At 35.2% G+C, this 288,358-nt stretch overlaps 1 pseudogene across 1 annotated transcript; it reads right to left on the bottom strand.

Moving 5' to 3' along the window:
* Positions 1-31,300: 31,300 nt before the first annotated feature.
* On the bottom strand, positions 31,301-232,852 carry LOC149556972 (SUMO-activating enzyme subunit 1B-1-like; annotated as a pseudogene). The gene is made up of 10 exons (XR_016364820.1): positions 232,770-232,852; positions 190,155-190,206; positions 181,263-181,462; positions 124,641-124,716; positions 111,844-111,961; positions 61,761-61,808; positions 36,767-36,833; positions 32,446-32,549; positions 31,931-32,038; positions 31,301-31,512 (listed from the first exon to the last, which is right to left on the bottom strand). The product of XR_016364820.1 is annotated as an SUMO-activating enzyme subunit 1B-1-like (transcript).
* Between the last annotated feature and the right edge of the window lie 55,506 nt (positions 232,853-288,358).

Raw genomic sequence — 288,358 nt, forward strand, 5'->3', positions numbered from 1 at the left:
CATAATAACCCCTTTATTTATCTTACAATTATGTATAACATCAAGGATCTTAGCCCAAAAGACCCTTCTCTCCCTTTTAGTATTGGGAGCATACATATTTAAAATAAACCAAGAGTCACCACTATGAACATGGGAAACCTTACAGAGGAGAGCATTACCTTCATTAGAATAGAAGAAATCTAAAAAGCCTTGTTGTTGTAGATCATCAACACCCCCCTGCAGCTCCCTCTGAATCTATAGCCTCACTACTCATGTTTCTACTAAAAGAAAGCTTGCCAACCACATCTTTTCTCATTTTAGTTTCTTGAATCAGTAAAAAAATTAGGTCTTTGGTCTCTGATCATATTCCTAACTATCTCTTGCTTGTGGGCACCATTTAGGCCCCTAATGTTCCAAGATATGATCTTCATCTCTTTTTTCTAGAGTATTCCTTGATGGTTCTCTGGGTCCCATTTGGCAAGTTCTTTCTGGTCTCATCCTACAATGTTTGATTTAGGCTTCTCCTACCTGAAGACTTGAAATTTACCCCAACATTAGCCTTGACTCTGCTTTTGATCGTCGCTAGAGATAGTGGAGGATGGTCACAATTTTGATTCTTCTTCTTTTTAACTATACTCTAGTTACCTTTACTGTCTTAAGAGCAATTGTTAATCCATTCCTCCCATTTTGAAATCTATTTTGGGGAAAAATTGTTGATAAGTTCTAAAATCTTAATCCCCAGACCTTTGGAGATAGATGGATTTTCCAGGGGAACATTAGGTAGAACCTGTTCATTTCCAACCCAACTAGTCCCATAATCAATGATTTCATCTCTTAGGTTGAGTGCATCCTACCTTGGGAGACCACCAACTCTGCTATTTGGGGTTCCCAAAGCTATTTTCAGCAAAATATCCATCCGAGGGGTTTTCGGCCTACCAACATCTTGCTCTTTCTCAATCTACAAGGAATTTCTTTCCACAACTAGAGCTTCAATGGCTTGGCCCTCAATATCAGACACTTTTGGTCCTACATCACTTTCCTTTCTCTAGTCTCCTTGCTAGACAACTATAGATTCAATGGCTTGGCCCTCAATATTAGACACTTTTAATCCTACATTACTTTCCTTTCTCTGGTCTCCTTCCTAGCCGGGGTCATTCTTCTTTTCCTTTTCTGATACATTTAGTCCTTTACTACCTTCAATACCTTGCTCTCCTTCTTGTCAAAAGGCATTTTTCTTTTCCATGGTGCCATCCTAGTTCTCAGAAAGCTTTGAAGTTTTCTATTTCCAAATCATTTTCTTCCCCTTAATAGTATTACTAGTTGACTCCTAGGACATTGATTTTCCTTATGCCCTAATTTGAAACAAAGGAAACATGCAAATGGCACGGTCTCATAAATTAGTTTTTGAACATGCACTCCCAGTTTGGAATGAAAAGCCACAATTCTTGGCATGTCAATGCCTTCCCTTACCCCTATGCAAATATGAGCATAAGTGAGGCATCTTTTAGAGGTAGTAATCAGATCTATGGAGAGAAGCTCCCCAAAGGAGTTGGCTAGCCCCACAAAGACATCTTCATTCTAGAACTCTAGGGGAAGCTCGAGTAGCCTTACCTAGATAGGGGCTTGCACAAAGAATGAGTCATTCAAATTCAACTTTGATGACCCCTTCTGGAGAACTAAAGTGGAACGACCAATAGCCCATGGCCCCTCACACAAAATTTTGGAGAGATCTTCCAAACATGACAAATCAAAAGGATAGAAAGCCCTTAGCCATGGCTATGACTGAAACTTGACCTTTAAGGGCCCATTTTTTCTTTATAAATGATCTCACAACATTGATATTTGGCCTTGGCCCTAAGAATTTTCCAACTAGGGTGGAAGCCATGGATTTAATACTATGATCCACAAGCTCGTATGGAATGGAAATGGAGAAAGATCCTTTCTCTGCTTTGAGAAGAATCTTAACAGGTAGGAAAGAGGAATAACCTGTGGGCTTGACCCCAAAAAGAGATGACCATTTACCAAGGTTGGGTAGACCCACTTTGGGAACTGAAGGAATCTTGATCGCCACCTTGGGGGAGCATCTATGTCCCTGTCATCTTTCTCTGATTGATCACCTGTACCGAAAGATCCCTGACCAACCTCCTTCTACAACCTGTGCTCCAAGCTAGGGATTTGATTCTAACAGTCTAGAGGAATCCTACCCTTCTCAGAATTTTAATTTTGAAAATCACTCTTCCCTCCCTTTCCAGCGCTTGCCATCTCCAAAAATTGTAACATTTAGATGTGTTGTATATGAAGAGATCTTTGTTTAAATTGTGAAGAGATCTTTGTTTAAATTTAGATGTGTTGTATATGAAGAGATCTTTGTTTAAATTGTGAAGAATATTTTTATAATTTTTTTAAGTAAAAATGTTTCTATATTTTTAGTTTAGTTTTATTATGTTTTTAAAAGTTAATGTAGGCACAAAAAATACACAATAGTTTTAGCCTACATATCGCACCAAGAAATCTCGTCCTTCTCATAGACCTTGCAGTGTTACGAAAAGCACAAAAATACAATGCAGTGTCAGCCTGCGTACCATTAGAACATGATTTCCCTTCTTGCACAAAAGACATGAGATGTCGTGCAAGCATGAAAATATATTGGCATAACATAGCAACATGATTTTAGATTTTTACAATTTGACTTGAGATGCTACATGGGCACAAAAATACACTAGCATAACATCACGATAAGAAACCTCTTCCCTCTTAAAAACCTTCAACCATATGCAGACACAAAAATACATTGGCATAACATCGCAAAATGATTTTACTTTGTTTTAAAATGACTTATGATGTTATGAAAAACATGAAAATACATTGTTGTAACATTGCAACACAATTTTCCTTTCCTCACAAAGACTCGTGATGTCACACAAACACAAAAATTCATTGCAGTTCCAATCCATGTGCATGTTGAATGAGAAAAACATGTTGAATGAGCAAAAAAGACTTCCTACGATGCCTGAACTCATTGATGCCAACTACTTTGACATTCACAAGTTCAAAATTGTAGTGCATTTTCAACATTTTTGTATGATTTAAAATCTTGGTAAGAGCTTGTTGAATCAGTTTAGCTTATTAAAGGAAGCCTTTTTTGTTCATTTGACATTGAGATGCTATGCAATTTGAAGCTCTAGTGTATTTTTATGCTTGAGTGAGAACGCAGGTCATTTATGTAGAAAGGGATTTCATGTTGTGATGTTAGGCAAGTTGAAACTGTAGTATACTTTCGTGCTTGCACAACATCGCAGGTCATTTGTGCCGAAAGGGATTTCATGTTGTGATATTATGCAGGTTGAAACTATAGTGTATTTTCATACTTGCACAACATCGCAAGTCATTTATGCAAGAAAGGATTCCATGTCGCAAAGTTATGTAGGCTGAAACTATAGTATATCTTTGTGTTTGCGTGACATCAAAGGTATTTGTGTAGGAAGGGATTTCATGTTGCAATGTCACATAGGCCAAAACTACATTGTGTTTTCATGCTTGCATGACATTGCAGGTCATTTGTGTAGGAAGGGATTTTGCAAGATCGCACCAAGATTTGTCTCTCTATAAAACCACTTGTGATCATGCAAAAAGTTGAAAATATACAATAGATTCATGTTTCGCAAGATCGCACTAGAGTTTTTATCTCTTCAGATTAATTGGCAATCATATGAAAAGTTGAAGCATAGAAAAATTTTGGTCTGTGATCATGTCAAATGAGCAATGAAATCTTCCTATGATAAGCCAAACTTCTTTGATGCTTAAAATATACACAATGTTTTCGAGTGCCTGAGAATAATTTTGGCCAGCAATCATGTCAAATGAGTGATAAAATATTCTCATAATAAGCCAAACTTCTTCGATGTTGAAAAAACATGATATTTTCAAGCATCTCAAAACAATTTTAGCCTACAATCATGTCGAGGGAGCAATAAAATTTTCTTACGATAAGACAAACTCCTTCAATGTTAAAACACACAAATTTAAGCTAATAATTTTAATATGAGAAAATAATAACAATTCACAAAATATTTTTAAGGTTTATATATTCAAAAAATATATATTAATTTTTTTGATATTATAGATTTTTATTAAAAGAGTAGTATTAACTTTTAAAAAACCAATATATAAGTTTACTTAAGATCACACCAAGATTTGTCTCTCTATAGAACCACTTGCGATCATGAAAAAAGTTGAAAATATACAATAGATTCAACTTTCAAAAGATCACACCAGAGTTTTCATCTCTTCAGATTAATTTGCAATCATATGCAAAGTTGAAGCATAGAACAATTTCAGTTTGTGCTCATGTCAAATGAGCAATGAAATCTTCCTACGATAAGCCAAACTTCTTTGATGCTAAAAATACACAATGTTTTCGAGTGCCTGAGAATAATTTTGGCCAGCAATCATGTTGAATAAGTAATAAAATCTTATTATGATAAGCCAAACTTCTTCGATGTTGAAAACACAATATTTTCAAGCATCTCAAAACAATTTCAGCCTACAATCATGTCAAGGGAGCAATAAAATCTTCCTACGATAAGACAAACTCCTTCAATGTCAAAACACACAAATTTAAGCTAATAATTTTAATATGAGAAAATAATAATAATTCAGAAAATATTTTTAAGATTTATATATTCAAAAAATATATATTTAAATTTTTTGATATTATAGATTTTTATTAAAAGAGTAGTATTAACTTTTAAAAAACCAATATATAAGTTTATTTAGAACTTGTAAGCCATTAAAGCTAAAAATAGCATTCTTTAAGTGATTTTGTTGAATTCCATTAAATAGCAATTATTCAAAACAATTTCAGCCTACAATCATGTCAAGGGAGCAATAAAATTTTCCTACGATAAGACAAACTCCTTCAATGTCAAAACACACAAATTTAAGCTAATAATTTTAATATGAGAAAATAATAATAATTCAAAAAATATTTTTAAGATTTATATATTCAAAAAATATATATTAAAATTTTTTGATATTATAGATTTTTATTAAAAGAGTAGTATTAACTTTTAAAAAACCAATATATAAGTTTATTTAGAACTTGTAAGCCATTAAAGCTAAAAATAGCATTCTTTAAGTGATTTTGTTGAATTCCATTAAATAGCAATTATTCAAATTGTATTTTTAACTATTAGTTTTTCTTTGATATTTTAATTATCTTTTATAGGAAATATAAATTTTTAAAATGTCTTAAATTAATAAAATTCAAAAATACCAATAAACAACACTATACCAATAATCTTAAGGATCCCATGTATAAAAAATAATAATAATGGACCTAAGTTTCAACGTTGGAAAGAGTTAAAAAATAATGATGAGAAAGTGGACCCACTTGACAAGAGAAGTAAAAGAAATTAAATACATACAACATTATCTGAATGGAAATAAATAGACGAACAGAAAACATCAAATGCCAGCGTCAAACACAGCTTAATAAAAATAGAAGGTAAAGTTGAATAAAGAGAGGCACACAACCCAGCCATTGAAGCACTCAAAAGCTTTGAGTTTTGAGTGTGCCAGTTAAGGGTGGCCTGCAAAATGAACTAAAAAAAGAAAATTTGATATACTCGATATCATTCTACTGATAGGATTTACAAAACTAATTTAAACTAGTATAGATATCTTAAATAAATCTATCTAAAGAAATGTCGATAGATATCCACTACAAAATCATTATAATTTAATGTACTACATCTAAAATTATTTATATTTCCTTTATCTTCATTTATTTAGTTTTTTGCTAACTTAAAATATTGTGTTTTAATTTCTAAAAAAAATAGATGATTTATATCTCCAAATACTATAATTTAAACAAATATTTTATGTGGTATTTATTAAATTATTTTTAAAAATATATTCTATTTATAATAATATTTAAACTTTTGACATGTAGATGGTTGTCAAATTTAACCTAGAAGAATACAAGTTGACATTAACACAGTCACACCATCCCACTCCACCCATTCTATCATTGTAGAATGCCTATCGACATTAACTAAACTTCCACATAAGCATGATATCATAAATATGAAGTATGAATGATTAAAGTTGATACCATATATTGTGAAATGATACTAAGAATTTCAATCCCAACACTGTGCATGATAAATGAAAATCCCTAATATGATACTGCCAATACCATGGATAGTGTTACCAAGAAAACCTAATAGCAAGAGGACTCTATTACTTGTAAATCAATCATAGAGTTGGTTAATGCAATCATAATTGCAAGGAAAAAAATTCAAATACATTTAGACCAACTTAAGGTTGATAAATAATGACTAAAATTTTAAAATCGTTGACGGTATCAACCGTCAACACAATACAATACACCAACTATTTGAATCAGTTTTTCACATATAATTTTTTTCTTTAATAACCAATTCATAATCAAATTGAAACTTGGAAACACATAACTAATCCATAGTTTGTGAGTCACAGTTCAAATCTATTGAGACTAATAATAGATACCAGTACTCCAAAACCATGACTTGGTCAAACAATAGTGAATTATTGTATGAAACTGATAATGATCAAACTAAAACCAAAATTTAAATAAATGCTAGATAACATGGAAAAAATAATAATTTTGAATACAATGAAACAAACCCAAATATAAAGATTTTGTTGAATGAGATATTCAAATGAACATCAATGTCTTTCTTTCTATCCCCTACTATATTTTTTCTTCCAAAACAACTTACAACCCTTTAGAATATTTCATGGGAAGTTACACAACTCTTCAATTATATGACCATTCATATTGCATATTTTAATCTCTAATGCAACATTACAAAATTTTAATTTTAATTAATGGACTTTTACATATTGGACTTCACAATCTTTCAATTGGATTTACATTGGACACTAAAATGAAATAATGCTAAGGTACTCTTGCACCATGCCCCTCTTCCTTAATTCCATAAAAATTCCAACAAATAATAACTTGCACAACCAATAAGCATTCACCATTATACTATTTAGTTGATAAGCTATTATAAGTGGGAATTTCATTCAATACCTATCCATTTAAACCACATACCATTATTTTTTTAAATCTCCCCTTAAAATAGCTTATCATGCAATAAATGAAGATCCTTGTTGTCACATTTGAAATCTTATAGACTTAATTGCTATCTTTAAGTAGATGCAATATTTACTCAAAATCCAATTGCCAATAAGATTGCAATCTTTGACAATAAATACAAAGATTGAAATATTTTTTGAAATCTACTTTTTGCACCTTCTTGACACCTACTAACTCATTAACACCACCCCAAGTTACTTTTTAAATACATTTCAAATCTACTTCTACTGCAACAATTAATGTAGACTTCAACAATCTCCCTTCCCACTTGCTTCTCCCTGCTTGGTCCATGGATGGCTATTGGGGCCACTTCTCACCCTGTCTTTGGTGGTTAGTCAAGGGATAGGGTTCCTGCCTTGGTTGCAACCAGTTGTGTTGCTTCCTTTGTGGATGTGGCCACTTTTGAAGCTGAGGTCCATGGTTTAGGGGTTTTGGTGGTGGACTATCTGGTTTTCTCCTCAAGTGTAACTCTTGTCACAGTATGCAATCTAATCTGATTGGAGTTGGAGGATGAAGTTGAGAAGAAATTTCTCAAAAGATCAAGGACTTCTCTAAGAAGGTAGCTATTTTCAAATTTTGAGGCTTTTGGCCTTCCCTTTCAGCTCTTCATGCTTGGATCTCTAAGCACTAGGACCCATTGATTTATGAATATGTCCATATTTACCCTGTGGCTAGGGGTTTTTTCATTGTAAAATTTTATGTTGCTGAAGATAAGAGGGCTATTTTGTGTAGTCACTTCAGCTAGGAGGATCGTCACCCTTTATTGGCCAAACCTTGGCATGAGGGTTTCAGCCCTACTTTTGAATCTTTTTCTCATATGTCTCTTTGGCTCCCAAATCTCCCCCTTCACCTGTGGCTAGATGTGGTTCTTGAAGCTATGGGAGATGCCATTGGAGACTTCCAAATGGTGGATTCTAAATCTTTAGATATTCTTCATACTACTTACGCTCACAATCTTGTGGTGTTTGATATTTTGAAGGGCCTCCCTGAGAAGATTAAACTTGAGGTCCTTAATAAGGATCATGGATTTAGACTCTAGATTATGAAGGTATTCCTTTTTGCTATAAGTTATACTCCATAACTAGACATGTAGTTGTGAGCTACCCTGTGGTGTAGAGGAAATCAAAGAAAAGACCTTCTTGGTGGGCAAGGGCTTTTGATCAACATTACTCTATCCTTAAAGACCCTACTCCTTTGATTTCCCCCATGCCTGTGGTTGCTTCAGGTGCCTATATTTCTTCCCCATCTGACGAGGCTTCTGGTCTGTTGTTGAATATGGATGTAGTGGTTTCCCCTCCCTCTATGGGTCAGGATCCTATGGGTGATCTTTCTAGTATGGTTTTTCCTATTTCTCTGGATGGGCTTGATGTCGAAGCTTTGATTTAGGAGAAGGAGGCTTCTTTGGTGGAAGAAGGTTGGAAAAAGGTAAAAGAAGGAAAAAAAATGATACGAACAGTCCTTTGATCGACATCTTTTTTCTCATTCTTTTGGGACTAAAGGGTCCTAAATGGATTTATGAAGTTGTTATTTGGTGGGAAAAGTGAACTGTGTTATCTATGAAGCCACCCTAGTCACTTTTTTTGGTTAGCAACATGTTTCTCCTCTAGTCTATTGTATTTTTTGTTTGGTCCCCATTGAAAATATTTTTATGTTTAAAGGTTTTCAATCACCCTTCAAAACCTATTTTACTTAATCAAAAACATATGTTGTGAGAGTGCACGAATGGAATTAGTGGGTCTAGACCTTGTTAATCATGAAGTGGCAATATTTATAAATGAATAGAGCAGTAGTACACAGACTAAGGAGTCCTAAGGAATTTTTAGCATGATATTAAATCTAGAGTTCTTTTGTAAGTCTATTAAATCTTGGATCCTAAAACCTAGGATGTTCTTTTGCAAATATTTATTTTTATTGTTGTTAAATATGACATTGTTTTGTATATTAATAATAAGAAGCATCTTATAGGAAACACTTATTGTCAAATATGATAATGTTGATTTAAGTATGCGATGAACTATGGATTCATCGGTGGGCATGTATATATATATTTTAGGTTATAATCGTATGTATTGGAGTGAATCTAAATTTAATGTTTTATATGTTAGGGTTTTGATATTGGAGAGCCCAGGTTTAATGGATGAAAATTTTCTTGGGTTTATTAGGTTAAGGTTTTGAGGGCTTGTTTCACCAACAGTGAGAAAATGAGCACTATGGGGTTCAAGTTGTCAATGATAGTTACATTGTGGCCATTACAAGGCAACACAACATTGATGTTTTGATGAATGATGGATAAAAGCTTAGACAAGGCAATAAAAGAATACCTCTGAGATATCCTCAATTCTTTATTTTTGGCTTTGATATGACATGAGGCTTGAATTTCAGAATCTCCCCATAGAGATTCATGATTTTAGTCCACCATTAGTTTAGAGACTTATCTTCCCCATTTTACACTAAATTTTAATAATTAGAGCTCTTGAGATTCGAACCTATGTTATATTGTAGATCTCAAAGTCGTTACTACAATAAAAGGGAAGGCTCTTGAACTTTGTATCTATAAGTTTGGTTGGGTGTAGTAGTTGCCTAATTTTTTTTACAGAATCATTTCACATGCTCTGATTGAATTTTCAATTTCATAGAGAGCGATGAATGATTTCTTTGCCTAAGAATGAAGATTTGTTCAAAGTTGTGGGTTTATCTTCTTTTCTAATGTCATCCTTATAGTTACTTTGGTTCTATTAATTTCCAAATTCTTAATTTTCATGTGAAAAATTATTGTCAATTGATAAGAAAAAAATCAAAATTTTATGTCATAATATTTACTAAGATAATTAGTAATTGATCCTTATTATACTTGTTGTAGGCAAATACTATTGCATTCACTTCTCCAAATTAGTGAATTAGTTTTCAATGAATCAGTCAATCATAAATAATAATTTTTTTATTAATAAAATATTTTTAAAGTTTTTATATCAACTAATATTGAGGCTTTTAGTGTCTCTATCATTTTGTCCTTAAATTTCTATAGAGTCGTGTCCTTGAGTTCTACTAGATTTATCATCTTTTCTAGCCTTCTAGCTTCTAGCTTTTTCTCCACTAGGTCTTCAACACTATCTCGTTCATCTTTTTTGTTGCCAACTAAGGTGGTTAGTTGATTGATAAGATCCATCTCTAGATTATGTGATTCATCTAAGGCTAATTCTGTAATAATGTCTCTAGTTTTAGATTACGGTAAAAACAGGTTTTGAAGGGACCCCAATACCCTTTCACATCCTCAAAAAAGGAAAAAACAAGCCATCCAACAGGATAAACCTACTAAAAAGTAGAACCAAAATTAGGTTTTACAGGGACCTGAAACCACTAACAAAGTCCAAATAAAGTACCCAGGTTTTACAAGGACCTAGAACCATCAGTATAGATTAACAACTAAAAGCCAAAAAATAGGACCAAACATAAGAACCAGAAGTAACAACTAGCTAATAGGACCTGAATAGGAACCCGACCAGAAAAGAAGACCTAGGAAGCTATTGAAATTTTGTAATCATCTTAACTACCTCCTTACCAATCTTAGTCGTGTCCTAGATGGAGTGAGCAGCTGAAGATGCAGCAGCAATCAAAGCTTTCTTCCTTGAACTTTGTCTAGTCCTCTTTCTTGGGCCCTCTAAAGATATGGTTCCTTCATTAGCTCTTTTGCCCAAAGTTGTTGACACTGCACAGATGCTTGAGGTAACTTGCTCCATTTTTGTTCCACTTTCCTTGATGAGCATCCTAAGATTATGCTCATAATCCTTCAATTTTTTTGGGATATCTCCCATTTGAACCTCCATGTGTTGAATAATAACCCGATCAGCCCCTTAGTTATGTTGCAAGATATCCACTTTCTTCTTCAACCCCATAATTTCATTGTATAACTAGGAGTCGACCTGATGGAAAGAGTTAGCTTTTTGTTTAGCAAAGTGAAGCAAGGAAAGTTTGGTTTCCCTCGTCAGGGATTCACCTGCATCATTAGCAGTGGTGTGTGGTAAGGGGCCAACTTTATCAATATGAATCCCCCCATCCAACGACTCCTCCTAACTAGACTCCGCATGAATATGATAGCTCTAGCACTCCTTATCTTGTCCCTCAATCTCCTTAACAGGAGTGGAAGCTTTCCCCATGTTTTCCTCCTCACTCAAAATGGCTGGATCATCATTTAAATTATCTTTCTCTTTATCACCTCCCCTAGAAACAATATGAGTATCCTCATTATCAGACTTACTCTGTTCCAAATTCTCCTTAGTAGTATCTTCCTCTCTCCCTTCCTCATTATTGTCTTTCAAATCTCGGTAACCATCCAGGTTAGAGCTAAACTCCCTAGCATCCATCCCCTCCTCTTCCTTAGGCACATTCTTATCTGAGCCTTCAGTGCTCTCCACCTCTGTATCCTCTTCCTCAATTTGTCTTCGAGGGCTTGAGGGTTTTGGTTTAGCCTTAATTTTCTCTTTAACACTCTCATCAATTTTACCTTTTAAGGGTTTAGGGCTCTTTTTCTTGCCAGTGGACGAAGATGAAGCAATGGACTTATTTTTACAAAAACCCTCAATGAGTAAAATCAAACCTTCATGTAAGATGGGTCGAGACTATTTATTTTTATGGGCATTCAAACTTTGGAGCAAAGAAAACTGCAAATAGAAAGGGAAGCAAATTCTATCCTTGTACCTGAAATGGTTAAGGAAGACAAAGTGGAATTTTTGCACCCTTTTATTTCTTCCATCAAGGATGAAATAATCACGAATACAACCAAGCACATTACGCCAAATACCTTTTATCTGTTGCACATCAAAGAAGTCACCATTCTTCTCCAATTGCATCTCCTCTTCATCTGTCTTCGAGAATTTTTTATAGGCCGCATTGGAAATACTGGTCTGCTTCAAAAAATTGATACCTTTCATGGGGAGACCAGTGACCTCAACACTGAATTCCTCAGTAAGCTTTATAGAAACTCCATGTAAAGTAACTTTGTCGTCCACCCAATTTTTGAAGAAGGCAGTAGTGACATGGAATTTGAATCCATGCAACCGTTCCAAGTAGTTGACCACCTTCCCTTTTTGGAGAATCTTCCAAACATCCTACCTAGCCTTCCAATCATCACATTTTTTGGGTTCTTGCTTCCTCGGTTCACCTCCTATTTTGCAGAGCAAACAAAAAACTAGAGGCACCCAAATATTGATAGCAGAGAGCTAGAAGTGAGACCAATTTTTTGTGACACGATATCGAGGATGCTTTTTTGAAGATACGTGCAGAGAAAACATAGCCTTCACATGAATGTACCTCCTCGGGGATGGTAATCTGACAATCATAAGGCCACTCCCGCAAATCATTAAATTTCTAATCCAAGAAAATCTTTCCCACTCTGGAATGAATAACATCATAATTAATAATTGCTTTAAGATCCACATGTTTGTTTAAATCATTGAGCCACCTCATCTTTTGCCCCATTTGAACAGCATGATTTGCTATCCAATCAACAATGTCTCTAGTTACTACCAATGTTTTTGTCCTTTGATACTTCTTGATATTTTCCCTTAACTCTTTAACTATTGCCTACATTCATTAATATCATCTAGATCCATGTCCTTGATCATTGACTTTTTTTCTACAATCATGGAATCTAGCGTCTACTTCTCTTCAGTTGTATATGTGTCTTTCTCAAGGAATTCTCCTTCATCTTCAGAGCTTGAAGATAATAAAGATGTTGTCATGTATTTTCTTGGTCTTCTTTTCTTTCTTGCATGTGCACCTCTTGTCATCCTTGACATGCTTGGTGCCCTTTTTCTACTTTGTATTCCAAGTGTTCTACTTTCAAATACTCTAGATCTTGAGGATGTTGGCCCTATAGCCATTCCTCCTTCCTCTTTGTGTTGTTTTACTTCTTTTACAAGTTCATCACCTTGTTTCTATAGTGACTCTTGTTGTTCTTGCTCCAATTCTGGAAACTTTCATCTGAGGGCTCATCATCTTGTACTTGTATGAGTTCTAATGATTTCTTTATTTCTGCTTTATTCTTCAATGGGAAAGAGTCCACTGTGATAGTGGCTACCTTTTTGGTCTCATCAATTTGTTCCTACATCATTCCTTTGGGAGATTTTACCTTTTCTCAAGTACCATGTTCAGTATCATGTGTAATCGGTGAGGCTTCACCCAGTTTCTCAACATTTGTGTTAGTGTCATGTCACATATGTTATTTCTTGTGTATGAGTTTCTTGAGAAGCTTCTATGCCCTCTTTTTATGGGTTCTCTCCTTCTCTTTCCAGACTAGTTATTTCTTGCCTTTGACCTTCTATGCTTGTGCATGTTACTACCTTTTCACTTTGGTCCTCAAATTTTGAGTCACTTTAATTGTATCTTTGTCCTTTGAGGAGGAGGATTCCTTTGTATTTCCTTGCAACACATTTCCCTTGACGTATGAGTCTATTTCTTGTGACACATATTTCCAGTATTGGTCAATGCTTGTTTAAGCTTTCTTTACTTGACTAGAAATGATGTCAATCATGTCTTGAGTGGCGTTGAACTTCCCTCTATACATTGCCATACACATGGGCTTATGTGCTTCTGGCATGTTGGGTCTCATTTTGGTCAAGGAATCTTGTACCATCTTTCCATAGCTCTTTACAGATAAACTCCATTTTTCATTGATTAATTTCTTTAATAAAATGGGTAACAATGCATGAATATCATTGGGGTTTGCATTAGTTTCTCTCATATTAGTTAAAATTGCCCTTATGGCTTTATTCTTATTATCCTTTGAAAATATTAGGAATCTATTCTTCAAAACTGAAAAATTATTCTTCTTCACTATTGTATGTACAATTTCATCAATAGGAATGAGCTAAGACTTGTTCTTACCTTTCTTTGGTTTATTTTCTCCTTCAACTTCATCCTCCTCAGTGGTTGTAGCACTAATTATTTCTCTTGTAGCTTCATCATTAGTTGGAGTCTCTAATGAGTCTCTTTCTTATTGTGCCAATTGCATTTCTCTTTCTTCCTCTTCCAACTATACCTGAGTTGAGTGTGGGTGTTTCTAGTTGTACCTCCATTTCTTTAATGCTCATTACTTTAAACAGTGTCTTCTTGGGTGTCCTTGGAGCTTGGCTCCTTATTACTCTATGTGAGGCCTTTTCCTCAAGTTTCTTGTTCTCTATAGTAAGTGTGTTCCTAATCTCAGTGAAAGTGTCAAACCTTGGTAGGATAGAGCTTTCTTTTATATCCAGTAACAATTCTTTGTATGGCTTTTCTTTTTCTTCCTTTACTTCATATTTGAAAGGTGTCAACTAGTGAGTTCTTGGTTGAAGTGTACACACAATGCACTTATCTTTCCTTGCTAGGAAATAGATATCATTTCTATAGCTTTCCACTAGGCGAGTTTGAATCCTTTCTGATCGAGTCATTTCTTTTTGAAAATTATTGAAGTAAACCCATAACATGGAATTACCTCTACCTTTTAGTTTCATGTAGAGTTCACTGTAATGACCCCTTCTACTAGGTCATTTTGAAGTGATCTTAGCAAGAAAGTGTGTTCCTCTAGAAATTAATTCTTAGTATAATTAATCATATTTGAACTAGCTGGTAAGGATCATCATTGAAATCTATTAGTAATTATACATAACGTACATATTCCCATATATCAAATCTCATAATGCATGATAGATTTACAGTTATTCAAGTTTGGACACACTCAGTTTGGGGTACCCTCATATCTTAATCCATATTAGGATTCCTTTTGTCCCAACACTACTGATTTACTTGTCCTCCTATGCACACCCCCTATCCACTATATGGCTAATACAATCGGTATATGGACTTATCCGCAATTTATTAATAATATGATTATATTAGATCATAAAGTAACAAAGAAAATAATAATATCAAATTTATAATATAACAATAATATCTTATCCCCAATATATACCAAAATTAATTCTACTTTTGTTTATAATTTGTAATGATATTAGGGAACTATCATTTTTATCCATAGCCATATTAAAATTTGAAATTATAGAAATTAATTATAATTTAATATCCATTAACTTATATGTATAAGTTACCTTAAATATGTAGCAAGTTGGAGTCACTATATGAATAGATATAAGAGGTGTAATGATCTTACCTTTATAAATGCTAATCATAGAATATGCAAATTAATTTTATTTAGGTTGGGCTCCACTACATATGTAAATGTAAATGTGGTGTCCCTTTATTAGTCCATACCAAAATCATTTTCTTGTTAAATATGTTGTTGTTAGTAATGTTGTTTAAATGTCCTTTTCAAACATGGTTTTTTCTCTATTCTATGTTTGGTAAGGTAATATCTAATTGTTCCACTTTCTTTCGCAACATGGGATTTTATCTTTTAATAATCAGAAATCAATGATGGGTTGAATTATGTGGTATTCACTCATTTAATTCTTTTACTCCCATGCGTCTCCCTTATCACTTTATTTTCTGCGCTCAGGATCGCTGCTTTAATGTAAAGGTATTTCTTTTGTTTTCTCTTTATTTATTTATTATTAGTTCCTGCCAAAGGTAGGATACTATTGCTTTCATTCAATTCAAATTTTCAATTCAATTGACCAATCAACTCATAGAATTTAAAAGATTAAAAGAAACTTCAAATGTTCTTATCTTTTTCTAATTTTTCATTATTTTATTAATCACATTTTTCATTCATTCTATTGGACCATAATATTTTTGGTAGGAAGAAAATTCAATTTTCTTCAACAAAAATACAAATATTTTCTAACAACTCTATCATGCATTAACTACAACTTTATCTTTTCCACATTTGTGACAAGTTGATTAGATTTTTCAAAAAAAAATCATTTTTATCTTCCACCTCACACAACTTTGGAAAAAATGAATGTCTAATCAATATTAATTATCACAATCTATTTTCTTACCAGCTTCAAATAAAGAGTTTAATGTTTTATATTTCTTATTTTAAATATATTTATTAGTTTTGCATTGATGCTTTTTTTTGACAATTGTAAAATTTTATTTCTTTAAGTTTACACTATGTTTTACTAGCTACTATTTTACAATCTTGCTCTAATTTTTTTGTACCATTTTAGAAATTGTAAAACTAATATGACGTCCATAAATAGGTTGATGCCAATCGCATTGAAAAAAATTACCTTTTTGTATTAGGGCTTTTGTGATTTTATAGGGTTTATCCAGCCATATGTATTGTTCATGGATTCATCTTAGAAAATACCTTACCCATTCTTCATGGAAGAAATTTGGTATGTCTAGTGGTTTTCTTACCGTAGAATTCTCCAAGCCTTTATGCTCCTCTTTTAGGGTTCCTTCTGAGCTAAATAAGCTATAAAACTCACGTATCTCTTTGTCTCCTATATCCTATACCTCAACTTCTATGTATATGCTTACATCTTTTGTAAGAAAACTAACATTGTGGAGTGATGATAATCCCATTTCATCTTCCACATCCTTTCTATTCACTACGATGTCATCATAGCCTAGATGATAACTTTGTCTTCCATCGACCAGATTAAGCTTGTTGATCTCCTCAACCATTATTTTCTAGTGTAGTTATGGATTTACCGTTAGGTTGTGTTATGTGAGGTTCCTTTTGTGTTCATTCTTTTGCAAGTTCACTATGATATCTTAGGGTTTCACAATTTTAAAAGAATGAATGATTTCAATGTTGCAAAGTGACTAAATCTTTGTAGTGCACCTATTTATGTCTTAGATGTTAGGGTTACAATGATTAGAATTTTTTTACCTACCACAGAGAAATAAATCATTAATGATTCAACCTGCCTTGCAACAATCACTTTTTGCCCTTTTTCTCTAAGATTGACAAGTTATTCTTACTTGCGATGTCAACATCTTTTCTCACTTGTGTGTTCTATCGATTTAGACCAGGGGTCCAACTTATGATTGATTCTTTTATCATCTAACACCTCTAAGATTTTTGGGCTTAGTATATTTGTGAGGTCTCAACATTGATCGATGAGTTGGTGAACTCATCAGGTTTTCATGCCTCTAATACTTCTCTTCGTTGTCCACTTTGTGGTGAAGTCCTTTTCCAGTTTCTCTATAGTCCTATTTTTCTCTTTCTTGATTGGAGATTTTTTACATGGTCTCCTACTAATTCTAAAGTCTCTTGCAAGATGACAAGTGATAGGCCAACACTGGGGAAAATAATAAGAAAGAATTAATGGTTTATGATGAAGTTCAACTTGGTTTATATGTGTCAATTTGGGGGTGTAATCTTGTGAAAGGTGTTTGTACAATATGCCATCAAGGGGTGCTAGTTGTGAGATGAGGGATTATGAATGTAGCTCCAACACGTGAAAGTGAACCTATGGAAAACCAAAATAAAATTGTGATAGAAACTATCACTTCCTGTGATAGGAGCTCGATTGAAACCTACTAAAATAATTTCAACAATAAAAACCTCAAAAATGAAAATATCTTTTTAGCAGCAATAACAATACCAACTATAGTCATTCTAGAAATCAAACTCATAAATCCAAACAAAAACAATTTACAAGCAACAAGAGAACATCATCCAAGAACAACTAGTCTAATACTCAAATTATATATGCAAATCTGATTTGATTGTTTTGTTTCTTAATGAAAATATGACAAGAACTCAGAATATAACAAGAACTATTAATAGTCTATTAAATAATGATGATAGTTTCTTGTGTGAAATACAAATTAGAAATTAATGATGTGAATTAGTTTTACTGAATAAATGAAAAATATGATAAAGCATTAGTAATCATATTATTCAATAATAATGATAGTGCAAATCAAACTACTAATTAGAATAAAACATTATGTTATTAAAACTTCAAACACAGCATAATGAAAAAAAAAATTTAGGGAATGCACTAGACATTCCAAGAAGTGGGCCCCTCCTTAGTTTGTCAAGTGGTGACATAAAAAATGTTGAGCATTGGATAAATCAGCACAATCGATAGTTTTTCTTATTTCTCAGAAATAATACAGGAATGTCCCTTGGTTCTATGTTATGTTGCTTATATATAAGCAACTTTTACAACATAGTTACACCAAGTTGGAAGATAGCCATAGATCCAAAACAATAATTGTGGTGGTTACATGTGGAAGTCAAAAATAGTTCTGCAATTTTGATCCATTATGTAGCATACGATATCTCCAATGGCAAGTAATCAAACATAAGGGAAACCGTCCATGCATTAGGTGAAGGAAGCAACATGGAGGTTAAAATCTAGTGGGGATAGCTATTATAGTCTCCAAAAATTGTGCAAATATAGTGATTGAAAAGTTCTTGCTGCAAATGGGAGGTTGATGTGGAACATCAGATTGCTTCAATGAGCTCCCCTTGAATGTCCTACTGTGCATTAGACAAAGGCAAATTTTTTTTGGATCTATCTAAATTTGCAGAATCATTTCTTTAGGCATGCGACACAAATAGATAAGAGGTCATCAATTGGAAATGTCTATCCATCTCTTTTCAAATTGTTGATTGTGCACTACTTCTCTCATAATAGGCGACATTTGTATATTTATAAATGTGACCAATTTGTTACCACAATCCATAGATGGATGATTGGTGAGGGCATTAAATACTATGGTTAGGTATTTAAACCTCACTCCATTGTATTAAAAAAATATTCCTTTTATTTATAGACAAACAATTTTAAAATAAGTTTGTGACAACCATAAACATGTAGTTATCAATGGTCTTATTTATTTGTGTCATTTTCCACGTGAAATATTAAATTCCGTGGCATAGTATTTATTAATAAATACAATCAAATGACCATTATTCAAATATTTTATCTAAAAATTAAAATAAATATTACTTACTAATATTGAAGTATATGCAACTTAAAATGGGAAAATAGAATGTGAAAACGAGGTGAAGGCTTATGTAAAGGGTAAAATATGGGATAATTTAGGACAAAAATCACTTTCATCAACAACTCTTGTGACAAATGTAGCAGGTCATTCGGGTACCCTTCTATGGTCTAGTGTTGCCCCTTGGGCTCATCCTCAATCTGCATTGAGTTTCCAGATGAACCTCATTTCCACAAGTCATGTAGATTGATGTGGGAAACTTGTCACCCCTAGTGGGACTCATTTCCTTTGGAGAATATTGATTATCTCCTGCTCATGTTCTGTAATCTTTTGCTATGTACCCATACTTGTTGCAATAATAGAAACACTCATCTATTATTTTATCATTGAAATTAGATATACATTGTTGAGTTGTATGGTCACAGAGATGGAAATTTTTGCAGCCATCAAAGGTACACTTCATGACTAGTCTTATCTTCTTAAACCTACACATACTAGTTGTGTGTCCTTTCTTGCCACAATAATGACAAGTGGGTTTAGAAGTTTTATTACCTTTTGGAGATGTGCTCCCTGATCTTTTGTTGTCCAAGTTCATCTTTCTCAAGCTCTCACCTTCCTCAATCTTGCTATCACCCTCATAACCAAGAGTGGTTGTGCTTTGGTTTCTCCTTTGATCCTTATATTTTCTCTGAGGTTTCGTTGAATCTTCTCATTTTAATTTTGCTCATTTGTACTCCTTAGCTCTTCTATTAATTTGCGTACTTTCTCTATCAATTGCATGAACTACTCTATGTTAGGATAACTACTCTCTTTGGTCTTTTGCAAGTCCTTTCTTCTGACTATTTTAATCACCTAAAAATGGTCATCTAGACTATTAGCCCCCTTCTCAGCATTTTTGCTAATTTAAATTAATCATTTACCTAGACCAAATTGCTAATAATCAATTAATTTGATTATAACCTATAGTTTGACTATGCTATCCTAAGTTCATTAGTTGATTAATAGAACATGTCCCCTTTTAATCAAATAAAAAACCCCATTCTTCTAACCCACCTAAAGTGCACACATAAAGTCCTTTTTCTATTTTCCAATTAAAAGAAAAGGCTTGGGAGACTTTTGTCTTATATGACAAGTCAACTTATATTCTATTGGTTGACTTGTGTGTGCAAATGGATCACTCCTCTTTTCAAATTCCACCATTGATCATCCACCATCTTCATCTTGATCTCTACCGTCCATACGACTTTAAAAGAGAGAGAGAGAGCTTTCCCCCTCAAAGGATCCACACTCTTGAGTATTGTTATGCTACAAGTTTACCATTTGAATTCTTGAGAGATTTTTGTGGAGAACTTTTATTTCTTGTCTACATTCTCTCATTCATGGCATTTCTAGCATATGGCATTCTAGTGTAGTTGCATGTTATTGTAGTTTCCTTTACAATAGCTAGCTCACATAGTTTAATTAGCATGGATGTAACATTTTCATTTGTTTAGCTTAGTTGCATTGTGCATTTAATTCTTGCATTGCATATTCAAGAGTTCTTTGACACTAGCATTCTTGCTCTTGATCAAAGAATCTCCCATCTCATGGTTTACTAGCAAGGGCTTTGTTTCTAAGGCTCAGATGAGAGCTTTCTTTATGCTCATTTGTATGCCTCTTGCACTCCATGACTAGGGAGCTCTAAGCCGCCATTCAAGCTTTCCAATCTATGGAAAACCTTGGATAGAAGGATTTAGAGGAATGCACTTTTCGAGTGTACAACTATTTCTTTTGCTCATCTCTAACAGAGATGGCATTGTATCACTCAACTTGGGATCTTATAACCTCTCTAGTTAACCATTCTTTTTCATTTCTCATTTCAACAATGGTTTCCTTCAACTTGTCATACTCAAACATTAAGTTAGATATGACTTCTTTTGACTCTTCAGAGCTGCTATGTTCTTCCACCTACTCTATACCCTCTTGAATCTCACTCAACTTTCTCATCATCTTTTTTCTTTTGGTCAAGGACTTCCTGAGTTTGTCCTTTAAATCTTCAATGGTTTCAAGTGCTTCTTCAAGTTTCCTTCTAAGTGATCATATTAGATCTTCACTTAAGATATTAGGCTTTCTACTACTAGGAATTGAGCCCTAATACCAATTGTTGGACCCAATTGGTACTAAGAGGGGTGGTGAATTAGTACTAACAATCAAACTAGTAAGATTTATTACCGTTCTAACCATACTTAATAACAACCACTTAACCACTAGTGTTATGATAAACACAATGAGATAAAAGCATTTAAAATCAAGCATAAAAGCATTCATCAAGATACACATATATTCATATGTGGAAACCCTTAGTGAGAGAGTGAAACCATAATGGGAGTAATATACCTACTAGCCCTTATAATGCATGTAAAGGGTTTCTTGGTTAAGAGCTACAAGCATTGATGGTTGAGCTCACAAACATGCTAATTGAATAAGTGTAGGTCCATCACCAACTCTGGCCTTTGGAGTTTTGGTGTTTGGATACATACTAACTTGAGGTCTTATGTTCTACTCTCACCCCTCTCCCATGTGGTGTTAATGTTGGGCCAATACACCCCAGGACCCACGTGGTGGTGGGGTCCCTGGCCTATTGCTAGTTAGGCTCACAAGCATGCTAATTGTATAAGGTACAGGTCCATCACCAACTTCGGCCTCTAGAGTTTTGGTGTTTGGATACATACTTGCTAACTTGAGGTCTTATGTTCTACTCTCACCCCTGTCCCCATGTGGTGTTAATGCTGGGCCAATGCACCCCAGGACCCACGTCGTGGTGGGGTCCCTAGTTTGTTGCCGATTGGGCTCACAAACATGCTAACTGAATAAGCTACAGGTCCATCACCAACTTTTCCCTCTAGAGTTTTGGTGTTTGGATACATACTTGCTAACTTGAGGTCTCATGTTCTACTCTCACCCCTCTCCCCGTGTGGTGTTAATGTTGGGCCAATGCACCCCAAGACCCCACATGGTGGTAGGGTCCCTGGTCCATTGTCAGTTGGGCTCACAAGCATGCTAACTGAATAAGTTGCAGGTTCATCACCAACTTTGGCTTCTGGAGTTTTGGTGTATGGATACATACTTGCTAACTTGAGGTCTTATGTTCTTATGTTCTTGAAACACATTCTATTAGGCAAGTTTGTAACCTGTCAGGATTACCCAAGTCCATGAGAGCTACCTGGTTAGAGGATTTAAAAGTATCCTTCTAAGAGACACCTTGTTAGAGGATTTTACAAAATCTTTCTAATGAAGCTTTCCCTATTAAAGGCGTACAAATAGATGCAATGGTAAGAAAGAAATCTAAGTTATGTGATCTAATGACAACACTATCTTTCCTTGTAGATCTTGTTGCATTTCTTTCCATTTACTTTGTTAGTGCTCTTGCTCTCACATTTTCTCATAGTTGTTCAAAACATCTTGTAGCTATATCTCCTTCCTCTACAACTGGTTCTCTTGCTAGCTTGCACTTCAAACAACTTTTTGCTATTACTCTCCTGGTAATAGCTTTTTCTTTGTTTCTTTTCTTTTCAACACTCTCTCCTCTCTTTATGTTCTCTTATTTTTTCTCTGCTCTCTTCTCTCTCTTTTTTTCAAAATGAAATTTGAGCACCTTTAAGATTTTCGTGGTGTCAAGGTATAGTTACCCATGACGATAATCCCACTCAATTTTGAATTCAAAATTTGAATTCCATGTCTAGTTGGTTCACATAAGACCTGTGACCTTGACTACTAGGGTCTAGATTGGTAGCCCTTCCAACCCTAACTGTGAACCAATGTGTAGCCTTTGTCCTTGCCTTCTTCCATCATTTCGCTCTTGCTTCTATTACATTTAATATGAATGTTCTTTTGACTTGTCACATCCTGGTGACTCACTTCACAAATAGATTGTTATCAACTTCTTATTACTACCTCATTGTCAATGGTGGAATGACATAACTTTGTGTATCGGTTCACTCTTTGATTGGTTACCATGCTTCCTTGTTTCATCTCCTCTCTTCTACCAGTTGCCAATCAATGACAACACACATGTTCAATCTTTTACAACTAGTTGGAGAATGCAATCAAAATGACTCTCTTTTCCCACTTGCATTTTAATGATTAACTTGATCAACCTTTACCATTTCATTTGTTTTATTCATTTATGACAATGGTTTCTCACTAGTAGAATTGATGACCTACATGATTTCAATTCGTACAAGACCTCAAAGTGTGTGCTAAGTAAACTAAATAATCATAATTTAGGCAGAATTTTAAACAAAAAAAAAACTCATTCTTTTTCCCCTATTGGCATACCCCTTACACCTCCTTCGAGTACAAGTTCTAGTAAGTAAACACTACAAGTGCATAGTTATTGGTACACTTATGATTTTATTACACAACATATTGCACCAAAAAAGTCATTTTTATTAAAAAACAATGGACACATACATATACAAAGTCAATGGATTAGTTCAAGAATATAAATATAATCTATTAATGTCATTTCATATTCAATTTATTACATACATGCCTAACTGCTAGTGCATTTAGTCAACTACATATATGTACAACTATTGGTGCATAATAAATTTTCATAACACACTCATGCATTCACCCAAAAGGTATGACATCTTTAAGCATTTAACCCAACTGCAATTTGTACAATGTATGAATGAATAAAGGTGTAAGGCTCGTCAATTAAGATATAGTAAACAATGCAAACAAAAACAAAACAAAAAAACCCAAAATATTACAAATTTGAATTAAAGAAGGCACCGCATGAACTAAAAATTTAATGCAATTTCTTGTGTATGAATTGATTGATTCTTCCCCACTATAATTTGAATTTCAAATTGACTAGCCACTTCTTCAATGACCAACTTCCTATAAGAATGATACAGTGCCACATAAAATCCATTAAGAATTCCTTATCTAACTAGTGGTGGATTATTTTCTATAATCTGTATATTCTCTGCTCTTGTTCATGTTAGTAGGTTATCTCATTTATTCTTGTTTACTGGTTGTTTTTGTATGCTTAGTGTCTTTCTTTATTATAAATTTACTGATTTTACTAATTATTGTAGTTTAAAATCTATTGTAAAACTAAGTCAACATAGTGCAACCTTTGTTTCATAATTAACATGGATATTTTGGGAGCTATAAAAAATTAAATATCAACATCATTAGGCTCATCAGACGTTACATCCTAAAACCTGCCCACCTGCCCGGGGTCCCCACTATTATAAGGCCACTGATTGCCTCACCTACTCACTAGGTGGTTCTGGTACCCCCCCGCTCTAGGAGGTTACTAGTCAACTACAACAATTAGTAGAGCATACCCGAAGGGAGTTCTACTCATCAATCAACTAATCTGCAAGCAACACTTAGAGCAGTGGGTCCCCTCTACCGCCCTTTAGAATAGTAGGGGTCCCTCGCCGCCCCTTGCCCTACAATTCTATGGGCCTTACTATTCTAAGGTAAGGGGTTTCCTGGAAAGAACAATAATAGTAATGCAATATAGAATCTAGAGAACTTAAGTGTAGCATGCAATAAAATTACATGACTTAGAATTTTTTCAAAGGCAAGTACACGATCTTTAAACATAAACATTGTATATCTCACTCAATAACAACAATGATTCAACCAACATTTAGGAACATGTTAATAAATTCAACCAATGATGAGAACTCTATTATGCATATGCAACAAATTCAATACAAAGTGACCATTATAACAAACCCAACCTGTTGTACTTTAATTTCAAACACATGATAAACAAATTTAATGATACAATAAAATGTGACAACATCATTAAGTGACCCAGTTAATACTTGTACAATTTTACATCATAGCGACATCCCAAATCCTAACACTTTTCTTTACATGTCAAGGTACATGCACTTGTGATAAAAGATTTCATCTATAGTTTCATCCAAGATAAATCAAATTGAGTGTAAACTTGTTTGCCCAAGATCTATTAGCATAATTTATATGTAACACATCAAATACAAAGACTAAAATAGAGTTGTGCTCAAAATCAACAATGGCTAAGGCAATAGCCACAAAAATCCCAGTTGAGCTTGAGTAGCAATGGGTGTTTTCTTCAAAGAGGCTATAGTGGGTGCTAAGAGGATGATGGTGACAATGGTGTGATTGTTGTAGACAAAGAGGATGAGCTAACTTGAGATATATTGATGAGTGCTCATTCACTTTCTTACTTGGAGGCATAAAAAATGGTAACTTTTATGAGGGGCTCTATAGTGATGAATATTGCTAGCCAGGTCTAGATGCTACAAATCTATGTGGAGAAGAGAGACATGATATTGAGTATTCTATGGTAGTGGATTTCTCTATCCATGGTTTCTGCAAGGGTTTCTACCCTACCCCTCCAACTCTTAAAATATTTATAGTTTTGTAGGGTTGCATTGGTTTGGTCTTGGTAGCCCACACTTTTTGCCTCACAAGTGGTGTTCCATTGGTTGAACCTACTCTATTGGGTGAATAAAAAGGCATTCCTTATGCCAAGGTTTCTTTCTTGTCTGCTAAAAGTGGTGACGGATTAGATGCATCCAAAATTTGTAAAGAGATTAGATCTTTTGAAATCTAAGAGGCTATTGACCCCTCTTAGGTTATTGTTCAAGAAGGGAACTTTTGCGATCCCCTTGTGTTTGCCATGTGGCCTATTATTCATGTGACTAAGAGTAATATGTCTATAGTTTTTCTTCTAGTCTTAACTATGGTAAGGGTTTTCCCTCATACCTTCCTATAAATGAGGTGGCTCCCCTTCTTTTGATTCACAATGGGGCATTTGTTGGTGTTAGGACTTTTCTTCAACTCAAGTTTTTGAGGTAGAGAGTTTGAATAGAAATATGCATCCCCTCATTGAAAATGTATTTAAGGCTTCCAAGGGTTTGGATCACACCTTTGTGAAGTTTGTTTGCCCCTTCCTTAGTGTTGTTTTTAACATTGGTTTTGGAATTTCTAGTGTTGGTACACATTAGATTGTATGGGACCTTTAGTTATGATTGATCCTCCTTGAACCATTCCTTCTCAAATAGCTCTGATGGTGTTCTAGTTCTTAAGGTTGAGATTCCTAAGTGGCTTCTTTTAGATTCTTTATTTTGGCTTAAGAATTCTCTAATTCGAGAGATTTATGGTAATTGACCTTATATTGACTCTATCAAAAGATGGGTTTCTCACATTTCAAATTGGGTGGCCATGTTAAATATTTTCAAGTAGAGGTAACAAATAGGTTTTGAAGGGACCTGAAACCCTTTACAACATCATTACAAAAAGATATTCAAAGAGATCCCCAAAACAAAATGTTGCCCCAAACTAGCAAATACCCAAACCAATAGCAGTTTAGAAAAATACGCTAAGCCCAAACTACCTAGGGTCTACAAAATAAAAGGAAAAACAAAGCTTTTCATTTGCCTCCTGTCTTCTAAGAGAGCAGAGTCATTTCAAAATGAGGAGGAGACTTCTTATGATGTTTTCCAATAACTAGAATCCAACCCTCATCCACCATAGCAACCTTCTCCTACCAATAATGGGAATCCAAAGACCTCAAGACAGTAACAAGATAAGAGCCATCACTAACTAAGCCACATAACATTCTGGAAAGGACCAACATTGGTAACCTTCACCAAAGGAACCATGACAGTATTTAACTAGACAATTCCAATAGCAATAGTCACAACATCATGTTAGCCAGAGTCAATAACAATAGTGAAACCAATATTTCACTCGTCAGACCCAATAATCACAGAACCAACAATCATGTGTTGAACATTACTAGTATATGATGCATTCTGACCCACATTTTTTTTCCATCACCGCAACCATCTGATCTAAATTGGCAAGATCAATAACCTCCACCTTATCTAAAATAGATTCAGCAGAAAGAACTCACCCCATCCAAAGTGGCCTACATCTGATCTGAAGCAGAAGTACTTGACACAACTTATGTAGGATTTTCATTCTCTTTAGATGAGATTTAACCAGTGAATAGTGCTACAAAGAGGCTCCCTTCCACCAGGAAGAGGGCTTCTTAGACTTATCTCTTTTGAAACCACACTTTGCCGCTACATGACCTACTTTAAAATATTTTCTACATCTAAAAGGAAAACCTTCATAATCTAATGACTGAGTCTATAATATGAGTTTCACAATGCTTAGAAATCCAAGCATGAAGACCCGAGAAAGAGGACCTAAAACCCCATCTTAAATAAGAGCCTCAATGCTCTAATCAATATCCAATATTGTTTCTTCAAGATTCCAGATAAGAGAACAAAAGACTAGAAAAGGTGTAGTTCCAAACCTTTTGAAACTCCCAACCCCCCTCCCCACAAGCATAAAGTCCACGCATAAGAATGCTCACTCTTAACTGCTAAGCAATCATCAGTAGAAGATAGTAGCCCATAACTATTTATAGAATCAAATTAGGTAGGGACACCCTTATCCAGCTTCAATCTAAAGACCTCTTTCATAGAACTAAGACCTCTTTCATGGAACTACCCAAAGATGCCCATGTTGGAGAAAGCATCACCGATGGTGGCTCAACCTAACTAGGCCTACCATCATCAACCAAGGGTAAACCCATGCCACAAGGAGACACCCCATGCATTGCAGACAACTCAAGCTTCGAGATTGACAATTGAAGACCTCAAACAATCAAAACCATTGACACTCGACAACACAGATGCACAACATCAGCCATGACACTGGAAACACCCACTACCACAAAGAACCCAAGACATCGGGGCCCAACATCCAAATTGCCACACATAAATGCATTACCACAACCATTAGGAAACTTGAACTCTAAAAATTCAAACAATGACACAACTGAAGAAACCCTAGCGACACCAACACGAGTGCCACAAGAAGCCATGTTGAATAACATTCAAAGATTGTGCCTAAGTTAACTGCTATAACTAACAATTGTTTTCCTTTTTTTCTTCATGATTCTTGAGGACTACACAAAGATTCTTACCAATAGTTCCTAGCTTGTGGTCTTGAATGGTTTGTCTCTCAAAGTGGGTTCCTTGTTTCAATTCGCCAAACCTCAATATCCCTATTTGAGTTCACCCACCAAGATTACTTTCAAAAATTTTAGAACAAAATTCTCGTCCATTGCCAATGCTTTTGGGCAATTATGTGCTATTGACCCCATAACTAGTTCCATGAAATGCTTGCAATTTGTTACATTTTCTATGTGAGTAGAAAATAACAAGTTGCTTCTTAGTCAAGTCACTTAGATTTCTAGGTTTGGTGCAAGAATTATAAATTGAAATTTCTTGATTGTTTGCAATTCTTGTAACAAATTGGGTCATGTTATTTTCTCATGTATGAACACAGAGATTGTTTGATGGACAAAGAAACAAATATATCATGCATATGATTAGTTCTCAGTTAAAGGATCGAGTGATGATTCCAATTAGGCCTCTCATGCTACAAACATTTTTGAAGGTTTTAATTGTAATTTTTTGGGTTATCGGTCACGCATAGATATTTGGTTGAGAAGGATCAGCCTTGCCTAGCAATGATGGAAGACTAAATGGTGAATAATAACTTTCAATTAATTATCCTTGTTTTAATAAACATATTTTTGTGCAGCAGCTAGGAACTAATATTCCTAGTTCAGTTATTTAAACCCACATGATTTGATTGGGTCCTATGTGCATATCATGATTGATTTGAACTATGTTTTGTTATCTTCCAATGTCATTTCTAGTCTCATTTCCTCTTGTTGATTGATTCAATTTTACTTGTAAGTTGTTATTGAGATTTTGTTGTGCTTAGAGCTTGTTCTTTATATTTGTAAAGCGACTAGGACCCTTTCAAAGTCTTTGCATATCTAATAAAAAAATCAATACTTACCATGCCAAATGCATCTACATACAAGCAATCAGGACCTTAATTCTTACAAATCAAGTCAATCAATCTATTATAAGTTTGTAGCACTTCCATTCATCTAATCAAGCAATGACAACTCTACTAATAGCACTTAGCTTCATAAATTTGACACAAAATTAATTGCTTTTGATAATGCATCAATAATCAAGATTACAATAAATATAACTGTGCTTACCTTAATATTTTATTTTATTATTATTTGTAGTAGATTTAAAGGCTTTCAAGGAATCATTGGTGTACAAAAGATAGATATTAAAAGATATCTACAAGTTCAAATGGTGCAATCTTAGGGCAGCTCAATTTGCAACTGTTTCACTTGTTTTGACTAACAATGACTACTCATTCTCCAAAGCAACAATTTATGGAAATGGTGGCCTAGTGAATATTCAAATTTGTCTTCATTGCTTTTGTTAACTGATATTTCTAATATTTTTTGCAAGTAATATTTGTGAAAAAAAAGACAAATGAAAAGGTAAAAAAATACCTAGTGTCTTTCCTCCAAATATGATGTTGCTTATTGTCAATCCCCATATTTTCCAAAACTTATTTTGAACTTAAATAATAGAAACCTGCTAAAAGAGGGAACAATTCCAACTTGTCCATTTACCATCAACAAAACTTTATATAGGAACAATCCAACTCCTTGATTTTAAAAATGACTTATTCTTCCAAATAATTTGTAAAAAAGAATAAGAGAAATGAAAAGGGGGAACAAACTGTGTAGTAGTGTCTTTTCTCTTTTCTCCAAATAAATTGCTCTTATTTTCAATCACATTTTTCCCAAAACTTTATTTCCAATTCAAAGTAGTAACCATGACTAGTCCACTAAAAGAGGGAATGATTTTAATTTATCCATTACCATAGTTAAAAGTTTTACATTTAAACACTCCAATTCGTTAATTTTAAATGACTTGTACATAAGCAGTTAGATGAGGACATGGGTACAAAATAGTTGAAACACCAATCTAATTATAAAAGCATCTCAAACATTTGCATGGGTTGATGAAGTGCAAAGCAGTTGAAACATTATTTTAATTTGAAAGTATTTGACATGGCTCCATGGAAACATGGGGTGCAAAGTAGTTGAAACATTACTCTTATTTGAAAGTATTTGAAGGGCAATTCAAAGTTTTTGTATAGAATCCATCTAGTATGCCAAATCAATTTGCTATTTGGGTTCGGTAACACCAGCGCCTCTTCTATAGTTAACCAGATTTGCTTTAGAAACTTGAGAGTGTAGTTTCTTGGCATTTTACAAAGGGGTTGACAAACTAGCACAAGTTTGCCCATACATGTTACTAGATGGCATGCGCCCAACCATTAGGTAGGAACAATATAATTTACACAGTTTCTCATTTTGTATCATTGGAACCTCTACAAAACATACCTTTTCACTTGATGCAATTTAACTTTTGATTATCCAAAATATCTTCAATAAGTGGTTTTCCATTGGTTTATATAGCACTTGGCGACTCAAGTAGTTCTAAGTTATCATGTCACTGAAGAAACATATTACTGTACAAAAGGTCATTTCTACTGGTTCATGCACTCCTTGGTCATTCAAGTATTTATAGTGCTCCATTCCTTATGATTTACCTCCTAACTGTATACGAGGCTCAAATAAAGATGATATCCTGGTCATAGAGCAAGGATTGCTCATTTTTTTAATTAAAAGAAGGGTAAAAATTTTATTGAATACCAAAGAGAACAGAACAACAGAAGAAACAAAGAGAACTACATAGCTTTATCCTAGTCCACAAGTTGAGCCAGCATCTGAGATAAATCAAGGGGAAGCATCCTATGACACCCGTTTTTTCCACGCAGCTCATTTAACTAGAAATTTCAGCAAGTGTTATTGTCAAATCTCAAATTAGATATTACCCAAAAAAATAATCCTCTTAATTTTTCATCTAGTTCCTAAGCATGCGTTACATGGTGACATATTACTATTCATATAATCTTAAGATCACAAAATGATTATCATGTCCATTCTGTAAGTTGAAATTTTAGTTTACTGCAGTTATACTAAATATTTTCTACGAAACAAAAATTAATTGAGTCTGAAAAAGTATTGAAGTAAATGATTTTCCTTTAATATCAATTAACAGTCTCAAGCTATTACTTTAGCGAGGTTAATCTCACTGTGAAATTTGCCATCCTTGCACATATTATCTAAATGTGCACGATCTACTACATTACTCCTAGAGCTGACCATTTCTTTGCATCCTATATTCAGTTGGAAACCATGAAAACAAGGAAGCAGTAACGGGGACAAGGTATTAGATACACTATTTTGGTAATTTGTATTCTCAATTTGAAGGTCCACTGCCTGTGCTACCGACATTTGATTTAGAAGCTTGCAGCTGCATCTCTGCCACACCTCTATGTTACACACATCATGTGAAATTGTGACAAAAAAATGTTCCATTAAACAAAAGAGCTTATTCTAATTTCACGTAACAGTAAGATAGCATACAATTTTGACATATATCCCTGAAGAATAAACTCAGTTTTTGTCTCCGATAGATACTTCCTCTATTATCCCCTCCATCCATTACATCAAAGAAGAAAAAATTCTTCAGCGGATCACCCTTGCAGGACATTGCCTTAATGACTTCCTGTTCAACAAGAAATCCACAGTATCATTAGTTAAATCCATGCAATGGGAAATGAAATGCAATAATTTTATAAATTAATATATTTTATGAACATTTCATGTTCTTCCTTTGGCATTGTAAAGTTAAGGATCATGTAAAACTTGACGGGTTCAACAAACAAACATCATTGCACTGTTACACTCCAATGAGTTCCACGTTACACAAGTTAATTCAATGATGTAAACTATAAATGACATTAGAGAAAATATGTAACATTGTTATCAATGGCATACAATTTCAGATATTCTATAATTTCCAAAAATTCTAGGTTTTATATAGTTTATAACAGAAATATTGATATAATATAAAAATGTGAAAAAAGTTCACTCAAAGAAGCTTGCTGCTTATGAACCTTCTTTAAAAGTGAATAAGCATATACCTGCCCGAGGATGCCCCCCACAATAGCACAAACAGGAGGGAGTTCTCTCTTTCCAGCATCAACAATTCTTTGCAAAAGAAGATCTGGTATTCGAGATTCAGCAAACTCCTGCAGAAACTAATTGATTTACTTCTTTGCTGCAGTGTCTAATGTTTGCCTCACAAGATTTTCCATCATAATTTAGATGAAATCTATGGTGTAGTCAGTTATATCTTTATGTAAGGATCCATATTTGTAATTTGTAGTCAGAAAGAGAAAGCACAGTAAGGCAGTTAGTGTTGAACAGAGGAGTGCAGCTATAAAAGCATGCTGATAAGTATGAGAGAAACAAACATGCTATAATTTCAAGGTTTCATAATATGATATTAAAATATTGTGCAAGCAATCAGTAGCATCCTGCACATGAAAGTTCAAAACTATTGTATGCAGCACATCCTCTTATAGAAATATTCTAGTTGTAATTGACTATTATATTGCTGGTTGAATATAAACTTTTTAAAAATCATATAACGTACTTGTTCTTCACAGATCTTTTTCCGCATCTTAAGTATAGATGGCATATCTGTGGATGACAGATCACCGGGCTCCCGACCCTCAATTTGTTCAAACATTTGTACAACTGCATTGACAATACAAGCATGATTGTATGAGAAGGTCTGCCAGTTATCCTCTGAATAACTCAAAATTCAAATGCACAAAAGTTAAGCTACACTGAGCTGTCATATTATATTTTGAAATTGATATTTAAATGATGGAAAATGTTTAAAGGAACAAATGTAAATTGACATCACGGGTTCTGAGATGGATATCAAATCATGTCTGTCCAGGTGTTACAATAACAAGTTCTTTAAAATAAATAAACTAAATACCAAATAGCCAAAACGTTTTGAAGTCCAGCAAATGAACAAAACATATGGAACAATCCTTGCTCATGACTCATGCCTCATGTATGCGCAACTGCTTCATGTTCAGCTTCCATCCATCCCAAAGTTGCCTCAAAGCTCAATAATCGACATGGCAGTAATGAAATCACTCTCAGTATACTCTGCTTGCTCAACATGCTTCCTAGAATATATAACCATTTCTTGTAGTTAATGTAAGTACCAAATTTATCATGCTTGCACCACACTTATTGAGGTTCATGTAGAACGCAGATTTACTACTGAAAGGGTGCAGAGGTGAATCAGTAGTAAATAAATCTTAGAACTTTACTAAATTAAATCCTTTGCTGAATTGCTTTTAAACTGAATGCTGAAATGAAAGCATCCAACCAAAAACTGAAAAGAAACACCACACAATAAAGATAGTATTAAAGAGTTAAAATGGAAACCCAGGATGGGAAAAACCACGGTGAGGAATGCTTCTAGGATGTACCGTCCTGATCCAGCTCATGGTTAATTCCAATTACAATGTTTTAGGGCACCAACACTAAGAAGTCAACTCTTTCACAAATTTGAGCACCCACTCAATCAGCCTGAGCACCAACTCGGCATCAGTCGCAAACAGAATATATTATTGATTTATACTTCAGATGCACCATTTACAATAATAGAAAACCAGACAAATCAAATTATCAATCTGAATGTCAACAACCTTATCAGAATTTTCTGATCTGAATTTACACAAACTGAATATTATTTCAATGAAACACTCTTGAATATCTTTGCACCTGAAAATATGAGTCTTCCACCTTAACAGTGAAATCTTTATCAATACTTATCAGCAGTTATAGAACATCCTAATACTGGAAAAATGGAATTAAAACATCCTTACATTCTTATTATCAGTCCTTCAAAAGAATTACCTCCTTTCTTCGTTCTTATGGTTGTGTCACAATCATAAGTCTTATCCAAAGATATTCTAACGATATCTCTTCATACTCAAATTATAAGTTCTTCACATAAGACATTGCAAACAGCCAAATCGCTCAAATGAATGAACTTTTATGAAAAGTCTCCAAAAGGATCAACCAAATCAAAATGCATATAGTTAGGAAGTTTTAGAGATGCTACAACCAATTTTAACTGCACCTTCCATCTGCCTACTCCCAGCCCTTGTGGCTTTTTATCTAAGCCACAAAACTTTCATGCAACTTTATATTTCTTTACCAAACTTTCTTCTAATCCATTTGATCTTCCTTCCAGCCTTATGAAATGACATTATTGACAAAATATTTCAATTGTAATTAGAAATGTTCAATGTCTATGATAGAGTTCATGGAATATTTCTGTACTCTTCTTGGCCCAGAATAAAGATTCACAATAACATCTTTAAAAGCATGCTATTCCACACCAAGTCTGATTCTTTAGAGAGCACCTGAAAGGCTTTCAATCGATTCTTTATAGCAGTCAATTACAATCTGACGAATACCTTATGCCACATACGGACTGAAGATTTGCATTTCCAAAATTCATTTGCGGATCAAAGATTTTTTGAGACCAATGATGTTGATACAAAGGTTTGATTACAACCATTTTCTATTTGCATGAAAGATTACAAGTTTACACATCCATTCAGGTGACTTCCTTTCCTCATTCATTCTATATTGTTGTGCACTCATATACAACAGAAAACTCAATAATTGACTGAATCAGACCGCATACTCAGATTCGATTTCTTAAAAAAAGCATAGAAATGATTGAATGCACAGATCAAAAACGAAATTCACTTCTGTACACTACAGAATTATGATTTGAGTTTGTACCAAAAACCGACGTCTGCAAACCATTATAAACTCAAATTCCACTGTGAAAATCTTGTACGGGTTCTTTGCAAAAGCTTTTTTATTTCTGCAACTATGTTTGACATCAATGACAAATCAAGCCATCAGTCTATGCATTGCATACAGTAGTTGGTTCAGATTGATGATATTTCTCTCCATCAATGCACTTCTGAGAATATTGCTCTATTTACTAATCCTCTTCATAAAAACTTTTGTGAACAAATTGGAGTTGTCTCTTGTTTAATCATTACGGATGGTATTGGGTACAATATTATGTTAGACATAATGTTACAATATCCTTTGTAGGCATACGACTCATTGGTTATACAAGAAATTTACAAACACCACATTATATCTAACAAGTGAATTAGAATAAAGAAACACGCGCCTTGTAACTTCACAGTCAATAATAAATTGAAGCCACATCCATTGAACGGTGTGCCATCCAATTCCAGCATCCTTACTTCCAACAGCAAGCAATAAAAGTAAGCAAACAAATGAATCAGGCACACAAAGAAACAGAGATAAACACAAGAGTTAGCTCTAAAGAAACCAAATGTCAAAAAGGTTCAAGACCAGGAACAACATATGAAGAAACAGTATCATAACTCATGCCAAAACAATTGTTATGGAAAACTTGCTGGTTGCACAAAATTATCTGCTCTTTTCAACCATTCTAAATTGTGAAGTCATCTTCTACCAAAAACCACGCTTGGCAATAGGTAGATGACTCTGAGTTAAGTATGACTTCTCGAAAGGTTCCTGAATTGAAACCCAAGGGTTGTATTTATGCCATTAATCAAAATGAGTAATTAAAAAGATTTAGTATATCAATAATCCTCCTACACAATAAGATAGAAGAATAAATCAAACTTGTTGTTGATAGCTTGCTTATTGCACACAATTTAAGTCAAATCACTCTGGCTATAGTTAAGATGATTCTAAATTCATGTTGACTTCTTCAAAAGTTCCTGAATTGAAACCAAAGGTGTGTACTAAGCTAAGAATTCATTAAATGAGTCATTAAAAAGGTTTAGAATGTTATCAATCCTCCTACACAATAAGATAGAAGAACCAATCAAACTTGCTGTGCAATTTTGCTCACAATTGACTGTTATCTCAACAATTCTAAATTGTGCAATCATCTTCTATCTCAAAACAACTCTTGAACATAAGTAGATGCTTTTAAATTCATGACAACTTCTCCAGAGGTTCTTGAATTCAAACCCAAGGGGTGTAATTGTGCTAAGAAATCATCATATGAGTCATTAAAAGATTTTAAATTTCAATAATCTTCCTAAGCAGTTAGATAGAAGAACCAATCAAGCTTCTATTCAGGCCCTTGTTTGTATTAATTTAGCACATCTAGAATGTTTTCAACTGTTACTGAACTTGATTGATAAACGGTATTCAATAATGAGAGTTTTATAATTATCTATCATCAAGAGTTTAAAAAATCACATTGTTCAGACCAGTTGAAACTGCCAATGTAGGGAATGCTTCCAGTGGCATGTGACAAGAATGTACAATTCGCCCAGAACACCTATTTCTATTATTTAGAATCCAACAAAGGACCTCTGCTTTGCTCAGATTTCTTTCTATGAGTTTAATGGTATGTCTTCACTCTTAACATATTCCTTAGTCTGATAAACCAAGATGTACAACTGATCAACTAGATCAAGTATCAATTTAGAGATTCACTTGAGATCAATACACAAATTAATTCCTTACAACAACTTAATTCCTTTCAACTTTCATTGAAAGTCCTTGATATCATGGAGCACACAAGAAGTATGAGAGAAAAATCAGATAAATATTGAAATATTTATGTGTAGCCCAAGCACGCTTAATCATGGAGTTTCCTCAATGGTTAAGCCCACTTAGCTTGCACCCCATTTGTAAGACCTTCAGCGAGTGTTGTGCCTTATGAAACATGGGTCAAAGAGTTTAACTCAAGAGTTACACAGTTGAATCCTGATAGCAATATCACAATTTCACTTGCTGCAAAAAATGTCCTACTTATCAAAGACGTCAACTTAATGGGGGGTGACTATGAAATAAGAAAGACAAGTGCCAATATGGAAGTAAGCTAAAATAATAGAATCAAAACACACCTCGCATAGCAAAGTAAAGCTTTGATGTCTTTCTAGGAAGACTGCTCCAGCGCACCGATGTAGCCTCCTAAAATATTGCATTAAAAAAACCAAAAAAAATGATGTCAGAAAACTCATAACACATTTTAACCCAAATATTGATCTAATTTATTCCAGAATATTTGGTTCATTCAAATATATTTTAGATCATGCAATGAAATATTTACATTGCAATGCAAGCAAGCATTCTTATATAAAGAAGTCTAGTATTGCCCTTCACCTAGGTGCAGAAAAGTTTCTTTTGGTTTAAGATAAATTTTGGATGAGATAGATCAACTCCAGTGCACAATTATTATGCATCTCTTGTACTATTCACAATCAACAATTTCCACCCTACATTTAAATTCTATTCATCTGGTGCTGGTATTGATGTGGATAACGCATAAATGATAAACATCTCATTGATAAGATATTGAATGCTAAATTAAATCTAGTGCAAGTTTCCACTGATTCAGTCTCTTTTTCCTGAAATCATAGGGTAATATGGAGGTATATTCACAGAGGATTGATTTCCAAGATGCCTTTTCTCATGTTGCTTCAATACCATATTATTTGACTTTCTAAATGATTATCTCCATTAAAAGGAGTGATATGAACTTGGTAGGGGATATTGCATCATATTAATGATGTCAACCATACCAATAAAAATGATGAAATGCCTTCATTAATTTATTGAAATAATCTATGTTAACCTAGGTTTCCGGGACAGGGAATGCATTTCAAAGTCACTGATTTTTTGAGCTTATCCCCTACTTGGGGTATACCTGAATTTACTGGAACTTAAAAGCAACTAAGCAATTAAATTAAATTAAATTTCATTTATATATCTAATTTATTGTTTTATTTACAATAACCAACCATAGTAGGGGTTCAAGAAGAGAGCACACCACAACCAAGCCAAGGGTGTAGTACAACATCCCTTGGCCCACAAGTGACAGGAACATGTCCATCCAATGTGGAGAGGTCTACATAGAAGGGGAACCCATATCTGCCCTCTCAACTTGTGTCTCCTTCTTAACCCATAAATGATTGCTTCCATCCTTTAGTTCACTTCTAAAACCAACCATTGTAAAGATTGCAGAGGAAAGCACAATCTGTCACCTTCACAAAGTTATCTCAAGTTTCAACTAAGCCCATGGGTGTGATACAACCCCCCTTGGCCGACAAATGTCAAGAACATGTCATCAATCCAACATGGAGTGGTCTACTTAGAGGGGAAACCTTTATCTGCCCTCCCTACTTGTATTTCCTTACTAACCGCTACATGATTGTTTGTAGGAGAATAAGTAAACTTAATAAACAAATAAGAATCTAAATTGGTTAGCATTTCACATCATTAACTATACCAGATTCATAAAGCCTATGTTACCCCAGGTTTCTGAGACGAAAGGACAAGGAAACGGGTTTTCGGGACAAATTTGTTTTCCTGGGAGCAGGGGACAATAGGGGATGGCATTGGGAACAACTATATAAAAAATAGGGAACTTCTTTTTAAATACATAGGAAAATTTTAAATATTCATATAAAACATGAAAAAAGCATGCTTATATCAATTATAAAAAGTAATGTCCCCATTCTTTGTAGGTTCCTGTTGTTGCCTTGGTCAGTTCATCATCACGATCCTTGTGGGCTAACAATGGGATTTGAAGGTCTCAATTGTGGAGTTCTTAGGCTTTCCAGTGGCCTATGGTGAGTTTTGCCTATGTTTTGAGGGACGTACTATTTATAGTAAGTCAACAGTTGGTTTCGACGAGCTTAGTTGAGTTAGAGGAGTTGAGTGATGCTCTCAGTTTTTATTTTTGGCTTCTAGTTTGGGCTCCAAGAATCTTCGAGGGAGCACCTATTCATAGTAAGTCACCCTGTCAAGTTCATTCAATGTTTATCTTCATCAAAATCACTCTAGTGTTGCTAGATCTTGATTTTGATACTTCTATAGTCATTTTTGCAAGATGGGTGAATTATTATTGTTATTCAACTAAATATGGTGAGGTTGCTATTTTTGCTGGTATTGTATGTCGGCTACCTTAGTGTCATAACTTGTTGGAACTAAGTTGAAAAGTTTTAAATCTTGGGCACAAGAAACAATGACCTTGTGTGTCAGAATATCATGATATGCTTCAAATGGACGTTTTTGGAAGCCAAAAGGAAATTATAAAATTATATTATGTGCCTAAGTATAAAAACAAAAAAGGCTTATAAATATGGCTCCCATTATGAGAATTCATCATCCAATTGTCTGTTTTCGTTTTATTGTCTCCTGTGAGAATTTCTAAGTTTGTGAATTTTCAATCCATTGCTTAAGTATAATGGATTTGGACTGAGATTTTGGTGTCTTCTCATGCTGTACTGTCTGTGGCTGAGAAAAGAATTGATTGGTGTTTACCACTGCCGAGGTATAGTGGACTAAATTCTGAGTTTGGAAATCTGAATTTGTAGACGTCTTCCATACAGTAATTGGTGCTGTTGAGCAAAACATTTGGAGATGGGAGTTTATGGTAAATTGTATCTACATGGGAGTTTAGCGTCTATTCTGCTGCAACTTCTACCTAGATTGGGTGTTTCTTTCTTACTGCCCTTTGCTACTGTTACTGCCACCAAACAGCAAGTTTTAAGGGCTGTGGTTACATCTTACAAGCAGCGTTAGAAACCATTGTTGGAGCAATCTGATTTTTGGCATTGACAGGAGAAGTCTAGGCAGCATTAATTCTATACAGGCTGCATTTCACATTGGAGGATGCCGACTTTGGATTGGGTGTTGGAATTCTTCTGGCTACTGCTGCAACTAATCTAATGTCAAGGTGGAAATAAATTTGTGATCACTGAATTGATAATTCCAATCAATTTCATTTATGATATTGGTACTAGCATTTCTATTAGTATTATTCTGAAAAAATTCAATAATCATACATCTCCGAAACAAAAGAGTTGCAAATTACAACAACAAAACAAATTCTTTAGAGTTCACATATAATGTTTGTGTTAAATAATTTAACTTTAGAGTTCACATGAGAGTGAAAATCAAACAAATTATCTAAACTGAAACATTGATTTTGTGGGACAGCCAAGGGAACGGTTTCCAGGATGTCCCGAAAACAGGGACAGGTTAAATTTTGCTGGAAACACATCCCCAAGTAACACAAATAAAAACACAAAACTCAAAAAAATGTCAATGGATGGTAGTGAACTTTTAATCAGAATTTCACCACAAATAAACACACGATACCCTAATAATCAAGCAACAATTAGGGTTGAGCAGCATTCGAATTAGAGAGCTAATGGCAATAAATTTAGTGCTTTGGCCACTCCTTTAATTACTAAGAATCTCTATCAAGAAAATCAGGGCAAGGGCATTATCTTTGAAAGATTGAAGAAGAAGGAACTCGCAAGGAACCATCTATCAAAGACAACAATATCTTTAGAATATATGGCACAAGGTTTCTAGGGTGCCTATGAGCCAAATTACTAGCAAAGGATGGAAATGGAGAATGGATGGCAAAGGGTTATAAAAAAAAAGCCAGGAGGGAAGATAGAAGGAATATAAATGAAGACCTATGGATAAATCCTTTATCCTTAGAACACCCTCATTGGCAACAAGGGCAAACAAAGTTGCCCTAGGCACCAGAAATACCCGAAGCATCCCTTTGATCCATCCCAAGAATGACAATTGCCCAATATCTCATAATTTACCTCAAAACATATCCCATTAGAACAGTAGTAGCTTGCATGAGCCTAGCACTTATTTAAGTCAAAACCCCAGGAAAAAGTCTCAAAAAGGCAATATGAATGCCAAATCTAGGGACCTCCAATATCAAAGCACAATACGGCTAATCTCCCATAAAGAAACACAAACCTACCATCTGAAGATACAATGATGATGACCATGGAGAAAAAGCATACTAAAGGAATGCTCAACTATTGCAAAAGCCACGGGCTCTTTGCTTGATGGTTGGGGTTGGATTGCTCGACAAAGGAGGTTGCAAATTGGTTGAAAAATCAATTCAACCAAATAGTAAGTACCAATCTTTAAAGATAATTTCATGTAATTATATTGCTATGATACTACACTTGAAGAGGAATTCCTCAAGGAAATGTCTCTGCTTTCAAAAAGGAATACTTTCTGTTTATGGACTAGTGTGCTAATTTCATGTTAGACTAACCGCCATTGTTCCTATTTGGAATCTATGACATGGCTTAACTGCCTCCTTTGTTCTATAAGTTTGGTAATTGTATTTGGCATTGACAGGTCGATCTTTTGGTGCAACGACAACCCTAACTTGTAACAAGTGGAATCAGAGCTTGGTCACAGGTTCAAATCCCTTGAGTAATACTACTGAGAGGGGGTTGTTGGACTAACCACCAACATTCCCCTTTGGAATTCATGACATGGCTTAACCGCCTCTTGGTTTTTATAAGTTTAGTGATTGTCTCGGGCATTAATAGGTTGATCTTTTGGTGCAATGACAACCCTAGCTTGTAACATTTTGACACTATCCCTGTAGATTAAGTAGAAATTACTAGGTGGATTATCCTTACTAATATGCCTATAGAACTAATTCAATGCTCCATTATAATAGATATTGCTAATAAAATTGGGAAATTTGAGAAATTTGGCAATCTGATGTCAAAATGGTTGTAGGCATGGATATCTCAGTTAAATCACTAAAGCCTATTATTTAAGAATCAAAAGCATAACCTACATTATCAAACCTTTGTTTTCAGAGAATCCTGAGATTGGTAAGGTCGTATCTAAAACTAAAAATTTACATCAACCCTAAATGGTGCAACCCCAAGTCCATATTAAGTTGTGATGGAGCCCAATCTAGAGCTTCCATTGGAGAATCAATGATGGAGATTTAATATACATTGTGTTTGATGGATTATACATGATTTCCATAACACCTGATTAACATGCCCTAATGAAACAATTATTGTCAAGAAAGGCAATGAACAGAGTTAAGTTTGCTAGAAATAACATATTACAATGGCTCCTATATACAGGGAAATACTGTGTACAAATGTGGATACAAAAGCAAGATGATAAGAAGAATGGTGGATGAAGAAGGCTCATTGCATGCACCATTACAACCAACACAAATAATCATCATAAAAGAATATGCAATCTCAAATAACTACAGCAGCAGATTCTAGTGACTCCCTGTCGTACACAACAAGTGTCCAAGTTGGTGACAAGAAAGCATTTTCTTAAGGATGGGACACGACAAAATCTCCATGTACAATCATTGGGTCATGATTAACACATTTTCATAAATGAACAATATATAGGAAGTCAATGAAGGAGTAGCAACAAAACAAGTATCACCCTAGGGGTACCCATTATTTTTAAGTCTAGAAGTGAATTGAAAGAAAAGACAGAATCAAAAGGCTTTGAAGCCCACATTTCTACATTCCTGATCACCATAGCATGAGGGACACTAGGACAATTGAAACCAAGATTTGGTGATAACACATAGTAATATAAGTGAAGATAAATTGCCAATGAAGATGGATCCAACTTGCAATTCCATAAATCCTCAGCAGTTTACACAAATTAAAATACAACAGTATTTTGCTCTAAAGGATATGATGAATATGTATCCCGATGAAACACATGGTTCAAGTAGTAGATGAATGTCTTAAGTTGATGCTGGACTTAGAAGAGCCTGCCATATAAGGTTGTTACCAATTGATAGAATGGCCATATACAAACTAATGGAACGGTGATATGCTATATCTTTATGTCAAATAATTCTAGCCACATCATCAACAATGGAGACCTGTCAAAGTGCGAACGAATTCCAATTGCAGTGGCAATAAACAAATATTTGATACCAATACACAACGGTGGCAGAGGAATACATCATATACGATAACCATGTATTAGCAAAAGAAATGAATCTCAGGAACGCGATGCAAGACACACATGAATAAACGTATAAATCTGTTATGAAAAAAAGCTCAAATACTTAAAAGTAAAATGTCATCTGCATATTTTAGAGTTTTTGTGTCGTAGAGAATGGTTATTTAACATTGAACTACCAAATAACAAACCCAACTATAACACCAATTCACGTGCAAGTCTATATTCAAGAGCATACAGTGGTGAATGGTGACTACATATCTTCATCTACCAAGGTTGGAATGACCAATAAAAACAAAAAAATAGAGAGAACGATACTAGAGACGAGTCAGTAGTGGAGAAAAGACATGTAAAATGATACGGTTAAAAGGATGGGCATAGCACTCAAAGCATTCAAGTCTGCAGTTTCTATTTCATGATTTGCACGCAAGAGAAAGTATTAACATCAGTGGAGTGGTAACGATCATGGCGACATAGTTGACAAACCACTCGTCTTCACATTCAGGAACGAGTGGCAAATCCTAGCAGTCACAGTGGCAAAGTTTGGACATGAGCATGCATCCAAAATGAATGAATGAATTCTTTTTAATCACATCCACGAGACCAGAGCAGTCTAAAAGACTGAAGAGAAACCACACTAGATAATTTCTGAATTACTTTCCATATCTAATCTTTTGGTATGTATCTTAACCAAAAAACTAGCAGTCTGCTTTATCTTATCCCCTTTCAAACTATGCATGTTGTTTGCCCTCAAGATGACATCATAGAGAGATCGAATGTTGTCGTATGCCACGCATTCTGAGAGAAAATGCCATTACGTTTCAACCACTCCAGACCTACAAAATATGCAAATTCTCTACTCCGAAGTCTCTTTGGGCCTCTTCCATCTTCCCGTCTCGCACCTGAGGTGATGAGATCCGTCCTCAATTGTGCCACTAATAACCTTGCCTTTCCTTTAATAGCAGCCCCAAGGTATGCTTTTTTGCAAAGTTCCCCAATTGGATTAAATTCTTTAATATAATAGGCTTTTTTCTACCTATATTATTGTTCCACATGGCATTGTGAAACTTCCCTCTGACAAACTTTCTTATGTTAGCATTTGTATTTGGGCAATCTTGTAACTTGATGTTCCATTTAGCCAACCATTTAATGTTTTGCTTCATCCATGTTTTCTTCCTTCGATTAAGAGCCTCTCCTTTCATAGTTTTCGGCCAATGATGATCCTACATATTTTCAATCTTTTTTAAGTAACTAAGTAACCGGATTACTGTTGACGCCTCTAACAGAAAAGCCCCAGCCTCAGCCATATGAATTTCATAAGGCACAAAACTCTTGACTTACTGAAGTATTAGGTAAGATTACTTAAGTTTTATTAAATTATAAGATGTACAGTTTAATAGAGAAGACATATCCTTTCATAAATGAAAGGACACCTTATTTCATGTTTAATAATATCAAAACAAAAGTGCAAAGTTAAGTATTAGGTAAGATTACTTAAGTTTTATGTTTAATAGAAAAGACATATCCTTTCATAAAGGAAATGACACCTTATTTCATGTTTATGAGATATACATATGTATAATATATATTTGATAACAAATGGATATTCAACATTGAAAAACATTCAAAAATGAGATATACATATGTAAAATATATATTTGATAAGTATTTTATACTTGTAAGGAGAAATAAGGAGCAATAATATGACTTTGTAATATGAGTTCAATTATTTCATTTTAGTAATCAAATAAAAGTCGTTTGTTAGTCAATAAAAGGCATGGAGAATTAAGCTGCAGATGATTCATCTTTTATAATCATTTTTCAAATTCTATATACAATTTTAATATCAGATAATGGACGCAGTCATTTAGCATCTCCAACATGATCATCATAGATTTAATGACATATCAAATTGTTTTTGTATCTGTGTCCAATTTGTCTCCCTACTAGAGGAGTTAAAATTCAATCTGGACTTATTTAAGATTGCATATATATTTGATCTGTTGCATCTTGATTATTTAATTGTTGACAGCATAAGTGCGTAGAATTTTATAAAGTTTTACGTGAAAATCTTCATTGTGGTTGACTTTGTTGCCCGGATGAGCATAGGCACTAGTCTTTCTATTATTGAAGTCAGAAAATCTATAATTTCCTTCTTACAAGCATCAAATCCATTAGTTACAAACATTATACAAAAAATTCATTCAGTTTAACCATTTTTTACTAGTCAGCATTCAGTTTCATTTTGTTTGAGTTCAAGGACTTTGCCAACTAAAGAACTCTCCAAAGCTTAAATTCACTTTAGAAAAGTTCTGAACCAAGTGATCAAGTTTGAGGAGAAGGTCTACCCGCCTAGGTGTAGTGGAGCCTAAAGTGTAGGGGAATCAAAGTGATTCTCGTTCGTTGGCCATAACTGATTACGAAATCCTATCGGAGAAGTGGCAAGCTCTTGGATTTCCAATCTGCAGTTTTGGGAACCAAGAGGTCCAATGAATCTAAAGCGAGCTTTATTATATATAGTTCTATTGATAGGATAAACTCTTAAAATCAAAATATGGAAACATTTCAACTAGTAAACCAATTAAGCCTGAACTCTCACCAAAACTAGGGAAAAGAAGAGTTTGGTCAGAGACAAAAGCTTTCTCCAAAACTTATTCAGAGCAGTTTTATGTTGTTGGGGGTGACTTCAACGATATCCTTGACCCTAAAGAGAAATGGGGGAGAATTAAACAAAATCCTTGCAACAACCAAGACTTCAAAGAATGGGTCTATAAGAACAACCCAATTGAAGTACATACTGAGGAGGATAAAATTACATGGAATAATAGAAGACAAGGATTTAGAAACATAGCTGAAAAATTGGACAGATTTTTTATTAGAGGCAGTTGGGCGGCTTTTCCTTTTAATTTATTGGCTAAAATTATTCCCTATTCTGGCTATGATCATTGCCCAATACAATTATCTATAGTAGAGGAATCATCTTTGATGAGGTGCTCTTTCAAGTTAGAACACGTGGTTCATGAATGAAAATCTTTTATCATTAATTAACGGATGGTGGAAGGAAACAAAAGTAAAAGTTTCTAAAATGTTTTGTGTAAATACTAAATTGAAAGTTATTAAGAATAACCTCTTAGCATGGAATTAGTGTTTGGGAATATTTTCAATAAAACACGCACATTAAAAGAAGAGCTAAAAATACGTGACAGAGAAGTTATAGATAAAGGAATGAATGAGGATTTATATCTTAAAGAAAAAGATTTCAAATTAAAATATGAGGAGATTTTGGCCAAAGAGGACCTCTTCTAGCGCCAAAAATCGAGGGAGACATGGCTAGAGATGGGAGATTAAAATACACAATTCTTTTACAACAGTACAAAAATTTGTAGAAACACTAATAGAATTAACAGTATTAAGGACAGTAATGGGAAAATCATAGAAGACCGTAGGGTCATATTTGACCTTGCTGTAAAATATTTTGATACACTATTAAATAATTTTAAAGGGTCTAATCTCAATCAGTAAGATCAAATGGTAAGAAACATTCCTAAAATGATCTCCTCTGAACAAAATAAGTTGTTAACTGCAAAATTCACAAAAAAACAAGGAAATAGCTCTAAAACAAATGAGTGCAAAGAAGGCGCCAGGACCTAATGGGTTCTCTACTTTCTTTTTGAAAAAGTGTTAGCATTTTATAGGTGACGAGGTTACTGCTTCCCTAAAAGGGATAAAAAATGCAGGGAATCTCCTCCAAGAGATTAATAATATTTTTGTGGCTCTTATCCCCAAAAAGGAGAAAGTAGATAATCCAAATGATTTCAGACCAAAATCACTATGCAATACTATATATAAACTGCTCACTAAGACGAAGGCGAACAAAATGTGGAAATTCCTTCTTGATATCATTAGTGAGGAAAAAACAAGTTTTAAACCAGGAAGGTCAATCTATGATGGGGTCATTATTGCCCAAGAGGCTATTCACTCCATTCAAAAAAAATAAGGAACCTAACATACTTATCAAATTAGACATCAATAAGGCTTGTAATAATGTAGATTAGAGATTCTTATGCAAAGTTTTAGAAAATTTTGGTAACTCCAAACAATGGGCAACCCTCAATTTTGAATGCATATCTACACCTAAATTCTTTGTTATTATTAATGGAACCCCAAAAGGGTTTTTTGGGTCCTCTAGAGGTCTTAGACAAGGAGATCCTCTATTACCCTTTTTATTCATCATCATGGCAAAAGCCTTGATAGAACCATAAGTAAGTTGAAGGAAGAGGGTACTAGTGTAGAGAGTTAGCATAACAAGTAATATAAAACCCACTACACATCAACGATTTGTGCATGATACAATACTCTATGGAAAGGGAACAGTGGAGGAAGAAAAAAGCTTTTAAGAGCATTCTAGATATTTATACATTGGCATTAGGTCGAGAAAAAAAAAATTCCAAATCAGAAGTATTCTGCTTTAACACTACGAAATAACTAGGGGAAGAAATATGGAAAGCTTTAAACTTTAAAATAGGGAACCTGCCAAGTAAATACTAAAGGTTACCTTTGGACACAAGCATAAGAGTTACAGGATAGCACAATTGAAAAGATTAAGCAGAAGTCAGTTTCTTGGGGAAAAAAATGGCTTTTCTAGTAGAGGAAAGCAACCATGTTAAAATCAGTCCTAGCAGCTATTCCCATACATCAACTAGCACGCATCCACTACCAAGAAATCAAAGGAATGAAAATAATAAAATCTTTAAGACATTCTTTTGGCAAAGCTCAAAGGATAACAAAAAAATAACTTTAATGGCTTGGGAGAATATTTATAGGCCCAGAGAGGAAAGGGGATAAGGGCCCAAAAACATTAGAGAACAGAGTGAGGCCTTAGGGGAAAAATTGGTATGGGGTATGATCTTTAATAGAGATTTTAAGTGGGTTAAGATTTTAAATAACACTTACTTAATGGGCAATGATCCTTCTAATATGTTTCGTCTGGCCAACCCTTCCAAAGACTCAAGAATATGGAGCTTTCTTATGAATTGTAGGAACCTCATCAACGACTATTTAACATGGAACATAGGAAGAGGAGAGTCGGCACTATTGTGGGAGGAATATTGGGATGGATATGAAAGAATTTCCAGCTTCTACAACTTTGAGGCTTCAAAAAGGATTTTAGAAGCTCAATGGGACATATATGGAAAAGATTATTCAACATATGATTCTAATGAATTCCCCCTACAATAGAAATGGAAAAACTTGGACAATGTCAACATCTCTTTCATAGAAAAAGAACTTATGAAGATTCTTAACAATAGAAGCATTTGCATTAACTCAACATTGGATCAACTGATCTGGGTGGGATCCAAAATAGGGTATATGACACCAAAGATGGCTACACCATCCTAATGAATAAACATCTTAGACCTAAAACAAATCTCCTTTGCAACTCTGTTGCGATAAAAATTGTCTACTGAAGGTAGGACTTTTTGCTTGGATTGTCATTCAAAAGAAAATTCTCACTATTGATAGATTTACTAAAATGGGTTATGAAGGCCCAAGTAGATGCCTCCTTTGCAAAACGATCAAGAGAATGCAAGCCATATCCTTCTTAACTATGACTACTCAACAAAATGTTGGCAATAGTTTTGTGGACAAATGGGCTGAAGTCCTACTCTACCCAATAACATTTTAAGTCTATTCCAAAGTTGGCCAAATACTAACAAAGCCAATATTTATAATCCGTTATGTACTATTTCCTCTTCCATTTTGATTTGGGAATCATGAAGGGAAAGAAACAAAACATTATTTAAGGACAAAGAACTTTTTGTAGAGCAATTGATCAATAAGATTAATGCAAGTATCATAGAAATTATTAACATAAGAAGATTTAACCAATCTAGAAAGGAAAGCTCAATGACATGGTGGTATGGCAAAATAAGAAGTAAATGGGAAGAATTGAAACTCCCCATTTTCATTGGTTCTAGGCAAGAATGCCAATGGATATCACCTAAGGAGGGTTGATACAAACTCAACTTTGATGGGGCATCTAGAGGTAGTATAGGGAAGGCAAGCATTGGGTGTGTCATTCACAATAGTTGTTACATCCCAAATTTTGGCCTAGGATTTTAAAACTAATTATAGCCGTTGAATCAAATTATTTCTTCATGTTCGTATGAAATTGAGTTAGTTAATTATAGCCGTTGTTATAACATGTGAAAATGAGTTAGTTCATTATAGCCGTTGTATTGATTTAATTATCATACGAAAGTGAGTTAGTTAATTATAGCCGTTGTATCAATCTATTTATGATCATGTGAAATTGAGTTAGTTAATTATAGCCGTTGTAAATATATGATGAGCATGTAAAGTTAGTTATTCTAACATTGATGGAATTCCTAACGGTCACTTGAGGATTTTTAATTAGCAATTTATAGATCTTGAATTGATGTCTTGGCAAGAATGTTGTTTTGAATGATTACAGGATGAAGACTGAAGAGAGAGGGGAAGCATTGCGAAACGAGTTCATCGGAAGGGGATGGTTGAATGGTTCAGTCATCAAAATCGACAGGTTTGACCTAAAACTAACTTGGCAAGGTTACTAGGACTTGGCAACATATTTCATGGTGGAACCGCATGAGCTATAAGTGGAACATTATAATAAAACAATGTAAAATAAACATAAATTCTTACCTTTAAGAATTATCAAATATTAATATTATTTTACATTCTCAAATATGGTCATATGTAAATGATAATAAGATGACACCATTACATTATAAATTAATAATCCAATGATGCCACCCTATTATTACGTACACATAAGAATAGACAAGAAAATATAATAATAATAAAATAATATTAATTTTCAAAACTCCTCATTTTCTTTCTTTCTTTCTTTCCCACTTTTCTTTCTTTTCTTTTAAGTCGATTGAGTGACTTCCGAATTGAATCTTGTAACCCAAGGTAGCCGTAGAGATAGGCATAATCTTTATTATGGTTTATCAACATTCTTTCATTCACTCTCCTTTGGCTTCTCTAATTCCTTAGCAATTGAGTTTCCTGTTAGCTATCATTGTAGTGACTGAACCCTATTCAAATAATAATCTGTTTCAAATCAAATCAATATCATCTTCCACAGGTTACAGAATAGTTTTGGCGGATTTATTCAAGCACAGGTTCATCTCAGAATTTGGTGACAGAGAGTCACGTAAGATATCTCTGATTAATCTCGTCTAACCATTTACATTTTCTTTTGATATTATGAATGCAGTATTTAATCCTTAAGCCGACAATTCTAATCATGATTTCTCTAGTAATAGCATGTGAAAATAAGACTCGAACTGTACATAGAGTCTGCCATATTCCATTGCAAAGTTTGTCATTCCTTTTGTGGTAATATGACATTGATAAATGCTTGAAGTCTGTCATAATCCATTAATAGTTTGATGTTTTTCTTTTGTGATAATGTTACAATGATTTATACATAAGTCTGATGATTTCTTTTAACCATATAAATATTCGAATATGTAGTAAATCTCTAAATCAATTAAGGTCAATGGCAAGAAAGTTATTACCCAGTTGGAAATCAATTACATCTTGATATAACAAATAACTGAAAGTGAGATATGAAATCAGTACACGAAGGAATTCACCAGGGCAAAATGCTAGTATAAGGTGAAGAAGGTGTAAAGTTTCTATGTGAAGTAATCTGAAGGCACCAAGGAATCACTGGCTTGATGGCCTAAACATGGTAAGGAGGTGTAGATATATCTACAAAAGAAGAATGACATCAGAATTAAATAAATAATAAAATAAATAATGCATGTTCCACTCATGAAGGATGTTGTCAAGCCGAGTGGTGGAGATCGGGTTTGAAGATCTTTGTGGATTGTCCAGAGGCTTCAGTTATTTTGTCGAATAACTGTTGGGACTTCAACCCACCTGAATATTCTGATGGCTGAACTCATGAACATCCCAAGCCCGACCTTGGGGTAGGGAGGGCCGTTCTAATAAATTAGAATAAGTGGGGTCAAGTAATGGTCTACGGTTGGGAGGTTAAGCCTATGTCAATGCTTCTCCTCTCACCAATGCTAGGGCTTGGACAACAAGTAAAAGAAGTTTCACAAATTATACTGTATATTCTTTTAACCTCTGAATATTTAGTTATTTCATTTCAAGATGAAAGCTCTTTATTTGCAAATAGTTTTATTTTAATTACATATCTGTTACTTAATTTTAGTTGTATAGATAGAAGTAGATAATTGTTTTCATTGAATAATATCTTAAATTGATATTTCTTCTCAGGAACATCTAATATTTACTTTCAGCTGATTATGAAGTTAAATATTTCATTTTGTAAACTCATAGATTATGTTATGTATATTGAAAGAAGTTTCAAATTTCAGTTTATACCATTGATGGAATGCATAGTCAAAAGAATTGAAATAGGAAATCAGTTTATTTCTAGATTGAAACTTGATTAGGAAAATCGGTATGTTACAATAGTAAAGGGGAGGAAATTGCCTCCTTATCCCACCCTATTGGAGACACTACAAACCACTTAGCAAAAATCTAAGCATTAAGTGAAGGTTTATAACTATGTAGACATTAAAAATAATCTGTCTTGAAATCAAAGACGAATCGGCTATTATAAGTAATGCTCTAAAACAAGGCCATACCCCCAAATGGTAATTAAATTTGTACCTAGGTTCACCCATGTATCTTGTGTCCCTACTCAATTATTCTACCTTCAACTATATCTTTAGAGAAGTAAATAAATGAGCGGGTGAATTAGCAAATTTTGGGGTGGATGAAATTAGTAACCGCACCATTAAGTCCCCAAATCGTCACCTTACTAAATCAAAATCTGAGAATCCTTCGATCTAATAGCTTTGTGTAACATTGGGATTCTTACACTCCTTAATATGATATTTATTGAATTTTTTCAATTTATCCCTTTTTCCTACCTTGCTATTCATTTTTATTCTCTCTTTATTGGGTTATGTCTCATATTCTTACCAAACCTCTCTCACGAGTGAAGATAGATCACTTCAAGAAAAGACTTGGTATGGTTGAATTATAATACATTTGAATGCTTTAAATTATTAATAAAATAATTTTATTGTTAGGCTATTGACTATTATGGGCTCCGTATGCGGGGAAAGGTAAATATTCCTTACCATATATATCGTAATTAATTGGTATAGGTAATCTAGCCAGGTGTACTCCATCCCTTATGGTTTCATGTTTTCATCTTTTCCCCCTTTTTCTTTGGTGTCTCCATCCTTCTATTCTAATGGATCATTCTCAATGGCACAAACTTTGATGATTATTTCATATTCATTAAAGATTATAGGTTGTACATCAAGTACTTATGACATGACAACCTTGAGGATTGTAACACCAGCCATATCACACTTAAAAAATTGATGGCACTAATATCCAGGGCCTTCATACGGATTATGGGCAAATTGCTGCATATGTAGTCTTCTCACTCTTCTTTCACACCATAGTAGCATAGCCCTCTTCCAATGGAGACTCCTATTCATATGAAATTAGGAAATTGAAAGATGTTGTTCTGGGGTGAAATCTCAGAACTAAGGCTGAAGCTAATGATGAATGCAAAACATAGTCTAATCATTAGGGTTGTGGTGTAAATTGTTGGGAAGGAATTCTCTTTGCTTGCAGATAGGCCCAAGACTAATATGGACATCGTAGCATTTTTTGGTCCCACAATTTTGCATGTGGACAGAGACAAATCTACAATTGCAGGTTTATATAGCCAACTTTTGGCAGAACTGGACATGGTTCTAGACAACATAGATGAGAACTTATGTATTCCCAAGAGGAGTGAATACAATATTAAAGACCAAGCAATCAAAATCTTCCCCATTCTGATTATTCCCAATCTCTTGAGGTTTGCTAAATGACTTCCCTCCGCTAAGAGGAATCGACATTTCCTTCTTAGCATCATGTATGTTCGAGTTTTCCTAGCGTGGAAGGGACTCGAGTGGTTTTTGAAAGCCGACAAAGTGGACCACAGCGATGATGATTCGGAGGAAGAGAACTAGGGTAGGCCTTTTGTAGCAATGAATCCTACGATTATTCATTGTGATAATCAAAGTTCCATCAAGCTTTCTGTGAATCCAGTTTTCCATGACAAGTCCAAGCATATTGAAATTCCTTACCATTATGTAAGAGATATGGTAGACAGGAATACTGTAAAATTAGGATACATTTGCACTGCAGATCAGACGACAGATATTCTTACCAAACCTCTCTCACAAGTGAAGATGGATCACTTCACGAAAAGACTTGGTATGTTTGAATTATAATACATTTGTATTCTTTAAATTAATAATAAAATAATTTTATTGTCAAGTTATTGACTGTTATGGGCTCCACCATTTGTATTCATTATTTAAGTGGTGACGATCTCTGAGATAATGAACACTAGTGTAAAAGACATTATGAGAGATGACGATCTCTTAAATAATGTGCTGAACAATAGAGATCTACTGTCAGATCTAGATGAGTTCAAGATCACATTGTGATGTAGACATTTCTATGCCTATGAGTCACAGCTTGGATAAAGGAAGAATTTTATTATTCTCCATAAGTTTATCCTGTGTTCTAGTAGATCTTAACTCAAGATCATGTTGTGATACAAGAAAGCCAGTACCTATGAATCACAACTTGGATAAATGAAGAATTTAATTATTCTTTGGATTTTATCCTGTATATTGCATTCCATGCAATATCATTATCACTGATGTAAGTGATAAGTCATATCACAAGTATAGTAATATGAAATATTATAATTTAGTTAGTTTCGATCGAAACTTTTATAGTTTCTATCGAAACTAGATGATTACTTTCTATCGAAAGTTTTTGGGCAAAAAATCCGCCTTTCACGATTTTGGAGGAATTTCTTCCTCCAAAAAACTGTAACCCACTATTGTGGATTCACCCAATAGTATCATGTGTTCAATGATATCTCATGCTTAGAAGATTCAGATAGATAGAGTATCAATCTATGCTTATTCATATTAATTGATGATGGTAAATATGTTTGTTATCTCTCAATATGATTATCAAGTTAAGAGGGAGTGTTAATTTTGTAACACTGAAATCATCCTGGTCTGATGGAACAGATCGTACAGATCTAATTATGCATAAGATGCCTTTGTAAATAAAGGCCTATAAATATAATTGTTTAGTTCTCAAGTATGGTTGGCGTCTCCCTTGGGGTAATCTTGTCTTAGTTTAACCTTGAACAAAACTAGTTAGTTTAATTACTAATTAATGTATTCCCTAATTAGGCGCCGATTTTGAGAGAACAATTTTGGCCGACCTAGAGAGGGACATGCCCCGCCCCTTGGGTGCCATATTTATGGAGGTTATGTTTGTGGATAAAGGACACACAACAAATCTAAGTCCGCTCCTTTAGCATACATTACCTCATATGAATTATAGCAGGATATACATATTATTGCAGAAGTACTATCTTAGAAACAAGGACCAATATTCAATCTGAAATTGATCAAGACAATCTCTAGCACTTAGAAGGTATTATATCAATTTGAATAAGTTGCAGAATTTGAAGAATATTTACAATGGTAACCTTTAAAGTAGTCAATTCTTTTAGGCAATCAACACCAAAAGCTATATTAGCTCGTGCCAAAGAAAAGGATTACAAAGTTCATTGAATCGTCTAATCACACATTGTCAACTTGACCTTCTAACAATTCTATGAAGAACCTTTAATTACTCCATCGATAACTACAACATAAAATCATTTGCTTCACTAAAATATAATACAAGAAGTTTAAATAAAACACGCTCACAAAGTTAGTGTATACTTCCCAAAAAAATTGACATGCCCTTAAATTTTTAGTGTTTAAGTACAATTAGTCAATTACCCATGAATTTTTAGTGTTTGCATACAAAGGATTGGTCAATGTTCTTACTATATTAATCTATTGATATCAGAATTAGTATTTATTGACCTCATAGAATCCACAAATGTGTAGAGACTCTGTTAGAAATTAAGGAGCTTGGCCAGTCCATAGTGAAGGTTCAGCCCAAGTCTGGAAAAATGGATCTTGAAATTAGTTTTAAAATTATCAGTAAATACATTTTTTATTTACTAAATGTTGGTTGGATAAGATGAGATAAGATAAATTTACTAATGTCCAACAAGAGACCACAAAGAGGGTCTATGGGTCTTATGGGTCAAGTAAATTACAAATTTATCAGTAAAAACATTTTTAAGTTGCTGAATGTTGGTCAAGTATTTTCATCAAGACCAAGTCCAAGTCAAACACACAGCTTATTGGGATTATTCCAAGGCCAACTCCCACTTTGGTAGTCTTTCTATATGATTATCATTTCCATAATACTCACTCCAATGAAAGCATGCTACCTTATGACATTATGTCAAATGATATTTTTTCTCTTCTTTCCTATTCTTGTTACCACTATCAACATTTTGTTGAGGTGTACTAAATTTACTTAGCTATCATTCTATTAAATTTTTGTTCGCAAGGATGAATGAAAGTTTTCTTGTGTATACCAAATCACCTGTTCCATTACACAACGTTTATGCATTGTAATTTTAGACATTTTTCTATCCCATTTGTGTATTATTGATCTCATATATTGGATCTATCAGCTAAGAACTCCAACATAAGTTTTCCAATTAAATGTGTTTGCAGAATTAATAACAAATGTAGCTTATACATCTCCTAATCAATTCCACGATTGCTATCGTTTGGGACAATCATGCGAACCAATCAAAGTAGTTGGCCATTAGAATTTCAATCATTTTAAGAAATCATCAAAACTTAAATGCAATTCCTTCAAGATTTGAATCTTATGTTGATGCAGGTGCGGGCTGCTGATGAGTAGATGCATGGATTTTTTCTTGGGGGGGGGCGGGATTTTGGATGCATTTGGGTGCGTCTATACATAAGTGTGTGTGTATATATATAAAGTTGTTAACTATAATTTATGACAATGTATGCAAAGAAATACAAGAAATAGTAAATATACAAAAATAAACCATTAATTGAATCATTATCATAATCAAATTGAAATAACAGTAATGTCTAATTAGTAAATCACTCAAGTTCAAGATTCCAATGCAATACGAATTACAAAATCAAAACATATTTCATGGTTCAATGTTGATCAATCAAGAGTCAAGGCTCAAGATTCACAAATCACATTCAGTCATTCAAAATCAAGATTCTCAAAAAAAACCACATTCTCATCATCTCCTCCTGCTGCAACACTTACAAATTCATTTGAACCATGCATGGTTCCAATTGTGCTAGATGTACATGCTAGATTTAGGGGCTACATTCCAAAGCTTGGTTGACCCTTCCTTGTATCCATCCTTCTTACGTGACAAATGATGCAAGTTGGTATGTATATAAACCAAGTCCTCAGCTTTCTGTGAACCCAACCGATTGCACTTCACTAAATGGATATAGGAGTATGTACTCCAATTCTATTCAGCAGTAGAAGAACTTGCAACCTAAATAGTGTTCATAAAAAATTAAAATTTTAAAATTAAACATACAAATGAAAAGCAAATTAGAGAATGTTAAGCACTATAGTGTAGAATACAATTGCTAAACAAATAAATAAATGAAAACTTACTTGTGAGAGGATCTTGATTGCAAGAGGTTGTAGATGCTTGAATGGTTGACCATACATGTACCACCATGTGATAGCTCCCATGTCATTTTGGACCTTTATTGCATATGGAGTAAGTTTCGATCTTGAAGCAAATAAGCCAAATTCTTGACTCACCCTTTTGTGCATTTCATCATCTGCGAAGAGTCTTGCAAATGCAATGTAGCACCCAGTAGCAACTTCTTCATCTACATATGGTGCAATTCTATCTAGCATAGAAAGTATTTCCTGGCTATAGTAACTTGGAGATAAGGTATATGCAAGGAGGTGCAATGGGTTGGTCATCCTCTCCCAACGATGATGAATGATATCCTCAACCTTTTGTGGGTTTAGTCTCGTGTGCTTGTATGGAAAGCTTTACCTTTTCTACCATGGTGTCCATCCCATTGTACACATCCCCCAAGCAAGGTGCATTTGTATTGAGAAAGCATAGCATAGTCATGATAGGCTCGGTAAAATCCAATACAAATTACACACGAGCCCACCAATGCTCATCCAAGATCATAACCCTGACCTTCAAGGCGCTCTCTGAATTTGGAGCCTTCCATATAGCAATTGGTTACAAATAACCATTTGGCCCAATGTTGATTTCACCTTGAGGAGTCGTTTCAGAAGAACAGTATGAGATGCAAATCTAGTCTCAGCAACCTATAAGCAAGTTGACAATATGACATCAAATATAAAACAAAATATTAAACAAGAAATTTGATATTGAACATGAATATTGAACATGAATATAAAACTTATTCAAAATAAATAGAACTAAATAATTACAATTTTAAATCTACCTTCAACAGCTCCAACTTGGAGAGTGATTTGAATATAGATTGTGACATGTGGTGGTTTGTCACAAACATTTGTATCCCATCTCCCTCTTGGTATATTTGCTTCACCCAATCTATTTGGGTGCCAATTTGTTGCATGACCAAGTTGAGAGAGTGTACAGTGCATGGTGTCCAAAAAATATGGTTGTATCAAGACTCAACCAAAGCACCTGCACTGCTACAATTCATAGCATTATCTGTGACCACCTGAACCACATTCTCACTACCCACCATCTCTATTGCCTCAATGAGAATTCTTGAAATGAAGTGTGAATCCTTAACTTGTCCTTCACAATCAATAGCCCTCCAAAACATTGCCCTCTGGGAGACATTGCAATCACATTTATCAATGGTCGGTTTCTTGTGTCTTTCCATCCATTAGATACAATAGTTATGCCGGAAGTTTTCCAAGATATCCTAATTGGTTGAAGAGCTTTGTCTATAGAAATCTTTTCTTTTTTGCAAAAGAGTAGTATGCACCTTTTCATACCCGAGGCTAATGCAAACAGCTGGTGCTCTAAGGATGGTTGCAACCATTGTCTTCCAATATGGCGATCTTACCAAATTGAAAGGAAGACCATTGGCATAAAGGCAACGTGCAATTGCTTCATCAGCAATCTTTTTTGCCTCCATTTTGAATGCTTGATCCAACAGACCTCTTTTACGGGTAATAACTTTTACTTCATTATCCTCCTATCCCACTTCCAAGAATGGATGTTTGGAGGAGTGCAACATGATCAATGGGCACATTCACTTTGCTCTTTGTAAATGAAGGTTTGTACAAACTTGTTTTTTATTTGCTCACTAAACAATCAGCAACCTCTTGTTCTTTTATGAATTTGGCCAACAGTGCATTGCTCAACCTTTTTCCATCTTTACTTCCCTTGCACAATGCTATTCCTTTACCGGTAGGGCCCATAAAATGAGCTTTGACCCAAGAATATGAGTTGTTGAATGGTTTACTATGACATATATTGAATCTCCAAATGTATGACCCACCTTCAGAAACCTGTGATGATCTTATGACGTGTCTCCATAATGGAGATGCCACATCAATATTGAAGTTATCACTTTGTTCTTGCCTTGCTACTGAACTTTGATTATCAGTAGTGGCCATTCTTGCACAATAGCAACTATGAATCTAATAAGAAAATAGAAAAATTAACTTAGAAATGTTTAAAAAAACTTACTCCTCCATTTCTTTACAAAAAAAAAGTATATATATATATATATCTTGAGAATTTTCTTGTAAAACTTGAAAAATTCATGAAGAACTAAAATAAATCACTAAAAAGGCTCATTAAATGGATCGAATGCTTACTTAGATGCTTATTCGTCCTTTGTGGAAGCTCAATAGACACCCTACGAATGGTCCTCTTCAAAACTAATGACCTTGCTTTTAGAATGCCACAATGAAGACCAGATGAGAAGAGAGCCCAGTTGCAAACAAAATGGTAAGAATGGGCAATGAATGGCCTCTTTTAGGGCCGTTTTAGGTTTGTGAGGCAAATAGAAGGGAAAAAAACAATAAAAAACATTTAGATCACATGTTTTTTAAGTCACTTAAGTGACTGGATGTAGGAAACAAGCGTATGCTCACAAGATGCGCCCAGATGCCCTCTGGAGCACCCCTCGTGCATTCGTAGGAGATAACGGTGCTTCCTGACAGCACCCACCACGCCTCCTCCCACATCCACGCACTAGTCTGAATCCCCATCCACACCCCCCTCCAGAGCCAACGCATCAGTATCTTAGGTTTAATATATTTGGAGAGAAAAGAGTGAAGAGTCAAATTTAGTTTGTGTATATATGTTTTGAAGGTCTGAAAATCAGGTATAACAGAAAAAGTAAAACCAGTTTTGTTTCCTCTCAAAATTTGGTCCAACAATAAGCAATTCTCTGATTTTGTTCCCTCAAATCTGTCCTAAAATTGTAGACAAGTGTTTGCTTCAGAATTCGCTATAACACAGATGTCTTTGAGATTTATGTCAAACACTCTTTCAGTTTGAATTCAGTTGACAAAGAGATTATAGAAGTTCATTTTTGCTACATTTGAAATTCATTCAAAGTATAATTCCTTGTATATATATATTGTAAAGAGAAATTTCAGAAATCATAAACAAGTTGTAACAGACAATTGTAATGCTTTAAGAATTAGTGCTCAGATCTTTGTATTGTTGTTATGGAAGAGTTGGTGCTCTTATCAAGAATTTAGTACTCTAAAAATTGTAAAATATTTGATCGTGAGGCTAGATTAGGATGGTAGATCCTAATCTATATATTCTAGTTTTAGATTTAGTATTTACAATTTAGGATTTGATAAGACTTGTTAAGAGTCCAAATTGGTTATAACCACTTTCCATGGTTACCTTGAGACCCGTATCCCCCCCAAAATACATGTCTTGAAGATAGAGACGCATCTTGGAGACTTTTTGCATCTCCAGAGACCTCAAAAAAGGTTGGAGACTTCATGACAAAGTCTTTTGAAGTCTCCTAGTCTCCTAATCCAAAAAGTGGAGTCTCCCCGAAGTCTCATGATAAAAAAATTAATGTAAAATATAATATTAAATTATTTTATGTATTTTAGCCCTCATTGTAATGCTTTTCAATGGAAAAATTAAGACCAATGACAATTTAAATGATTTTGAGAGCATGATGGCAGAAGACCTTTAGATGGATGATCACAACCTTGTAGAGTAGATAATAGTACTGTCAACATACTAGTACTAGATAGATTTCTGGTTTTTGTTTACTGTACTAAATTTGTCCATTTTTGTTTGCATATCGGCAATTTAGCATCAAACTATACTTTTTTGAAAATCAGATATGATGATGATCATATGCTGATGATCATATGCAATATTCGGAAAACAAGCATGACTATGAGATGTAGTAATGTGATTATGTGAGTTTTGAAATATTTGATTCTATATAAATGTGAAATTACTATTATTATTTACTTTAGTCTTTTAGTTATACAGTATTACTATTTTGTATTTAGTATAACACTCATTAAACTATTTTTTTTAAAAAATTGTCCTCTCCAAGTACCCCCATCTCCTATTTTAGAAAAATTGTCGTACCGGTACCAATACCAATACTGAAGACCTTTAAGTCTCCCCCTCCCCCAGTGACCTTGCCATTTTCTTCAACTGGTACCAGAGCCCAGTACTTGGAAAATATTTAATCATTCTAACTAGATGTTGGATATAGAACACATAGCTAGTTTGAACGGATCTTATAATAACAAGGCACCCTCACTTGATGGAGTGAACTATGCATTTTGGAGTAGGAATGGAAAGCTATTTGTCTTCTCTACGGCTTGATGTTTAAATGTCAAAAGAAAATAGATGTATGACTTCTCTGTCTACAGAGCGGTGCCTCTGCCCCTCTGCACTGAGACAAGACGTGATGTGCAGGGATTATCTGTAAGTCTGCATTTGCTCTTGTAGAATGTCGCCTGCATGGATTGAAGTTCTATTTGTCTATTAGCACTTCCACCAAATTAAGTTTCTGAGCTTGGATTTTGAATGCCAACTAGATCATCTAAGCTATTATGGTGATTTACTTTTGCTCTTGTTTCATGATTAGTGCATTTATGAGCTTGTCTCCTTCATCGTGACCTAGCCTAAGCTTGTATGGAAATTCAAGAAACATGCCTATTTCATTCCAATTGCGTCAATTGAGCATCTTGGAACCCTTGGAAGTGTGTCAAGAATTCAACTTATGCATGATCGTGGAACAATTTTCATTTCATGCTTATGTTGTTTGCAATGTAATCCTATGATATGTATTTGTTATGCTATTTATTTCAAAAAAATAAATGTGCATGTTTTACCATTTGATTTCACAGTTTTGGCGAGGCATTGCAGCTATCATGATTCAGTGCTTTATGTTGGAAACCTCAGGGCTATGCTTAAAAATAGAAAAATAATTTCAGGTTTCAAGCTAATTTATGCTCCCCTCAAAAATCCAAGGATGACGTAGTTAGGGCAGTTCATAAGGACTTCATAAAACCAGATGAGATGAAAACAGAGATATCCAATGGAGCTACATTACTCCCTGCTCCTTTCTAAAATGCAGATCTCCATTTTGCTGCTTTTTGTGTTCCATTTTCATTAATCAGGTACCAAAAAATTACAATTGAATTTATGTAGTTTAAATGTGCTTCCAGCCCTTTATATACCCTTTAAACATGAAAAGTAGAAAAACATTCAATATTATGTAAGAATGCTAGCCAGCTAAAGAAATAATGGCTATAAATAATGTTTTCGCACCTCAAATGGATTCCCATAGTGATAAATAAAAATAAAATGATAGAATAATATCATATCTAAAGGGACTGGTTAAGGGGACGACAAAGGCCATCAAATAGTGAACACAATGTCGTAAAACTTGGTCAAAGTGTGCAAAGTGACAATGCATTTCTATAAGAAGAGAGAAATAAATCATATTTGTAAGACAAAAAATGTAGTTCAAAATTAATTATACATTGCAATGAAACAGCATAAGTGCAATGGGTACTACCAAAGAAATTTTCTGTTAAACAAGTTTACAATGTCAATGACTCTATACATACCTCTAAGCTTGGAAAGGTAACTTCCAATGGAGCATTTTCCATATTTTTCTACACAAAGACATTAAGATATAACTTTTACATTTAGTATATGGTAGCATAATAGCATTTAAACTTTAAACATACAATTTGAGTTAATTAGTTCACTAGGAAACATGCAAATTTGTTCTTTACAATACTTTGAAGCACAGTTCAAAATCTCATTCTCTGTCACTTATCGACAAGGTGAAAAAAAAAAACATTTCTCAGCAAATATCAGAGATAAATTGGCAACTTCTTAAGAAAGTATTGGGAATTTTAATAATTGCTTAAACTGCAGTTTTTTGCAAAATTCAATGAGGAGATGCATCTAATGAGTCAGCAAATGAGTAAACAAACCAAACAAGTTGATCTGGATATATGTAAATACAATATGTAACAAAATCGCATCCTCGTGTGGAATGTCGATGGCTGGCAGCCATAGTCAGAGACTCTGAACTCTGAAGCAAACTAAACATAGAAAATTGCCTTTGTAAAAAGATACACAAATACAAATGTCAAGTATAATATGAACCTAATCAACATCTTCTTCTTCCCCATCCCACAAAAAAGAAAAGGAATTTAGAAAGCTTACTTGTGAATCTGGATTTGCTTGAAAAATCTCTTTGAATCCACTTGCAATTGATCTAAATGGTTGCCAATGACTATTTCTCTCCACCAAAACCCTTTTCCTCTCCTCTAACAACTTAAAAATGCAAAATAAAAAATGAATGGGCAAGTCGCTAGGCATCCCAATTTTACTGTTGTCACCCGCAAAAAGTAGTTAAGTTATTGCAAAAAGTTTGCTATTTATCACAGAGAAGTGGCCAACTTATCGCCCAGAATTTAAAGTCTTCTCGGCTTGAATTTCTCGATATAGAAAGCCTTAAGTTTTCTCGTTTTGCAAAAGTTCTCGTGAGAAGCAAAGATATCTGCCACTTATAGAGATTTTAATTTGAAGCAAAGGAGCGTAAATTGTTTGGGAAATAAATCAGTAAAACAGAACAGTAGGATTTTTTGAAAAAGAAATAGGGAAAAAATTGAATTTACAAAAGATATTTTAAAATTACAAGAAAAACAATCAAAAACTACTTCTAAAAAATATTAAAGAACATTTTCATAACACAGATTTATTGAGAACAAATATTAAAATAGTGTTCAACCAATCAATTGTAGAAAATAGATTTTCATTGTTTATATTCATGTCACTAATTGCATTAGACTGATGCACAAAACATACCATAATAGCATAACAAATAACAAGATGTAGATAGATGTCAAAATGTCAATTAGAATATAGTTTGTGACTTTGTAATGTGAGTTTGTGACAGTTCTGGACATGTTTTGCTATATATTGTTTCAAAATCAGGTAGATGCAATTTGAAGCAATCAGCCTCACATTTCCTTGACATTTATTTTAATATTTTTAGTAAATCTACAAATTCCCTTTAGACTAGAAATTTGGGATTATCTTTCCATGCTTTTTAAGTATACATTGCTACCTGCTAGTAATATGGTTATCTCAATCAAATAGATGTAATTCGAAGCAGTCAGTCACATGTTTCTGAATTAGAACTGATGGCTTATGGTAATGATTGTTGTGCATTAATGGGCAAGATATAACATCATTCCTTACTCCTCATAGACTTGCCACTCTAACCCTTCCAACCCACCCTTGCTCTGGAACTATCTATTTGCAATAGCTTATTATAAAAAACATGCCATATAGAAGACAGTAAGTATCCTAAAACCCTTATGAGTTCATTTCTTCTATAAAAAATGCAAACAACACGGTGCACTTATGATATTTGACTTTTTTCTTATCATACAAATACATTCACTGGCACAATGAATCACCTCGTATTTTCATGGTCCACAACACATAACCCACTGCCAACCCACTGCCAACTGCTCTACATTAAACAGTGGTTTTAAACATTGTGCCCTCAATGATTCTGGGTTTACATAAAATAGTTGTTTTGTAAAATGTGCCCTAAATAGCTTTTATTTAGACTAAATGGTGGTTTTGCAGATTGTGCCCCAAGCATTTTTCGTTTTAGATTAAGTTAATAATGGTTTTATGAATCATGCCCTAGGTGAGTTCTGCATGAATCATTTATGATATTGATATATTCTTATTTGTGATGATGTTTAATAGTGAATTTTATTTGATATCAAGATGTTATGATGAATCAAATCAAGTAGATCTACTTATTATTTTGCATTATGTATGATTATAAATTTACCATAATATGATAATAGACTGACTATAGTTGTGTCGTAAGTGGGTGCAGGACCAATGCGGCCTCCAAAGGAAGTGTGAAAAGGTATTATTGGGAAAGGGGGAAAAGAGATGGCAATGGCATGTGGAGGGACTGGAACTGCAGATCAAGGATAAGTATCACTGGATATGATTGGTCACCTGGTAAGAACGGATCTCTGCTAAGATTATGAGATGATTGTGTTCTCCTTTACCATTGGTTATTGGACATAACCATGGAGTTATATCAACACCCCGACTTGCACCGTCTAGGATTGTGTCCGCTATGTCTACTTATAGAGGATGCATTACGACATTTATTCCTTACATATTTACACCGAAGGCATACCTTATATAAAATGAACAAGATCAATTTGTGCATCAACAACTCACAGCCATAGGGAGACAGTGCAAAATGATTGCATTTTCTGCAACCGTCAATTCATTTTCTGCTGATGCAGGTTGCCTGTTCACATAAGGTGGGCTGACATTTTGCAAGTGTTGACCATATCAACCGGCATTGCAAACTACATCAACAAACTACAATTGCTATCTTTCATACGTACTAAGAACAAGAGAAATAAAATATATGAGAGAAAGTCAGAGATAACTAGTCTTTGCCTTTCAGATTTTGACTGGTTAGATGTTCTCTGCTGCTGTATTGTCGCTCATGGTTCAGTTTTTGATCCGGTAAGCTCCAGATTTTTCGTTTCCCTGCAAGAGAAAGAGGTGGGGTTAGATCTTTATGATCTAAGCAATGACTAGTTATCTATAACCACATACTCGCACACATCATATTCTTCTTATTTTTGAATACATACAAAAAATAACAAGTGTATTCTAGATTTTCATATACAAATTACGGAGAAGTATTTTGTGAGTGTCACGAGCCCGTGTTCGAACCTCATGAGATACTATTCCAAATATCAGGAAAAGAAAGAGTGAGTTGCTGAAAAACAGAGCGCTGCAACAAAGAACTCATGGTGGAGACAACAGCTACAGATTATGACCGTATTCAGTGAGTAAGATTTTCTGAAAATAAATAAGACAAGCAGCAAAATTTCTCATAGGAAATGCTTAAAGATCAGTATGAAGATACTACAGAGCACTACTAGTATGGCTTTTCAGATTTGTGAAAAAAGTAAAGTATACTTACAGTGTAAAATCAAACATCTTCAGCAAAATCCACCTTTATTTTGATAGACACAGGAGAGTGTGAAATGGATCAAAGGAAAAGTTATAAATATGTTAAAATCTGTGCATCTATTGGAACAATTCTAAATATCCAGGCCTAATGGCTACACAATATGGGCATTGTGATGAAGACCTACATCGTGCAAGAGTTCCTTAAAGGTCTTATTTGACTGATTCTGAGTGAATTACTAACACTGTGGTTAGAAACTCAGCATGGAAAGCAATCAGCAGTTAAAAATCATCTAAAACAAAAAAGCAAAAGGCTGGAGTTACAAGCACAGCGTGACCATGTTAAAATGAATGCTGAAATTTTGCAGAAAGAAGAGTCTCCAGCAGAGCATGGACAAATGACAAAAAAACAGGTCCAAAATCACAAGAATGCAGCAATACACTATCAAATAGCTTCATATATGACATCCTACTAATATTTTAGGAGTTAAGATTCAAGCTCCAAAAATGCAATGATCATATGAAAGTAGAAGAACAACAGAAAAACAAGAAGCTGCAAATTCAAGCTCAGCTCAAGGGGACAATGGAAAAAACTGATCTGAAGAAAAGAGAGCTTTAAATTAAACAAGTTTTCCTACAGCCATGGCTACATTTACAAGGAGAGAACCTTTCATAATTTTGCTGAGGTTCATCCAGATTTTTATTAGAACAAATAAAAGCAAATATTCAAGGAGATTCTTGCTATAAACTAATTTGAAGAGAAAAGTTCGAAAATGTTTAAAAGTTTTCAAAATCGAGTTGTGGAAACCCTTGCATATCCTTTCATGGTGGCCAGCTAAGTCCCCGACATCAAAATCAGAAGAAATATGCTACTGTTCAGCACGAAAGATACCCAAAATGCAGAGAAATCTGCATTTTGTTTTACCAGCAAAACCCTCTTATTTCCATTACAACATTCAAAGTTTCAGCATATGAAAAGAAGGCTTTAAAAAATGCCCAGAAAGCTACAGGTTCAAGTCACAAATCACCGTCAAAGCTTCACCGAAATTTCCTTTCTTAAATCCGAATGGCAGCTGCTCCAAAATGCAACGATCATATGAAAGTAGAAAAACAATAGATAAAAGACAAGACTGACGTCTCCAAGGCACAAACAGATTTATCACAAATGGTTACAACAAATCCGAATGGTAGCTTAAATCAAATTATTAGCTGGTTGTAAAGAAACAATATTACCTCTCTACTAAATGACTTCCAGTCATATCAGCTTCAGCAAGGAAGAAAAATTTTCCATTCATGGCGGCTGCAGTAAATGTTCAAAGTATCTTCAAAACCCTTGCCGCAGTTTTCCCTCAAGTTCTCAGCTCTCCAAAATGAGGGCGATGAAAATAAAGAAGATTAGGGTAGTAAAACGTTTTTTTTTTTGCCTTTCTCTTTTTGTATAAAATGTGAAGTCCGCCGACTTAGAAGAAGTTTTTTTTTTTTTATAATGTTTTATGTCATGAGGGTGGAAGAGTTAAGTGTTAGCATTTTTACACTTAGTTTTTTTTTTTGTAAATATTTGCATTTTGAATAGGACTATTTATTGGTATTTTATAAACCATTTTATAATCTTGCTTAATTAAATGCAAATGTATAGACATTTTCAAAGTCATATATCTTTTTCAAATCTTGAACTTAGGGATTTCAAATCAGTTATTACAGGTGTTTGGAGGAGAAAAAGGAGGATAAATAGTAGCTGAAGACTTGGTATTTTGAATTATTGAGGAGAGATTGTAGGGTTTTATTTCTAGGTCGAATTTAGACTTTGACTAAGCTTTTTAGAGGTCTTTTATGACCAGTTAGAGCATTTTGGGGGATTTTGACATAAGTCATGGGTCTCATTATGACTTAGTGCAGTTGTTACAAACTGAGTCATCTTCTTGATAAGTTTTGACTCCCTTTTTGTAGCCTGTTTTTCTGAATTCAACCCAGGTTGGGATTGTATTTAGAAAAATTTCTGAAATCATTTAGGAGGTTCGGATTATGCAGAGGGAGGCTCTTGTGACAATTTTTATGTCCTTGGCAATTTTCATGCAAAATTTTGTAACTCTTTTGGAGACTAGTAAATACTGGCAGCATTTTGGAGTAGTTTTCTATTAGATTCAAGCCTTCTTTCTTCCTGTGTTTTTGTGTCAAATGCATGATTGATGAGAGATATACGTGAGTTAATAATTCCTTATTTTCTTTTGTCTCATCTATTACCTTGTTGCAGGAGTGTATGTTATATGCAAGTTATAATTTGTCTAAGTTAAATTTGGTTTTCATGTGAAGAATTTATCTTCCTTGCTAATCTGTTTAAGGACCTTATTATGAAATATTAATGCATATCTATACAGAATAGAAGTGTTTTATCTCTAGTTATAGAGTTCATATAGTCTTCTTAAGAAAACCATTATTTTCTCAGTTTTCCTGTCACATTTGGTGTATCACCTGGTTCTTTAGTTTAAGTTACAAATTATAAGTTCATTTCCAGCAATTCTAACTCTTTTTCCCATAAGTTTAAAGTAGTTTCATATATTAACCAGAGATTATCCAATAGGAACCGGCCTAGAATTTGGAGGCTTCATTTCTGGGTACGCATGTCTCACATACAAAAATGGCTCCCATGTTAGGCAGGATTGTTAAACTAGTATAGTTTAATAGGGTGCAAATCCTTAGCCTTAACAGTTTTTGGCACGCCTGGTGGGACTCGAAAGTCAGATTTTCAAATTCAAGAAACTCTTGCTGTGTGGTATGCTACAGTAAGTTTACCGCTTTAAAGAAGCTCATTTTCAACATATCTGGCAACTCCATTGGTGAAGGAAGGAGACCAATGCTTAAAATTTCATGAAAAAGACTAGAAGTTCAAAATCTTTTGAATATTTGGAGCTGCCGTCACCCAAAAGAAAAGGAAGAACTTTGGATAGAACTCCTCGTGCAAAGAGAGTTCAGACCACTCCTCCAAGAGTGTATGCTAGAAGAGGAAGATCATTGCAAAGTGAACGTTCTGTAACACGTTCAGCATCACCGACTGTTAGAGCAACTTCCACAATGACTGCACCAAGAGCTTCTGCCTTTGTACCTTTTAATCAAGGAAGCCCTTTGAATTTACAGCAGCATGATGATATACCATTGGCAGCTTTGAAAGGACTGCCGAAATTTACGGGAGAAGGACAGATTGCACCCTTTGAGCACATAAGAGACGTAGCAACATTGTGCAACGTTCATCATGTAACCCAGGAGAATGTAGCTGTGAGATTATTGACAACATCATTTAAGAAGAAGGCATTAGAATGGTTTAGAAGTCTTCCTATGGCTTCTATATCAACTTGGGATGAGCTCGGAGATGCATTTACAAGATTTTTTGAAGAAAAATCAGATCATCTATCATTGGTAGAGCAACTGATTACCATCAAGAGAGCACCTCAAGAGCAAATGACAGACTTTAATATCCGATTCCAAAAAACTTGGAATAGGATACCTGCTGCGGTAAGGCCTTCTGCTGATCATGCATTTTTGTATTATCTAAAAAGTCTTAATAGTGATATTTCGGTAATGATCCAATCAATGTGGGGGCAATCATTACCTCAGGCTTATAGCATAGCTATTAGGGCAGAAAATAGTCTTATTCAAGCAGGAAAGATAGCTCCTAGACCTCCCATGCCATATTTTCCAGACATTCACCCAAATATGCCACTTAATATACCCCCTCTTGCTACTATACCTGCTATTCCAGCTATAGAATCAGTAGGGAGTCAAACTAATGCTATTGCTGGTCCTTCAAATGAGCTTCAAGAAATTAAAACTTTTTTGCAGGCCTTAGGAAACGAGTTGACTAATATGAAAAAACAGCAATACCAAGGTCCTAGGCCACCATATCAAGGGTATAACCAACAGCAGCAAGGAGTGGCTCAATTTTATCATAATCAAGGGTATAATCAACAGTTTCAGCAGAATAGACAGCCATATCAAGGTCAACGACAAAATATAAATCAGAGACCATATCAGCAATATAACTCAAGTTCTTCAAATCAAACTAATCCAGTGAGAGATATGGTTCCTGCACAAAATAACCTTGCAGCAGATTATGAATGGTGTTATCCATGCAATCAAGCACATAATCAGGCCACATGTTCAAATGGAGTAATTAATCAAGCGTTTATGGTCCAAAATGCTGCTAGTCTATAGCAAGATACATCTTCTACCATACCTGAACAGCAACAAGATGTAAATCCCAGTGAAACAGCATTCTTGAATTGGTAAAATGGAGAATTCTGTGGCATAAATGATGATTCAGCAACTGTAACATATGCTAGAGCAAAGAAAAGAGCTCTAGAAACTGATCAAACAGCTGATAAAGGTAAAGATGCTGGACCATCATTCACAAAGGGAATAAATATACCACAGAAGCCTACAATCCAACAAACCAGTAATCAGCCTCACAAAGATATAGATCCGATTGCTGCGAAAGTACACTATATGGTCCATACAGCTGTACCTTACAGCATAGTGGACAGCATGAAAAAAATGAACGTGTCTATGACTATGTGGGATTCCTTATCCATTCCGGGACAAGCTGAGATTTTAAAAAAGGCATTAAATGGTGAAGGTGTGCAAGAGCAAGTTATTGAAAATCGTGATAAAGTGGTGATGACAAATGCTGAGCCAAAAAATGATGAGAATAGCAAAATAAAAATAACAGTCCAAGGTAAGGACGTGAGACCTCCTCCTTTTTATGTTTCTTTAATCATTGGCAAAAATCTGGTACATAATTGTATGGTTGATAGTGGAGCAACTTGTTCTGTTATGCCAAAATGAGTAGCTGATCAATTAGAGCTAAAATATGAGCCAGTAGAGAAAGGGGTAGTCCAGCTAGATGGTACTTCTGTAAATTCCATAGGTCTCATTAGAAATGCTAGTTTGACCTTGCATGCTTGCCCTACCTTTTCTATTCCACAAGATATATATGTGATAGATTTACCTCCCTATTTTGGACTTTGCCTATCAAGAGAGTTTACAGCTAAGATAGGGGGTTATTTGTCATCCGATTGGATTCATGTGATTTTCCGTACAAGATATGGAACAAAGGTGAACATACAATCAGAAGTACTTGCAAGAGATATTATAGAGCCTTATATACCTAGCACGATAAATGCAAATTTTGTCAATTTTGGCCAAGATGATTGTGCAGCCCCTGTTTCACATACATCCACTGCTGAAATTCCCGACATACTTTTAGATGAGTGGGCTGCTGAAAATGCATTCATGGCCAATTCTAGTACTATTCTAGATGCTGGGATAGGTAATTACATGTTTCAAGAAACTGATTTGGAGTTACCAAATTTAGTTAAAAGAGGAGAATCTGATTCTGAGCAGCAAGATAAGGTTTGGAATATGTTTTTTGATGGATCACGAGGTGAGCAAGGTGCTGGAGGAGGAGTGATGTTAGTATCCCCTAATGAAGTGAAACATTATGCAGCCTTTAGATTTGGTTTTTCTTGTACTAACAATACTGCTGAGTATGAAAGTCTGATTCAGGGATTAGAATGGGCAAGGAAAAAGGGCATTGGTTGTATAAAAGTTCACGGTGACAATGAACTTATTGTTAATCAAGTAAGGGATTTACATATTGCTAAGAATGATATTTTAAAACTATATAAGCATCGTGTATGGGACATTATTGAGGAGTTTTCTGCTTTCAATATTGTTTCTATTCCAAGGACTAAAAATCAGCATGCTGATAGATTAGCAGCTGTAGGTGCTCAATTTAATATACCTGCAGAAATCAGCAAGGACAATGTTCAACAACATGTCAAGATTGTGGTAAGACCTTCAATTCCTGATAACAATGTAAGCTGGCAAGTTTTTGAAAATGATGAACAGATCTTGAAATTTCTGCTAGAAGAAGATATTTTTGCTGTTTCTAATCAAAACAAATTAAAGCAAAATTATGGAGATCAAATAGTACAGCTCAAGTCAAATAAATTACCTAAAGGTTTGGTATCGCTTGAATCTATTTTTAATTCAGATGATCAAGCTAAAAAAGGTAATTCTGGTTTGCTGGTTTCTCAAGAACATTATGACAGTCTAGAGGTGGCACCAGGGAAAAGTTTGAAATTTGGTAAGGTAAGTATTCCTTTGGAAAAAGAATCTTATGTACAGCTTTTTCAGGAATTTTTTGATTTATTTGCATGGGAATATGGTGATTTAAAAAGTTTCAATCCTAAGTTAGCACAGCACACCATAGAATTAGAGCCTAATGCCAAGCCAATTAGGCAAAGACAAAGACCTATTAATCCCAAATTAGAGCCATTAATGCAGAAAGAGGTCTTTAGGCTAATTGAGAGTGGCATTATTTTTCCAATCAAACATACTAGTTGGGTGTCCAATCTAGTCCCCGTTAGAAAGAAAAATGGAGAGCTAAGGTTGTGTGTAGATTTCAGGGATTTGAATAGGGCATCATTGAAAGATAGGCACCCTCTTCCCTCTATGGAACAGATACTTCAGTATGTTGCTGGTTCAGAGCGTTTTTCCTTGCTAGATGGTTATTCAGGATATAATCAGATTCTGGTAAAGAGTGAAGATCAGTTTAAAACTGCTTTTACCACTAAATGGGGTACCATGGCATACAAAAGAATGCCTTTTGGTTTGTCAAATGCAGGGGCAACATTCCAAAAAGCCATGGATATGGCATTTAGTAATCTGATGTACAAATTTGTATTGGTATATCTTGATGATATCACAGTATATTCCAAGAAAGCAGTAGATCATTTGCATCATTTAAGGTAGGTTTTTGAACGCTGCAGAGAGTTTGGAGTATCTCTTAATCCAAAAAAATGTGTTTTTGCTATGCATGAAGGTAAGCTTCTAGGATATGTGGTTTCTAAACAAGGGGTTATAGTGGATCCAAAAAGGATAGCAACAATTTTAGAGTTACCATTACCACATCATAAAAAGGGATTGCAGTCTTTTATAGGCAGAATTAATTTTGTAAGATGGTTTTTGCCTAATATTGCTGAATTATTGAAACCATTAACTGCTATGTTGAAGAAAAACGTTGTTTTCACTTGGACAAAGGAAGCCAAAAATAGTTTTCAAGTTATTAAAGAATCTTTAGCAATAGCTCCTGCTTTAGTCAATCCTAATTTCAACAAAGATTTTATCTTGTATGCGTATGGTGGTTATGATACCATTTCCGCAATACTAGTACAGCAAAATGCAGAAGCTATGGAACAGCCAATAGCCTTTTTCAGCAAAGGTTTAGAGGATTATGAGCATAAATATAGTTTTGTGGAAAAGTATGTTCTCGCTGTTGTTAAGGCACTTAAGAAATTTAGACATTTGTTGTCTCAAAATAAGATTCATTTAAGAGTTGCGCACCCTAGTGTCAAAGAATTCTTATTCAGTAAGGATTTGAATGAAAAAATGGCTGGCTAGATAACACGAGTCATGGACTATGACGTGGATATTCAGGTGACTAAGTTGGTTAGAGGAAAAGGCTTATGTGTGCAGATTGCTGATGGAGAGGTTTCAAGGTCACAAGAGCAAACAGATACTATTTTGCTGATTAATGCAACATTTGATGCTGACATGTCAGCAAGCTGGTTACAAAATATGGTTCATTTTTTAAAAACCAGTGAGTGCCCAGCTAATTTAGATAAGGCAAAACGAAGATATTATCGTTTACAATCTGTTCCTTTTGTCTTAATTAATGATGTTTTATATAGAAAAGATCACAATGGTGTTCTTCTCAGATGCATTGATTCCAATCAGATTGCAGACATTTTGCATGAATTTCATGATGGTCATTCAGGAGGCCATTTCTCTCCTAAAACCACAGCATATAAAATTCTTAAAGGTGGATATTATTGGCCTAGTATTTTTAAAGACAGTCATACATATGTCAGAAAATGTGTCAAGTGTGCCATGTTTGCAGGGAAAGAAAGGCTGCCAGCTTTGCCTTTGCAGCCAATTAAAATAGAACAGCCCTTTCAAAAGTGGGGTGTTGATTTCATAGGGCCAATTAACCCTCAGTCAAGTGCAGGACACAAATGGATAATTACTGCCACTGATTATTTCACACGTTGGACAGAGGCAGCAGCATTCAAGGATGCAAATGAAACAGCAGTCCTTAATTTTTATGATGATTTAGTACACAGGTTTGGAGTACCTGATTCTGTAATTTCTGATAATGCACTTGCTTTCACTGGATTAAAAATAACTAGCTGGGCACTTAAATATGGAATTTATCTTAGTACTAGTTCTAACTATTACCCACAAGGTAATGGGCTAGCAGAATCTTCAAATAAGAATTTGATAAGGATTATTAAAAGAATGATGCAGGAGAATCAACGAGATTGGCACTCTAAGCTGAAGGCTGCTTTATGGGTGGATAGGATTACTCCAAAGCAAATAATTGGGAATTCACCTTATCAATTAGTTTACGGAAAGGAAGCTCAGTTGTCAATTGAAACAGAATTACCAGCACTTGATCTTGTCACTCAATTGGTTCTGTTTGAAAAAGGAGATCCTATATCAGTGCGATATGCGCAGCTGCTGGAATTGGAGGAAACTAGAAGGAAAGCAATGCAAAATATGGAGTATCAGCAAATGCAAGTCAAGAAAAGCTTTGGTAGAAAAGCAAGAGCTAGAGACTTTAATGTGGGTGATGTTGTTCTGAAATGGGATGTTTTGAAAAGCAGACCGGGCCATCATTCTAAGTTCGATCATATGTGGGCTGGTCCGTTCCTGATTGCTGAATGCAAGGAGCACAATGCTTTCCAGTTGGCTACAATGGAATGGAATATCTTGCCAATCCCTGTGAATGGGATTCACCTCAAGCCTTGTTTTGAGGTATGAGTTTCAGTTCTACCTTGTTTATATTAGGTTAGTTTTTTCTATTTCAATAAGTGCATCTGCATTTTTAGTTGAGTTTTCTTTCCTAGGTTAATTTCTTGTTTTTTCCTTAAGTTTTAGTTTGGTCAAGTTGCTAGTTTGTGTTGATAAGCTTTCATAATTCGCCCATCTCATTCATGCATGCATCAATACATGTGTTTGAATGAATACATATACCTAACAAACACATGCATACACACATACATAATGTTGCAGCTAATCAAGTCCTGCTGCCAACATACATACGTGCATATCCATATATATGCTATTCATACGAATTCATTCAAACTCACCCATTCATGCATACATCAATAACATGACCAGATCATGAAAGTTTCGCTTCTAAAGCTGTTACTTGAATTTGGTCATACATGTCAGTCAACTAAATAAGAGTTTTTAAGTCCTATTAAACTCACGTACATGCATTCAAAACTCAACCAGCAGCTTTAGAAGTCGCGCCGTGTCAGGTCTAGGTGCTAGGATGCATTTTATTTTTGGACTCTATGCCCAATGGATTTGATAAGCCTACTAATCTAGTGACTAGGAGGCAGTCAAACAACAAGAAGTCGCCAAAAATGTTACTTAACTTTAACACATGTTAAAATTAAGTTCTAAAAATTCAAATTTTATTTGCTGAAAACACTTTCATTTGATATTTAAAAAAATATAAATGTCCTTGTATCATTCATTTCATGAATATACATTTGATATTTTACACATAATGATGAAATAATGAAGGCAAAGTGTCTCACAAAATCGAGAATACAATTGCTATCTTTCATACGTACTAAGAACAAGAGAAATAAAATATATGAGAGAAATTCAGAGATAACCAGTCATTGCCTTTCAGACTTTGACTGGTTAGATGTTCTCTGCTGCTGTATTGTCGCTCATGGTTTAGTTTTTGATCCGGTAAGCTCCAGGTTCTTCGTTTCCCTGCAAGAGAAAGAGGTGGGGTTAGATCTTTACGATCTAAGCAATGACTAGTTATCTATAACCACATACTCGCACACATCATATTCTTCTTATTTTTGAATACATACAAAAAATAACAAGTGTATTCTAGATTTTCATATACAAATTACGGAGAAGTATTTTGTGAGTGTCACAAGCCCGTGTTCAAACCTCATGAGATACTATTCCAAATATCAGGAAAAGAAAGAGTGAGTTGCTGAAAAACAGAGTGCTGCGACAAAGAACTCATGGTGGAGACAACAGCTACAGATTATGACCGTATTCAGTGAGTAAGATTTTCTGAAAATAAATAAGACAAGCAGCAAAATTTCTCATAGGAAATGCTTAAAGATCAGTATGAAGATACTACAAAGCAGTACTAGTATGGCTTTTCAGATTTGTGAAAAAAGTAAAGTATACTTACAGTGTAAAATCAAACATCTTCAGCAAAATCCACCTTTATTTTGATAGACACAGGAGAGTGTGAAATGGATCAAAGGAAAAGTTATAAATATGTTAAAATCTGTGCATCTATTGGAACAATTCTAAATATCCAGGCCTAATGGCTACACAATATGGGCATTGTGATGAAGACCTACATCGTGCAAGAGTTCCTTAAAGGTCTTATTTGACTGATTTTGAGTGAATTACTAAGACTATGGTTAGAAACTCAGCATGGAAAGCAATCAGCAGTTAAAAATCATCTAAAAAAAAAGCAAAAGGCTGGAGTTACAAGCACAGCGTGACCATGTTAAAATGAATGCTGAAATTCTGCAGAAAGAAGAGTCTCCAATAGAGCATGGACAAATGACAAGAAAACAGGTCCAAAATCACAAGAATGCAGCAATACACTATCAAATAGCTTCATATATGACATCCTACTAATATTTTAGGAGTTAAGATTCAAGCTCCAAAAATGCAACGATTATATGAAAGTAGAAGAACAACAGAAAAACAAGAAGCTGCAAATTCAAGCCCAGCTCAAGGGGACAATGGAAAAAACTGATCTGAAGAAAAGAGAGCTTTAAATTAAACAAGTTTTCCTACAGCCATGGCTACATTTACAAGGAGAGAACCTTTCATAATTTTGCTGAGGTTCATCCAGATTTTTATTAGAACAAATAAAAGCAAATATTCAAGGAGATTCTTACTATAAACTAATTTGAAGAGAAAAGCTCGAAAATGTTTAAAAGTTTTCAAAATCGAGTTGTGGAAACCCTTGCATATCCTTTCATGGTGGCCAGCTAAGTCCCCAGCATCAAAATCAGAAGAAATATGCTACTGTTCAGCACGAAAGATACCCAAAATGCAGAGAAATCTGCATTTTGTTTTACCAGCAAAACCCTCTTACTTCCATTACAACATTCAAAGTTTTAGCATATGAAAAGAAGGCTTTAAAAAATGCCCAGAAAGCTACAGGTTCAAGTCACAAATCACCGTCAAAGCTTCACCAAAATTTCCTTTCTTAAATCCGAATGGCAGCTGCTCCAAAATGCAACGATCATATGAAAGTAGAAAAACAATAGATAAAAGACAAGACTGACGTCTCCAAGGCACAAACAGATTTATCACAAACAGTTACAACAAATCCGAATGGCAGCTTAAATCAAATTATTAGCTGGTTGTAAAGAAACAATATTACCTCTCTACTAAACGACTTCCAGTCATATCAGCTTCAGAAAGGAAGAAAAATTTTCCATTCATGGCGGCTGCAGTAAATGTTCAAAGTATCTTCAAAACCCTTGCCGCAGTTTTCCCTCAAGTTCTCAGCTCTCCAAAATGAAGGCGATGAAAATAAAGAAGATTAGGGTAGTAAAACGTTTTTTTTTTGCCTTTCTCTTTTTGTATAAAATGTGAAGTCCGCCGACTTAGAAGAAGTTTTTTATTTTTATAATGTTTTATGTCATGAGGGTGGAAGAGTTAAGTGTTAGCATTTTTACACTTAGGTTTTTTTTTTGTAAATATTTGCATTTTGAATAGGATTATTTATTGGTATTTTATAAACCATTTTATAATCTTGTTTAATTAAATGCAAATGTATAGACATTTTCAAAGTCATATATCTTTTTCAAATCTTGAACTTAGGGATTTCAAATCAGTTATGACAGGTGTTTGGAGGAGAAAAAGGAGGATAAATAGTAGCTGAAGACTTGGTATTTTGAATTATTGAGGAGAGATTGTAGGGTTTTATTTCTAGGTCGAATTTAGACTTTGACTAAGCTTTTTAGAGGTCTTTTATGACCAGTTAGAGCATTTTGGGGGATTTTGACATGAGTCATGGGTCTCATTATGACTTAGTGCAATTGTTGCAAATTGAGTCATCTTCTTGATAAGTTTTGACTCCCTTTTTGTAGCCTGTTTTTTTGAATTCGACCCAGGTTGGGATTGTATTTAGCAAAAATTCTGAAATCATTTAGGAGGTTCGGATTATGCAAAGGGAGCCTCTTGTGACAATTTTTATGTCCTTGGCAGTTTTCATGCAAAATTTTGTACCTCTTTTGGAGACTAGTAAATACTGGCAGCATTTTGGAGCAGTTTTCTATTAGATTCAAGCCTTCTTTCTTCCTATGTTTTTGTGTCAAATGCATGATTGATGAGAGATATACGTGAGTTAATAATTCCTTATTTTCTTTTGTCTCATCTATTACCTTGTTGCAGGAGTGTATGTTATATGCAGGTTATAATTTGTGTCTAAGTTAAATTTGTTTTTCATGTGAAGAATTTATCTTCCTTGCTAATCTGTTTAAGGACCTTATTATGAAATATTAATGCATATCTATACAGAATAGAAGTGTTTTATCTCTAGTTATAGAGTTCATATAGTCTTCTTAAGAAAACCATTATTTTCTCAGTTTTCCTGTCACATTTGGTGTATCACCTGGTTCTTTAGTTTAAGTTACAAATTATAAGTTCATTTCCAGAAATTCTAACTCTTTTCCCCATAAGTTTAAAGTAGTTTCATATATTAACCAGAGATTATCCAATAGGAACTGGCCTAGAATCCGAAGGTTTCATTTCTGGGTACGCATGTCTCACATACAGAAATGACTCCCATGTTAGGCAGGATTGTTAAACTAGTATAGTTTAATAGGGTGCAAATCCTTAGCCTTAACAGTTCCAAAAGGATAGTTTGCTAGCACCGCCCATGACAAACACTTCTCAAACAATTTAAATCTTGGCCTTCATTTGTAAATTTTCTGTATAGATTAGAAAATGCGTCATCTTGTCGCTGTGTAAGGCACTCATTCTTATGTAGAGCATTTTTACCATGTTGTTCTCTCACTATTTATTGTCATTCTTTGAGTTGCAATTGTTTAATGATCCAAGTTGATAACTAGTCTATTTTCAAATATAATTTATTCGCTAACAAAGATATCTGAAAAAAGTTCTAAATATTTTACTGAACGATAGGCAGGAGTGCTCCACTAGCTTCGTGGCAAATTTCTAGCTTTCATGGATACCTCTTTGTCAGATATAGGGCTTCTTTGTTTTGGTAATAAATTATCCTGAAATGCAGTTCGTGAAAGAAAAGACTTTTGAACTTGATGGGAAATGGATATTTATGCACTCTACTTGGCCTTGTTTTAGTTGGCCCCACATTACATTTTTGGTAATTTTCTTATTTCAATGAGTTGCAAACAACACATCTGTAACTTGCTATGCTATTTTTTTGATCTCACATGACAATTTTGAATTTTCACTATTTAGTAATTATTACAAATCTTAGTATGGTGTTTTAAAATTTTAAACAATGCTCCTCGTAGAGGTATTTATTCTTTATAAGTATAATTTGAATCTGGAATCAATTTATACTTGTTTGGAAAGGGATTTTCAAGGGTTGCACTTGAAACAGCTCTTATTCAAAAATATGGCTATATGTTCAAACTATTAAAGTATGAGAACTTTGAGGATGATAGGTTTATTAGTTGCATGATGAATGCACTTAATCAAATTGGACCATGGGTTGAAAGTAACATCAGAGGAAGCTAATGTAGGCATAAACAAATTAACATCATTGGCAAGACCTCTTTAGGCTATCTGGGTTTTAAGCTTAGTAACCGGTTCAAGATCGATTTGAAATATAGGTTTGAAGAACCAGTTCGCTGGTACAACAAAATTTCCAAAAGGGGTTTGGGTTTGTTTATACAAAAACATGTAAAAAATATATATATTTTTAAAAGAATATATATATTCTTTTAAAAGCATAAGTTAAAATCTTAATCATTTAAACAATAAAAACACCATAAACTTTAAACTTGTAATCATAACATCATTACAAAGCATTGTCCAATTGATTGGCATACCTTAGGCCTTGCTAGACAAGTTGAATACAAACAAGAGAGCTCCTTTGTCAAAAGCCCTGTTTATTACAACAGACCTATAGCAAGCTGACCTTGGATAGAAGTGTATCATGTTATAAAAAAAGCAGAGTTATACCTGCAGCATTGTTCTATCCCACAATGGTGGATATATCATGTTCATGTCTACCACTGGAGAAGCTCATCGTCTCCACATTCATGACCTAGTCTAGTCCATTTTGTGCAATTAAACATTCTCTATGTCAAAGATGCAACTTGGGATGCCTACACTATAACATATTGCAGGAAACTCAGGGAGCTGTTGATAGACCAAATTTTTTTTGTAACCTAGGCAATTTTTTGACGAATTGGACCTAAATTTGGTACTGGTTCAAACCCAGACCTGGTTCGGAGGCCATACCAACGAACCCAGGTAACTAAGGTTTTAAGTTGATTCTCATTTTGACATTTTGGAAGTCTTAAACTTTGAACATTGCAATTGAGAGTAATGTTGCATAGGACCTTCAACACAAAATGTGAAACCCTCGAAACATTAAAATGTTAAAACTTAAAACTCCCTATAGATTGAAGTTAAATTTTTGAAAATAGATAATTTTTTAAACCCTTAGCTGCCAACATTGAAATCAAAATAACGAACAACTAATAAAGTGAAATTGACAACCTAAATTTGATCAATTGAAATGAAGTTAGAAGGCAATAGATTGAAAACCTTTAGCAATAAACCTAAAACCGACAAACAAAGTAAATGAAATGGATCATAAAAATGTGTGGGGTAAAACTAACTTTCAAATAATTGGTAACTTTTTATATGATCATCAAAATAGGAATTAGTATAATGGCTAGATAAGAGCAAATGTAGTCAACAAAGAAGGCAATATAAAACTAACATTAACTAGTGCCAACTCCCAAAATAGACTTCAAGAATTGGCCATCATGATTCTAATCGTACGCATGTAAGACAACTAAAATTGTAATGGAGCTTTCTTATCTTTTTACCATCCTTGTATACATGCAAGACAGATTAGAACATAATAACCATCCTTTTTACCACAAATATTTGCAACTAGCTTGAAATGACATCAAGTCATTATTGTGTGCAACCATACAGATTTATTCCAGCAGCTTTGTAAAAAAATTTTGCAGTTGCAGATGCATGAAATCTGCCCTGCTTTACCAACATTCAAGTACAATTATTCAGTCTTTATAACAATGGGTTTTTGAAAGGATGTTGTGAAGAGCTTCCAGATTCACCCATATGTCTAGAGGGTAAGTATGCTTGATTGTAGGAGCTGGTGACATGACAATTCATAGAGAACATTAAGAAGTTGGGAGTGACAACAATCAGTGGTAGCAACAAAACAACCCTGGTAGAGATCCTAAAGTCTAAAGCGTGCTAATTGTGTTGCATTTAGTTTGTCAGTTCCATTTAGGTTTTTTATTTAGTTATTGAAGGTGGTGGATGATTACCTAATTCCCACCAATGGAGAAAGTAAATAGTGATTGACAGAATGGTAAAGCCTATTGCCTACACTTTACCTAGGATTTTTATTTAGTTATTGTTAATTGAAACTTGAAAGTGAAGCCTAGGTAATTCTTCAAATAAGGTTACATTGAACTTAAAACATATATTTAAAAATTAGACTGATCTCATTATATGATGGACAAATATGATCTAATCCTTAAAATTGCTTAAAATTGAAGAACATACTTGTATTTGTACTGGTTATAGCATGCATTGTTAGAAATTATTAATATCAAGGAAAAAATTAAGGAAGCTATGGTCATTAAAGTAGATTCAACTTATTCTCTTGAATAAGTGTCATGTGTTGTTCATTTTGTAAGGAAGAAGAATTCGTCAATTTTCAAATCTTGTACTCATTCTATAATATGTATGTACACATTTCTTTAATAAAATGAATGAATGGATTGCTCTTGCATTCCTTCTCGATCTCCATGGCTATCTCCTTCTCCATCTACATTTTTGTGTTCGTCTCCATCTCTATTTGCTTAGAAATCTAACTCTCTCTTTTTATCCCAATCCCTCCCATTATCTATGTCCCTCAGTATCATAAACATAACATGAGCCTATTAGTATTGGAACCCAATTATCTTTCCAATTGAGAGGTTTTGTTTCAAGCATGTTTCAATTATGCATGTGGATGCATAGTTAATTTAAAGTTGTCACTTTTCTATGTAGTGATATATTTCTCTATTAACACAAACATCATTTGTTAAATCACCTACCAATTTACCTCCTCCACATCACAAATGTATGTAACAAATAGACAATTTTTCATGAGTTGAACTTCCATATCTATTTGGCATACCATTCTGCAAATAATAATCTAAAAGGTGTATATGTGTAGCAATAAATCTGTATATTTACATGTGTGTCGCAAATGGCTTTAATACCATAATAGAGTTACCACACACATGCAAATATACGATAGGTATATATTCCAGTTATATGTACATGCACGTTTCACATTGTTACTAGCTAATATAGACACCCAAACTGTTAATAATGTAGAACCCTTTATTGAGTTTCTACCAGATGTTCAATAATAAAATGATTAATTGTGAGTTATTATAATTTATTCTTTGATCATCGTTCAACCATATTGAGTCCACCTCCTCTATAACTTCTCTCAAACACAATTTGGTTGTCAAATTGAAATTGACTTGATCTTAACTATTAAAAAGACTATCAATGGAACCATCAGAAAGAAAAACACAATCCATTTCAGATGTTGGCTTTGTTTTATATCAAGCCTTAAATTAAAATCTGGTTCGGGAACTTTAGAAATATCACTCGGCTGAACAGATAACTTCTTGGATTGTGATGGAAGGTGGTGGGGATGTTGTGCCAACTCCCCCTTTTAGGGATTGATTTGTGTCAATATTACAGTTGATTGGGAGAGGAAAAGCACTAGTTTTGATGGTGACAAACATCATCTTGATCTGCTCAAGGAAGAATTGACAGGGAAAACAACGTGTTCTGAGAGCCTGGTCTCTGCCCAAAACAAGTTGGAAGAGCTTTCCATTATGCAGTTTTAAGACAACACTGTAGCTACCTTACCCATACACTCCAGGCATGTTCTCTCCTAATTTCCTAAGTGCTATGAATCTGAAGTACTGGACTAAAATTTTGTCACCTTGAAATTCCTGGAGTGTTCATAGTGTTCATATGCAATAGGAAGGCCACAAGGAGTACATAAATTGCTGTATAGTTGCAAGAAAAGAATTGTTCATTGTTTGCATAATCTTTTAGCTGGAGAGACCTAGTCTGTCCTTAATAAATGATGAGAGAATGGAAATGCAGAATTACTTTGATTAATTCTTATGCCTAGGAGAAACTTCAATGTCTGTGTAATTTGCAAGTATTAGACGTAGGGATTTGTGCTTGCGTTTTCTAACTTGAAATCTTCATTCACAGTTTGCTGAGGATGTAGTTAGCTTACTTTTTTCTTCAACTCTTGTTAGCTGGAAAGAAATCATGACTGTCAGACCCATTATCTCAAGTGCAGCTTATTATGTATCAATTGTACAAGCACAAAGTCTAGCAATTAAAAGTTAACACTAAGGCCAAGCCATTATCTCAAGTTAGAAATCTAAGAGAAGACTTGTTCTCAAGAAGTGCAACGTTGAATGCTGCTTAATACAGTCTCCATTGCAATTGTGTTAACTATCTGCAGGGTATGCAAGATTAAGTTCATACATTAAGGGAACTCTTGTTATCTGTGTTTACTCCTTTCAGTGAATACTTAGTAAGTAAGATAGCATTGCTGCTGAATCTTTAGTTATAGGCTATAGCTATTGCAAACAGAGAGGTTGATTAGTGCTTTTTTCAATAGCATTCAATCACCCTTGTCTTAGGGTGTCAAAAAAGAAAAGAAAAATGGACAACCCAAGTTACACCAGTAAATTGTAAATAAACTCAGCAAAAATTAACCAACTCTCTCCTTGAATTGTTCGTGAAACAACAGCAGTTGAAGCATGTCAACAGGGGAGGTTAAAGAGTGAATTTCTGATTTAAATTACCATTTGATTAGTTGCAGCACAGCAACAAACCTAGTCTTCTAAGTTGGTAAACCATTTTTATGGAACCTTTAAAACCAACAGGTGTTAATTTCTGGGAAAATTCAGCCTGTAAACAAATCAACCATTTCACAGAAGTATAAACAGTGGTTGTGTGATGTCCCCTTGTTATCAGGCTTTAGGAGCTTGGTTATGTTAGCTCATCATTGCAACCCTCTTGAGCTAACAATTTGATTTGAGGATCTTTGGTGGTCGAATTCTATTTGTAGTAAGTCATTTGGGCTACTTCTTATTTGTAGCATTGCTATTGGGAGATGCTTTTGGTCAGGCTATTTCTGCATTTTGATAAACACTTGACACTTCCTTGAGCGAAGAATATAATGAAAGTTATTAAGTTATACTTAATTAACTTATGAGCCTAAGTCAAGTTATTATAAAAAGGTACTTGGTGCTATTAATTATTAAAAAAGTACTTCATTTATGCAACCAAAAGCAAATTTGGTTTTAAGTGAAAAGTGAGTGGGTGAAGCTACTAGCTGTTGGTGTCATGAGGAAGATATTGTTTTTAAATGTTATAAATACAAGCCCGAGACTTGATCGATTCATCTTATTCCATATGTATTTTGTGAGTTTGAAGACTTCCAAGAGTTTTGAGGAGTTGTTGCTGAAAGAATTGTAAATTCTTATCAGTTCTTGCACTTTGAGTTGGTTATCTCATGCTAATGTATTGAGCCTTAATTACTGCAGCAAATTGAATAAGGGTTTCAAGGACAAATGAGCAAGAGATTAGACAAAAATGCTGCAATTTCTTGGGTACTGGGATGGCTTGCAGAGCTGATAGTTGCTTGACAAAAAGGGGCAGATGAATGGTTTATCACAGCCACGTTGGAAAAGAATAGCCCCTAACATAGCTGTGTTGGGTTATTGGTGGTTCTGCACATTGATACAAGGGGTGAGTTCAAAGTAGAGGGTTCAAATTTAACTATTCGTTGGCCATGTGATTCAGAATAGCAGCCACGTCAACTACTGAGCTGTAATTAGGTTGCTGCAGATCTTTTGAAGACTTCAACGTCATATTTGGGTCATTATCAGGTTCCTTACAAATTCTGAATTAACTGTGTTGCATTCAATATTGTAACTATTTGCATTTTTCCTTACAGTGAATAAAGTTAGTGTGCAAGTTTGGAATTGCTTTCAATTTCTATGCATTGTTTCATTTCCAATTCCGAAAAAACTTAAAAAGCATATATTTCAAAAAAAATACAAAAACTCTCAAAACAAAAAAAAATCAATTCTTCAGCATAGAGCCAGCAAGGCTCTTTACAGTGGTATCAGAGAAGTTTCTTGCCATCCTTGGGGAAACTAGGTTCACATATGCAGCCACAAAGATTCATTTCTGGTGCTCATTACCCTCGCAGAGATAGAACCTCACCACTAGGTGAAGATGATATAGATATTCAGTTTGGCATTATGGGTGATAGGAATGTTGGTAATACAGGTAATGATGAAGAGAGGGAAGCTATAGATTGGTTAAAGAATATTGTAGATGGTAAGCAAGAATTGGCATCAGGTCAGGACCAGGTTGCTAGTGTACTGCAGCATATTTCTAATACTCTACAACACATTTCATTACCTAGAGGCCATAGAAGAGACAAGGGGGTGAGCAGTATTTTAGTCAGTTCTCACAGGTCTAGAGCAGATGATAGGGTAGATCCCACAGGTACTCATGATGGGCCACAGTGTCCTGCATCTTCGAGGCTTGGGCTAGAGGAGACTAGTGTCGCAGGTGAGACGGGATCTTTTGTTGATTATTTGTTAATAGCACATCCTAAGTGGGATGCATTACCTCAAAATGTTAAGTAGTAGCTTAACTTTTATATATTCATTATTCAAAGGAGAGAGCATTCTAGAGGAAGACTTGATATAAGAAAGAGGATGGTTATTAATGAATAAAATCGTGCAACGAGCAAATCGACTATGACATACTTTGATGGGACTAGGAGACTTACAGCTAGAGCTTGGGTTCACAAGCTCAACACATATCTTCATTGGGTCCTATGTTTGAGGAGGACAATATCAGGTTTGTTGTGTTGCATTTAGATGGGGTAGCCCATGACTGGTGGTATCATGGGTTAGTATACTTACATCATGATTAGATCACTACCCACTAGGAGGTTGTGGACCCTCTGGTTGAAAGGCTTGGCAGGAAGGATCTCGAATCCAATTTCCATGAGCTAGCACAGCCTATAGAGACTGGTAGCTTGAAGGCTTTCATCTGTGAGTTTGAACGCATTTCAATGACAGTTTATGCCAATTCAAGAGGAGACCTGTGATGCTCTTTGTTGAGGGATTGACTGAGCCTCTTAGAGCTTGGGTTAAGTCCCATGATTCCTACCTTGCAGAAAGCTATTAAGAAAAGTCTGCTCCACAGAATAGATTTCCCACTAAACCATCAACGTCAAACCAAGACAGCAAAGCAGCCCCAAAGAAAGCCAAAACTTCTAATTCAAAGAGACCTATGGCAGCCTCTTTAAATCTAGAAACACTTAATGATCTAAAGGAGGGAAAGACTTTGTTTTTATTGTAATGGCCCATATGATGAAAAGCACGATTGCTCTTTGAAGCCTCAAGGCAATAATAGGCTTATGGAAAGGTTTTATGGTGATGAACAAAGTTGTGATTTTTTGGAACAGCTAGCTGAACATGAGTAAGAAACCAATGAAGAGGTTGTTAATAGTAAGAGGTGGTTGATGATTCCAACCTTAAGGTAGCATACCTTACTAGCACGACATAGGAAGGATCATTCAGGTTGCAAGGTCTCTTAGCAGGGCAGCAAGTTATTGCATTATCGGATACATGTGCAACTCATAATTTTGTTGAGTTACGATTGGTATCCAAGAGAGGCATTCAAAATGAAGAGTTTGAAGGTATTAGAGTTCAAGTGGTTGATGGTTACACACATAAGTGTAACAGGATGATCTCTGAGCTTCCCATCAGAACAAATAATTATGAATTTAAGGCAGATTTTTATGTTGTTGATATGAGAGGTACTGATGCCGTTCTTGGGATGAGCTAATTAAATACTATTGAGCATATCTATGTCAGCCTCAAGAATATGGAAATGAGGTTTGTAACTGATGGTAAAACATAGTCTTAAGGCTATCAGAGGCAGTAATTCGAAGGTGATTTCATTTAGACGTATGCAGTGTCTCCTTGATCATAATGCAGTTGAGTGGGCAGCTGAGTGTAGATTGTTAGCTATTCTTGATGGCCTAGAGAAACCAGCTTATCCCCCTAATATTCAGTGGCTTAGAGCTAAACACTCTAAAGTGTTTAGTGATCTAGCACCTGGCAAGCCACCTAATAAAGGCATAGAGCACAACATTGAGTTAGAGGAGGGCACCATGCCCATCATGATTACTCCTTTATGGCACCCTAAGCACCTGAAATATGAGCTTGAGAAGACTATTCAAGAGCTTCTAGCTATGGATCGAATTAGGCTGAGTAAGTCATCGGTTGTTTTGCTGAAGAAAAAGGATGGTACACTTAGCATGTGCATTGATTACCGGATGTTGAATTAAACTACAATCAAGAACCCACATCCTATTCCACACATTGATGATTTGATAGATGAGCTACATGGGACATTCTACTTCTCCAAGATTGATTTGAGATCCAAGTATCATCAAATTAGAGTACAGGACTAGAATGTGGAGAAGACAGCATTCAAATATCACTATGAACAATTTAAGTTTTTACTCATGCCTTTCGATTTGATTAATGCTCTTGTGACATTCCAGTGAACCATGAACAGAGTCTACTACAACAAGTTGAGAAGGTTTGTTCTAGTCTTCTTTGATGATATTCTTGTGTGCAATAAGATGCAAGATGATCACATAGCTCATTTGGATACAGTGTTGGATAAATTTGCAAAGGGCTTTCTTGTATGACAAGAAGTCCAAATGTGCCTTAGGTATGATAGAGTTACTTTATCCTAGTCATATCATTATTTGAGAGGGAGTTCGCATGGATCTTGATAAGGTTTGTGCTATACTTGATTGGCCTACTCCAAAGAACCCGACACGAGGATTTATTGCTCTATGTGCTTTCTACCAAAAATTTGTAGTAGGATTCTTGCATCATGCCGCTCCTCTTTCTGATTTGACCCATAAAGGTGCATTTGAGTAGACCTCTCAAGCACAAGAATTTTTCAAAAGTTCAAGCGAATCATGACATCATGCCCAATTCTTGCATTGTTAGATTTCTCGAATCCTTTTGAGTTGCATTGTGATGACTCTAGTGAGAGCATCGGTGTTGTTCTTTCTCAAGATCAACATCCTATTGCCTTTGAGAGAAAGAAGCTCAGGGGTCTTGAGAGAGGATTTAGCGTTTATATAAGGAGATGTTGGTCATTATGCATGCTTTGGCCAAGTTCAAGTAGTATCTAGTTCGGAATCATTTTTGCATCAAAATTAACCATAAAAGCCTAAGGCATTTCCTAATCAATGGAATTTCAAAGAGACAACAAAAGTTGGTTAGTGAACTTTAATCTTATGATTTTGACATCTCATATGTAAAGGATACATAGAACGTAGTTGCTAATGCACTCTCATGGAGACCACATTTATATGCTATGACTGAGATATTTGAGGATTGGAGACACTTGATCATTGTTGAGTATACCAAGGATAAGTAGCATCTAGCATTGTTGATGGTACTATACAAGAAAGCAAGTATACTCTTGTAAATGAGATGATCATTTACAAGGGGAGAATTTTATTAGTCCCAAGATCAAGTGTCATGCAGATTGTGTTGCGGCCATTTCAAGATTCATCAATAGTTGGGCATCCGCTTCTTTAAGATATACAAACAAATTCAAAAGAGATTCACTTGGAAGGGCCTAAAGACAAATGTGGGACAGTATGTTAGCGAGAGTGCTCTATTTGTCAACAAAACAACTAGAGCATACTTAACTGATTGATTTACTGCAATCACTTCCCATTCTTAGGAGAAAGTGGGAGCGTTATCTATGGAATTCATTGTGAGCTTCTAGTAGGCCCAAAGCAAAGATTTCATATTTACAGTAGAGGATCGTCTTACCAAATATGGGACTTCTTTCCTATCACCACTATATTTTCAGCAACACAGGTATTTGAATTGTTCCTCTAAGAGATTTTCAAGTTGCATGGCTTACCCTAGAGTATCCTGAGTGACCGAGTTAGCCATTTTATGAGTCACTACTAGCAAGAGTTGTTCATATTGTGTGGTACGAAGTTGACTTTGAGCGTTACCATCCTTAGACTAATGGCCAAACTGAGATTGTTAATAAATGGGTGGAAGGCTATCTACGGAACTGTGTCAACACAATGAGCCTAGGTGAACCGGAAATATTTATGAGAGTTGCTATAATTTCATATGACTCCTTTCAAAGCCTTGAGAATACTACTTCGGAGTCTGAAAATATTCTTCATCATTTAGGATTGTGGGAGGGAGGACTTTGATGTCCCCTTTTTAGCAGGCTTCAAGAGCTTGCTTTTGTTAGCTCATCATTGCGACCCTTGTGAGCTAACGATTTGATTTGAAGGTCTTAGGTGGTCATCTTACTATTTATAGTAAGTCAGTTGGGCTATTAGCAATGCTATTGGGAGATGGTTTTGGTCAAACTATTTTTGCATTTCAATAAACACTTGACAATTTCTTGAGGTAAGAATATAATGAATGTCAATAATGAAGTTATACTTAATTAGTTAACTTATAAGCCTAAGTCATGTAATTACAAAAAGGTACTTGGTGCAATTAATTGTAAAAAAGTACTTCATTTATGCAACCAAAAGTCAAGTTGTTTTTGACTAAAAAGTGTGTGAATAAAGCTACTAGCAGTTCAGTGGATACCCTAATATCCTTTCATAGTCTATAGTGTCAAGTTGGTGCAAGTCGATAGGGTGTGTATTGACATCATGTGGAACATGACTAGGAATCCTTGCCCAAGGTACACCACAACATGTGGTGCTTGTCAATCTCTATCTCCTAGAGACAATTTGGTCAAAAGTTATGGTAAGTGGAAAGGAGCTCAAGGGCGCAATTGATCAAGTTTGTAGGGCAACGCCAGTTCTAGATGACTTGATACCTTACCACATACTTTTCACTTGCAGAGTATTGAGCCCACTTCAGTTAGAAGTTTGCAAGGGAGGATCAAGTTGATCCATGGTTGGGTGGTTAAACACCCCCATGATAATTTTTGCCCCAATTCAAAGTTAAAGCATGGTTACTCATGGCAACCTTCTTCCCTATGCTCTTTAGTGCTCAGTAAGTGCTCTTTCCATTTATCATTTTGTATCAATATAAATGTTTATGTAATTATGAGAATCATAAAGGCAAATAGATTAACTTTTCAATATTCGAATCTTGCAAAGTTTACTCTTGCTATGTAACTTTTTTTTTCATTGTGCAAGCATATTCGTGGCAACTAGAATAAATTTATTTACTGATACATATTTACTTCAACTTATTTAGAAAAACTCAAAAAATTCTAGGCGTTGTTTTCTTGTCGAAAATTTAGCCTATTACTCTTTAGAATGTTATAATAAGAGTTCTAAAAGATGAACACATTAAAATACAACCATAGAAAATATGCATATGATATTTATTACTATTAAACCCTACACTCTACTAGCAAGACAACCATGACAACCTTTCTGTATCATTTATTAGTAGATCCAATTCTGCCTTGTTCTCCACATCTATGTCATGTCTTCTTAAGGAGTGTGACTTGTATTACTATTAATCTCTACCCTCTACTAGCAAGACAATCATGACAACCTTTCCATATCATTAATTAGTAGATCCAATTTGTATTATTCTCCACATCCTTGTTGTGTCTTCCTAGGGAGTGTGACTACTTCTTGTCAAGTCTTGAACTTGAAGATTCTTCATGTTTATGATTGTGTGTACATCGCTTACTAGTTTACATTGCTTACAGAATTTTATATTCTCTTAATAAACTAATACGAAGGGAAAGTCAGATTAATGGGAGATGACACAAGGCGAGGCCTTCGAGGAACTGAAGACAAGGCTAGTGGCTGAACCTATCCTAATATGCCCAAATTGGACTAAATGTTTTATGTACATGTGGATACATGTAATTATGCTATTAGTGCCACACTGGCACAAGTGAGAGAACATGGGCTAGATCATCCTATATACTTTGATGAGTTGGTATTTTTTAATGAATAGATGGGTACAACAATTTGACATACACTAGTAAGCAGTGTAGACACAGTCATAAACCTTGGTTTCCTACAATACCCTGTGTCCAAGAAAGGACTCAACTCCCCTTATATCAGTTCGAGCCTCCATCTCAATGATGACTTCTCAATCTATCTAGATTTGTTTCAATCCGGCCTTGACTTCTCAATCTATTTGGATTTGTTTCAATCCGGCCTTACACAAAATATGCCCAAGGTATTTCCCTTTAGGCACCATAAGTCAATATTTCTTTGGATTCAATGCTTATTAAGCTTTTCGTCACTGTCCCATCCATTCCCTTAAGGCCACCAAGTGAGTGTCTTGTCCATTGTACATGAACCACTCATCCAAAAACACTTTGAATTTTCATCATGGATATCTTGTGAATGATATCGAAGATTATCCTTTGGAAAGTGGTACGAGTGTTACACAACCCGAATGGCATCCAGTTGTAAGCATATGTGTCATCCTCGACCACAAATGTGGTTTCCAACTTGTCCTCTTCCACAATAGAAATTGTGATTGCACCTCGAAAAATCGTCCATGAAGGAGTACGTTTCGTGTCCAACCACCCCTTCGAGGATACCATCCATGAAGGGTATCGAGAATGGGCCCTTGATGATGACCATACCCAGACACGAGATGTCCATACTAATGCGAATTTATTCACTTACATTTTCAATGATATTATAATAGGTGAGACTCACTCACTTATCTGCATACAATATATGATGTTTGCACCTGATATATGATGCATTTTCCTAGCATTTATCCTATCTCATAATTCACCTTCATTGCATAATTCTTGTTCATCTGATATGGCTTCTTCCACACCAATTGGCTCTTGGTACAACTGGGTTCCTATGAAAGTATAGCCTTGATATATATGTCCATATAAATATATCCTTACTCTATTAAAATCTTTAACTTCCTTTAGCACTAGATTCCAATCATCCCAACAAGTATACTCTTAAAACTACTTTTGTCACCCAAATTGGTCTCCTTAAGTTTTAGGTGCATGGACTATATGGGTTTGCCCTTATCAAATTGGTGTGTTGGAGTCTCATTCACTTCAGCTACCCCTTTTGTATATTTTGCATACTAAGGGGAGCATGTCTTTCTCCACTCTTCGACCTACAATATATCACATGACGGATGGAAGAGCTCATAATCCTCCATTTGCCAGTGGAAGAGCCAATTTAGTGAGTCCACCTCATCTTCTGAAGACCCTTCCAATTCCATAAGCCCTTCCTCGTTCGACTTCATCTGCCATCCACCTTCTTCTACCTCAGTCAATTCTCCTTCCGACTCTAAGAGGATACCAAATCTTTGCTAATCACATACATTCTCAAGTCAACAATAAACTTCGGCCCTCCGCACTCAGTAGATAGCATATTTCACATCAAATTGAGGTTTATTTTGGCATTGATGAGCCACCTTCTCTCAAGGATCGCATCATAGCATTTCTTCTTCTAGTAAATTACCACAAAATCTAGATTGAAGGGTTGTATACCAAAATTTACTCTCTATGCCATTATGTTTCAAATTGGCTTAATGTCGTGTTTGACGACACCCATCAAATTGAAGGTCAATGGCCATAGAGTTGGCTCCCCAATTTCTTCCATGCCTTCTTTAGCAATATGTTCGGACTTGATCCTCCATCCATAATGGTGGCATTGAAGATTGTGCTCAATATGAACATTTCCACTACCGCAAGGTGCCTTTCATTTGTTACCACTAGTAGCATTGGGTATGTTAAGGAGCTTGTGGTGCTCCTGATAGTCACGCTCAATAAGGGGCAAAGTATTGAGAGGATCCTTAATCTTTATTGGCACCTGTCTATAGCACTTGTTTTCGTATATTTTGCTTGATCTCCATACACAACGAAGTACTGGTAATGTCATTTATTTCCCTTCTCTCCATTAATTCCCTCTCAACATTGACTTAGCTTCTCAGAACCTCTCCATTTTAGTACGAGGGTCTCGGTACATACCTTTCTTCTCTTGTGCGCTTGTGAGTACCAACACCCCTTTATCTCTCAACAGGTTTATTCCTGGATTCAGCTAATTGGTGTGCTTGTGGTCCTCAAGGACACACCATTTGCATAGTTGTTGAGGGTCTTTCTCCTCCAGGAAATCTCAAGCGAAGTGTCTCCATTGGCTACAGGTCTAACATTCAATTATCAATCGACCTTCAGCATCGTATTGTTTCCAGCTTCAGTTGTTTTTATTATTGTTTTTTATACATCTTCAGTTGTTTTGGTAACCACCAAATGATGCGATTGTATTGGTAGGTTGTTGTTGGGTGGGCATCAATGTCACAATTGTCGATGGCTACCCTTGTACGAAGAGCACTTGCACACTTCTAGCATTGATATTGTCTAGGCACTTCTTCGTGGAATGTCCCAACACTTGAAAAATGTCACTAAGTCTCTTTCTAGGACACATGTCGTTGGTGTGACCTTCCTTGTAGTCTACGCACATCAATTTCCTTTCTTTGTGCTATACTTCCCTTGATAGCGTTGAATTATTCCATCATTCAATGAATGTCCTTTTGTAATGCTTGCACCTTCTTACTAGCTTTGTCATCACTACTACTTCCTACCCAAGAGTCATCATCTTTGTCACCCATGGTGCCAAATTGAACCTTTTCTTCTCCTTCACCTTGTGGTGAAGTCCTACATTGCGAGTGTAATGAACTCCAAGAATAAATTGGTGTATCATTAATGAATCCAATTCCCAGTAGGCTGGCAAGGAACTGCTCTAATACGATTGTAACGAACCCTATTGGCTCACTCTAAATCAATGTTGTGGAATTCCTTTTGGTTTTTGAAGTTTTGTCATTTTTTTTTATAGTATATATGCTTTTAATAGGTTAAAAATATAGCGAACTGCTAAACCTGAAATGCAAAGAAATAACTAACTTCGATCACCAACATAACTCAGATTCCAAAATATATACAATTTGCAAATGCTAATAACGTATTTCATTGAAGGAACCTGCTATTTGAGGATTGACATTGGGAAATTGGAGAAGAAACAATTTGTAGCAGCTGGAACGAACTCTCTGTCAAACAGGTAGCAGCTCCCTTAACTCCAAATGCTACCACTAGAAGACTGATTGCAGACAATAATGTGTGAATGCTGCCAATCCAAAGATAAAAAGCTGCCTCCATTCATTAAGGCAGCCCCATTAACCGTACACGCAGCTCATGAAATAGTGAATGCAGGTCAGAATTATGCCATGATAGATCATCTAAAGCTGCTAGAAATAGCAGATATATCTATATATATATATATACACCAACTGAAACCGTACTTTATTCGCCCAATTTGCAGTCAATACATTACCCGTTTCGCAGCTCAAAACTCTCCAGATATGGATTGAAATGCAGATATTAGATCAGAGAACAATACACAAGTCATTGCCAATTATGGCCAATTCAAACTGCAATTGGAACGATGAAAATTCTGAATTTGCCAATACTCGCGCCAAACCCTTGGAATTTCACTGATTTCAAATAAACAAGCATATAATGAAATGGATCGATTTCTTTACAAGAATGCATTTTGCAGCATTTTAAAGCCCAAACTTCTTGCTCACACTAGAAGCCATGTAGTTTATAGCATAGACTTTTCACTAACAAGTCTTCTTCAACACACCAATAAATTAGAACAACTTATAAAGCCATTTATTAAGTTAGACTTAATAAAATAACTTTCAATAAGCATCACATTAGTTTAGCCCAATGAAACACTAAAAATGACTTGACTCAAGGCATCACAACTACACTGACCAAAATGGAAACCCTGCTCGCCTGACTTACTATAAATAGAAAGTTACACAAACAGAGACCCTCCAATCGAAGTGACATTTAGGATTCAGCCACAGACACAGAGCAGGTTGAATCAATTTCAAAAGAGGACCTTTACAAATCCATGAAGAGCAATGTCCAATTGGAGGTTGTCAACATGGATTTGGGAGGACCAAAAAAAAAAATACTCCCAAAGAGAGTTCCAAACCGTCAGGTCATAATGTGTGCAATAGAAAGACTCCATCAAAGTGGGGCATTGCTAACATCTTCACAAGGTTGGGGCTGTCAAAACAGAACATTGGAAACAAGGCTTGAAGGCCAAAGGAGATGACGACGATTGAAATAGAAGCTCAAGTAAGAAGCAAAACCAAAAAGAATAGAACAATTTTCTTCAATATTGGTAAATCCTGAATGGAATGATATTACTTAACTCCCGTGTGAAAATGCCTTCTTCATGAAATGGGTGAGGTATTGGTTAGCATTCATTTCGTTCATGATATAGTGCGATGAGAACGGACGAACTCATTCTGAAATCAAAACCCTTCCAAATGGCTTATGTTTGATCAATTGTAGCAATGCTAGAAGCAAGAAGTGGATCTTAAAAAATAGGCCTTTTTAAAGCAGTGGCATGGGCTTCTTCATTGAGGACTAGCAACCCAATTTCAATCCCTTGAAAAACCATCATTGAAGATGTTTTCAAAAAAATCCATTTGTATATCCTGTAGAAGTTGATGAAAGCCAACTTCACAGCTCGCCAAGATCACCTGCATGCAAATAACCTGCTGAAGAGAAACTGAAAAAGGAAAGGAAGGGCTTGGAGAAACTCAACAAAGTGAGAGAAATTATATTGCAACAATGAAAAATGAAATTGCTGTACAATATGATATGATATTACATTAGGAGAGCCTATTTATAAAGGCCTCTAGGAAGCATGCATCCACAAAAGGTGGATTATCCTCCATGTAGGTGAGAAGATAAGTATGACTAGGTAGGATCAAACTCCCGTGTTGTCAACAACTCCTAAATGACAACTAATAACTAAATACATTTAACCTAAGTAAACTTAAGTAAAGCGTAAATAATAATTATTTACTCTAACACCCCCCCTTAAGTGCAACTTAGAGGAATGCACTTAAGCTTACAAAAGCTAAGATGAAATGCAGAATGGGTCCTGGCAACTAGGCCATATTAGGTACCCATGTACAAATGCAAAGAAATGTAATGCAATCTCTATAAACCAGAGACAAAGGAGAAAACCTAGTGGGAAAAACCCCTCTCCAAAAAGAGATAGCGGAAAACCTAGTGAAGGACTGAAGAAGCCTCCAACTAGAGAATGTTCCAGAAAAAGGAACAAAGAGCGATCATGAAGAAAACCACTGAAGCATGAAGAAGCCGCAAACTCTGTCAAAAGGAAACTACTGATCTGAAGAACCTCCTCTAAAATAGAAGGCTACAACCAAAGTAGGAACGAACAAGAAGATTGTCTATATGGTAGATGATTCATCTCACCAAAATGCATAGGTAGCTAGCCACTGCAATCGCCTAGTATATAGGTTCAAATATTGAATACATAGCTCACTCCATCAAACCATCGACCCAAGGAAGCATTAGAAACAACAAAATAACCCACCCTTAATGCAGACAAGGTGAGGGGACAGACAACTAAGAAAGCGGGCCAAAAGTCCTCTTCAGAAAGAACCAAGAATAGCGAGAGAGAGGAAGAGGTACAAACACCTATAAAGGCTCGTGTCACCAACACATCATGGGGCTAATGTTGTGGAAGGGACACTCACTTGACAAAGGAAGAGAGCACAAAATGGCATACAACTAACCCCCCCATGGCACTTTATAATATAGTGTGTGTACAACTGTCTCAAAACAACGTTCAAGATCCCAAAATGCAAGAGTGGCACTTTATATCAGTGTGTTTGCATAAAGATGCTTACAAATGATATCAACAATGATCAAAAGGGAAAAAAAGTTGATACAACAGATAGTAAAGCTCAAAAGAAAAGATTCCATGCCATGAAAATGATCCTCGGACCTGGAACACCCAAGATATCCACCATATTGCAAAAAAGCAAAAAAAATGATAAAAAGAGCATGGGGCAGAATCTAAAGGAAATTACAGCATTTCTAAAAAGATGACATAACCAGCTTTCCAAAAATATAACGTCAAAAAATGGAGATGGGACACAAGATATGCTTGTCGAAGTGAAAAACAGAACATCCGACTTTGACTACAAAAACAGGAAACCAAACTACATCAAAACCAAAAAATACCTACAACAATGTCTCTGTCTCGGAACTAGCTTTCAGACGCTTCTTTCGGATCTGAAAAAGACCTCGTATGCCCAAGTTATGGCTAAAAAATTGCGAGTAGGTCAAAAAGGGACCTAAAGAGGATGCAGGAGTGCTGATGCAGTACTGACGTCAGCATTTTACGAGCCTAAAATTGACAGCTTCGAGGCCTTCGAGGAAAAAAAAAGACTCCCACGTGGCATCCATGTGGCAGTACAGCTGCATAATGATGACGTGGCACGACCACGTGGCAGCTGACATGGCACGTGCAGAAAATGCCACATGGGCAGCACGAGCAGGTGGACAATGGGCGGCTGCAGAGCGGAGGAAGAGGAGGCGACACTGGCTGCACGATGGCAGGCGAGAGGCCGCAGTCGGCGACCGTGGTTGGTTGGAAGCCCGTCGGTGATGGCTGGGCTCTGGCATTGCAGCAGCGGCGCAACCTGCTATGGCGAACCCCGAGCCGAGCACGAGAGGCGTGGCGGCGGCGCCGGGGTGGTAGAGCGGTAGCCGCTAGGCTGAGCGACCACTGTGGTTGCTTTTATACTTCTTTTTTTCGTGCAAAAATCGTCCGTACGGTCCTCTCGAGGGGCCAAAAAAATTTACCAAATGCTACAGTCACCAAAAATGGAAAATTTTATATGGATTCTAACTATAACGGACCTTCTAAGCACAATGGTAGAGTCCGCTTGAGCCCAAAGTGCCCCAAAAAAATGCTCCTCTCGATTGAAGAAAAAATCACAAACAAACTAGGGTTTGTGTCTCTGAATCACGGCTTCAAAAATCCTTCAAACCAGGAAGCAGCAAGGAGGCTCTGATACAATGTAGAAGTTGATGAACAACTTCACAACTCACCAAGATCGCTTGCATGCAAATAACCTGCTGAAGAGAAATCGAAGAAGGAAAGGAAGGGCTTGGAGAAACTCAACAAAGTGAGAAATTATATTGCAACAATGAAAAATTAAATTGTTGTACAATATGATATGATATTACATTAGGAGAGCCTGTTTATAAAGGCCTCTAGGAAGCTTCTAGAACAACCTAGAAAGCACTAGGAGTTAAGGTTGACAACTAAGCATACATCCACAAAAGGTGGATTATCCTCCACATAGATGAGAAGATAAGTATAACTAGGTAGGAACAAACTCTCGTGTTGTCAACAACTCCTAGATGATAACTAATAACTAAATGCATTTAGCCTAAGTAAACTTCAGTAAAGCGTAAATAATAATTATTTACTCTAACATGTCCTTCGTTTCAAATATTTAGACTTGGAAACTTTGAAGACTAAAGGAAACAAACTCTGAAGATTTTTTAAAGTAGATGAAGCCGTAGAAAGGAAGGACTTCAACATGTATGCGAGAATCTACAATAATTGGGAGCCCCTGGACTCACTCCACAAGGAAGGGTATATATTAACCAAAGGAGGAGTTTGGAGGCAACAAGTAGAGCTGGAGGCAATCGTAGAAAACTGTAAAATCTACCAAAAAACAAGGGACAACACTGAGGACAATGAGAAAAACAAAAAGGGAAAGGAGATGAAGGTGGAATCAAAAATTATGGCAAAGAAAAACAAAAAAGAAAGGAGACCAAAAACAAAAATAATGGCAAAGAAGATCTCTAGCATATAACAAGAACAAAAATTAAAGATTTCAATAAGGGGTGAAGATAGAAACTAAAAGGGCTCCTATTTGACGACAGGGATATTTCAAGCTCTAGCAAGCAAAAGTCCGATGAGTTAACATCATCAAAACTCCTATTCACCAACTCTAGAGATATTAAGCGAGAACTGTAGTCTTCAAAAAAAAAAAAATGTGTAGGAGATTGGGCCGTTGGTTGGTGATACTCATAGTAATTCTTCTGAAGCATAAAATCTAGCCATTTCATCATTGGTTGATTAACCTAAAGTCAATGAGAAACTAGAGTATGCAATGGAAACCCCCTTCTTTAATGGCAACGAGGGCATCAAGAGTGAGCTATCAGAGGGTGAAGACAACCAAGATTTAATTGTGAGGAAGACATCTTAGAAAAGAGAACAGTAAGGGAAACTCTATCTACAACAAGAAAAAAGCAAAGTCGAGGAACAAAAAATTAAGGGGCAGAAAATTTCATAGAGCAAACCCATAGCAAGAATAAATCAACAAACTAAAGTAAAAGAATTTTTAAAAAACCGAGAAAAAAATTGGATTATCATAAAAAGGTAAAAATATTAAAGAAAACATCTACATTATCCTATTCGCTCTGGCAACTGAAAAATTGCTAGTCAGTCAGTTGGAAATTCAAAGTCCGCTCGAAATCAATTCCAAATCGGAATTTCCCTGTTGTCAGTCGACTGGATGGTTCCGGCGGTGTTTCTGTAGCCGACGGAATGATGTCCGACGGTGTTTCTATATTCTGTAGCCGACGGGGTGATGTCCGGCGGTGTTTCTGTATTCTGTAGCCGACGTCGTCAGTAAATAGTTTGTAGCGGATAGAATATTTGTGGCCGACGGACTCCTTCGGGAAGGTTCCGCGGTAGTATTTATATCCCGTCTGGGATCATTGTAAATAATCATTCATCTACTATTGCGAATATTATGAAGCCTAATGTATGTTCTAGCATATGCAAATATTATTCTGCTATTATTGTCTGTATGCATTGATTTCTTTACCTGTACGATAAACATTTGGCGCCGTTAAACACTTTTTTTGTTTTTTCCTCTAGAACCTTCTAAAATCTCTTCCACGCGGGTAGTCTTCGCCAGTAAATAGGAAGGCCGCGGACTTAAAAGAAATCATTCTCGCCAGAAGTCTCCGCCGGAAAAAGGAAAGGTCGGCGGGCTATAACAAAAAGAACTCCACTGTCTTAAGACTCTTCTGCGGGTTGCAATTGGAGGACAACGTTCCTGTGCATTAAGAAGAGACAGAGTCGAGCTTAAAACTTAATTTATGAAGACTGCAAAGGCAGTGTCAAGTGTTTGCTGTTAGGGATTGGCGAACATTATTCCGTGCACATCAAGCCAATAGCCAATATCAGATGAAGTTTTTTCTATTACCTCCCTGAGTCGTTCGAACGGAGGCCTGGGGAGAATCGATTCTGTGTGCCGTGACAAGCTGGCGAAACAGTAACAGACAAACAGAAGAGAGAGGTTGCTAAAGAAAAAGAAAAAAGAAAAACGACGACAGATTCAAGTTGTTTAGAATGAGTTACAGATGATGCCAAAGGAAAGGGGACGCATCTGTGGTTGCCAGAAAGAGTGCAGAATCAACAGAAAATGACAAAAATGGTGGGTTTCGTGCATTTCTGTGTGGGTTGCGAAGTGCTAATTTGGTCTTGGTGGCGAGGGGCGTTGCCCCTCGACCCCGCCCTATACTACGACAGGGAGCGCACCCAGGGCGCTGCCCCTGGACCCCGCTTGGGGCGTTGCCCCTGGACCCCTAGTCGTTGCGGATATCAGTCGTGGGAGTCTGACCAGTTCAAAAGAGTTTAAGTTGCTGCAGGCGTGGACTGTTTGTGTACCGAGGCACTGGGAGTAGGTGTTGGCTGGGAGGCTGTCTTGGTGGATGCATAGAGAGCTCGGGAGGAGCTAATCATCTAGTTGGAGGCAGTGCTGCGACACTTGGCTCAAGGTACAGTGGAATTGAAAACAGAGAAAGCAGCACAGGTGGCGATCAAGGTCAGCTTGAGGAGACAGTATTGTGTTAGCAGAGGCTACAGATGTAACGGATGAATGTGGAAGTGATGTGACAGAAGCAGATTTTTCTTGTTGTAGTCACTCTGATGATATATTTTGTTTGTTAATTTGTCTCAGATATGTTGTAATTGTTGTCCGGAGACGACTTTTCTTTTTGGGGGGATGGTGTCAGCCGACTGAATGGTTCCGGCAGTGTTTCTGTAGCCGATGGAATGATGTCCGACGGTGTTTCTGTATTTTGTAGCCGACTGGATGGTTCCGGCGGTGTTTCTGTAGCCGACGGAATGATGTCTGGCGGTGTTTCTATATTCTGTAACCGACAGGGTGATGTTCGGCGGTGTTTCTGTATTCTGTAGCCGACGTCGTCAGTAAATAGTTTGTAGCGGATAGAATATTTGTGGCCAACGGACTCCTTCGAGAAGGTTCGGCGGTAGTATTTATATCCCGTCTGGGATCATTGTAAATAATCATTCATCTACTATTGCGAATATTATGAAGCCTAATGTATGTTTTGGCATATGCAAATATTATTCTGCTATTATTGTCTATATGTATTGATTTCTTTACCTATACGGTAAACACCTGTGTAATTCGTTGTGAATTCGTCCATACGGACCCTGGTTAAATTTTTGTCCATTTTGAATGAATGTCAAAATACACACACGAACCTAGGAGGAATTTGGATTTGTTTCAGCGAATTTCAAACGAATTTGATGATTTTCGAGTGTGGTTGACTTTCAACAACAGTGCTTGTACTTTATTTTATTGATAGTCTAATGTAAACCTAAAAGTAAAACAATGTATTTGTCATTTTGTAAAAACCTGAAAACATCCACCGCGATTTTGTCTTCTACGGCGTTTGGCTTCCATAGTTCAACAATGTTTGTAATTTTATGATTCATCTCCAAGTGTTGTCTTCCATGGTTGCTTGGCATTTGTCTCTCAGCGAGATTGCTTAGCGTTCTCTCTTAGCATCATTGCTTCCTCAACATGGGTTCTTTCTTGGCGAGGGTTTTTTCCTTGCCTCATCCTGTGGTTCCTCGCAACAAGATTTTTTGTTGCATCAACAGCATCTTCAAGCCCATGGATTCTAAGCAGCAGCATCATATTCCTCTCTAAAAGTTAGCATTTTCATTTTATTTTTTTAAGTTATAACCATTTTCAGATTTTATTTAAAAATTTATATAGTCTAAGTAAATCACAAATACAAGCTCCATTTTAATTACTAATTTACTACCAATACATGATTAGCATGTATTGTCATGTAGCTTTCATACATATTGATATATGTATCAGTATTGCTATATATCAAGAATCATTTTTGTCTTTTTTAATTTTTTCTTTTTTTGTTCTTTATAGATTCAAGAAATGGCTGCAAGTGGTTTTGGAACTGAAAACCCCCACTTTAAAATCTACAGATGCTCCTTATTATGGAAATGTGTGGAAATGATTCAACCAATGTCGGATGGAGGAGGTTATTAGTGGAATCGCAGCCATTGCAAAGTGGAATCTAGTAGCTCATATAGTAGAGTGAAAGCACATTTGTGTTTTATCCTCAGAAAAGCATTAAATTGTGTACAGAGAACCCGAGAGTAAATGGAGTACTACCTAAAACCCTCCTTCCAAATCACATTGTGAACAAATACATTCAAGAACAAAAGGATGCAAATGAAGCTTTTGGGAGGGAAAATGCTTCTCATCTGTTGCGAGGTAGTAGGCCTTCAAAGAAAGGAAAAAGGTCATCTATGTCTTCAATTTCCACTACCAATGAACCACCGACAAAGGGCCATCAATTCTTGCCTTCTCCTCAACAACAGATTATAAGTAAAAGAGAGCAATAGGAGCCTTGGGCATATCATTTCAAATGAAGCTAGAGACATTGTCGATCAAGCCATAGCGAGATGTGTCCATGCAAATGGATAATCATTTAATGTCGTTCGCTCACCATATTGGCAATACATGATGAGAGCAATTAATGATGCTCTAAAGGGGTTCAAAGGCCCTAATTATAAGAAGATACACACCACTTTATTGGATGATGGGGTGGCCTGTGTAGAAGCTACCATAGAGCAATGGGAGCCTTGGAATATTATTTCAAATGAAGCTAAAGACATTGTCGATCAAGCCATAGCGTGATGCGTCTATGCAAATGGATAATCATTTAATGGTGTTTGCTCACCATGTTGGTAATACATGATGAGAGCAGTTAACAGTGCTCTAAAGGGGTTCAAAGGCCCTGGTTATAAGAAGATACACACCACTTTATTGGATGATGAGGTGGCCCATGTAGAGGCTACCATGCTGACCATCAAGGATTCACTGACCAAAATAGGTGTGACAATAGTATTAGTTGGATGGAAAGATGCGAGGAGTTGTCCTTTGGTGAATTATATTACAATATTTACAAGAGGTGCAATGTTCTTGAGAGTTGTGGATTGTGAAGGACAGGTAAATGATAGTCCTTTCATTGCAAACATACTCATCCAAGCCATTGAGCAAGTTGGCACTCAAAATGTTGTTCAAGTAGTAACCGACAATGCCAAGAATTGTCAGGTTGTCGGCTTATTGGTTGAGGAGAAATATGAACACATTTTTTGGACACCTTATGTTCTGCACTCACTCAACCTAATGCTGCAAAAAAATGGCACTAAGGTTGAGTGGATAAAAAAATTGTATGAAGAAGCACAAGATATCCAAATGTATGTCACAAATGACCATATGACACAAGCCATATTTAGACAATTCTCAAAATTGGAGCTCTTGAAGCTAAATTCAACTGTTTAAAATATAAACATGTTTAGATATCCAGTCACATTAGTTTAGTAAACGTTTTATGTTTTATAAATTTAAATAGATTACTTGATTTTAAATTTTTAACTATTTTTGTTTTGATCTTAAAATAGGTTGCTGAGACCGGCTTTGTCTCTTACACTATTGTTTTGAGACGCCTTGTCAAGGTTAAAGAGGCATTGTCTAGAATGGTAACCAGAGCTAATTGGAGCATATGGAGGCAATCTAATAGTGCCAAGGCAGCTGCCATTAAGACATTAATACTAGATGGCTCTTAGTGGGATAGTGTTGAGTACCTTCTCAAATTCAGTAAGCTTATATTGACCATGATCCGATACATTGACATGGATAGTCCTTGCTTGGGTGAGGTATATGATGGCAGTTACTCCATGATTGAGGATATTAAAACCATTATAAATGACAAAGACCAAGATCCTAATGAGAAGTTCTTCAAGGAGCTATAGGTAATCAAGGTAGAGATAAGGAACAAAATGACTACCCCTTTGCATCTACTTGCCTTTACATTGAGCCTCAAGTTCTATAGGCAATCGGTCCTCAAGGTGAGTACCTCTAGAGTTACCCCATGCAAAGATCTTGAAATTGCTCAAGGGTACATGTCAGCCCTTCGAAGACAGTTTCCCAAGCACCTATGACCTGCAGTAAGGTCTGAATTTATGAGTTTCACGAGCACTAATGATTGTGGTCTAAAGATGTTGAAGACAAGAAAAATGTTGATGCTCATAAATGGTGGTACTTCCATAGACAAATGTACCAGCACTTGTAACCTATTGCCATCAAGATTTTATCATAGGTAAGTTCTTTAATCTTAAAGAGTCTAATTTCCAATTTCTTGTTGATAAATATTAAAAAATCTTCACAATGTAATTTCAAATTTGTATCTTGATAGGTTGCTAGTTCATCATCATCTAAGAGAAAATGGAGCACATACTCCTTCATCCACTCAATAAAATGTGTCGTCGGTAGAAATTGTGTATCGGCCGACGGGTTCCTTCGGGAAAGTTCTTTGTATCGGCCGACGGGTTCCTTCGGGAAAGTTCTTGTTATGTAGCCGACGGTGAACAGTTTGTAACGGGTATAATGTACTTAGCCGACGGATACCTTCGGGAAGGTTCGTCGGAAAGTATTTATAACCCCTTCGGGAAGCATTGTAATCATCTTATCATTATCATATCATATGAGAAAAGCATAATGTACTGTTGGCATATGCGATAATAATAAGAGTTCTGCTGGTTGCTGTTTATGTTCGTATTCTTTGCTTGTATGCGCCGCTTAATTAATCCATACGGTAAACAAAATGCAACCGACTAAACTCCAAGAAGGCAGATAACTTGGGCTTTGTGCATTCAACCTTGAGGCTCACAACTCACAAAGAGAATAGCTACAAAAAAGGGAAGGCAGAACATTGGGATGTTGAACCAAAGTCTACAAAGTCGGAAGCCCACTTTGATGCACTTGCAATTGATGATGGCAAATATGATGCCGAGATACATAGTGATGTTGAAGCTGATCCTGAGGCTACGGCTGAGACTACTGATGCTAGTGGCACTAATTGTGCCTCTAATCTGCAACTGCATGATGATGATGAATTCTTTGATGATTTTTTATGATATTTGATCACATGACTAATTAGTAATGTTGACATTATTGTTTTTAAACTTAAACATATCTTAAGCATTGATATAGTGGTGTATTTTGACATTTTGTCATGCCATTCGAACTAAATCATTAATATATATGGTGGTGTATGTTGCTAAATTGCTTTAATATTAACATAGTGGTGTATAAATTTATTTGCTGCACCATATGTTTACATATATATAAAAAGAAACATTAAATCTTGGAGGGACGAACCCAAAACAGAGCCGAACCCAGCCCAAAAAATTCTTGAGCGAATGTCAACACCACATACGAACCAGAATCCGAACTGGGAACTTAGGTAAAAATGAAAACCTTTTATTTTCAAAACTTAAGGGCATTTTCATAACATAGAGATGTAGAGAGCAAATAAAATAGAGCTAATTCATGAATTTAAAAATTAGATTGTCATTTATATTCATATTGCTGATTGCATAGGCAATATTTAGCAAAATTTTAAAAGAGCAGTCACCAAATAGTTGCCTCAGTTTGAGATCAAATATTAGTCAAGTCTATGAAGTAACTGAGATCAAAGTGAATTTTAGGAAATGGATATCGTCATTTATACTAATATTGCTGATTACATGGGGCATATAATTTAACTTTTTAAGAGGGAAGTCACCAATGAGCTGTCTGAAATATTAGCCAAGTCTATGAAGTAACTGACATCAAAACTTATCATATTTTTTCAGAGAGCAGTCACCAAATAGTTGTCAAGTCTAAGATCAAATAGCTACATCTATGAACTAACTAAGATCATATTTTATCAAACAGCAATCTAGCTACTGTTAGGAATTTATTAAAAGCAGAAACCATTTTGAAGTGATACAAGACTTTCATTGGGATCGAGGCAAGGAGTTTTTATGAGGTTGTTCAATATTTAAGAAAGCTAGTCAAATCATATTCCAACACTGCTCATAATGGCAATTGGTAAGTCCTCCATATGGGGTAAAATTCAACAAAAGACACTTGTTTAAATGAAGTAAGATTAGCAAGCCACTAGTTTTGGCAACTACTATTTTAAGTGGAGACCAATGCTAATGATAAAATTAAATATATTTGATTATTATCAAAATCGTATATATATAAAACATAAATATATACAATATTTCTAATTTTTGATTTATTATATAAGTATTAAAATATATTTCTAGTCAATAGAATTTAAATTTTGAAACTACTTTATAATATTATTGTCAACTTTAGGGGTTTTCTATTATCAAAAAAACTTTAGGGGTTTGCTATTATCAAAAACTATAGGGGTTTGTTGCTTCCCCATTAAAGAGCTATCTATAATAGTGCATAATAGTTGTACCTTTGAAATTCGTATATAATATTAATTATATGTTCGATTGCATCCAAAGCTATGGGTTGAGGAATGCAATGAGCTTGGGCCAAACTGAAACTGTGATTTAGTGCAAATTCATTAGCTTCTTCAACACGCTCTAATGCCCCCCACAATTTAGGATAAGCCCTTTCAAGTTTTTTTGTTGACCACCATTACACCTCTTGCTCCTCTATTTAGGGTTTTCCAGAGGTTGGAAAAATGCTAAAGGGAAAAAATAACATATTGTGTCCACATTGACTTTGCTTCTGTCTTAGAATCAATATTATTTCTAGGTGATTTATCAATTTCTTGAGACTTTCTAGGGTTACCTAAGTTTTTGCTGATTTACATTTTTTTCCATTTCTTAGGGATTTTAATGTGCTTTAAATGCAAAAAGGTCATTGAATATTGGGTCAAAGAATTTTTCATAAACGGACTTTTTTCAAGGAAAAAATTGGTTGGCTCTAGGATTCAGGATTAATCGAGTATAATCCATATTTTTTGAAAATTATTGCTTCTCTTGGAAATAAAATATAAGTTTGTGCTTTCCAAGCACCAATAGTGCTAAAGGTCGAAGGAAGAATACATGTGGGAAGGAATTTCCCCTTGTCAAGGAGCAATAAACACCTATCATGGAATGTCAAGAACAACAATGCCTCTAACAAAAGGCATCTAATCAGAAGACACTTTGATCAATCACAACCTCATGCAGTCTTGCTACAAGAAAACTACATAAGGAGTTTAACATGGTGCTTAGAAAATGGAAGTAAAGGCATGGATTTTTTGTGGAAGCTATCGGAGCTTCTAAAGGTCTCGATTATCTTTGGAATGCTCAAAAAAATTAGAGTTCCAAAAGTGGCAGCAAATAAGCACTAGAAATCGGAAAAGTCCATTCTAACATACTCAAAGAAGGCATTTTTTCCAAATATGTCTATGGCCCAACAAGAATAGTACAAAAAAGGTTAGTATGGAAGCCATTGACTATTGTGATCCGAAATATGGGGAGTTCCTCCTCAAGGTTGGATGAGATTTCAACCCACCCTCGGTGTGTCCAAGAAGGAAACTGGATGCGCGTGTATTGGCCTATTGGCATTGTCCAATTGGATTTACTCAAATCAATATTGATCAGAGAAGCACTCACTACCAGGGGAAAAGATGAACTTATTTGGTGTGGATCCAAGAAAGGAAAATACTTTGTGAAGATTGGATATAAATTGCATGAGACAGCACGGGAAGAAGAGGGCTGGCTAAATCAATTATGCTTGAGCTTTCCCAAAGCAAATTCTTTTGCATGGCTAACATTTAGAGGACAAATTCTTACAAGGTCAAACTCAAGAGAATTGGTTTTTAAGGGCCTTTTACATGTTTACAGAGTGAATTTGATAAGGAAGTTGTGGATCATTTATTTTTCCATTGTGACAATGCAAATTAGAGCTGGTAAGACATCTTAGAAATATTGGGCTGGCATACCCCATTTCTAGCTTCACTAAAACAAATGTTCGAAAGCTGGAAATTGGAGATGGGGAAATCAACCTTCTCTAGCATCTAGAAAATCATCCAATCAACTCTGAAATGGGAGGTTTGGAAGGAAATAAACCAAAAAAAGTTCCAAGAGAAGGAAAAGAAATTGGAACATATCCTTCTTTGCATTAAAAATGCAATATCAGAGCTAGTAAATGCAATTGCAACTAGATAAGATAATATATATTTATTAAAGTCCAACAAAAGACCAACTAGGGGGTCCAAGGCACTGCTTGAAACAAAGCAATAGTACAATAGGCAACAGGAACACCAAAAGGCGTTTAGGAAAGAGACAGAACAAAACAAAAAGAACTAGAGCAAAAAGAAACCACCAAACCAAATAACTCGACTAGTTGATCCGAGCAACTACGCAAAAGTCCAGAACCAAGTAATAAGCCCCATGCCAAGAGATCCCATGGTGTCCTTGAGGACCCTTGGAAGTACTACAAGAAGGTTGTTGTTGAGTAAACGAACTACGAGGTCTCAAAACCCTAGGAGTCCCAAAAGGACGTTCCAATGCCCTCTTCATACCTTGTTTGGAGGGAACTACTGTGAAGAATGAGGTGATGACCTAATTGGAATGCAATTTCAAAGGTAACATCTGCTACATAGTGACGTCCTAGAACCTTTGTATTTCCTAAAGGTAGAACACAAGGCATCTCTGGTCCGTATATATGAAAAAGGTTGGGAGAGACTAAGTCTCCCTAAACAAGTAGAATCTCCCTCTAATCTTGTAGTAAATGAGGCAGCAAAAAATGAAGTGTGTCTTGGTCTTTGCGTCCCCCTTGTCACAAAGTTGGCAGATCCTATCTTCCCTTGCCAAACATTAGACAATCCGATTGCAAAGCCTATATGAGCCGACTCTAAATAAGCCAAGAAAGATACAAAGCACATGAGACCATCTGTGAGACAGGTATGATGGGCAAAAATGATCTTGTCATATAACGTGAGAAAGTGTTGTACATGGAATGTCACCCTCGATCGAAGACCCCTGGGGGACTTACCCAAGTGGTGAGAATATATTGTTTGTGCATGTCCATTCTAATATACATGTTCAACTCTTTTCGGGGTGGAAAAAGATGGTATGGGGTGTCCAAGGAATACTATAAAGGAGGAAGGTGATCAATATTGATCGCAGTCAAACCTAGAAGAGTCGAGACTTGAGCAAACAAAAATGAGCCTACATGGTGGAATTAGAGCATGCAATAGCCTCTAAGTTGCAAGAGGCCAGGTATGAGTATCTATAATGTCCCTCAGAGGAGTCTGCAAATTATCATAGGCGATGTAAAAACCAAACCAAATCGTAGATAGTATCAAGTCTAAAAGGATGGGCCCCAAACCTTGTTGATACAAAGATGAACTGTCAATCTCAAGCTGAAGTGGCCGCCAGAGAAGTATATGAAGAAGCAATCTCAATCTTGTCACCTTGGAATAAAAAGTGGATGTAAGAGGTCTTGAGACAATGGAAGACCATCACCTTAGTCTTACCTAGGTTCACTATCAACCGTCGTAAATTGCAAAAAGAGGCAAGGTCATCGAGGAATATCTATAAGTCTAGAGAGGAAGCCATGAGGACAACATCATCTACAAGGAGCAAGATAGAAACTAAAAACCTTCTATTAGAAGCAACCGTCCCCAAAGAGGGAGTACGCCTGAAGAAACTCCTTCATCTCATCAATGTATAGCCCAAACAAAGTGCAAGACATAGGGAAACCCTGCTTTACACCAATAGCACTATGAATGAAATCTAATATCCCCTAAGGGGTCCTAATGTGACCAACAATCATCTCATAAAGTCTCATTATGGCAGTTAAGAGTCTTTGAAATATCAATTTCATCCAATCTCTGGAAGAGGGTTGTCCTAGGGACTAAATCAAATGCCTTGCAGAAAACCAAAAATCAACAATAAACCTTCGAGTGATGTTGTGCTTCCTCGATAATAGTCATAAGAGTCAAGATATGGCCCATGGTCTGAAAATATGCTAGAACCAGCATGCCCTTGAGCTATGTCTCTAACCAAGCTCTTGGGAAAGAATATCATGTAGAATTATGGTGAACAATTTAGAAAAAGTATGCCCCAACATGATGGTCCATGAATTGTTGGGATTTGACACTTGTCCAACTTATGAATCGGATGTATGATATGATGTGATCAAGAGAGGGGGGGAGACCTCGTGCAAACCACCCTGTTGAGAAAATCTGTATAAAACAGCCCAAAGTCGTGATGTTATTCTTATAGAGTTGTACCTAGAACTTCCTCATTTGCAGCCTTGCTACTATTCATGGACATAATCACCTTGCTGACAATGGTGAAGGTGAAAAGGTGGCAGTGGGGGGCAGGGGTGACAATTAAGGATGGTTGGCCAGGGATATCATAGAGGGTGGAAGTGTGGGAGACCAACTACTTGTGGTCTAAGGAGGAGGGAGGGAGGACTTGTAAGCGATATAAAGAATCCAACAAAATTCCCTTTCAGTCAAGTAGATAATAAATTCAAAAAATACGGACATCCAACTCCAGCAAAAGACAAGAATGTCAATGGGGTTCTAAAGGCAATTTGGGGCACTAAAATGCACGATGTGTAGTACAAGATTGGAAGGCTAATGTATTGTCTTTGGGTGCACAAAAGCTTTATGATTGAGAAAATAAGGACGTAGACGTAAGGGCGGCTTTGCCTGCCATTAAATTGGAAAGCAAGATGGAAACCAATAATTTGCATTTGGAGGGAGACTCACAGATCATTATCAAAGCAATCATAAATGGGAAGACCCAAGCATGGAAGATAAATGAAATTGTCAAATTCGTAAGAGACAAGCTGTCAGAATTTAAAACAATTAAAATTACCAACCCACAAACAAAGCAGGTAATAAATTGGCAAATGGCAAATGATCATAAAATAAAGATTTGTGAGGCATCATATTGGATAGATAAGGAATGTGATTGGCAACATAGAGATTGAGATGATCTCCCACATTGAATGTTGTAGTTTCCCAAAATGGTGAAGCGTGTGAAATTAATAACCCAAAATGGAGAGCCATCATGAATTAGTATTTACCCGAACTTTGGAAGAGATGCATCTGCAAAGTAATAAAGGAAGAATTTGGGTTTGGACAGATGGAATTGTAGAGTAGAAAAGAGGCAATATAGAGGCAGCTTTCAGCCTCCAAACCAAGAAGCAGCAACCAGCATTCTGGGGGAATATTACAGATGAATGATTAAGAAGGCCTTCATTATTGATGAGACAATGTTTCTTCAGATAGTGACGATGGTATTGGGAGAAGTATACTTGCAGGCAAACTTTAGGTACAGAAGTAACGTGGGCATTCTGTCATTGATTTTTGCATGGTGCCTGGAGTTTAGTGAGATGTACAATATACAGTGGATAATGGACACCTGTGTCAGGCAGGAATGGTTTTATGGGATGAATGTGTTCATTGACATTGCAAATGCTAGGGAAGGATTCAAAGCCTACGGTGGTAACTGGTTACATGCAGCCAAATTCACCCCACCACTTCACCCTTTTCTCATTTGGAGTGTGTCCCGAAACAAGAAGGCCAGAAGCGCTCAAGCAGGAGCTGGGTGGGAAAGCATAAAGGAATACTTGCACAAGTGGAATGTAGAGACTCGAGCCAGGGCCTCCAAACAGTTGCTGAGGAAGTGGAAATGTTTGATGGAGGTTTACCAAGGATGATCACTGGAAACAGCAGCAAGAGAAGAAAATCAAGGCAGAAAATCAGGAGGAGATTTCTTTCTTTCTTTTTTTATAATGACGGTTTATAGTTTTTAATGCAGAATATTATACTTTTTGATATTGAAATAGTGTCTCATACAAAGCAGTCAAACATGTATAGAAGGGGGATATGAGGAATGGATACAGAATGCATATTTCAGTGGTTCCAGCCACAATATCAAAGAGTCAAATTCTTGAATCAATACGATACCAATTTTTTTACTCAAAGAAAAAAAAAGAGAATGTTCTCTATTAATATAGTGGTTGAATAAAGACCCAAAACAATCCTAATTTCTTTAAACTTTAAGTTTATATACAAAGTGATACTACAAATGAGCATAGTTACAGCTACTGCAATTTCCTGAATGAATAAATAAGAAAAAACCTGATTGTATGTGTGCTTTTGTAGATCAACAAATATTTCTCCACAAGACACTCAGACAGTCAACTGAATAAAATGCAACTCTTTGAGACCTCTTGCGGCACAAATCATTCACTTTCCTCTACAAAACCAAAAAAACAAACATTTACAACTACATTATTGTGATCAGAACACATAAAGCAGATGAATACCACCAGATACATCCAAAACCATCAGCTAAAATCAAATTAGACTCATATACATAATTAGCCATACATATAGAAAATTAGATGGTAGACAGTGTTGGTAAACAAAATTAACCATTCACATATATAAACAAAGAGAGAATAGATTAAAATACATAATTAACCATTCACAGACAAAAATATTTGTGCTTGGGAAGCAAATTTAAAAATCCATTTATTTGCATTCAAAACACTTCTAGCTCTAAATTAGAGACAAAATGCCATGTTGAGTCAAGTCTTTTCAGATAAAAAAATCCAAACTAGAAGTTCTATGAAAACAGGTAAACATCAACATGTAATCTGCAAAAAAAAATCCACTCACCAAGTACAACCCCAACAATAGTGCAATGGTTAGAAGGTGATATGACTTTCACCTGAAGGGTTATAACTTTTATACTATGCTATGTATGCATGTATTCCCACGCCCTAGATTGCCACTTGTTTACACTAAGCATCCCAGGGACTTTCAGATGGCAGGTACATCAATTCACCATCTCCAATTGCCCTGCCAATCATTGATCTGTTCTCAAAGCAGAAAAACCCATCTCACAGGGTGTCTCAACACTCTAGGGGATGATTGGAAATTCCTAAAGTACTTTTTAAATAAATGGTCATGAAGACTTTTTTATGCTAGAAAATCTGTCTTTCATGCCCTAGACTGTGTGCATAGCAACACGAGTGATTTTTACATTGTTTTCAACCAAAAAAATTGATCAACAGTTAGATGCACAACAATAAACTACTCAGCCTGTTTTTACTTCAAAAATTCTCTATTACATCCCTTGTTACCAGCCGCACAGCTGATAACCAGGTTTTTCACCTTTTGCTGCACCCAGCTGCCACACTTTTCACACAAGTTTCCATTTATAAGAAAAGAAAACATACAACTGCAACAAATTATGTACTACGGAAAAACACTTAATGGAAGAGAACTCCACCAAGCAACAGGAAAACACTGCTCATTCCATCATCAAGTATAGATGTGTTACAACATGGAACCATACTTACAAAACTGAGACTTGGCAAAAACTCCACCCCCTTCTTCGACTGATCACCCTCAATTTAAAAAAACTTAAAAAACTAAAAACTTGATTCTACTTTATTTTTGCTGTCACAGATTGATCACCAAGTCCAAATTTAATAAAAAAGTCAAGTGAGTCCAATCCAAGTGTAATGTTCAACCCCTGATTTTTTTCATGATTGGTTCTGCAAATGTGTAATTTGTTTTCTTGCAAACTTTGATGGGTTTAATACAATGAGTATGGACAGAAATAATTTGCTAACATTAATAATAAAATTGAAATACTGGTAAAGGATTTATTTCAATTTATATAATCAACAAAGTGACACTCTTACCATTCAAATCTAAGTTACCAAATTCACCCCTCAACATGCAAATTCAACATTCGATTCGTAGCTAATTCAAAGTCGGTTCCAGTTCTTGTCAAATTCGTCATTTGTCTCATGAATTCCCTACAGATTCTCCTTTTTGGACCCTATACGAGTTTGGGTGAATCTCGAACGAATTTGTAGTTGACAGAAGAGCCCGAGAGGAATTTGGAACAAATTTGGGTGTGCAACCAAAAAAGTTTGACTTTTTAATGTTTTTATTGTTTTGAAAAGGTGTTTTTTTTGTTTAAAAATAATCTGATTTATTATCCAAACGACCCAACCCTAAAACACGCCCACATTTCATAAGTGGTGTATGTTGCAGCATAATTTTACATATATATAAAAAATTAAAAATTAAAAAATATTCTTGTACGAACAAACCCAAAATGAACCCGAACCCAGCCCCAAAAAATTTTGATTGAATTTTGAACCCGAATGTCGAACCCGCATCCGAACCAGAATCCGAACCGGCAACTTAGATTCAGATGAATTACTAATCATCAGGATACCTTATGTTAGATATTATGTTACCCCAAGTTTTCGGGACAAGGGGACGAGGAAATGGGTTTCCACGATGGTTTTTTTTTTGGCAGAAGTAGGGGACAACTAATTTGAGAACTACATAACATTGTCACATTCATCATAGCGACATAACTTTAAATCATCAATTTCATTCATCAAATCAGCATAGAACACAGCATCAAATCGAATCATCGTCTAAGAATTGGAACATAGGATGACATCAAATGAGAGAATCAATCTGCCATAGATGGACAATATGTTTAGAAGAGCCCTTTCTTGTGGGTTTTACAGGAAAACTGAATTTGTTGTGCCAAATCTTTCTAGAGGGGTAGCAGCCATCTTGTTTGGGCAGTCATCAGCTACAACAATTTATTTCTAGGCAATTATTGCTGCTATCAGAGCATTACCAAAGCTGAAAACAGTCTGAGTATTCCTTAACCTAGCAGCAATCATTTCCAGGTCTACAATATGAATATCAAATAGAAATCTGATTTACAATCATTTTCAGGTCTGGTTTGTTGAACAAAAGTTGAAGTTTGAATTTTCAGTCATAGTTGGATGCTAAGTTTGTAATGGCTTCCAAATAAAAAAACTTTCAAAATGTGTTGTATTAACATATTTTATTATTTTAATGTGGGTCCTGCGAATGAGCAGAAAATCACCATTTATTAATGTTTTTTGGAGTTATATTTTATTTTAAAATTAGAATTTTCAAGCAGTCCCCGGAACGGATGGGAAATGGCTATGGAGTCCCCGGGATGGTCAACACCATCTGGAAACACGTTGACCATTTCCGAAGTTCTGGGAATGGGTTTCCGATTTTCTTGCTTGGGTGGGGATGGCTTGGAAACGTTTCCGGCCATCCCCAAGTCCCTGAAACGGGTACGGTTTCCTAAACTCAAGGCGTAGAGCTGGAAACGCATCCCCGGGTAACATAGGTTAGATAGCTCCTTCAAGAATACTGCTCTGAAATAACCATTATTAATGAGCAATTAGTGAGCAGCAGTGAAGAAAGAACCTCTAGCATCTGAAAACAACCCCTCCAAGCAGCGATGAAGCAATTAATTCAACTTCCAGATGAAGAAGCTCTTATATGATTTTCTCAAGAATGAGTAAACAGCTACTAATGTCCTGAGTGTCTTGAAAAATTGGCATTGCAGCAATGAATGACTGATGAAGCTTTCTTAGTGCTTTCCCCTGCACAGATCGATAATCTACACAATAATTTGGCACCAAATAACCATCCAAAACGGTAGATTGATCATCATGATGGCATTTAAAGTATGTTTTTCTCCTTTTTTGTCTTTCATACCATCCAGCAAAGAAATCACTCCAAGAAAAGGACTTCAGCTCCCTAATGCAACACCCAAAACAGTCAAAACTAGAACAGCAATATTGTTTTCCCTTTAAAATTATTCTCATAGCATTCCCTTCCCCAGAACTATCGCTGGGTGTGACTTTAAAACTCACATGATGCAGAAGCCAGTGTATCTGCAAAGGGCAATCTCTTCTATTCTTTTAAAAAGTGGCTTCAAAACCTCTCACAGCTGCCCAGAACTGAGTGGTTGATTTGGGCAACCAATCTAAATCAACACCTATGTTATCTTCTTCCAAAATCACATTTCTAACTGAAAATACACAGAAAGAAACCACGGTAAAGGAAAAGTTCATCAATGCCCACAAAACACTATTAATCTTTACAAAGTCTCAATCTAAACTGTAAGGACAAACCAGCAATCAGAAACAATAATCAAAATCCCAAGCTCTACTGTTCGCACATGCGATGGCATTGTTTCACAATAAAAAAGGCAAGTGTCATAATCTTGGAGATATTAGCAACCTGAAGATTATATTCTTGAAACCAAACATTCCTTCAAATTTCACAGCAACAAGCTGAATGAGTATTTGCCAAAGTTTAACTAATAATAAGATTTCCTTCCAATCGTTCACATACTAATAAAGAGATGAAGCCACTGTAAAATATAATCAACACCATTATCTGCAAATGATTTATTATTCAACTCCATTATATCCAGCTTACAACCTTAGAATATATTACTCCCAAATAAATCATCTCCAACAAAGCTATACATACTCTGCAAATTCATCTCAAAATGAGAATGGCAAATTTGAAATACTTCGTAATGCAAAGTGAGACACCTAGATGATATCTCCAACATGAATTGGGTTTCCTCCAATTCGAGATAAATCTTGAAGGATTCCGTCCTCACGTTTCAAAACTAAAAGCTAGAAGCTCTCAAATTCTCAAAGAGAAAATAATAAAACAAGCATGTCCAAAATGAGCCTCTCAATGTTCTTTAGTAGCACACCCCCATGACTCTTCATTTTTCCTATCTCTTGAAATTCCTTTACTTTTGCCTCTTTATTATCCCCATCTCTAAACTTAAAATTAGGATAATAATAATAAATGACTTTACAAATGTTTTAGTAAACTCAACATTAAAGTCATTTTAATAATGCATTAAATAATTAAATTAAGTTGTCATTATATTTAATCTAATTTGACATCTTAAATTTGATTATTTAATTAAGTTCTAATATCCAAAAGATGGGATATTACACCAAGTATGAGTCTTGTAAAACTGGTTACAACATCTTAAGGGAAACATGAGACCTCAACTATTTTTAGAATAGACTCATTATTGTGTCTCTACAACCTAGAAATTCATGTCAAGACACTTGCATGCATTAATGGATATAGAACTGAAGGAATCTTCGAGAGCCAAGCCTTGCCACTCCATGGACAAGCAATATTAAGCATTTGTTTGCCCTTGAATGGCACCTGAATAGAAGAATAAATGTCCAAAAACTGAACTCATTCAACAAAACACTAAGACTCCACAGTCCATGTATGGTCCCAAAATTGATGCTTAGCCATGATATAAACAAATTGACGCCATTTCACCAAGTGTCACAATCAGAGAAAAACTCACTTCAAGCTTGCTCATTAAATTTGGAATCCAAGAATTGTTTTGAAGACCTCCTAAGATGCTCTAGATTACTTCAGACACTTGCCACCATAATCACAGCCTCCTTTGATCTGTACCAGACTTATTTTTGGCAAATTTTTGCTTCTGAGATGCTCTGAAAAGAATTTTGGATGAACATGGTATCCGGAATCCACTTGTATAACAAGCTTGACCTAGTTTCAATATCATGGCTTCCAGCATGCAGTATATCTTATCATACCCTCATAACTAAAACTGTAGTCCCCTCTCAGAACTGGTACATTAACCAATTGGTAGGTTACCAGTTTGAACCCGGACACAGATACAAGTAAGAAAAACCAGTGTTTGGATATCTAAAAAAGAATTCAGGAGGTTTTGGATGCATTTGGTGTGTGTGTGTGTGTGTGTGTGTGTAGAAAAAAATTAGAAAAATATACATAAGTCATTTGATAGTGACATAGTGTGATACTTCATAACTGATCAATGTGAAATGCCAAAGATAAATATTAAATGTAAATATTTAAAATAGAACAAAACAGAGCTGAATCTAGAAACAAGGTGTACTAATTATTTAATTAAAAGTTTAAAAAATTGCATTTTGTTTCACTCACCAATTATTTTTGCTATAAAAAGACATCATTAATTGTATCTTAATATTGAATATAATAAATTGAGATGCACATAAACACCAAATTTAAATTTAATTTTTAATTTTTCAAATATTATCTATATTCAATATTTTTTATAAGTAATTTTATTTTTCAAATGATAATTAAGAAAATATTTAATTTAAATATAAAATTAAAAATGTACATGAAATCTCAACTTCATTAAAAATATGTTATAAAATACAAACAAGATCATAGGCCTACATATAAATATTAGATAGTATTTAACAAATGGCCTCTACCCACTCACTTTTATCCCTTGTATTACAAACTCCCCTTGCTGACCTCGGAATTCTTAGCGAAATGCAGGCCTGCTAACATGAGCTTCAACAAGATGTTCATTACGGAGTTAACCCTGGTGGAACACCTGAAAATTTGGAAATACCACCTCAAATTATCTAGCAAAAGGGCAATCTCGCCATCTATCAAGCATAAACATAGCCACCCGCAAAATGGAGAAATTTCTCCATTTTGCAGAGAACAAATTGCAGAGCAGTGAAAGAGTGATTTTTCGCCAATTTGCAAGTACCAGATGAACAATTGCAAAACAGCGATATTTCACTATTAAAGGAACTGCAGAACAGAGAATTGTCACCAATTCAACAATAGTAAAAAGGCATATTGAGAATTAGTGAGATTTTGCAGTAGTGTTATAGGGAAAATTGGTCAAATACGAAAATGTTTTCTGCCATCTTGGGAATGTGTGCATTTAAGGAAATATTAAGCAGACATTTAAGCTTCAAATATCATAAAAGGAATAAATAAGACATGACAAAATAAAAGATTACGGCTAGATTTTGCATGCGTAAATGATCTTGAAAAGACATTCAAAATTAAATAGGCATTAATGGACATTCTATATGAACATGAGGCTAAATACATTGATATCACAAGTGCCACAATAATCCAGTCTGCATTTCCAGTCACAGAAACCAGAGAAGACGAGATTACCTGCTAACAACAATCTGAGAAATGAGGATCCCCAACCTGTGATGCAGCCTACTTTGACTGATGAATAGGAGAATCAGCTTGATGTGATAACCAAATTGTAAGCTGCAGGATGGGAACTGCATAAAAGCTATGTCTGGTACCAAAGTGAACTTTAATTGAAAAGGAGGAAGACAAAGCAGAACTATGGGAGATGATCGCTACATTGGAGAATGGGAATCAAGAAAACAGAGAAGGGTTTGTTGGCAAATTCGGATTAACTAAAGAAAGGTTTTATTGCTTATGTTTTTCTTTTGAAGGAAGAAAATTTAATCAAGGTGATTCAATTGCATTTAGTTATTAGTTAGGAATAGGTGTAATATTCTGAAGCTTGTACGCATCCTTTCAATTTCTATAAGAAGGATACCAAGACCATATCTGCCTAGGTCCTACAAAGCCTAAAGCATATGGGAGTAAGATCATGATTGATCACTCATGTTCATTGGCCAGGTCTAATTGGAGATCCAAGAATTGAGAGGGAAAGCTCATAGGATTTCCAATCTGTTGATTTGAGCACCAACAAACCTCAGTTGATGGAAACAACAATGCAATGTCAAAATTGAAGAAGTATTTGAAATTGAGCTTCTACACGTTCTATAGTTGTGGTAATTCGTGAGACTAGAACCCTGATTGATCAACTTAAGAAGAAGCCCTATTGCTAGAACGCGGACTGAGGTGGAGGCCATTAACATTTCATAATTGTTGTGGATGTTATTTCTGTAACTTCTAGTAGCCGGAGAGTTTGGGGATGGAAGTGTTGGCCAGGAATCATTTTTGCACATTAAAAATGCCTCCCAGTGAAAATTGTAGCAATTGTTTGGGGCTACACGAGACTAGAGTATTGAATAGTAATGCTTGAAGAGAGCAGTTTGGGCACGGATGCAGAGTTGGGATGTACCCGGATGCACTTCACAACGTATTTGAATATGCCCATAGGGGGTGAATGTGCCCCCTGTGCACATCCAGGCACATCCCACCTCCGCATCAACCACCCTACGCACCTACATCTAGATTTAGGGGCAGTGCACGAATCTAGTAACCAAGACCAACATTAGCCAAAAGGTAATTATGTTTTCACTAGATACACAAATAAAACTCGTACACTTGAACTAGAATGAAAAGGAACACATGTATAAACAACACAAATAAATGGCAATTGCACTCACTGAGAACTTTCCTAATAAAAAATTTACACACTAAGCTTGAATGTTAGCTAAACTTTCTTGATATGCATCCTTCAACCAACAAATTGTAACTTAAACAAGCTATGATTGTGTATCATTTGTGCTAGATAAGTATCCCTGTTAAATATTAATTAGAGCCTTTTATGGTCCAAAGGTAGTCGCACTCTGTGTCAAAGCAACTTCTTTGGAGTTCTAGCCACCAATTTATTAAAGCAAATGATAATAGATCAAAAACTACTATATTTAGGATAGCATTGCATGGGTAATGCTTATAAGAAAGATACAAAAATGAATTGTATGTCCATTTCCACTGATATGATGTGAGTAATATAAGTATTACTCTCCCTTGTATTATTGTTGTCAAATATGTGGTAGTAACTAGTTAAATCACAGTTCAACTTATCGTTATTGACAACTTATTGCCAAGGGTAAGAAAAAAGATATCAGCAAATATCAGAGATAAGTTAGGAACTTCTCACAAAAAATTTGGGAACTCGAATTTAATTGGAAATGTTTTTTTTGCATAAATCCATAAGGAGATGCATCTAATAAGTCAATAAATGAGTAAACAAACCAAACAAGCTGATCCAGGTATATATAAATGCAAATAGGATACAAAATTGCATCCTCATGTGGAATGTTAATGGCTCATAGCCATAGTCCAATAGTCTGAACTCTAAAGAAAATTAATAATAGAAAATTGTCTTTGTAAAACTATAAACAAATAAAAGTGTCAAGCACAATATCAAAATTGGCTACATCTTCCTCTTCCCCTTCCCAGCAGCTCTAGTAGAAACTACTGGAGTGGGACAAAGTCTAGCCCTAGAAGACTATTGCGGTTGTGGTTGGACCTTCACCCTGGATGTAGATAGTGCTAACACTGGAAATGCCTCCTCATTATTTGTATCCTTGTCACTCTCAATGCCCTCATCCTCCTCAATGTCATCCAATCCTGCTATGAATCCACCCTCCTCTATAGCCAACCTCTCCAAATCACAAATCTCATTGTCTGTGAACAATAGAGGTTGCTCTTGAGATTTCCAATCATGATAGGGACCTATGTCATCCAAATCAAGTGCACCACTTACTACTAACTCTACCTTTCTTATGCACAACTTAATGTTATAATACACATAAACAAGGTCACTAAGGCATCTTTGTGCTTACTTCCTTTTCTGTGTTAATGGTCTCGCATAAGCTCCAATTACGCTCACAACTGGCTGAGCTACATGGCTAACATAAGATGCAAAGGGCAAGTTTTTGCAGATTTTGAACATTTCCACCCCAATTTCACCACCAAGCATCGGCAATATAAATAGTAAAGAGTTAGAAAGCAAGGTGAAAACATATTTTAGTAACTTAATTTTTAAGTACTTACCATACATGCGAAAGACACCAAAAATCCAAATATTGTACCCGAGCTTGAGCATTCCTTCCTCTTCTTGAAAAGTTTGAGGAGAAAAGCTTTCATGTTGCATTCTGATACACTTCCATCTTAGCCACAATGAGGTCTCTCACCTCAACCTTGGGTACAATCTTCTACATGCAATCAATGAAGCCCTCCACGACCTTTCCGTTGGGATCCCCATAGGATGGAAAGAAGCAAAAACAAGGGTTGAGGAAGTACCCCACCACACGGATCGGTTAGTGGAGCTAATTATTCCACCTCCCATCAATAATTTTTCACATGAAGTAAAATTTTAGGCTGTCCCCCTTGTAGTGATTTTTTACAGCCTCTTTGGCCTTATCAATGGCCTCATAAAGATACCCCATTAGGGCTTTCTCCCCATCTACCAAGCGAATCACTTTAACTAAGGACTCTATCACCTACAACTGAAAAGTAGAAAAAGATTATCATTAATCAGAAACTAGAGTTAGAAATTAATAATGAAGAGCTTGATTATTAAATACAACAAAATTAAATATTCAACTTTTGAAGTTTCCAAATTACCTTCACAATTTTTGTAGCACCATCCAAAAAGTGGTTGTTAAGGACGATGTATGCAACACTCTCTCCATCAGGCATCCTTGAATAGCTTGGTCTTGCCATTGTGGACTCACAAACAATTGCTTCAAAGGTTTCAAAGAACTACTGACACTTTGCAACGTTAAGAAAATTGTTGCAAACCTTCTGGCAGCAATTCTATCCAGCTGCTTCCCATGGGGGAATTCTCTCATCAGGTGGAGAACCCAAGGGTGTTTGTAGATAGATTTTGTTATCTTTCTTGCATCCTTCACAACTAGTCTCACCCAGTCCAATTTTACCCTGTCCTCCAAAAAAAGGTTAAAGACATGCATTGCAGAAGGAGACCAATAAAATGTCTTATACTTATCTTTGAGGATCCTACCTACTACCACATATCATGGTGCATTATCGGTTATTATTTGCACCATAGTAGCAACCTCTACCTCCATCACGACTTACTCTAACATTAGAGACAAAGTTTCAGCTCTCTTTATCTTGTTCAATAAATCAAAGGATTTCAAAAAAAACATTTGGTCCTTGCAAGAAACCAAAAAATTGACGATGGTATAGTTTCTTCCATCCACCCATATATGTGAAAGTATAGTGCAATTAAATTGTTTCCATTGTAATCTTTGGTCTTCTACCACATTGTTGGCCCTGGAAACATCTTTGAGCAACCTACAAACACGAAATAAAATTAACATTTAAGTACACAATTTTAGTTTTAAAAGAAACTTATATTAAAGAAAAATATGTGAACTTTAAAACTATGAAACATTTAAAAAATAAAACAAGTGAACTAACCTCCCACTCAGGTCTTTAGGAGCAGTTGCCTTGTAGCCCTTTCTTGCCATAGCAATTCGTATCACAAAATTCAGTCAATAGGGACTAGTTGCAACATTGAATAGGGTGTTGTTTAAAAAGCAAAAATCAACACATTGAATCTCAACTTGCCAATGCACATCATTGTTCCACCTAGTACCCTCAAGCAATGGTTGTGCTCCAAGAGTGTTTCTGTGTACACTAAGAGCACTATGACCTCAAGTGCTTCTTCTTCGTCAAGGTCGGCTAGGTACCTAGTCACAACCCACATTATTTCATTATAAAATGATCATTGTTTCAGAAAAATCTAGATTCAAAACAAATGAAGGTGATTGTATAATACTAAATGATTCTTAAAAAGGAGACAACGTGAGCCTTGAGATACCCTATGATTCATAAATGGTTGCCCTCATGCCCAATTTTGTCCTTTCCCTTTACAACTTTTTCTCTTGTTGGGCATATAGCAAGGCATCCATCTCTCTCTTTAATCCATCCATGGTCAGTAGACAAACCCTTGTGCCATGCTTCACCATCCCTCCAAGGTGGTATTTCAAATGAGATATGTCCCTGCTAATAACTTTTTCACATTTTATGTATATCACAACATTATAGTCAAGTCCTTCAAAAGCATATTTCCATGCCTTGTCTCTAGCCCCTTTAGGGCACATTCCTACATATCCTAATGGATGTGCATCTACTAGGGCATTGATATACCCACTAGTAGAGGCATCTATATTTGCCATTTTGATGAAGAATCAACCTACAAGTGTCACATACAAAATGAGGGCACAAATTTAGAAAATTTAATAAAGAAATTAAGAAAAAAAAACTAAGTTTAAAACTTAAGATATATTTAAACATTGCTAGAAAAAAAAAAGTGTTAAGTTATGAAAATTTAAGAAAAAGATGAAATTTTTGAGAAAACTATGAAAAAATTGCAAAAACTGCAAAAAAAATGGTGTTAGATCTTATTTATTACCTTCTAGGAGTTATAGTAGATTGGAAATGGTATGATGAAGTCTGTGTAAACATGGATGCATTTTATACAAGACAAAATGGTTTTAAAACAAAAGAGAAAGAATCTTGAGAACTTACTTGCAAATCCAAATTTGCTTGAAAAATTCTTTGAATCCACTCCAAATCCACAAAACATTGATCTAAATGGTTGCAAGCAATGGTCTTTCTATTCTAAAACCATTCTGTCGTCTCCAAATTCTCTTTTGTAATGAAAAAATAAATATGGCTTCTTCTTGTTGGGCCATCACAGTCTCTTAAACTGGCGTGGGCGATATTTTTTGGCATTCCACAAGATTTTGGCAAGTTATCACCGAGAATTAGGTGGTTTGTTGGCAATAACTAGCAACTTTTCTGGGCAATATCATTATGAGTTTTCGAGCAGAGCCAAACTTCTCGCAATAAGATAACTTAACATCAAGAAGTCGACGATAAGTTGAAATATGAATTAAATGAATGCAGTTCAAGCAGATTAAGAACAAACTTACCATAGATGTATTTAAATATATATTTACAAGTGTTTTCTTTTGTAAAAGAACCATAGAGATGTAATTTAAAAGGATATGTAAATGACTAGGAAACTTACAATATCATAACTTGCTTTTGTATGATCTTTTGAATGATATTTCAACATAATTTCCCAATTTCTTGGACAAGAGTCCGATGCTTGCAGTTTTGGTGAAAGGTTGCGCTAATCTATTATGTGTGATAACAGAAACCAGGTAAACTAACTTATGGCAGACAATTTTCCCATGGCTAAGATAGTATAGTAAGAAATAGGATTAATGGGGAAAAACAAAAGTCATTTCCCTATTCAAGATGCTTCTAGAATTGTATGTAAATGAATAAAAACTGCATCTTAAAAAAATGTTTATTTCAACGTATGAAGTGTAATGTTATCTTCACAATTTTAGATAATAGTAAGATTAATGAAACACGGTATAAAATACACACAAACAAGCCAGCAAACAAACAAAAATATTAATGGGTACAGAGAGACTGGACTGAAAATACATATTCCAACATATAGCTGACATGAAACACGATCATACTTTAGTGGCAATTGATGCACGTCCCAGAACTACAGCATCGAAGTTGTCCAGAAAATCAGCAGCTATCTCAACTAGACTGCCTGTTAGAATGCAGATAGTGAGTACAGTTTAATTATTTTATCCACAAGCATGTAAATAATTCAATTTGAAAAGATGCTTTATGATTTATGCATCATGTAGCGAACCAAATAGGCGAAACCGTCAAAAACAAAATACATACAGCAAAGCCGCAGACAAAAAGAGAATAGTGCAGTAACTCAAAAATCCAAGAAATTTTTTTGAATAAGCCAAAGGACATGTTCCCAAGACAGCAGTAAAATAACAATAACCAAGCACAGGATCTGTCAGAAACAATACTTTTTTATTCTCCAATTTATTTGTGGTTAACTGACAGTGAACAGCTATAGCTTTGTGAAAGGTATTCTCTATCACCTACTAGGAAATAAAACATTGTAGTTTTGTAATGTAAAAAACATTATATTCTTGTCAGGTTAGATTGACATTACTTATAAATTAAGGCTTTATTATCAGAATTATTCACAGCATACACTTATTTATTTATTTATAAAAAGTTTAAAAAATAGAGCCTGTACTGACGCATCTGACATAACATCCCAAGAGGAACAAAACATATGGTCAATAACTTAATCTGAAAGGGATGCATGCAATTCTACATTCTAATAAATGCTATACAAAGTTGTAAATCAAAAGATGTCCAACATTACAAAAATATGTGGAGTCAAATAGTCGAAGTCATCTTTCAATAAATGAACAGAATTTAAACAAACTAACACAACAAGAATATCATGACTGTAAGAAAAAAATGTTTCTAATGGACTCATTTTAAAGGCCTGACGACAGACTACAAATGAGAGTTACTAAATAAGGATCATGATAAAGACACAATTGGGAAATCTTTTCTGCACTATCTTTCAGGTACAAATGAGTTTTGATCTCTAGGGATGAATATGGACCTGAAAGATTAGCAACTTGATGGTGAAATGGAATTGTTTGAATATACCAACACAGCAGAGGTTAGAATTCATTTTGTTTTGGCAAACATTGTATGTTAAACTCTCCATCAGATAATACAAAAAGAAAAGTCAGGGGTATACATAACAAGAAGCATTGATCAGCTTAAAGGATACTCAATACTAAAGGGAAAATGGATTAAGCTTCAAAGATATATAATGCTACAGAACACAACAATTTCCAAGGCAAGAAAAGTTGGGATTTGAGTTTCAGGCATACTCGATGCCTGAGGATCCAATTTCATGGGGGCATAGGGAACAAAATCAAGGCATAATAGAATGAGAAATTCTGAAATCCCATGCAAGGATATGTGTCCCAGATGCCCTCATACTTACAATAAGGGGCACTCTAGTTGGTTAGGAATATTTTAGTTGCCTTGACAAGCTCAATTATATAAGAAATTTTTTATCCCTCTATGATATTTTATGTAGTTTTTACCACAGGAAATTTAAACATACAATTTTCATGCAAACTAGTTGTCTATTCATCAGCAGTTAATTAAGAAAACTCACAATATTTGAAAGTAGAGATGTACACTGCCCTCAAAATAGATAAACCCTTACAACCATGTTTTTTTCCAAACAATCATGAAAGGTAATAACAATTTCACCCAACTGTGAACTCCCTCGTGAATCCACTCTCCAGAAACAAATCGGGTTTCCATCCAATCCACTTAAAGAATCCCAAGAGTTTTGTTCTCAAGAAACTAGAACTGAAACAAGAAGCTCTCAGAGCTTTGCCACAAGAAATGAATAAACCAATCCCCCTAAAATGAATCTATAATTCTTCTTTTAAAGTCAAATGTAGTGACTCGCAAATTTCCCTCTACCTATCTCTTCATCGCCTTCATTTTTGTCCGTTATTGAATCCTTCTTTAAAATTAAAATGTCTTTATTAATTTTCTTTAAGCTCCAAAAAATTCATTTTAATACTTTATTAATTTATCATTTAATTTTCAATGCCCACAAAAAGGGCGGGGGGGTGGGGGGCATTACAGTCCTCTCTTCTTAGAGATTGCTTGTCCTCAAGCAATCATAAATAAACATACCAATACTAGGATCCCATATAAATCTGCAAAAAGCTCTATGGCATATTCTGGAACAATTGAAATCAAATCTCCCACAATGTGAAGCAACATGTTCAGATGCAACTCATTCGTCGATATTATCCCTGGATTCCAAGGCAATCTCAAAAACACTGCTTCACCAATCCATTGTGCCACTCTGGAAATAACAGCATTATAGCTCAAGTTGTAAAGCAACTCATCATGATTCATAAGAAACAAAGCACCCATCTTGTCAACACCCAGATTCCAAACCAATCTATCCATCAGAACATGGGAGTAGAAATATATATCTATCATTATACCATCTTCCAGTAACATCCATCTAAATAAGGCAGTCATCCAAAACTCTAATATACACATAGATCAACTCATTAGGCCACCAAATGCTGCTGCTATAACTTAGGCTAGCCACAAGAATGATGTTGAAGGTGTCATTGTACCCATGCATAGAGGAGACATCCATATTATGCGTGACAGTGGATAAGTAGTCACATCTCCACCAACTCCCATTTACTTCACTAGCTATTGTAAACAAAACCAAATTTATAAATGGAAACCTATCTAGGACAGCCATCAAAAACTGAAATATCTATAAAGATTAAATCACCAAACAGTAAATGAACAGCAGCCATATCATAAGAAATCAGTGACAAATTGAAAGATGAATGATAGTTGCCTTCATTGGTCATCAAAGACAGCTCTTGGGTGCCTATTTCACTATAACTGTCATCTATAAAACCAACCTCCATCATTGAAATGATCTTCATCAAATGAAATTCCGAACTAGAAAAACTCAATTATTCATCCTCGTGTGAAAAAATAGTTACCTCGTTATAATATAAAGGCATATGACTGTTGTTGTAAAAATCAGCATTATTGTAGTACACTTGTGTCATATCTTCAACCATCACAAGCACTTTTTCATTGAGAACTTTATGGTCAACACTTCCATTTTGAGTAAAACACTTGTAGGGTCCACCTAATTAGTTATTCCGTGTGTAAAAACTGCAAACTCGTGAGAAATGCAAAGTAAACTATTACTCTCCTGAATCAAGCTTCCAGCCTCCTCGATACTTCCTTGGGACTCATCAAACATCACTGAAAGTTGATTTCTCACATGCCCTTCCCAAGTAATTGGTAGTGGTAGTGTCTCAAATAATTTTTCCTCAAAGGATCTCGCAAGGCTGTGGGGTATTTCTTTGTGAAGCTCTTCACTCCTATCAACCTATTCAATTCCATTTCCTCTTGCATAGTCAATCTGCACCATTGAAATGGCTTCTATAGTGGACTGATTTCCCAGTTTGTATAATGAATTATGAGACATACTCGACAAACAAAGACAAAGGTCCACATTCTCCCTATCTTCATTTCTCACCAATTTGGTTAATATATACAATGTTTCAATTTTCATCTATTGGCCATGATGGAGCCCTATTTTTTGCAAATATTAGGGCCTCCATTTAAGGAATAATATTGGAGACTTGATACAAAATCATCATTTATGTCAACGTTACTCATATGTTTATAGCCTTCTATAAAGATCGATTCATTAAGAATGTCATTGCCACTGACTGAATATTTTAAGAACAATGCCATTAATTGATTACAAAGTTACAGCTTGATAAAGGCACAAAGAAGACAAACAGTGACCAAGTATCAACTATGAAAGTCCAGGTTGCCTACCTAAGTAATGGTTTAGTATAAAATGCTATCTTCAAAGAGACTAATACCAAAAGCAAGTAAGAGGAAGTGCTTAATGATAATGAACAGTAGCTAATATAACGAGAACATGATTCAAAAAAGAAAGACAATGAGTATCAAGTAGAGAACAGTTCTAACCATGCAAGTCCAGCAGATATTTTGAGAGCAGACAATCACACTAAGAGATTCATTGTTTGTGCACCATGCAAGGAAGATGAGAATCTTGAAATGATCTTTTTAGATCATTTCTCATCTTACATGTGAATACTCCTTTTATGTGGATGCAAAGAAATAATGAAGAGTGCACTCTTTGGGCATTTAACTTCCTAGGAATGAGTGTGAATCCTTAGATGCAACAGAGATCTGATTCTTCTGTACTGGAGGTGCAATCAGATGTTTACTAGGCAATAGCTACAGCAACATGCTCAGAATTTACAACAACAGTTACAGCAAAGATCATCTCCACAACAAATTTTGCAACATAAGATGCAACATTCTTCTAATGATCAATAGAAAAGACAGAGAATACTATTTTGTGCCTTTCAAAGGGATGGGTTATATCCAATCTTCATCTTCGTTGATGAATATGAGTAGTAAAGAGAACGCAAGAGTGAAGGGAGCATCTATTGAAGATGAAACTGCTGACTATATCAGTCTAAGTGCAGAAGAATACAATGCACAAAAGGAAATTGTTCAGATTTGTCTGCAAGCAATAACTAATCAATTACTGAGTTCTGTATTTGACACCCAAAAATAATATTGAACATTGTATATATCTTGAGTACACGAAGGCCAGAGAGAATGTGTATCTTGAATGCAACAAGGACTAGCGATTGGTAGAATACGCACATCGAATCATTAGAAGACAGTGATCAGTTACACGTTGATATTAGGTGAAGCCTAAGTGAAAATGATTATTATCCAATGAAGTATCAAACCTGAATCGTTTTCTAAAATCCAGTCAGTGATAGCCGAGAATCATACATAGCGTCAAATATGCCACAGGAGACAAGTGTAGTTGAAGCCACTAAGAGACGTGATGACACAGAAGTATCGGAGACAATCCCAGATGTCTTTGCAAACAAGGAAGACATTGAAATATAAAACAACAGCGGAAAGAGATCATTACGTAACATACACAAGAGAGCAGTCAATTATAAATCGTTCAGCATTTTATGCCATCGTATACCAAAGCTTTATAGTTCTGGAAAAGGTATTGAGGGATTAAAATAACAAATCGATGTAAAATTCTTGACCAAATTCTTATATATGTGTCTGGTATAAAGGCACGATTATATTGCATTTTATGGGAGCCATAGTCACAGCAAAAATTTTAATATTATTGCCAGACATATAAAAGATTTAACATAAGAAAAGTCACCAATTTAATATAATATAAGGATGACATCACCAGAGTTAATAAAAGATGCCACCAAATACTTGGAGATGGATTATTGTTTCTAATGCATAAGATAGTCGGCCCGATAAGTGAAAAGAGATTCTAAGCATTAATCTCATCATGTTGTGGCAAGGAGCGGAAATTTTTATCGATCGTTACCTATTAGATATCGAACAAAAAGCCTTTCCATATAGTAAATGATAGGTTGATGTAAAGATAAAGGACAAACCATCTATGTGATCAGGGGCGTCAAAATGGTATAAGGATTGTAAAACGACATGGAAGATACAAGCAAACTATTTCAGTAGCCATCGGGTTTTATAAATATGCGAGTAACTTCATTTGTGAGTGTATACTTTTAAAATTAAAATGACCGTTAAAGTTTCTCTCCGGCGATTCAATAAAAAAATGCCACAATCTATTGAGAAGCGATTAAAGATTATACTAATTAAAAGTGTGAACTATATTGGAATAATTAAAAGGTGTGATTATAATAAGAAGAGCTAGTTCAACATGTTCGATTAAAATAATAAGAGATTTATTATCTGTAAGTGTCTTTTCTTTTTAAAGAGACAACATTTAGAATTTAAAGATATAAATAGAGACACTCTTATTTGAAGAAGACAGATTTGACAAGCATTTTATAAGAACATTTGTATAGAGGGATAAGGAGCTTAAATATGACTTTACAATGTAAATTCAAATATTTAATTTTAATAATGAAATAAAAGGGTCTTTTGTTTACTTTTATCAATGTAACACGGGGACGCGCCCCCCCTAAACTGGGCTGTCTCGGAGACAGGGATGTCCCTAGGACGAGGGGACGACATCTCAGCGTTTCAAGCGGCACCACTTAGAGCGCCACCACCGTCAAAGATGGTGAGACGTCACCGAGTGTCGGGGTGCGGGGTGACGTGAAGGAGTCTCCTTCATTGCAGGGGGATGCCAAGACGTCTCCCACAGCAAGCAAAAGAGGCACATTAAAAGTTAAAAAGTTTAAGGTATTTTTATAATGTTTCAATGTTTCTATTTTTATGCTATTGGGTTGTGGGGCCCATTCCTTCCTCCTCCTTTGTTGAAAAGCCTTATATTCTTCATTTTTATTCACATTTGCATTTCTTATTGTTTGCAACAGCAAGAAGAAGAGTGAAGAGCTGAGATAAGGGTTTGTGCAAGAGTGAAGAAAGTGTTTGCAAGTGAAAAAGGATAGCCTAGGAGCAAGAAGAAGAAGATGAGGGTTTACCATCTTGTTGAAAGACTTTTCAAGCAAAAGGTAGGGTTTTTAACTTGTTTTTTTAATTTTTAAATGCATGTTTATAAATTATTGCTCAATGTTTTCAATTCTAAATGTGTGTTGTTTCATTTTGTTATAGTTATGATTATCATTCATTCATTGAATCATTTATAAATATTAAATAATAAGTTAATATTCTTCATATTTCATTTTGCAAATTCTCGTTATTTAGTTTTAAATTTTAGAAAATTTAAATAAGGGCATAGGCTGAAAGTTTGTAAATTCAAATTGTTAACTTTATTAAAAAAAAAAAATCCTTTTGTGAAATGCAGTGTCAAAATGAGCTCCCACATTGATACTCATAGTGATGATGAGATGGAATTTCATTCAGATAGTGGCAGTGAATCAAAATATGAACCTAAGCCTGAGGTTGGGGCTGAAGATGATGATGACACCACTGAGAGGGGGGAGCAGAGTGACATTGGGGCTGGGCCAAATCAGCAAGTGGCCCAAACTAGTTCCACTTCCATGGGTACTGATTTTGTACTATCTAGTATTCCATCTATTGATTACCCCTCCCCATCTTTACCAGAGTGGGCTAGGGGTACGTTTGATCCAAAATCTCCTTTAAAACAATTTGTCACTAGAATAACAAGCGGATCAAGAACAGATGGCACAAGAAAATGGAGATGCAATATTTGTGGTGATGTATGGTATGGTAGCATCACTTGATTAAATGTACACTTCCTCTTTTGGATAGGTAAATGTGTCTTACCGTGTAAGTTTTTTTACTGAATCTAAAAACTTGAAGTTTAGAATTGAATTCAATAAGCTTTGGGGAGTTCCAAAGGACTTAAGCCTTCTAGTGCCTACTACCTTGGCTAGTAGGAACAGCAGATTCAAACTATGCAGGAGGTGCATGAGCAACAAATACAGAGGCAACAACACCGACACATGTCTTCTTCTAGACCACAACATAGAGCTTCATCTACTACATTGCTAGGGGCAGCCTCTGCACCTTCCTCTACTTATAGCTCTATAGGTGTAGCAGTAGCCTGGACGAGCAGGGGAAACGCAAGGCACAGTCTAGTGACAACCTATAGCAAAATTGATTGCAACCCAGATGAGAGAGAAGTTAGATGCATGCATTGGGAGATGCTATTTGCAAATGGTGTTCCACTTCAGATTTCTCAGTCTCCTTATTTTAAGAAGGCATTTCACAATGTAGCAAAGGCGGGATTACCATCATATGTGCCACAAGGTGAGCACAAATTAAGGACTAAAATCTTGGATGATGAGTATGCCAAGATTAGTGAGTCCGTGGAGACCATGAGGGATGTTTCGGAGGAATGGGGGGTGCAGCATTATCATGGATGGGTGGACGGATATTAGACACCGTCCACTCATCAATGGCATAGTCACATGTACAGAGGGCCCATTCTTTCTTAGCGCGGTTATTTGTTCAGGGCATCAAAAAGATGTTGATTTTTAGTTTCAGATTCTTCGTGAAGCCATTGAGGAGATTGGGCCACAAAATGTGGTCCAAGTAGTGATAAATGCAACTCATGTGTAGAGTTGCAAGGAGGCTTATTAAGGCCACATATTGGCATATTTGGTGGACTCCTTGTTGTGTGCATGCTATGAACAATTCTCTAGAGGACATGGGGAAGATTAGCTGGATAAAGGGAGTGGTGAGTGATGGTAGAGATGTGCAAATGTATATCTGCAACCACCACAACTCACATCCACTATTTAGGAGCTTCACCAGGAAGGAGTTCCTGAAGCCAGTTGAGACACAATATGCATCCTATTTCATTCTCTTGAAAAGAATACTTGAGTTGCAGGAGCCACTGTAACTACTGGTTATGACGAATAAATGGAATAGGTGGGATGGTTCCAAGTCAAAGCAGGGGATGAGGGTGAAGGATATTGTTAAGAGTGATGTATTTTGGAGCGATGCAAAATAAATTCTCTATTATGAGGCCAGTCTTCGAGGTGATCAAGTATGCAGATGAGGGCAATTGTGTGAGAAAAGGACCCCACATTAGCCTTCTACAATGATCACATTCGGCCTATTATTCAACATAGATGGGACAAACTGAACACACCCTTACACATGGCTGCATATGCATTGAATCCAAGGTGGTACATAACTAGGCCTGGTAGATTTACACCACTTCACAATGATGAGGTGATTTATATTATATAACACTTTTAAGACTTTGTCTTAAGACTTAGATTCTTATCATTTTACAAATTAAAATCATTTACATTACTAGCATCTTGATTCTTCTATTTGCTAATAATTTGTACTTTTTAAATTTTTTCAGGTGAAGGAAGGGTTCTTCAAGTGCATAGATAGGATGTATGACCTTGAGATAGCAGCTAAGGTTCACACTGAGTGGACCAAATTTGCTACTCTTAGAGGTTACAATCAAGCAGCAAAGGCGAATATCAAGACTATGGCACAAGAGTATCCCATTTTGTGGTGGTCAGCTTATGGAGCAAAATCTACAACCAGCACACTAGCTATTTGTTTGTTGTCCTAGGTACTTAGTTCCTCAACTTTTAACTTTTCATTGTTCATTGTTCAATGATCATTGTTCAACTTCTTGTTGTCCTGCATTTTGTCACCACAAAATGTAGGTAACAATACGAAACTTTTTCAAATTAGTTTCGCATTTCTCTGAGTTTATTTCATTATTTAATTGGTTAGTATTGATCAACCAATCGGTACCAATTGATACAATGAATCTTTTTACTGAAGGCCTTTGTCAAGTTTTTTTTGTTTTTCTTTTTGTCGAGTCTTTGCTTGATTTTTGAAGCCTTCACAATCCGTTCTTTGCTTTTGAGTTTGTGTTTGCTTGTTTTTGGTCTTTTGAATTTGCTCATGTCATGCCTTTCATTTTTCCCTTCGATTCGGTCCAACCTAGAGGTCAATCGGAGTTGTCAGTCAAGAGATATGGTCATTTTAGTGCCTCAAAAGTGGACATTTTAAGTGCAACAGTACGAATTAAAAAAATGATGTTATATTTTCATTTTGACATTCACTTTTTGAAAATATAACATTTTACTCACTTTTTGTTATGTTTTAAAGTTACTTTTCATTTAAATTTATAACTTAAAGTGACTATAGTGCACTTTATGTTATAATTTTAAGTTGAGTTACTTTTTAATTTTTCACTTAAAGTGACTAGAGAACTATATAGTTACTTTTTAAATTTTTGATTTTTAAATCAAATACTTATATAAATGTCACTCTAACTTAATGTTTATGACTTATATTGATTAATATAATGCATAAATATTATTTTTGACCCATATTGTTGACATTTTTATAAAAATAAGTGAAATGCATAACTTAAAAGCCTAAAAGTGGACATTTTATGTGCATATGCATGTAAAAAATCATGAAAAGTGGAAACTTTTCATGCTAATGCATATGAAAACTCATTTTGAGGACCTTTTTCAAGTCATTACATCAAAAGCTTGTAAAAGTGGACCTTTTTTATGCAATGACATGAAAAGTTGAGTTTTCATGCTTGTGCATGATAAAGGTGAGATATGTTTATAAAATATGTAAGTGACTCCAAAAAGTGAGATTTTGGAGATTTGCATATTTTAAAATATGTAATAGGCTTCAAAAAGTGAGATTATATCTCAAGACATATTTTAAAACATGCATTGGACTCTAAAAGGTCCTCTTTTGCCTTCCTACATGTTTTAAAATATGTAATGAACATAAAATGTCCTATTATGTGAAGAAAACATGTTCTTGCTCCAAAACCCTCCTATTTTGATCATAACTTTTGATTTTCTTCATGGATTTGAATGAAATCAGTTGCATTCATCATGTTTTGGAGAGGTGATCATTTTGCCCTCATCAAAAATCAAGTTATTGCACCCAAAAACGTGTTTGAAACTTCAAGCTAGGGCACGTTTTTAGCATAAAACTCCATAAATCTTCAAAGTTTGATCACATTTTTGTATGGAATCAAATCGTTTTGGCCCTATTTGTTGATTACATCACATAGTGATCACCATTTTTGTGTTTAAACATCAAATCATTTTGTTTGGAAGATCACATTTTTTTTCATGATGAATCACGTTTTTGCTTAAAATGTCCAGAAAATTGGGGTTTTAATCCACTTTTATGTGTTTTGAAGCCACTTTTTTGCATTTTGATCCATGTATATCCATTTGGGGAAGTCGTTTTTGCATTCACAAGTCAAAAATGACTTTAAAACATGCATTTTTTAGTCACGTTTTTGCAAAAACGGCCCAGATTTTTGAATTAAAAAGTCATATTTTTGTTCAAAAAACTCAAAAAATTGCATTTTTAGCCCATACATTTGATCAAAAAGGATTGTTTTTGAGTTTTAAATGCATGATATTGTTTTCGGAGACCATTTATTTGGTGCTTTCATGTCAAATTCGACCATGGAATGTCCATTACATGCAAGTGCGGAAAAAGTCAAAAGATTGTTTGAAAATCTGGATTTAAGGGAAAATTTGTCTTAAGTCTACAAAACTTGCTATTTTGGCTCTTTGTCCTTCATTTTTGGCATTTAATCTTCATACAAGTGGACTCTTTCTTTCTTGCTATTTAATTTGTGCTAATCTTGCTATTTCCATGCATATTTTAGCTTGAAATTGCCCATTTCTCCATATATATGCCATGAAAAGTGCATTTTGCCTTTAAAAAGGATGAAAACTCTCATTTTCACACTTTTGGAATTTCCCCAAACTCCAAATTCGAATTTGCATATTGAAGTGGTTTCCTTGTTGACATGTTTGAGTATTTTGCCAAAAGCATGTGTTTATTTTGTGTTTATTTTTATGTTTTGCTTGTTTGCATTTCGATTTTTTCTCCATTTGGAAGAAATTGCAAGTTCTTTCCCAAGAACTTGAGCACATTTCACTTCACTCCACTTTCCATTTCCATGTCACAACTCTTCATCTCTCACTCAATGAAATGTGATTAAATGTTTTTCATCCCATTCGCCATCCGCATATGCATGTAATCCCATTTTCCACTTCCGTTTTCATCTATCTCATTTTTCGCTTTCATTCGCACGACACGATTACACGAAATATCTTACATGTAATTGCATCTAAAAGGTCCAATTTTGACTAAAAGTCACTTTTTGAAAAGTCAAAAAGACATCATTTTCTCCTCTCCATATGCATTCACACCTCCATGAGCAAATACATGTTTCCATATCTTTCCATGCTTTTCATCTTAGCATTCATCCGCATATGCATGTTAAGCGTATCTTTCACTCACACTTACATCTCATTTCACCCTCCACCTTCTATTACATGTTGCATTTACATGTAATCCATTTTCCGTGCAGTGACATCTTGAAAGCCCAAGTCACTTTTTGAAAATCGGCAGTCTCCATTTACACTCATTCCCATGCGCCAAGCACTTTACTTCAATAAAGGAAAAAAAAAACGGGAGTTAAAAAGTGCTGATGGAAAGTTGTTTCGAGTGTACATCTAAACATCGACAAGAAGGTTTCCAAAGTGTCAAAAAAACTCCAGTTTCTGCTGATCTACAAAGGAGAATTCACGACAACTTGAGCGAGAAAAGATGGATCACATCAAGTTTCCACATGATAATGGACAATTCATCAAAGATAGCTAGAGGTTATCAAAAGATGCAACACTATGATTATCAACGTGAATGCAGCAGTACAAGGTATAGGAACTCCCAATCCTATTATCATCTGGGATTGCACCGTCAAGTACAAGGCTTTTTAGAATTGTTCTTTTCTCTTCCGTCTTCTTTCTTCTTCTTTCATGTTTGTCGTTGGAGAAGACGCATTACATAAGAAAGTGTAATTACATGTAATCCGACTTACACGTATGTAAAACGATGTAATGCGAGTTGCACATGCAGTTATGTAACCCTTTATTTTCTGTAGTTAGACTTGGTCAAAGTTGGTTGCGTTGCTCCCACTTTTTCCTCCTTTTTCTCAACTTCTTTGCCTATATAAAGGAGTGCCCTCTCATTGTAAAAATCATCTTTTGTTGTATGCAAGAAAGCTCTGCCACATTTGTGCAAGCATAACTTTGATTGTGTAGTACGAATTTGGGAGAAAAATGAATAAAAGAAGCAATTGGATTCGAAGCTTTGACTGGAAGCAATTGTGATAGAACAAATTAAAAGCTTTGACTATAATTTGTGCCTATTGTCTTGATTCATGTTATAGAAAAGAGTTGAGAAACAATTGAATCCCGAGCTTTGACCAGGAACAATTGTGAAAATCCATAGCTAGAAGCTTTGTCTGTAGCTTGTATTTTCATCTTGATTCGAAAAATAGTTAGATTGTTGTTACTTTTAGGAGTCTTTGTGCTCTAATTGTAAACATTTTACCACATAGAAATACAACAGGACTTAGAGCCAAACTGGTACATTTTGGCTAGCCTTTGAGTTAGTTAAAATTTATCAGTATCACTGTTTCCAGCTCGTGATAGAAGTGTAATTAGAGATTCACCTTGCCCATTATTCGCCTTACGAATAAGTGGATCCTTTCTTGAAAGTTAAGAAGAAAGGATAATAGTAACACCCTCTTTATAAATCTCTCAATTTCTTGCTTACCTTGAGTTGATCCAAGGAACGGTGAGAAGAGGGAGCCTTCCCTTTAAGGTAGGAGAGACTCTGTCTCACACGCTGTGGCTGGTCATCCTATTTTGCGACTGAATTTTTACCCAAAACTGTCAGTTGCAAAATATCCACCCAACATTTCTAATTCCCGAGTCTCACATTGGCCAATTATTTTTCATCTCAGGTTTCTAGTTCTCAACTTCTGAGAGGAATTGGCCTACATATAGGTTCATCCACTCTCTTAAGAGGAATAGACTTAACTCTCAGAGAATAGAGAAGCTAGTGGCCGTACACAGTGTGTTGCGTATCGATGACCGCAAGACAAGTGTATACAAGGAGAGCCTAGCATCATGATGGGATGTAGAGCCTGAGGAGCCATCGCAGATTGATGAGGAGGATGCTTTAGATCTAGCAACAGGGCTAGTTTGTGTTCCCTTTTTGGCTCTTGATCTTGGAGAGACTGATAGTTCCAGTGGCAATGAGTTTCAACTTCCAGCCTCTAGGGGATGATCATTGATCATTGATTTGGCATTTTGATTTGGACTCTTGTAGACTTGTAGTTTTTGTTTGCATTATATACTTATTTTGATATCATGATTCATGGCACATAATACTTATTGTAATCATCTTTACATCATGACTCATATGATCATTGATTACTATTAGATAGTAGAATCTAGATACTCGTACTATTGATCTGAAGACCGATATATAGACTAATATTTATTATTTGTCGATGTTCAATGTTCATTGTTTGTTTGTCATTTGATCATGAATCATGATGTTCCAGTTGAAAACTTCAATGCAATGTTCAATGTTTAAGTTTTTTACATCTTTGTATCTTATATTGTATAATTGTAGTACATCTTTTCATAACTAGCATTTTAAGTACCATATGTATAGTATATACACCCCTGCTCCCTCTGTCACCCCCCCGTCCCCCACCGTCGTCCCCCCACCATCCCCCTACCCTCCCCAAATCAAGGCCCCTCTGTCCCCCCGTCTCAGAAACTTGTCCCCTTGTCCCACCGTCCCCCCGTCTCCCAAGGCGATGTAACTATGATTTTTATTGAATGTCAAGGAGAATTAAACTACAATTGATTCATCCTTTATAATTATTTTTAAACAATTTATGTCGAATAAGTGGACAAGGTCATCTATGGCATTTTAAACTCGATCATCACAGATATTGTGAAATATTTAATTGTTTCCTAATCTGTGTCCAGTTTATCTCCCCAACCTTAGGAGTTAAAGCGCAATCTGGACTAGTTTAAAATTGTGTATATATATTTGATCCGTTGCATCTTGATCATTAAATTGTTTATAATTTATGTGCATAGAACATTATAAAGTTGTACGTTATAATCTTCATTCTAGTTGACTCTGTGCCCAAATAAGCTGAAGCACTGGTCTTTTTATCGTTAAAGTATTGGATTTATATTTGAAGTCAAAAAATCTATAACTTCCTTCTTACAAACCTTAGATCCATTGTGAAAACCTTATACAATTCATTTAATTCAAACACTCAGCATTCAGTTTCATTTTAACTTCCTTCTTACAAACCTTAGATCCATTGTTAAAACTGTATAGAATTCATTTAATTCAAAGACTCAACATTTAGTTTCATTTTAATTGAGTTCAAGGACTTTGCCAACCAAATAACTCTTCAAAGCTTAAATTCGCTTTAGAAAAGCTTTGAACCAAGTGACTAGGTTCGAGCAGAAGGTTTACTTGCCTGGGTGTAGGGAAGCCTAAAGCGCAGGTTAATCAAGGTGATTCTCGTTCGTTGGCCAAAGCTGACTGAGAGATTCTATCGGAGAAGTGGCAAGCTCTTGGATTTCCACTTTACGGTTTTGGGAACCAACAAGCCAAATCCAAAACTTAATACCAAACTTTCCCAATCACATGATGTTGTCTCCTAATGTTATACGTTATTTCACTCCACATGCAGTCTCCATCTTCCCATTTGCAATCTTCTTATTCAGTGATCTCTGTGGAAGGTGTCCAACCATTTCAAAAAGAAAACTACCATTTCCATCAAGTGCAATGTTGCTATCAAGAGTAGTCTCATCACCCAACTTAAAATATGGATCATCGTGAGTATTCTCATCACCCATCTCAAACAACAAGTTATCACTAATCACCTCGAATTGAGTCTTCCACCCATGTTCATTCAAATCAAAAGAGTTCAAGCTATATGCATATCAAAATTAGACCCTGTGTCATAACTGTCAACAGTAACTTCATAGCTATCTTTGGTCACTTGTCCCTCTCTGTCAAAAAGATACTCATCTATTTCAACATTTTTAATAATGTCATCAGCTTCATTTGATTCTTCTGGAAGTATGCTGAAAGTTGTTCTTTTGTCATTTTCATTATTCACATCCTCGTACTTATCAGTTGTACACTCAATCAAAGAATCATCATAACATACTCTATGCTCCATGGAAATCTTTCTATCAATATTTGACGCATTAGCAACCTCATTAATGAAGTAAGGTTTCAGCTTCAAATTGTTTGAAAACATTGCTGACCAACTCATATCCAGCTTTAGAAATATCTTGTTATTGTCCCATTACAGTCAACAATACAGACATAAGAGACTAGGGAATAACATCACATTCTTCCATGATTAGGATCATAATGGTTTGAATGCAAGAAGATATACTTACCGATTGTAGCTATGAAAGATTGAAACATTTTAAGAATGAGATCATTACAGGCCAAATCAATCATAAGAACGCAAATTTTGGCACTAGTATTAATTCTAGAACCTCAATCCACCTACAATAAGAAGAGCTCTTGGTACCTCACAGCCCATGAAAACTATCAATGATCAGCTTTAGAATTCCCATCATTATGTCATCTTTATAATATACATAAAGAGCTGTAATCCCCAATATGTCGCTAAGACAAATGCTGACTGCAGTCTCACATTTTCATTTGAGTGCCTCATAATCTGGTCTTCATCTGGGATTGAACTAAAACAATCAATGGAATGTCTTCTGCATGCTTCAAAACATCAAACTCCGATTTGTCCAATTGAAAAAAATAATCTTTCCATTTCTTCTAGCTTTCTAAGAAGAACACTCTTGGATAGATAACTATTCATAAGTTGTTTTCCAAAACCATAGAGCATACTACTCACCTTAAGAACTTCATTTGAAGGTAAAGATTTGACCTCTCTGAACAGACTATTGCATGGAACTATTAGAGGGCCTCTTTCCACGCTAGCCATCTCAAATTACTGAGACTCTGCACATAGGCTGATAGGATGATTCGTGCTTTATACTCTCAAACCACTTGTTGTAAGGTTTTCACACCATCTCCCCATTGCAACTGGGGACCCCCTTCCCTCTTTTTGTTCTAAATTTAAATGCTATAATGATTTTTCACAACAATTCAAGAATTTTGCAAGCATTCCAAAAGTCAACTTGTTAAAATGGGTAAAATTTGGCTGTGTGCGCAAAACTTGAAAATTCGGAAAAATTGGCTAAGTCTAGAACTAAAAAATTGAAATAAAATTTTGAGCCAAGGATGTGTAAATATGCCTAAATATGAAAGGGAGATGAGACACCTCTGTGTATCAAGGAAAGGGAGATGAAGCCTCTTCTCATCTCAAATGGAATGGATGAAGCCTCTCCTCATCTCAAATTTAAGAAGGACGCACCTTCTCATCCCATGCTTGAATAAAATAATAAAGATATAAGGCATGAGCAATGGGGATTAAATTAAAATTTGCCATTAGAAGATGAGAATTTATGATAATTCAAGCATTCAAGTCTGGATAAATATTTAATTAGCGTTGATTAAATATTTAATAATTAAGAGTTGATCAAATTAATTTATTCAAGGAGTCTTTTAATTTAAATAATTAGCATCAATTTCAAATAAGGAAAATATTTATTTTTTAAATGATGATTATTATTGATTGCAAATCAATTTGAAGATAACTGATGAAACTTCAATTCGCATTACCCAATTAAATTTTGTTATTGGAAATAAAAATAGCAAGGTTGTGATTATTTTCTATGTCTTGCTAACTTGGTATGTTGAAATTATCATTTAAATTTTACAATTATTTACATGTGGTGGTTTGCCTTGTAGGTTAGACTAATGAGGTGGCACAATGGCCTTTTCCTGATTAGTTCTTGGTTGCATTTGAATTTTCTCATTGGTTTACTAGGCAGTGGCTTCTTCTACAAGTGCTCTCTTCTCCTTGGTCCATTTTTGTTGGGTCACTTTATCTAGTGGCTAATTGTAATGTCCTCAATCGGTGAGTGGGACGATTTTCTTCAATCTCTCTCTTGTGGTTTGAACTATGTGCTGAATAATATGATTAATATGCAACAATGTTCCTTATATATATTTTTATAGTAGATTAGTTGTATCTGAAAATATATACCTTAAGGAGAGTTTCTATTATGATAGGCACTCCTTTGGTTCTTTATGGCCAGATAAATGTATTTATATTCTACTCCTTTTACAAAGATCATATATATATTTGGTGTGATATATTTCTAGGGGATGGAATGAATGAAGTGAATATATATATATCCTCTCTTTAATGAATAAGGAAGTATGTTGTTATAATCCAAGCATGTAATGTCCCCTAGCTTTCCTCGAAATATCAACACAATAACTTTGACTTCTCTTAATCCCTTCTTCTATATCTTAGACTTAAACAAAGAAAGGAGATTGGGCTCGTTATTTATTGTTGTCTTTGATTCAGTCATCAACAGCTGTAATGTAATTGGCCCTTACATAGTAGATTCATTTAATTTGTAATAGATCGATCCTATTCCAGGTATGCCACCTATAAATCACTATTGCATATTCTAGCAAGTATTTGTTAGTGGCTATCTAGACATGATTGTCTGCGAAAGGAGCTTCCGTGGTATGTATCTCTTATACTAAGTTGTTGTGTCTCACCATAAACTTGGTATAATAGCAAGAGCTTAGCATCAACCAAATCTTATCACATCATGCACTGAAATAACTCATCAATAGTCAATATCGGGATATCAGTTACTCTTAACGGCATCAACCATAATATATTCCTTTATCATAAATGGATCCCCTCAAATGTTGGTCACTACGATCTTCCACAACAATGGTGAGCAAAATAAATTTTGGTTACTGACAAGTTTGTATATTAACGATTCAATTTTTATTTCCTTCTAGTATCAAATACTCATTATTTGATGTTCACCTACGATGTCTATTCCTTTTGCAAATTTCGTTCTATCCAACTTGCTATTTTTGTTTCAGTTGTCGGAAGTTGCCCATAATTCTTAATGTCTGGATGTTTGAACCATGTGATTATCTTGTGCCATCACTGACTGGATTGATGAGTGCTTATGGCCATAGACTTCATCTTCCAACTGCATATCTTTTTATCAAGTTGCTCCGTAGGCTATGAAAACTCTCCATCTATTCTGCATTTAATATCCAATGCTGATGCTAGAGTCTTTTCTCACATCCCACTAGGTGGCGTGAATTCAAGTTAGTCCCTATGACATGTATTGAATAATATGATGCTCCATTTCCTGCTCCGCTCATTAGATTGGCTATCAGACAACTGTACAGTAATATATTTCCCTGTTGGCTTTCAACTTTGTTCTTATTGTTGTCGTAGAGTATTTAGAAGTTTTTTCTTATTATATCCCCATTCTTTGATGATCCAGGTTTGTGTGATCGTAATGAGTCGTGACCCTACGTGGGTAGTCACTTTAGTTCCCGTGATACGTATTTGTTATTACTTGCTCTTATTATAGTTTGATATGTATATCATATATTTAGATGATAATATTTACACATTAGAATAGATGATCATATTTATATATTCAATAAATGATTATTTATTTATTATATTATATATATTATATATTATAGTTATTTATCAAATATTTGATATATTTAATCTATTCCATCTTGAGTTTATAAGATATAGCTTGTTTATATCTCAATAATTACTTACTCAATATAATTTAATTAATTATTATTTTACTCTATTTATTGATAATACTAGATTATTATATATTGTTTTATATTAATAATATAGTTAATTTTCAAATTGGCAAAGTTGTATTCTGCCTTAGTTGTTTGTATTTGGCTTTTCTCTAGCTTTGTATTTCTTTAGTACCTTTACAATTATTGGGCAAAAAACTTAGTTTATTGCCCTTTTTGTAGTTGATAGTTGTTTTAGGCTTTCAATGGACAAAAGTGGAGGTTTTCTTGCCGGCTTCTTTCTTCCACGAGTCCTTTTTGAACCTGTGTAATAAATGATGTTAAATAAATATACTATAATATAGTGGCTATGACCACTTTTGCAAAAAAAAAATATAGTTAATTTAATGATAATTTATATTAGAAATTATTATCGTTTATATTCCCATAGATTGTTATTATTGTTATTAAATTTAATTCTTGGAATGCGACATTAAACTAGAACAAATCTATTTTTGAATGGCCCATGAAGGCAATGTAATTTTCTAAGTGGCCCACATGGTGGTGCTTAATTATAATTGGGTGGGCATCTAATATTTGTAGCTAAGGTTTTGGAAACCCTAATTAGGGCTTATGCAAATTAATCTTGGGCCTTGATTTTAAACTAACCTTAGTCATTCATTGTAATTGAGCTCCCTCTATAAAGGCTTGCTCACATCATTTGTAAGGGAGTAATGTTGCAGAATTGTAGCCAAAGTACTACCAAAATTGTTTTCTATTCATTTGGATGGGAAAATAGTGGATATATATGGTCATTTTGGATTATTGAATGGTTCTTTGCATCTCTCACTTAGACTAGGATTTTGTTACATGTTGTTTAGAAGTACTTTAGTTGGATGAAAGAGATTAGGGATATTTACTTGCTTGACTCAAACAAATCTGCTCCACTAGCCTCTTGCTGATTGTAAGTGTGCCTTGTGTAGTTAGCCAATGATTAAAAGTACTCAAGTTCAATCAATATTTAATCTTTAGTTTCCATCCATTTGATGGGGTTGAAGAGGAGGTAGTGATGTGAAAATTATTAGAGTATTCCCTATAAGCTTGCACTAGGTGGGTGGAGTTGTTTATTAAGCTGCATCTAGTAGAGTCTAGGTCATCTATGGTTCCTTGCATTCATAGTTAGAAGTGGAAGTAGGAGTTTAGTTTAAATTGAAGTTGAAGCAAAAGTTGGAAAATATAACTACATTTACATTGCAGATTGTAAAGCTAAACTTTTAGGAGTGCAAGCAAATGACATAATTGAATGAATAGCATAAGTCCCTCTCTAATCCCAACAAATCAAATTATATCACTAAGCGAGAGTCAATAATTGAAGAAGCCTTAAAGTCATTTCATGATCTTACGTTGCAAGCTTAGCATGAGAGATTGCCTTATATCAAGAGAGGATTGGGTAGTTAATGTTTCATCTCAAAACAATGGGTATTTGATTCTACATGTTGTCGTGGGATAAAACTTATATCAACACCATTGTAAATGCTACCCACTTTCGGTCAAGACTTCAAGGAGAGAGATAAGTTGTTCTATCTATTTCTTTGTTCTAAATTCTCCACATAATTTAAGATTTCCTTTAGTTTACTCATAATACAATGAACACTAGTTACTATTTAGACAAGCTAGCTAGCAGATTGTACTTTTCAGCTTGTAAAACTTACTATTAATGAATTTGGTGATAACAGTGGAAATTAGCACCATTAAAAATTTCAGAATTTAATTGTTCAAAATAGATGGTAACTAAATTTAATTCACTGTCAAATCATTTAATGGCATTAAAAAAGTAACAAGGATATCCAATGTAGAGCATAATAAAACAATAATGTAACTAGAGATAGTTAGTAGTGGGTTTGGGTAATTAGGTAGCGAGGGCATGTGTCGGTTGGTTAGGGTAACCAACCGAGCACTTATTTAAGAACGGTCTGACATGAATGATGAACTTGGTTTTCGCTAATAAATAAATAATACTATTTGCCCTCGCACACACACTTACTTGGTATGATTCTCATTGGTAATGGGTGTATATGTTGATACTAGCAATATTGAATTCATCATCTAGTTTATTGTATTATAACCATTTTTTATTTTTGGTGTCATTGCCTACGTTTGAACCTAGAGGTCTTATCACAAATGAGATGGAGTAATGGGTAGAGCACAAGTCACAAACAATGATAGGGAAGACGAAGATATAACAAGGGAAGATCAAGTAACACGAGATTTGGTGAAGCTGTGAGAAGTTTTTGCATACCAATACGTACAAAAGAAAGCCTGAGAGAGTGGTTACTGAGAGCGTGATATGGGATGAACTTTCAGTTCCACCAGCAGTGTACGATCTTCTTGGGAAGATACCTTGGTTGCTAGCAAGGAACTTGGTACAAGTGGAGGAAGAACGAGCCGAAATGCAACAAGACCGATAAAGGCAACAAGTACTCCAATAGTTTGTAGAAAGCACACATGAACTCCAAGAGAGGGAAAATTCAAGGACATCCAAATAGTAAACTAATTAATGCCTCTTATTCTAAACAAGAACCCAAGGAAAGTACAAGCAAAAGAAATTGAGGGGAAGAAGAAGCCATATGGCCGGCCTTACGGATTAGGGAGCAGGAGGAAAGAGGTCGTCGTTTCAAAGCTCTGGCTGATCTATCAAAGGTACCGAACCAAGTAGAAGAAAAATTGATAAAAGGAATAGAAAATTAACAATTTCGAAAGAACTTGAAACGAGGGGTGGGTGGACAAATCCAAAATCACTAGCACGCACAAAATACTGTCCAACCCAAGCTCCAGTAAAACAAAAGGAGATGTAGAAGGAGAAAGAGAAATAAAGGGACCTCGAGCAAGCACTTAAGGAGTAATCCAATTGGGGGGAGAAGGGGGAGAGCCAAGATGGCAAAAATGATAAACAAACAAAAACTTCCAAGATTTACAAGAGAAGGATCAGACAATCCGGCACAACATTGCAAAACTTGTATAACATTATGGCAAGTGAGCGGAGAGAACGATGATGACGAGTGGTTAAAGGCATTTTCGGTTATCCTACGGGGGCTCGCCATTGATTAGTATACCAAAGTGAAGGTTTGAAAGAAAACAACATGGAAAGATCTCCAAATAGCTTTTCAAGAAGAGTTTAGACTCTTACAAGATGACGATGACATAGTAACAAAAATATAAAATACCAGACAGGGGAAGAAGGAATTTGTAAGAACCTATAGTAGGAGGAAGAAAGAATTGATTGGCAAATTAGAAAATAAACCGATATCGGTTAGAGAAAAGATGGTTCACCGAAGGGTTTACTCCCTCCCTACGTAGAAAGATGAAAGTAGTAACACCATCAACCTTCACAGATGCCTGCACTCGTGCCATGGATATTGAAAGTGAACACAAAACCTCAAAAGGGAGGAGGCATGGGCATGAGAGAGAGAGAGAGTTTAGAAGGAAGTAGAGACAATTCCAAAACAATATAGGCATTACAAAAAGACATGATGAGAATGATGAAAGAAATGACAGCCAGCAAAGAAGGGCGAAAAGAGGAGAAGGAACTATGGTATATCGATTGTGAGAAAGGACACATCACAACCCACTGCCCAAGGAAAGCATTTTGTTATATATGTCAAGTGTTAAAACATTCTATTAAAAAATGTCCTTATAATTTAAAGGCACAAAGCACTCAGGGATATTTTTGTGCAAGGTGAACAGTCCACAACAGCTTCCACACCCCCACAGAACACAAACATGGAGGCATCACTGGGTGGGTACTGGCAGAGGGGAAGTAATAACAATAGCAATAACAATACACCTCATCGAATCAAGTGCAACGCTAGGGGATGTCCCATCATACAATGTAGAAGATGCAATGAATGGGGATATTTTGCTCGCGATTGTCAAAGTGGAGGACAAAATTGAGGAATGCTTTGTAATTAGTGTGGACATGGTAACCATGAGGATGAGAACTGTCCAAGACAAAATAGTGTGAATATGCTAGAAATTTCAGACCCAGGAAGGGAAGTCTTAGCCATTACTAGAATGCAAGCCAGAAAGCTTACATACCCAGAAGGAGTGGAGAAAGAGAGATTTGAGGAGGCTAGGTGAGATATTTAGGATACCATGGCAAAGGAAGGACAAGTGAGTACCTCTAAACCTCCCTCCATTGGGTCGGTATCTGAAATTAACATCATACAACAAGTACTAGAGGCCACCGTACTAGTGAAGGTTGCTGATCTTATTTATATCTCAATAATAAGCTTTGTGACTTTTCAACGTGAAGCAATGTTTCCCTCATCTCTTAATCACACCTTTTCAATAATAATTCTTTTTAGTTTAATCGCACCTTTAGTTTATTTCCAGGATTGCAATAACTTGTCTTTGTAAAAAAATATGAATACTTTGGACTTTAGATGCCACGGTGTATGACTAGTTGGCAAGGATTTGTCTGTATTTCCCTTTGAAAATGTCTTTTGCAGTATGCCAAGTTGCTCCAGAAGTCATTCCCATCTCCCTTATTAATTTATCAAGTGCAATCCTTTGTCCTTTATCGCTGCTTTGTTGTTTCTTCTTTTAACCATCGATGTTTGTCACTACTCTTACCCATGCAATAACTCTGAAATATAGATATATTTTTTTTTTCAATAATCAATACACTCTAATATGATTGACTCGCAGCATGCCACTAATTTTATTTTTTAAATGATAGCATAGTTGTCCCTATATAGCATTGATTTCCACAATCGATTAGGGTTGTTAGTTGCTTGTCTCTTTGTGTTACATCCCAATTTTTGACCCAACTTAAAATGTTCATATAGCTGTTGAGGTTTCACGTGAAGTCAGTTGACAATTAAAATTAGTTATGATCATGTGAAATGGTTAAATCATTTTAATTTCTTATGAAGATGACATGTTAGTTAATCATTATGATGCTATTATATTGTTATCTTAAAATCCTAGAAAATTGGTTAATCATCATGGGAAGTGGGATGGTGGTTTGCCATTATGATGGATTATGACTAATAATTTGTTATGGTAAATTGTTATTATATTGAGGAATATAATATAATCGTGGAGAATTCCCTTGCAAGAGCACGTCAAAGGGGGGAAGCATTGCCAGAAAGGAATTGGGCATGGGGGGGCATTGCCATCACTGAGCAAATAAGTACAAGCCCTGAACCACCACAACTAAAGGTAAACGACTAAGCAAGTAAGAGTGTACATTGGACGACCATGAGCTAACCTATTAAATTACATATCATTTAATAGTAAAGAGATCACTAAGCATGAACTGATATTTGAGCAAACTTGTACCTTTGTAATTGTATAGTTGGAGCCTCCTGGTGCATAAGCATGTCTTATCATATTGGACAACATGATACCTAAATATCTATACATGTACATACATGTATATGTGTACATATGTAAACCAATTTTATATATATATAAGGACGTATATGCATACTTGATGTTTGGTGTATATGTAAGAAATATATGGTTGGGGTTTTACACATACATGTATATACATACATACATATATAGGTATCTATAGATACCATGGTTTTATATATATTAAGACAATATTATTATTTCTTTCACCTTTGACTAGGGTCTTGATTATTATTTTTACCTTGAGCGGCCCTCTATGTTTCTTTCTTCTTCTTTCATCGAGCTTATTACTTGGAAGATAATAAGTCAAATATTTATATTGGTGGCTTCAATTTCTTTGAGCATTGGCTTTGTAACTCTTCGCCACCTACCTTCTCTTGATAACCAATGGAGCGCACGAGGAATTATATACACTACCCGCTGCCTTTAGTTTTTGGTTCTTGGAAGTTCAATTCTAAATTGCACTTATTGCTCTGAGTTGAAGACTCACTATTTTTTTATCAGCTTTAAATCATGATTCAGAAGTTTGTTGCATGATTGAAAACTTGTGGTAGCCAAGCCATGATACTGATCATAACCAGCATATTCAGTTCATGAAATATGTTTAATCGGCTCCCTTTATATGTTCTTATCTTGCGGATAGTTGAAATGATATATTTCCATGATGGTATGATTATATGATGCATACTGGTTGTAACCAATAGGCCAAGGGCTTATCAATTTTGAAAGCACGAGTTGTTTCTTCTCTCTATTTTCTTTTGTTTGAGATTCTCAGGTGATATTACCAATACAGTCCCGCACCCTCATGCATGAGGGACATCATTGTAATTGTTTTTCAATCATTTGTAAATGTGTAACATGTATGTTGCATGTAGAGATATTTTTAATATAAGGCATAAGCTCTGATTCTTTCTTTTATTTCTGATCTTGCATGATAACTAAATAGGGATACATCATAGTTCCCATAACATCTTCTTTACTATATTATGTGTAGAGTAATCTTGTGAGAATTTGAATCCTATATTATGATACTCTTACTTACTCACTGGTAATTGTTGTAATGTTAAAGATCTCATTGTTATAGCAGTCTCCTGTGATGCACCCAAGGCTAGTGAAGTCGTGTGAATGGGTGAAGAGGAGATGAATCCTACAAGGAAGAACAAACTATGATCAGATTCTCAAATTTCATTAACATCTTTAAAGAAATTACTAAAACATCCAAGTCAGCTCATGATGGTCCAAGTATACTCAGTTGTCAAATCGAGTGGTGGAATTAAGTACCAGGTTGCTCAATGGTTGGTCAAGTTGCTCCATGTCTATTTTCGGGTAGGGAGGGCCTTTCTCGTTAGAGATTGTTTGGGGATGAGTTATGGTCTGAGGTTGGGAGGTTAAGCCCCTAACAATGTTTTCCCTCTCCACAAGATGTCGAGACATGCACTGGACAAAGATAAGTTATGCATTCAAACATCCATTGATAATAGGTATTTTAATTTTATGATGTTTACACGAGTAGAAGATATGATGGATTGATTTATATTATTGATTCAGTTATTCCTTTAATGAAAGAAACTCTTCATCAATGTAATTGGTAACCAGTTAGAATGATTGACTTTTCAACTGAACATGAAATATAACTATATGCAAGAGATAGGTTTATTTGGTGGATTGTTATTTATGTCTTCATTTATTTGAATGATGAATATAAACCCTTTCTTTGTTTGTTGTCCTGCTTGTATGGGTCCCTACCTGCCAGGAGTTAACTATTTGAATTCTCCAACTATAGCCGGAGGAAAGGAGTTCCATCCTTGTTCTCGAACTACAATCGTTGATAATCGTTCTAAATAGTAGTTCCGACGAGCTTATTTATCTAGGACTACCATGTTATTGCCATAGGTAGCAATAGAAAGAAAAAGAATGATATAGTGGTATTTGACGCCCTAAATGATACAATGGTATTTGATGTCCTAAATGATACAATGGTATTTGATGCCCTATATGATATGGTAGTATTTGATGCCCTAAATGATATAGTGGTATTTGATGCCCTAAATGATACTATAGTATTTGATGCCCTAAATGATATAGTGGTATTGATGCCCTAAATGATACAATGGTATTTGATGCCCTAGATGATATATTGGTATTTGTCATTACAATAAAGTGGTATAGCTATTTGTTCTTTAAGCAGTATTTATGGACTAACCTAGGTTTTGCAGAAGCATCCCTAGACAGATTTCGGTTTTGAATTCTACGGTATGTAGATTTTAAATTCCTTGTTAAATTCATTGATGATGTCTTCAAATGTTAGTTATGAAATTTCCTTTTAACTTATTGTAACCATTAATCTCATTCACATAAACATAACTAATATAAATGTCTTCCTATGAATATGAAGTATTAACTGTATTTCTTTGATATGCTAGTTGCACTAGTACATTTAACCCTAAATTTTGATCTTTAATTTCGACCATCAAATATAAATTGCTTGGTTGGTCGTCATTATAAGGGAAACTTCTTTTTTAACACATGCCCGTGTTGGTCTCAATTGTGACCAATGCTTTATATTTTGTGTTGGTCTCAATTGCAACCAACACGAGAACATAAAGATTATAAAAAAAGCGGCAAACGTCAATTGAGCATTTGATTTGAGCATTTCGAGCATTTCTTTGTGTCTACTGCATCATTCACGGATTTCATTTGAGGATTTCCAGCATTTCATTGCATCTACTGCATCCTTCGAGCATTTCATTGGAGCATTTGGAAACCTTGTGAGCATCTACTGTAGCCCTAAACTTGAACTGTCGGCCATCATTCGACATCTATGACACGAACTCGTCTAGCTTCGCATCGCAATTGGATGCAGCACTCCCACTATTAAAGGTATTCAATCATTGGGGAAGCCCTAATTTGATACTTGCTAACGTATAAACGAAATTTGGACCTAAACAAAACAAAATTACCTTTATTTAAGCAAAATTTAAACCCTCGTTTGAAGATTTGATAAAGAATTTTCACCGAATGTTTATGACCCTCGTTTTGCAAGAGTGAGTGAGTTATTATTGATGGATAGATTAGAATATTTGAATAACAGAAGATAATACTATGCCATTATTGACGAGATGGTTACAATCTTAATGTAGAAAATCTTAGTCACCTTAAAGTTACGATTTCAGTATTTCATGGCATCTAAGCTACCTTACATGTCACATTCATAAATTATAGTTCTTGGATTCTTGAAGTGATGGGGCAACAAACAAAGCGTTATTTATATATATAATGCCAATTTGTTTCTAGTCAAGGGCAAGCTATTTTCATTCTATCATTCTAAATGCCAAGATGCTTCATGGGTTTCAACTCTTGCAAATCTAGTTGCTACTAGAACAACATATTTTTTAAATACAATATATCATCATATTGCAAATGGCACCTCTAGCTAAATGAGTATATGGTTTTATTTTTGAATATTTTGGAGAACTCTAGCTTAGGGTTTCCTCTTGCCACACATTTGTATAAATGTAATAAGTACTTGATGAATATTGTAATATTCTAATTTGTTATGAGCTTTGTAATGGTTATTTCACTATTACATGTAAATTTTAAAATAGTCTAGGATTACTACTTAAGAATGTTTAGTTATGTGATACTAGTGATTGTGGTGTATGCTTATGCACAATCCAAATTCCTTTGTGATTTCAATATGTTGTCTATCATGATATGTTGTGATCCTATAACCCAAGGATGTACATGTATAATAAAATTACCCTCTTGTTATTCAACATCTAGGCTTGTAGTTGAGTAGCACCTAGAAGATGTTCATGCCTTCTTTGTTGGTGTTGGGATAATAATGTTTATGTGATTTCCAAGTATCGTAGGCCTTGTATGTTGTTTGATACATTGTAATTAGATGTCATTTATTTCCATGTTCTATTGTTTTGTATTCTACATATTTGAATGAGTGTTATATCTCTCATCATTTCCATGTGCATGTAGGTCTATGACCTTTGTGTCGATATTGAGGAACATTGAGGGGGGAGGGGTGAATTAGTGCTCAAATCAATGAAAAGTAAAGTATTGAAACAAATTACAAGAATCCACAACACTATAGCACAATGGTTTTTAACATGGAAACACTGTTGGGGGAAAAGCCATGATGGGGATGGAATCCGCAAATGAATACTCTCAGAAGTACTAACCTTGTCAAAGATTTAAGTACAAAAGGGGTAATGTCATGCATTCAAGCACACCACCTAAATCTCATTACTCCAATATAAGAGGGAGACTTACTGCCTTTACAAAATATATGGACTACAAACCACAAGTGACGAACTGGAGTGCTACATCTACGAATGTACTAGTATTTCCAATTGGGTGCTCAAATTGATTTCTCGTACTTCAAACCTTATCCCTCCTTTTCAGTCAATTGAACCTCTAACCACATAACTTGCAGATACATAGCAATCATAACATTGGTCATTTTTTCAAAGCATCTAAACAACTCGATCTTATATACTAATAATAAAAATTAAGATAACCACTAGGTTGGCCTTAAGAACATATTAAGTAATGTGTGATGAATTAACCAAATCCCTTTAAAAAACATAACATGAACCTCACAACTTGCTCAAATGAAAACATTGAATGCTACGATGTTGGAATAAGATAGATTATACTCTATCATGGTCCACCTATGTTCACACCATAAGATTCAATACTAGGTGTCCACACTAAAATATTTCCTTAACATAGTCAATAGCTTTGTCTTTGACATACTTAGCCATTTTTTTATTTAATCCTTCGATATGATCAAGATATATATAGCTAACATATGGAATGCATATAGTTGCCATCAAGTACAACATATCAGTCCTCAAGAGCAGCGTCTCTTAACAACACTTTATGCTTATCTCCTAGCATGGAGGGAGTGGATTGTTTGGTTCTATGTGGTTGGGTGGTGTATCAACTATTTCTTGGGTTCAATGGATAGTATATTGAGCGTGCACATTTGTTTCTTCTTTAACTTGTGCTTCATGCTTTCTTATGATTGATGAAAATTTATAATTCAAAGACATTTGAGTCCTATGCTAGGCATTGTAATCATGTATATTTGACCTTTATACATAGTAGATGGATAGATTTTTGTTCTTGGGCATTGGAGTCCAACACAATTGTTGCTATTTGATCAAGTTGCTTTTGGTTGGTTAAGTTAAATGCATGTAGGAGCCTTAATTTGGGGTTAAAATGAATTTAGAGCATGTTAGAGACTTCTTAGGTGGTGTTTGAAATCTGTCACATTGTTTTCCTATCTTCTAGTGGAAAAATATGTCATGTTTGGACATTTCAAGGACCATTTGCGACCTTCTAGAGTATCTTGTAAATTGTATTAAGTGTGAGTTGGTCATGTTCTGAAGTGGTACTAGTAGGTTTGAGGTCTATTTTTGACGATTGGTCGTCAAAATTGTGACAAACCTTCATCGTAGTCTCGACAAACAATGGCAATGTTGCTTGTCACAATTTTTTCATTAAAGTTTTGACAAAGAGCTAGATGTTACAATTTCGATTAAAGCCATGTCAGAATCCCTTGACGCTAAAAGTGACAATGAGTTTAAACATGTGTTCGAATTCTGACAAAGGTATCCGTCAAAGAATCAGACAAGGATGCTAACCTACGATGAAAGAGATTGTTGCTGCTCTAGCATCCTTGTTGGATGCTTTAACGAGTGTTCATTGGAAGTGCGACGAACAATACATCACATTTCCAACAAGAACTATATGTATGTTTAAATATATATAATAAAACCAATTAGGTACATTCAAATGGCCCTCACTATCTTGCAAACTATCCATTCCCATTTACCTTTCGCTATTTTGCAACTCACCTATTTACCTTTCTATGAAATAGTGAAAACTTTCTTCCACTATTTCACAAGAAGGTAAATAGGTGAGTTGAAAAATAGCAAAACTTTTTCTATTTTGCAAGGATGTGAATGGTTAGTTTGCTAAGCAACAAAATTTGAAAAATAATTTGACTATTTACATTGTTACCATTTAAATCGCATAGATACAAACAAAGTTACTATCATGAGGGTTGTAAGTACTATATACCATTTTATTAATAAGTTTTTTTTTGCTGTCTATTGCTTTCAGTTAGCTGAAGTTTTTATGTTTAATCTTTGTGACAGGACGATATGGATCCCACACATGATAGAGGCCACGAGGATGCTACTCCCACTCATTCTTCAGCAAGGGTAAACCTTATTGAAATTGTACAAATTAGATAGTTGAAAAATGTTATATTATTATGTTATTTTATTTATGGTTTTTGAGTTTTTATGATAGTTTTACTGATATTCCTCTCACAACTTGATGTTGAAAATAGGGGAAAAGCACCTACAGTAAGTACAGAGCCAATAGCTACCCCTTCTGATGATGATATTGCAGAAACACCTAATGTAACAATTATGTTCAAGAAAAAAATTTAAAATAATTAATTTAGAAATAATGAGAATTTTAGATGAAGCAAATATTCCATCCGAGGAGATGATGAAGAGGCTATCTGATTTAAGAGTGCAAGCTCATCATTATGAAGTAAGCAGTAATGAATCTTTAGTTATAACAAAAGTTCAATAAAAATTTATATTTTATAATCTTTTATGTTGTGAAGTAAAATATGTAATATGTGTTCTTGTTACAACATTTTTTGGCAACTAATCCAAAACGTGGTCAAGGACAACGTGGTGAGGCTGATACTAGCAGAGCTCCGACCGCCACTGGTAAAATAATCTTTTAGTTGACAACTTACAAGGAATTTTTTATTTCGAACATTCAAAAACTTCTTAACTCTTACTCTTATTATTTCAGAATGTCTTTGCTAACAATGTATTGTTCAAGTCATCAAGTGCAGGGCACTCCTAGGAGGTTGACGAACGTCCATATGAGATTGCCGAGTGCAATATTGGCAACAAGGGGATGTCCAGCTGGTAAATCCTTGTTTTCCTATATTTGGTTTTGTGTTAATTATGAGTTGATAATTTGTACTTTAATCTTGGGTGCATCACATAGTGGATTTTTTTTTTTTGGTAGGAGATGCACCGTCTGCTATGCCAGATACAGATCATAGTGCATGTGTTGGTGATAATTCACCATCATTTCCTGGAACCATCGATGCCTTTCAAATGTCCTAAGATTCTAGGTACTTTAAATAATTATTCTTTATATTGTAATATGCATTTACCTATTTATAAGAAGCTTTGGATTGATTATCCCATGACATTTTTTGTAGGAAACAATACATTTTATAAGAAGCTTTATGACCTCACACTGCAAATATTCGGGCCCACCATATGTACAAGGTGGAACATCATAAGTGAACTAATTTTATCCCACTATTTTTTTGTCATATCATTAATTGGTGCAAAAATTTTCCTTTTATTCAGGTCTTTTCTTTTACTAGCTATATCTAACAATTTTGTGTTTTTTCTTAAAAGGTGGAACTTGCAAGAAAAAAATTAAAAGATTAGCTCATCAAAGATTTAGAGCATGAGTTTGGTATTAATATTTTTGATGAGAAGAAAATTTTAGAAAAAGCTTGCAAACATGTTAAGATTGTCAGGGACTCATATAGAAAGAGTCTCGTCCAAAACCCAAAGAACGAGCGTCTTCCCTTTATTGCAGTGAGGGAATGGAATGAGTTCATTTTGGATGCAAAGGAGAAAGGGGATGCTCAAAGAGGAATTACACCAGCAAATGCAAGAAGGTATGCAATAGTATTAACTACTAGTACATTAATGTAGTAATGCACTAATTAGTACTGATCTTTATATCTATATCATCTAACATATTTCAAACTTTTCATAGGTTGCAGGACACATCAAAGGCAACAAAGGCCAGGCTGGAAAAGATTAGGCAGCACAAACTTGGCTCTAGGGGACATTCTAAAATCAAAGCACGAATTGTAAGTAGCAGTAAATGAATTGCAGAGAAAAATTATTTATAAAATGCAAATAATTTTGTTAATTAATAAAAAAATGCCGGGCTCTGATTTTAATCTAGAGGCCACGAAAGAACACAAAAGAGTTGCCTTCAAGCAAGGCGATGCAGCTGTGGCTGAACGCCTACGACAAGCTTCCACTGGCCCAACCGAACAGTCTCCTGCATCATGTGCACAAGTAAATATGCCAAAAAATATATTAGAAATTGAATACTTGAGCAACAATCTATTTGATAATAATGTGCATGACATTGTAATGCAGCCTGCTAATCGTGACACAGATCATACACCGCATCATGAAGCCCCTGATGTGCATCGTACTGTCCATGGAGGTGCTCATTTGCTATTTAAAACTAATTATGTAGTTATTAATACAATTTAACATCTTTAATTGAATTAGGTGTAACCTTTTTGTGTATATTTTAGAGGATATAGAATCATGTCGTCCTGAACGAGTGCCGGACGATATTTAGGTTGATTAGTAGGTAGATCATGTCGCACATTCAGGGAAAGAAAATCTATGTTTTGTTCTTTTAAATTAATTTTTTGATTTATAGTTCTTTTACTTAAATAAAAACTCGTAATTCACTAATATAAAATGGTGTGAATTTAACTCATGAAGTACTTGTTATTGCAGCGGATGCCCCTTTGGTGCAACGGCCTTGTGTTCTTGAAAAAATGAGGACACATGTGTTGCAATTAGAACCAGTAGAGGAGGGGGATGACGAGGGCATTAATATTCCTCTTAGAAATTTCATGAAAAAAAAACAGCAAGAAACCCAAAAAGAAATGATTGTTGTGTGTTAATGAATTATTTCATGAATGTTGCGTGTTAATAAATTTTATTATTCATGAATATTGTGTGTTAATGAATTTGATGTGTTAATGAATGTTATCATGTGACTATAATGATTGAATGTTATATTTCAAAAATGGATGAATGAATGAATGTTATTAAATGTTAATGGGGAATTTAGAATGATGTTGTGGGGGGGCAGGCGGGCGCGAGAAGGGGCCAAATGAGCTTCCACCTTCATGTGGTTGGCCTTGTTTAGTAGAGAATATTAAACTATTCTCGAAACCAAGTGAAGCTCAAACTTTAAAGATAAGCTTATAGTTAATAGTAACAACCAACAAGTCCAAATGAAGTTCTTCGTTACAGGTACCTTTTTAGTTTTCAAAGCACAATGTCATGTTTTAATATTGTGTATTTTTTTTCTTAAGTCAAAGTATTCTTTTACTATAAGAACGTAATTTATGACCATTTTAGTAACTATTCTAACATCACTTTATGACAAATCCTGTTTTGGCAAAGATGGCGATAAGTGGTGCTATCTATTCCTTGGGAGATTGGATTGCACAAGTCTGTATCTCAAAGTCATTTGCATGTGGTAGAAATGCATACTTACAACCATTTCATTCTACATTTAAAAACATTGATGACACTCTAGACACAAAATAATGCTCATGCTATTGACTTGATAGTGCTATGAAGGCAAACCAATTTTTGAATTTGAATGAACCTGGATGTTCAGATCCGGTCTCCTTAGATTTAGTCTTCATGGTTCTTTGTCTCATTATTACTATCATCCTAGTGAGGTAACACCTTTTCCTTCTTTCTTAGTCTCTTACAATTCATACTTGTTTAATTTGAATAATTTTTGAGTTCCTTGCAAAAAGGGTATGACAAACAAATATGGTTATACAGGCTCTATTTCCTTTACTTGAACTTGATAAATAATTTAAAATGCAATCAATCACTGACCAATAAATAATTTAAATATTATGTCCTGGATAAATAATTTTTTCCTAATTTTATTTTTCCCTGCAGTCTTCACAAGCAATGGTGTCTCAAGAACCAAAGTTTCAGGAAAAAGCAGTTGAGGTTTTACATTTGTGTAAGGGAGGTTGAGTTTAGACGACGGTTGCTCATTTCAAATATTTTTATTGGGATGATAATTGATTGCTAAGACAAGACTTTTTGTCTCAGCGATCAATTATCTTCCCAAGAACAAGATTTGGAAGATTTGGAATGAGCTTGCGCGCATCTAAACTCAACTTCCTGTACGTTTATGGTTCATATGCGATTGTTTGGACTAGTTTGGTGAGAGTTTCCTTGAGTATGTTTTGTTTACTCAAGGAAACTCTCACCAAACTAGTCCAAACAATCGCATATGAACCATAAACGTACAGGAAGTTGAGTTTAGACGCTTGCAAGCTCATTTCAAATATTTTTCTTGGGAAGATAATTGATCGCTGACATCTAAACTCAACTTCCTGTACGTTTATGGTTCATATGCGATTGTTTGGACTAGTTTGGTGAGAGTTTCCTTGAGTATGTTTTGTTTACTCAAGGAAACTCTCACCAAACTAGTCCAAACAATCGCATATGAACCATAAACGTATAGGAAGTTGAGTTTAGACGCGTGCAAGCTCATTTCAAATATTTTTCTTGGGAAGATAATTGATTGCTGACAGCAGCGATCAATTATCTTCCCAAGAAAAATATTTGAAATGTGCTTGACGCGTCTAAACTCAACTTCCTTTATCGCAATTACAAATCAGTCTTTGAGAGGATTTGATCTGATAGATGAGGCCAAGGCTCTACTAGAGCAACATTGCCCTGGGGTGGTCTCTTGTGCTGAAATTTTGGCACTCATTGCTAGAGATTTTGCCTTTGTAGCAGTGAGAACTGATGACTCAGAGCACTCCTTTTCTTTTGCTAATGTTTCTTTAATGTGGATTTTATATAATTCATTAGTTTGTTTTACTATCTACTATAGAATAAGAATCTATATTGATATTTCTTTGACTAACAACTGAAAATAAAGAATATCCATAAAAACAAAAGAACAAAAATTATCCAAAACATTATCAATTATTGTAAAAGCTTTGTTCTCATAGGAGCCTTTTAAACTGCACAAAATTTGATTGTAAATCATAATTGCTCGGTGGAGACTCAGGATATCGTGCACATTTCTTCCTCCTTCCCATTGTTTTGTATGAAATAAATCATGTAATGTACGAAACAATGGTGTGGAGGTAGAAATGTGCACGATACCCTGAGTCTCGCACCGAGCAATTATGCTTTAGAATCAAATTTTGTGCAGTTTAGAAGGCTCCTATGAGAGCAAAGCTTTTGCAATAATTGGCACAACCCGTCTAAATTTCTACCAAGCGTTGGTCTCAATTTAGACGAACATGTCTTGCCTTTGCTATTGAATGTATGGTACCACCATAGAAAATTAAGGGGTGTTGGTCAAAATTTTGACCAACAAAGGTCACACATTTTGACGACGGTTGGTCGATTCTGCCGTCCATGGTATGGCACCACCGTAGAAGATTGAAGGGGTCTTGGTCGCAATTTCGACCAACAAAGGTCACAAATTTTGACGACGGTTGGTCATTTTTGCCGTCGAAGGTTTGGCTTCACCGTCAAAAAAGTCAAGGGGTGTCAGTTGAAATTTCAACCACCAATAGACACAAATGAGGAAATAAGAGTTCAAGCTAGACTAAGAAAATCGACGAACCTCTCGTCGGTAAGTCGACCTTTTTAAAGTCAAAATTTTGACGAATAATGGCTATGACGAAAAATTGACTAAAAAAGATCCACGACAATTTTAGTCGTCTATTCGACCAACTGTGGTCGAAATTTTGACCTTTTCTCGTCGAAATTTAGGGCTAAATTTACTAGTGTTGGTAGTTAAGACCCAGGAAAAGTGGTTGTTACACTTTGCATCACTTTAATGTTGTTGTTCATTACATTGTGCATATGCATATAATTTTGTCTTCAGTGGCTCCTATACTTTGGCTGGGACCACCATTTTTAATGTCTCACCATTCGATGAGTGTTTCTTTTGATATCATGGTTTGTCCAATAGTGTATTTTTTGTCTCTAATTATTGACTCTACCCTGCATACATTGTCCATCCACGCTGGAACCATGCGTACATACTTTGTCCAATGTCACAGCCACTTATTTTTGTCTTTATCATCCTTGTCATTGCTTTACCAAACCCATTTGTGTATATGTTATGCTTTTATACTCTTGACGTCTTTATGTATTTCAACGTTGCTTGCTCATTCAGACCACAATTCGCACAATAAGAATGTCATCATATATCTCCTACGTTGCATGAGTTCTTCGGCAATAAATTGCCAAGTACTTGAAGTATGTACTTATATATGTTGTTGTACGTATACGCTAGGTTCAATAGTATGGGTCTTTTAGCTGGGTGTTGAGTGGTCCTTTGTATGTAAAGATTTTATTGATAGTCTTGCTCATGGTGCCACATACCATTTGAAGACAATACTTTACAAATGTATAGTTTGAGGGTGCTTCTTTACATATGTTGTCAATGTTTCTTCATATCATAGTGTTTGAACATTTGTATGGCATTGTAGTCCTCCACGTACATATTGGAACTACAGCTCGTGCTATGATAATGATGCCATTCACTTTATATTTTTTTGGTTCAGATAATAAAGCATCATCCCTGTAGACATCATGTGTACTTGGTATACTTGTTCTATTTAGATTTTCAATGCCTCAATGAAATATGCTATGAAGATTTGGACTTTGTGTCTTATTCCTCTTCTTGATTTCACTAGTTTGAATTGCTTGAGCCATATGTTACTGTTACATTTGTTCACTTTGGTCTCAGCATATGCTCTTCTGATTCTTCAAAGTCATAATTACCTTGTCGCCTTTTATAAAGTAACTTCAATGCTTTGGATACGCATAGATAATAGGATATCATTACCTTTAGTGTGTTGTTGTTGTAGCATATAAACATTGTTAGTGTGCTACTACACATTATTGTCTCCTTATGCTTATAGATAAGGAAGTTGCCATTATTATTGGTTTTGCTCATGCTCTTGACATCAACAACAATGTTGCTTTTGATATCAATGACAATGTTTTTTCAAGTCTCCAACATTATTTCTCAAATGAAGGCCCAAAGTTTTGCAAAAATTTGGGCTCCATCACGTCCACGGATGGACTTCTATGTTGAACGCTTTCTAGATATTCAGGATGGGATTATTGTGTGCCCACGGAGGTTCCACTGCCTCTTCAAAAACTGCAGGTCCCTGTCAGCCATTTTCAAATATACAAACCAGCAATGCCTAGCGCTTTACCTCCAAGAGTACACACAACTTCATCATCACACTTAACAGCTTATGTTTCCTCAATGTTAGACCTCGAATCAGCTTATCACCGCCTTATTCCTGACCATGTCCCCTGCCAAGGGTTTCAAGGAGTTACTCGATACTCCCTTATCCAATCACACCAAATCTGTAAGACCCTGTCGCAGGTTCACAAGGCAGTGGCACTCCACTTCCAACAATATTCAGAGACGATTCAGGACTCTTGGTCACCCAAGACCTTACCCTTCGGTGCTGAACTTCTTTTCACCGAGGATGGACCTCTAGTCCTTTACTATTTGTTCTCTATCCTTGCTTTCTTATTTGCTCTTTCCTGGATATCGTTTGGTGCTCCCTCTAGGGGGGTTTCCCTAATTGTATGTTTTCAATCTTGATGGAGCCCTAGTTTTAGAGTCTCTATTCATACAAAAACATTGAAAATCAATGCCTAGTATTTGAGATGTCTCCATGCATCCTTCGCAATGAGTGGATATAATATATTCTTGCTAGATCAATATTTTTCAAACACCCAGAATTATATGATCAGCAACGGAGTATGTAATATAAGTATCCTTGGAAGATACTATACATGTATAAAAATGACGGAATATTGCCGTTGATGTCAAGTTCGATTTTTAGGGAAGATGCATGCAAAACATGGTGTTTATGAGGATATTGTTTGTCAGATATCTATATGTGATTCAATCTCTATCTAATATTGACAATAGCATATCAAAGGTTTTTGAATTCAATAAGGTATGTAGATGCAAAGTGTCAATACTAGATGGTGGCATTATTGCTGCTTGGTCAGTTGGATCATAAAAGTTGGGCTTCGCTCGCCTGATTTACAAAGCAAAACACGTAATTTAAAAATTCATACATAATGACATTAAGGGAATATATAGAGAGGTGCATCTACCATCAGAGAAGATATTGACAATGAAGCTCTATGAGAGATGTAATCAAAGTCCAAAGCAGTATTAAGATTTATGCAACAAATCACAAGAATGAATTAATGAAGGATGTTCTTGCACTTGTTTTACTATATTGAAAGAAGGTTATGATAAATTGCCACATTATTTATCATATTTTTGGTTGTGCCTATGATTGTAAATGGAAATATGATGAGTTAGCAACAGTTATGATTGGCTGCAAAACAATTTCATCACCAAATTATAATGGAACATGATTTTAATATTCAACGACAATAATTGTTCATCCCATACCCAATGAAAGATATAGCTCACAACTTGAATAGGTGGACAAAAAGTGGTGTCGAGAGCAACTCTATTATGCCCAGTGCCCAGAGCTAAATTGGCGGTCTAAGATCCTACATCATTCACGATAGTCCATTCTTGGTGTAAAGCATAAATGAGTTTTGAGTGCGTGATTAACAGACACAAGATTCTTCGTCTTTCCCCATGTCATGGGCAAATCAGAAAATTTAGGAATGAGACACTACATGGCGACAAGCGAATGTATTGTGATTACTGTATAGTGCATCAGAAATCGGAGCTCTCTTATGACGAAAACTGGAATGTAATTTTTTAATTAAAATTTTGAAATACGTATCTAAGAATCGTTATTTGTGTACGTAGGGATTGTTGACTACAGAAAAGATGACACAACTATGGAAAAGCGTGGGAGTTCCAAGTTTATTTCAATAATAATTAGAGGTTATCCCATGACAACTAGCAAAAGATTCGAGCAAATACACAAATGCAGAGGACAAAATGCGGCTTCACCATGGTGATTATTGGCAGAATACACTGTTAAGTTTGTAGTTATAGTTAGTTTATTATGATCATCAATTTCATTATTGATGCTAAATCATCATTAGATAAATATTCTTTTATATACATATACCATTATATATATAATATGTAATGTTTCGTTCCCAAGTTCTCTTCGAAACACTTGCCTAATGCCCAAAAACCTAGAGGGGTGAGTTGGTTGTATGGTAATGTCTGTGTCCAATAGAGAAGTAGTACGACCATATAGTAGTGTGGACAGATGATACAAGGGTCTGTACAACAAGAAATGGAAAGTTGTAAGCAATGATATGTACATACGGTGGCAATGTGCGAAATGTCCAAATTTGCAAATGACCGTACGGTAACACAGGAGGAGAGTAGGTACGACAGGACACTATCTTGGTTGTATGGTGCAGGGTGAAATGGCCATACGGTGTCAATGAGGGTCATACATGAGAAAGAATACTAAGGTCGTACGGTAGACTTGTATAGTGAGTGGATGGAAAATGCCTGAAGGAGACCGTACGGTTGATGCACAGGTCTAAAGTGTACGAAAGGTGCAGACAAAGGAGAAGGGGGGGTTGGTACGGATAGCATGACAATAGAGAGCAGAAAACAAAGAGATTGAATTTAACAAATACAAATACCAAAGAGTTGATCAAATTAAACATAATGATTTCTTCAATTCGCAATACAATGGTGCTTCAACTTGTCAAATCCGAGCAAAGTATTACAGGCGACAGAATAGGATGAGGGTTGAATCCCACCAAAACCAAACAAACCAAATAGGAAAGGTCTTTCGCTTCCAAAATGGCGAACAAAGAACTCCGACAGCAATTCGCAATACATAGAAAATAATCCAAATTGCATACCTACGACTACCTACAAGCCGTGCTTAAATATCCGTCGAAAAAACTTTGCTAGGGTGTACAAAAAAAAGTCGATGGCAACACTTACCTATAGAAAAAAAACTAAAATGGCTCCAAGATATTTTAAATCAATCAGCCCATTAAGAAAAGATTTGATTAATAAACTATTTTAAGATGGGGATATTACAGTTCTCCCATCCCAAATTTTGCTTGTCCTCAAGCAAACGTAATGTCAGATGCTAAAGAATGTGCTTGCCTTCCCAGGTTGCATCGTCCAGCGGCAAGTGTTTCCAGCGTACCAAATATTCTTTCACCGTTCGGTTCCACAAGATCTTTCATGTACTTCAATAATCTCGGATGGTCCAATATGAGTTGCAGAAGGTCTGATGCTACCGTGACATTGTGTCCCACGGCTTTCTTCAGGCAGGAAACATGATAAACGTTATGAATACGGCTCCCCATCGGAAGTTTTAGCTCATAGGAGACTTCACCAATGCGGCAAACTACACGATAAGGGCCATAAAATCGTGGCTTCAGTTTTTCTTTTCCCTTCTCCTTCAATGAGGATTGTCGATATGGTTGGAGCCTAAGATAGACCAAGTCTCCCACTTCGAAACTTCTCTCCATTCGGTGTTTGTTGGCGTACATCTTTTGTCGATTTTGTGCTTGCTGTAAGTTTTCCTTTAGGCATCTTAGGATGTCCTGACCCTCCTAAGGCCAAGCCGTCGCCCTTGGTGCATGATTGTCACCGAGAACTATGTCGATGAAGGAAAGGGATTTGTACCCATATAGTGCTTTGAATGGTGTCATCCTGATGGACATGTGCTACGTGGTATTGTAACAATATTCCCCTAAGTGTATCCATTTGACCCACACCCGTCGTCGTGCCAAAACGTAGTTCCGAAGGTAACCTTCGAGCCACTTGTTCACAATCTTCGTTTGTCCATCTGTCTAAGGGTGTAGCTAGTACTTGGTGACAATTCTATCCCTACCAACCAAAACAATTATGTCCAAAAGATACTGATGAATTGCCCATCTCGATCACTAACAATGTTTCAAGGTAACCTGTGTAGACGAAAGACTTCTCTAAAACACAGATCGACAACCTGTGTGGCCTGAAAACCTGAGATGACAAAGAAATGTGCATACTTTGTCAATCTCTCAACCACTATGAAGATACAATCCTTTTCATTCACCTTGAGAAGTCCAGTTATGAAATCCATCAAGATACTTTCCCACTTTTGTTCTAGAATTGGCAAAGGCTGCAGTAACTCGGTGGGTAGAGTATGTTTGAATTTGTTCTACTGGTAGATCGCAAACTCTTATATATTGCAAGATGTCTCCTTTAAGGCCTTTCCATGAAAACCTCTCCCTGAGACATTTGTAAGTTTTGAGGAAGCCTGGGTGCAAGGGTGAGTCATGTACCTCCTTCAAGATTTTCTGTTTCAATTTGGATTCCTGCACTAAAAATATCCGATTCTTATAGTAAATAATGTCATCCACCACTTTGTACCGATCATCCTTGGTATTGCCATCCATTAGCTCACAAGCAAATGTGTTTTTGAAATATTCTACCAACAAATTTGCTTTCCACTCAGCTGAAATCTAGGTTAGTAAGCAGATGGCGGGTTTCCTGGACAAGGCATCTGCAACTACATTGTTCTTTCCTTTCACATATTCAATGTCAAAATCAAAAGCTTGAACCTTTCTTACCCATTTTTGTTGCCTCTCATTCAAGTCCCGTTGCTCCAGAAAATATCTCAGACTATTGTGCTCTATACGAACGACAAACTTGGCGCCCACCAGATATTGTTAGAACTTGGTTAGTGCATGTACGAACGCCAACATCTCTTTGTCATAAATAGAATATAAGAGTTTTGTTTGCATAAGCTTCTTGCTCTCATAGGCTATGGGGTGTCTCTCTTGCATCAGTACCGCACCAATGCCCTCTCCAGATGCATTGCACTCCAGAATGAACGGTCGAGTGAAATCAAGTAATGCAAGTGCAGGACAAGTACTCCTTATCTCTTTCAACTTATGAAAAGTGAGTTGCACCTTTTCATTCCACTGGAAAGAACCCTTGTCAGATCAATTAAGGGTGCACTGAGCTGACAAAATCCTTTAACAAACCACCTATAATAACTACATAGTCCAAAAACTCCTCACAATTTCGTGAGTGATTTTGTGGGAGGCCAATCAAGGATGCCTGAATCTTCTCCTGATGAACTTGAACTCCATATTTACTGACAACATGCCCTAGGTACAATATTTTTGTCATACCCAATTCACACTTGGATTGCTTGGTGAACAAAGACTGATCCTTCATGATCCTCAAAACTTCATCCAAATGCTTCAAGTGCTCTTCCCATCTCCTGCTATAAATAAGAATATCATCAAAAAATACCAGTAAGTACTTACGCAATTGTTTGTTGAAGATGCAATTCATGCATGATTGGAATGTACCAGATGCATTTGTTAATCCGAACGGCATGACCAAGAACTCATAATGCCCGTAGTGATAACAAAAGGCCATCTTTTCCATGTCTTCCTCCCTCATGCGGATCTGATGGTCTCTAAAACGAAGATCTATTTTCGAAAAATAAGACTACGCCATGTAATTCATCCAAGAACTCATCTATCCTTGGAATGGGATTTCTATTCATTTCCTTTTTTGTTCGACGCACAGTAGTCCACACACATGCGCATTGTCCTGTCCTTTTTGACCAATACCACTAATGACACGAAGGGGCTAGAACTGCGACGGATCCATCCTTTCTCTAGTAGTTCCTGATTGTCTTCTAGATCTCATCTTTGAATTTCTTGGGATGGCGGTAGGGTGTGGTTATGACCGGCTTGGCTCCTACTTTTAACTCGATAGTATGTTCAAACCCTCAATGAGGCAGTATGCCAGGAGGAATGTTTATAAAAATTTTATCATGTTCACTCAAAATATTCTAGAGATCATCATCCTTGGGAGGTGTTTGCTGCCCTTTTATAGGTTCTGTCGAGGCAACACAATGTGCAGCCCAACCAACGTCATCACGCCAAAAAATTGCCTCCATCCGATGTGCAGAAACTTCTTTTGGGCCCTCATTTTCCATTTCGTGGAGAGCAACCTTCTTTCCATCAACAACAAAAGTGAAATCCATTTGTTTGAAGCTCTAAGTGTATTCATCAAGTGTCTCCATCCACTATATGCCCAGAATAAACTTCATATCATCAAGGTCCACTATGAAGAAATCCTTGGTCACTGTACGATTCGCCATAGTGATACTTAGCTGAGGAACAAGGTGTGTGCAGGGAAAAAGAGTCCCTCCGACAACCTTGACCTGGAATCCTACGTGCGTCCCCGTAGGTAAACCTCTTCGCTTTACCAAAGATGAGTTTATGAAGTTTAAAGTGGCTCCACTATCGAGCATCACCATAACCCTTTGTCCTTGAAGGGTTCTCCGAACACAAAAAATTGTGCACCTCGAGCTACCAGCTAGGGCGATAGTTCCTCTGTGCCATACCAATGCTGCAATTCTTTTCGTACGGTTCAAACTAACCATTTTGGTGTCTTCGGAGGGTATATCTTCCTGTTCGTCATCATCATCGGACACGACCTCAATGTAGTGGATTTTTCCTTTCCAGAGGCATATGTGCCCAAGTTACCATGGTTCTTTGCAATTGAAACATAGTTTTTTCATTCGGAGCTCCTGTCTGGTAGCTTCATCCATGTACGACTTTCTCGGTGGAGGTTTGTTATCTTTGTCCTTCAGAAACACCGGCGGTATGGAATGTGAATAACCTCGTGGGGATGATGTCATTGATGATGCCATACTCCTTGCCTTCTTAATGGCCTCCGACAAGGTGGCAGGATTGAACCCTTTTACTTAACCCTTCAGTGGTTATGTCAGTTCATCCATAAAGAGCACTATTCGTCTTCTTTCAAAACTGTCTGTGACCAAAACAGAGAGTATATGAAATTCTGCAATGTATTGGTCAACTGATCCAGATTGCCTCATTTGTGCCAAATCTTTGAAATTGAGTTTCAGATCTTTACCGTCAAATCGATCTATCAATCTCTCAGTGAATTTTGCATAGGTATTTATTTGATCATGCCCTAGTGTGATGAGGTCGTGATGCCACCACTCATGCGCAACTCCCTCTAAGTGTAAGGCCGCAAATTTAATTGCTTCTTCTTCTGGCATGGGATTAAGTTGGAAGTATCTACCTTCATTACCCATGCTTGTGCAGATATGGATCCAAAACCGTCAAATGGTGACAAATTTACTTTACTCAACTTCCTCCTGAGATCATCATTAAAATGTCCTCTGTTTCCGCCTCCCGAATATCTCATTCTTAGATCTACATAATCTTTGTAGGATATATCTTCCTCCAAATTCACATTCTTCCAGTCTTCTCTTAGTTGTTCTTGCATTTCTTCAAAGGTTGGCTGCTTCCCTCCGGGTGGTGACTTCGTCCGTGGGGGGAAAAGATGGCATGGAAGGTCAAGAGCGTGCTGGATGAGGATTTGCTTTACCCGACACCGAGTTTGCACTATGACCATTTTGTTCTCCGAATATTTTATTATCTACCAACTTCTTGAGAGTCTTTTCCATGAGTCATTGAGTACCATTGATCTATGCCTGATTTCTTGCAAGTTCTCTCAAGTAGCGCCACGAGTTCGGCAGTTGTGGATTCCAGTTCGGTAGCCATTGTATCAATAGAATGGGTTCTTTTCCTATTCCGGCTATAAACTCTCATTCACTATCCACAGGCTGGCAGGATTGAAGCTCTGATGCCACTGTAATGTTTCGTTCCCAAGTTCTCTTTGAAACACTTGCCTAATGCCCAAAAACCCAAAGGGATGAGTTGGTTGTACGGTAATATTAGTTTGTGTCCAACAGAGAAGTCGTACGGTCGTATGGTAGTGTGGACAGATGACAGAAGGGTCTGCACAACAAGAAATGGAAAGTTGTAAGCAATGATATCTACGTACAGTGGCAATGTAGCAATGTGCGAAATGTCCAAATTTGCAAATGACAATACGGTAACGCAAGAGGGTAATAGGTACTGTTGGTTCCCAAAACCATAGATTGGAATCCTACGAGCCTTGCCTGCTCGATGCTAGGATATCCAACCAGTTAAGGCCAACTTGACGGAACTAAACAATGCGGTCCAAGTTCCCTGCACTTCTAGCTCTGCAAAACCAAGGCGTGTATACCTGATCTTAGACAACAACCTTAAATCCAAGACGCTTATAGCAAATTGATTAGAATGCAAATATATTGAAAGTTTTCCTAATGGCAAGAATTATAGAAAACTTCAAATTTGCAAATTATGAGTTAAGAATAAAAGTGAATTATTGTATAAATGATAATATTTTAAATAAAGAATGAATGCAACAAATGAATATATTAATTTCTCAATGGAAAGAAATGAAACAGTTGTCAACATATGGATTATGAATCAAGAGTAAAAGACCAGTGCTTAATTAAATGGGCAATCAAAGTCAATATTATAAGTTGAAACATACAACTTTATAAAGTTCAATGTATTTAAACTATAAACAAATTAATAATCCAGACGCAAAGGATCAATTATATGAACGCAATTTTAAACTAGTCTAAGATGCACTTTAACTCCTATGGAGACAAACTAGACATAAATATGGAAACAATAAAATATTTCACAATATCTATGTTTATCAAGTTTAAAATGCAATGATGACCTAGTCCACTTATCTGAATTTTAAAATATTTATAAAGGACACAACTAATTAATAATTTGAAACTCTGAAATTTAAAATAAATAATTATGCTACAAATAACATCACAATAAAGACATTCCTTACAGAGGATCCATCTATTGCGAATGTATCCAAATCGCACAAAATCCACCCAATAATTCAAATCCACATGCTTTGTTCAAGAATTCATTCCTTCACCAATGGAAGAATAAAATATATCATAGAGCATGTATATGTAAAATTTTTAAATATGAATATGAATTGCTTGTTGTGTCTTTTACATTCCTTATTTATAAAGGATGAAGGGGCATAATTAACCATCACACCCTTTAATGACAAATAAACACCAATATAAAATTTTAATAAATCCTAATTTAATATGATGGATGATTTTATAACTTTGTGTATAATTTTCCTAGGCAGTGCCTAAATGGTTTGAATAATTTGCACCATATGCGAGAATCCTCTGCTCCATTTTTAGGCAAATCCTTCCTCCTTTGTGTATTTAGAATCATCGGGCTCCATACCCGCAAGGGCTGCTCCTTCCAACGTGTAATTCCAGACGCTTATAACATATGTTGGGAGTACCAACGCTGCAAACCCTAGATGATCCACGTGAGGCACTCAGGTTTGGTATGCATTCAAACATTGACGTGAAGCTTTCCATATCTGATCTTTGCTTTGAACCTGTCTTCATTTGATCCATACCTCAGTCAGGCCTATACTGTCCTCAAACTCCAGCCAAGACTATAAAATGAAATTTCTAGAGTGGAATGCATAGAAACTTGGATGCTTGGATCTCCCTGTTAATCGTTGTGGTTAAAACCTTCCGCAATTGTTTCCTGATGTCTTTGATTCAAAACTTTTTGCTTCCATGTTGATTCTTCATTCCTGCAACATCACAACAACATTAGATATCAATGATTAAAAATGTCCTTGGCTTTGGCGGTTCTGTAAGATAAAACCACTCAATTCTCCATCATCATGCATGAGAGAACTCAATAATGCGTGGAATACCAATTTCTTCAACACAAACATTTTTCAACATATGTAACCTTCGAAGGCCTCCAACCACCGTCCACCTCTGGACACCGGGTTATTCGGAAGCATAGCTTCAACACATAACAAATAATATGGTGAAGAAAATACCAAACCTAAACTTTGTAACGCTTTCCCTGATTTAGAAAATCATTTATTTATTTTGAGTATGTATATTTAATAATCCAAAACTGCTAGGAATGTGGTTATTGAGTCAATCTTCCATGGACCCAAATAGCTGCATCTTGCATAGTCAAATCTGTACATACTTCCTTAGCAAGTTCTTCAAGTACCAGAGTTCTGTAGTTACATAATCCGATTATATCTTATTTACTGCTCACTGCTAATACATATTATGTATTATTTTGAATGCATTCCTCTGTTCTGAAAACATTCTTTTTTGCATCTTGGATACTGGTTTGGAAACTCTCCACATTTTTGGGTGTAATATGCATTTTGCCTCAAAATTCCTTTCTTAGAAATGAGGACTGCGGCTACATTGTGAGCTCAAGACCTTGAGATGGCTGCAAGCGATAAACAGCTTTCAATGAATGAACAACTTCTGACAGTTATTGTCACAAAAATTTAAATAATGCTTTGATAATCGAACATAAGACATCAACTTGGAAATCTTGCCCAATGGTTGGGAATAATGCTAGAACAATGAGCATACATTACAATCTTCAGAATGATTATGAAAATAAGAGTAAATTCCAAATGACAGTGGCCACTTAAACAATACTATGACTATCTCAGATTTAGGACACTTCAGCAGGTCGCCTTTGCTGATCAGAGAAGCATTATAAATTCATTTACAACCTTTCATCATACCATGACTTCAAAGTGATTAAAAGTAGAAGACAAATACTGATTGTACCCTGTCACAGTAATCTCATTCAATCCTAATCTTTGTTGGGATCCTGCTGTAATGCAAGTGAGAGCCTCCACTTGTAGGGCCTTGTTTGAAAGATGTTGCTCTTTCTCAAACTTAATTTGCAAGAAGACCTTCACTGACTTCTCATTAAAAATATACCAGTCAAGTACAGCTAAGTATATATTTTCAGATTCTTCATATGGGAATACTTCATCAACTTTTCAACATCATTTCACAAATGGAGACCTAAATTTTTAGGCTCCATTAGGTACGATAGGAGACTATCTTGGTCGTACAGTGCAGGGTGAAATGGTTGTACGATGTCAATGAGGTTTGTACATGAGAAAGAATACTAAGGACGTATGGTAGACTTGTATGGTGAGCGGATGGTGAATGCCTAAAGGAGACCGTATGATTGATGCACGAGTCTGGAGTGTACGGAAGGTGCAGACAAAGGAGAGGGGGGTTGGTACAGATAGGGTGACAACAGAGAGCAAAAAACAAAGAGATTGAATTTACCAAATACAAATACCAGAGAGTTGATCATATTAAACACAATGATTTCTTCAATTCGAAATATGATGGTGCTCTAACTTGCCAGATCCAAGCAAAGTATTACAGGCGGTGGAATAGGGTGAGGGTTGAATCTCACTAAAACTGGACAAACCCAATAGAGGTCTTTCACTTCCGAAATGACGAACAACAAAGAACTCCAACAAGAATTCACAGTACAAAGAAAATAATCCAAATTGCATACCTACGACTACCTACAAGCCGTGCTTAAATACCCGTTGGGAGAACTTCTCGAGGGTGTACAAAAAAATAGCCGACGGCAACACTTACCTACGAAAACAAAACTAAAATGTGTGAGATATTTTAATTCAATCAGCCCATTAACAAAAGATGTTATTAATAAACTTTTTTATGACAGGGATATTACATAATATATAATATATATTACATATATTATATTATATATATAATAATGCATATATTATACATATGGTTATTTATATTATTAACATACTAATAATGTTTAAACCTTTGAGACATGTCTCTTGTCTCTTCAAGAGACATGTCTCCTCTCATACATATATGAGATCCAAATCTGCATTTGGAACATATCAATAACAATGGCAATATAATTACATTTTCAGAACCGATCCATATTACTTAACATGGTATCAGAGCCAACTGCAAATATAAGAATAGATATGAAAAGGAGAGGCGATGAATGGCATTTGGATGGGCTGAAAGGCATTGGTCCAAAGAGACTTTAAACAATAAGAAAGTCTGAGAATATTTACAATGCAGCTAACATTATTAAACCACGCCATAAACAATTCATCCAATGCAGATATAATCAAGCAGCATCCCGATAAAAAATGGTTTTTGGAAACGTAAAATAAAGGTTGAATTCATGTTCACACTGATACTCATAGAGGGCGTGATTTATTAAATTAGGTGGACTTGTTTGTGCAACAAGGAGACCAGAAATTGCAAGTTTGAAGGTCTCGTGTACAACTGAATTGGGATGGATATTACCACTTTGGAAGCCCGGGTCTTCGGGGTTTCATAATAAAACAACGCTTGAATGATAAGCAATCTGTTTGGAATGGGCAGAAGCATTTTTCAAGCCCCAAAAAATTCAACTAAAGTACGCAAACACAAGACCAACCTCAACACGTGTTGAAAGCGACGTAAATAAGTTAGAGCAGATGAAACATAATAAAATAAACCTGAAAGATATTACTCAACACACCAAAGGGGAATGATAATCTATTGTATCCTATGCCACGTATGATGGATGAGACCCACCATAGGTGAATGATGTCCTAAGCATCGAATGAGAACATAGGAGAATGGAGAAAAGGAATATACATTAAAGCATTAACGAGAAGACAATGGAAGAATCATACGTGGAGTAGGGATCTACTATCAATGAAGATATGGCATTTGCAAGTAATAAAACAATCACATAATAGAGAGGAAAAGAAGAACGTAAAAACTGATTCCTTGTTAGCATTTGATATAAAAGAGACAATAGTCACCAATCGAGGACAATCCTATATGATTTTGATGCAAAGTTGAAGCTTCCATTAATTAGCGCACTAAACAATGTTTTTGATGGATGCAGGCATATAGTTATAAGGAAATAGAGCCATCAGGTCCCAACCCAAATTAAGACCATCATTAATACAAGAACATGGTATAGAACGTGGATGAGGTTCTTAAGGAAGTAGAGGCATCGAGTACAAACCTAATATTAGATGTCCCAGGTCCAAGATGATCACTCGACAAAGTCAAGCTTGGGTGTTGGGAGAAGACACCAATTACTATTGGGTCAATTTGGAAGTTGTTGGTCTTAAGACCAAATGGGCATATCATCGGAATAAACTATACATTCACATGTAAGTATTCTCAAATGAGGGGATGACTCTTCTCATTGACCATTAGTAAAATCAATGTGTAATTGTTGACTAGCTTGGTGTCAAGTTTACTCTATGTGGGGACTCTTTAAGTTTAAATCAATGTTCATGCAAATTGTCATGTTTGGTACAATAGATCACGAGTGATGGTCCTTAAAAAAAAACTGAAGTAAGCTTCGCAAACAGAATTCAACTTTTAGCGAGAATGATTTATGCTTCAATAGTCTGACCAGTCAATGTACGAAATGAAAAGGAAGTTACATAAATGAAAGGTGTGAATCCATTGTGAAAAACCAAAACATATGCAAAAGACAACACCCTAAAGTGATCCATCGTGGAGTATAAAAAGGTAAGTTGAGGTATGATTATATTTTAATTACTATATCATTATATTTTAATTACTTTATGATTATATCTTATTTACTATGTTCCACGGAGTTTCCGGGACGGGGACGTTTTAGGGGACGGGGACGTGTTTCCGGTACGGGTACGGGTCGAAGCCAAAATTTAGGGGACGGGACATCAGGGGACGGCGATTAAAAACATAGGGGATTTTTTTTACTATAGAGACAAAATTCAAATATGTATATCATAACATTGATAAACCATTCACCATAGACATTTTAGAAGATAAATACATGGAATATTATCAAATGGCAAATACTAAGTGCTTCCATTATAACAATATCACATACATATATAGCAAAAATTAAAATGCCTAAAGGCTTCAAGTATCATGCTGAAATCAGAATGAAATAAAGAGAAGTCCAACTAAAATAGTTGGTAAATAGTAAATACCGAACGCAGTCTTGCCTCACTAAACACAATCTTTGCTCATTGCTGCTACTGCTCTTATGTTTTTTTCCTTCCTCTTAGCAAGTATGTTAAATCGAAAAATGAGTAGAAGAGTTAGTGTTTTAATAGACCAAATATGGGTTGCATATTGTTATTATGTCTTTAAGATGACTAGGGGCCACACGAACAACAAAAATTAGGAAAAAATGTTTTTTTGGGGATGGTTTGCCTTTACCAGATTGACTGGAAAAAAGGGGACGGCCAGCAGTTTCGGGGACGGATAGGGGACGGCAAAACTGTCCCCGATACTGCTGGCCGTCCCCAAGTTTCTTGCCCAAAAAAATTGGCCGTTTCGGGGACGTTTCTGAATTCTTCAAAAAAGGGACGTCGCAGGGTACGGCCAAAATCCGTACCCGCGTCCCCGTTTCGTACCCGGTACGGGTACTAGGGTACAGAGGCAGGAAACGCGTCCCCGTGGAGCATAGCTTATTTATATTAAGTATTATGCTATTTCTTCTTTTTTATTAAAAATATGAAACGAAGAGTTATTTTATAATTGTTTGTGATATACAAGCATATTCATTTAGAATATATATACATATATAAATATCAAGAAGATGTATATTTTTTATTAGTTAATAATATTAATTCTTAGTATTATCATTATAAATGTAGAGATACTATTATTTATTAATATAAATTATAATCCTATTGTTATTTTGAACAACAAATCATTTTCAATAGTATCGTTATAATTTATGACGAAGAGTATGATATTACTAAGAAGGGGCTTCTCTAAGTCCAAGCAATTGGATTGTCATCCCAAGATAAGATAGGGGTCAATGATCCATGATCTTTCGAGACATGGGATTGGACTTGGAAACCTTGAAGGAATCCACTTGCACATTTGGCATAAGTTAAAAGACTGACATTCTTATTTGTATATCTATATGTACTATAAGAATTATTTGCCTTGATCTTTTTCTCCGAGAATGTTATTACAAAAAGAGGGAGGCTGAGATTAAGAGGGAATCAGACATTTGACATTTCATCAACTGCAACCTTGAAAGAGAGGGAGCAGATAGAGGATGTGGTTTCGTCAAACTTCAATGATCTTGATCATATTGATTCAGAGGGAGTCAACAATGTTGTGATAGAATCTTCAATGATCAATAAATTGTAACAGTCAAGAGGACTATAATTCATGCAACTATGTGATTTTAATGGGCCTACCTCTTGTGTACATCATAAGAAAATGGTGACTTCAATTGAACCATCTATGATAAATGATAAATGAAACTTGGCATATGAGTTGTTGAGCCATTCAAGTGGCACAATCATACTCAATCAAGATATTGGCGTATTGTGGACGAGTTTGTGTTTTCTTATACTATTAAGCTAAAATGAATGTTTGGGCCTTCAGTGAAGGAAAAGGGCAAGTTGGAACTTAAAAAGGAGTTGTCATATTTGATACAAAATTGTTCAATAATATAAGAATGAGTGGAAATTTTACATTATGGGGGGAATAATAGACAATGTTCCATTCCTACTTGAACCTTATTTAGAGGGGAGATGTTCCATTCTCAAATAATCTAAAAAGACAATTCATGAATCTTCATGTGCAAATAAATATTCTTATTTTTGACATTTATCTCTCTCTTATTTGTAATTTCTATACATACTATAAAAGTTATTTGCCTTGATCTTTTCCTTTATGTTTGAGGATGTTCTTACAGGAAAAGAAGGTTGCTACTTTACACATGCTACTAGATATTGTGTAGACTCAACCTAATGATAATAACTCCAAAGACTCTGATGATCAAGATGGATAAAATAAGGCTCTCATCTTTGATGATTGAGATTATGAGATTCTTCTACATTAAGAGGGAGTATGACACCTCTTCGAAGGCAACGCAGGAGCTTAGAAGATTGATACTCAAAGGGAGTCTAGAAATACATGTGGGTGATTGCATGATGTTGATGGGCCTACTCCTACGTATATCATGAGGAAGTGATGACTTATCACCAGAAAATCAGAAAATTGCTATCAGATTCAGAGTGAGTTCGACAGGCATCCTTGGGTGAAGAGAGTTTCCGAGGAAGTAACTAGAGGACCTGCCTTCCCAGGATCGATGTTTAGAGGGAGAAATTTTGAAATGCAATCCTTTGTGGATGATATCTTTTCTATGAGAAATTCTTCATAATGCGCTCTCCTCTATGAGAGAGAAGTATGAGGGGAAAACCCTTTCTTCCACCCTCTAGTAGCAACTATGGTGGGTCCACCCTCGAACTTGGTTCGTGGTGGATATCATGTGAGTTACTACATGATGTTGTTGTGATTATGTCATGAAAGGTGATGATCTTTCATTGATGTATATATTTAGAGGGGAGCTATTGAAAGGTGATGATCTTATCAATAGCTAGACCTGTTATCATAACAAACTAAATTAAGTTGTTGTCCCAGTGTGCCGAAAGTTACAATAACGAACAGAAGGTAACTATTGTAAGGTGATGATCTTATCAATAGTAGACCTATTTCCTAACACCAAAATGTGTTGGAGTGAGTGTTATCATGGTTCTTTGGGCCAAATTTTGCCGGAGACCTTGATAACCACTCGTTATGGTTCTTCGGGTCGGATTTTGCCAGACACCATGAAATTAATTGTTATGGTTCTTCGAGCCGGATCTTGCCGAACACCATAACATAAATTTATTATAGACCACACTTAAGGTGGTGTTTAAACTTATACTGAAGTTATAGAATTTTCTTCAATTCCCTCTTTAATAAAGAAGTGTTGAGAAATTTAGCCTCATTGTGAATTGAAGCCAATTCCATATGTAGTATATGTTATTACATATATGTGTGTGTTGATAGATTTATGTTGATATCATTAAATATGTCATTCTAGGAATATCATACTAAGATGATATCTCTTCATATTCTCAAGAACATAATATGTTCTATATCAATACTGCCTAACTAAGAGGGAGTGTTAAGTTTGTAGTTACAGTCAGTTTGATATGATCATGAGTTTCATTATTGATGGTAAATCATCATTAGATAAAGGCTATATATGTAGAGAAGTTCGTAGCAAATATTATCACTCAGAATGGTCATGAAATGTCTGGAGCGTGGAAAATATATATTGAGACTTTTACATATGTCGAGACAGTACATAATGGTACAAGAGAATATCCTGGCAAACCTATATTGAATGTTGAAAATAAACTAATGTCCCATTGGTATAAACTCGTATATGTTAAGGCACCTAGATTAGTTATTAGTTTTGAGGAGACATATTGTTTTAAAGAAGGCCTTGCACCCTTTTGTCATTTATAAAATGAGAGGTGAAAACAAACAATGGACACAATATATATTTCCCCTATCAAATTTTTACATGCCATATAAGCACTCTTGATATATTATATTCTTGCATTGGTAAAGAAATGGATTTTTGAACTAAGCCCATGGATTGTGGATTATTGAATAAATTCTTATGCGATTCTAGAGTCAAATTGCATTGGATGGATCATCCGTAAGGAGTATCTCCAGTGCAATTTTATTTCCGCATGATCAATAAGAAATTTTTATTTTATTTTATTTGCATGAAGCTTTAAAGTTTGATTATTATATAGTTTCGTCCTTTATAATCATTTTTTAATATTTATAAATAATTTATGTGATAGATCAGTGGACAGGATCAATTATATCTTTTAAAATCGAACATCATAGATGTTGAGAAATATTTAACTGTTTCCGAATCTATGTTTAGTTTGTCTCCAAACCACAGGAGTTAAAATACATTCTAAACTATTTTAAAAGTGTGTCCATATATTTGATCTATCGCATCTTGACTACTAAATTATTTATAATTGATGTGCGTAGAATTTTATAAAGTTGTATGTTTTAAACTTATAATACTGACTCTATTGCCCTTTGGCACTGGTCTTTGTATTATTCATAATTCGCAATCCATACACTGGCAATTATTTCATATCTTTCCTTTGAAGAATTAATATATTCATTTGTTGCAATCATCTATAATACTTATTTTTACTAAAAAACACTCATATATTCATTCATTATTCTTACTTTGTAATTTGCAAGTTTAAAGTTTTCTATAACTCTTGCCATTTGGGAAACTTTCGATACATTTGCATTCTAATCAATCTATTACAAGTGTCTTGGATCTAAGTGTTTTGTCCAGCATCAGGTGCACCCGCCTTGGTTTTGCAAAGCCAGAAGTGCAGGGAACTCGTACTACACTGTTCAGTTTCATCAAGTTGGCCATAACCGGTTGGATATCCCAATATCGAGTTGGCAAGGCTCGTAGGAATTCAATCTGCAGCTTTGGGAACCAACAAGTCCCTTGGATCCTTTGGTTGATTTCTTGTTGGACATTAATAAATTTATGTTATCTTATCATCAAAGATTCGGAGTGAATGAGCAGGGTTCATCACAGTGGTATCAGAGCTTGCATGATAAGTGTTTGAGAATATGTCAAACCACTGGAATTGAAGTTAGAACTGGTTGGGGCTCTTATATGGAAGTGAAAGTTAACCTCAACATAATACATAGATACACTCTGTCGAAAAATTATCCTGCAGAAAAAGTGGGTCACATGTTACCAGAAGAATAAATCTAATATCAAATAGATATGTGATGAATGTAAGATTGCATGTAAGAACATAAGATGTAGATAGCGGACAGAGAGTTGCAGTAACATAATTTTGTATCCTTCGACTGCTTTTTAAATAGTATAAATTCTCGCAGCTCCTTAACAGCCTACTGTTCAACCACCTACATCAATTAATTAATTTGAATACGCTACCTCCCTTGTCTAAAGATTATCATCTATTAACGCTAGTTCTTGGCCTGATAGAGGCTAATTAATTTGGATCCTCTACACCCTTGTCACAAGATTACCATCAATTGACCTAGTACCTGAACTAATATAGATGGATTAGCTTAAGGCCTTGGTTTAACCTCAAGGCTGGCTTGTCCTAACTGTGAAAGCCATCAGAAAACAATTATACTATTTGGTCGACTAGCTTCTGTTATAGCTGATTGTAATGAATCTGAGAAAAAATATATGGGGAAAATGTATGTATCTCTATTAGCAATGATACAATAGAATATGTAGGCAAATTATAGATCATTGGAAAATAAACCATTAAGCTAAAATCACTAAAAGACATGCTAAAGTAGTAAAGTTGAAAAAAATCCACATCTAACAAGTTGATGCTGCACACACCAAAAAGACAAGATCAGGACAAGGCCTAATGAATTTGATGAAACCATGTGAGATCTAAAGCCGAAAGTCAACCCATAAGCAGAATTTACCAACAAAAAGGGAATATTAATAAATGCTCTCACAAGACTCCAATTAAACCAAGGAATAGGCCAACAAGAAACCTAGTACATTGTAACCAGAAATCCTTTACTCACATTTTAAAGATATATAAGCATAGAAAACTAAAAGTTTATATTCATTTAAAGTAAAAAAACAACATAGCAATATATCAAATATCAGTGAAAATATCTCAGGATCCCAGTATCTTTGCAATATAAAATTTATATATACTTGCCTTTTTCAACAAAAACATGGACCATAGGATTGAAATCCCTTAAAGAATCTTGGCAGACTTCAGCAATTGATTTCCCCTTATAATTTGAATACTCCGCATGAATCAAAAAATCCGCTGATAAAACCTCTGCTGTGATAGGACTATCATCCATCAAGGTTAAACTACCAACGCCTGCCAATACAATGTTTTTGCACAGCTGAAAAAAAACAAAAATGATTATTATACTATACTCGATCAAAATCAATGACCTTACTAAAGTTTATCAATATTCAAGGTCAAACTGTGAACACCTGCAAACACAATGTTTTTGCAGAGGTTTGAAGTAACAAGAATAACTATTATACCATATTCTGTTAAGCCAATATAGTATATGCTCACTAAAGTTTTATCAATAAGTAACAGACTATTGCATAAAGGAGGTTATCATTAAAGTTTTTAAAACCAATCAGGTATGCAACAAGACCATAAATGTTTCCATTATACTATTTAAATAACATTGTTTTAAAAGTATATAGAAAAAACAGTTAAGTTTTAAACTACCACAGAAACTCTTTACACTTGACAGAGAACTAGAAAATCTTACAGAAAGTTTTTATCAACACTTCAAGAAGTCTTATATCAAAAAAACTCATTCTGAAATATGATTGGACACTTTGGTAAAATGCATTGCTTTAGAACTAAGTTATCAATACTGGTTCTGTAACAGGCTTGGGTTCGCAAACGCAGGTTTGGCAAGAAACAAAATTTGCTTCGGTTCTGGATGTGTGTGTACAAATATACATATATATGTCTAAGCTACTGATTCAGGTGTGAATGCAGATACAGGTGCAAGAACCACATACGCCAATTTGTGAAATTTTAGGGGAGTTTTGGGTGTCTATATATCTATCTATCTATCTATCTATATATATATATATATATATGGAAGAAATATACAGAATTAAATCATTTGATACTATGATACTTCATCTTTGATATAGATAAATATTAAATGCCAATTCACACCATAAGAAAATAAATGAATAAAAATATATAATATTAATATTGATATTGTAACATTTTTATATATAATATTTTTCTTTTGGAAAAGGGATAAATATTATTCAATCATAGCAGTGATTCAAAGCAAAGGCCTTAGGCCTACCTAGAAAAGAACAAAACAACCAAGAGACATCACCAACCAGCAAATTACATATTTGTGTCCTCGCAGATAAGCCTGTCTAGGATTTCAAGGTGATAGGGAGGTGAACCATCACTCCTCTCAGAGGCCCACTTCACCATTCAGTCAACAACTCTATTCCACTCTCGGGGAATATGGTGAAAGGAGAGAGATTCCAAACAACTACACAGATGAAGAATTTGTCTAACCATAGAAGCACAACAATCTGAGAATACAACTTACAAATAATCCTCCTCCATCCTAAGAAATAGCCACGCTCAACAGCAACCTTAATAGAAAGAGCTACCTTCAGATTGTTAGAGCCCTTATAAATAGATAAGAAAGAACTAACACAATCATCATCACCTCTCCCTATACCTCAAATACTTGCATGCGCAATACTCCTACGAGAAGAGCCATTTGTGTCAATATTTAATACCCCCAAAGGAGGAGGTATGCACCTAACATCTCTGTTGATTCTTTGCTTGGCCTGTTGGGGTCTATTGCCAGGTACACACCCCACTTTATTGTTCCCTAGCTGCAGGTTTCTTTCCTCGCTAAGATCAACATTTTCAGACATATCACACTTTGCAAAGATAGTCTCATGGAGCCTGTTAGTTATCATCTGCCACAATTGATAGCTCCCAAGTTGTGAATCAAAAAGGACCCTACGATTCCTTTCCATTAACAGGTTCCAGATAATAAGGCCAAACCCAATAGCCCAGGCCACCTGAAGAAAAGACATCTTTGCTGGAGGTCCTCCCAAGCTCTCCCAAAACTCAATTAAGGAGGTAGCATGAATACAAGCTTGTTGCCAAGCCTCCCACCACCTGGGCCAGATCTCTCTAGAGAATGGGCAAAGAAACAACAAGTGGGAGCATCATTCCTCATTATGCAAACATAAAGAATAGACAGAAGGTCCCTGGAAACCTCTATTACGATGATTCTTCCATGTAAGGCATTTCCCTCTTAACCACTAGCCACAATAAAAAATTACTTTAAGGCCATAAGAAGTTGTTCCATACCTTCTTCCACCAAGGTATATCTGTCAAACCATGCAATTGTCTGTCCAACTTAGCATAACCTTCCACAACAGTAAATTTATCTTTTGGATTGGGACCCCTACCCAAAATATCCCCCTCTTTATGGAAACTGCATAACCTACCCTTCAAGATAGAAGCCAACACAGAAAGGTCCTCCTCATAACCAGCTGGGGGCCACCCATGGCAGTCCTTCCAGGAAGTCATCTCCATCTGACCTGGATGCCTAACTACTTTAAAATATTCCACCTTAATCCATCAAGCTTTAGTGAAAATGTTACAAAGAGATTGAAGCTATGGATAACTAGAGAGAATAGGAGGGTGGCCATCCAAGAGTCATGCTAAAACAGAGCTTCAAAACCTTTATTACAATCCCAAAGAGGTCATCTTTAACAAGTTGAGCTCACTTTTTAAGATTGTCACAAATACAAGAACCTTTACCCAACAAATCAAAATTGGCACCTCCTGAGAGTGAGCACCAAGGAGATACTTGTAGGTTCTAAAATCTTGGCCTGTATCTGAATGTAACTGCAACCTGTGGGTTCCTTCGTTGCATTGAGCAAGGCATGTCGAATATATTGCCTAGTTCAAGATTGCAAAAAGACTCTTCCTTCATATCAGATTAGAGTTTAGGAGGGAGTCAAAATCTGAGCATTCAAGGCTCGAATTGAGAGAAATAAGATTCTACGATCAACAAAGGAGATTTCACTTCCAAAGAATTTATTTGCAATCTCTGAGGGAGTTTTGTGAAGTGAAGATGTCAGCTAAGTGGGTTGCAGTGTTGCACGGCTATATTTGTCATTAGTAGCTCTGTAAGCTTATTTAGGATAAAGAAATCTGGGACAAGGTCAAGGAGGACGATCTTGGACTTGAGCATGGCAGAAGTTTCAGAGGTGTATATTGAAAACCATTCCTCTAAGGCAAGCATTGCAAGCAATTTTGAATGAGGAGGTTGAGAGCTGCAAATGCTTGAAGATTCAGAAGGAGCTTGTGTGGTACACAGGGAGTGCGAAGTCCTTTGCAGAGGATCAGCAAGCTTGAGAAGCAGTGTGGCTTAGAAAATTTCTTGTTTTGTCAAATATTGGAGCCAACAATAATTTTTTGTGATAATCAATAGCTGTGAGAATGCACCCCCTGCTAAGAGGGAGGGATTCGCATTTATGTGTTGTAATGCATTTTTCTCTAAGATGGAGAAATTAGAGGTGAAAGCCCTTGCAATGCATTTTTCTCTGAGATGGAGAAATTTGAGGTGAAAGCTCTTCTAATGCATTTTTCTCTAAGATGGAGAAATTTGAGGTGAAAGCTCTTCTAATGCATTTTTATCTAAAATGGAGAAATTTGAAGTGAAAGCTGTTGTAATGCATTTTTCTATGATACGAAGAAATTTGAGGTGAAATCCCTTATAATGCATCTTTCTTTTAGACAGAGAAATTTTAGGTGAAAGCCCTTGTTTCTCTTTCCACTCATGGGAGTAACCATAATCGATGTCAAGTTGAGAGACTCCATGACAACATCATGTTAAGTGACTTCGTGATGAGAGCTTGTATTTATTCCACTCAAGGGAGTAGCCATACTCGGATGTCAAGAGACTTAGTGACAACATTGCACTGAGCGACTCAATAATGTGAGTTTGTGTTTATTTTACTCATGGGAGTAACGAGGGTGAATATCATGTTGAGTGAACCCATAATGCTATTACATTGAGAGAATATGTGATTAGGTTTTGCTTTCAACACATATGGGTGCAGCCATTATGTCTGTCAAGTTGAGAGACTCCATGACATAACTGTTACTTATATCTCCTTTGCTAAGAGGGAATATTAAAATTTAGAAGCATCAAGAGCTATCATTCATACATGTGTTGTCTTCCCTACATTGTCATCATTTATTTGTGTTGTGGTTAAACCTGTACATTGTCATTTGTGGTTACATTGTGAGATTTTGTTGTTTCTATTGTTATTTGTATGGACTTGATAATGTCTTCATGATTGTGATTGTGCAACAATTGTGTTGACGTCGCCAACACATTTTCCATCAAGTTCCTAACTTCTTTGTGTAGGTCTTTAATGTTTGTTGATTTAAATATCTTTAATAAGGTGTAATGGCACATTTTGTAGCCGTCACCATCTATTATAATGTCACTTTGTGCGCAAGTGTTGTATGTTTGTTGTACGCGATTATAACTCCAATGTCTTGTATTGCAAAGGCAAAACGGTTGTGTTTATGTCTAGGTATCTCCATTATGGTTACCTTGTATTCTTTCTTGCTGATGGGTGTCGGATGATTTTATTCATGAATTCATTCTTAGTGACAGGATTTGTATGAAGCTATGAACTTGTTGACCAGTTATCTACAACTTATCATATTACAATAAGGTATAATGGCACATTTCGTAATCGTCACCATCTATTATAATGTCACTTTGTGTGCTAGCATTGTATGTTTGTTGTAAGTGATTTATAACTCCAATGTCTTCTACTCCAAAGGCAAAAAAGTTGTGTTTATGTCTGGATCTCTCCATTATGGTTACCTTATATTCTTTCTTACTAACGGGTGTCAGATGATTTTATTCATGAATTCATTCTAGGTGATGGGATTTTTATGAAGTTATAAACTTGTTGACCAGTTATCTACAACTTATCATATTACTCACATTTAAGTTATCTTGATCAGGAGTTCAAGATTTATCATTGAAGCCCATGCATAATTGGTATGGTGGAATTCAGAGTGATTGAAAGGCGACTGAAGTGATCATTGTGTGGAGATTTGTTTGTTCATTGAGACAATGATACTTTAGGTTATGATTATTCTAGTGTAAGCCTGGGAAACATATTGTATCTGAAACAAAAGACACTGTTTCTATCATCATATCTGCATCAGGCGTTCATGTTGTATCCGGTTCAGGTTTCATTTATATATTTTGTATGTGACCATTGTGTATATCGATCTTTCTTGTATTGAGAATCAGTGAAGTTCATTAGGCTTGTTAAGCTTGTAAAGCTTTGTATCTAGGTTGAGCACTCAATTAAGGATCAAACTTTTGGTGTGGTTGGTTTTTCATCCTCAAGTGCAGGGTTTTTCCAAAATAAATACTGTGTCTTTTGTTCTTTTATATTTGTTGAGTTTCAGCATATTGCATCTATGCCATTATGGTTCTTAATTTAACATCAACTATCCCCATAAATGAGCTTTAGGACATTTCAGCGATTAATATTTGAGACATTGGAGAATAGGTTTTACTCAAAATTTAGCTTCACCTATTACTTCATAATATTTGGACTCTCCACTTTTATGGCCCTAAATGTAATAGAAGAGCATATGCACACTATTAGCATTTTAATTTGCACCTTGCAATGCAACCCAAGATAAGAGTTTATCCTTGACAAAATTGTTCTTCAAATTAGATGGAGAAACTCCTTATAAACAAAAATTAAACTAATCTAAACAAAATCTACTTACTACTTTCAATCCATGAATTGTTTTCTAAGGCAATTCACCCTAATATTAAACAAAAGTAAGGTGTTTTTCAGATTTGCCTTGAAAAAGACTAAGATGCTTTCAGCTCAAGGCAAAATCTTTCAAGTTTTTTTTCAACTAACAGAAACACTGAGCTCTACATGATTAGATTAATCACCTTAAAGATAAGACTGGGTATTGCAAACATATAAGGATAGAATAATTTTTAAGAAATGGATATAAACACTTTTGTAGGCTTTAAAAAAAAAAAAAAAATTAATGCAAATCCATAATATACAAAACTTGTAATACGAAACTTGCAAGTTCACTAAAGCAATATGATCTACCTCTACTTGCAACAAATAAATAAAACACCTAAATAGCAATTTAGAAGCAAAATGGGCTTTCCTAAATTCTCTAAAATAAACAATGAATTCTAAAGCAAAAAAAAGCACTCAATGAGCTACAATCTCAATAACAACTTCTACTCTCAGTTAAACTACTAGTGAATATTATTACAAACTATCAATGGAATTCCCTATCTCTTACATGATAAGAAGAGCATATGCACACTATTAGCATTTTAATTTGCACCTTGCAATGCAACCCAAGATAAGAGTTTATCCTTGACAAAATTGTTCTTCAAATTAGATGGAGAAACTCCTTATAAACAAAAATTAAACTAATCTAAACAAAATCTACTTACTACTTTCAATCCACGAATTGTTTTCTAAGGCAATTCACCCTAATATTAAACAAAAGTAAGGTGTTTTTCAGATTTGCCTTGAAAAAGACTAAGATGCTTTCAGCTCAAGGCAAAATCTTTCAAGTTTTTTTTCAACTAACAGAAACACTGAGCTCTACATGATTAGATTAATCACCTTAAAGATAAGACTGGGTATTGCAAACATATAAGGATAGAATAATTTTTAAGAAATGGATATAAACACTTTTGTAGGCTTTTAAAAAAAAAAAAAATTAATGCAAATCCACAATATACAAAACTTGTAATATGAAACTTGCAAGTTCACTAAAGCAATATGATCTACCTCTACTTGCAACAAATAAATAAAACACCTAAATAGCAATTTAGAAGCAAAATGGGCTTTCCTAAATTCTCTAAAATAAACAATGAATTCTAAAGCAAAAAAAAGCACTCAATGAGCTACAATCTCAATAACAACTTCTACTCTCAGTTAAACTACTAGTGAATATTATTACAAACTATCAATGGAATTCCCTATCTCTTACATGATAAGAATATGTCACGTTAGTAGGCATGATGAATTGGAGACCCTTAGTGTATTTTAATTCTTCTAAGCAAATTGAGGTGTGATAGAGGAATAACTAATTAATTTAGGTTGTATAAAGCTACTCATTTCATGAGCTTATAATTAATAGATTAGTTTATCACTATTGAACAATTTATTTAAAGGAACGACTTTTGGGGCCCCATGTGTAAAATTCAATCAAAAATATATATTAAAAGTCACTTTGAGAGCGAAGAGAGATATAATATTTCAAATAATGGAAAAACAGTACAAAACAAAGCTTGCAAATCAAGATTAATTCTTGACATTTCATCAAAAAGGTGGTGTAAAAAGGAGAGCTTGCAAAAGAAAATTAATTCTTGATATTTTATTAAAAAAGAGGTGTAATAAGGAAAGCTTGCAAAAAGAAAATTTGTATTTGGCATTTTATTTTAAAAACCCCAGCTGGAAAAATTAGCAGATATACATTTGCTGCACAGAAACCCTATGAAAAGGATTGGTTTCAACAATGAAAACCTTCCTAGCCAATTTGTCAATGAATTCTTCTATCATCAATGGTGTCCTGAATGTCTGGAATCTGTGGTAAATGTGCTAACATTTGACATGATTTCAAATTTTATAATAGAATTTGCAAAGAAGTTGAAAAGTGCAGATGTAACAAAAATGTTTCCTTGTAAATCATATCAGATACAAAGAAAAGATCAAGCAATAACTTTGTTTTGAGCAAATACATTATTTCCTTTCCAGGCTGTACCAGTTTGGTAACCCCACCATACCATACGTTGCTGCGATTGCAGACATGAGGAAGGTGTGAGAATATAAGGACTGCCTTAAAACAGGATTTTTAGCAACCCTAACACGTAGCTGGCCCACCCTTCTATCACTATATGTCATTCGTTAGTGATCTGCAGCAATTTGCCACAGGTCTGACACATCTTAAGACTATGGCTCTGTACACTCAATTGATGACTTATATTAGGATTTTAAAGTTCAAGAATGTAGAACATAAAAGTATATTTAGAAACATGACTAAACTCTTGAACCAATATCATTCTACAGCTGTAGAGTATTCTCATATATCACACTGTCTGTAAACTGAAGGCTGATTTTAATGTAATATTTGGAAGTTGACTAACTTCCTTAAAACACAATTTTAGCAACCCTAACACCTAATCGACGCACCCTTTTATCATTATTTATCATTCCTTAGTGATCTGTAGCAATTTCCCACAGATCTGACATATTTTCAGACTATGGCTATGTACAATTCATTCAATGGTGATTTTAAAGTTCAAGAATGGAGAACATAAAAGTATGTTTAGAGACATGACTGAACTCTCAAATCATTGTCATTCTACAGCTGTAGAGTGTTCTCATATATCACACTGTCTGCAGACTAAAGGCTGATTTTAACGTAATATTTGAAAAATGTTTGAAAGTGTTTGTGCCCCCTCAATCAATGCTCCGCACCTGTTGTTTTTGTGCAGTTCTATCTTAGTTTCACACGATTTTAGAGTTTCTGCCTGCTAATCTTAGCTACTTACAAATCACCCACTTCAAATGGCATTGAAAAGTGGCGATGACTATCAAAAGGATCAAAGAGGAAAAAACGAGAACTATCAAAAACATGGAAGTAAAGACTAAAACTTAAAATAAGTATCAGAAAACATAATCACAACCAGCAGATGGTCTCTTTCAGAGCAACATCATCAAGCATCTTAACATTCACTCCCCATCTTAATTAGTTTGCAGCAATCCAAGATAATCTCAAAAAGATATGGTTTCAGTTCTTCCCACATACTGAACATAATGTATACTGATCATTCATTGACTCTGTGCATAGAAACTATTATCTATTTCATTCCCAGACAAAATCGTAAAAACGAGAACAAAGAGGAACAATGTATGGGAACTAAATAACTTTGAGATTCCCATCTCAACTATATTGAAATGTTAGCATACCTCTGCAACCACACCTGTGATTCCAATAACTAAGACATGAGATTTGCTTAACCTGTAGCAGAGATCACACACTCCCAGGCATCAGTACCATTGAACTCATTTTGAACAAATGCTTCTATGCAATTTGAAGATTGCAACCAATTGTAAACGCCAAATTACAGTTGAATAAAAAAATAAGTTTTTCCAAAGTAAAGAAAACACAATAATTCTCTTTCAGAAGTGAAACAGAAATTTATATGTAAAATGGAATTTATAGCACTTCAGGTGATAGTATTCAGAGATGAATCCAACTAGAAACCTAATGTTTTAGAACAACTAGAATCATTCCCAAAATATAAGCATGTTTAAGGATTGCAACTGGAAAGAATTGGTATAACTTTAAACAAGAGATAAATATACTTGGAGCAATAGCTAAGCACAGCAATATAAGTGAGAAATCACAGCAATATAAGTGAGAAATTTTAAACTTCTCTCTGATAGGCATATCAATATACTCCTAGATTAACCAACACAGACCAACTGATTACATGATTAACAGTGCATGAATAATTAGATCAGTGCGTGAGTGATATCACAGGACATAAGACATAAAATCACAGCTTATGGTAGAGTCTTCACTGTCAATATGATATCGATGGACTGAATTATATAAGGTAAATGGTTAAAGCACTCTGCAGGATTTTTTGAATATGCATATGAACTTAAGGCATTCTAAGAAATTTTGAACAGGCTCTGCTGGAGGCTCAACATTAAATAAAATTCAACAGATTCAAGATGTTAAATTGTCTAGCCGGCCTCAAGACCTGAATATCTTGTGGTGGAATTTTACTGAGATACTTGGCACATTATTATGGGTACAATTTACAAATGTTTCTGCAAAGCTCGTTGAACCCATTGTGATTGCATAATCGATTTTGGGATTTGTAGGTGTGCTCACAGTTTTTAAATCGTTAAGGGCACATAGCATCAGATTTTTTCACATTAGAAGTCAAGCCCAATGCTGAATCAGCCAGAGCAAACCAACTTTCTAGACATGCCTTGGTGAAGCTACAGAATTTAATATCTGCAGGGGTAAGGGGGTTCATCGTGCAATGAGGTCTGATCCCCAGGTCATCAGGACTGGCTGGCCAAGCTTTCACCGTGCACTTCCTGATAAACATGAGCAACCATTTAAACCATTAACTTTGGTAAATTCAAATTACAAAATGGGCAAGATATGAAAATGTGTTGCTTTTATCGTAACCTGTGAGTTGTCCTGGAGCATCTAACCGTAACATGCACCCCTGATTATTTCTTTGTTTAGTTTTGCCAACAGAGAGATAAGATAACAAATGAAAAAATTAGATTTGCTGATAAGAAAAAATAAAATCTGAATTATTCAAGATTTATTCATTTTTCTAATATAATTATATTGAAGATTGATATTCATAGCATGTTTGACAACATAAAATGCTGATACAAATAAACCAACAGTCCAAGTTGCTGAAATATCTTAAAATGAAGCAACCCTTCAGACCTGTAGGGGAATGCTCAATTTCAGGACAGTGAGCAGCTCGCTGAAATCTTCATTCTTTAGCCAATGGACAGGTCTCTCAATTGCAGTGATAATGTCAAAAATACTCTCAATCGTGCCAATGGACAGATCTCCCAAGCTTCTTCCATGTCTCCTCAGGAAGCACATTAATGCCATACCCTCCATCCACGATGGTGTCTGTCAGAATGCTTCAGAGAATACCCATTTCTATCACTGTCAGATGTCTCCCACTGTTGACGGCCAGCAGCATTGGATCTATGGAAGTCTCGGACCTCTATGTGTTTCGCATGGAGTGTCGTATGGTTAGGAACTAGCATGATGTTTAGGAGGGTCGTGCGCAGTTGTGGCATTGTCTTTGAGAGGTCTCTGAAATTGATGGGAACCTCATTTCGATTCATTTTCCGCAAAATGTTCTGTTCAGCCTCTGTCCATAGTGAAAAACTTGTCATTTCGTGGGTCTCCCTCCTCTCAGCCATCATCTATTTTTCTATATTTGCGTTAGCATCGTGTACCCTCTACTTCTCAATACAAGGATCAAGGTACATAGCTTTCTTTGCCTACGCATGAGTGACTGCCAGTACCTCCTCCTTTGTGCTTACCTTTTCAATATTCAGCAAGTTGGCCCCAGACTTTGGACTTGTGTCCTCATGGTCTTCTGGTCCACACCATCTACACAAGAACTAAAGCATTTCTTCCCTCGAGCAATCATGAGCAAAGTGTCCCCATTGGCTACACATGTTATTGTTATTATTATTATTGTTCCCTCTTCCACGCCCATTGTTCTGGAAGCCACCAAAGGACCCCGTGATGTTATTCACCTAAGGGTTGGCCGTTGTTGTTGATGCCGAGATCTCTTGGCTGAACAACCCTTTTTGACTGCATCTCTTCATATTGCATGGGCATTCCTTAGTCGAATGTACCATAATTTGGCAAATGTCACAAAAAACACTCTTGAAGCATGCCCCATTGGCATGGCACTCTTCCTTACACTCTGTACACCACTTCCTTTGCGGACACAAATTTCTACATCATTCTTAGCATGTCCTTTTGAAGTGCTTGTAATTTCTTACTTGATTCCTCATCGCTACTCAACGCGGAGGAATTAGCGTTGAATAATGACCCGTGTTTTTTCTTTTCAGCTGTCTTGCTCTTGCTTTTGAGATCCATTGCTCTATTCTATGCATCTACATACAATGGTGAAGGTACAATTTTCATTTTCTCCTTCAGTGAGGGTCTCAATCCCTCAAAGAACCACTGCTTCTTTAGGCCATCCGTTGGTTGGCTATCGATAACCCAACAATTCTTTCAACCTCCAACCATATGCTTGGGCAGTCTAATCCTTAGCCTATTCGGTGCTATAAATTTCTATCACAATTTCATTCTCATTTCACAGCAATCGAAACTCTATTTGAAACTCCTTCAAATCTATCCACGAGGTCAATTTGGTTTTATCCACGTCTAAGTACCAATATATCACTGCTACCCTCAACATGGTTGGGAATTGCTTTGCTCACTCGTCATGGTCTATCACCTTGTTGGCAACCCAAATCATTTCTCAAGTATTGAAATGGCGTATAGGGTCTTCCTTCCTGTCACCTGTGAATTTTGGTAATTTCCATATTTTAGACATGACTACAATTGTTGTTACCTTTCGATGTAGTGTGGTTTCCAAGAACGAATGTGTTAGAGCCAGCTAGGTTACTCTGGCTACCATGCCCCTTTGTCCCTCTAACACTTGTAGTTGCATCGATATTCCTTGCACCATCATCCTTGGCCTTTTCTTCTCCCCCTCGAACCTCACATGTATCCTTCCTCAATGTGAGAGTGAGGCTCCTCAACCGACTTTTGGTATCTTCTAGTAATTTGTCGTGGTCTATGCCTTCACCATTTACTTCGTCCCCTTTCATATGGTACCCTCCTTTGGTACTGTGCTCTATGTCTTCAATTTGTCCACTTGTTGTGGCACCTTAATTCCCTTCAGGCATCCTTTCATCTAGCCTTCCCTCCAAGGGTCTCCTCAATCATCTTCAACACTTCGCTTGTTCCTCGAGTCTATAGGCCCTTTGAATATTCTCTTTAATTTTTGTGTGTGTTCAGCAAATCTCACATTAATTCCTCCTCTTCGAAGGGTTGCCTTCTTGTCTTCGGCTTCTGTCCCTTTCCTTTGTCTCCCTTCACCTGTCCTCCTCAAACCTTTGGAGGATTTGTTGTCAATTGTTCTCTCATTTAATTTCCTTGCGTGAATTTTGCAGCACCAAGAATGATTGTGCCAACAATCGAGGGAGCCTACTCATCAACCGATCTATAACATGACTTATTTCAAGAGAATGCCACACTAAACTCTCGAGCACTTGTTCCTCTACACCTCTCTCCATATGTGGGTTCTCATTGACGTTTGGAGCAATGAGATGAAGTCAAACACCAATGTTTTTCCCTCAAAGAAGTCCTTCAACGTATCATCTTCATTGCGGCTACTTCATTTGTAGATGGGTTGTCCCATTATGTGTCCTTCATCATGTACCACCATGCTACTCCCAAATTCTTTTTAAGGCAACGCCGCCAAATGTTTACCACTATGGGCAACAGGTTTAACACTACAGAATAGATAGTAACAAAAAGTAATATATAATGCAACACAACACTATTATTCAGTGAACTTACCAACTTTTTTATTATCTCAGCAAATGTTTACATTCATATGTTTCAGACTTACGACGACAACACTACTCCATTCACAATTATGATGATTGGATACAAGTATTAGAATATAAAGGGTCAAAGGGTTGCAACTGACCAACTACCCAAACAGCCTACCCTTTCGGACACAATAATCATACGTTAACAACTATTTTATTGAAAACTACTGTAATAGGCAGCAAATAATTCTTGAATTTCTGACTTATAAAGATGACCTTCAAACCCTATGAGAACAATGTCATACACTACCAAAATATGTCAAATCCTTCTTCATAATTGCAACAATCACGAAAATGGGGTTTTGAAACTCTAGCTCTAGCAACATAAAGTTATTCCAGTCAATAAACCCTAATCAAAACACCATGATGTCAAATGAATGTTATAGCTTTGTCATGATCAAGACGACAATTATCTTTGATTCCTATCAAACCCTCCGAAGAGATTTCCACTTGAAACCTTAAGAATTTTGATGAGCACAATGGTGAATTTTGGATGAATCCACACCTAAGATGGATTTGGGTTTCTATATAAACCACTGAGAAACTCCAAGGATTTTCATCCTTAGATTTCCTATTATTGAAAGTCAGGCTCCCAAACTTATTTGAGAGAAAAAATGAGTAAACTGAGTATATATCAAATGACTTTCTCAAATCTCCTTTTATACTCCTCTCATGAAGTTTCAAACTTTCAAGAAACCTTATTTACAATTCCAACTTTCAATATTTTAATATTTAACTTGCATATGGGAAATAATAATATAGTGATCCCTTATATAATTTCTTCAATAATATAAAGGCATTTTAATATTTGTATACCTTCATGTGTTTGTACCCCATTCGGCATGATAATTAATTACTTCATGACATTCATATATTAAAAATTTAAATGCGCACTTGACCCCCAATATCCCCTTTGATCATAAAAATGTCTAAATTAAAAAATTATATTTAATTGATAAGTAAATGCTAGAATAGACTTCAATTAACTAATATTAATGATTAAACTCCATTAAATGCCAAATATTAAATCAACAACTAATCTTGCCAACTTTTCAGATATAACTATGGTATCCTATGACCATCTAGATGACTTACAATAAATAATATGGACCAAATGTCCAAGTGACTTACTAAAATTATTGTTGTTTACCGTCATGGGTAAACAGGTTCAATGCATAATAGAAAAGCAAAGAATGTAACACAGAGTGTCATAGAACTGAACTGCTGATTCTAGTCATGTTCATGACAATACAATATGAGATAATGTACTTCTGATTGATCTCTAATGCCGCTCAGGCAGTGCAAATATAGTATAATATTCAACATATGGGATTGATCTCTAATGTCGCTCAAGTGGTGCACATATAGTATAATATTCAACATATGGGATTGATCTCTAATGTCACTCAGGTGGTGCCAAGAACTATTTTTTGTGCATGCCAATTACTAAGTTAAGCTATCGATCCAAAATCCTCTCCCTATTTAGAACACCATGAAAGCACAACATATGAAGAGCTGCAACCCTCATCCTTTGAAGAGAATAAAATCAATTCAAAGATATAAAGAACGAACCTTTGTATAACTACTAATAAAAGTTTGGAGGTGGGATACAATGGTTCCTATTACTAATCATTCCTTACATTATTTTATATTGAGTTTTCTTTCCCACAAGAATGAAAGATGATTCCCTTGAGTTTAGAGACAACAAAGGGATTTCTAGGAAATCTACACTGCAGGGGGGGTGTCTATTTTCAGATCCTAGTTCTATAACTTTTGCATGGTCATAATGATTGTGTAAACATCAAATTTGATGATAGATGTTTATATAAACAGGAACATCAAATGGTGACATGTTGTGAGAACCAAGAAATATATAAATCTATTTTTAGGCAGAATTGCAACGATACTACCCTTAAGACAGAAGAACCTTTTCCAACCTACAAAAAGTATGGTTTCCACTAAGCAAGCATGTATTTGCCTTACCCAACATATGGATTGTTCGATGGAATTTCTGCCAAGTTTTTGGTTTTTGTCCATAGATCTGCACAAGACATTGACTACTAGGAGTACTGTCACATTTGTAATAGGGGAAGGTCTACACATATGAAGATACTATTATTCTTGGTCAATATAAAATTTTTGGCTTGTTTATCTTATATTCTAGATCCAACAAAGAACAAAACCAAGCACCCAGCACACACAATGAAAACATGAAGTATCCACATGAATGTATGAAGACAAGGAGCATACACACAACACACATTGTTAAAACCGCAAGATTATCCTCTGATACTAATTGTAATGTCTCTTATTGAGACTCAACTCAGTCTACCCTAAAATTCTCTTTAAGGGTTTGAATAATGCTTGGGACTGAGTGCTTGGGAGTGGATTCTTGGGAGTTAACGTACTTCAATATCCTTCTATAGGTCTTGCAACCAAGTTAGTACCACAAGATAAATAAACATATAAGCCAACACTACACAAATAGAATTCCAATTCACTACTATAATATTCAACATATGGGATTCTCCTAAAGCTATATCTACCCAACTTATCATCATTATGGAGCACCAGTTGGAAGTCCGTACAAGGCACTTTGAGCAATTCCACCTAGCCTAGGGGCATATTGACTAACAACTTTCATTTGACTTCCTAGCCCCACTTGGGGTGTCTCTATTAGTGTGGCTTCCTAGCTACTTGCAATCCTTTCACAGGTAACATCTCTACCCTCCAAATTGAGATAGCCCAATAAATAAGAATCATTAAGGGAATCATCAAATGTGTCACATCATATGCAAACAAATAGAAAGCAAGTTAAAGCACTATATATATATAAGGTGGAACATTCTACATCAGATGTAAGTCCAATTATTATTATGCAATTGGCTTGGCCTAAAAGAAGCGTGGGAAAAAACAGAATCTAACAAGATAAAGGTGAGCTTCGAGGGTGCATCAAAGGGGAACTTGAGCCAATGAAGCAAAGTACACAAAAAGAGATTGGTAAGACAATCTTATAGCCTTAAGAGAAAATTGATTAATCTATTAGGCCTAAAAGCTCACAATTTCTTGTCTTCATTTGGAAGGTGATTCATTGATCATTGCTAATGCAATTTGCAAAGGTGACACAATTGGATGGCATTTCAAGAAGCTTGTAAAAATATTAAATCTCTTATTGGCACCTTTGACAATTTCAAGGTGTTCCATGTGAAAAGAAATGGAAACATGTTGGCATACTATCAAAACATGCTCTATCATTATTGTCAAATCAAAAGGGGGAAACTTTGTAGGTTTTTGAGGCATAAGAAGTGATGATTTGGAGCTCTCCTGCCCAGCCAAACGAAGAATTAAAATGATGTGAATAGCTTGGCATATGGAGGGTGTGTGAACAAATTTTTAATTCCAACAGAAGATAACTTTTTTTACAAACTTAATTTTGTTTCTTGAGATTGTAGTGTGTGGATCATCAGGTGGAGGTAAAGTTCATTTTATTTCACAAAAGTGTATCGTGAGGACCGTAAAGTGGAGGTAATCATGGAGGCAAATTTCTCCTTGACCACAACCAAACCATAGCAATGCTTTATCATTTAAATTACAGAGATGCATTTGAAAGAGGTTTTCAAACATGACAAACCCCTCTTCTAGCAAATAATTGATCTAATATTTGGCAACGAATTTATGCAATCTAAACATACTAATGATCAACATTAGTATCAATCAAATATTGATATTGCCTCATACTTTATGGGTTGGGCATAGGAATTAGGCTCTAGGGAGTAAGTGGTATGGGTCATGAGAGAGTTTGTATGCCCCAAATGAAGTTATGGAATGGTTTCGATCCTGGCTATGGAAAAGCCAGGGGTTAGCTTGCAAGCTCGTCAAGTTTACTAGCCGAAGATTGTAGAAATGCAACCTCCAATGTACTCGTTTTTGGTGTGGAGTGCTACTAGTAGCAAGGAGGAGAAACACATGGAAGTGTGAATTGGGTGAAGTCATTAGAGGATTTCCTACATACCTGCAAGCTAGAACATGAAAAGGAGAAGATTGAGAAGCAAGCCATGAAGAAAGGCAATGGCAAGAAGGTGATATATGTCCCAACGGATCATTGGTATACTAGACATGTTGATGTGAGTTTTATGCCACTACCACATCCAAAATGAAACACCTAGTATTCTAGGATAGAATTCCAAATACAAATACTCTCTATAATAAGGAAGCTCGTTTGCTAGACAATGTATACGGATTGTGTGATCAAATGAGACAACCTCAAGGTTCCTTCTTATTGTGCACTTTCACTTTGGTGTACTAATGCGATATGTTAATTATAACAAAAAGACTTACGTTGTTCATTCAATTGACATCATATACTTCTTTCAACAACAAACTACAAATGAAAAGGATTTAGAAAGCTATTCTACTCCTAGAATGTAAGAGATGATGTATGCCTTTGTAACTCTACTAGATTTAGTTTAGCCATCAACATCAACCAAGCTAGTGCAATCTCCTTAGGTAAATGTAAGATTTTCAAACTATTACCATTTTATTGACACCATCCATCAATACAGATTATATATCAATGAGCAAGCAATAACCAAAGTAAAGCATAAAAATCTATCATTCAACTACGTAAGGGAAACTTACAACCAACAAGCAGCTAGTGGTTTGGTCTAAGCAACTTCACCAAAAATGCATCCAAAATATCTTTGATTAAACTAAAAACTACTTCTAACCAACATGAAAAGAAATCCTAATCTAAGTGAGGAAATGTGAAAACCATGCAATACTCCAAAGAAAAACAAGTATATCTTCCATTCAACTAAAGACTACATCTAACCAACAAGAAATGAAATCTTGATCTAAGTGAGAAAATGTAGAAACCATGCAATACTCTAAAGCAACACAAGTAATGCACCATGAAGACCAACAATGAATTAGTAGCTATTTTGATAGCTTTATGGCAGCAATCTCAACAGGACTCTCTCACTTTACTCTACTCTACTCTACTCTAGTTTGTAATCTCATGAGTTACAATTGAGAAGGCTTGGCCTTTGATACATTTTCAGTTACAATTAAAGGCCAAGATTATGCCAACACTGCCCTAATTAACTAACAGCTACAAGCATTAAATACTAGACAAAATACATAAAGGCACCAACTAGTGGGCCAATAAGAAAATTACAATGTTTTTGATCGACCAATGAGAAAATGGGTTACGAAGAAGCTTATAGAAGAAAGCACCAATCAATGGTCCAATAATAAAATGCTAAATGGAATTATAACTAATCTTTTAGAAGAAAATAACTTTCCTTTGACTCTTTCCTTTTTGGAAAATTCAATGAATATGGACATAATGATGTTGAACTCCACTTTGAGAACCGTTAGCATGATCTAACCAGATCAATATGGATAGGTGTCACCTCAACATGTTGATCTTGATGATGATAAAATATCTCTTGATACCCAACTTTATCAAGCGCTTGGACAATTGTGATGTCATATTACCAAATTGTTTTATCTTCTCTATCTTGAAAATCTTTTTTGTTGTCTTGATTTTAAAACTTGTGTAAGTGATGATGATATTCCATGTGCTTAAATCTTGAACTTGGATTTCCAAAGGAAATTTAATTAGATCATTTCTTCTTACTTGCCACCTTGATTCTTTGGTTCCATCTTTATGTTGTTATTGAGTTTTGCAAATCCACCTTGTCTTCGATCCAGAGCATCCTCTTCTTGCCGTCTCAACAAAATCTTGCCACTTATAGAGACTTCAATTCTTCAATTCTCCATGTTCTTCTCCTTGGTCTTGTCTTTCCTTCTTCACGTTCCGTGTCTTGTGATCTGACATCTTCTCCCTACATCTTTTACCATACATCAAATATTGATTCTTGAAATTCCTTTAGCATATTGGAAATCTATTGCCAAGTAATTAGATTCAAAACCATGATATCTCTACCTTCCTCATGAACAACTTTCATTAACTTCCCTATGAAAATATGAACTTTCTCTTCATCTTAAAATTTGATTTCAATCTTTTATCCCCACTGCAAATTAGGAACCAAATGACAATGTGGGAATGTAAAATTCACCATTAAGTTCAACTAACAGCCCATCAAGCTCAAATTGCTCAAGAGATGACAATAGCCTTAATTGTCAACCATTTACCTTAAAGGCTGATGTTCAGATCAGGACATTAATGACTAAATCCTTATATGATTTGGGCTCTAAATTCTAATTTTGTATGCCCAGATCTATAATTCGCACCACCTAGCCCCTAATTTTCTTTGAAACGATGAGGTTCCCAGCCTTGTTTTAAAGAAATAATGTAATGATTGAGGTCTGATTCCTACTATTCTTCCATACCTCCTCCAGACTTGGTTTGGTGCTATCTGAGTAATTAATTCTGATCTCCTTTGCTTGTAATTCAAATTACATGCTTTGTGATTGATGACCGCCTTCAAAATTTGTTTCTTATATAGGAAAGGGCATAGCCCTTCAACTTGGGCCGACTCTCTTTGAGGGAAATAAATGTTTTGAAACGTTCTTCCTTTTTTATCGTCTAATGCTAGCTAAATTGGTTTGAATTCATGGTCCTATTAATAAAATTTCATTTTATGCTCATGAAATAGTCAACTCCTCAAGGTTGACTTTTGCAAATGATTGTCCAATCAGAAGTCTGAAAGCCAATTAGACAATTTCAAAAATCAAAAGTTAACTGGAAAAACTGCTAGCCATTTCGGAAACTCTATCCCCATTGGGCAAGATTCATAATGATTTAAAAAATTTCATACCCATTGGACAATAAATGTTTTGAGGGAAATAAATGTTTTGAAACTTTCTTCCTTTTTACCCTCTAACACTAGCTAACCTGGTTTAAATTCATAGCCATATTGATTAAATTTCATCTTATGCTCATGAAATAATCAACTCCTCAAGGTCAACTTATGCAAATGATTGTCCAATCAGAAGTTTCAAAGCCAATTAGACAATTTTGGATATCACAAGGTAATTGGACAAACCTCTAGCCATTTTAAAATTATATCCCCAATGGGCAAGATTCATAATGATTTTGGAATTTTCATACCCATTGGGCAAGATCGCCAAGTAGATTTTGGAATTACATCAATCATTGGGTGAGCTTAAAGCATGGTAATTTTGGAGATACACCTTCCATTTGCAGAGCATCTTGAAGTTTCTGGATTTTGTGCATGAACAATCCGAAGATTTTAGACCCATTGGGAAAAGCTTTCATCATGCCAAATTGGAAACTTGAGGTTTATCGGGCAAGATTACATGTCAAATCGGAGATTTTATCTTCATGGAGAAAACATCCTGCCACCTATAAAGCTTTATTTGGAGATTTGAAGTCTATTCAACAAACTTTACCAAGGTAATTTTAGAGTTGGAGGCTTGATGGTCCAAATCTATAATCATTTTTGGAATTCCTATGCCCATTGGGCAAGAATAAACAACCCAACATTTTTGGAAATTCAAGCACTATTGGGCAAGATACTTAATGAAATTCAAAAATCGATTGCTCGTTGAGTAGACTTCTTGGAAAATTTTGGAAATATATCTTGAGTTGGAAAACCATCATTATTCACTATCTGAATTCAGAGCCTCATTGGGAAAATCTCAATAGCCTCATATCATAATTTTACCAATGATTGGGCAAGATCCGTATGTCAATGTCAGAAATTCAAGCCCTATTGGGCAACAAATTGTAGATTGCCATGCCCTATTTGGATAAACACATTATCAAACTCAGAAATCCATTGAAGATTGGTCAAACTCCCAATGTAAAATTCGAAAATGTTAAATTTTGAACCATAAATTAAAACTAAAGCTAACAAAAATTTATCCTGGGAAAAACCCTCCTCACCAAAGGAAACAACCCAACCCACAAAATGTGTACCCCTTTATTTGATTTGAATAAGAAAAATACAATACTTCGTGAACTTTGAGTACCTTTCACACAAATAGATATAGAATGTTCTTCACAAAACTGATAAAAATGTCCTTCAGACAAACTGTTGATTAAGAAATATAACAAGAACAAAGACTTCACAAAATTCTACAGCTCAAGTTTGCACTACACAAATCCTACTAAATATATTGCACTGCAGTCTCAAAGCATGATATAGAACTAATATAGGATCAATACTAAGGAGCCCCAATCACTGTTAGTAACATTTTAAGACACAACACCGCTAATGTCTGATAGAATCAGACTGATGACTTCAAAGACGACACATAAGAATTAGGATATCATTCATCAGCAACACATAAGACGACATATTAAGAAACCTTGCCTTAGAAAAATTCTTCAACCTGTATGAAAATCGACCATGAGAATGAATGCCACACTGTCCAGAATACTCTTCAAAGATTGAGAAGGCATAGTCGTTTCGGAGGGAGGTGAAGAGACAAAAACCAATGCCATTACTCTATTAAACAAGAATAACAACCCAATACTATAATTCACCACATACATGATATGTCAATCTTAATCAACAGCAATAAAGATGATAATAATAGAGATGCCACCTGACAAATATGAGGAAGTAAGGAAACAAGAAGATGGCTCCAACTGAATTTCACATACGCCAATAAAAAGAGCAGATGATGCGGAAGACATGTCATCAAAGAGGAAAGTCTGTTGGTGACGAAGAATATCATATGCCACATGAAGACAAACAAGAAATGAATGCTAGAGAGAGTAGGGCTCGCATAAGACATATCCAGCCAGAATAAGAGATATTAGTGAATACAAGTCTGTGCTCGAGCAGCAACCAGGGAGCTTGCACGAAGAGAATATATATTAGAGATCTAAGAAATAGCTGAAAACAAAGAAACCAAAAATGCAAAACTGAGGTAAGAGAAGATATATCTCACTGCTACATTAAACTTCAACAAATAATACATCTTAAGCTAGACAAGATCTGATAATGCCAAATTCAGATTTTGATGCTTCATTGGGCAAGATTTTATCAAGTCCATTTCCGGATTGAAGGCTTCATAGGGTAAGAATGTCATGGCAGTTCAAAGAATGGAACATAAAATATAACATTTAAGCATTCCTTTCTTATACTTGTTAGGATATTTGAGAGTGGTTTCAGGTCTCTAGGAGCTGTCATGAAGATTCTAGTTTTTAAAAGATCCTAAAAAAATCAAACATTCACATTTCACTAATTAGCACGCTCCCATCAATGTTCTTATATTGGTTAGGACAAAACCTCTTCTTGCTTCATCCTTTCCACACTTTGACCAGTTCATTTCATCACAAATCTCTTGACTTCAATTCCAAATCCTTGACCAGTTGGCCCAGTCCTCACTCATATCCCTAATAAACTTGACTCTATTGTGATGTAGTCACACATCGCCCCAATGCAAATGGGGAACCCCATTTTTTCACTTTGTAGGGTTTTATTTAGGTGTTTTTGTTTTAATGCCTAGTCTTGTGAGTGCAAAGTTTAGGAGTTCAATCCAGATTCAGGAGAGTCTTCACAAGTGAAAGAGAGAAAGCATGACCAAATGTGGATGCTGATGCTATGAACGTGTCTAGAACACAACACCGCTAATGTGGATGTTGATGCTACGGACAATCCAAGGTAGGGCCAGCTTATTACAGTTGAGCAAGGGCGGCAGCAGTTTGTTGAAGGTGGAGCGTGCAACAACCAAGGTAGGGCCGGCAACAACGGCAATCAGTGCAGGGGCAGATTTGGTTTGGTCGGCAGTTTTGGCAACCAGTGGGCCCAGTCATCCAGTGCTAAAGGCTTTGCTATTACTAGTGGGTCCATATTTGCGAGCTTCCAAAGGTAGATCCCAGGTACGCCTTTTCCCTTATTCTTACCTCTTACATTTTAGTCTACACCTGTTCAGGCTTCCTGTATTACTTATCCTGGCTTTGGTAAATTTACAATGGTAAAAATACATAAAGAATCTATATCAAGGCACCGGTGGGTATGATATGGTCCCCATGGAAGGAACAAACGAGGAAATCATAGAAACACCTACAGAGAAGATACTTGTACAAGTATCATTGATTGATCAACCAAAGATAATAGAGACACAACCAGAACTAGGTGGGTCCACCTTGCAAAACACAGGATCTGTCAATAACAGGGTGGCAGAGAATTTGATAGTCAGGGCACCTGTAATAGCAGAACAACAAACTAATCTGGGAGAAGCTATGAAACACAATGACATCTCTGGTAACAGTGGCTTGGTCCTGACATACGGGGATAGTTTAATGCACAACAACATAATCAAGTGCAATCAAGGGAGCTTCCTCATTCTTCCAGGACCCTCAGCCAGACACGCGAGTTCATTCAATCTTGGAGGGACAAATGGTAATTTACCCACAAACACTTTGGGCTTCTCACAAGCCAGTGGAACACCCACAGGAGGAAACTACACCTATGTGAATGCCAAGCAATATAAAAGAATAATTAGGCGGAGAAAGATATGAAAGTTTAAAAATGCAAAAAGAGGGAAGTTAGCAGCTTTACTTCCGAAACCAATTCCACATACCTCAGACAACTCAAGGAGGGAGAAATAAATTTGAGGTCGACTAAAATCTCTGAAACAATTAAGCGGTTTGATAATATCAGAGATATTAATGGTAAAGAGAAGAAAAATAATTCTCAGGTGATAGACACAGTGGAAGATGGGTTGCCAAATTATTATAGCCCCATAAGGACACCTATGACGTGGTATCTAGACATCTTTGTGAACGATTTGGTAGCTATGAAAGAAAGGGTGTGGGCACTTGAAGAGAGGAGCCAGATAGAAAGTATCACAATGAAAAGAGTTACTGAGGATAACTGGAAATTGGCAGCGGAGGTCAAGTCACTTAGAGAACAAATTCAAAAATTCTAATTTAATATGGAAAAAGGAGAGTATGAATTAATATTGTTAAAGAAAGAAGTAGGAGAAAAGAGGACAACAACAAGTACTACGGGAGAAGGAGAGGCTACAGAAGGAGATAAAAATCCGCAAATGAAAAATATACAAGATGCCATGGCCAATATGGAAATAAAAGAGAATCAACTCAGAGAACAAATTGAAGAAGTTAGATCATGGGCTAACATAGTAAAGGGACCAACAAACACTCCTATTGACAACATAGAAAAGCAATTTCAAAGACAGATTAGAGAGGAAAAAGAAAGAAATGAGAAAGCAGCAAATATCATCATCAAAGGGCTACGAGACTATGGAGAATAGGAGAAAACAACATATTTAGTTAAAGACTTCTTTAAAGACCAATTAGACTGGCATGGAACAATCATACAAGCAAAAGAATCGAAAAATGGATTAGAGGAGGCAAAGACAGGCATGTTAGAGTGACAATGAGGAATATAGGAGATAAAAACAACATTTTCAACAAGAGGAAGTTTCTTAGAGGCACACACATATATCTCGATGATGACCTCACCGTAACTCAACAAGAAGAAAGGAGGCAAGAATGGGAAAAAGTGAAAATAGCAAGAGATAACGGCAAGTGGGCATGGCTACAAAATGGCAAAGCCCAAATCAGTGACAAAATCACATGCAATAAATAGGAACTCGGGCCCACCCAGGAACATTTAACTATAGTTAGCTGGAACTGTAGAGGTTATCCTTGGAGAAGAGGACCTAGGTTAGGGCCGATAGCTAAAGATAATGACATCATTATGCTTACCGAGACGCATGAGCATGATGGATGTAGGGTTCCATATTTTGAAGGGTATAAGAAGGTATCATTGTGGAATGAGAAGATAGATAATGGTAAAGGGCATGGAGGCATTACTGTTCTAATAAAAGAAACTTGGAGCAGATTTGTAAACTTAGAGAAAGAAGATGTAAACAAGCAATATATTTGGATTAAAATAACAGAGAATCAGATTTCTACAAGGGTGACTGTCTGTTACTTCGCCCCAAAAGGCTCAAAAATGTATAAAAAGCATAGATTGGATCGAGAAGACCCATTCGCTGCACTCAAAAAAGACATAGCAGCCTTTAGCTCTCTAGGGGAAATAATGATAATAGGAGATTTCAATGCTAGAACTGCAAACAACCAAACTCTCAATCTTAAGGAGAGTTACAATGAAAGCAGAGACCCAGTTTGGCTTGAAGAAGAAGGGACACAAAAATGGGAAAGATCTTCACAGGATAGCATGGGAAAGATTAATCATTTTGGTGCTGAATTACTAGGTTTATGCTGCTTATATAAGATGGTCATATGTAATGGTTTGGAAAAGTGGCCTAAATCAGGTGGAATCACATGCAAAAGATACAATGGACAAAGTGTTGTTGATTGTGTAATATGCTCGCAAAAATATGTCGCAAAGATTATTAACTTTGAGATAGAGGACTGCCCCATGGAGCTAAAATCTAATCATAACCCCATCTTGATTAGGGTGGCCACTCACTTTAAAGATCAACATATTGTCCTAAAACCTTTACAAAAGAGGAAGATGATTCCGATTGGCAAAGTTTTAATGACACAAGAAAACCATGTTACCTTCCAAAACTCTCTTTTGTTGCTGTCTAGGTTTCCAGGAAACCATCCTGAGTTTGATAAACATCATTTCATGGACAAGGATAATCTTGTTCTTACTATCATTAAAGCACTGGAGGAGTGTAAAAGATCTAGGGCCACAAGAGAAGCCAAGAACACTTTTTCGGCCAATCTGTGGTTTGATGAGGAATGCAAAACAACAAAAAGAAATTGGAAAAAGAACATAAATAAAGAAAGTAGAAAGGAGTATGATCAGCTGATTAAAAAGAAGAAAGGAGAGTATGTAAACAAGAGAAGAATGGAGTTGATTAATCTTGGTAAAAACAACCCTAGAAAGTTTTGGAAAGAACTTTAGCAGAGAAAAACTCAGATAGAGAACAACATAACAGGAACCAAATGGCTGGAATATGCCAAGACTCTCTATGAGTGTGATCTAGGAGAACGTAGAACTATGGAAATAGAGACTACATAGGAGTTATTCAGCGAAAATGATATTATCCAAGGCATAAGGAGGTTAGCTGCCAGTAAAGCGCAAGATATAGATGGGCTTCAAGTTGAATACTTAAAATGGGGTGCTGAAACCCTCACACCACACATCACTAAAATTTTCAACAGTGTCAATAGAGAAGGTTTCCCTATAAAATGGACAACAAGTGTGGTGATCCCACTCCACAAAAGTGGAGATATAAATAATCCTTCTAATTACCAAACCATCATGATCAATCCACTTTTTGGCAAGTTATTTGGCAGCTTGGTAGAACAAAAAATCAACAACTGGGCTGAAACGGAAGGCAAACGTGCAATAGGGCAAGCAGGCTTTAGACCAAAACACTCTACTATAGATCATGGCATCACTCTTAGACACTTGATTGAGAAAGTTTGGGACACTCCGGGGAACGAGGCTTTTTGTTGTTTCGTGGACTTTAAAAAAGCATTTGACATAGTGCCACGTAATAAATTATGGGATAGAATGGAAGAGTTGGAAGTTCCTAAAGAACTTAGGTCAGTGGTTTACTAATTATATGAGCAAGTCAAAGCTAAAATCAGAACGACAGAAGGGCTATCAAAAAATTTTGACAGCAACATCGGGGTTAAGCAAGGGTGTTCGCTATCTCCAACATTGTTCGGGCTCTATATTGACAAGTTAGAAGAGTGGATAAACAAGACCAATGGTGAGGGGGTGCAACTGGCCCACTTTGTGATAAGATTGCTCTTATATGCAGATGATCTCATAATTCTTGCTAGAATAGCTAAAGGTTTGAAAGAGCACTTGACAGAACTAGAAGTTTTTTGTCATGAAGTAGGAATGAAAGTTAACACTAGCAAAACCAAAATTATGATCTTCTCGCTGAAGAAGAATAGGAGCATACAAGACGAGTTTCTATTTGAAAATAGACCACTTGAGATTGTGGAAGAGTACAAATACTTGGGCATCGATTTTCATAACAAACTCAATTGGGATACTTGCAGATCAAAAAGGATCCAAGGGGGCTGGAAGGTGTTATACTCTTTACAAAACAAGTGTAGGAACGTAGAATTATGGGATTGGACGACCATGAAAACTCTTTTTGGTTTGTTGGTCACTCCAGTTATTCTATATGGATGTGAAGTGTGGGGAGGTAGTATGTCCGAACAGAAATGGCGGCAAGTAGAAAGAATTCAAAAACACTTCATCACATGCAATCTTAAAGTCAAGACCACAGTTCCGTATGAGATCCTTTTGGCAGAGGTGGGTTCCTTTCCATTATAAACCATTGCTTTGGTCCGGATGATAAGCTACTTAAAGAAAACCCAAGGGCTGGAAACACATCGTTGGCCCAAGTTGATCATAGAGGAAAAACTTGTGAGGCGGAAAAGCACATGGATGAAGAAAAATGACAAATGGATGCGAAAATGGGATATCAACATCCAAACTTGCTCGGATAACATTATAGAAATAAAAAAGTTTGTTAATGAAAAATTTTGCAATATTCTGTGGACAAGATGCATAGGGCGGAAAAAATCTTATTACATTAAAGAATTTAATCCCACTTCTAGTCATGATGAAAAGGCCTATATAAGAGCACCTATTAACTGGAAAGCAAAAATATTGATGGCACAACTTCGAACTAGTTCACATCAGTTGCGATGTGAAACTGGTCGGTGGCAAGTTCCAAAGGAAGAGTGGGCAGACAAAACATGTTTATTTTGTAATATGGGAATAGTTGAGACAGAGCAGCACTTTGTCAAAGACTGCCTGGCTTACAATGACATCAAATCTGGTTATACAAAAATACTGCAGAACAAGGACTTCAACTATTTATTCGAGGAAGATCAAGTGAAGGGAGCAGCGGATTTGATTACCAAACTTCAGAGAAGGAGAGACAAGTTAACCAAAACTTTACAACTGACTAGTTCCGCTCTTGACTCAGGAGGGTGATTGCATGGGTCCCATAGACTACTTTAGTCTCGTGGACATTATTAAAATCTATCATATCATATCATATCAGAAGGGTCAAGGGATGAAGATTGCAATAGCTTGAAGTCAATTCTAGCAACTGGTTTTTAGGGAAAATTGTTTTTCCTGATTTTTATTTGTTCAGAAATTTCTATTTTTGGCATTTTGAGGCCAATCTGTGAACCTTATTTTTTGTTTACTTTTTCTAAATTTAGAAGGTTGCTTTTTCTTTTTCAAAATTTTTGTTTTTTAAAGTTTCTATTTTGGAGAGGCCAGGAGTTGTGAAATCATCCAAGTGTAAAATTCTTGTTTCAACTTCAAAATCATTTGGGATTTCATAAAAAACATGAAAAGTATTTAAGAATTCCAGATCCCAGAAGGAGAAAAACCAGTCATAACTGTAAAAATTCTTAAAGAATTCTTGTTCCAGTATCAAAGTTATCTTGAAAAAGTTAGAAAAATTAATGGATAAGAACATTAATGGAAGCATGCTAATTAATTAAATTTGGCACTCTGAAATTTTGTAATTACTCGAATTTGGCTGTCTAAAGACAATAGGATCTTCCAAAATCCATAATCTTTATCATACCTCCTATAGGCCTGAAACCGCTATCAAACATCCTAACAATTTTTATATATAATATAACTTAAAATATAAGTCATACTTAAATTTTCTATTACATTAGCAAATGCCTAAACTGGAAAATACCTCAAATTTCATTCACACATAATAAGTTATAGAAGAAAGCTTATGTGGATCAACTTAAAGAAGCTTCTAGAAGAAAACATGAAGGATAGACTTGGAATGAGCTTCTAGAAAAAACTAAAATACGGCCAAAGTCTTAATGAAAGGGAAGTAACAAGATTTTTTTGTTTAGCTTCTCTAAGAAAAATCGATCAAGCATAATAAAGGAAAATAAAATTTAAAAAATGGCAAGTCGATCCATTCTTTGTATCATTGTTTCCTATAAATACAAGAGCTTGGCATTGTATCCATTCACAAATAGGAAATTGCAGCTCTAGAGTTGGTATTATTTTTCTTGTTTCAAGAGTAATCATTATTGATAATCATTCCTAGGAAATTTCATGTTTGTTGATTGATTTCCATTCAAAATTTCAATTTCTTTTAGGATTAGAGGCAATTTTTAGATCATTTTTCACAAAAAGGAAATTGCAGCTCTGGAGTTGGCAGCATTTTTCTGATTACAGAGTAAGGTAGGAATCTTGGATGATAATTGAATTCCATGATTAGATAACCATTCCTAGGAACTTTCATGTTTTCTGATGGATTTCTATTCAAAACTTCAATTTCTTTCAAAATTAGAGGCCATTTTCAGATCATTTCTTGAAATTTCACTTTTGCTAAGGATTTTTCATTTAAAATTCCAAATTTTCTCAAGATTAGGGCATTTGCAGGATTTCTTGAGAATTTTTAAAAGGGTTTTCTAATCTGATTAACAGGTTCTGTAATATCCCATTATTTAAATAAAATCAACAAACATGTAAATAGGGGCAAGGAGAAGTAAACGTACCTTGTCTTATTATTGAGAAGCATTTCTGGATTTGATTGTGTGCCTATTTCTCGCATCCAGCTATTCACATCCTGATGATGGATCACTTAGTGTGATTCAAAACATTGATGCAAAACATTGGCACACAATCAAATCTAGAAATACATCTCAATAATATGACAGATTGTGGAAACCTCTTCACCCTAATACCTTGTCTTATACATACATTCCTGCACTTTGCATGATATAATTTTAACTTCTGGATTTGATTGTGTAGAGTTTTTTTATCATCAACGTTTCAGATCATACTACATGATCCATCATCAGGATGCAAGAGAGCAAAAAGAACATAAGATCTTATGTTCTTTTGCCTCTTTGCATCATGATGATGGATCATGTTATCTTATGTTCTTTTTTCTCTCTTGCATCCTACTGATAGATCATGTAGTATGATCCAAAACATTGATGACTAAAAACTCTACACAATCAAATCCAGAAGTTAAAATTATATTGGCATGGATGGAGGAAATCTAATAGATTTTTGCATAATAGTTAGATTCATTTCAATAAACTAGTAGATCACCATCCTTTTCTACATATCCATCCACATAGATGTATCATCATAGTCATACATACATGATAATACATTACATATATTCAACATTAATAGATCAACATCCTTTTCTGCATATCCATCCACATAGATCTTATGTTCTTTTTGCAACCTAATGATGGAACATGTAGTATGATCCAAAACATTGATGATAAAAAACTCTACACAATCAAATCTAGAAGTTAAAATTACATTAGCATTGTAATGTCCCCTTCTCTGCGCTAGACCCTATGGCACCTTGTTGGTCTATCTTTCCATCCGGATAGGCTAACAACACATATTTTGAGGATGCCAGCCAGTCACAGGAGTATTTTTGGTTTTGTAGGGGAGATATTTATGTGGGAACTTCCTATAGTTGAGTCACTTTATTTTATAATGTTGATTAATTAAGTTACTTTATCATTTAAAGTCACTTTATGACAAAAGTAACTAAAATGACTAAAAGACGAAATTAGCTTTTATCCCACATTGCCAAGTTATTTGCATCTTCCCTCACTTCAAGGCTATAAAAGCAAGGAACTACATTGGGATTTAGGGCATAAAATATATTATTGTTTGAAAATGACAAAAGGTTACTTAAATGTGACTGGTCACTCTTGAGGATGAAACCCCTTGAGAGAGTGGAGGAGCTAGACATAGCCCCAACAAACTCATTGTAGGTTAACTCACACCAAACATGAAGGATGGCAGTTGTTCTCTTGGCATAGTTGGAGTTGGCATTCAAAGTAAGACACTTCTCTGATATTAATGGCAGTGAAATCTTGTGTGGTTAGTAGCGGTAGCAGACACTCGAGTAGGTTTTCAGTAGCAGTCAATCTATATTCAACAGAACAGTTTGTGAGTACTAGAAGTTGTAGTTGGTACAAACTTATATAGGTTTGGGGAAAGGTGTTAGTCATGGAGTATCCTCAGCACAGGAAGACTGTAATTAGTAGGCCAACTGACGAGTAGTGGAGACCACGGGTAGACTACAAAGTAGTGTAAATGGCATAACAATCTATTGAATATGGGCACATTCAAGATATTGGAAGTATTATTACTAGCCACAGGAAGTTTGGCATGAACAAGTGACAGTGTAATCCATCTTGGATCATGATTCATGTGAGGAGTTAGGCCATTTTCGGAACCAAGTACCCTTGTTGTTCAATTATGCGTGCATTAAGTAGACATACATTCTCTAATTTGTATTGGCGTTAAGTAGTTTATGCTAACATCCTCCATATGAATGAAACTCGGGTAGTCTAATTACCCCATTGTTTATCTTTGAATATATTATCAATGTCGAGCCTTCTACCGTACATGTTGTTACTTTGTTAAATTTCTATATTGTGGAGGGATTATGGTAGCCAGGTAAAATAATCAATTATCAACTTAAATATTTATTGGCTTAGAACAATAATTGCCCTTGCTATATGGGTTAGGCTTCTTATAGTGGTATTAGAGCCACATGACCTGTCGACTGTGGGTAAGTTATTAAGTTGTAGGCTAGGTTAAACAAGAAAAATGATAGTTAGGCATGATGAGGAAACCTTATAATTTTAGTCACTTCCAACCTGAACAGGTAGGATCTTCAAATCAAATTAACATTGAGGATAGTTATTCAGTTGATGAGGAGTTAACTTTTGGGACAAACATACAGGTTGAACAGGGTGAACAGGTTTAACGTATTGAATAGATACAAGACTTTCAAATGGCACAAGAGGGGAATGAACATGAACGTGAAGTGAGAGAAACCTTGCAGGCTATTAGAGATGGACAAAATAACATCGCTACTGCACTTTAGCAGCTTACAGGTGCTATGCAACAGCTAGCTCTGACTCATAGGAGAGCACCGAGTTATCACAGTGGAGGTGGTAGTGTGGTAGGATCACCCTGGGCTACTAGGGCCCCCACACGAAACACTGATAGGCCATTGATGCCCCTTTTTTATGATGAGGAAAAGGTAGCACAACCCATGACAATGTTATGGCTATGTACGATGAATGGGATCTATTCCCTAAACAGATTAAACAAAATTTGACTTTTTTTCAATACATGAATCAGGAAAGGGAGACAAATAGACCTCAACAGGACAGGAGGCCTAGGGTACAGAATAGGGATTTGAAGCACACCATGAACAAATTATCTCTCCTCATTTTTTATGGCAGCAGTAAGACATCCATGAGAGCTTGGATTCACAAGGTAGACACCTACCTAACCCTTAAGCCCATGTCGAACAAAGAAGCCATTAGATTCGCCACAATGCATTTAGAAGGAGCAGCATATGATTGGTGGCATCATGGGTTGGTCACCCAGGGTCATGGTCTCATTACATCTTACGAGACTTTCAGCTCTAAGCTAATCACCCGTTTTGATAGGTAGGACATTAAGGTCTGCTACATGGACTTGGCACAAGTGCAACAAGGTGGATCTCTAGATGACTTCATTGATGAGTTTTAGCAGATTTCAGTGATGGTCTCGAATATGATAGAACAGTGTAAGGTAAAGTTGTTCACCGAGGGATTACAGGACAGACATAGAGGTTTGGTCAAGATCCTTAAACCAAAGACTATGGATGATGCTATTAAGATCACACATGATCTAGACTCCCCTTCTTCGATACTACAACCCCCTAAGAAACCTTATAAGGGATCTACTTTGTTCCAGAAGAACAAGAACTAGCATAAGACTACCCCTCATAGCTTGGACTTTGATGCATGGAATGAACTCAGGAGGAAGAATCTATGTTTCACTTGCAAGGAGCCATGGACACCGGATCAGAGATGCCTTGGCAAAGGCAAAATACATTATGTCGAGGTACTATCGGAAGAGGAGGATGAGCTATAGGGGGTAGGGATGTTGATGGAAGTGTTGAGGAAGAAAGTAAAGAGCAGCCTCCTATAGAGAGAAAGAAGGAATCCACTTCGAGACAATCTCCTATCATATCTTCCCTTTCCGGCGATCCCACGAGTCATCCCTTTCACTTTAAGGGTGTAGTTAGAGGACAATGCATTGTGTGTCTCTTAGATACAAGTGTATCACATAACTTCATAAGCACATGCCTGGGTCGCAAAGAGAAGGTTACAGATTGATGACATACCCGAATTTGAAGTTAGAGTGGCAGGAGGCAAGAGATTGAGGTGCACAGGGAAAGTGCCAAGGCTTTTGATTCATTTTGATGACTTCCTTCTTGAGGCAGATTTGTATGTGGTCAATTTGGATGGATTAGATGCCATGTTGGGAAGAAAGTGGTAGCAGACTATTGGTAGGTACACAGTTGATCATGATAAGATGCAGTTGGAATTCTTAAAGGATGGTCAATAGGTGATTCTCAAGGCTATGCCAGAGGATGAATCCAAGTTGATCTCAGCCCACAGGATGGAGGGTATTATGAGGCATGATGATACGGAGTGGGTAGCACATTGTTTCATTTCCTCTGAGACTACTTTAGACTCAAGACAGCAGATTCGGGTTGACATTCAGCCGGTGCTTGATAAGCACAAGAGGGTTTTTGAGGGTACAACCTCAGGCATTCCCCCAGACAAAGGGTTTGGGCATATCATTGAGTTAGAGGAGGGCACCAAACCCATCATCACCACACCTTATCATAACTGTCGACACTATAAAGAGGAAATAGAAAGGACGATTAAGGAACTCTTGGATATGGGACACATCAAAAACCTAGCTCCAATCATTTCGATTCTTCAGTCATTTTGGCGAAGAAGGATGACACTCTTTACATGTGTATTGATTCTCAACAAGAGGACCATTAAGAATAGGTACCCTATCCCTCACATTGCTGATTTACTAAATGAATTACAAGGGGCAATTTATTTCTCGAAGATAGATCTTAGATTTGAGTACCATCAAATGTTCACGAAGAGGATGTGCATAAAATAGCTTTCCGATGTCACTGTGGACATTATGAGTTCTTGGTTATGCCATTTGGACTCACCAATGCGCCGGCCACATTTCAGTCATGTATGAACCATATTTTTAGAAAATAGCAGTGCAAGAGCATGTTGGTATTTTTTGATAATATCCTAGTTTTCAACAGAACTTGGCAGGAGCATCCGCGGCACCTAGATGAGGTATTTAGTATTATGGAGAAGCACTCATTATTTGCGAAGGAGTTGAAGTGTGAGTTCAGATTGGCCGAGATTATTTACCTTGGTCATGTGATTGGTGCAGATGGGGTAACAATACACTAGAAAAAGATACATGCAATCCTAGATTGGCCACCTATGAGGAACGTATCAGGTTTGAGGGACTTCCTCCGTCTTAGCTCTTATTATAGTAGGTTTGCTAGAGGCTTCTCTCAGACAACAACTCTCCTCATTGATCTCACAGGAAAAGGGGCATTAAGGTGGACCAATGATGTAGAGGTGACCTTTGACAAGCTCAAAAAGGTGATGAGCACATGCCCAGTTTAAGCACTCCTCGATTTCTCTCACCCTTTTGTCCTAGAGTGTGATGCTTCAAGGAGTGGAATTGGCGTAGTTATGATGCAAGTAGGCATCCGATAGCTTATGAGAGCAAGAAGCTAAAGGATAGTGAGAGATTGTACTCCACCTATGACAAGGAAATGTTAGCCATTATGCATGTTTTAGCCAAGTTTAGACAATGTCGTCAGGAAATAGTGTATCAGGATGTATCCGTTAGATTATCGAGTGCATCCCATTAGTGTATCGGGTAAATCTCGTTAGTGTGTCAAGGTGCATCTTGTTAGTGTATCAGGTGCATCCCATTAGTGTATCAAGATGCATCCTATTAGTGTATCAAGTGCTTCCCGTTAGTGTATCAGGATGTATGCTGTCAGGCTGACAGGGTGTGTATTGAGAATGTTCTCATCGGTATCGGGAAGGTTCTATTATTGTAGCTGACATGTTGCATGTGGCCGACGGATACCTTCTGGGTAGTATTTATATCCCCCTTCAAGATCATTGTAATCATCTGATCTGATAGCATCTGAAGCATAATGTAATATCTTGGCGTATGCGAATATAATTATGCTATTCTTACCTGCTATTCTGTTCTATTATCTGTATGCATTATTTTCTTTACCCAATATGGTAAACATTTGGTGTCATTGCCCAATGGACCTGGAAAGGTAGGCGAATGAAGAGTAATGCCAAATCAGCTGAACAAGAATAAGAACAAGCTGAAGGAAAAGGACAAAATACACATAGCACAAGGAAATCTAATTTTGGCACAACAAGCTGAACGTAGAAGAAGGTTCCAGAAGATTCCCAACAAACACGAAAGAGCAGAAGAAATGTTGGGAGAGACTCGACAGCGGGTGGAATTGGTGGAAGAAGCAAGGGAGGAGTTTTTGAATTTGTATTCACCAAGGGAAGAGAATCCAGATGGAAGAGAATTGACTCGCACAGCTCGGAGTGCCGAGGGAGCAAGAGCCTGGAGTGACCTCTTCGTCCATGATACACTTCTAGAAGGGAAAAATTCACTTAACAGAGACCTTTCTTCACCAAACAACATCAGCATCGAGATACTAAGCATCAGTGTCAAGATATCGAGCGTCAATGTCCGGATACCAAGCATCAGTGTCAAGATGGCGGGACCAAAGGATGGTGATGGAGCAGTTGATCCCATCCAACATTGTAAAACCTATGAAACGATTTGGAGGGCCAATGGCATAATGGATACAAACGAATGGATGAGGCAATTTTCAACAATCCTATGGGGGGTGGCAATTGATTGGTTTATTGATACTGATCCACAAAAGTTAAATAGTTGGGATAACATTAAGAAGGAGTCCATCACAAAATTTCAACTCTTGCATGACGATAATGAAATTGTAGTGGAGATATTCAATACTAAGCAAGGGAAGAATGAAACAGTTCGAGTCTTCGGAGGAAGTTGAAGGACTTGATCAATAAGATGGAGAATAAGCCAACTGATGGGTTGTAGAAAAGATGGTTCATTGAAGGCCTTTACTCGAAGTTGCGAAAGAAGATGAAGATCGTGCCACCATTGACATTAACTGAAGCGTAAAACCAGGCAATGAACCTAGAAAGTGAGCAGAAAACCAAGAAGAAGAAGAAGAATAGTTCATCCGATTCAGATAACAATACGTCTTCAGGAGAAGATAGCAGTGATGATGAAGGCAGAAATAGAAAGTCCACACCCTCTAAAAGGACATGATTCAAATGATGAAGGAGTTCAGGAATATGAATAAGGAGACTAAGGGCAATGAGCTATGGTGCATGGAGTGCGAGAAAGAAGGCCATACAAAGGGATCCTACCCGAAAGATCAATTTTGTGAGATTTGCCAGATTATGGGACACTCGGTAAAGGAATGCCCTTTCAACTTAAAAACAAGAACATCGCAGCAAGTGTTCCTGACACAGGAAGCGTCCGCGTCGGAAGGGAGCAGGAACAACAGTATGAAGGGTACCACATTAAGAGGATACAAAAATAATCGGCATGGTCAAAACAACAACAATAGCGGCAACAACAATAATGGCAGGAGGAGTCAAATCTAGTATGATGTGTATGGCCAACCGATAGTCCAATGCCACGCATGCAATCTGTGGTGTCACTTCACCCGAGAGTGCACAATAGCAAACATATCGAAGTTGTTATGTAGATGGTGTGGACCTAGCGATCATGACGATGCTAAGTGCTCAAAGTCTAGAGTAAACTTGATTACCATTGGGACGGACGAGGAAGAGGTTCTGGCCATCACTCAGAAGCAGGCAAAGCTATACCCTGATTCGACGAAGGAAAAGAACAGATTGGAGGAAACGCAGGCAGAGATACAAAAAGAAACACAGGCAAAGAAGGTACACTTGAAGGACACTACTGGTACCTTCGCACGAAACTGCACAGAATAGAACATTGTACGACAAATATTGCAAACTGAGGTACTCGTCAAGATAAATGATCTATTACTCACTATGCCTTAACTCTGTATGGAACTCACGAATATAGCCCCAATTGCTAAGCAACCAACAAAGAAAGGAAGGGAGAAAGAAGGTAGCACAAGTACGAAAGATCCGATGCTGTTAGCCCTCTCATTCAGATGCCATCCGACAATTGTCAAAATGGGCATTCTCAAGATCGTACTAATGGACACGATTGCGAATGGAGGGTCCAGTGTTAATGTGCTACCAGAAGATACCTAGAATCAATCCCCCATGAGAGAGCACACGCACTTGGAGGCCAATTGGTCAAACACTGAGGTAGTTGAGATATCGGCATCACCAGGGATAGAGGATCAGAGTGCAACAAAAGCAAAAAAAGTGGATGGAAGAGCGCAGGTATCAGACCCTCTACCAATAGCAGAGCAGGAGGACATGGATATTCATTCTCGCCTAACTGTCAATGCTGAGTAGAGCAAGTCCATAGCAGAGTTGGTGTTGATAGAGCGAAGAAGGGAAGAGGCTAGGCAGAAAGCTCAAGAGACGGTGGAGAAGGCTTGGGAGGAGATAGCCGATCGACTTACCACCCAGTAGATTGCAAGGGAAGCAGAGCGGACAACCTTGTTAGCACAGCTCGAGGAGAGTACATAGGGGAAGCAACAGGCAGAATAATAGTTAGCCATAGTGGAGCAGCAACTTGCAGTAGCCGAGCAATGTTTGGTAACATCACTTCAAGAGAAGGACTCAACACAACAGGCTCATGATCAGAAGGAAGCTAAGTGCTAGGAGGTTATTTTGATGCTAAAGGAAATGGTGGAGGAGAACTCTTAGATTAGAGCTGATTTGTAGGTCCAGACAGATTAGGTGTATTAGCTTCGCCGCAGTTGATCTTCACAGTCGGAGACACAGCCTTCGGGTTCATGATGTATAAGTCCATGTTGTTTTTGTTTTATGAATAATAGTTGTGGGGTTTTTGTTGTGTAGTCATCAGGAGATGACTTTTCTTTTTGGGGGGGGATGATGTCGTTAGGAAATAGTGTATCAGGATGTATCCGTTAGTGTTTTAGGTGCAGCCCGTTAGTGTGTCAGGGTGCATCCCATTAGTGTATCGGGTGCATCTTGTTAGTGTGTCAGGGTGCATCCCATTAGTGTATCAGGTGCATCCTGTTAGTGTATCAGGATGCATCCTGTTAGTGCATTGGGTACATCCCATTAGTGTATCATGATGCATTCCATTAGTGTATCGAGATGTATGTCGTTAAGCCGACAGGGTGTGTATCAAGAATGTTCTTGTCAGTATCGAGAAGGTTCTATTATTGTAGCCGACATGTTGTATGTAGCCGACGGATACCTTCTAGATAGTATTTATATCCCCCTTCAGGATCATTGTAATCATTTGATTTGATAGCATCTAAAGCATAATGTAATATCTTGGCGTATACAAATATAATTCTGCTATTCTTATCTTCTATTCTGTTCTATTATCTGTACGCATTATTTTCTTTACCTAGTACGATAAACAAACAGTACTTGGTGGGTGGAAAATTCACTGTTAAGACAAATTGGAAGTCCCAGTTGCTAGTTTAGTATTCTTAGAATACTCAAGCGTGTCAAATTATGGTAGGATAGCTCCAAGAAAATAGGTACTAGTTGATGATGTGATATTTTATGAAGATAGGATCTATCTCGTACCAGAATCTAAGCTCAAAAGAAGGATTATGGAGACTCTTCATGATGCACCATCAGCCGGACACCCAGGTTTCTTCAAAACCTATAGGCAGGTCAGGGAAAGGTTTTCATGGAAGGGCCTCAAGGATGATGTCCTTCAGCATATCAGAAAATGTTGGACTTGTCAGCAGAACAAATCAGAGCACGAGTTTCCAACTAGATTATTATAGCCACTTCCTATTCCAACACAAAAATGGGAGAGTATCTCCATGGATTTCATTACAGGATTGTCGAAAGTGTAGGGCAGAGATTACATTTTTGTGGTTGTGGAAAAATTGACTAAGTTCTCTCACTTTTTTGCTATAGCGGTAGATTGGTTGACCTCTCTAGTAGCCGAGTTATTTTTTAGAGACATTTTTCGTTTACATGGTCTCCCTCGAACCATTGTGAGCGATAGAGATAGAAAATTCCTCAACACTTTTTGGCAGGAACTATTCAAATTGGCAAGTATGGAATTGACACCCAGCACAAGTGACCACCCACAGATAGACGGGCTAACTGAGATTGTAAACAAATGGGTGGAGGGTTATCTCTAGAACTATGTAGCAGGGCAGCAAAGAGCTTGGGTTAAATGGTTATATCTAAGGGAGTACTGCTACAACTCTTCCTACCACATGTCCATCCGGACGAATCCATTTAGAGCTCTCTATGGCAGCGAACCTCTATCATTCATAGATCTGGCTTTGTAATACAGCACAACACCACTAGCTGGAGATTGGATACAAGATTAGCAAGCTATTCTCAGATCTCTTCGAGAGAACATTCTACAAGCTCAGAATCAGCAGAAGATGTATGTCAATTGCCATAGGATAGAATGAAGTTTTGAGTTGGGTGACATGGTCTACCTTCGTCTCCAACCTTATAGGCAAAGCTCCTTGAAAAAGAGCGGGTCTGAAAAACTTCAGCCTAGATTTTATGGTCCCTATCACATTACTCGAAGGGTTGGAGAGGTTTCTTATGAGCTGGACTTGCTAGATGACAGCATAATTCATAACGTTTTCCATGTTTCTTGCCTCAAGAAAGTGATAGGTCAGCATGTAGTACCCTCCATTGGATTGCCCCCACTTGATGTGGAAGGGAAGCTGGTATTGGTCCCAACAAAGGTGATTGAGATCAAAGAAAGGGAGCTGCGTAACAGGTCCATCAAGGACTATCTAATTCGCTAGAAGGATTTGTCATATGAAGATGCCACTTGGGAGGGCGAATCAATCCTGCAGCATCCAACACTAAGATTGCTTGAGGGTAAGCAATCCTAGAAAGGGAGGACTATAATGTCCCCTTCTCTACACTAGACCCTATGGTGCCTTGTTGGTCTATCATTCCATCTAAATAGGCTAACAACACATAATTTGAGGATGCCAGCCAGTCGCAGGAGTCTTTTTGGCTTCGTGGGGGAGATATTTAAGTAGGAACTTCCTATATTTAAGTCACTTTATTTTATAATGTTGATTAATAAAGTTACTTTATCATTTAATGTCACTTTATGAAAAAAGTAACTTAAGTGACTAAAAGACGAAATTTGCTTTTATCCCACATTGCCTAGTTATTTGCATCTTGCCTCACTTCAAGGTTATAAAAACAAGGAACTACATTGGGATTTAGGGCATGAAATATATTATTGTTTGAAAATGACAAAAGGTTGCTTAAATGTGATTGGTCACTCTTGAGGATGAAACCCCTTGAGAGAGTGGAGGAGCTAGACATAGCACCAATAAACTCATTGAAGGTTAAGTCACACCAAACGTGGAACATGGCAGTTGTTCTCTCGGCATAGTTGGAGTCGGCATTCAAAGTAAGACAGTTCTCTAATATTACTAGCAATGAAATCTTGTGTGGTTAGTAGCAGTAGCAGACACCCAACTAGGTTTTAAGTAGTGGTCAATCTATATTCAACAGAATGGTTTGTGAGTACTAGAAGTTGTAGTTGGTACAGACTTATACGCGTTTGGGGAAAGGTGGTAGCCATGGAGTATCCTCATCACAGGAAGACCGTAGTTAGTAGGCCAACTAACGAGTAGTGGAAACCACGGGTAGACTACAAAGTAGTGTAAATGGCATGACAGTTCATTGAATATGGGCAAATTCAAGATATCGAGAGTATTATTACTGGCCGTAGGAAGTCTAGAGTGAATAGGTGATAGCGTAATCCACCTTGGATCATGATTCACATGAGTTGGGCCATTTCTGAAACCAAGTATCCTTTTTGTTCAATTTTGTGTGCATTAAGTAGACATCCATACTCTAATTTGTATTGACGTTAAGTAGTTTATGCTAATGTCCTCCATATGAATGAAACTTGGGTAGTCTAATTACCCCATTGATTATCTCTAAAATATATTATCAATTCTAAGCCTTCTATCGTACATGTTGTTACTTTGTTAAATTTCTATATTGTGGAGGAATTACGGTAGCTGGGTAAAATGGTCAGTTATCAACTTAAATATTTATTGGCTTAGAACAACAGTTGCCCTTGCCATATGGGTAAGGGTTCTTACAAGAATGGATTGTGGAAATCTAATAGATCTTTGCATAATAGTTAGATTCATTTCAATAAAATAGTAGATCACCATCCTTTTTCGCATATCCATCCACATAGATGCATCATCATACTCATACATACATGATAATACATTGCATACATTCATACCATCACTCATCATTACCAAATCATTTATATCATTTTTTTATGAATACATCCACACATGATATAATGCTCCATGGACATTGATGCACACAATTCTACCATGCATAGATGCACCCATATTATGCATTCATGGCATTTTGCATGAAGTATCATGGCACTTCGCATTACGCACCATGTTTATATATATACATACATACATACATACATATACATACATAAATATATATACATGCATACATACACAAATATGTGTGCATGCATTATAAAGATGGTGAGAATGGCATCATCGAGTTGGGCACCACTTTTGACGCCCGTGGCTAACTAGCCGACCCAATTGTCATTATCACCAATTTTTTATTAAATCAAAAACTAAAAAGCTTGATAAAATAAATTTAAAATAAATTTTTAAATTTAAATAAAATAAAATTTAGTCTATTGCGTAGATGCTTCCACTTTTGACTCATGGTTGTGGAGTTCGCACTTCCTAGCTGATGGTATTCCAACTAGTGTGTTATACAATTGACAATATTTCGAGCTGATATAAGAAATAATGCAAAATAACTTATGATTATTATGACTAATGAATGGATGATATGTGGGCCATGGTTCTTATAATAATCACTAGTGATCATCATGAGTAAAATAACAATTACAGACTCAGTGATGGCTATATCACATTTACATTAATACTTAGCATATATCAACAATTATGTCTAAACAACAATTACATATGATTACTCATAGTAACTATAAACAATTATTATAAGTAAATCATGATTTTTGGCTATGAAGATTGGTGTCTTTCCATCATCCTCTTTAGCACATATTTATATTAAGTCCATCAACACTCCCAAGGATAACTACAGAAGATTTGATATTATTACTTATATTTACCTTTGTAGAATAGCTCTTGTATAGAGAATAGAAGGTTGTTGTTGTAACCACTAGTGCAAGCACTATAATTGTACATCAAAAATGACATCCATAGAAGAGCATTCATCAACAGATACATATCTGAGACAACTCATGTTACAGTGAAGATTGCATACGTAATACTAATTATCAGAGACAACATCTCTTTGCCTGAAGTTTACATGCATACCTGTAATCCTAGCATATAATACATTCAAAGATCAGAGACAACTATATAGGATATAGTGCAAATAATACATTGTAATGTCAGAAGCAACCTTTACACATAAACTGCATTCTAAGACTACAGAACTATCCATTATCCATATTGAGAGGATTCATCTTTGCATTTGGAATTACCAGTCATATGTACATTCTGTTATAATCCATTTATCACTGCATTCGCATTACATCGTTGTTGATGGCATTATCATAACCATCACACATACCATTCATTCATTATTGTGTTTCCATTATTGTAGCATTTGGAACTACCTGTCATATATATTTCATTGTCTTCTATTCATATTTCACTATTATTGCCTTCATTTTTATAACAAGGGGCGCATGCGCCAAAGTTCCTGCCTTCGTGTTTTTATGGTTGACTGAAGTAGCTTTTGGTTAAAATATAATGTATTTAATTTAATAAATATAACAACTAAATATTAATGAAAAATATAATATTATAGTGCTAAACTAAATTAAATTACAGAATATAGTTAGTATATTATTAAATTATATAACTGCGATGATATATATTAATTAAAGTTTTAAAAGAATATATAAATAAACATTATATAGCATTGTGCTAAATTAAAATTAGGTGACATTCTAAAGAACATTTATCATACCAAAGATATTTACCAACTAATTATACATAAGATATAGATAAAATTATATAATTTATTTTTATAAGAGTTAAATTGATTAATTTTAATTATTAAATTGTTTAATATATCTTGTTTAAGTAGTAAATACATCCAATTCAAGAAGCTCTTCTCAATATTGGTCGTATGGACAATATTCTTAAGCTTAAATTGCTTATTAATATGTGACTTTGTGTTTTGCATCCATTTGACATCATTCATAAATTTGACATTAAATTTGAAACCAGCATGATTATGTAAACCAGGCCACTAGTATTTTAGGGCCTTTAATTAACCATGGCACACCAATTCAAAGGCACGCGAGATATTTCAATTACCCGCTTTTTCAAGGGGAGCAAGCTATTAACAGCTGTAGAGATTTTTAGGAAGATTTTGTATTGGGATATGATGTCCCTGATTCATCCTATACAAGATTGATAAATGGACTGTGGAAGGCAGGAAATTTTGAATTATAAATAAATTGATAAATATTTGTAGATTTCAAAAGAAAATAATATTTATTATTATTTTTTATTTAATTATGTCGTATATGAATAATACAAATAATGATGTATGAACTAAATTTTTATCACTTAAGTTCATATGAGTTCTTCTTCATAAACTATCCTAAATAATAAATGTGTTTAAAATAAGAAATATATTTAACTCTATATTTGATTAAAATATATATATTTGAATAACATTTTACAAATTACAAAAATAAACATCAACTAAGACTCATTGTTTTTTTTTTTTTTTAAAGTTTATCCACTTAACACAAATGTGGAAAACATAAACTTGCAATTAATGCATTCATTAATAGAGGTGGTAGAAAATGATTGTTTTTTAAAAAGTTTATCCACTTGTCACAAATGTGGAAAAGATAAAGTTGCAATTAATGCATTCATTAATAGAGGTGTTGGAAAAAATATTTGTATATTTGTTGAAAAAAATTGAATTTTTTCATTGTCTTTTTCATCATGAGCCAATACAATTTTTTAAAACCTCTATTTTTCAATTCCAAAAAAGCATGCAAATTAATATAGCTTTTGCAAATATTAGTATATCTTGAAATTTTTAGATTATATAACTAATATGGAACCTCATGATTCCATTAGTTTCCTACCAAAGGCAGGAACTAATAATTCATATATTTGAATTAATTACACATTGTACAAAGAAGATATTTAGTAGTTTAAGAATAGTGTCCAAATAATCATAAAGGAGGCATTATAGGTTCTAACAATTTTTTTGGTCTGGTTTCCCACTTAAAAAATTCGGGTGGTCTAAATTTTTTCTACAGATAATGTGTCTTAGGGTTTTTAGGTGATGTTCATCTTTGAAACTTTTCTAAGCATTAAAAACCTTTTATTATTTGTTTGAAGCCTTGGCGCGTTATATTTTAAGTTATTTTTTAAGTAACTTAACCAAGGGGTTGTGTTTCAATATTGGGGCCTTTTTCTTTCCTAATGTTATGTCTTGACTTGTTTTCCCCACGGGCGCATTATCTTTCCCAAAGTCCTAAATCTTAAGTATTGTAGCTGGCATATATTTTATTTTATTGAAGAGGGTCCACATTTGATCTACGGCCATCATGTTTTCCGGATTTGACATCCTTTCACCCGAAAACCTGAGATGTTTCCAGCTGGTGATGGTCAGGCCCAGACTATTTTAGCCTTACTGAACGAATGAAGATTATTAGAGAACTCTCACATTTTCATGGTTCTAACAGAATTTCTTGCAAAAATGTGAAATGCATACATGTGTACCAAGCACTACAAATAACAAATGACTCAGACATAGTATTGTGTTTTTACTCTATTGGTCTGCAACTCTGACAGAACACACAGGATTATACCATGATGGAAAGATCAACAACAAGAAAGTACCCTTGTTAGTAGGGTCATCCCTTTGAACGACGAGGGGTGGGCCATCAGATCAAAAATCATCGTGTTTTCACATCTCTAACAAAATATTTTGCAAAAATGGGAGATGCTTACATATGGACTAGAGTCAGAGCACAGTCGCAGTAAGTGGGGCATGTCTTGTCAATGGGACTTGAATATGATTGGTCCACGGGGAGTCCACAAGAATTTTTGTCAATGGGGCCAAATTGCTGCTTATGTGAGGGGTCGTAGGAGATAATCGAATGACTCTTGTGTTTTCAGAGCTCTAACGTCCTATCTCACGAAAACATGAGATCCAACCATGTGTCCTAAGGGGCAAAATCCAGAGGTGAATAAAGAATGATCAACTTAAAGGGACTCATGTTGTATGTGCCCAAAATAGATGAAGATCTTTTAATTAGAAATAAAAGTTACTCGAAGGATAACACCATCATAATGAAGGCTTTCATCTTGCCTTAGAGGAAGATCAATGACCCTTGTGTTTTGGCAGCTCTAACAGAGCTTCTCATGAAAACATGAGATGATGCCATATGGCCTCTCTTCTAGTTGAAGTTTGAAATGTCAAAGGAACTTACACGGCAATATTCTTTGCTCTTATTGGTCGAGAAAATGGGCCCGACTGCTGATGGGGATTTTTAGTGCTAGTTAAGATCAAAGTACGAGACGCATCGCGAGTCAAGTGAGTTAAGCAAGGATTGCCAGGTCAAAATGACTCGTGACTCAAGCTTGGCAGGTCAGGTCAGGTGACTCGCCTAACTCGCGAGTCAGGTTGTGACTTGCAAGTCACAACTGTCATGATCTGGCCGCGACAATCAAGTTCAAGTTAGGGGAAAAAAATGGTTATTTTTTTAATATTTCTTTTTGGTCTTTCTTATCCTTATAACCCTAAAAGAGATTTCATAACACTCTATTTTGTATGTGTGTGTGTGTGTGAGTGAGAGAGAGAGAGAGAGAGAGAGAGAGAGAGAGAGAGAGAGAGAGAGAGAGAGAGAGAGAGAGAGAGAGAGAGAGAGAGGAAGAAGGGAGATAGAGTGTCGTTGTTCTGCAACCAGCTGAAAGGAAGAGGAGAAAAGCTTGCATTTGTAACACTGGAGCAACTATATACTTGCATTTAGATCATCAACGAGTCTATAGGAGCTCTTCTCAACACTTGCCAACTCAATTCAAAGAGGTAAGAGTTGATAAGAAGGGAAATAGAGTGCCATTGTTTTGCAACTGGCCGAAAGGAAGAGGAGAAAAGCTTACATTTGTGACATTGTAGAAGCTATATACTTGCATTTAGATCATCAAGGAGTTTATAAGAGCTCTTTTGAACACTTTCCAACTCAATTCAAAGAGGTAAAAGTTGATAAGAATGGAAATAGAGTGTCATTGTTTTACAACCAGCTGAAAGGAAGAGGAGAAAAGCTTGCATTTGTGACATTGGAGCAGCTATATACTTGCATTTAGATCATTAAGGAGTTTATAGGAGCTCTTCTCAACACTTACCAACTCAATTCAAAGAGGTAAGAGTTGATTTTTTGGATTTAGATGATTTTTTTCTCTATGCTTATGGGTTTTGTTTTACTTTAGATCTTCATAAAATACAATGCTTAAATGGTAATTTTTGGTCTAAAATATTTTACTGCAGCAACCTTGACATTTTTCCTTACTCATAATGGCTCCTCCAACTAAAAAACCCAAGCTCTCTAAAGGCAATAAAAAACATGAGTGCTGGAAGTACACCACAGACTTTTCGCGTAGATGTAGAACTCAAACAAAATGCTTATTTTGTAAGGTCATTAATAATGGGGGGATAAATAGATTGAAATACCATATCACTGGCATACATGGTCATGATGTACAAGCCTTGTAAAGTTGCAACTGCTAAGGCTCAACGTTTTTGTTACGTTGCCTTAGAAAAATATAAATAAGAAAAGGAACTAAGACAAAAATAATTAGCTAAGTTAGCTTAGATTGGTTCCACTTACCATCCACGCTCATCTAGAACTTATTTTATATCCAATTTTACACCCCTAGGTTCAATAGGTTGTGTTGGAGAAGGTTCTTCCCTGTCCCCCTATCGTCCTAGTGCTACTGCTTCTACATCTATTCCTTGCACTATTAGTGGCACTGCCCCTAATAGTAGTATTGGCATTACCTTTTGTCTTAGAGTTAGAAAATCTAGGTTGGATAATTTTTTTGTACCATGTTCCACTCCTGGTGCACAACCCTCACTTGAGAGCTTGGGCTAGAATAGGGAGATTCATGAGGCTAGAAGAAGAGCAATTTGCAAGTTTTGGTTTCTCTACAACATTCCATTTATAGCAACCATGTACTTCAACTTCATTTATATTTGATTGTTTTAAGTTTTAAGTTTTAAGTTTTACTTTTAATTTTGAAAATAAAATTTTATAATTTTAACTTGATATTGAAATATGCTAATTTAAATATTTTTATAAACGTAACAGGACTCCTTATTGGTAGGGGATGATTGATGCAGTTTCCATCTGTGGTGCAGGGTTTAAAACCCCCACTAAAGATGAGTTGAGTGGCCCCCTCTTACCACAAATGGTTGAGGAGATGAAACTTGAGTTGGAGGACCATAGAAAGATTTGGAACCAAAGGGGGTGTACCATTATGATAAATGGATGGACAAATAGGAGGAATATGACTCTCCTATATTTTCTTGTTTCTAGCGAAGGTAATTCATCATCCTCTACTTCTCAAAGTCTAAAATTTAATGTATTATTGAATAACTAAATTTTTTTTATTGATTATTCAATGATAATTATTTTGTTTTATTTTTCACTTTCAGGACCCACCATGTTTTTGAAGTCTATAGATGCTTCCTCACATGTCAAAAATGCAAAATACTTATGTGATGCTATTAAGGAGGTCATAAGGGAGGTGGGGGAAGAGAATGTTGTCCAGGTGGTGACTGGTAATGCAGCTAATTATGTTGCCGCAGGTAAAATTTGAACTTCTAAATTTCTAAACTTTTTATTTAGTTTTTCATTAGATTTTGAAAATTAGAAGTTTTTTAACACATCTAAATTTTTAATTGTTTACTAACTAATTTAAAATTGCTGCATTAAAAATTTTGATTGAGAGACACCCAAGAATCTTTTGGACTCCATGTGTGGCCCATTGCCTCAACCTCATGTTAGAGGATATTGGCAAGATTGAATGGGTGAAATCATGTGTTGATAAGGCCAAAAATCTTTGCAAGTTCATCTATAATCATGCATTAGTCCTCAACATTATGAGGGAATACACGGAGGGAAAGGAATGGGCTTGTCTCAGTATAATGAGATTTTCCTCTAATTTTATCACACAAAAATCCCTGTTGAGTTCAAGGTTACCTTTGAGGTGCATGTTTGTTGGTACGCAATGGACTTACTCATCCTTTGCCACCACCCGCACAAGAGAGATGCTACAAAATGCATTTATGATGAAGGTTTTTGGGAACCATGTAAGGAGATTTTAGAGGTAATTTAAATTTTAAAAGCTTAAGTCTTAAAATTTATAAATTGATTTATCTCATACATATTTTCATTTTATTTTCACTGTGCAACTTTGCAACGTTGCATTATTCACTAAATTATTTTTTTGTTTAATTGTTTTGTAGATCACTGAGCCCCTTGTAGCCCTCCTACGAGTTGTTGATGGGGAGAAGCCCGCTATGGGCTACATATATGAGGGCATGGATAGGGCCAACAAGCCTATTAGAGCCAAATATGTAGGAGTTGAGGACAAGTATGGCCCTATTTGGGACATAATTGATAGGAGATGGCAAAATCATCTTAATAGACCCATCCATGCAACAGCTTATTACCTCAATCATTTCCCATTTCCCTAATGATTTCAAGGCAAATGAGGAGGTTCTTAGTGACCTATACACTGTGATATTGAAGATGGACACTAATGCCAAAGATATATTGCTTGAGATGGGTGCCTATAATAATGCAACAGGGCCCATTTTCTTAGGTCAAATTTGGAAAGAATGTCGTACAAAATTGCAAGCAAGTAAAAATTGCAGCTTAAGCCTTATACATACCATAGACAAATATAGGAAGTGCAGATTAATATATATGTATTTTGTGAAATTATCTGATTACTTAGCGATTTGATGCTCTTCTACTCCTTCCATGCCCTCCTCTAAATGGAATCTTCTTCCTTATATACCCTTGTCTTGCTCAATGGACACAACCTTAGAAATGCTGGTTGACCGTTTTTAACAAATTAAACTTAGTTGGTGCAATGTTGATAATAATCTTTTAGGCATTGTTGTAGACTTGTTTAAGTCTCTCCAACAGTGAGGCGATAAGATTAAAAACAATAAGGACATGTTTGGGCATTAAGAATCTTTAGAAATGAATTAGGAATCTTCCTTGACAAATTAAATTTTACATTGTTTGAGGACAAGAAATCTTGCGACAAGCGCAACTAAATATTAATAGCCATTGATTATTTCACTAAATGGGTATAGGATGTGATGTGCCCACAAAAAATGCAACCTCAAAAGTGGTGGTTGAATGCTTGCTGAATAATAGGCACCAGGTTTGGCATGCCAATAATAATTGTAGCTGACAATGTGCTCACTTTACCTTCACTAAATGGGTAGAGGATGTGATGTTCCCACAAAAAATGCAACTTCAAAAGTGGTAATAATAGGCACCAGGTTTGGCATGCCACTAATAATTGTAACTGATAATGTGCTCACTATACCGGATCTTCTTAACACATTCATCCCCTTATCATCTACCAGGAAATGGACATAAAATCCAATAAAAAAGCATCATGAATATAATTGATAAAAATTTAATTGCTAACAAGAAAAGATGGAATGACACTAAGGTTTAATATTTGTACACACAAAGTGACATATGAGAAGGCTATTACTAAAAGCCCTTTCGATTTGGTGTATGTTATTGAGGCCAAATTGCCAATCAGCCTTGACAAATTAATATAGTAGATTGAGGGAGCAGAAGTTGATATATCCCAAAGAATACATCAATCAACCAAATTGGAAGAGATATGAAGGGCAGGCCATGATAGGATTTCGTGGAGGCAGTAGAAGATGAAGTACAATATCGGATGTACCTAACAAGTTCAAACTACAGGGGAAGGAACAAGAAATCCAATAAAAAAAGCATCATGAATATAATAGAAAATTTTGGCTAGTAAAATATGGAATGACATTAATATTTTTTATTTGGGTAGATAGAGTGATGTATGAGAAGGCTACTACTAAATTTACTTTCCGAATTGGTGTATGTAATTGAGGCCAAATTGCCAACCAGCCATGATAAATGAATACCGTAGATTGAATACAGTAGATTGACTCATATATCCCAAAGAATATATGAGTCAAACAAATTGGAGGAGACATGAAGGGTAGGCCGTGATAGGATTTTGTTGAGGCAGCAGAAGATGATGTACCTCTTTGATAAGAAGGCTATTGGAAGGTAGCTTCCAGTTGGGTAGCTTGTACTTGTGGAATTCTAGGTCTGAAGACAAGGGAAAACATACAAAACTTGATGCCCTATAAATTAAGCCTTATCAAATTTGACACTTTGAATTAAGTCTATGGGAAATCTTCATACCTTATGAGTTAAGCCTTATCAAATTGCAGAAGGTCATTTGTCCTCGTAAAGAAGCAAGTCCCTATATATACTTTTTCTAATGATCAAATTATCCTCATTGAGAAGCCAGGTATGATGATTGAGCCCTGGCCACCACGGTTAAGTTACTGAAGTGATGAAATGAGCAGATTTAAGGAGAAAGATATTAAGTTTCATGAAAACCAAAAAAAGTTCCTAGCCTTTGATTCAGAATGTTGTATCCAAAGATCTAAAAAGCTGACCATGGAAGGAGACCTCAACATAAATAAGCCCACAAACGTTTAGAGATTTAAAAGTATTGCTCACAAAAGAATAAATAGAATAAGCCTCCGAGCATTACTTGAATTGCTTGCAAAAGAATAAATGGAATAGTATTAGTTCTTTAATGGATGGGTAATCATTCATTGCTTGAGATGATTCAGTGCCTCAAGGACTTTTAACATTCAAAATGAATATATGATAACTGGAAAAGGAATAAAGCCCAAGCCATTGTACCCATCTCCAAGAAAAATGACCATGCTCTAAATTTGCATTGTAATGAGCAAAACCATTTTTAGAAAAAATTCCATGCTATTCAAACTATGATACAGAAATGTGTAGTACAATTCTTTACCACTTGTTTTAGAGGTTTTGCGAACACATGTCAAACCCATAAAATTATTTCTACAAGCACACCAACAAATAGAAATAAACAATGATATACTTTGGAAAGTGAGCAATATTAATACCAAAATTTTAAAATGAAAAGACTATTTCCCTTGCAAACCATATGTCAAGTTGGCATCATTCAGGAAGGCTTCAGTACCTTCTTTGTGCATCTACTCCCCAAACACGGATTTGACGATCATAAACAACAGTTTCCTAGTCAGTCAACAACTCACCGTCCATTTTGTAAACAATTTCCTGTATAAAACCACCAAAGAATCCTCCTTAGAAGCAAAAGAGATATTCATTAGAAACATACATTAAGGGGCATAATTTGTAGCAGCTTATCATGAGAGAAGATGAGAATTGAGAGTTCAAAACCTAAAAAGGAGAGATCTTTTGGAGGAAAGGAAAGTCATACCTGAGACAGCTTATCCAACTATATATAATCAAAATTTGTGAAGGAGACACTTTAACATATTCTATATTCGACTATCTCATAGACATCAAGGCCTCATATCAAGTGCAAACAAGTTCTGGCCAGTGTAAGGGTTCTTTAATAGGCTAAATTTTGGGGTTAATCATTTAATTTTACTTACGTGTGGGTTTTGGTCAATTAACTAAAGAGATGGATCAATCTTCAATTAAAAAGGTTGAAGTTAATGAACTCTTTCAATTTTATAGCGATAAATATTTCATTATGCCAAGTCTATATTACAAAATTACAAACATCTTTTGTTTTGTAAATTAGAATATATTGCAAACTATTATAAAGATGTGAGTTTCATTTTATTTTGGTTTCTATAAATTAAACCTTTGGTTAAGTCTCTAATATTAGTTTAAGTTGTCATTTAACGAATTTGATTGACACAAATTTTAACAAGAGCTTTGGCGAGTAGGAGTCCCTGCCTTTTGCATCGGCGGAAAATAGTGAGTTTGAGAAACCAAAAGCAAAGTTACATATTTTATGTAATTCTTAATATATGTAGTAGCAGCATGTTATTGATGAGTAAATGGCAACTAAGAAGCGAGGCAAATTGTGTTAGTAGTTGTTAAAAAGGAGCAGCAAAGAAATGAAATGGGAAGTAGTGAATGGAATGACGACAAATGAAATTTAACAAGAGTATAGTGTGTTGTGTGCCAAAAAGGTTTAAATTGATACTAACTATGTACTATTTGATAGAGCAGAGAATAAAGAGTAGCGAATTTGTTATTGTAATTTACACAAAGCACAGTGGTGCTGAGGAGACATGTTGTTTTATGCCTTATTTATCTGCATTCTTTTTCAGAACCAATATTTTCGAAGATGGGTAGTTCAGCCCTATTATTTTATGTCAAAACTTTGGTGCCTTAAAAATTTGTTTAAATCTTGGCTACATTCAATGGACAGATGATTAAATTTGGTAGAAATGGCTAACGTTTTAACTGGGATTGCCCAAATAGGGTCAGAATCCCACCCTTTTAAGAAATTTTTCCCAAAATCATGAGAATTTTGACCTTCCGCTTTAACTCAATTTCTTTGATGTCATTTTGGAATCACGAGAACATGGTGAATTTGATGAAAAAGCCACTTGAAAGAAAGAATTTTGGCCGATTTCCAGACTTCAAAATATTCTGTTGCTGGCTGGGATTGCCTAAAATGAGTTGGAGCCGACCCTTTTGGGGGATTTTGCTCAAAAATTACCCGATTTCAGACCTTCCATATTGAACAATTCTTTGTCTTCAGCTTAGGAAACATTAAGTATTTTACAAATTTGGAGAGGAAACAAGTGATGGGGGCTGGAATTTAATAGAAATGATCAAAGTTTCATGGTTCAATTGCCCAGATAGGGTTAGAATCCTACCCAATGCCCAAAAAACATTATTTCTGCCCCATGGTTTGAGCTTGGATTTGAGTTTCAAGTTCAATTGGAGCAAAATGAATGAGAGTTGAGCTAAAGGGTCTAATTGGTGAAGCAATTGAGATAGATTATAGTTCATTTTTAATGGAAATGGGCAAGCACACCCTCCTTGGACAAATTTCCCACTAAGCGTCGAAAGGTTTTGACATGCCTAACAATTAAATCGGCACCTAGGTATTTGACAAATGATGAATTCAACCAACACACGTTGCCTGATACTATGCCTACTTCCAGTACCTTCTGAAATGAGCATACTATCTGCAGACCAATTTCAATATTAACATGGGAATTATGTGAAACAATATAGATGTGATGTGGATGGGAGTCATGGATGTCAATGGCAGCTGCCCTTAGGTAGAATGACGAGTTTTGCTTCCCATGCCCTCGCATTTATGGAAGGTATATTGGGTTCAGTGAGACTAAGCACTGGGTGAAAAGAAAGATAAAAGTGGCAAGCAGAGTGACCCAAGCAAGAGAAGCCCAATAGAGAAAACCCATTTCGTTGACCATACAAAGCCCCAATTTCGTTTGCCATAATTTCATAGATACCCATTTCATCTACAGTTATTTCTTATGTACCCATTTTATGCAAATGACAATTATCCTCCCATAGCATAGCTATAAACCAAATCCACACTATAACAAGAAAGACAAAACAGAATACTCACTATTATTTCAAGTTGTGTTCTACTGAGAGTTTGCTTGCCATGCTTCCCACATACGTAATGATCTATTAGGCACTTGCCAACTGTCTGCAAGAACAAAAAATATTCCCTCAAAAAACTTCATCGCACCCAGTAATTTGCACTCATTTAAAATGAAACTTTAACCAGAGCAAAATATGCAATGGGTGCTTAGATTTACCATAACACGAATGCCAATCACCTGAAACACAGTAATATCATTGTTACCCTTCACAAGGGCGGAAAGGGTCCTGTTAACATGTATAGTCAAGCCTTCATATCTCTGCTTTTGCAAATCACGCTGACTGTTGTTCTATAATTTTGAAATTGGTAAACATTTGAACATCGTTTATCCACCTCTACTATCGGTGGCTCTCTGATGTTAGCATAATAAATGCTAACCTACTTCTACTATCCACTGCTCTGTCGTGGCATCAATAACAATTGATTGCATTAATTCTCTTCTCTTTCCAACTGACTTAGCCTCCACATTTTTGTCCAATAATAATATTGAAAAAAGTCAATAAAACCCTAGCAAAATTGTCTCGGCCAATCATAAATCAAAAATTAGTATACAATAATTCTATTTTCTTAATACAAGTCCTCAAACTTTAGAATATGACAGCTCCTGACTTGAAAAAAGAAATTGGGGGGGTGAAAAAAAACATTAGTTCCCTGCCTTTTAAAAGGCAGGGACTAATAAGTTTTGGTAGGATACAATCATTTTGGAGAGGAATTGATTTCCTTATGTGGTATTTTTTACTTAATAATTTACAATGGAGTGGCTAGATGGTCAAAATCGAGCATGTTCACTTGTAACACATAGAACGGGGCTAGTGTGGTGGACTATGTAATTTGTTCACATAATTTATATCATAGTACCGAGGAAGTGGTGATTGGGGAACATGTATGGGATCTTAATTCATATCATAGACCATTGCACATTACTTTGAAATGGATAAAAGCGGGGTAGCCAAAGATAAAAAGTCAGTGTTCTTTTTAGCCACCTTCATAGGGCAGAATTTTGTTGACTCAAGAAAATAGGGACATCTTTAGGATTGCACTTGAGAGATTATATATGGCGGAGGCAGACATGTGCATGATATCAATAGCCAATCTTTATCTAAGCTCATTTATTTGGCTCTCTCCAAGTGCAAAAGATCAAAGCAAAGAAAATTTGAAACTAACTCCTTTCCAACAAATGTCTGGTTTGATTAGGAATGCAAAGTGGTTAGGAGAAAGCTAAGAGAGTTTAGTAAATCTAGCCTTGAAATAAGAGTTTACAAAATATCCTAAATAAGAAAAAAAATGATTTTATGGTCTCAAGGAGAGAAGAGTTAATCTTTCTTAGCAAAAAAAATCCCAAACTTTTTTGGAGAGAACTTCAGTGAAGAAAAAAAGAAACTGAAAATAATATCACAACCACTCAATGGTTTGAGTATGTCAAACAACTTTATGAGAAGGATGATGGTGTGGACTCACCACCTTTGGTCAACAATATGGAAGACCTTTTTACTATGCAACAGGTTGAGAGGGGTATTAAAAAGTTAGGTACCGATAAGGCAAAAGATGTGGAGGAACTTTAAGAAAAGTATCTAAAGTGGGGCATGAAAACTCTTTCACCTCTCATTATGAGATTTTTCAACAATATCAGCCAACATGGGTTTCCTAGTGATTGGATGATCATCCTCGCTATAACTCTATACAAGAGTGGTGAGGTTAATAACCCCTCTAATTACAAGACCATGATGATCAATCCTCTATTTGAAAAACTTTTTGACAACATGACAGAAAATAGAATAGGCAAATGGGTTGAATAGAATCATAAACACACAAGTGGTCAAGCAAGTTTCAAGCCAAAGCACTATGGATCATAGCATTACCTTGAGGCACATTGTTGAAAAAGCATAGGAGATAAAAGATGAGGGTTTTTATTGCTTTATTGACTTTAAAAAGGATTTTGACATTGTCCTTAGGGACAAGCTTTGGGTCAAGATGGAAGAATTGGGTAAGCCTACAAATCTTAGAGTTGTTGTTCATAGAATGTATGAAGAAGTTAGAGCTAAAATTAGAACTTCAGAATGCATCTTAGAGTGTTTTAGGAGTGAAGTTGGGGTCAAGCAGAGTTGCCCGCTTTCACCAACTATGTTGGACATATACATTGACAAACTTGGAGAATGGTTAGACATGCAAAATGAGCTGAAGGTATCCAATTAGGTGATTTATGATACAACTTCTCCTGTATGCAAACGATCATATTTTGGTTTCTAATTCTACATATGGTTTGCAAGAACATTTATTATCACTTGAGCACTTTTGCAAAATAGTTGGTATGCAAGTTAATATCAGTAAAACTAAAGTTATGATCTTTTCAAAAAGAAAAAAACAAGATCAACATAAATTCTATTTTGAGAGAAGTGTTCTCGAGGAGGTAGTAGAATGTAAATACCTTGGGATTGCCTTTTACAAAAATCTAAGTTGGGATGGTTGTAGAAATAAAAGGGTTTTGGGAGTTTGGAAGGCACTTTATGCTTTGGAAAATAGGTGTCATGATGCCAAGGTTTGGGATTGGAAAACTAGTCAAACTTTCTTCGAGCTTCTTGTGTTACCGATAGTTCTTTATGGTTGTGAAATATGGGCCAGCAACATTTCAGACTTACAATAGAGATAAATCAAGATGATACAAAAGCTTTGGATTACCAGTAAGTTTAAAATCAAATGCATGGTCCCCTATGATATCATGATATTGAGGCTCATGCTATGGCCCACCTCATTAGCTATCTTGAAAAAATTGAAAAGTTGGAAGCAACTAGATGGCCTAAAATGGTCTTTAAGGATACTTTGTGTAAACATAAAAGGACCTGGATGCAACAAAACATAAAGTGGATGAGAAAATAGGATATCCATTTCAACATGTGTCCCACCAACAATAAAAAAATAAAAGATTTTGTTATGAAGAAATTTCATAAGAGAAACTAGGGAAAGGGGCTTGGTAGAAAAAGGCTTACTATATTAGCAAATTAAGCCCCAAATATGATCACCACCAAAAGGAGTATATAGAGGCCATAATACCATGGAGAGATAAGACACTCACTACACAACTAAGGACCAACTCCCATCAATTTTGATGCAATATTGAGTGATGAAAGTGACAAAAGAACTCTAGGAAGAGATAATCTGCATGTTTTGCAATTTTGGGAAGGTGGAAACTAAACAACTCTTCATTTTGGAATGTGAGGCATACAGGGAAAACATGGTCAAATTTGTGGATATCTTATCCGAAAATTCATGGTACAGCCTATTCAACAAAGAGAACATTGATAAGTTTAGTGCTCTCATCATCAACCTTCACAAAAAGTGAACCGAATTAACAAAGGCGATGTAGTGGGAATAGTGTCCCATAGGATATTTTTCAACCTCATGGACATCAAAATCTCATCTATCTATCTATATATCTTGATATCCATAAATGTTTTGTGAGGCTAGATACTTAACGACATGTAGCAACAATCACTTTCTTCATATTAATTTTCCACTCAAATCTCAACACTAAAATTTCGAGATACTTTTAGTTGTCCCACTACTCTGCTCCAGGGCCTCTACTGAAACACAATTTTTATTAAGTAGTAAACCCACTTACCGAGTAATTAAACATCATGATACATGGTACCAACCCATTACTATGTTTGAGATTTATTATTTGCTAGTGATAAAATAAAATAAAAACCTTATATTTGATAAATCGACTTGATGAGAACACATCCCTCTAGTGAAAACTTGTACAAAAAGAAAGTCATCTATGCATCATCAATATCCTTTCATATGGACAAGGCATACTAACGAGGCAAAGTCACAACCAAGCATCCTCTCTACTCCCATCCTAGCCTGTACTAGCACTCGAGGCACGGGTGAGGCAAATCACTGACTCTTGTTAATTAATTTTAAAACCCATTTAATGAAATGTTATCACTTATTAGAACAACCTACAATGGGTTACCCAAGCAGCCTCTTTAGGGATCTAACCTCCATTGCAAGCCACTTCAAAACATACATAAAGACAACCTACCCTAAGCTCATAGTAAAAAATCTCATAAAGTCACAATGACCACATCAGGTCTATACAAGCAACTAGAAAGCACCAAAGGATAACTAATCAAAATTCATAGATTTCGGCAAGAAAATCATAATATAACCACTTATCCATAACTCAAAAATCAAAACATATAACCATGACATCACATATAACATCTTAAAGAAATAACTCCTAGACCTTTGGTAAACATCCAAAATTGGTCAACATACTAAGTCAACCCAAACCCAACACAAAGTAAAACATACATCACAACAAGTGTAGTTGCATAATTTTTTTGGCTTTGAAAACATAAGATTTCAATTTACAAATAGGGTTCAAGTTTTCATTTTTTTTCAAGTGTCAGATATGCTAAGGTTTTCGAGTTCACAAATATTCCAAAAATCCTTAGTATTAGAAATCGTTTTCATATAAAACTAAATCATCTAAGCATAATTCGAGTTTATTAAAAACAATTGATTTTTCCAATTGAATTAAAATTATCAATTTACTTTATAAAAATATTTTTGACAATAAAGTAATTAATAAAATTATCAATAAAATACTATTATTAAACAAATTCATGTAATTAAATATTATTATCATAATTTAATATTATTATTAATTATAATATATATATATATATATATATTATAATAATAATAATAAACATTAAATAATGAGGGAGTAGGTTTTTACAAAAACTTGCTCTTGGTGTGCTCCTGAGAGATAATAAGTGTGATAGGAACGTGTTACTGCAATCCATCCCGTCTTTAGTAACAAGTAAAGATAATGATAACCTTATGAAGCCTTTTAGTATTGATGAAATACATCTAGCAGAAAAGGTACTCAACATGGAGATGCCCCTAAAGTCCTGGGATAAGGATGTCCCTCAGATAATGGATCCCTTATACAATAGGGATAAGATCTATTACTGACCCATCATGAATACATAAATAAGGCATGAGCAGAATGATGAAATAGATCATCGGGATTGACATGCGATCAAACTAACAAGGGAATGGATTAGGAAACCATTTTGAATGGATCTAGTTTTCTAGGCCATACCTCTTTAGGCTAAACCTAGGCCCAATAAAGGAAAAGGAACCAAAGTCATAATACCAACCTACCCTACCAAATCACCAATGAGGCGAGAAAAAATACACTAACATGAGTAGGAGGTCAAGTATTTTGAGACTAGAAAAGGAAAGGGTAAGAAGAGGAAGGCAACCCCAAGGGTAAGAAAGAAAGTGGCTAAGGCCCAAGGAGAACCAACTACCTAGGAATAGAAGCCAAACAAGAGCAAGAACAACCTCAATAAGAAAAAGAATAGGAACCAATAGAAGAGCAAGGAGTCCTTCCACCTAGATCCTCAGAGGAAGAAACCTCCCTATTGGTGCCTAAGAGAGCCCAAACAAAAACAATAGTGGTAGGTGTAAAAAGGAGAAAATTAAAGAAGAAGAGAAATCCCTCACAATAGGTGCTAGAAACCATTCCTAAAGTAGAGGATGAGCAAGAAGGGGATCAAATTGAATTTTTCACTTTGAATAAAAGAACTCACTTGACTAAGGCAACATAGAAGGAGAGAAGATGAATCTCAATTACAACACTTCCATATGTCCCTAGGGAGCCTATCTAGGTTGAAACTTCTAAAGATGAACACCACAAATGGATTGAAAAAAATGAAAGGTGAAGGAGCCAACATTTTTGACTTCTAAGATTTTGATTTCATGCCCATAGGCATTGAGATGGTGGGAGAGAAAATAAAAGATGCTCCTAGAAATGAGTCATTAGGAGAGGATTGAAACCAATTTCCTCCTCTACCTCAAGTACCTCTTGACATTCCATCGACATCAATACAAGACACAAAAATAATAATGGATAAAGAGTCAGTATCTCCACCTCCTCTAACAATCCAAGCATAAATAGAAAGACACAATATAGAGGAAGGAGAATATGAATAGTTGCATGCTGATGAAGTATCTAAAGAAGGACAAATAGAAGATAAAAGACAACAAGTTCCTCTAGATATAGAGAGGCTAGGTCCATAGCCCAACATATCATAGAAATTCTCTCTAAAGATCTTCCTCGATATGAGAAGACTCTAGAGAGGAGTAATAAGGGAAAGGAGCTTGCTTTAGAACTAAATTTTTCAACACAATAAATGTCACTAATGGGAACTACACCATTATGTCTAAAGAAGGATGTCATGTTTTGACAAAAGAAGAAGATGGAACTAATAGAAGAGGAGGGGAATGACATAACTGATAGAAGTGACAAAGAAGCTAGAGCCACCTAAGGGTGATGCTAGAACACTTACCTTCACTATGAAGAATCAATATGAGGATCTTCTAGCCCATGTTTCCCTTCCTCCTCCTCATGTCAACACCAAAGAATTGACTCCAATGGATTACCAGATGAAGGAACTCATATTGGGGAAGCCCATGGTGGATACACCCAAGGTCTTGATCACTATAGGTCTCAAGAAAGTGTTCAAACACATGGACCAAGATGAGTCAAAGCTACTAATATTGTGAAAGTAGAACAAGATGTTGAGAGGATACCTGAATGAGGTGGTGGGACCTATAGACTTGGATAATCCTAAGATCTCTCTTGGAGCCACACATTGGATAAAGTAGACAGGGCCCCAATTGGATTCTTTTTTGGATGCTTTTTAGCAATGGTGTTACAATTTTGAGGAGAGAGGAGTACAAATAATACATGGTGATTTGAACCTATTGTACAACATCTAGACTAACATTGACAAATTGGTTTCCATTATAAACCAAAATTTTGGGCTAATGGATGAAGTGCGTATCTAGGCTAATGATCTACATGCACTTAGATCTATAAAGGGACAAAGGTACCAGATGTTGATGGAGATATATTCAGCAGTGGAGCTAGATAAATTAGAAAATTGGATATAAAAGATATCATTAGGGAATAAGATCATGCAAGGATTACATGAAGGAATCCAATAGATAAAGAATATAGCTCGAGAGCAATTTTTGGAAGTGGATAAGTTCTATAATGTTGGCAGCCTTGAGGTTTTTGAAGATGAGTTGAAGACCAAGATTTCTTCATTGCAAGAAGTGGTTCAACAATTCAAAGATACATTTGGAAATACTTTGTTAGAAGATGATTTATGACAAGCATTTAAAACTAAAGAAGCATTGTTGGAACTAGACACCAAGTTTGAGGATTTTGTGGATACCAGAATAGAAGTAAGAAACTACTGACAAGTAGTTAAGGATAAGCATGATTCATTGAATTTATCAAAGTTGAATGAAGTAGTGAAGATAATAGAGAAGTAAAAAAGAAAACATCTAGACATCATTTTGGTAAAAAGGGGAAGAAAACCCATATGCTGGAAATCAATTTTGACACTTCAAAGATTTTTTGGATTTTTGGGTCTTGTCACCAAGGTGTGCAAGTGCATCGGTACACTTCTCTTGGAGGTGCACCAATAGTTTTAAGAAGTACTGTGTTGACAATTAATTTTCAATTACTATTTTAGAGCATTCCATGCATCAAAAATACATTTTGAGAACAATTTAACTTCTAGAGACACTTAGAGAAGGTCGAGCTTCCATTTCTAGAGCTCCCAGAGATTCCCATATCATCTCATGGCTTCTATCTTCTTATGTTCACATTCTTTCACTCTTTTAAGTCATGCAAAGGCCCATGCACCCATTAATTGATATAAACAAGGGTGGAGACCTACTTAGCACCATTTATAGAGTCAGTTTGTATATAATTAGTTTCATTTTATTAGTTTTTAGCATGAGTTTGAATTCAAAGAGGTCTCACTCCTATCACAAAAGGAGGAGAGGATTTCTTTTAAATACATGGATGTAATATGTACTCTAGGCCATTATTTTGATGCAATAATATATGCTATTAGTGCTCTTATTCTGAGTGTAGTTATTTTTTCTAGAGTGTGTTATTTTTGTGAATGCATGTTCATGAATAATAATGGAGCCAATGGTTTTATTTTTGTATTATGATTGTGAGATATTTTAGTTCTAGTGTTTGGCTTGTGTTAATGAATTATTCTATTGTGATGAATTGGAGAAAGGACCTTCTTTGTTCTTGCATATCATTTTGTCTCATGTGAGTACACTTTCCATGGCCTTGTGATTTGAGGAAACGTGAAACATTTTTTGATTATTATTAAAATTCCCATCAATGATTGCATCAGTGGAGTTGAGGAAGCACTGCTCCTTATTTCATTAGTTTCCTACTAGATCCTTTTGATAATTTAATTTTTAGACATATTGTTACTTTGGCTTATGTCCATTAGGAATTTACCTTTTAGTTATTTGTTTCAAATATCTTGTTACTCTTTGTTATTTTATTTTCAAATGCTTGGTTGAAATAGGAATTCATATAGTAGCATTGATAAGTTGCATTCATCATAAAACAAAAAATACAAAAATATATCTCTTTGTGGTTACATTTCGGCTACAGGTGTGTAGATTGGTTAGTACCAGCAAAGGCCTCCTCATTAACATACACATTTATCTTCAATTGAGTTACCCAACAGGTTGAAAAATAGCCATCTAGAACCTTGGAGTTGGTCATTGATCAAATTTTGAAGAGAGAGAGAGAGAGATCCAAAAGGGTTTTTTCTATTCATCATCATGCAAAACAACTACTTAACAAGATGTTGATCTAGGATGGTATCATCCTCAAATAACTCCTGCACTACTAACCTCCCCTCTATCATGGTTTGATCATAATATACCTATGACACACAAATGCTCATGTTAAGTTCTTATCATATGGAAATCATAAACTAAAGATACAAGCTTAAGGTACCTCTATCATACATATTGGACCTCCATGATAGGGTACACAAAGGATGTGATACACATCCTCAAGAGTGATAGTGGCCTCACCAGTGGGCAAATGAAAGGTGTTATGGTCAATGTGCCACCTCTCAACCAAAGTTATCAATAGGTCGTGGTTCACTTGGATATTGGGCATATGCAATAACCAACCAAAGCCCATGGTCTCTAATATTGTTATGTCATCAACATCTAGATGTTGTACAACTCAAAACCCCACCACCATGGGGGCTCTAATGTGCAATACTAGAAAAACCAATTGCATAACAAAATGAAGAGGAAAAAATCATCAATATAAATAATGATGGATCAAGTAACACTATACGAATCTAAGCACATAAGAAAACAAAAGCCACATGATCAAATTCTACTTCTAAATATTTGAAAATACTCAAAAATAAACTGTGTGATACTTTTTACAATAGTCATGCAATACTTTTGACTGATAATGTGCCATGCGGCATTTCTCATAATATGTGTGCAAGGATACTATCTACAATACTTGTGTGATACAAAACCTTTGACAAAAGTATCGTGCAATAGAATCTATAACTAATGTGTTATATTTAAAAAGTATCACATGATATTTTTCACAAGACTATTAGAAAATGCATAAAAATGTGTTTAATTGTGCAATAAATGATTGAAAAAACTCAAACTTTTTATGATTTTCTGGGGCACCATAATGTGGAGGTCAGTTGTGCAATTGACTGAGCTTGAATCAATGTCAATAAGTCAAAATTTCTACCTGAGCCATCACTATCTCTCATGGATCACTCAAAGCTCTTAAAAGAAAAAAGAAAAAAAGAGTTAAAAATGATCCTTGGACTGCTTATATAGTCCTTTGACCCTATTTTTGAACTCCTCAGAATTCTACAGTAATTGTACCCTTGCCTAATCTCGACATCCTAGATTTATTTTTTGGATCAAGATCAAAATTTGAGTTCATCTTGATGGTCAAAATTGCCTTTTAAAATTTCATCTTCTTCTATGTAGTTAGGTGACCTTTTGAGGTAGGTGATTATATACCTAACATGCCCCCAACTAATCTACAATTCTTATTGGGGGGGCTGGTAGGGGTAGGCCTATAGTTTATGAAGGTAGATTCTCTACGTAACATGCCTCATAGAATAGTAGGGCCTTAGAAAGAATAGTAGGGCTATCGACATGATCATTTCTTCACATCTTCATCATTTCTACACTTCTTAATTACTTCACTTCACTTCATTTCACTTATATATAGTCTTTCTACTTGATTTGACCTAGTTTTAATACCTTATCATTCTTCGTCAAATCTAGTTAAACTAGGGCATTCTATTACTTCCTTGTGGTCACTCTTGGGTTCTAATCATTTATATTTAATCATAGACCTATTTTATCTTGATTTGATCATATCTTGCTCATTTCTATATCCCATATACCTCATTTTATTTCAATGTTGAGGGTGCAGGAACATTCTGTTATTGCTTTCTTGCTATAGCTATCTATTTCTCAGGAGCATATGCTTGACCTTTCCATTTTCTCTTGATCTATCTACTTTTATTGATATTAGTACTCTTCTTGAGTCCTAATATCATCTCTTTCTCGTAGTGTTTAGTACTGTTGCTACTAGGTTGTGCATTCAAGACTTGCTATCTAATTCTACATTTTTCATTCTTTAAAATCAAGTCTCTCTACCTACTATTGACTACTTGACTTCTTCATTCTTTGATATAATGTGTTCTCAGATTAATCACACATTAGTCAAAGATGGGAAAATGTAATCACCCAAAAATGGTCACTTAGACTATTAGCTCCCTTTTCAACATTTTGGCTAAATTATTTAATTATTTTCCTAGATCAAATCATCAAAAATCAATTTATTAAAAAATAACCTATGGTTTTATAATATACTAAGTCCATATTTGATTAAAGTATCATGTCCCCTTTTAATTAAATAAAAGACCCCATTCTTCCAACCCACTCTAATGTACACACATAAAGTCATTTTCCTATTTACAAATTAAAAAGACTTTGTCTCATATGAAAAGTCAACTCATTTCTATTCCAGGAGAAAAATGTGCACATTGATCATGTTAAAAGTAAACCCCCACATTTGATCATTCATCTCTTGATTTTGATCTCAACCATCTATACACCCTTAAAAGGGAGAGCTCTCTCCTTCTCTAAGGACCCCAATTTTGAGCTATTGTTATACTACATATTTTCTCATAGGCTTACTTGGAGCATTTTGTGGAGAACTTCTAACTTATATCTTCATATTATTGCATACTCATACTAGTTTAGCTTATTTTATTGAGCTTAGTTTTCCCTTTTGTAATAGTATAGCTCACTTAGTTTAATTAGTATGGTTGTAACACTCTCATATTCTTATCTTAGTTGTATCTCTGCATTTCATTCTAGTATAATAACATTTCCATTGCATTCTTTGAGAGTTTTTTGACACTAGCACTCTTCCTCTTTTCTAAAGAATCTCCCATTTCATTGTTTACTAGTAAGGGCTACATCTCTAGGGCTCAGCTAGGAGCTATTTTCATGTTTATGCACATGCCTTTGCACTCCATCGCTAGGGAGCTCTAAGCCACCATTCAAGCCTTCCAATCTATGGAACACCTTGGATAGAATGGTTTAGAGGAGTGCACTTTCTTAGTGTACAATAGGATGTCATCATTGTAATTTCTTGAGTTAACTGTCATGTTGAGTGAGTATAATTTGGTCTACATATAACTCTTTCATTCCTTTTGTAGTTTGAACCTCTAGTGCACATAAGGTCTAAACTATTTGGGTTACTATTCAAACTTGTATAATGTACCTTCTAAAGTGTGGAATAAAAATTAGATGATCCTTTGTTAGTTTTCATGAGACTTCCTTTTAATTTTCCTTGTGGTGAATGTCACTTGTAGTTCTAGAAAATATTCTATTAATTTGAAATAATGCTTTATAAGTAAAAAATCAACATGTGAAAGACTTGTATCATTTTCTCTTCCTTTCTTTTCCAATGAAGTTTTCTATTATCTCTAACTTCAGCTTTGTCATTCTCATATAGTTGAAAATCTGCAGTTTGACATTCTTCATTATGTAAAAATTATCTCTAATTTTTTAAAGTATCTCTTTCAAACACTTGTTTCATAATTTTGTTGACATGTGAGGCTCTCTTTAGAATATGTTGTCATTACCTTTCTTTATTTTTCATTTGTTTGCTCTTTGGAAGAGTCAAATCTTAACCATATATAAATGAGGAAAAGGGCCCATTAGAAAATTATTAATATCCCTTCACTGCTTCCTTCTTTGTATTTTCCTCTTGTCTAAGCCCCTAATTCTACTTTGTTTCGCCAAAAAAGAACACCAAAAAATGACTATTTATTTTTTAATGCTGAAATTTTGTATTTTGAAGAACTATGCCACCCATTGCTCATGTGATAACCATCATGAGAAGTATGAAGCTTTTATATGACCTTTGAAAACTTCATGTACATTGTTTGTCCTTTTGAATATCATGATCCTTCCCTCCTAAAATCAATTCCATCTCTCTCTCTCGATTATGATCTTGTAGCCTTTTATACATGTCAAATATCTCTCTTGATGTTGATCCTAATTCCTTCTCAATCTTGTCTAAAACTTAAAATTTGGTATGGTAGAAGATTTTGTAGCTGTGATGCTATGTCCCTTCAACAAAAATTAAATAATGATCTTCATCTTCAACTAGCTACATAGCTCAACTAAAATGTCCTATGTTCAAAACTTGTACATGCCCCCTCAATAGTCTCCCTACTAGGTCTTCAATCCACTAATTTGGCTTAACCATAAGGTCACATACATCTAACTTAAGTATTCTGCCTCAACATCCTCCCCAAAATATTTACCTCTATATGATTCAATTGAAAGGTTTCATTCTTGTAATTTATGCACAATCCTTCAACAAGCTCAAACCTACATAATAATACTTGCATAATCAATAACTAGATACGATAACATAAAAAAATGGATCCTTTTGCACCTTGATTGATGTTCCTTTCTAGTTTTTCTTCACTAGATATTTATACATTGTTTGCTTATGTAGAGTCAATTATGAATGGTTTAAGTTTGTATTCCTGAGCTTAGTCATTCATATGATTGACCCATTTTCTCTTTGATGTTTTCATAGGTAGCCGAAAAGATGCAAGGACCCAACAAATTCATCAATCCCTTAAAGTCAGCCTACTGCAATCAGACAATGACAAAAAACACTCTAACCTATTTCTTATTTGGTTCTTCATATTCAAACAATGTTTATGTGTCCTTTTTTATTGAACTTTGAACATTCTAATTTTTTTATAAAAGAAACTTTAAGTTTATCAAAGTATTTATTTTTTAAAGCTACCAAAGCTTGTGTGGATTTAATAAATTTACCTTTTTACTAATGGAATAAATTAATGTTTTGTACATGGTCTTCAGTTTCATTTTTGCAAACTTAATTTTTTTGAATCTCTTATTGGAAAAGTTCAAATCTAGCTCTTTATTAGATATCTTAACCTATGAAAATCTTGATAATCTGCAATATTTAACTAAAATTGAACCTCCTTAATTTTTTTTATTACATAATTAGCAACAATGACCAAACTAGGAAAAGTTTGCATATGTAGTGAAAAATAGTTAACATTTTTGGTGACCTCTCAGGGGTGTTTGCCTACTAAAAAACATCATACCAACTTCCTTATGCATATACATTGGGCATAGAGTCCTCTTTAGCATTAGAAAATTGAGCCTTCTCAAAATTTAGAAAGTTGAAACACTCTTGCTGAAATAAACACACCACACCACACAAAACCAAAATGAAAGCTGAAAGCTAAAAACTTTGACTAAATCTGTAAGTTCCTATTTTCTATAGTTGTTTTTTCTCATGATCATGATATAAGTGATGAATATATTTCCTTTTATGATCTCTTCAATTTGATATAATAGTTTTATCCTCATTGTGAAGCCAAGTAGTTACTGGCTATTATGACACCTTGCTGATTTAGTTGAAGACACACTGAAAAAACTATGAAACTCAAAATGTACCTTATGACATAAAATCAACCAGACGTTTTTTTAATATTGTATTTGGGTGATATAATTATTATTTAAGAGTGATCAAACCTCCTATTTTTTAGTATTTTCCTATTTTATAGTTATATTAGTCACGCATGACAATGAATAAGGAATCCGATTATTATTGTGCTTCAAGGTATAGTTTTGAAATGACTCCAACTCAAAAATGAGATTTCTACTTGTTGTTCTATGAATTATTTGAAATAATTTGTACCAACAACATGCACAAATGTTTTTTTTGATTTCTATAGAACTAAAGGGTTTAAACTAGATCATTTCATTGTGAACTTGCTTTGAGCTCATGAGGTATGTATGATTCAAAGCATCAAAATCTATTCCCTGCTTTGTGTTATATGTGTTTTATGCATTGATGATAGAATGATAATGACATATTGTAGATTGATAATGATTGCTCTCATCATCTCCACATGGAGATCAACCCTAGAAGAAATGCTAGATGGGATTTTCCTCCTAAGGGGTGGTATAAAATCAATTTTGATGGTGCTTCAAAGGGAAACCCAAGGATTTCTAGATGCGGGATCATTATCAGAGATGAAAATGGTTATAGCAATGGGGCTATGTGAATTCCTATAGGAAATCAAACTAATCTTATGGTGGAGTCTACTGCTACATTATATGGTCTCTTATTTTCTAAGAGTAAGAATCTTGAGAAAATATAGCTTGAGGGGGACTCTTTAAACATCATCAATTGTCTTAATAAGGTCACTACCCCCTCATGGACTATTCATAATATTATTTACAAAGCCATAAATCTGATTAATTCCTTTGATGAATGTATTATTTCTCAAAATTGTAGAGAAGCCAACATGGCAACTAATTGGGCTGCTTAAGTGGCTTGCAAAAGACACATGGAGATTATTTGGTATAACGGTAGTGACATCCCTATTGAAGGCTTTTCTTTGATGGAGTACAATCAGATAGAAAATAAAAAAAAAAATCTTAAAAAATGATTAATTTTACCATATGGTTTAATTATCAGGTGAGTTGGAAAAGGCATATCTAGCTAGGGTATAATTATGATGTGATCGGTTACTTTTTGTCACATGGATTGTGGGTGCTTTTGGAGAACTGAAGAGATAGTTTTTTCTTCAAGGCCAAGACTGTGAATTTACTTTCTTTTTCAGAGGAGATAGGTAGTTTTAGCAGGAACAAAGATATGGGTGGTAGGAAGAAGAGATGCAAGCCTGATAACTAGTTCGAGTAGAAATAGAAACCTAACATCTAGAGCATTCTGGAAAGGGGCAAGATTACAAGCTACCTTGAAAAGCTTAAGGGTAGTAATGCTTCCACCACTAGAAAATTTCTTGAATCCACAAAGAATGGAAGAATTCTTGTGGGGAACCAACACATGGAGGTTACTGAGGATGTTGTTTCTAAAACTATGAGCTTGGATATGGAGGGGATTAACTTGTTTAGGGATATAATTTTTTTAGACAAAGCTGTTGATGCTTTCATGGAGTCAGACTAGGAAAGAAAAAGGTTGGTTAAAACTAGTAACTCTTACTTTAGCATTAAAATAATTTCTAGACCTTGGATATTTGTTTTGTTTGTTTTGATTGAGTACATTACCTTGGATGGGTGCTATTCCAAAATTTATGGTCACCATTTCATGTTGGTGAACCATTTTAGGCATGAGGTTAGGATTAATTTCCCTTTTTACCACGTGCAATCTTTGGATAGCTCTATTCCAAGTTTATAAAATGACCTAGATGGGGACCATGCTTGTCATGAAGGGCTTATGATTTTAGTCATGAATCTCCTCAAAATGAAGAAAGTGGAAAAGCCTCGTATTAGGAGGAAGACTTTGGAGGATAATGATATGGAAGGGAGTGAGTCTAAAGATGTCTATGAGGATGAGATGGATGAGGAGGAGTATCAACTAGTGGAGAATAAGAGGAAGATTTTTGGCCATCATAGTTCATCTTCTAAGAGAAGGAAAAGAAGCAATGAGGAGGTGGATTATGATACTAACTTCGGTACTGATGAGGAGATTGTGGAGAAAAAATGTAAGAAGGGTAAGGGGGGAAAAATTATAGAAACTGGTGGTAGAAGAGCTAATACCAAAAGTAAAAAGAAGAATACTAATAGTGGTAAGGATATTTCATTGGATGAGGAACCTCTTTCCTATATGGGGGCTATGGACATTGAGGGGAAGAATAAGATGCCCAAAGGAGATTTCAATCTGAACATGAAGGATAACACTGAGAATGTTAATTTGAACCTGGGGGAGGACAATTTGAGACAAAGCTTTGAAACAAAAGATCATGGGAATGTGACTAGTGTGTTCGACAACACAAAAATAATGAAGAAGAATATTGATTTGATTAAGGGTCAAATGCATGATATCTGGAGGGAGTTTGAGCATCTTAGTAAAATTAATAGAGGAGAGAGAAATCTGGGCCAACACCTAGATAGACTTACTGATCTTATTGGTAATGTTGAAAATGTTACAAATATGATGAAATGAGTGCTACCCCTAGAGGAGTCAATAAGAAATATAGACAATGTGGTGAGAGATGTGTAGAAAAGGTTGGATAAGTTGGACAACATGGTCATGGGAATTGAGAACACTTTAAAAAAATTACTGAATAGAGCTTCTCAATTCTAAAGGCCACTGTTGAAAATCTTAAGATCCTTTTGGAGAAGCTAGAAAAAGGGAGAAAGGACCATGGAAATAAGGAGATGAGGGATGATTAAGGACTTGGTAAAAGGACTAGGGAAAGTTCAAAGAAACCTGAGGCTATGGATGATAAAGAGCTTGATGAGATAATGGCTTCTATAGTTAAAATGAACATTCTAGTTGATCAGGCAACAGATTTATTGAAGACTTTCTAGCCATTCTTCTGCCATCTATCTTTGGTTTTTTTGTTGTCTCTTATGTCTAACCCTTTGTTGGGGGTTCTTTGTTTTTGGTTGCTGATGCATATTTTCATTTGGACCTTTTTTTTCTTATATGCTTTGCTCTTTGTAAAAGGTTTCGGGTCCTATCAAAACCTATTTTTACTTAATAAAAAAAATTAACACACTAAAATCTGAAATTGAATGTGCAAATATGCACTTATTGAAATTTAAAAACTAAAAGAGCACCCCTAACCTACCCTAAGCTAATGAATCATCAAGATCTTCGAATACATCCATTTACCAACTAATTAAAGTAACTTCCTTTTCTTAGAAACAAAGGGTAGATTTCATGCATCAATGCAATTAAAATGACATGAAATGTAACTAAAAATTAATAATTTTTCTTGAAGTATATTCTAAAAATAATGGACCAGTTTACTTACCTCTTGAATTGGTCAAAATCAATACATGTCTGAGGTGCATAAATAGGTAGGATATTCTCTTCAATGTCTAAAACTTTATTTTCAAGGTCCATCCTAGAAAAATGTCTAATTGGGAAACCCCTTGTAATTGCAAATTCTGGCTTACCCTTTATGATTTTTACCTTTTCAACCATCCTTTCAACCATAATATCAAACTAATTTGGAATATTAAATTCAAGATAATCAAGAGGTAAGGGAATCATTTCATGTACCTAATGTTGGTGATCATAAACTACCTCCTCCAATTCTATCATATCATTATCATGAAAAGAACAAAAGCCTTCAATAATGCTTTTATGGTTTCCATAAAAATCATATCTTTGACATCAGCAATTTTTTGATTGACATGTTCCTCATACACCAAAACTATGTTTATTTCTACTTCTTGGCATCTCTCTTCAATGTTGTCTTCATGTTTATGCCTTTGAACTAGTAATAAATAACATTTATTCGTGCATTCTTGTTGATCAAAGATTGATAAATCTAGTTGTTTACATACAATTTCATTATTATCAATAATAGATAAAAAGAATACAATTAATTACCTGAACTTGACTATTTGTAGCAATTTCCTGAACAATAACTTTTTGCAGTTGATTTGACTTATCTGTTGATATATAATGAATGCCTAATTTTGGAATGAATGCTTCCATTTTAACCCAAAAAGTAATTTCATCATCATCATTTTTAATCTTGACAGAAATAGAAGTATAACATACCTTATCAGGATAACTTGAAGAAAAGAGGCCACTATATCCCTAATAAATGTATTTTGTGTAAACAACAAGAGAAATTAGTTAATCATACTTTCATCCATTGTTCTTTTTCCAGGGAAGTTTGGGATCTTCTTACTAAGAATTTCGGAGTCAGTTGGTGCAAGCTAGGTAATTTGATAGATTTCTTTTGTCAATGGAATATTATGTATAAAGGCTCAAACTTGCAAGTTTTAAGCACCTGGTCTTGCCTCACTTCTGTTGGAGAGTTTGGAAGGAAAGAAATAATAGGATATTTAGAGATAGGGAGGAACCTACTTATGTCCTAATGAATAAAATCAATAGACATATGAAGGAAAATTATCAAATTAGAAAGGGGGGAGACATTGAAGATGGGGGTAAGAAAAAGGAGAAGGAAAAGGATAGGAGCTCTAAAAGATAGGAAGTGAAATGGAAGCTCCCACCTGAGGGATGGCATAAAGAAAACTTTGATGGTGTGGCAAAAGGGAATCTTGGTCCCTTAGGATGTGGAGGTATTATAAGAAACTACTATGGTGAAGGGATTGCTACTTTATATTACCCACTGGGACATTAGACAAACCATTATGGCGAAGCCAGTGCAACTCTACGCATGGTGAAATTAGCTTTGAATAAGGGAGTTAAAAAACTATGGTTGGAGGGGGACTCAAATAAAATCATTAGATGTATTAAAGGGGATACCCAACCATCATGGACAATAGCTAACATCATTGAAGAAATTTGCTTAACATTTGGTATATTTTACAACATCCATGTGAGTCATGAATATCAGGAGGAAAACTTCGTCGATGATTGGTTAGCCAATGAGGTAGTAAAAAATGACATGGCAATGACTTGGAATACCAATGGGAATGTTCCAGTAGATGCCAAAAGCCTAAATGAATTGGAAAAAATCTAGGGAGGTATGGGGGAAATCCAAAGATAATTATGGATATTAGTGTGAATATGGGTGTAAGGAAGTGTAATAATGGTATATACAAATGGAATAGGTGGATGATGTTAACAGTGTCAAATCAAAATGTTTTATGGGTCAATTTTTGTATATACCATTTTAGTAGTATTGAAAGACAAAGCTATAAAAAATCAAAGTGGTTTCCATCAGAGTATTCAGAGGGTTGAGAAAGGGTTTTAGAGGAAGTAGTTTATGAGAATAGTTAGAACTGAAACTACAAAGATAGTGGGGGAAAGAAGTTGGAAAGAACCAATAGGCGAGGCCAAAAAATGGAAGCAAAGAACTAAAGTGTGGGAGAAGTTAGAAAAGAGAGGAATTGCCAATTATATAGCCAAGCTCCATGGTTATGACCCGATGATTACTGACCTTATGATAAATTTGTGGAAAGATGCGAGGGTTAAAGTTGATGGGGTCTCATATTAGGTGACTGTGGACATCATTGCTCATATAATTAAAATTCTAGATGAAAAATTAAAGTTTTACAAAGATAAGAAGGTGTTTGTGAATGCTATGAAACATTTTGCAAAAAATACAAAAGAAAAGAAGGAATTGGTCAAGAGCAAAACATACTACAATATGGATTCGATAAATAAACTATAGAGGTATGTTTTGAGGGCTATTAATGAGTATATATCTTTAGACACAAGATTTGATAGAGTTAGGAAACACCATTTTGTTCTACTCAATCATTTTCGTTATGGGATTAAGGTCTCTTTTCCTTTCTATTTATATACTTCTATGCATAAGAATATTTTAATGCACAAGAAAAAGCCAACTTCAAATTTGGCCCTACATGAGGGTTTTCTTCTTTTGATATATGATCATTTCAAGGCTCAATCTCAAAGCAAAACCCCCATCTAGGTAGTTGCGACATCTGTGGTGATGGGGAGTTCAAACTTCTCATTTGACATGGATGATGTTCAGAGTATAAGTTTAGAGGATGAAGATGCAAAACCTTCATTTGGAAAGAAGGATAAGGCTTTTGAGAAGAAATCACCTTCGTCAACTAAAACCCCATGCAAGAAAAGTCCTAGATAGGGTTTAAAATTTCTATACAAGGAGATGAGGAGTATAATGAGGAAGGGGATGCGATGGATACTGACAAAGAGAATAAGGAGAAGGAGGATGTTAAGAGGGAGGAGCCAGTAGCTAAAAAATAGAGGAGGTCTAAGGAGGAGGACATGCCCCCAGGGGAAATGGATCCTAGGCCAAAGATCACAACTATTCCTCTTTCCCCAATTTCCCCTCTTTAGGAACATGATAAGGAGAAGAAAAAGGATGAGAGCAGAGAGGCGATTATAAAGGATAGGTGCATTTCCTAGAAAAAATTTAATGTTAGAACATAAAAAATGGGAATAGTGAAAGAAACCATGAACCCTCAAATCCTTGAAGGTAAAGAGGGAAAGCTCCAGATGGAAGAACTCATTGATCCGACCCTAGTGGCTATTACTAATAATGCAAGGGAAATTGGCATGAATTTGATGAATAATTCTAGAAATAGTATGATAGACAATTTTAGGTCAATTAAATGGCTCTACCATGAATTGGAGGAGGTCAAAGAAAGAGTGGGTCAGTTGGAAAACCAAGGGAAGAAGTTAGAACATGGAAATTTGATAGATTAGGGGGATGGCCTCAGATTAGTGGAAAAAAGAATTCATAAATTGGAAAATTACAATCATAATTTGGCAAACCAAATGATTTCAATACTAAATTCTCTTAATGAAAATATCTCTTCTCTTGCCAGAAAGCTAAAAGCCAAGGGCTTCCTGGAGGATAATGAGGAAAAGGACAGAGCCAAAGATAGGATGGATGAGGACATGACTATGAACATTACCTTTAGCAACTTGGATCAGACATGTCAGAACAAGTAGGAACATATGGCTAAGGAGATCTAGAAGGCCTATGAAGTAGCGAAAATGATGCAGGAGCTAGAAAGAAAGACAAAGTAGTAACATAGGTTTTTCATTTCCTATCCTTTGGTCTGATTGGTCTTTGTAGTTTTTGGTTTTTGGCTTTTTTCTTGTTCATTGTTTTGGCCTTTTGGTTGGCCATAGTACCGTGGCTGGGATTTTGTGCTTATTATCAGCCTTTTGATATGTATGGACTATGGCTGGGCTTTTGTTGCTTATTATAAACCTTTTGATATGTTTTAACTTTTGGGTCTCAAGATCCCTACAAAACCTATTTTTCTAACAAAAAACATACTTTTTGAGGATTATATTTAATGACTAGGACAGTTAAATCATCAACCCCTTCCCTTTATCTTGAATTTTATGAGAACATTTTGATTTTTGTCTTCTTCAACATGAACCTTGTCTTCTTCATCACTCACAAAACTAGGACACTCATCAAACAAATAAAATGACCCTTGAAAATTCTCTTCTTTTTGTATATCAATAAATTGTTGTGGAGGATCAAAATTTTCAACTTCACTTTGTTGTTTAGGAAGGAAATCATTAAAACATGGAAAATCAAGATTATGATCCTCCTCCTCATATTGAATTAGAACATAAAGAAATGATTCATCTTCTAGAAAGGATATTTCTTATGGTAGTATCTACTAATGTAGATATTCCTCATCCTAATTAGGTTTGATGAAGCATGTATAACTTGAATCCTAAGTCAATGTCTCTTTCTTTAAGGGTATGCTTGGTTTGTGGAATTGTAGAAATTAATGTTTCTACAAATCTCAATTTAGCCAAATCAAGGTTTTGTAAATATTCATTCCTATTTTTGGGATTTTACTTGAACCATTTGATTCACTCGGAAGATGAGTGGGAAGATACATTTTTATGCGCAAGCTTGGAGTTGTAAGAAGACTCCAAAAAATAGTCCAATTTATTGTTTTTACACTCCTCAAAAAGCATAACCAAGTTTTGATTTTCAATTCCTAGTTGCTAGTGGGAAGTCTAATAACCTAGTTTTGAGACAAAATTAGAAGTCTGGTATTCTAATTCCTTTTTGCCAATTTTAAAATAAATGCAAAAAATTCAAATCCAAATTATGAAAAAGCTAATTCCTGTCATCTTCCATGGACCAAATAGGCCCTAAGGGATCTTAAATGAAACTTGGAATTATAATCTTGGAAGACTTCGGCTCAACAAGATTTATCTTTATTTCTACCTTATGTGCATTAATATTATGATCAATATTCTTTTTAGATTGTATCTTTGGTACTTCATATTTTTGATAAGAAATATGAATTGGTGCTAAAGGTGATTGATCTTCCTCTTGAGTAAATGTAGGCTCCTGGATTAGCTACTCATTTGGGGATGTAATGTTCCTTTCTTCCTTACATTGATTTGAAACATCATTATTTACCTGAGCTTCTTTTAATTGTTTATATGAGGTAGCCAACCTCCTAATTATAATTTTTTTTACCATGTATCTCTTTATCATGGAATTCCTCCCAATTCCCTTTGAAAACCTTCTTCATACTTATGCTTTTACATCTCATATTGTTGTTCTTTTTCAACAAGAAGCTTTTTATAGTGTCTTCTTTCTTCAACCAAATGATTTTCAACACTTTTATGCATTTCTTCCATTACTTGCTCATGAATATAGGCTTGATGAGCCAATTCATCCTTCTCATGAAGATAAGTATGATAAGAACACTCATCAAGGGGTGCTTGAAAGTCTTTCTACCTCTTAAGCTCATTTATCTCACTCTTAAAATCCTACAACATATCTTGTAATTTGTCATGTTGTTTCTATTATCCTTAAAATCTTAGATTTCATGTTGAATGCTAAAATCTTGAGTTTGATAACAACCTTGAGTATTTTGACAAACTGTTATTGTAGGAGTAAAACTAGCATTTTGACTGTGTATATGCTTAATAAGGATCTTGATATACATTTTTGTCATAATATGGAGATGGTTACACTAACAAACCATAATAATTTGACATTTTCTCATATAGTAAGTTATACATATGAATATAAAATTATTATGAATATACCAGAAATTGATCCTATGAAACCAATGAATTCTTCCTTTGTTGAGTCACTAGGCGTATGTGAAATCTATCTCCAAAGGCTTTAATATTGATCTTCACACCAAAAAGTAAGTAAAAGTGTGTTCCAAATGAACTAAGAATCAATTTGTGTCCTACCAGGCATTGAAAAAATTGATGTTGAAATCAAGATTACACCTATATCAAGATACAAAATCTTGTTGTTCTCTTGAAACATGGACACTCTCTCAGATGGTAGGTTGTCCTAAGACAAGAGAAGAATCTTTGGATCTAGTTGGTTCCTTTTTTGGTATCACCTAAAACTAATCTTTTATAGGAAAAGGGATGAGAAGTGAATGGTAATAATTAATAATAAACCTATGTAAGGTGATACACTAATGATTAGTATGAAGATTCAATTAAATCAACATGAATTACTTACAGTACGAATGATTCACAATACCCAAACAAACATGCAATTACAAAAAGTGTTTCCAAGGACCCAAAATCTTTTTCTACAAGAAAAATAAGGACACAAAAAAAGAACTATAATTACAAGTATCAAGATTTGAACATGCAATAAGGTATATAGCTAGAGTACAGGAAAGCAAAACACAAAATTAAGGAATCCATAGTTGCAAAACAAGAATCAATGAGAAGGAACAATTGTATTTGTATAATTGATGATGAAAAATATTTGTACTCCAATGAATCAACTCTCAAGCTTGAAATATGCAAAAAATATGAGACATAGAATGAAGTTAAAAATGAATAATATAGAAGCTTCAAACCCTAATTTAGATATCCAAAATATGCATGAAATATTGGTGTCAGGATTGCTCTAATTTGTGAAGAAACCCATCAAATATGCCCACAAGGACTTGTCCAACTGATAAACAACTTAAATATGCCTTTATTTTCTCAAAAATCTATGCAAAAACCTAGCTCAAATATGGTCATTAAGCCAAAAATCTATCATGTCAAACTCCTCAGAAGTATGTAAAAATTTGACAAAATGGCATCCTAAAGTGATCTGAATATAGAATAGGTCCTAACTACATGATATCTCACTAAAATGACCATATCCGTTAGAAAGTAAAGTACACCAAGATAACTTGGGGGGGGGGGGGGGGGGAGGTTGGATGAATCAGTTATGTAATTAAAAAAACTCAAAAATATTTAATTTAATTCTAAAATATGTAAACAATAGATGCAACAACCATAGATATATAACCATACATAATAACACCATATATATTAACTAGGGAAACCTTGGTGGGGATGGTACCCACAAGATGATATACTAATATAAAATTTCCTTGTGAAAGGATGAACCTTGTTAGGGGTCAATGAAATACATTTAGTACATATGAGTCCATGTTAGGAGATTCCTACCCTATCAGGAGTTGAAAGGAACACAGATGGACCTACTATCCAAATATCCTCAAAAGCAGTCTTCACGTGACAATCTTCTAGATAATTATATCCAATATCTTTGAACTAACTAAAAAAATCCTTTTCCAATAGAGTTCCTTTGAAGCTCACATTATATCCTCAAAATTCTTACTGATTCTAATCTAGCAACAAGTGCAAAAGATTATTCAAAGTCAATTCTATCGTGTTAACATACCAATCTTGCTTTATTTCTTAAAACTTCACCTTATTCATTCATCTTTTTTTTGAATACCCATTTCATTCCAATAAAATTCTTATCCTTAGGTCTAGAAACCAATTCCCACGTTTTGTTCTTCTTAATCTTCTCTAGTTATTGTTTCATAGCTTTAATCCAATAGTTATTCTTGCAAGCTTGATCAACATAAGAAGGTTCAACTTGAGAAATTAAACATAGTTCTTCTTGTACCTTGTTCATAATCATAAGTCCTCTATCTTTTCTTCCAATGATCTATTAGGTGTCACTATCTCAACTCTAATTGATGTTCTAGGTTCAAATCTAGGTTCTTCTCTTTGTTCTTCTCTCTATACTTCTCTTTGAGTTTCATTCTGCAAATCAGTGTCCGCCTCAGAAAATAGTTCATGCTCAACACTCTCTATTAGGCCTTGGAATAATCTCTTCATCAAAATTACAGTCAAGTATCCTTTCCCAAATTCTAAATTTTTCTTCAACTCTCACATTAGCACTCTCAACAATTGTCCTAGTTCTCTTATTAAAATGGCTATATGAATTTTCTTTTAAATGAATATCCAAGAAACATACCTTCATCACTTCTTCAATCAAACTTTCTTATATTATGATCTCTTTTAATGTAACATTTACTTTTAAAGATTATGAAATATTTTTTGGAAATAACAATGGAAAAGTAAGTTCTGAGGGGGGGGGGGGGGCGCGGGTTTGAATCACAACTTACAACTTTTTCCTCTAAAACATATCACCAACATCCATCTCATAACTTAACATATAAACTAAAAATAAATTAACATGCATCACATCTATAGCATAAAGCAAATAACACATAACACAATAAATTGGTTAACCAATAACCCTCTAATGAGAAGATAAAAATGGGGTGGGGATGACACCCACAAATATTCACTACTGCAATTGTAAAGTGTGTCCAATTATGGATACAAAGTGTTGATCATAAGCTATGATCTACCCTATGAGAGGTCTGCCCTGTTAAAGGATTACAAAGACTATTAGGTCTCACCTTGCTAATGATTTTCAAATCACAATTAAGTAAGCACTCAGTTAAGATATTTATAATAGCCTATTAGGACTACTTGATTAAGACATTTACTTTGCATCACATATTAGAATGATTCAACACCTAATCTTTAGTTAGCACCTTTCTACTTGATATTAAATCTCCTCTTTACTAATTGTATCTTGATCCTTTTGATCAGATCTATCCTTTATAAACTTCTCATTGCTTGTCTTTGATCCTCTAGACTGATTCTGCTTGGCATAACTCTGTCATAGCCATCATAGCCACCATAAATGCTGTCTCATCACTTAGCATTCATATCCTTATGCAATGATAAACTTCTTAGGGTTTTTCCTCCTTATATAGGTAGTGGTGGAGATGGACTAGGTTAGAATCAATGGCTGTGGTTGATCCTTATTGCAGCCTAATGTCTCCCTTAATCTGATTGGTTGCATGTATTGCATAGGGATTCTAAATATGACTCCATATTTATCTCTTATAATCATAAATCCATGATTATGTTAGCCAAAAATGGTTTATATAGTAGTTTGTGCCATAAAAAACAACTATACCAAAAATAGTTTACTCAGCATCCAAAGGCTTTGATGCTTGGCCTTCACTATGGTCTAAATGCTATAACTCAACTTCTATAGAACTCGACACTAACTATTACTTGAGACCTAAATCACTTGACACTTGAGTGACTTAGCACATATTGTCTTCTTGACATTGACTAGTCATATTATTTGGTTGTACTGTCTGGAAACTTATGTTTGACATGCTTTGATCACTCAACTAACACTAATTTCTCAGCTCACTCTGATCACTCGGCATGCACTATGCACTATAATTCTACTAGATAATGACTAAGTTTTTTGTCACTTCCTTGTCAAAACCAAAATGAGATGAAAAATTTGTTAGAAATTGGAATTATTGAGAGGGGGGGGGAGGGGGTGAATCAATAATTTACAAACTTTAGTCACGAACTAGATATTATTTTATACTTTAAACCATACATAACAAAGTAATATTTTTTTTTTGTATAATAATAGTAATCATGCACAAAGATAACTCATAACACCATATTTTGTTAACTAGGGAAACCCTAGCCAACGGAAAACCCTAGTAGGGATGATACCCACTAGATAATATACAGATATATAAGTTCCTTGTTAGAGGATGGACCTTGTTAGGAGTCATTAATAAAATTTAGTATATAGAGTCTCTGTTAGGAGACTATGAATCCTTGTAAGGAGATTCCAACCCTATTAGCAGTTGTGCCAACCCTGTTAGGATTTGTAGAACCGTAGATGCAAGATGAGACCATTACCCAAACATGCACTTCCAATTACAAGAAGAGCTCACTGCCCAAACAAGTAATCAAACTTTTGGAATGTAGGTACTGTAACTTCTTTCTTAATTGATCTCTGATCTTCAGCTTGATCTTGGATCATAAAATAGCTTTACAAAACTTTGCATATATCACTTTCACAAAATTTTGCATAGAATCACTCAACACAACAACTACACTTTTCATCGCAAGATGTCCTTTGCATAAATATCATGCCTTTACACAAATTGTTTCTAGATTAGGTAAGACCAAAATACACTTTTCCAACTTAGAAAAAACATCTAGGATGTCGATCCCAATTGGTCAAGTAATTATTTTGTAATCAAAATAATCCCTTTCCTTTAATTCTGCTATCCTATTTCACTGGTGAAATATGAATATCTCTTTTCTATATAGTCTATACTAACTTCCAAGGTTATACACATCATCATCAACATGTATACTATCTCCATATAACTTCACTAGTCATAATATGATGTCAATAACAAGTTACAAACAAAACAATACAGTACTGTATACCATATTCATACTTAGACAATTTTTGAGTACCAAAAGCTAAGTATCTTTATTTTCAAGGCTTCTTTTAAGCATGTATATCATGTGTTGCCCCCTTTGGCACTGATGGCAACAAAATAGGGAAAATTCTCTATCTTACATATGCTCCCCTTTACAATTTATTACAATTTGTCCATCTTACATATGCTCCCCCTTATAATCATTGCCAAAGGTTAAGATGTTAAAAAATGTCCATTTTCTATCAAAATCTCTATAAACATCTACCTTAAACTAATAGTATCTTCATGCAATCATCAAAATTTTCCTTAAGACTACTCATACCTTTTGTCCACATATCTTTGGCTGATTCAGTAGAGATGAGAATTGCACATAAGGCATTTGATGCAATCTCAACTGCATCAAGGTTGGAATATAAAAAGTTAGAATATGTGTCCTTGGCCTTGACACATTCATCCAACTATTTCTCAACAATAGATATTTTTAGAGCAATAGAATCTTTGAAATATGATACTCTCTTCAAAATTTGTTCCTTCTAAAGTTCCACTTTCCTGATACTATTATGAATATTGGCTACTTGTCCTTCAAAATCATCTATCTTACTAGCAGGATGATGTAACTAGCTAGATAGAGCCTCTAGCTCACTCATTTTTCCTCCAATTTGATTGTCAATATCATTTTTAGCTTGTGAGATAAAATACACTTGATGTACAATATCTTTCCATGTTGTTGACACTTTTGAAGCTTGTTGATACAAGTATCAAGACTTATCTAATCATTCTTAATATTTTGACAAATGGTGCTGAACAAGTTAGTAGCATGTGAGATTGTGCCTTTTTTTTGGAACATTGAAAAAATTTGTGAATTCTTATCAAAAGACTTTAGCACTACTTGTGCCCTCTATTCTAGATTTGCTTCTGTGTGCTGCACTATCAGAGTACTATATAATCTGTCAGTAACCTCCATCAAGGTTCTCTATAGGATCTTCACTGCCTTGTTCTCCTAAATAAGCTTTGATAAAGATGAGATCAAGTTATTCTGATCATCATCATCAATTTTTAGCCTAGGAAGCAAAAGTAGAGTAGATGAACTAAAAGGTTTAGTGTCATCTTCCATTTGCTTCTTCTTAGTTGCCTCTTTGACTCTTCTTTCTTCTTCCTTTTTCTTTTCTCTTTCCTTTCTTTCTTTTTCTCTCTTTTCATCCTCTTCTAATCTCTTCTTCTTATCTTCCTCTATTTTTCTTTTCATCTCATCTTCAAGAAATTTCTGCTTGGCCTCTTCTATTTTCCTTTTTTCTTCCTCTAGTAGCTTTCTCTCATCTTCAATTTGTGTCAATTTTCCTTCAATATCCTTGATGTGAGGTTCATTCTGTTCAAAACTTTAAAATGGGTTTGTATCATCAATGTTAATGGTAACATTGGATTGATCTATCTACATTGTGTCACCGCTCACTAACACTTTTGAGGTTCTAGGTGCTGGTGAAGATGCTTCCTTGGACTCTATCAACATTTGACTTATAATTGCCATAGTTTCACTTCTTATCTTGTCCTTCTCACCCACCATAAAAAGAAATGGTCTCACCTTGTTTCTTAAGTAAGGTGCTAGATTTTTTAACAATCTCTTAATTTCTTCTTTATCATTAGTCTTGCATATTGTTCTTAACATAGATTTCCAAGTTTCTATGTCCTCTTCTTGAGTTGGTGCCTTCTTTTCTATAAGTCTTTCATAGACCTTTTGGTTTTCTATGCCTTCAATATCCTTTAGTTTTAGATTGTTAGCTATAATGTATCTTGAAGTAGAAATATCAATATAATATTTCTCAAAGTTATTATAAAAATCATAGAATTTGTTCATCTAAACAAAGTTACCTTCATTAGCAATAGCTAAATTTATCTTCTCTATCTTTGGCTTCCATGGTTGCTGAGCTTTTCCTATTAACTGGTTAGAATTTTTTACCTTCTCCATCTATTTGACTTCTTGTTCTTGCTCTTCTTCTTCACTAGACTCAAAAATTATCAATAATGTCTTTTGTCTCTTTCCTGGTCTAGAGGCTTGTTGCTTGATCCTTTTTAGTCTTTGTGATCACAACTTCTGCCAATCTCTCAGATTTTTCTTTGGCTCACTTGTCTGAACATATGATACTATTGCATAAGGAATGCTCTATTTTGAAGATGTCTTTGCAATAGACACTGACAAAGGTTGCACATTCAATATACCTTGCTTCATAGTTTGCTTGACTGCCTATGACTCACTCTTAGTCATATTGGCTTCTGATAAAGATTTCTTCATTATTGTTTCTATTTTCTTGTGAGATGGCTTCTCCAAGGATGCATGATGAACTGATAGGGTGATCTCATCATAAGCTCCAAATCTATATTCAACTTTTTCCTTCTTTAATTTCAACAATAAATGAATATGTCAAACTGCTATTTCATCACTCAATTCATAACCTAAGGGATCAAGAAATGTTTCCCGAGGTTCTACTGCTTGGATATAAGTAAAATCTATATCAACCATAACACAAATTTCTTCTTTAAATTTTTCTATAGTTGCAGGTGCAATTTTGAATCTTTGCCTCATTTTATTTTGAAATGTTTTCATTATCAAGTTTATACTATCCAATATCTTATCTATTGGATGTCTTCTACATACATCTATGATTTTCTCAATTTTACACCTCTCACTACTCATAATGTCTGTGACTAACAAATATGGAAATCTCTTAAGCATATGAAAAATAAATGATTGACCAGTGACTAAAATCTAAACACACCATTCTTGGTCCTTTTGATCTTCTCTAGGTTCTTAAGAAGTTGCATTCTTAGAATTTCACTAAGATTAACTTGTTCTTTCTCAACACATATCTTGTAGGCTACATAGATGAATCCATCTGACAATTCATCAATCTATGAACTTGCACATATAGAGTAGGCAATGATTCTACTTAGGAATCTTACATCATCTTTTTTAATGGTGCTGATCACCATGGCCTTTCCATTATAGACTACTTTGGTGTAGCTCTCAACCTTCTTCTAAACCAATCTCACCTATAGGTACACTTTCTTATTTACAAAGACCAATTAGCTCATGAATAAGGTTGGCTAAAATATCAACTACACTATCTTCCATCCATTGTTTTCCATCATGTATTCTACTTTGTATGATCTATGTTCAATTCTCAGTAGAAATGATATTTGAACAGGTTTAGTTCTTTCAAGTGTTTGAATTTGAGTTTCACAGTCATATTGTGATTAAAGACTAATTCCATATCCTTGTTCATATACTCACTCCCAATAGATTAAAACTTACTGGTAAGATAACTTCTTATATCTTCCAAATATACTACATTGGTCAAAGTAATGGATAATGCTGAGTTAGGGTTTCCTTCTACAGGTTTCATGGAAACAATCTTCAATTTTGGTCTCTCCTCATTCTCAACATTGTGAACTACTGACATATCCATGATTCTAGATAACAAATATGAACTTTTATCAAATAAATTCCATGGAAAAATAATAAAATACCTTTTTTGAAAATAGGGTTTACTTCGAAATTGCCTTGTCAAGTCACTTCTGAGTGCTCTATGCTTCTGATGTAGTCAAAATGAAGTGGTAATCAAGTTTGTACTCCATTTACTCTTTTAACTTTCCAATGCAAACACAAAAAGCTACCAATTGCATTCTGGAATCAAATAATTGCTCAAGGTCTTCAATCTGATCTTCAGATGCTACTCGAGGTTTACTATAGCCTCCTTTCATCATAATGATGCTCCATAAAACTTTTCTCCATGAAATTCTCAGTAAGAACATAACTTTCATCTTCTTCTATAGAATTAACTTTTTTTGTAATAATAGTAACACTTAATTCCTTTGTAACTAGTTTAGATAAGCTCCAAATTACAAGCGAGCTTAGATATTGTCTAAACTTATCTCGATAAACCTTTTCCGAACTTCACTACCTCTAGTTTGATATCTAGATGAAGTTTTCAAATTCTGATGCTGTGAATAGGCTTAATTCAACTTAATTGAATCATACTCAATAACTAACTTTGATCTTCCTATCTCATCATCTTTTAGCTTTTCTTTTGAGATGTCTTATCCTTTTAAAAATGCCTCATTGAGTTCTTCTTGAAGTTCACTTACTACATTTCTTTGTTAGTTTTGGAATTCCTCTCATGGTTCCTTCTATCATTTTTAACATTTCTTCCATCATTCCTTTTGTTTATGAAGTTTCTTCCATTGTTCCTTCTATCTCCGAAGTTTCTGTCCATTCTACAATACTTTGTTGTATGTCTGAAGTTGTTGCATAATTGACATATTGGTGTTTTGCTTCTAGGATTCTTTTGATCATTAGGCCCATGATAATTTTGAGTAATGTGTCCAAAGTTATTACACTTATAACACATGATCTGTCTTCTATCTTCATAAGGTCTTCCTTCTCTCAATGTCCTCTGATTAGATCTTCTTCTATTTGTACGATTAGTATTTCTAGACATTCTACTATTTCTTCTATCATTATCATATTTAGGTTTCCTATAATCAATTTCTTTATGATCCATACCTTGACAATTATGACAATACAAATCCATAACATGATTAAATGACTTATTTGTACAATCTCTTTTCATATGACCTATTTCATTACATGAAAAACACTTACTCTAAATTCATACCTAGTTTTTGTAGGAGATACCACTTGCTTTGGTTCATCCAATATTTCAACTTTCTTATTTTATGCAACTTCTTTATGTTTATCAAAAGATTTAATGGATTCAATCTTATCATTAGATTTATCTTTTTCTTTCAGATCTGATCTAATCTCAGGTTTCTTTGTAGACATGTTAAATAGATAACCAAGACTAGTCTTATCATAAGTAGGTCTCTGTACTGACATTGAATCATCAAGCTTTTCTTTGCTAGAATAAAGCTTCTCAACTTGCTATGTGCACTGAGTTAATTCACCTTTCATAATAGTATTGTACTTATAAAGTTCTTCATGATCTTCTTTCAATGTTTCAAATTTAGATGTCTTCTATGCTAGACTTGCTCTAAGATCTGCATTCTCAATCTTCAAATTAGTTTCAATTTTGCTAGGATCATTTGTCAAAGTTAGCTTTAGATTCATAATCTTCAATTCATGCTTCAATATCTTGTACTCTATCTTTAGTTTTGACTAATCATTATCACTAGTTTCAGATTCAGTAGATTTAGGCTTGGATTTGAGATGTTCAAGCTTTTTCTTCAATTTTCCAATGTATACTTTGGAGTCTTCATATCTTTCCTTAAGCTGATCTCTTTCTTTAGTAAGGAGATGAATTTGTTCAAGTGCCTCTTCAAGGTTCTTCATCAACTATTCCATATCTATAGGGATCTTGCTTAAGCTGTTAAGCCTCTTCTGAGTAACTATGCTCTCATACCAATTGTTAGAGATAAGAATTACTTGGGGGGAGGGGGGGGGGGGGGTTGAATTAGTAATTTACAAACTTTAGTCATCAACTGGATATTATTTGTTACTTTAAACCATATATAACAAAGTATTAAACTAATGTTGAACAATAATAGTAACCATGCACAAAGATAACTCATAACAATATATTTTATTAACTAGGGAAACCATAGATAAGGGAAAACCCTAGTGGGGATGATACCCACTAGATAATATACTGATATATAAGTTCCTTGTTAGAGGATGGACCCTATTAGGAGTCAATGAGAAAATTGATTAAAGAGAGTCCCTATTAGGAGACTTTGAATCCCTATTAGGAGATTCCAACCATATTAGGAGTTATGCCAACCCTATTAGGAGTTGTAGTATAGTAGATGCAAGATGAGCCCACTGCCTAAACATGCACTTCCAATTACAAGAAGAGCTCACTACCCAAATAAGTAATCATACTTACAAAATATAGGTATTGTAAATTCTTTCTCAACTAATCTATGATCTTTCATTTGATCTCAAATCACAAAATAGCTTTACAAAACTTAGTTATATCACTTTCATAAAAGTTTGCAAACAATCGAGCAACACAACAACTATGTTTTTCATTGCAAGATGTCCTTTGCATAAATATCATGCCTTTACACAAATTGCTGCTAGGTCAGCTAAGACCACAATACACTTTTCCAATTTAGAGTAAATGTCTAGGATGTCGACCCTAATTGGTCAAGTAATTATTTTGTAATCAATAATTCCTTTCCTTTAATTTTGCTATCCTATTTCATTGGTAATACACAAATATCTTTTTTTTGTATAGTGCATACTAACTTCCAAGGTTATACATCTCATCATCAATGTGTATACTATCTCCATCTAAATTTTCTATTCATAATACAATGTCAGTAACAAGTTACAAACACAACAATGCACTACTGTAAACCAAATTCATACTTAGACAATTTCTGATTACCAAAAGCTAAGTATCTTTTGTTTTGAGGTTTCCTATAAGTATGTATATCACGTGTTTCCATAAATGACAAAAATTACATATCTTCATTAGCCAATTTTCAACACAATCTCCCCCTTTGACATGAGTGGAAAAAACATGTTGTCATGGCATATACATCCTTATTTTGTGCATAATTTAGAAAATGTATATTCGCTATTCAACTTCTACACAAAAATTTCAAAATTTGCAAAATTTGTATTTGTATCAAAAAATGATGTCTATCTTCTAGACCTTATTACTCTCCCTAAGTAAGTACTTAATTACTATTTCTACTTCTATTACTCCTATTGATTAGATATCTACCTTGACAAACATTTTTCTCCAAAATTTTCATTATTCCCCCTTTTTTGACACTTATGTCAATTGGGTTGTACACTGACAATTTGTTTATCCAAAAATGGCTTGTGTAGCTCCATTATTATCATCAATGCTACATCCCAATTTCTTGTTGCAGGGATTGATATATTTGAATGTCTAGCTAGACAATAAGGTCAACTAAGCCATCATGTGTAGAAAAATGGGAATCTTGTTAGAAACAATAGTCCACCAAGATAATTTGGGGGGGGGGGGGGGGTGTGAATTAGTTATCTGACAATTAAAACATTTTTATTTTTCAAAAAAACTTAACCATTCAACCAAAGTAAACAAAAACCATAATAAAATTCACATAGACAATTAAACAAGATATGTTCCTTGATTAGAGGGAAAAATCCAGGTGGGAATGATGCCCACAAGATGATGTACTAATATAAATATTCCTTGTTAGAGGATGGAACCTGTTAGGAGTTTATTAAAACATTTAGTACATATGAGTCCCTATTAGGAAACTTTGAATCCCTTTTAGGAGATTCCAACCCTATTAGTAGTTGTGCCAACCCTATTAGGAGTTGTGTTATAATGTATGCAAGATAAGTCTACTACCCAAACATGTAATTTTAACTACAAGAAGAGCTCACTGCTCAAACAAGAAATTTACTATTATATTCTTCTTTCCTTTATTCTATCAGCCAAAGCAATCATTGTTAGACCTTGTAGACCAGGTCATGAACCTCAGATCCAAATATCAAACCCCAGATCACTTAGCAAAACCTCGGCAATGAAGTTTCCTTCACTTTTTCTCTGCTCTGCTCAACTTTTCATTCCACTCTTGTACTACTTACAAAATTAATTTTCCATGTCATGCTTGATAAAGGAAAATGTCCTTCCTTTATACTGAGTTCATAATACAATTCCCTAAGTCAGCTGTTAGACCTTCTTAATTAATCATTATAGGACCACATTAAGAACACATTACACTTAGTGATAACATTAATCTTCCACCTTGCAACTTGAATAACTTTCTATACAAATGATATTATAATGAGAGAACTTAGTGACATCATCACCAAAATGTCTTCTTCAAATCCTCAACCTCAGTTTTTAGAATAATAATTCTGCTAGGAGATATAACAAGTTTACCAGAACATGCCTCTCTAAACTCTATCTCAGAATAGAAATAACCAAAACTTACATAACTTCCTCTAGACTAATCATTTCTTCTTCCAATGTTAACTACATATACCAAATACTCAGATGCATCTCCCATAACCTTAGATAGTTAGAATAGTCAACTAGCCATCCATACCAACTTGATCTTTCTACTGTTCTTTTGCTAGATACCATAGAAGACTGCTATGTTGACATCAATGACAAAATAAATCATGAATGTAACATGTCATCATAGTAACATATCTAAAATACTCCCCCATAGTAATATCATCAACATTCATGCCTCCAACAATCTCTCAACGAATCTTTCTTCAACAGTGTCTTTGCATAGGCTAGTTCCCTATGTAATACTTCCATGTGAGGTGTCAACATGGATTGTATATTGATCAAAGTAGACCAAATATTTGCATCCAATGCTTGCATCTTAACAAGCCTATTTTGAGATGATAGTAACCTTTGAAAATGTAATTGACTATTACCTAGAGATTGTTGCAGTGTGGTACATGTGAATTGTAAATCTCCCTGCAACTTGTCAATAACTCATTGAGTCTCCTTAGTAAATATCTCAACATTGCATAGATTTGTGTATAGAGAGAAAATATTCTCTAACACCTTCTTTACATTTTCCATTTTGGTTACTAGATCAACCTATTTGAGTGCAATAGCACTAGATATCTTCTCCAAAACCTTGGTATGAAACTTCCTTTCAGACCATTCTAATAATTTGACATTTCTATCTAGGTTGTCATCCTTAATCTTGTCTATAGTGCTGAAAAGTTGCTCTATAATAGGCATATCTTCATTTGTTTCTAGGAGGCTGAAAGCATCAACGAATATGTCTTTGATTTCATGCAAAAATTTCTTTTTCTTATGCTCCCTCCTTAAGATTTCTTGCCTCTTCTTTCTTTGAAGAGCATCTTGAAGAATGCTCATTTCTTCAATAGTGATTGCATTCAAATCAAACTTTGGTAGCTCAATCACCTCATCTAAGCTTATATAATCAAATGATGTAAGATCAACAACTTGTGGCGTGTTGGAACTTGACCTTGATATTTGTAGTGGAGTATCTTGTGTACTCCACCTTTGAAGAGCTTGACTGCTAATAGGAGATATAGAGATTGATAAAGTAACTAGTGTTTGTATGGCAATTTTCTCCTTAGATGTAGTCGTCAACTTATTCTCTTTAGTATTTTATCCTTCTTGCTACACTTCACCTTGTGATGGTGGAATAGGTACAAGAATTGCTTCCTTACCCTTATTCTCTTCTGTTCCATCCTTGTCAACAATCTCTAGAGTTGGTAAATTTGAACTATTAAGGCTTGGCAATAATATACTTGTAGGTTTTACTTCTACCTCTTTCATCTGAATGATAACTGTTGGCATTATTAGTGTCTTTGGCGTAACATCTTCCTATTCAAGGTTTACAATTTGATTTGTATGCAGATTCTATGATTCTGTTTCCTTTACTTTTGTAGTTTGTGGGGGTACATTTGATGTATTTTGTGGTTCCTCCCCTATAGATGCAACTTATATCTTTTGAATCTCATCCACTCTCACCAATATTGGATTATTGCATAAAATTTTTGCATTGGTAGAGTCTTGCAGTATTTTCTTCAAATCATCCTTAGTCAAAGGATTTACATTCCGTGATGTAGTATCAAAAATATCTTTGATGCTCACTAAGTACCATTGACTCTCTTGATCCATCATGTGGGGGACTAGCATTCGACACCTGTACATCTTATTGCTCTTCTCTAGCTGTGGCTTCCTCTATTGTTCCTTCAATTCCATCCATAATACCTTCCTTGAATTGATTCTCTTTATCATTAACTACTACTTCTTGCTCACCTTTCTCAATTATTTCTTTAGTGGATAACCCATAAATAGATTTCCAAATTAATGTACTCTTGGTTACTACATCTTCTATTTTCTTATTTAAAATATTGAATGCTTGGTATTTGGGAGAAAATTTCCCTTTTTGCTTTACCATTTCCTTAACAATCATCTGCTTATCCAATTTAGGCATCACTTGGGCTAAAGTGGTTTCCCTAATTTGTTTTTTAGTATTTAAATTGAATTGCCACTTTTTTCTCAATTTTATCATATAAACTCTTTGGTAATGAGTTGGAAATCTCTATAGGAGTGGTCTTAAAAGTTACCATCATGTCATATCCTCTATATTATTTTTCTTTGCATTGCCTAAATTATCAAAATTAACATGCGCAAAACCTAAAAAATTTGCATTGGTTTTAATATTTTCACACAAGTTATCATTGTTAGAAGAGGGATTGTGGCTTACCACTTTTAATTGAATAAATTCAACAAACTCTGTCTACTCCTCATTTGAATCCTCTTGTGGCTTGTACTTCTTCCTCAATCTCTTGAAAGTCTTTTGAGTAGGTTGGCTCGGCTCTACTGTGACACTAGCTCTTTTGCCTTTAGGCTTTGCAACTTATTTAGCATGTGCAGTGGCTACCCTAGTGCTTAACCTGGTTAAAGGTATAGCTAGCTTTTGTGGAGACTACTTCAAAATCTTCTTTGGTTTCTCCACTACCTATTTCTTCGCTTTCCTTTTTTCCTCAAAAATCTTAGGTGTTTCCCTGAATTCTTCTTCCTCAACACCTTGTGCATCAACATCTTCACCCAAACCTTTTGTAAGTTCCAAAGGTCCTTGGCCTTGTGCTTCTTCTTCATCTTATTCTTCTTCTTCTTCTGCTTCCTTACCACCTTCACCAAACTTCTCTTTAAGTTTCTTCACTATCTTGTTTTTCTATCTTATCACTAAAGCAGTTTGTAAATTTATTGTTATTCTTGACTTAGTCTCATCACATTTTCCAAAGGATATAACATCCTTGTCAATTTCCTTGGCCAGTAGAGTTGTGATGGTTGAAGAGGCTTTATCTACATTAATTTCAATGGCAAGGGTTTTAACCATCTAACCCTAGGTATTACTTCTTGCACATATGTGTAATCTATATCAACTATGAAACACACATCATTATAATATTGTTCCACTAACGATACATGAATCCTCAATCTTTTCTTCATGGATTTCTTGAAATCCTCAAAATAGCTAGTCATTACTCAATCAAAATTTTCTCCAAGTTGCTCAATGAGCTTTTCATTTTTTGTGTTACTGACCTTTTTGTCTTCCAAGAAACTTTACAAAAAGTGAGGAATGTTTTTTGCACATAGAAAAATATGCAAAAATCAAAGAACCAAACTCATAATATACACTTTTGGCCTTCCTGATGGCTTCTGGATTTTTTAACAATTGTTGAAATTGCAACTTAGCTAGGTCATATGAATTGTCTCTCTTTACAATATTATAGCCAAGGTCAACTGCCATGCAAGAAACACTATTTAGTTAGCTTGACTGAAAGAATTTGTGAGCTATCACTCTGACTACAAAGGCTACCAAGGGGTCTAAAATTGTATCAATTGACATCCCTTGCTTGTTCCATATGACACCCCTGTTCTTCTCAATAACCTCCTTTGCATCACTCTGCATTCTCTTTGGTCTATCTAGGGTAGGGTACCCTGACACTCAATGCACAATCCTTTCTATAATCTTGATTGATCCATTCTCTAAAAAAAAATGATTATCATGTATATGAATCAACACAATTATGATCTATTTAATTTTGAAACCCTGAGGAAAGTATAAGGCACATGTCAACCCTTTTTTTTCGACAATCTTATTTTCCTCCTTCAAAAATCCATTGTCACATAACTTCTAGTAGGTTCCTCTAATCTCCATATCTCCAACTTCTCTAATTTTTCTAGTGTAGCAACATCTCACATCCTAAACCATTAAGACCTTTGGTGGTATCATGGATAACACACTAGAAGGATCTCCCTTGTATGCAATCTTAGGAATAGCTTGGAATGGGGGTTGTCTCAATCATTACTAATCAATTGAATATTGAAAAAATTTCTTCCCCTCTTTCCTAACCATTGTAGAAGAGCTAGCTGCTATTTTGACTTCCTAGAGTTTGTAATAAACAAAATAGTGTAACTCATGACAGGCTAAATACCTCTCAAATTTGCTGAATGATGTTGAGTAGTAGTTGAATCTGGTTCGCAAACACTTGAATCACCTTTTGCAATTTTCCTTTTTTCTCTTAACACTCTTCAAACTTTGGTAGGTGCAAATGAGTCAAAAATTGAATATATAACCCTTCAAATTTGACATTAATTGCTTAGTCCTTACACAACTGTAAGCTTGAATATAATAGGAATTTCAACATGCTTGGCTAACATAGAGAGCTCAGCTCATATTACCATATCTACATTACTTGACAACAACTACAATTCCTTTCATGCTTGGCAACAACATAGAAAAAAACAAAATGATAGATTTTCTCTTGGTTCTAATTACTTCATTGCATCTTAGTTCATGCTAATATGATCTTGTTAGATCTTAGATATTTGGAACTAATGCATATTATAACTTTTCAAATTTTAGTTCCACAGATACCTTTGATTTCCTAGTTGGGGGTGATGTGATCATCTGATCCATTGGATGAAGTGACCTTATCTACATTTGATGTGCTATAATCTTCCTTCTTTTTCAATGTCTTGCTCATCTGTATCTTCACATTTTCAGCATCAACCTTTCCTTTTCCTTTGACATGACCAATTTTAAGATAACTAAAGCATATAATTTCATTCAACCATCTATTGTAGTTACCTCTAAAATGTGTTCTTATGCAATTTTTAGGAATGTGACCATATTCTTGGCAATAGTGACAATTGTACCTTGTGTTGTAATCCCAACCATAATAGTTTCCAATGTGGTGTACCTTTGTCTATTTGTTTGATGTCCACTTGGATTTGGATCTACATTCACTTGTCTTGTGTCCATACTTATGATAGTTGTAACAATAACCTTCAAATATTTGAGTGTTGGTGGTCTTAGTCCTACATTCATGTGCCTGATGTCCTTACTTCTTGTAGTTGTAATAGTGTCCCTTAACATTCTTCTTAGGGTTCTAATTTCCAATGTTGCTCCTACAAACATTTGTTGTATGACCCAATTTTCCATAGTGATGACAAGTTGGCTTGATGTTCTTTCCCTCTATTGTTCCTTTGTTTACCCCTCCTAGATGGTTCTTCTTGCCCACTAGTAAAATATCCCAAACTAGTAATGTCATTATTTGGCCTTGGTGCTTCCATAAATTTTTCAAAGTACTTGATGGCTTCACTAGCTTTGTTAAGCTTTTCCTTCTCATCCTTCAATTCATTTTGCAGTAGGGTATTCTATGTTTCCAAAGTTGTAATCTCAATGTCTTTCCTATTTAGTTCTTGATTTGCAATCTTTAGTTGATTAATTGTATCTAATTGCATGTTTGCAAGATTTTGCACATTTGATGTCTTCTCTTTAAGTTTGTTAGCCAGTAGTCTTTTTTCTTCTTCAATCATGGCTCTATTTTCTTCAAATTTCTTTCTCAATTCAATTGTCTCACATAATAATACTGATTAAACTTATTGTTCTATTTTTAGGTTCCTTACTTATTCTCTTAGGGCATTGTTCTTTTCCATTAGATCTATAATTGTTGCATCAAACTCTTTTGAGTTTCCATCCTCAAATAATCTAGTAGTGTCTACTTCTTGATATTGAGATTCATCTTTTTGAATAGATATCTCTTTCCTTCTCTTTAATGAATGCTACAATTCATCTCTTTCCTCCTTGAGTTGATGTAGGGCAAGATGCATTTCAATTGTTTGGTTCTTAATAGTCTTTCCCAACTTGTAGACTTCCATCTTCAAGTGCTTACCTCCAAAGCTGCAAAACTTTCCTTTCTAGAGAGCAAAGCTCTAATACCAAATTTTGGAAATAACAATGGGAAAGTACTTTTTTTTTTTTTGGGTGGGGGGGGGAGGTTAATCAACACTTGCAAATTTTACCTCTAAAACATATCACCAACATCCATCTCATAACTTAACATATAAATTGAAATAACTTAACATGCATCACATCCATAGCATAAAGTAAATAATACACAACACAATAAATTGGTTACCCATAAACCCTCCAATGAGAAGGTAAATATGGGGTGGGGATGATACCCACAAATTTTCACTATTTCATTTGTAAAGTGTGGCCAATTATGGCTACAAAGTGTTGATCATAAGCTATGATCTACTCTGTGAGGGGTCTACCCTATTAAAGGCTTAGAAAGACTGTTAGGTCCCAGCTTGCTAAATGATTTCAACTAATAATTAAGTAAGAAACACCTAATCTTTAGTAAGAACCTTTCTTATTGATATTAGATCTCCTCTTTCTTGATTGTATCTTGATCCTTCTGATTAGATCTATCCTTTATAATCTTCTCACTACTTGTCTTTGATCCTCTAGACTAACTCTGCTTTGCATAACTCTATCATAGCCATCATAGCTACTATGAATTCTCTCTCAAAACTTAGCATTCATCTCCTTATGCAATGATAAAATTCTTAGGGTTTTTCCTCCTAAAAAAGGCAATGGTGGAGATGGACTAGGTTAGAATCAATAACTATGGTTGATCCTTATTGCTGCCTAATCTTTCACTTAACCTGATTGGCTGCATGTTTTGCATAGGGATTCAAAATATGACTCCACACTTATCTCTTATAATTTTAAATCCATGATTATGTGGGCCAAAAATGGGTTACATGGAATTTTATGCCATAACAAACAACCATGCCAAAAACTATTCACTCAACATCAAAAGGCTTTGATGCTTGGTCTTCACTATGCTCTAGATGCTATAACTTAGCTTTTTTAGAACTCGGGACTAACTGTTACTCAACACCTAAATTACTCGACACTTGAATGAGTTGGATTATACTATCTGATAAGCATTGATTAGTCATATTACTTGTCTATACTATTTGGAAACTTATGCTGGACATGCTTTGATCACTTTGCTTGCACTAATTTCTCAACTTGCTCTGGTCACTTTGCATGCACTATGTAGTATAATTTTGCTAGATAATGACTAAGTGTTTTGTCACTACCTTGTCAAAACCAAAATAAGATCAACAATATTTAACATATGGTACATGTCCAAACCAAAGTTCATAAGGTGTCTTACCAATGCCTTGTTTGAGTTGTACTCCATTTATAGTGTATATTGATGTATTCACTACTTCTCTCCAAAATATCTTTGATACATTATTTTCAAAAATCATTGCTCTTGTTGCCTCTACTAATATTCTATTTCTTCTTTTTGCTATCATATTCTGTTAAGGTGTCTTAGGTTCTAAAATTTGTCTCTTTATACCATTATCTTTACAAAAAATGTTAAATTCATTTGAATTAAATTCTCCATCTCTATCACATATCAAACATATAATCTTCAAATCATATCCATTCTCAACTCTACTCTTAAATATCTTGAGTTCTCAAAAGCTTTAGATTTTTCTCTAAGAAATTCTACCCACATCATTATAGTAAAATCATCAACAAGAATCATAAAATACCTTCTACCATAAAATCTTCTTGTTTTTGTAGGACCACTCAAGTTGGTGTGCATAATCTCCAAATTCACTAAAGTAGTAAATTTCTTGATTGGAAATGAACTTTTTTTCCATCACACATTCCTTACACACCATGTTAGTAGGTTTCACAATTTTAGAAAAATCTCTAACTACAAATGTAGTAATGACCTTCACAATGTTATCAAAGTTGATATGACAAGATATCTTATGTCATAACTAAATATCATAAAACTTAGAAACTAAACATGTCATCTTAGGAGGATTCAATTGAAATATATTACCTCTTGTCCTTATACTAGTACCAATCAAATAAAAGTCTTCTCTATAAACTACAACTTATATCCCTTGTCAACTAGTTGTCCAACACTCAAAAGATTATGTTTCAAACCATCCATAGAGTAAACATCATTAGTATTAGTCTTTCCATAAAGTGTAATAGATCCTTTTGTTTTTATATGATAAGCTGCATTATTTACAAATCTAACTACTCCTCCATCATAGCTATTGAGTTCAAAAAAATTATTCATATCTCTAGTCATGCGATGAGAACAACCACTATCTATAATCCAATCAAATTTCTTCTTTCCAACTTTTGATACTAATGTTTTTTCTTCTCTAACTTTTTTTTTTTAGGGTTTTCTTTCTTGATAGAAACAAATCCTATTCATCACCACTTTCACTCAATAATTTTTCCAATTTAGATTCAAATTCTCTCTCATTAGTAAAAAGGAAATCTTTAGGCATTCTTGATTTATATAGCTTTCTACATTTCCTTACTCTCTTAGGATATTTAGAAGAATAACAACCATATTCATTACAACTCCAACACTTAAAGATTTATGTACCTTTGGTTTCTTTCTTCATAAGTAAAGCAAGTCCTTCCTAATCTTCTTGTCTTCATCCAATTTTTTTCATCTACTACATGCATAATCTCCAATTGTACTTGCACTCCCTATTAACATAGGTTTGATACATAGTGCACTGAAGGTAGTTTCAACTCTAGGTGATTCTCTACTCTATCTCATCCATATGTTAGCTAACTATAATCTCCCAAGAAGAGTTTCTCTTGTAAAATTAGATGTGTAGAATAAATTATTCAATCATTTGTGTTGTTTGTTGGTATATAGCTGTGTTTTCAATCTCTTCCATACAACTTCATATTTTTATTTCTCTACTGCACAAGTTTTGATTCCTATAACAATCTATGCTATTATATGAAAGTAACTTCTTACAGATTCATCTTCCATCATTTTAGCATCTTGAGATAAGCATATCAAATTTTGTAATCTAACCTCCTAAGAATGTTTATCACCTTCAACTGTACTTTGTAAAGTTTTCCAAAATTCATGAGGAAGCCTTAAACATTTTACTTGACCATATTTAGTTTCAAAAAGAGCTAATAATAGTGCTCCTCTAGCAAGAAATATTACATGAACATGTCTTTATCTATCTCATTACAACCCTCAATATTGTCTTCTTCAATTACATCCTTTTTACTTGCAATGATCAACCAATAACCTGAACCCATGCATAGAAGATGTGTCTTTGTCTTTTCATTCCAACTGCCACAGTTAACTCCATCAGACTTTAGACCTTATTTCCTAAAGTGTGCCATAGATCACCATAAGATGTTAATTTTTTCCTCCAAAAACATAATGACCTGATACTAGTTGCTAGAAAATAAAGTCCACGAAGATAATTGGGGTGGGGGCAGGTGGGGGGGCGGGGGGGGGGGGGGGGGTGTGGTGGGTAAATCAGTTATACTATTAAAACAACTCTCAACATCTTCTTTAATTAAAAAAAATGTAAATAGAATATGCAACAACCATAGAAAGATAACCCTACAAAATAAAAATAGATCTTTTAACTAGGAAAACCATTGATCAAAGAGAAAACCCTGGTGGGGATGGTACCCACAAGATGATGTACAACTTTAAACATTCCTTATAAAAGGAGCGACCTTGATAGGATTCAGTGAAATAAATTTTGTACATATGAGTCCCTGTAGGAGACTTTGAATCCTTGTTAGGAGATTCCAACCATGTTAAGAGCTAAGGAAGCTAGATGGACCCACTGTCCAAACAACTCCAACACTATCCTCACTGAATAATAGAAGTATACAACAAATAATATCCAACATCAACTTTTCTTTCCAAATACAATTCCTTATAAGCTCATCGTGCCTCAATTGCACCAATCTCTTCTCTAATCCAAAAGATATATTTACATTTAAGCTTGCACAATACAATATATATCACACTATCTACATTGGATAACTCTCTTGAGTTCACATCTCATAAAAGTGTTAGAAATAGATAATACTGGGGGGGGGGGGGGGGGGGGGGTTGCATTGGAATTTTACAAACTTTTTCCACAACTGGATATTATTAATTACTTTGCAATATACATATGAAAGTAAACCAATAAAGCTAAAAATTAAATAAAACCATAACAAAGAGAAATCATAACACCATTATTATTTAACTAGGGAAACCTTGGCCAAGGGAAAATCGTGATGGGGATGGTACCCACAAAATGATCCACTAAACAAAAGAATCTTATTAAGGATATTGACCTTGTTAGGAGTCTGTGAATTACATATAGTGTCTCAATCCTTATTAAAGGACTAGGTCTTGTTAAAGGCCTCAAACCTATTAGGAGCTACTTTAAATCTATGAGGATTTGATATTAAAAATACAACTATATGCAAGAAGATCCCACTGCCCTAACATGCAAGTGTACAATATAGGGCTTTTATTCAAAAACTTATTTACTACTAACTGTTGTACTTCACATAGCCTGATCTGACATTTGAATTTGCATCACAGATCACTCATATAAGTTTGCATGCCATGTACATAGTTTTCATACTCATCATATACTTCACATTTTCAATATCACATATATCACACTTCCCTCTTACTTCACAAAAAACAATTCTTTACTTATTCTCTTTTTCCTCACAAAGCTTTGTGTAGTCATCTTGGTGTAATTAAATGTTGTGTTAGCTAAGGGTAAACATATAGGAATTATTACCAATAAAAATAAATAATTATTTCATAACAAAAATAATTCCTTAACACTTTATACCTTTGTTTCTATTATACTCTATTTTGTTGTGCATACTGCTTTAATTGGTATTTGGCCTGTAACTTTTTTTGTATTGTCTATACTGATATGTACACTTAGATGCATCATCATGAAACTCTAATATACCTTTCATTAACTTCACATGTGCCAAATATCTTTGTAGCCTTTTCTATATAAAAAAGTAATCTCTATGTTGCTAGTGAAATTGTTTAACACTTAGACAATTTTCTATCTCTGATTGTAGAATCTTCAACAATATATTTTTCCATCTCATCTTGAGATATATGTTTCCATAAATGAAAATCCTAACTCATCCTACCTAGCCATATTTCCAATAATCTCCCCCTCTAGCATTGATGACAACCTATGGGAAAATTGACTAAGTCCCAAAATGTTATATAAACACCTTTTCAATACAAACCTTCAAAACTTTACAAAAATTTTCAAAATTTCAAAATTATGTGGATCATTATAATTATAACAATCTTCCTCATATATCCTAATATAATTTAATTGTAGACACTCAAAAATGGTTTGCATCTATGGTTTCATCACTTATTCATACTAATTTGTCCCATTTTCTCATTCTACTAACTCTGATCTTTTGGCCATATTGATCATACTTTATCATTTGTATCCTTCTTCACATCAATTTCATATCAACTCAAAAAATTTCAAATCAACTCGAAATCACCCCAAATCAACTCAAAATCACTCAAAATCAATCCTAATCAACCTGAAACATATCAAACATGCCAAATCAATCATCATTTATCTTATCCTTGGTAATGTTGTGGCTTTCAGTGCCTTGGAAACCTATCAACCTATCAATCTTATCAATCTGACCTTAGTACTTTGTGGCTCTCATTGCTAGGTCAAACTATCATTCATGTCATTCAATCTTTGATGTTGTGGAGGCTTTCAATGTCAGATCATGGCATCATCAACCATTTTAATAATATTGACAGTGTTTTTCGATGTTATTATGATCAAACTTTATCAATCAATTTCAATCTTGTAGCATTTACGATGCTAGTTAAATGTTACATATCAACCAATTCATGTCATCTGTCCTTGGCATGTTATCAATTTCAATCTATCAATCAATTTGACCATGGATTTGGTCTATCTATCATCATCTTATTCGATATCTATATCATCATCACATTTTTATCAAAGGATACAGTCACATTCATTTAATCAATTTGGCCAATCATTTACTAATTTTCTCTATAGGATTAAATAACCAATTTAATCCTATTATTATTTCTAATTATTCTCCCCAATTATCATCCTCAATTAATTAATTTTATTAATTAATTGATTCATTATCTGCAAACCATAGAAATTTACAGTTTTCTAAGTTCCATTTTCTATCATTAATTGCATTTTCTACTAATTCTTATTTTGTGGAATAAAAAGATTTTTAATTCGAATATTCCATAAAATATTTCATCATCATGACACTTGGATAGGACACCTCATGCATTCTCCTTTGACACTTGGATGGGATATATCATAATCAAATATTCTTATCTCTTACGTATGTCCCTATTTGGATTATTCGTCATAGATTCTTGGCTTTAAGTGGGTTGAGGTGTCTTATGACGCGTCATAGATTCTCTTCCACATTTAGCCAAGTTTGACTTTCATGTGTCATAGAATCTTACAATTGGCATATTTTGTCATACACATCATGGATTCTCAAAGGAATCTCTTGCCACATCACATATCTATGGGTGACAAATCCAATGCTCTCACCCTCCATGTCAATTATAAAACAGACACTCTTTCTCTCATTTTAGATCTTAATGCTTAAGTCTTTAAAATCCAAATTCTTGAGTCTTTGAGTCCCCACTTCTTTGAATTTACACTTCTTGCTCTCACACTAAAATCATACTTCTAGTATTCTCATGGCATTATCCATATCATAGGCTTTGGCTTCAATCTTGTGTGCACTATAGGCAAATTGGAGCGACAATCATTTGGAGAAGAAAGAAGGACATGGGAGCTACAAATGAAAAAGGGGGTTTCTATTGCTTTCTTTATTAGTTTGGCTTTCATGGTAGACCAGTGGGTGCTAATGTATGTTGATTGAGTTTTATGATTTTCTCATAGTATGTTATGCATTTAACCCATTTTCTGGTGCTACAGTAATACTAAGTAACCTTGCATGTTGTTACTCTATACAATTTTCCTTCTTGTTGTTGAAAATAATTGGTTAATTGTATATTGTGTTTGATGTTACACACAATGTCATATCTTTACTAGTCTGTATGTTGAGCTCACTCAGGCAATGCATATAGTTTCCTATGTATGCTAAGCATTCCAGTGTTTTTCAAGTTTAGAAGTCAATTTCTACCAAGCTCACTCAGGCGTCAAAGATAAGTTCATAGAAGTTGAGTGTTAATGAAGCTCACTTGGGTAGCAAAGGAAATGTTGGATGGAAACAATGTTAACCTAGCTCACTTAGTTACCAAAGGAAGTTAGAAAAGATGTAGTGTTAACTGAGTTCCCTTGGTTAACATAGGAAAATCATTTTTGAGTTAGTGTCTACTAAGCAGGGTCGGCTAACGATGGATTTTCTTGTTTTGGCATATTAATTTCAATGGATTTTTTTTGTTGGTTCTAGCCGATTGAGGAGATGAATGTTAATTATTCTAAGTTGTATTCAAGATGGTTTGACAATGCATAAGATATAAATATAAGGTCAAGTTAAGGATTGATTGTGAGAGAGTGTATGGAAGAATATAAGATGCTAAGAGGAAGCAAATTAAAAGGATAAGAAGAATATCCTTGAGGAGCTGCAAAGATACATTCAATTAGGAAGGATCAAGTAGTTGAGCAAGAATTGAGATCTATAATTAGCAATTTAGTTGCATTAGAAATTAGGTCTTCTCATTGTTACTCTCTAACCATTGTAGTAGTGATCTAAATCTCTTAACAGAGTTGGCTTAACAACTATTTGTAGATCTTCTAACAAGGTGGCATTTCTAGATTGAAGTGTCTAAAGACCTCTAATAAGGCCACTCCTAATAGGGTAATTAAATCCTCTAATAGGGTCACTAGTAGTGTGTTTTACAACCTTTAACGGGGTTGGCTTCTAATAAGGCTCACTTCAAAAGAGTGAAAAACAACAACTAGTTGCAAGTGGTATTTTTTCTTGGTGTCACTTGTGTCCATATTATTTCTTTCATGTGTATACAACTAAATTAATTAAGATTAATCATAGATCATATCTTAAGATTTGCATGTTAAGCATTTTTTGAGTTAGAGTTATTATTTTAGTGGTTATTAAGTTACATCATATTATTTGTATTAACCGAGTGCTTGTGTGTTTGTCGAGCAATAGTATTTTTAGTGAAGTTTAAATTCTATGCTAACATCTAGGGAATCTGAGATTTATTTTAGTGGTAACTAATTCACCCCTCCCCTCTTAGTTACTCCTCTTATATTTCCAACAATTGGTATTAGAGCTCTTGGTGCTTGCAGAGAAGGTTTTAAGGACTAAGCTAAAAATCAGATGTTCTACAGAAGGGAGATCCCTAAATTGAACCAAGATAACTTCAAGGCATGGTAGGAACTCATGAGGCTACATTTGGAAATGATTGGAGATTGATGCATAAAGTACCTAGACACCAAATATATGACACTTGCTGGAACTATGTCTGTTAAAGAAATTGTAGAGAAGAAGAGTCATAACATTATGATGATTGATATTGCTTCATCTCTCATCTATGCCAAATATGATGGAGTCAAAGACTATGGAAGTGCTTATGAGATGTGGATCAAGCTAAAAGCCATCTATGGAGGAGATGATAATGTAAGAAGAGCTAAAGCTGAAAGTCTCAGAGGACAATTTGATCAAATAAAGATGAGAGAAGATGATAACATTGCAAAGTAAAATGACAAAATCAAAGCCAGTTTTTGTGCAATCAAAGCTTTAGGAGGAAATATTGAAGATGAGATAGTGGTAAGTAAGTTTCTCAGAAAAATTCTTCCTATATATGCAATCAAAGTATTAGCAATTCAAGAAATGAGATGCAATCCAAAGAATGATATAACATTGGATGCAATAGTTGGAAGATTGACATCATTTGAGCTAGATAACTATGATAATTATGTTCCTAGTTCTTGAAATCTTGATTTTACATTTGAAGCCAAGTTGTCACTCGAGAAGAGAGCTAAAAGGTCAAAAGGAAAACAATCTAAAAGTGAAGAAGAAGATAGTTCTGATAATGATCTTGAAAATATTGAAGCATTGCTTGCAAGAAGGTATCCCAAAGGCAAAGGAAAGTATATTGGTAAAATTCCTTTAATTTGCTTTTCTTGTGAAGAAGTTGGTCACATTGCTGCAAGGTGTCCAAATAGAGAAGACAAAGATGAAAAGAAGTTGAAGTGTTTGAGATTAGATAGAGGTGGTGATTTCATTTTCAATGAATTCAATGAGTTCTACATTGAAAGAGAAATTAAACAACAAGTATCATCCCTTGGTACAACACAAAAAAATGGTATAGCTAAAAGAAGGAACAGATCCATCATGGATTGTGTAAGAACTTTAATGATAGAAAAGAATGTTGCAATCAAATACTGCAAGGAAGAAATCAGTACTACAATGCATACCTTGAATAGAGTACAGTTGAAGACAGAATCAAACCAAACTCCTTATGAACTATGGTATGACTAAAAACGTAATGTAAGTTATTTGAAAGTATTTGGTAGAAAATGTTATATCTTGAAGGAATCTAGGAAAGGTAAATTTGATGTCAAAGGTGATGAAGGCATATTCCTAGGATATTCTTGTAGAAGTAAAACATATAATTTATGTTTGAATTTATCCACTCATAATATCATAGAAAGTGCACATGTGAGAATTGACAAGTTTGCAGAAAAGAGTGAAGAAGAGAGAAACAAAGAACTCAAGGACTACATAAAGTTTATCTACTATGAACTTGATACATTTCTAAATATAATTGGAAGTTAGAATACTTCACCTCATGAGTCCCCAAAATCTCCAAAAGCTACCAAGTTGCATCCAGTGCAACCTTAGTCATAGTCTAAAGGACTTGAGTCATAGTTAGAAGCTACTGAGCTATTGCCAAAGCAAACCAAGTTTGAAGGACCTGAGTCATAGATAGTGGGACCCAAGCATGATGAAAAAGATCATGGTGGGGCAAGTGGAACAAGTTCTAAATCCAAAGTACCCGTGTTAACAAGATATGTTAGAAGGCACCATGCACCTAATCAGATCATTGGAGACATGTTAGATGGAACAATGACAAAAAATAAATTGAAAGATCCAAGGATAAAATTATAATTGGCACAAACTAAGTTTTCAAAAATAACTTGAATGAAGATGGAGAAGTTTCCAAAAAAAAAGAAAGGTTAGTATGCAAAGGTTATTCCCAAGAAGAAGGTATTGATTATGGTGAAACTTTTTCTCCTGTTGCAAGATTAGAAGGTCTTAGGACTTTACTTTCTTATGCTGCACATAAAGGATTTAAAGTTTATCAAATGGATATGAAATCTACATTCTTTAATGGAATTCTTGAAGAGGAAGTTTATATTGAACAATCAAAAGGTTTTTTAGATCCTAGCAAAAATGATATAGTTTGTAAACTACACAAAGCATTGTATGGACTCAAGCAAGCTCTTAGAGCTTGGTATGAAAGACTTCATAACTATTTGATGAAGATTGGTTTTCAAAGAACAAATGATAATGATAACCTATATATCAAAGAAGGACCATACAAGAAGATTATGTTGGCATAAATCTTTGTGGATGACACAATGTTTACTGGAAATGATGACTTGTGAAAAGAATTTTCAAAAGAGATGAGTAAAGAATTTGAGATGTCCATGTTTGGAGAGATAAAATTCTTTGTTGGATTATAGATTCAATAAAGGAAAGATGGTATCTACATTACTCAATATAAGTATATCAAGGAGATACTAAATAAGTTTGGAATGGAAGATTCAAGACTAGTTGGAACACCTATGTTTATTAGACATAAGATTTTCAAGAATGATTATTCCAAGCAAGTAGATTAGACCACATAAATATCAATGATTGGTAAACTACAATATGTAGTGCATACAAGGCTTGATATTGCATTAGTAGTTGGTATGGTGGCAAGATTCTCAACAAATCCTAAAGAAAATCATATGGTGGCAATTAAGAGAATCATGAGGTATTTGAAGGATACTAAAAACTATGGATTATGGTACAAGAAAAGAGGCAATTTGGATTTAAAGGCATTTACAGATGTTGATTGGGTAGGAAGTGTTGGTGATAGGAAGATCACCAGTGGTGGAGCATTCTTTCCTAGTAAAAGACTAGTGTGTTGGACAAGTATGAAGAAGAATTGTATTTCTCACTCTCCAGTAGAAGCAGAGTATGTTGTAACAATAGTTAATTGTTCCAATGTTGTTTGGTTCAAGCAACTATTGGCAAGTATGAAAGTAGAAATAAAGGATCCAATGGTTATCTTCTATGATAACACCAGTGCAATTAATATATCAAAAAATTCTATGATGCATATCAAGAGCAAGCACACTACAATAAAATACCATTTTATGAGAGAATTGGTGCAAGATAAAGAGGTAAGATTGGAATATGTGAATACTAAAGAAAATATTGTAGAGATATTTACTAAGCCATTACCTAAGGATGCATTTTTTTATCTAAGAGGTAAGTTAGGGGTTATTCCTATAGGAGTTGAGAATCCAACTCTGAAAATGTGCCAAGATCACCTGCAGTGCAAATAGTTTGCCAAAGAGAAACCTAAGGAGCAAGAGCTTGAAGTAAGAACCGCACAAGAAAATATTTCACAATAGAAAATTAGAATTTCTATGTGAATTGATGAATTTACAATGAGAGAGAGACTACTTATAAAGGCCTCAAGGAATCTTTTAGAACAAGCTTGGAAGGTGGTAGAAGATAAGGTTTACAACTAAGCACACTTTTCACAAAAAGGAGGAACATGCTAGAAGGGAACAAACTCTAGTGTTGTCAACAACTTATCTCTACAACTATTAACTACATGCATTTACCTAAGTAAGCTTAAGTAATAGAATAAATAATTAATAAATAAATAAATAATTATTTACTCTAACACCTCTCCTTAAGTGAAACTTAGG

The sequence above is a fragment of the Cupressus sempervirens genome, chromosome 5 (genome assembly GCF_028749045.1).
Source record: "Cupressus sempervirens isolate cs-2001-9-10 chromosome 5, ASM2874904v1, whole genome shotgun sequence".
NCBI classification, from domain to species: Eukaryota; Viridiplantae; Streptophyta; class Pinopsida; order Cupressales; family Cupressaceae; genus Cupressus; species Cupressus sempervirens.